Raw genomic sequence first — 288,358 nt, 5'->3', positions numbered from 1 at the left:
CAAAGGCCTGTGAAACGCAGTTTCTTTGCAGGCTGATCTGGCTGAAGTAGTTCTTCTGCACTGGGTGTGCTACGTTGCCCTTGAGCTTCAAGGCACAAAGTGCTGAATTGTTTCCAAAGGCGGAGATAGGCCCCAAAGCGTCTTGCTTCCAGCTCTTTGGGAAGCTAAGAAACAACTCGCTCTGCACAGTGCTCTTACAGCCTACTGCGAACATCTCTTACAAAGGCCTGTGAAACGCAGTTTCTCTGCAGTCCTGAACTGGCTGAAGTAGAAGTTATGCTGTGGGAGGGCTACATTGCTCTAGAGCTTCAAGGCTGAAAGCCCTGCCTTGTTTCCAAAGGGAAAGATACGCCAAAAAGCATATTGCTTCCAGTTCTTTGGGAAGCTAAGAAACAAATCGCTCTGCACAGTGTTCTTACAGCCTACTGGGAACATCTCTTACAAATGCCTGTGAAACGCAGTTTCTTTGCAGAGCTGATCTGGGTGAAGTAGAACTCCTGCTCTGGGTATGCTACATTGCCCTAGAGCTTCAAGGCGCAAAGCCCTGCCTTGTTCCCAAAGGGGGCGATAGGCCCCAAATCATCTTGCATCCAGCTCTTTGGGAAGCTAAGAAACAACTCGCTCTGCACAGTGCTCTTACAGGCTACCTGGAACATCTCTTACAAAGGCCTGTGAAACGCATTTTCTTCGCTGCCCTGATCTGGCTGACGTTGAACTACTGCTCTGCCGTGTGCTGCATTGCCCACATGATGCAAGGCGCAAAGTCCTGCCTTGTTTGTGAATGGGGAGATAGGCCCCAAAGCATCTTGCTTCCAGCTCTTTGGGAAGCTAAGAAACAACTCGCTCTGCACAGTGCTCTTACAGCCTACCGGGAACATCTCTTACAAAGGCCTGTGAAACGCAATTTCATTCTGGGCCTCCTCTGGCTGAAGTAGAACTTCTGCTCTGCCATGTGCTACATTGCCCTAGAGCTTCAAGACTCAAAGCCCTGCCTTGTTTCCAAAGGGGAAGACAGGCCCCAAAGCATCTTGCTTCCAGCTCATTGGGAAGCTAAGAAACAACTCAGTCTGCACAGTGCTCTTACAGACAACTGGGAACATCTCTTCCAAAGGCCTGTGAAATGCAGTTTCTTGGCAGGCCTGATCTGGCTGAAGTAGAACTTCTGCGGTGGGTGTGCTACATTGCTCTAGAGCTTCAAGGCTGAAAGCCCTGCCTTGTTTCCAAAGGGAAAGATACGCCAAAAAGCATATTGCTTCCAGTTCTTTGGGAAGCTAAGAAACAAATCGCTCTGCACAGTGTTCTTACAGACTACTGGGAACATCTCTTACAAAGGCCCGTGAAACGCAGTTTCTTTGAAGGCCTGATCTATCTGAAGTAGAACTTCTGCTCTGGGTGTGCTACATTGCCCTAGAGCTTCAAGGCCCAAAGCCGTGCCTTGTTTCCAAAGGGGGAGATAGGCTCCAAAGCATCTTGCTTCCAGCTCTTGGGGAAGCTGAGAAACAACTCGCTGTCCACAGTGCTCTTACAGCCTACCGGGAACATCTCTTACAAAGGCATGGGAAACGCAATTTCTTTGCAGGCCTGATCTGGCTGAAGTATAACTTCTGCTCTGGCTGTGCTATATTGCCCTAGAGATTCAAGGCACAAAGTGCTGAATTGTTTAGAAACTTCTCAGATAGGCACCAAAGCATCTTGCTTCCAGCTCTTTGGGAAGCTAAGAAACAACTCGCTCGGCACAGTTCTCTTACAGCCTATCGGGAACATCTCTTACAAAGGCCTGTGAAACGCAGTTTCTTTGCAGGCTGATCTGGCTGAAGTAGTTCTTCTGCACTGGGTGTGCTACGTTGCCCTTGAGCTTCAAGGCACCAAGTGCTGAATTGTTTCCAAAGGCGGAGATAGGCCCCAAAGCGTCTTGCTTCCAGCTCTTTGGGAAGCTAAGAAACAACTCGCTCTGCACAGTGCTCTTACAGCCTACTGCGAACATCTCTTACAAAGGCCTGTGAAACGCAGTTTCTCTGCAGGCCTGACCTGGCTGAAGTAGAAGTTATGCTGTGGGAGGGCTACATTGCTCTAGAGCTTCAAGGCTGAAAGCCCTGCCTTGTTTCCAAAGGGAAAGATACGCCAAAAAGCATATTGCTTCCAGTTCTTTGGGAAGCTAAGAAACAAATCGCTCTGCACAGTGTTCTTACAGCCTACTGGGAACATCTCTTACAAATGCCTGTGAAACGCAGTTTCTTTGCAGAGCTGATCTGGGTGAAGTAGAACTCCTGCTCTGGGTATGCTACATTGCCCTAGAGCTTCAAGGCGCAAAGCCCTGCCTTGTTCCCAAAGGGGGCGATAGGCCCCAAATCATCTTGCATCCAGCTCTTTGGGAAGCTAAGAAACAACTCGCTCTGCACAGTGCTCTTACAGGCTACCTGGAACATCTCTTACAAAGGCCTGTGAAACGCATTTTCTTCGCTGCCCTGATCTGGCTGACGTTGAACTACTGCTCTGCCCTGTGCTGCGTTGCCCACATGGTGCAAGGCGCAAAGTCCTGCCTTGTTTGCGAATGGGGAGATAGGCCCCAAAGCATCTTGCTTCCAGCTCTTTCGGAAGCTGAGAAACAACTCGCTCTGCACAGTGCTCTTACAGCCTACCGGGAACATCTCTTACAAAGGCCTGTGAAACGCAATTTCATTCTAGCCCTCCTCTGGCTGAAGTAGAACTTCTGCTCTTGGTCTGCTACATTGCCCTAGAGCTTCAAGACTCAAAGCCCTGCCTTGTTTCCAAAGGAGAAGATAGGCCCCAAAGCATCTTGCTTCCAGCTCATTGGGAAGCTAAGAAACAACTCAGTCTGGACAGTGCTCTTACAGACAAATGGGAACATCTCTTCCAAAGGCCTGTGAAATGCAGTTTCTTGGCAGGCCTGATCTGGCTGTAGTAGAACTTCTGCGGTGGGTGTGCTACATTGCTCTAGAGCTTCAAGGCTGAAAGCCCTGCCTTGTTTCCAAAGGGAAAGATACGCCAAAAAGCATATTGCTTCCAGTTCTTTGGGAAGCTAAGAAACAAATCGCTCTGCACAGTGTTCTTACAGACTACTGGGAACATCTCATACAAAGGCCCGTGAAACGCAGTTTCTTTGAAGGCCTGATCTATCTGAAGTAGAACTTCTGCTCTGGGTGTGCTACATTGCCCTAGAGCTTCAAGGCCCAAAGCCGTGCCTTGTTTCCAAAGGGGGAGATAGGCTCCAAAGCATCTTGCTTCCAGCTCTTGGGGAAGCTGAGAAACAACTCGCTGTCCACAGTGCTCTTACAGCCTACCGGGAACATCTCTTACAAAGGCATGGGAAACGCAATTTCTTTGCAGGCCTGATCTGGCTGAAGTATAACTTCTGCTCTGGCTGTGCTATATTGCCCTAGAGATTCAAGGCACAAAGTGCTGAATTGTTTAGAAACTTCTCAGATAGGCACCAAAGCATCTTGCTTCCAGCTCTTTGGGAAGCTAAGAAACAACTCGCTCGGCACAGTTCTCTTACAGCCTATCGGGAACATCTCTTACAAAGGCCTGTGAAACGCAGTTTCTTTGCAGGCTGATCTGGCTGAAGTAGTTCTTCTGCACTGGGTGTGCTACGTTGCCCTTGAGCTTCAAGGCACCAAGTGCTGAATTGTTTCCAAAGGCGGAGATAGGCCCCAAAGCGTCTTGCTTCCAGCTCTTTGGGAAGCTAAGAAACAACTCGCTCTGCACAGTGCTCTTACAGCCTACTGCGAACATCTCTTACAAAGGCCTGTGAAACGCAGTTTCTCTGCAGGCCTGACCTGGCTGAAGTAGAAGTTATGCTGTGGGAGGGCTACATTGCTCTAGAGCTTCAAGGCTGAAAGCCCTGCCTTGTTTCCAAAGGGAAAGATACGCCAAAAAGCATATTGCTTCCAGTTCTTTGGGAAGCTAAGAAACAAATCGCTCTGCACAGTGTTCTTACAGCCTACTGGGAACATCTCTTACAAATGCCTGTGAAACGCAGTTTCTTTGCAGAGCTGATCTGGGTGAAGTAGAACTCCTGCTCTGGGTATGCTACATTGCCCTAGAGCTTCAAGGCGCAAAGCCCTGCCTTGTTCCCAAAGGGGGCGATAGGCCCCAAATCATCTTGCATCCAGCTCTTTGGGAAGCTAAGAAACAACTCGCTCTGCACAGTGCTCTTACAGGCTACCTGGAACATCTCTTACAAAGGCCTGTGAAATGCATTTTCTTCGCTGCCCTGATCTGGCTGACGTTGAACTACTGCTCTGCCGTGTGCTGCATTGCCCACATGATGCAAGGCGCAAAGTCCTGCCTTGTTTGCGAATGGGGAGATAGGCCCCAAAGCATCTTGCTTCCAGCTCTTTCGGAAGCTAAGAAACAACTCGCTCTGCACAGTGCTCTTACAGCCTACCGGGAACATCTCTTACAAAGGCCTGTGAAACGCAATTTCATTCTGGGCCTCCTCTGGCTGAAGTAGAACTTCTGCTCTGCCATGTGCTACATTGCCCTAGAGCTTCAAGACTCAAAGCCCTGCCTTGTTTCCAAAGGGGAAGTCAGGCCCCAAAGCATCTTGCTTCCAGCTCATTGGGAAGCTAAGAAACAACTCAGTCTGCACAGTGCTCTTACAGACAACTGGGAACATCTCTTCCAAAGGCCTGTGAAATGCAGTTTCTTGGCAGGCCTGATCTGGCTGAAGTAGAACTTCTGCTGTGGGTGTGCTACATTGCTCTAGAGCTTCAAGGCTGAAAGCCCTGCCTTGTTTCCAAAGGGAAAGATACGCCAAAAAGCATATTGCTTCCAGTTCTTTGGGAAGCTAAGAAACAAATCGCTCTGCACAGTGTTCTTACAGACTACTGGGAACATCTCTTACAAAGGCCCGTGAAACGCAGTTTCTTTGAAGGCCTGATCTATCTGAAGTAGAACTTCTGCTCTGGGTGTGCTACATTGCCCTAGAGCTTCAAGGCCCAAAGCCGTGCCTTGTTTCCAAAGGGGGAGATAGGCTCCAAAGCATCTTGCTTCCAGCTCTTTGGGAAGCTAAGAAACAACTCGCTCTGCACAGTGCTCTTACAGGCTACCTGGAACATCTCTTACAAAGGCCTGTGAAACGCATTTTCTTCGCTGCACTGATCTGGCTGACGTTGAACTACTGCTCTGCCCTGTGCTGCATTGCCCACATGGTGCAAGGCGCAAAGTCCTGCCTTGTTTGCGAATGGGGAGATAGGCCCCAAAGCATCTTGCTTCCAGCTCTTTCGGAAGCTGAGAAACAACTCGCTCTGCACAGTGCTCTTACAGCCTACCGGGAACATCTCTTACAAAGGCCTGTGAAACGCAATTTCATTCTAGCCCTCCTCTGGCTGAAGTAGAACTTCTGCTCTTGGTCTGCTACATTGCCCTAGAGCTTCAAGACTCAAAGCCCTGCCTTGTTTCCAAAGGAGAAGATAGGCCCCAAAGCATCTTGCTTCCAGCTCATTGGGAAGCTAAGAAACAACTCAGTCTGGACAGTGCTCTTACAGACAAATGGGAACATCTCTTCCAAAGGCCTGTGAAATGCAGTTTCTTGGCAGGCCTGATCTGGCTGTAGTAGAACTTCTGCGGTGGGTGTGCTACATTGCTCTAGAGCTTCAAGGCTGAAAGCCCTGCCTTGTTTCCAAAGGGAAAGATACGCCAAAAAGCATATTGCTTCCAGTTCTTTGGGAAGCTAAGAAACAAATCGCTCTGCACAGTGTTCTTACAGACTACTGGGAACATCTCATACAAAGGCCCGTGAAACGCAGTTTCCTTGAAGGCCTGATCTATCTGAAGTAGAACTTCTGCTCTGGGTGTGCTACATTGCCCTAGAGCTTCAAGGCCCAAAGCCGTGCCTTGTTTCCAAAGGGGGAGATAGGCTCCAAAGCATCTTGCTTCCAGCTCTTGGGGAAGCTGAGAAACAACTCGCTGTCCACAGTGCTCTTACAGCCTACCGGGAACATCTCTTACAAAGGCATGGGAAACGCAATTTCTTTGCAGGCCTGATCTGGCTGAAGTATAACTTCTGCTCTGGCTGTGCTATATTGCCCTAGAGATTCAAGGCACAAAGTGCTGAATTGTTTAGAAACTTCTCAGATAGGCACCAAAGCATCTTGCTTCCAGCTCTTTGGGAAGCTAAGAAACAACTCGCTCGGCACAGTTCTCTTACAGCCTATCGGGAACATCTCTTACAAAGGCCTGTGAAACGCAGTTTCTTTGCAGGCTGATCTGGCTGAAGTAGTTCTTCTGCACTGGGTGTGCTACGTTGCCCTTGAGCTTCAAGGCACAAAGTGCTGAATTGTTTCCAAAGGCGGAGATAGGCCCCAAAGCGTCTTGCTTCCAGCTCTTTGGGAAGCTAAGAAACAACTCGCTCTGCACAGTGCTCTTACAGCCTACTGCGAACATCTCTTACAAAGGCCTGTGAAACGCAGTTTCTCTGCAGTCCTGAACTGGCTGAAGTAGAAGTTATGCTGTGGGAGGGCTACATTGCTCTAGAGCTTCAAGGCTGAAAGCCCTGCCTTGTTTCCAAAGGGAAAGATACGCCAAAAAGCATATTGCTTCCAGTTCTTTGGGAAGCTAAGAAACAAATCGCTCTGCACAGTGTTCTTACAGCCTACTGGGAACATCTCTTACAAATGCCTGTGAAACGCAGTTTCTTTGCAGAGCTGATCTGGGTGAAGTAGAACTCCTGCTCTGGGTATGCTACATTGCCCTAGAGCTTCAAGGCGCAAAGTCCTGCCTTGTTCCCAAAGGGGGCGATAGGCCCCAAATCATCTTGCATCCAGCTCTTTGGGAAGCTAAGAAACAACTCGCTCTGCACAGTGCTCTTACAGGCTACCTGGAACATCTCTTACAAAGGCCTGTGAAACGCATTTTCTTCGCTGCCCTGATCTGGCTGACGTTGAACTACTGCTCTGCCGTGTGCTGCATTGCCCACATGATGCAAGGCGCAAAGTCCTGCCTTGTTTGTGAATGGGGAGATAGGCCCCAAAGCATCTTGCTTCCAGCTCTTTGGGAAGCTAAGAAACAACTCGCTCTGCACAGTGCTCTTACAGCCTACCGGGAACATCTCTTACAAAGGCCTGTGAAACGCAATTTCATTCTGGGCCTCCTCTGGCTGAAGTAGAACTTCTGCTCTGCCATGTGCTACATTGCCCTAGAGCTTCAAGACTCAAAGCCCTGCCTTGTTTCCAAAGGGGAAGACAGGCCCCAAAGCATCTTGCTTCCAGCTCATTGGGAAGCTAAGAAACAACTCAGTCTGCACAGTGCTCTTACAGACAACTGGGAACATCTCTTCCAAAGGCCTGTGAAATGCAGTTTCTTGGCAGGCCTGATCTGGCTGAAGTAGAACTTCTGCGGTGGGTGTGCTACATTGCTCTAGAGCTTCAAGGCTGAAAGCCCTGCCTTGTTTCCAAAGGGAAAGATACGCCAAAAAGCATATTGCTTCCAGTTCTTTGGGAAGCTAAGAAACAAATCGCTCTGCACAGTGTTCTTACAGACTACTGGGAACATCTCTTACAAAGGCCCGTGAAACGCAGTTTCTTTGAAGGCCTGATCTATCTGAAGTAGAACTTCTGCTCTGGGTGTGCTACATTGCCCTAGAGCTTCAAGGCCCAAAGCCGTGCCTTGTTTCCAAAGGGGGAGATAGGCTCCAAAGCATCTTGCTTCCAGCTCTTGGGGAAGCTGAGAAACAACTCGCTGTCCACAGTGCTCTTACAGCCTACCGGGAACATCTCTTACAAAGGCATGGGAAACGCAATTTCTTTGCAGGCCTGATCTGGCTGAAGTATAACTTCTGCTCTGGCTGTGCTATATTGCCCTAGAGATTCAAGGCACAAAGTGCTGAATTGTTTAGAAACTTCTCAGATAGGCACCAAAGCATCTTGCTTCCAGCTCTTTGGGAAGCTAAGAAACAACTCGCTCGGCACAGTTCTCTTACAGCCTATCGGGAACATCTCTTACAAAGGCCTGTGAAACGCAGTTTCTTTGCAGGCTGATCTGGCTGAAGTAGTTCTTCTGCACTGGGTGTGCTACGTTGCCCTTGAGCTTCAAGGCACCAAGTGCTGAATTGTTTCCAAAGGCGGAGATAGGCCCCAAAGCGTCTTGCTTCCAGCTCTTTGGGAAGCTAAGAAACAACTCGCTCTGCACAGTGCTCTTACAGCCTACTGCGAACATCTCTTACAAAGGCCTGTGAAACGCAGTTTCTCTGCAGGCCTGACCTGGCTGAAGTAGAAGTTATGCTGTGGGAGGGCTACATTGCTCTAGAGCTTCAAGGCTGAAAGCCCTGCCTTGTTTCCAAAGGGAAAGATACGCCAAAAAGCATATTGCTTCCAGTTCTTTGGGAAGCTAAGAAACAAATCGCTCTGCACAGTGTTCTTACAGCCTACTGGGAACATCTCTTACAAATGCCTGTGAAACGCAGTTTCTTTGCAGAGCTGATCTGGGTGAAGTAGAACTCCTGCTCTGGGTATGCTACATTGCCCTAGAGCTTCAAGGCGCAAAGCCCTGCCTTGTTCCCAAAGGGGGCGATAGGCCCCAAATCATCTTGCATCCAGCTCTTTGGGAAGCTAAGAAACAACTCGCTCTGCACAGTGCTCTTACAGGCTACCTGGAACATCTCTTACAAAGGCCTGTGAAACGCATTTTCTTCGCTGCCCTGATCTGGCTGACGTTGAACTACTGCTCTGCCCTGTGCTGCGTTGCCCACATGGTGCAAGGCGCAAAGTCCTGCCTTGTTTGCGAATGGGGAGATAGGCCCCAAAGCATCTTGCTTCCAGCTCTTTCGGAAGCTGAGAAACAACTCGCTCTGCACAGTGCTCTTACAGCCTACCGGGAACATCTCTTACAAAGGCCTGTGAAACGCAATTTCATTCTAGCCCTCCTCTGGCTGAAGTAGAACTTCTGCTCTTGGTCTGCTACATTGCCCTAGAGCTTCAAGACTCAAAGCCCTGCCTTGTTTCCAAAGGAGAAGATAGGCCCCAAAGCATCTTGCTTCCAGCTCATTGGGAAGCTAAGAAACAACTCAGTCTGGACAGTGCTCTTACAGACAAATGGGAACATCTCTTCCAAAGGCCTGTGAAATGCAGTTTCTTGGCAGGCCTGATCTGGCTGTAGTAGAACTTCTGCGGTGGGTGTGCTACATTGCTCTAGAGCTTCAAGGCTGAAAGCCCTGCCTTGTTTCCAAAGGGAAAGATACGCCAAAAAGCATATTGCTTCCAGTTCTTTGGGAAGCTAAGAAACAAATCGCTCTGCACAGTGTTCTTACAGACTACTGGGAACATCTCATACAAAGGCCCGTGAAACGCAGTTTCTTTGAAGGCCTGATCTATCTGAAGTAGAACTTCTGCTCTGGGTGTGCTACATTGCCCTAGAGCTTCAAGGCCCAAAGCCGTGCCTTGTTTCCAAAGGGGGAGATAGGCTCCAAAGCATCTTGCTTCCAGCTCTTGGGGAAGCTGAGAAACAACTCGCTGTCCACAGTGCTCTTACAGCCTACCGGGAACATCTCTTACAAAGGCATGGGAAACGCAATTTCTTTGCAGGCCTGATCTGGCTGAAGTATAACTTCTGCTCTGGCTGTGCTATATTGCCCTAGAGATTCAAGGCACAAAGTGCTGAATTGTTTAGAAACTTCTCAGATAGGCACCAAAGCATCTTGCTTCCAGCTCTTTGGGAAGCTAAGAAACAACTCGCTCGGCACAGTTCTCTTACAGCCTATCGGGAACATCTCTTACAAAGGCCTGTGAAACGCAGTTTCTTTGCAGGCTGATCTGGCTGAAGTAGTTCTTCTGCACAGGGTGTGCTACGTTGCCCTTGAGCTTCAAGGCACCAAGTGCTGAATTGTTTCCAAAGGCGGAGATAGGCCCCAAAGCGTCTTGCTTCCAGCTCTTTGGGAAGCTAAGAAACAACTCGCTCTGCACAGTGCTCTTACAGCCTACTGCGAACATCTCTTACAAAGGCCTGTGAAACGCAGTTTCTCTGCAGGCCTGAACTGGCTGAAGTAGAAGTTATGCTGTGGGAGGGCTACATTGCTCTAGAGCTTCAAGGCTGAAAGCCCTGCCTTGTTTCCAAAGGGAAAGATACGCCAAAAAGCATATTGCTTCCAGTTCTTTGGGAAGCTAAGAAACAAATCGCTCTGCACAGTGTTCTTACAGCCTACTGGGAACATCTCTTACAAATGCCTGTGAAACGCAGTTTCTTTGCAGAGCTGATCTGGGTGAAGTAGAACTCCTGCTCTGGGTATGATACATTGCCCTAGAGCTTCAAGGCGCAAAGCCCTGCCTTGTTCCCAAAGGGGGCGATAGGCCCCAAATCATCTTGCATCCAGCTCTTTGGGAAGCTAAGAAACAACTCGCTCTGCACAGTGCTCTTACAGGCTACCTGGAACATCTCTTACAAAGGCCTGTGAAACGCATTTTCTTCGCTGCCCTGATCTGGCTGACGTTGAACTACTGCTCTGCCGTGTGCTGCATTGCCCACATGATGCAAGGCGCAAAGTCCTGCCTTGTTTGCGAATGGGGAGATAGGCCCCAAAGCATCTTGCTTCCAGCTCTTTGGGAAGCTAAGAAACAACTCGCTCTGCACAGTGCTCTTACAGCCTACCGGGAACATCTCTTACAAAGGCCTGTGAAACGCAATTTCATTCTGGGCCTCCTCTGGCTGAAGTAGAACTTCTGCTCTGCCATGTGCTACATTGCCCTAGAGCTTCAAGACTCAAAGCCCTGCCTTGTTTCCAAAGGGGAAGACAGGCCCCAAAGCATCTTGCTTCCAGCTCATTGGGAAGCTAAGAAACAACTCAGTCTGCACAGTGCTCTTACAGACAACTGGGAACATCTCTTCCAAAGGCCTGTGAAACGCAGTTTCTTGGCAGGCCTGATCTGGCTGAAGTAGAACTTCTGCGGTGGGTGTGCTACATTGCTCTAGACCTTCAAGGCTGAAAGCCCTGCCTTGTTTCCAAAGGGAAAGATACGCCAAAAAGCATATTGCTTCCAGTTCTTTGGGAAGCTAAGAAACAAATCGCTCTGCACAGTGTTCTTACAGACTACTGGGAACATCTCTTACAAAGGCCCGTGAAACGCAGTTTCTTTGAAGGCCTGATCTATCTGAAGTAGAACTTCTGCTCTGGGTGTGCTACATTGCCCTAGAGCTTCAAGGCCCAAAGCCGTGCCTTGTTTCCAAAGGGGTAGATAGGCTCCAAAGCATCTTGCTTCCAGCTCTTTGGGAAGCTGAGAAACAACTCGCTGTCCACAGTGCTCTTACAGCCTACCGGGAACATCTCTTACAAAGGCATGGGAAACGCAATTTCTTTGCAGGCCTGATCTGGCTGAAGTATAACTTCTGCTCTGGCTGTGCTATATTGCCCTAGAGATTCAAGGCACAAAGTGCTGAATTGTTTAGAAACTTCTCAGATAGGCACCAAAGCATCTTGCTTCCAGCTCTTTGGGAAGCTAAGAAACAACTCGCTCGGCACAGTTCTCTTACAGCCTATCGGGAACATCTCTTACAAAGGCCTGTGAAACGCAGCTTCTTTGCAGGCTGATCTGGCTGAAGTAGTTCTTCTGCACTGGGTGTGCTACGTTGCCCTTGAGCTTCAAGGCACAAAGTGCTGAATGGTTTCCAAAGGCGGAGATAGGCCCCAAAGCGTCTTGCTTCCAGCTCTTTGGGAAGCTAAGAAACAACTCGCTCTGCACAGTGCTCTTACAGCCTACTGCGAACATCTCTTACAAAGGCCTGTGAAACGCAGTTTCTCTGCAGGCCTGACCTGGCTGAAGTAGAAGTTATGCTGTGGGAGGGCTACATTGCTCTAGAGCTTCAAGGCTGAAAGCCCTGCCTTGTTTCCAAAGGGAAAGATACGCCAAAAAGCATATTGCTTCCAGTTCTTTGGGAAGCTAAGAAACAAATCGCTGTGCACAGTGTTCTTACAGACTACTGGGAACATCTCTTACAAAGGCCCGTGAAACGCAGTCTCTTTGAAGGCCTGATCTATCTGAAGTAGAACTTCTGCTCTGGGTGTGCTACATTGCCCTAGAGCTTCAAGGCCCAAAGCCGTGCCTTGTTTCCAAAGGGGGAGATAGGCTCCAAAGCATCTTGCTTCCAGCTCTTTGGGAAGCTAAGAAACAACTCGCTCTGCACAGTGCTCTTACAGGCTACCTGGAACATCTCTTACAAAGGCCTGTGAAACGCATTTTCTTCGCTGCCCTGATCTGGCTGACGTTGAACTACTGCTCTGCCCTGTGCTGCATTGCCCACATGATGCAAGGCGCAAAGTCCTGCCTTGTTTGCCAATGGGGAGATAGGCCCCAAAGCATCTTGCTTCCAGCTCTTTCGGAACCTGAGAAACAACTCGCTCTGCACAGTGCTCTTACAGCCTACCGGGAACATCTCTTACAAAGGCCTGTGAAACGCAATTTCATTCTAGGCCTCCTCTGGCTGAAGTAGAACTTCTGCTCTGGGTCTGCTACATTGCCCTAGAGCTTCAAGACTCAAAGCCCTGCCTTGTTTCCAAAGGAGAAGATAGGCCCCAAAGCATCTTGCTTCCAGCTCATTGGGAAGCTAAGAAACAACTCAGTCTGCACAGTGCTCTTACAGACAACTGGGAACATCTCTTACAAAGGCCTGTGAAACGCAGTTTCTTGGCAGGCCTGATCTGGCTGAAGTAGAACTCCTGCTCTGGGTGTGCTACATTGCCCTAGAGCATCAAGGCACAAAAACCTGCCTTGTGTCCAAAGTGGGAGATAGATCCCAAAGCAACTTGCTTCCATCTCTTTGGGAAGCTATGAAAAAACTCGCTCTGCACAGTGCTCTTACATCCTTCAGGGAAAATCTCATACAAAGGCCCGTGAAACGCAGTTTCTTTGAAGGCCTGATCTATCTGAAGTAGAACTTCTGCTCTGGGTGTGCTACATTGCCCTAGAGCTTCAAGGCCCAAAGCCGTGCCTTGTTTCCAAAGGGGGAGATAGGCTCCAAAGCATCTTGCTTCCAGCTCTTTGGGAAGCTGAGAAACAACTCGCTGTCCACAGTGCTCTTACAGCCTAACGGGAACATCTCTTACAAAGGCATGGGAAACGCAATTTCTTTGCAGGCCTGATCTGGCTGAAGTATAACTTCTGCTCTGGCTGTGCTATATTGCCCTAGAGATTCAAGGCACAAAGTGCTGAATTGTTTAGAAACTTCTCAGATAGGCACCAAAGCATCTTGCTTCCAGCTCTTTGGGAAGCTAAGAAACAACTCGCTCTGCACAGTGCTCTTTCAGCCTACTGCGAACATCTCTTACAAAGGCCTGTGAAACGCAGTTTCTCTGCAGGCCTGACCTGGCTGAAGTAGAACTTCTGCTGTGGGAGGGCTACATTGCTCTAGAGCTTCAAGGCTGAAAGCCCTGCCTTGTTTCCAAAGGGAAAGATACGCCAAAAAGCATATTGCTTCCAGTTCTTTGGGAAGCTAAGAAACAAATCGCTCTGCACAGTGTTCTTACAGCCTACTGGGAACATCTCTTACAAATGCCTGTGAAACGCAGTTTCTTTGCAGAGCTGATCTGGGTGAAGTAGAACTCCTGCTCTGGGTATGCTACATTGCCCTAGAGCTTCAAGGCGCAAAGCCCTGCCTTGTTCCCAAAGGGGGCGATAGGCCCCAAAGCATCTTGCATCCAGCTCTTTGGGAAGCTAAGAAACAACTCGCTCTGCACAGTGCTCTTACAGGCTACCTGGAACATCTCTTACAAAGGCCTGTGAAACGCATTTTCTTCGCTGCCCTGATCTGGCTGACGTTGAACTACTGCTCTGCCGTGTGCTGCATTGCCCACATGATGCAAGGCGCAAAGTCCTGCCTTGTTTGCGAAGGGGGAGATAGGCCCCAAAGCATCTTGCTTCCAGCTCTTTCGGAAGCTGAGAAACAACTCGCTGTCCACAGTGCTCTTACAGCCTACCGGGAACATCTCTTACAAAGGCCTGTGAAACGCAATTTCATTCTGGGCCTCCTCTGGCTGAAGTAGAACTTCTGCTCTGCCATGTGCTACATTGCCCTAGAGCTTCAAGACTCAAAGCCCTGCCTTGTTTCCAAAGGGGAAGATAGGCCCCAAAGCATCTTGCTTCCAGCTCATTGGGAAGCTAAGAAACAACTCAGTCTGCACAGTGCTCTTACAGACAACTGGGAACATCTCTTCCAAAGGCCTGTGAAACGCAGGTTCTTGGCAGGCCTGATCTGGCTGAAGTAGAACTTCTGCGGTGGGTGTGCTACATTGCTCTAGAGCTTCAAGGCTGAAAGCCCTGCCTTATTTCCAAAGGGAAAGATACGCCAAAAAGCATATTGCTTCCAGTTCTTTGGGAAGCTAAGAAACAAATCGCTCTGCACAGTGTTCTTACAGACTACTGGGAACATCTCTTACAAAGGCCCGTGAAACGCAGTTTCTTTGAAGGCCTGATCTATCTGAAGTAGAACTTCTGCTCTGGGTGTGCTACATTGCCCTAGAGCTTCAAGGCCCAAAGCCGTGCCTTGTTTCCAAAGGGGGAGATAGGCTCCAAAGCATCTTGCTTCCAGCTCTTTGGGAAGCTGAGAAACAACTCGCTGTCCACAGTGCTCTTACAGCCTATCGGGAACATCTCTTACAAAGGCCTGTGAAACGCAGTTTCTTTGCAGGCCTCATCTGGCTGAAGTAGTTCTTCTGCTCTGGGTGTGCTACGTTGCCCTTGACCTTCAAGGCACAAAGTGCTGAATTGTTTCCAAAGGCGGAGATAGGCCCCAAAGCGTCTTGCTTCCAGCTCTCAGGGAAGCTAAGAAACAACTCGCTCTGCACAGAGCTCTTACAGACTACCGGGATCATCTCTTACAAAGGCCTGTGAAACGCATTTTCTTCGCTGCCCTGATCTGGCTGACGTTGAACTTCTGCTCTGCCGTGTGCTGCATTGCCCAGGAGATGCAAGGCACAAAGTCCTGCCTTGTTTGCGAAGGGGGAGATAGGCCCCAAAGCATCTTGCTTCCAGCTCTTTCGGAAGCTAAGAAACAACTCTCTCTGCACAGTGCTCTTACAGCCTACCGGGAACATCTCTTACAAAGGCCTGTGAAACGCAGTTTCTTGGCAGGCCTGATCTGGCTGAAGTAGAACTCCTGCTCTGGGTGTGCTACATTGCCCTAGAGCATCAAGGCACAAAAACCTGCCTTGTGTCCAAAGTGGGAGATAGATCCCAAAGCAACTTGCTTCCATCTCTTTGGGAAGCTATGAAACAACTCGCTCTGCACAGTGCTCTTACATCCTTCAGGGAAAGTCTCATACAAAGGCCCGTGAAACGCAGTTTCTTTGAAGGCCTGATCTATCTGAAGTAGAACTTCTGCTCTGGGTGTGCTACATTGCCCTAGAGCTTCAAGGCCCAAAGCCGTGCCTTGTTTCCAAAGGGGGAGATAGGCTCCAAAGCATCTTGCTTCCAGCTCTTTCGGAAGCTGAGAAACAACTCGCTGTCCACAGTGCTCTTACAGCCTACCGGGAACATCTCTTACAAAGGCATGGGAAACGCAATTTCTTTGCAGGCTTGATCTGGCTGAAGTATAACTTCTGCTCTGGCTGTGCTATATTGCCCTAGAGATTCAAGGCACAAAGTGGTGAATTGTTTAGAAACTTCTCAGATAGGCACCAAAGCATCTTGCTTCCAGCTCTTTGGGAAGCTAAGAAACAACTCGCTCGGCACAGTTCTCTTACAGCCTATTGGGAACATCTCTTACAAAGGCCTGTGAAACGCAGTTTCTTTGCAGGCCTGATCTGGCTGAAGTAGTTCTTCTGCACTGGGTGTGCTACGTTGCCCTTGAGCTTCAAGGCACAAAGTGCTGAATTGTTTCCAAAGGCGGAGATAGGCCCCAAAGCGTCTTGCTTCCAGCTCTTTGGGAAGCTAAGAAACAACTCGCTCTGCACAGTGCTCTTTCAGCCTACTGCGGACATCTCTTACAAAGGCCTGTGAAACGCAGTTTCTCTGCAGGCCTGACCTGGCTGAAGTAGAACTTCTGCTGTGGGAGGGCTACATTGCTCTAGAGCTTCAAGGCTGAAAGCCCTGCCTTGTTTCCAAAGGGAAAGATACGCCAAAAAGCATATTGCTTCCAGTTCTTTGGGAAGCTAAGAAACAAATCGCTCTGCACAGTGTTCTTACAGCCTACTGGGAACATGTCTTACAAATGCCTGTGAAACGCAGTTTCTTTGCAGAGCTGATCTGGGTGAAGTAGAACTCCTGCTCTGGGTATGCTACATTGCCCTAGAGCTTCAAGGCGCAAAGCCCTGCCTTGTTCCCAAAGGGGGCGATAGGCCCCAAATCATCTTGCATCCATCTCTTTGGGAAGCTAAGAAACAACTCGCTCGGCACAGTGCTCTTACAGGCTACCTGGAACATCTCTTACAAAGGCCTGTGAAACGCATTTTCTTCGCTGCCCTGATCTGGCTGACGTTGAACTACTGCTCTGCCGTGCGCTGCATTGCCCACATGATGCAAGGCGCAAAGTCCTGCCTTGTTTGCGAATGGGGAGATAGGCCCCAAAGCATCTTGCTTCCAGCTCTTTCGGAAGCTGAGAAACAACTCGCTGTCCACAGTGCTCTTACAGCCTACCGGGAACATCTCTTACAAAATCATGGGAAACGCAATTTCTTTGCAGGCCTGATCTGGCTGAAGTATAACTTCTGCTCTGGCTGTGCTATATTGCCCTAGAGATTCAAGGCACAAAGTGCTGAATTGTTTAGAAACTTCTCAGATAGGCACCAAAGCATCTTGCTTCCAGCTCTTTGGGAAGCTAAGAAACAACTCGTTCGGCACAGTTCTCTTACAGCCTATCGGGAACATCTCTTACAAAGGCCTGTGAAACGCGTTTCTTTGCAGGCCTGATCTGGCTGAAGTAGTTCTTCTGCACTGGGTGTGCTACGTTGCCCTTGAGCTTCAAGGCACAAAGTGCTGAATTGTTTCCAAAGGCGGAGATAGGCCCCAAAGCGTCTTGCTTCCAGCTCTTTGGGAAGCTAAGAAACAACTCACTCTGCACAGTGCTCTTTCAGCCTACTGCGGACATCTCTTACAAAGGCCTGTGAAACGCAGTTTCTCTGCAGGCCTGACCTGGCTGAAGTAGAACTTCTGCTGTGGGAGGGCTACATTGCTCTAGAGCTTCAAGGCTGAAAGCCCTGCCTTGTTTCCAAAGGGAAAGATACGCCAAAAAGCATATTGCTTCCAGTTCTTTGGGAAGCTAAGAAACAAATCGCTCTGCACAGTGTTCTTACAGCCTACTGGGAACATGTCTTACAAATGCCTGTGAAACGCAGTTTCTTTGCAGAGCTGATCTGGGTGAAGTAGAACTCCTGCTCTGGGTATGCTACATTGCCCTAGAGCTTCAAGGCGCAAAGCCCTGCCTTGTTCCCAAAGGGGGCGATAGGCCCCAAAGCATCTTGCATCCAGCTCTTTGGGAAGCTAAGAAACAACTCGCTCGGCACAGTGCTCTTACAGGCTACCTGGAACATCTCTTACAAAGGCCTGTGAAACGCATTTTCTTCGCTGCCCTGATCTGGCTGACGTTGAACTACTGCTCTGCCCTGTGCTGCATTGCCCACATGATGCAAGGCGCAAAGTCCTGCCTTGTTTGCGAATGGGGAGATAGGCCCCAAAGCATCTTGCTTCCAGCTCTTTCGGAAGCTAAGAAACAACTCGCTCTGCACAGTGCTCTTACAGCCTACCGGGAACATCTCTTACAAAGGCCTGTGAAACGCAATTTCATTCTGGGCCTCCTCTGGCTGAAGTAGAACTTCTGCTCTGCCATGTGCTACATTGCCCTAGAGCTTCAAGACTCAAAGCCCTGCCTTGTTTCCAAAGGGGAAGATAGGCCCCAAAGCATCTTGCTTCCAGCTCATTGGGAAGCTAAGAAACAACTCAGTCTGCACAGTGCTCTTACAGACAACTGGGAACATCTCTTCCAAAGGCCTGTGAAACGCAGTTTCTTGGCAGGCCTGATCTGGCTGAAGTAGAACTTCTGCGGTGGGTGTGCTACATTGCTCTAGAGCTTCAAGGCTGAAAGCCCTGCCTTATTTCCAAAGGGAAAGATACGCCAAAAAGCATATTGCTTCCAGTTCTTTGGGAAGCTAAGAAACAAATCGCTCTGCACAGTGCTCTTACAGGCTACCTGGAACATCTCTTACAAAGGCCTGTGAAACGCATTTTCTTTGCTGCCCTGATCTGGCTGACGTTGAACTTCTGCTCTGCCGTATGCTATAATGCCCTAGAGATTCAAGGCACAAAGTGCTGAATTGTTTAGAAAGTTCTCAGATAGGCACCAAAGCATCTTGCTTCCAGCTCTTTGGGAAGCTAAGAAACAACTCGCTCGGCACAGTGCTCTTACAGCCTACCGGGAACATCTCTTACAAAGGCCTGTGAAATGCAGTTTCTTTGCAGGCCTGATCTGGCTGAAGTAGTTCTTCTGCTCTGGGTGTGCTACGTTGCCCTTGAGCTTCAAGGCACAAAGTGCTGAATTGTTTCCAAAGGCGGAGATAGGCCCGAAAGCGTCTTGCTTCCAGCTCTTAGGGAAGCTAAGAAACAACTCGCTCTGCACAGAGCTCTTACAGACTACCGGGATCATCTCTTACAAAGGCCTGTGAAACGCAGTTTCTTTGCAGGCCTGATCTGGGTGAAGTAGAACTCCTGCTCTGGGTATGCTACATTGCCCTAGAGACTCAAGGCCCAAAGCCCTGCCTTGTTTCCAAAGGGGGCGTTAGGCCCCATATCATCTTGCATCCATCTCTTTGGGAAGCTAAGAAACAACTCGCTCGGCACAGTGCTCTTACAGCATACCTGGAACATCTCTTACAAAGGCCTGTGAAACGCATTTTCTTTGCTGCCCTGATCTGGCTGACGTTGAACTTCTGCTCTGCCGTGTGCTGCATTGCCCAGGAGATGCAAGGCACAAAGTCCTGCCTTGTTTGCAAAGGGGGAGATAGGCCCCAAAGCATCTTGCTTCCAGCTCTTTCGGAAGCTAAGAAACAACTCGCTCTGCACAGTGCTCTTACAGCCTATCGGGAACATCGCTTACAAAGGCCTGTGAAACGCAGTTTCTTTGCAGGCCTGATCTGGCTGATGTAGTTCTTCTGCTCTGGGTGTGCTACGTTGCCCTCGTGCTTCAAGGCTCAAAGTGCTGAATTGTTTCCAAAGGGGGAGATAGGCCCCAAAGCGTCTTGCTTCCAGCTCTTTGGGAAGCTAAGAAACAACTCGTTCGGCACAGTTCTCTTACAGCCTATCGGGAACATCTCTTACAAAGGCCTGTGAAACGCGTTTCTTTGCAGGCCTGATCTGGCTGAAGTAGTTCTTCTGCACTGGGTGTGCTACGTTGCCCTTGAGCTTCAAGGCACAAAGTGCTGAATTGTTTCCAAAGGCGGAGATAGGCCCCAAAGCGTCTTGCTTCCAGCTCTTTGGGAAGCTAAGAAACAACTCACTCTGCACAGTGCTCTTTCAGCCTACTGCGGACATCTCTTACAAAGGCCTGTGAAACGCAGTTTCTCTGCAGGCCTGACCTGGCTGAAGTAGAACTTCTGCTGTGGGAGGGCTACATTGCTCTAGAGCTTCAAGGCTGAAAGCCCTGCCTTGTTTCCAAAGGGAAAGATACGCCAAAAAGCATATTGCTTCCAGTTCTTTGGGAAGCTAAGAAACAAATCGCTCTGCACAGTGTTCTTACAGCCTACTGGGAACATGTCTTACAAATGCCTGTGAAACGCAGTTTCTTTGCAGAGCTGATCTGGGTGAAGTAGAACTCCTGCTCTGGGTATGCTACATTGCCCTAGAGCTTCAAGGCGCAAAGCCCTGCCTTGTTCCCAAAGGGGGCGATAGGCCCCAAAGCATCTTGCATCCAGCTCTTTGGGAAGCTAAGAAACAACTCGCTCGGCACAGTGCTCTTACAGGCTACCTGGAACATCTCTTACAAAGGCCTGTGAAACGCATTTTCTTCGCTGCCCTGATCTGGCTGACGTTGAACTACTGCTCTGCCCTGTGCTGCATTGCCCACATGATGCAAGGCGCAAAGTCCTGCCTTGTTTGCGAATGGGGAGATAGGCCCCAAAGCATCTTGCTTCCAGCTCTTTCGGAAGCTAAGAAACAACTCGCTCTGCACAGTGCTCTTACAGCCTACCGGGAACATCTCTTACAAAGGCCTGTGAAACGCAATTTCATTCTGGGCCTCCTCTGGCTGAAGTAGAACTTCTGCTCTGCCATGTGCTACATTGCCCTAGAGCTTCAAGACTCAAAGCCCTGCCTTGTTTCCAAAGGGGAAGATAGGCCCCAAAGCATCTTGCTTCCAGCTCATTGGGAAGCTAAGAAACAACTCAGTCTGCACAGTGCTCTTACAGACAACTGGGAACATCTCTTCCAAAGGCCTGTGAAACGCAGTTTCTTGGCAGGCCTGATCTGGCTGAAGTAGAACTTCTGCGGTGGGTGTGCTACATTGCTCTAGAGCTTCAAGGCTGAAAGCCCTGCCTTATTTCCAAAGGGAAAGATACGCCAAAAAGCATATTGCTTCCAGTTCTTTGGGAAGCTAAGAAACAAATCGCTCTGCACAGTGCTCTTACAGGCTACCTGGAACATCTCTTACAAAGGCCTGTGAAACGCATTTTCTTTGCTGCCCTGATCTGGCTGACGTTGAACTTCTGCTCTGCCGTATGCTATAATGCCCTAGAGATTCAAGGCACAAAGTGCTGAATTGTTTAGAAAGTTCTCAGATAGGCACCAAAGCATCTTGCTTCCAGCTCTTTGGGAAGCTAAGAAACAACTCGCTCGGCACAGTGCTCTTACAGCCTACCGGGAACATCTCTTACAAAGGCCTGTGAAATGCAGTTTCTTTGCAGGCCTGATCTGGCTGAAGTAGTTCTTCTGCTCTGGGTGTGCTACGTTGCCCTTGAGCTTCAAGGCACAAAGTGCTGAATTGTTTCCAAAGGCGGAGATAGGCCCGAAAGCGTCTTGCTTCCAGCTCTTAGGGAAGCTAAGAAACAACTCGCTCTGCACAGAGCTCTTACAGACTACCGGGATCATCTCTTACAAAGGCCTGTGAAACGCAGTTTCTTTGCAGGCCTGATCTGGGTGAAGTAGAACTCCTGCTCTGGGTATGCTACATTGCCCTAGAGACTCAAGGCCCAAAGCCCTGCCTTGTTTCCAAAGGGGGCGTTAGGCCCCATATCATCTTGCATCCATCTCTTTGGGAAGCTAAGAAACAACTCGCTCGGCACAGTGCTCTTACAGCATACCTGGAACATCTCTTACAAAGGCCTGTGAAACGCATTTTCTTTGCTGCCCTGATCTGGCTGACGTTGAACTTCTGCTCTGCCGTGTGCTGCATTGCCCAGGAGATGCAAGGCACAAAGTCCTGCCTTGTTTGCAAAGGGGGAGATAGGCCCCAAAGCATCTTGCTTCCAGCTCTTTCGGAAGCTAAGAAACAACTCGCTCTGCACAGTGCTCTTACAGCCTATCGGGAACATCGCTTACAAAGGCCTGTGAAACGCAGTTTCTTTGCAGGCCTGATCTGGCTGATGTAGTTCTTCTGCTCTGGGTGTGCTACGTTGCCCTCGTGCTTCAAGGCTCAAAGTGCTGAATTGTTTCCAAAGGGGGAGATAGGCCCCAAAGCGTCTTGCTTCCAGCTCTTTGGGAATCTAAGAAACAACTGGCTCTGCACACTGCTCTTACAGCCTACCGGGAACATCTCTTACAAAGGCCTGTGAAACGCAGTTTCTTTGCAGTCCTCATCTGGCTGAAGTAGAACTTCTGTTCTGCCGTCTGGTACATTGCCCTTGAACTGCAAGGCACAAAGTCCTGCCTTGTTTGCCAGGGGGAGATAGGCCCCAAAGCTTCTTGCTTCCAGCTCTTTGGGAAGTTCAGAATCAACTGGCTCTGTACAGTGCTCTTTCAGCCTACCAGGATCATCTCTTACAAAGGCCTGTGAAACGCATTTTCTTCGCTGCCCTGATCTGGCTGACGTTGAACTTCTGCTCTGCCGTGTGCTGCATTGCCCAGGAGATGCAAGGCACAAAGTCCTGCCTTGTTTGCGAAGGGGGAGATAGGCCCCAAAGCATCTTGCTTCCAGCTCTTTCGGAAGCTAAGAAACAACTCTCTCTGCACAGTGCTCTTACAGCCTACCGGGAACATCTCTTACAAAGGCCTGTGAAACGCAGTTTCTTGGCAGGCCTGATCTGGCTGAAGTAGAACTCCTGCTCTGGGTGTGCTACATTGCCCTAGAGCATCAAGGCACAAAAACCTGCCTTGTGTCCAAAGTGGGAGATAGATCCCAAAGCAACTTGCTTCCATCTCTTTGGGAAGCTATGAAACAACTCGCTCTGCACAGTGCTCTTACATCCTTCAGGGAAAGTCTCATACAAAGGCCCGTGAAACGCAGTTTCTTTGAAGGCCTGATCTATCTGAAGTAGAACTTCTGCTCTGGGTGTGCTACATTGCCCTAGAGCTTCAAGGCCCAAAGCCGTGCCTTGTTTCCAAAGGGGGAGATAGGCTCCAAAGCATCTTGCTTCCAGCTCTTTCGGAAGCTGAGAAACAACTCGCTGTCCACAGTGCTCTTACAGCCTACCGGGAACATCTCTTACAAAGGCATGGGAAACGCAATTTCTTTGCAGGCCTGATCTGGCTGAAGTATAACTTCTGCTCTGGCTGTGCTATATTGCCCTAGAGATTCAAGGCACAAAGTGGTGAATTGTTTAGAAACTTCTCAGATAGGCACCAAAGCATCTTGCTTCCAGCTCTTTGGGAAGCTAAGAAACAACTCGCTCGGCACAGTTCTCTTACAGCCTATTGGGAACATCTCTTACAAAGGCCTGTGAAACGCAGTTTCTTTGCAGGCCTGATCTGGCTGAAGTAGTTCTTCTGCACTGGGTGTGCTACGTTGCCCTTGAGCTTCAAGGCACAAAGTGCTGAATTGTTTCCAAAGGCGGAGATAGGCCCCAAAGCGTCTTGCTTCCAGCTCTTTGGGAAGCTAAGAAACAACTCGCTCTGCACAGTGCTCTTTCAGCCTACTGCGGACATCTCTTACAAAGGCCTGTGAAACGCAGTTTCTCTGCAGGCCTGACCTGGCTGAAGTAGAACTTCTGCTGTGGGAGGGCTACATTGCTCTAGAGCTTCAAGGCTGAAAGCCCTGCCTTGTTTCCAAAGGGAAAGATACGCCAAAAAGCATATTGCTTCCAGTTCTTTGGGAAGCTAAGAAACAAATCGCTCTGCACAGTGTTCTTACAGCCTACTGGGAACATGTCTTACAAATGCCTGTGAAACGCAGTTTCTTTGCAGAGCTGATCTGGGTGAAGTAGAACTCCTGCTCTGGGTATGCTACATTGCCCTAGAGCTTCAAGGCGCAAAGCCCTGCCTTGTTCCCAAAGGGGGCGATAGGCCCCAAATCATCTTGCATCCATCTCTTTGGGAAGCTAAGAAACAACTCGCTCGGCACAGTGCTCTTACAGGCTACCTGGAACATCTCTTACAAAGGCCTGTGAAACGCATTTTCTTCGCTGCCCTGATCTGGCTGACGTTGAACTACTGCTCTGCCGTGCGCTGCATTGCCCACATGATGCAAGGCGCAAAGTCCTGCCTTGTTTGCGAATGGGGAGATAGGCCCCAAAGCATCTTGCTTCCAGCTCTTTCGGAAGCTGAGAAACAACTCGCTGTCCACAGTGCTCTTACAGCCTACCGGGAACATCTCTTACAAAATCATGGGAAACGCAATTTCTTTGCAGGCCTGATCTGGCTGAAGTATAACTTCTGCTCTGGCTGTGCTATATTGCCCTAGAGATTCAAGGCACAAAGTGCTGAATTGTTTAGAAACTTCTCAGATAGGCACCAAAGCATCTTGCTTCCAGCTCTTTGGGAAGCTAAGAAACAACTCGTTCGGCACAGTTCTCTTACAGCCTATCGGGAACATCTCTTACAAAGGCCTGTGAAACGCGTTTCTTTGCAGGCCTGATCTGGCTGAAGTAGTTCTTCTGCACTGGGTGTGCTACGTTGCCCTTGAGCTTCAAGGCACAAAGTGCTGAATTGTTTCCAAAGGCGGAGATAGGCCCCAAAGCGTCTTGCTTCCAGCTCTTTGGGAAGCTAAGAAACAACTCACTCTGCACAGTGCTCTTTCAGCCTACTGCGGACATCTCTTACAAAGGCCTGTGAAACGCAGTTTCTCTGCAGGCCTGACCTGGCTGAAGTAGAACTTCTGCTGTGGGAGGGCTACATTGCTCTAGAGCTTCAAGGCTGAAAGCCCTGCCTTGTTTCCAAAGGGAAAGATACGCCAAAAAGCATATTGCTTCCAGTTCTTTGGGAAGCTAAGAAACAAATCGCTCTGCACAGTGTTCTTACAGCCTACTGGGAACATCTCTTACAAATGCCTGTGAAACGCAGTTTCTTTGCAGAGCTGATCTGGGTGAAGTAGAACTCCTGCTCTGGGTATGCTACATTGCCCTAGAGCTTCAAGGCGCAAAGCCCTGCCTTGTTCCCAAAGGGGGCGATAGGCCCCAAATCATCTTGCATCCAGCTCTTTGGGAAGCTAAGAAACAACTCGCTCTGCACAGTGCTCTTACAGGCTACCTGGAACATCTCTTACAAAGGCCTGTGAAACGCATTTTCTTCGCTGCCCTGATCTGGCTGACGTTGAACTACTGCTCTGCCCTGTGCTGCATTGCCCACATGATGCAAGGCGCAAAGTCCTGCCTTGTTTGCGAATGGGGAGATAGGCCCCAAAGCATCTTGCTTCCAGCTCTTTCGGAAGCTAAGAAACAACTCGCTCTGCACAGTGCTCTTACAGCCTACCGGGAACATCTCTTACAAAGGCCTGTGAAACGCAATTTCATTCTGGGCCTCCTCTGGCTGAAGTAGAACTTCTGCTCTGCCATGTGCTACATTGCCCTAGAGCTTCAAGACTCAAAGCCCTGCCTTGTTTCCAAAGGGGAAGATAGGCCCCAAAGCATCTTGCTTCCAGCTCATTGGGAAGCTAAGAAACAACTCAGTCTGCACAGTGCTCTTACAGACAACTGGGAACATCTCTTCCAAAGGCCTGTGAAACGCAGTTTCTTGGCAGGCCTGATCTGGCTGAAGTAGAACTTCTGCGGTGGGTGTGCTACATTGCTCTAGAGCTTCAAGGCTGAAAGCCCTGCCTTATTTCCAAAGGGAAAGATACGCCAAAAAGCATATTGCTTCCAGTTCTTTGGGAAGCTAAGAAACAAATCGCTCTGCACAGTGTTCTTACAGACTACTGGGAACATCTCTTACAAAGGCCCGTGAAACGCAGTTTCTTTGAAGGCCTGATCTATCTGAAGTAGAACTTCTGCTCTGGGTGTGCTACATTGCCCTAGAGCTTCAAGGCCCAAAGCCGTGCCTTGTTTCCAAAGGGGGAGATAGGCTCCAAAGCATCTTGCTTCCAGCTCTTTGGGAAGCTGAGAAACAACTCGCTGTCCACAGTGCTCTTACAGCCTATCGGGAACATCTCTTACAAAGGCCTGTGAAACGCAGTTTCTTTGCAGGCCTCATCTGGCTGAAGTAGTTCTTCTGCTCTGGGTGTGCTACGTTGCCCTTGACCTTCAAGGCACAAAGTGCTGAATTGTTTCCAAAGGCGGAGATAGGCCCCAAAGCGTCTTGCTTCCAGCTCTCAGGGAAGCTAAGAAACAACTCGCTCTGCACAGAGCTCTTACAGACTACCGGGATCATCTCTTACAAAGGCCTGTGAAACGCATTTTCTTCGCTGCCCTGATCTGGCTGACGTTGAACTTCTGCTCTGCCGTGTGCTGCATTGCCCAGGAGATGCAAGGCACAAAGTCCTGCCTTGTTTGCGAAGGGGGAGATAGGCCCCAAAGCATCTTGCTTCCAGCTCTTTCGGAAGCTAAGAAACAACTCTCTCTGCACAGTGCTCTTACAGCCTACCGGGAACATCTCTTACAAAGGCCTGTGAAACGCAGTTTCTTGGCAGGCCTGATCTGGCTGAAGTAGAACTCCTGCTCTGGGTGTGCTACATTGCCCTAGAGCATCAAGGCACAAAAACCTGCCTTGTGTCCAAAGTGGGAGATAGATCCCAAAGCAACTTGCTTCCATCTCTTTGGGAAGCTATGAAACAACTCGCTCTGCACAGTGCTCTTACATCCTTCAGGGAAAGTCTCATACAAAGGCCCGTGAAACGCAGTTTCTTTGAAGGCCTGATCTATCTGAAGTAGAACTTCTGCTCTGGGTGTGCTACATTGCCCTAGAGCTTCAAGGCCCAAAGCCGTGCCTTGTTTCCAAAGGGGGAGATAGGCTCCAAAGCATCTTGCTTCCAGCTCTTTCGGAAGCTGAGAAACAACTCGCTGTCCACAGTGCTCTTACAGCCTACCGGGAACATCTCTTACAAAGGCATGGGAAACGCAATTTCTTTGCAGGCCTGATCTGGCTGAAGTATAACTTCTGCTCTGGCTGTGCTATATTGCCCTAGAGATTCAAGGCACAAAGTGGTGAATTGTTTAGAAACTTCTCAGATAGGCACCAAAGCATCTTGCTTCCAGCTCTTTGGGAAGCTAAGAAACAACTCGCTCGGCACAGTTCTCTTACAGCCTATTGGGAACATCTCTTACAAAGGCCTGTGAAACGCAGTTTCTTTGCAGGCCTGATCTGGCTGAAGTAGTTCTTCTGCACTGGGTGTGCTACGTTGCCCTTGAGCTTCAAGGCACAAAGTGCTGAATTGTTTCCAAAGGCGGAGATAGGCCCCAAAGCGTCTTGCTTCCAGCTCTTTGGGAAGCTAAGAAACAACTCGCTCTGCACAGTGCTCTTTCAGCCTACTGCGGACATCTCTTACAAAGGCCTGTGAAACGCAGTTTCTCTGCAGGCCTGACCTGGCTGAAGTAGAACTTCTGCTGTGGGAGGGCTACATTGCTCTAGAGCTTCAAGGCTGAAAGCCCTGCCTTGTTTCCAAAGGGAAAGATACGCCAAAAAGCATATTGCTTCCAGTTCTTTGGGAAGCTAAGAAACAAATCGCTCTGCACAGTGTTCTTACAGCCTACTGGGAACATGTCTTACAAATGCCTGTGAAACGCAGTTTCTTTGCAGAGCTGATCTGGGTGAAGTAGAACTCCTGCTCTGGGTATGCTACATTGCCCTAGAGCTTCAAGGCGCAAAGCCCTGCCTTGTTCCCAAAGGGGGCGATAGGCCCCAAATCATCTTGCATCCATCTCTTTGGGAAGCTAAGAAACAACTCGCTCGGCACAGTGCTCTTACAGGCTACCTGGAACATCTCTTACAAAGGCCTGTGAAACGCATTTTCTTCGCTGCCCTGATCTGGCTGACGTTGAACTACTGCTCTGCCGTGCGCTGCATTGCCCACATGATGCAAGGCGCAAAGTCCTGCCTTGTTTGCGAATGGGGAGATAGGCCTCAAAGCATCTTGCTTCCAGCTCTTTCGGAAGCTGAGAAACAACTCGCTGTCCACAGTGCTCTTACAGCCTACCGGGAACATCTCTTACAAAATCATGGGAAACGCAATTTCTTTGCAGGCCTGATCTGGCTGAAGTATAACTTCTGCTCTGGCTGTGCTATATTGCCCTAGAGATTCAAGGCACAAAGTGCTGAATTGTTTAGAAACTTCTCAGATAGGCACCAAAGCATCTTGCTTCCAGCTCTTTGGGAAGCTAAGAAACAACTCGTTCGGCACAGTTCTCTTACAGCCTATCGGGAACATCTCTTACAAAGGCCTGTGAAACGCGTTTCTTTGCAGGCCTGATCTGGCTGAAGTAGTTCTTCTGCACTGGGTGTGCTACGTTGCCCTTGAGCTTCAAGGCACAAAGTGCTGAATTGTTTCCAAAGGCGGAGATAGGCCCCAAAGCGTCTTGCTTCCAGCTCTTTGGGAAGCTAAGAAACAACTCACTCTGCACAGTGCTCTTTCAGCCTACTGCGGACATCTCTTACAAAGGCCTGTGAAACGCAGTTTCTCTGCAGGCCTGACCTGGCTGAAGTAGAACTTCTGCTGTGGGAGGGCTACATTGCTCTAGAGCTTCAAGGCTGAAAGCCCTGCCTTGTTTCCAAAGGGAAAGATACGCCAAAAAGCATATTGCTTCCAGTTCTTTGGGAAGCTAAGAAACAAATCGCTCTGCACAGTGTTCTTACAGCCTACTGGGAACATCTCTTACAAATGCCTGTGAAACGCAGTTTCTTTGCAGAGCTGATCTGGGTGAAGTAGAACTCCTGCTCTGGGTATGCTACATTGCCCTAGAGCTTCAAGGCGCAAAGCCCTGCCTTGTTCCCAAAGGGGGCGATAGGCCCCAAATCATCTTGCATCCATCTCTTTGGGAAGCTAAGAAACAACTCGCTCTGCACAGTGCTCTTACAGGCTACCTGGAACATCTCTTACAAAGGCCTGTGAAACGCATTTTCTTCGCTGCCCTGATCTGGCTGACGTTGAACTACTGCTCTGCCCTGTGCTGCATTGCCCACATGATGCAAGGCGCAAAGTCCTGCCTTGTTTGCGAATGGGGAGATAGGCCCCAAAGCATCTTGCTTCCAGCTCTTTCGGAAGCTAAGAAACAACTCGCTCTGCACAGTGCTCTTACAGCCTACCGGGAACATCTCTTACAAAGGCCTGTGAAACGCAATTTCATTCTGGGCCTCCTCTGGCTGAAGTAGAACTTCTGCTCTGCCATGTGCTACATTGCCCTAGAGCTTCAAGACTCAAAGCCCTGCCTTGTTTCCAAAGGGGAAGATAGGCCCCAAAGCATCTTGCTTCCAGCTCATTGGGAAGCTAAGAAACAACTCAGTCTGCACAGTGCTCTTACAGACAACTGGGAACATCTCTTCCAAAGGCCTGTGAAACGCAGTTTCTTGGCAGGCCTGATCTGGCTGAAGTAGAACTTCTGCGGTGGGTGTGCTACATTGCTCTAGAGCTTCAAGGCTGAAAGCCCTGCCTTATTTCCAAAGGGAAAGATACGCCAAAAAGCATATTGTTTCCAGTTCTTTGGGAAGCTAAGAAACAAATCGCTCTGCACAGTGCTCTTACAGGCTAGCTGGAACATCTCTTACAAAGGCCTGTGAAACGCATTTTCTTTGCTGCCCTGATCTGGCTGACGTTGAACTTCTGCTCTGCCGTATGCTATAATGCCCTAGAGATTCAAGGCACAAAGTGCTGAATTGTTTAGAAAGTTCTCAGATAGGCACCAAAGCATCTTGCTTCCAGCTCTTTGGGAAGCTAAGAAACAACTCGCTCGGCACAGTGCTCTTACAGCCTACCGGGAACATCTCTTACAAAGGCCTGTGAAATGCAGTTTCTTTGCAGGCCTGATCTGGCTGAAGTAGTTCTTCTGCTCTGGGTGTGCTACGTTGCCCTTGAGCTTCAAGGCACAAAGTGCTGAATTGTTTCCAAAGGCGGAGATAGGCCCGAAAGCGTCTTGCTTCCAGCTCTTAGGGAAGCTAAGAAACAACTCGCTCTGCACAGAGCTCTTACAGACTACCGGGATCATCTCTTACAAAGGCCTGTGAAACGCAGTTTCTTTGCAGGCCTGATCTGGGTGAAGTAGAACTCCTGCTCTGGGTATGCTACATTGCCCTAGAGACTCAAGGCCCAAAGCCCTGCCTTGTTTAAAGGGGGCGTTAGGCCCCATATCATCTTGCATCCATCTCTTTGGGAAGCTAAGAAACAACTCGCTCGGCACAGTGCTCTTACAGCATACCTGGAACATCTCTTACAAAGGCCTGTGAAACGCATTTTCTTTGCTGCCCTGATCTGGCTGACGTTGAACTTCTGCTCTGCCGTGTGCTGCATTGCCCAGGAGATGCAAGGCACAAAGTCCTGCCTTGTTTGCAAAGGGGGAGATAGGCCCCAAAGCATCTTGCTTCCAGCTCTTTCGGAAGCTAAGAAACAACTCGCTCTGCACAGTGCTCTTACAGCCTATCGGGAACATCGCTTACAAAGGCCTGTGAAACGCAGTTTCTTTGCAGGCCTGATCTGGCTGATGTAGTTCTTCTGCTCTGGGTGTGCTACGTTGCCCTCGTGCTTCAAGGCTCAAAGTGCTGAATTGTTTCCAAAGGGGGAGATAGGCCCCAAAGCGTCTTGCTTCCAGCTCTTTGGGAATCTAAGAAACAACTGGCTCTGCACACTGCTCTTACAGCCTACCGGGAACATCTCTTACAAAGGCCTGTGAAACGCAGTTTTTTTGCAGTCCTCATCTGGCTGAAGTAGAACTTCTGTTCTGCCGTCTGGTACATTGCCCTTGAACTGCAAGGCACAAAGTCCTGCCTTGTTTGCCAGGGGGAGATAGGCCCCAAAGCTTCTTGCTTCCAGCTCTTTGGGAAGTTCAGAATCAACTGGCTCTGTACAGTGCTCTTTCAGCCTACCAGGATCATCTCTTACAAAGGCCTGTGAAACGCATTTTCTTCGCTGCCCTGATCTGGCTGACGTTGAACTTCTGCTCTGCCGTGTGCTGCATTGCCCAGGAGATGCAAGGCACAAAGTCCTGCCTTGTTTGCGAAGGGGGAGATAGGCCCCAAAGCATCTTGCTTCCAGCTCTTTCGGAAGCTAAGAAACAACTCTCTCTGCACAGTGCTCTTACAGCCTACCGGGAACATCTCTTACAAAGGCCTGTGAAACGCAGTTTCTTGGCAGGCCTGATCTGGCTGAAGTAGAACTCCTGCTCTGGGTGTGCTACATTGCCCTAGAGCATCAAGGCACAAAAACCTGCCTTGTGTCCAAAGTGGGAGATAGATCCCAAAGCAACTTGCTTCCATCTCTTTGGGAAGCTATGAAACAACTCGCTCTGCACAGTGCTCTTACATCCTTCAGGGAAAGTCTCATACAAAGGCCCATGAAACGCAGTTTCTTTGAAGGCCTGATCTATCTGAAGTAGAACTTCTGCTCTGGGTGTGCTACATTGCCCTAGAGCTTCAAGGCCCAAAGCCGTGCCTTGTTTCCAAAGGGGGAGATAGGCTCCAAAGCATCTTGCTTCCAGCTCTTTCGGAAGCTGAGAAACAACTCGCTGTCCACAGTGCTCTTACAGCCTACCGGGAACATCTCTTACAAAGGCATGGGAAACGCAATTTCTTTGCAGGCCTGATCTGGCTGAAGTATAACTTCTGCTCTGGCTGTGCTATATTGCCCTAGAGATTCAAGGCACAAAGTGGTGAATTGTTTAGAAACTTCTCAGATAGGCACCAAAGCATCTTGCTTCCAGCTCTTTGGGAAGCTAAGAAACAACTCGCTCGGCACAGTTCTCTTACAGCCTATTGGGAACATCTCTTACAAAGGCCTGTGAAACGCAGTTTCTTTGCAGGCCTGATCTGGCTGAAGTAGTTCTTCTGCACTGGGTGTGCTACGTTGCCCTTGAGCTTCAAGGCACAAAGTGCTGAATTGTTTCCAAAGGCGGAGATAGGCCCCAAAGCGTCTTGCTTCCAGCTCTTTGGGAAGCTAAGAAACAACTCGCTCTGCACAGTGCTCTTTCAGCCTACTGCGGACATCTCTTACAAAGGCCTGTGAAACGCAGTTTCTCTGCAGGCCTGACCTGGCTGAAGTAGAACTTCTGCTGTGGGAGGGCTACATTGCTCTAGAGCTTCAAGGCTGAAAGCCCTGCCTTGTTTCCAAAGGGAAAGATACGCCAAAAAGCATATTGCTTCCAGTTCTTTGGGAAGCTAAGAAACAAATCGCTCTGCACAGTGTTCTTACAGCCTACTGGGAACATGTCTTACAAATGCCTGTGAAACGCAGTTTCTTTGCAGAGCTGATCTGGGTGAAGTAGAACTCCTGCTCTGGGTATGCTACATTGCCCTAGAGCTTCAAGGCGCAAAGCCCTGCCTTGTTCCCAAAGGGGGCGATAGGCCCCAAATCATCTTGCATCCATCTCTTTGGGAAGCTAAGAAACAACTCGCTCGGCACAGTGCTCTTACAGGCTACCTGGAACATCTCTTACAAAGGCCTGTGAAACGCATTTTCTTCGCTGCCCTGATCTGGCTGACGTTGAACTACTGCTCTGCCGTGCGCTGCATTGCCCACATGATGCAAGGCGCAAAGTCCTGCCTTGTTTGCGAATGGGGAGATAGGCCCCAAAGCATCTTGCTTCCAGCTCTTTCGGAAGCTGAGAAACAACTCGCTGTCCACAGTGCTCTTACAGCCTACCGGGAACATCTCTTACAAAATCATGGGAAACGCAATTTCTTTGCAGGCCTGATCTGGCTGAAGTATAACTTCTGCTCTGGCTGTGCTATATTGCCCTAGAGATTCAAGGCACAAAGTGCTGAATTGTTTAGAAACTTCTCAGATAGGCACCAAAGCATCTTGCTTCCAGCTCTTTGGGAAGCTAAGAAACAACTCGTTCGGCACAGTTCTCTTACAGCCTATCGGGAACATCTCTTACAAAGGCCTGTGAAACGCGTTTCTTTGCAGGCCTGATCTGGCTGAAGTAGTTCTTCTGCACTGGGTGTGCTACGTTGCCCTTGAGCTTCAAGGCACAAAGTGCTGAATTGTTTCCAAAGGCGGAGATAGGCCCCAAAGCGTCTTGCTTCCAGCTCTTTGGGAAGCTAAGAAACAACTCACTCTGCACAGTGCTCTTTCAGCCTACTGCGGACATCTCTTACAAAGGCCTGTGAAACGCAGTTTCTCTGCAGGCCTGACCTGGCTGAAGTAGAACTTCTGCTGTGGGAGGGCTACATTGCTCTAGAGCTTCAAGGCTGAAAGCCCTGCCTTGTTTCCAAAGGGAAAGATACGCCAAAAAGCATATTGCTTCCAGTTCTTTGGGAAGCTAAGAAACAAATCGCTCTGCACAGTGTTCTTACAGCCTACTGGGAACATCTCTTACAAATGCCTGTGAAACGCAGTTTCTTTGCAGAGCTGATCTGGGTGAAGTAGAACTCCTGCTCTGGGTATGCTACATTGCCCTAGAGCTTCAAGGCGCAAAGCCCTGCCTTGTTCCCAAAGGGGGCGATAGGCCCCAAATCATCTTGCATCCAGCTCTTTGGGAAGCTAAGAAACAACTCGCTCTGCACAGTGCTCTTACAGGCTACCTGGAACATCTCTTACAAAGGCCTGTGAAACGCATTTTCTTCGCTGCCCTGATCTGGCTGACGTTGAACTACTGCTCTGCCCTGTGCTGCATTGCCCACATGATGCAAGGCGCAAAGTCCTGCCTTGTTTGCGAATGGGGAGATAGGCCCCAAAGCATCTTGCTTCCAGCTCTTTCGGAAGCTAAGAAACAACTCGCTCTGCACAGTGCTCTTACAGCCTACCGGGAACATCTCTTACAAAGGCCTGTGAAACGCAATTTCATTCTGGGCCTCCTCTGGCTGAAGTAGAACTTCTGCTCTGCCATGTGCTACATTGCCCTAGAGCTTCAAGACTCAAAGCCCTGCCTTGTTTCCAAAGGGGAAGATAGGCCCCAAAGCATCTTGCTTCCAGCTCATTGGGAAGCTAAGAAACAACTCAGTCTGCACAGTGCTCTTACAGACAACTGGGAACATCTCTTCCAAAGGCCTGTGAAACGCAGTTTCTTGGCAGGCCTGATCTGGCTGAAGTAGAACTTCTGCGGTGGGTGTGCTACATTGCTCTAGAGCTTCAAGGCTGAAAGCCCTGCCTTATTTCCAAAGGGAAAGATACGCCAAAAAGCATATTGCTTCCAGTTCTTTGGGAAGCTAAGAAACAAATCGCTCTGCACAGTGCTCTTACAGGCTACCTGGAACATCTCTTACAAAGGCCTGTGAAACGCATTTTCTTTGCTGCCCTGATCTGGCTGACGTTGAACTTCTGCTCTGCCGTGTGCTATAATGCCCTAGAGATTCAAGGCACAAAGTGCTGAATTGTTTAGAAAGTTCTCAGATAGGCACCAAAGCATCTTGCTTCCAGCTCTTTGGGAAGCTAAGAAACAACTCGCTCGGCACAGTGCTCTTACAGCCTACCGGGAACATCTCTTACAAAGGCCTGTGAAATGCAGTTTCTTTGCAGGCCTGATCTGGCTGAAGTAGTTCTTCTGCTCTGGGTGTGCTACGTTGCCCTTGAGCTTCAAGGCACAAAGTGCTGAATTGTTTCCAAAGGCGGAGATAGGCCCGAAAGCGTCTTGCTTCCAGCTCTTAGGGAAGCTAAGAAACAACTCGCTCTGCACAGAGCTCTTACAGACTACCGGGATCATCTCTTACAAAGGCCTGTGAAACGCAGTTTCTTTGCAGGCCTGATCTGGGTGAAGTAGAACTCCTGCTCTGGGTATGCTACATTGCCCTAGAGACTCAAGGCCCAAAGCCCTGCCTTGTTTCCAAAGGGGGCGTTAGGCCCCATATCATCTTGCATCCATCTCTTTGGGAAGCTAAGAAACAACTCGCTCGGCACAGTCCTCTTACAGCCTACCTGGAACATCTCTTACAAAGGCCTGTGAAACGCATTTTCTTTGCTGCCCTGATCTGGCTGACGTTGAACTTCTGCTCTGCCGTGTGCTGCATTGCCCAGGAGATGCAAGGCACAAAGTCCTGCCTTGTTTGCAAAGGGGGAGATAGGCCCCAAAGCATCTTGCTTCCAGCTCTTTCGGAAGCTAAGAAACAACTCGCTCTGCACAGTGCTCTTACAGCCTATCGGGAACATCGCTTACAAAGGCCTGTGAAACGCAGTTTCTTTGCAGGCCTGATCTGGCTGATGTAGTTCTTCTGCTCTGGGTGTGCTACGTTGCCCTCGTGCTTCAAGGCTCAAAGTGCTGAATTGTTTCCAAAGGGGGAGATAGGCCCCAAAGCGTCTTGCTTCCAGCTCTTTGGGAATCTAAGAAACAACTGGCTCTGCACACTGCTCTTACAGCCTACCGGGAACATCTCTTACAAAGGCCTGTGAAACGCAGTTTCTTTGCAGTCCTCATCTGGCTGAAGTAGAACTTCTGTTCTGCCGTCTGGTACATTGCCCTTGAACTGCAAGGCACAAAGTCCTGCCTTGTTTGCCAGGGGGAGATAGGCCCCAAAGCTTCTTGCTTCCAGCTCTTTGGGAAGTTCAGAATCAACTGGCTCTGTACAGTGCTCTTTCAGCCTACCAGGATCATCTCTTACAAAGGCCTGTGAAACGCAATTTCTTTGCTTCCCTGATCTGGCTGAAGTTGAACTTCTGCTCTGCCGTGTGCTGCGTTGCCCAGGAGATGCAAGTCACAAAGTCCTGCCTTGTTTCCAAAGGGGGAGATAGGCCCCAAAGAATCTTGCTTCCAGCTCTTTGGGAAGCTAAGAAACAACTCGCTCTGCACAGTGCTCTTACAGCCTACCGGGAACATCTCTTACAAAGGCCTGTGAAACGCAGTTTCTTTGCAGGCGTGATCTGGCTGAAGGAGAACTTCTGCTCTGCCATGTGCTACATTGACCTAGAGCTGCAATGCACAAAGTCCTGCCTTGTTCCCAAATGGGAAGGTAGGCCCCAAAGCATTTCCTTACGGCCCTTTGAGATGCTGTGAAACAACTCAGTGTGCACAGTGCTGTTCCAGCCACTGGGAACATCTCTTACAAAGGCCTGTGAAACGCAGTTTCTTTGCAGGCCTGATCTGGCTGAAGTAGAACTTCTGCTCTGCCGTCTGGTACATTGCCCTTGAGCTGCAAGGCACACAGTCCTGCCTTGTCCCCTCAAGGGTAGACAGGCCTCAAAGCGTCTGGCTTCCAGCTCTTTGGCAATCTCATAGAGAGCTCGCTCTCCACAGTGCTCTTCCATCCTCCCTGGAACATCTCTTACAAAGGCCTGTGAAATGCAGTTTCTTCCCAGCCCTCATCGCTCTGAAGTAGAACTTTGGCTCTGCCGTGTCCTACATTGCCCTAGAGCTGCAAAGCACAAAGTCCTGCCTTGTCTCCTCAAGGGGAGACAGGCCCCAAAGCGTCTGGCTTCCAGCTCTGTGGCAAGCTAAGAAACAGCTCACTCTCCATTGTGCTCTTCCAGCCTCCCGTTAACATCTCCTACAAAGGCCTCTGAATCGCAGTTTCTTTCCAGCCCTGACCTCGCTGCATTAGAACTTTTGCTCTGAGCCGTGTCTTGTCAGATATTCGAACAGTGTTATTTACTCTGCTTGTGGCTGAGAAAAAGTCAGCTGTTCTATTAAATGCTAGCGAAGAAGCATATAATGAATATGACCCAGGATCAGCCATTGGCAGGCTTAGTGAACAGCCTGTGCCAGAGACCGATGCTGTGTGGATTCCCAATGATCCTGATGATCACGAAGAGGAAGACAAGAAGATGAAAAAGCAAGCCACCTTGTTAGGTGTCTCCCTTCAAGTCCTTTCAATGTAACCTGAGGAAGAGAAGGAGTGAGTGACCTCAGCCCCCAACCAGTGACCAGAAAGCCACCAACAAATTTGGGTGTGTGTACTGCAAACTGGAAGGGCATTGGCAGCACGACTGTTCCAACCATCGCCAGAGAGGGAAGAGATTGAACAAGACCAAGCCACGGCATCTTCTCTTGACCACAGATGAGACGTGACAGGGCCATGTGGCTCCCCAGTTGGTTCTAGGGTTGACCTTGGCAGTAGGAGGAGAACATGTTAAAATTTTTGGTCAATACTGGAGCCACATTCTCGGTGCTGAATACCAAAAAGAGAAACCTTTCAAAAAGTTAAAGATGTAGCCTCAAAGGTGTATCAGGCAAAGGGGAGACCAAAAGTTTTCTGGAGCCCCTTGACATATGAAACAGGATAAAAAATACTTAAGCGTTTCTTTCTGTATGTATCAGAATGCCTTGTTCCCCCTCTAGGGAGGGACAGGCTATCTAAGTTAGGGGCCTCAATAAGCTGGGAAAAAGATAGAGATCCAAGATCCAAAATGTTTGGGAATTGGGCTTATGGCCCTATTACAGGATACACCAGCACCTGAGAAGGAAGAGATTCCAGTAAATATTTTAAGTTAAGCTAACTCAGAATTATAGGCACAAGGACAGGTGGAGTGAGCTGCCAGTGCCATGTCAGTAAAGGTAAAACTGAAGCAGGCAGTTTGCTGGCCCTGGGTAAAACAATACCCCCCGAAGCCAGAAGACATAAAGATGAATCTTTCTTATAATCAATACGTTTTTACAACTGGGGAATGTAGGTTTGTTCAAGACCATACTGCTGTCAATGCTGTACAGTACTGGATTTATAATAGTAAATATCTTCATTTTGTTTCTGGCACAGAGATCCAAAAACTCTTGTAATTTCCCATATATGAGCCATAGAGGCATATATTGTTATAATAATTACTTTAGTCCTCAGTTCCTGAAATTACTCCAGAGCAATAAAGGGGAAAGAGGTGTCTTTTGTTATTCCTAACAAGACCCTTTCAACCACATTGAATTTATGTTAATAAGGTGACATTTGGAAAGCCCCTAAGGGTGGAGGCTGGTGTGTGGGAAAATAGGGAAAGCTATTTTGTGATTCAGGGTTGGAATTTTCAGCCCCATCCCCCTCTCCACAGGTCCAGGATGAGGAGGGGGCTGAAGATTGAGTTCGATTGTCAAAGGCCAATGATGTAATCAGCTGTGCCTATGTAGGGGGGTCTCCATTAAAATCCAAAGGGATGGGCTTCAGAGAGCTTCTGGGTTGGTAAACACCCAGGGAGATTTGGGGAGAGTGGCATGTCCAGAGAGGGTCTGGGAGCTCCAGGTCCTTGCCCCAAGTATTTTACTCTATGCATCTCTTCCATCTGGCTGCTAAGTAAAATGTTTTCCTGAGTTCTGTGAGCCGCTCTATCAAAATAATCAAACACAATGAGGGGGCTGTGGGAACATCTACTCTGTGGCTGGTTGCTCAGAAGCACAGGTGACAACCTGAACTTACAATTGGCATCTAAAATGGGAGGCAAAGGGTAATCTTGTGGGACTGAACTCTTAACCTGTGGGATCTGATTCTATCCCCAGGTAGTGTCAAAACTGAGTTAAAATGTTAAACTTCTTAGCCAGTAAGGGATATAAAGTGTCTAAAGGGAAGGCACAAATATCTCAAGAGACTGTAAAGTACTCGGGGTTCATCATTTCAAGGGGACAACACAGCCTTCCCCTAGAGAGGAAAATGGTAATACGTCAACTTGCTTCACCAAAAACTTATAGGCAGCTCTGAGGATTCTTGGGGATGGCTGGCTTTTGCTGCATTTAGATCCCTAACTTTGGATTAATTGCTAAGCCTCTCTAGGATAAGCTGCAGGGGCCAGAAATAGACCCCTTTGAATGGGATAAGCTATGTCACCAAACTTTCAATAAGCTTAAAACTTGCTAATGGAAGCACCTACACTGGCCTTACCAGACCTGAGCAAAACATTTGACCTATGTGCCTGTGACAGACAGGGAGTAGCTACAGGAGTGCTAACCCAAATGCTGAGACGCCCTAAAAGCGTGGTAGCCTATTATTGTGGCAAAATGATGACTCCCATGCTTGAGAACTGTAGCTGCCACCTGCCTATTAATCAAGAATGCAGAAAAAGTCATGATGGGCCAAACTTTGACTGATCTGGAGCCCCCAGCAAGTCTCTAGCCTACTAGAGACTAAAGGACATCTCTGGCTATCCAAGAATAGAACACTACAATATCAAGCTATGCTGTTAGGGTCCCCTCAGATTTCTTTAAAACCTTGTCATACCTTAAACCAAGTTACCCTGCTCCTTGATTCCAAGGGGCCTATTACCCATGCTTGCCCAGAAGTGATTGATCAGGTTTACTCTACCCACAGAGATCTCCAGGGTGAACTATTGCCTAATGCAGAGTAGGTACAATTTGTAGATGGGAGCACCTTCGTAAGTAACAGACAAGGAAGAGCAGATTATGCAGTAGTGTTTCTGCATGAAACTATAGAAGCCAAGGGGCTGACACCAGTCACCTTGACCCAAAAGGCAGAAATAATTGCATCAATCAGAGCTTTGGAATTGGGACTAGAAAAAATACTAACAATATACACAGACCCTAAATATGCTTTCTCTGTAATTCATGCTCATGGAGCCATTTGTAAAGAAAGAGGACTTTGTAACAGCAGCAGTAAGATAAATCAAACTTGAGCCAGATATCCTCTGGTGCATGGCCCCAAGGAACTAGCTGTGGCCGTTGTAAAGGCCATCGAAGTGGAGAATCAGAGCATATAAAGGGGAATGATTTGGCAGCTGCAGCTGCAAAAAGGGCTGCTATATCAGGAGAGCTTCTCCAATTATCATTAATTCCCATTCTACCCTTCTATGAATTTACACCAGTGTAAATTCCCCTGATGAAGTCAGGGAAACCACTACACAGGGTTATCAGTGGTCTCCAGTAGTCAAGGGCTGGATGATAAACACATGAGGGAAGATTTGGGTCCCCAAACAGGTTGGGGGCTCCTTAAGAGTGCTCATGATTCTACCCATTATGGAAAAGAAACCTTATATACCTATGGCTGACAAAGGTCATAAGCACCCCAGGTATAAAAGAACTTATTGAAAACAATAACTGGACAGTGCATTTATCACCAGAAGAATAATGCATAAACCAGGCCTCCTGTACCGACCCTGGCCAAAGCAATGCAAATTTGGGGAACTTTAGTGGGGGAAGACTGGCAAGCTGATTTTACTGTTATGTCCATGGCCCCTGGAGGGTACAAATTCCTCTTGGTGTTTGTGGATAAATTTACTGGATGCATTGAAGCCCTTCCTTGTAGGTCAGAAAGGGCGAATGTGGTAACAAAGTGTTAAAAGAAATAATTGCCCATTTGGGGTTGCCAAGATCAATTCAGAGTGACAACAGGCCAACTTTTATATGAAACATAACCTCCAAAGTGGCCAGAGTTTTAAAAATTAAGTGGAAGCCTACATGCTGCAAAGAGACCACAACTTCTGGAAAAACTGAGTGGGCCAATCAAACTTTAAAGAAAACATTAGCAAAATCGTGCCAAGAGATGCAGGAAAATTGGCTAAATTACTGCTAATAGCCCTCACTCAGATAAGGGTAGTTTCAAAAGGGAAACTGAAGCTTAGCCCCTTGGAAATCACCCATGGGAGGCTGTTCCCTAAGGACTCAGATTCGCTACAAACCCAGACAAAGAGGTTTCCATGGCAATCAAACACATAATCAATCTGAAGCAGGTGGTAGAAGAACTCAATAAATATGGAAACTTCTGACTTCCCTTGTACATGGAGGTCAAACTCCACCCATATGAGCCAGGAGATTGGGTCTTCCTTAAAACTTGGAAAAGCGGTTTGTCCCAAGATCTACTATGTCCTATTTGGGTAGGGCCTCGCTTGCTGTTACTAATCACACACTCTTCCCTAAACTAAGGAGTCTCCCCTTGGATCCACCACACAGGAGTTAAAAAGACACTCACGCCTGAACATTAAGAGAGGTCATCACAGACACTTGATGACTCGGAGTTTTCCTGCAAACCACTCTGTCTTGAAACTCTTGCTTTGGTGACACTATACAGATTAGTAATGACTCCCTACTCACCCCAGGCTCTTTCCTGGATCCTAGCCAACCCCACACCAATTAGGGATGGTATGCTTCTAAGGGGGTGGCATGTTCCTGGGCACCAAGACTAGGTCCATCAGAGAAGGATAGATAACTCAGTTTCTAGATTATAAAGAGCTGGTGGAATTGGGGGCAAGTACGCCCAGATCTTAAACATGTACTAAACACATTGAGGGTATAAAATTACAGGTGGTTGTTATGAACAACTTGGGGCTATGCCTGTGGTGAGCCACAAACCTATTTGAGAGTAGCTGGAAATTCAGCTCCTCTTCTGGTCCCTATGACAATGCCCAAGCTCAGCAGTCACAGAACATGGACCTTCGACCTGTGCCCCTCAAGAACAAGGCACAGGATAAAACCAGAGGAGGGATTTGTGTCACCGACTAGTTACTCCGAGAAACTCAAGGGTGAGTATGGATATTTTAACTGATTTTCCAAGTTGTTACTGTTCCTTATGTTAAGGAGATGCAATCACCAAGCTCTCTGGATCAGACAAAGCCTCATCACAAGAGCAATGCCTATGACCTTTGCCTTATTTTTAAGGCTGAGATCTCTCCAGGAGGAGCTTAGGCCTTATTACCATAACCTACAGTGTATGCGGAAGCATGTTTTCAAACTGAGCCTGTGCAAGGAAATACCCACCTTACCCTTTTGAATATTCATTTCTTATCTGAAATAAACGTCCCTTCTTCCCTTTGTTCAGGGAGGCCATGACTTGGGAGATGATTACTCATAGTCTCCTATTTGCTGAAAATATGCCTTACTTTGTGAGATGGCTACTTCTGATGGAGAGCCTGATTTAACTCACCAGGAGCAAACTCACATTGGTTTGGTAAAAAAGGGAATCCTGAGAATAAAATAACAAAGATGGAGGTACCACACTCCCTGATTTCAAAATATACTACAAAGCTATAGTAATCAAAACAGCACTGTAGTGGCACAAAAACAGACACACAGATCAATGGAACAGAATTGAGAGCAAAGTAAATAAACCCATATATCTATGGAGAGCTAATTTTTGACTAGGGAGCAAAGAGCATACAATGGACAAAGGAAAGTCTCTTCAATAAATGGTATGGGGAAAACTGGACAGCCACCTTCAAAAGGATGAAAGACCATTATCTTACATCATACACAAAAATTAACTCAAAGCGGATTAGAGGACTTGAATGTAAGACCTGATACCATAACACTTCTAGAGGAAAACATAGGCACTATCCTCTTCAACATCGATCATAGCAGTGTATTTTCAAGTACCATGTCTGGCCAGGCAAGGGAAAAAATAAACAAATGAGAGTACATCAAACAAAAAAGCTTCTGTACAGCAAAGGAAACCATCAACAAAACGAAAAGTCAACCTGGAAATTGGGAGAAGATATTTTCAAACTCGTGCTCATCACATATACAGTATGAGCTGTTAATATCCAAATTATATAAAGAACTCATACATCTCAACAACAAATAAACGAAAAACCCAACTCAAAAATGGGCAAAAGACGTTTCTCCAATGAAGATATACCAATGGCCAGCAAGCACAAGAAAAGATGTTCAACATCACTAATTATCAGGGAAATGCAAATGAAAACTATCATGAGATACCAACTTACACCCATCAGAATGGCTATAATTAACAAAAAAGGAAATAAGAAGTATGATTAAGTATAGTAGTTCAGTATGATCCAGACAGTCCACTGCTGGGCATTTTTGCAAAGAACATGAAAACATGAGTAGGTAAAGACATATTCACCCTTATGTTCATGGCAGCTTCATTCAGAGTAGCCAAAACTTGGAAGCATTTAGGTCCCCATTAAGAGATGAATGGGGGCCAGCAGTTAAGTTCACATGTTCCTCTTTGGTGGCCTGCGGTTCACCAGTTAGGATCCCAGGTGGGGACATGGCACTGCTTGGCAAGCCATGCTGTGGTAGTCATCCCACATATAAAGTAGAAGAAGATGGGCATGGATGTTAGCTTAGGGCCAGTCTTCCTCAGCAAAAAGAGGAAGATTGGTGGTAGATGTTAGCTCAGGGCTAATCTCCCTCAAACAAAAAAAGAGATGAATGGATAAAGAAAATGTGGTATATATACACAATGGAATACTACTCCACAATGGAATACTACTCAGCCATGAAAGAGAATGAAATCTGGCCATTTGTGACAACATGGATGGAACTTGAGGGTATTATGCTAAGTGAGATAAGTCACAGTAAGAAAGTCAAATACCATATGATCTCATTCCTATATAGAAGATAAAAATGAGAACAAAGACAGAGAGACAGAGATTGGATTGGTCGTTACCAGAGGTTAGGGGGGAGGCAGGAGGGGAAAAGGGGTAATTACACACTTGGGTATGGTGATTCATTGTAATTAGCCTTTGGGTGGTGAATATGATGTAACTTACACCAAAATCGAAGGATAATAATGTACACTTGAAATTTATATACTGTTATAAACCAATGTTACTGCAACAAATAAATAAAAAAGGAATGAATATGGTAAAGTTGCAGGATGCAAATCAACATGAAGACATATGTTAGGTTTCTATACAATAACAAGGAATTTGCTGAAAGAGAAATTGCAAATGCAATCCCATTTACAATTGCAACAAAAGGAATAAGCCACCTGGGAAGAAACTTCTCCAATGAGGTGAAAGAAATTTGCACTCAAAAAGTTAAAACATTGTTGAAAGAAATGGAAGATGCAAAGAAATAGAATGATATTCCACGCTCTTGGATTGGAAGAATTAACATAGTTAAAATGTCCATACATCTTAAAGCAATCTTCAGGCTCAATGCAATCCCTACCAAAGTTCCAATGACATTTGTCACAGAAATAGAACAAAGAATCCTAAAATTTATATGGCACAACAAGAGACCAAAAAGACCCAAAGGAATCCTTAGAAAAAAGAACAAAGTTGGAGATATCACACTCCCTGATTACAAAATATACTACAGAGCTATAGTAATCAAAACAGCACTGTAGTGGCACAAAAACAGACACACAGATCAATGGAGCAGACTCACGAGGGCAGAACTAAACCCACACATCTATGGACATCTAGTTTTTGACAAGGGAGCAAACAACATACAATGGAAAAAGGAAAGCCTCTTCAATAAATGGTGTTGGGAAAACTGGAGAGCCACTTGCAAAAGAATGAAAGTAGACCATTGTCTCACACGGTACACAAAAATTAACTCAAAATGGACTATAGATTTGAATGTAAGACCTGAAACCATGAAAATTCTAGAAGAAATTAAAAGTAGTACCATCTTTGACATCGGTCTTAGCGGTATATTTTCGAGTACTATGTCTGACCGGGCAAGGGAAACAATAGAACAAATAAACAGATGGGACTACATCAAACTAAAAAGCTTCTGCACAGCAAAGGAAACCAACAAAACAGAAAGACAACCTAACAATCGCTAGAATATGTTGGCAAACCATATATCTGATAAGAGGTTAATATCCAAAATCTATAAAGAACTCATACATATCAGCTAGAAAAAATGGAAAAGCCCAATCAAAAAATGGGCAAAAGGCATTTCTCCAAAGAAGATATACACATGGCCAACAGGCACATGAAAAGATGTTCAACGTGACTAATTATCAGGGAAATGCAAATGAAAACTATGATGAGATATCACCTCATGCCCGTCAAAATGCCTATAATTAGCAAGACAGGAAATAAGTGTTGGAGAAGATGTGGAGAAAAGAGAATTCTCATACACAGCAGGTGGGAGTGCAAACTGGTGCAGCCACAACGGAAAACAGTTTGGAGATTCCTCAAAATAATTATGAGTAGAACTACCATACGATCCAGCTATTCCAATGAAGAGTATTTACCCAAAGAAGATGAAAACATGAACATGTAAATATGTATGCGCCCCTATGTTCATGGCAGCATCATTCACAATAGCCAAGACTTTGAAGCAAACAAGGTTTCCATCAAGGGCCAATTGGTAAAGAAGATGTGGTATACAACTAGACGGACACACAACTAAAAATGCACAACTATGTACCTGGGGGCTTTGGGGAGAAAAAGGAAAAATAAAATATTTAAAATAAAAAAGGAGATGTGGTAAATATACACAATGGAATATTGTTCAACATAAAAAAGGATGAAATCTGGCCATTTGTGACAACATGGATGGAACTTGAGGGTCCACTGTGCTAAGTGGAATAAGTCATAGTATGGAAGTCAAATGTTGCATGATCTCATTCATAAATAAAAAACAATAAACAAGGGGCTGGCCCCGTGGCCGAGTGGTTAAGTTCACGCGCTCCGCTGCAGGCAGCCCAGTGTTTCGTTGGTTCGAATCCTGGGCGCGGACACGGCACTGCTCATCAAACCATGCTGAGGCAGCATCCCACATGCCACAACTAGAAGGACCTACAATGAAGAATATACAACTATGTACCAGTGGGCTTTGGGGAGAAAAACGAAAAATAAAATCTTTAAAAAAACAACAACAAACAAACACATAGAGACAGAGATTGGATTTGTGGTCACTAGAGGGTAAGGAGGGAGGAAGGATGGTGAAAGGAGTGATGAGGCACATGTGTATGGTGATGGATTGTGATTGGGCTTTGGGTGGTGAGCATGATATACTCTACACAGAAATCGAAATGTACTGATTTACACCTCAAATTTACATAACGGTGTAAACCAACATTACCACAATAATGAATGAATGAATGAATGAATGAAATAAGAAATGAATATGGTAAAGTTGTAGGATACAAAATTAACATGCAGAAATCAGTTGCTTTTTTATACACTAACAAGGAATTAGCAGAAAGAGAAACTAAAAAATAAATCCCATTTACAATTGAAGCAGAAAGAATAAAATACCTGGGAGGAAACTGAACCAAAGAGGTAAAAGGCTTTTATACTGAAAATGATAAAACATTGTTCAGAGAAATAGAAGGAGACACAAAGAAATGGAATGGTATTCCATACTCTTGGATTGGGATAATTAACACAGCTAGAATGTCCATACTCCCTAAAGCAATCTACAGATTCAATGCCATCTCCATCATAGTTCCAATGACACTTGTCACAGAAACAGAACAAACAATCCTAAAATTTATATGGCACAACAAGGTTCCAAACAGCCAAGGGAATCCTGAGAACAAAAAGCAAAGCTGGAAGTATCACACTCCCTGACTTGATGTAAGTTGAAGAGATTGGAAACTTTGGCTGGGCCAGTGGCTGGTGTCTCTGATGAGCTCCTGTGGCTCATCTTTGATCTGGAAGTCACTGACATGCTTCCCATTCTCCCCTACATCCCTAATCCTGCCGTCTCCTTCCATAGGTCTTAGGGGTGGGAAAAGCATTAAGCCCCAACATCCACCTCCTTCAACTCTTCCTGGCACTTTTGGCAAATATCAGCCCAATAATGACATTGACCATGGCCAAGCTCCCTGCTGAGCACTTTCATTCATGATCACCTCATTTAAATCCCGTAGAAGCCTCCATGAGGTGGATAAAATGAACATTCCTGTTGTTCAGATGGGGCAACTGAGGCTCAGAGAAGTGAAGCAAATGGGCCAAGAAGTGCACATGGGTTTGAATCCAGGTCTCTGAGGGATGGGTGGAGAAACTAGGACATCCACACAGGGGAAGAGGGGGATCAAGGGACACAATGCTATCTTTGAATCTTTCTAAACTTCAGTTCCTTTGTCTTTAACATGGGGATAATCATAATAATACTTTCCACCACAGTAATGGTGAGGGAATGTGTAAGTCACTTCTCAGAAGTGCTCAGTAGGTGTTCATTATTGTCGCTGTTACTGCTTCTATTCCCAACTCCAGGAAGCCTTTTCTTTCTGGTCAGGATCTCTTTCCCAGCCTGGGAGAAGAGACAGCCAGATAACCCCGCACTGCTTGTCCCTAGGTCTCTGGCTGTATAAAGCAGGACCTCAGGAGTTCCCTTGGTCTCTGTCTCTAGTTTGGACTACATGTTGGCCACCATCCAGGCACTGTTCTCCTCCAATCTGGACCACCTCAGGGTGAAGCAAGTGCTTTTAGACAACATCCTGAATGCCTCATCCCACTGCCTGGGTGCAACTTAACTTGTGGTTGGTGTGCACGTGACAGGTACTAGATGGCGTCTGGTTTCATGGCTCGAAGAGATGGGGCTGTGAGGAAGGATGGGTTTTCTCAGTAGCAATGTAATGGATGGAGGCTCTGGAGGTGAAAGGGGGTCTATCTAGATACCCATGGAAGTGTGCCATCCAGCAGGAGGCAGGAAGACGACGTCAAGCAACTGCACCCAAGGGAATGGTTATTATTACACATCAATTTTTCCAACTCAAAACGTGAAGGATCCTGAGTTGACTTCTTAGGCCCCTTAGTTATGAGTCATACATTGTTTCATTCTCATTCATTTATTCAACAAATACTTAAGGGGAGTAAATAGGCACTGATGGTACATTTTGATGGTTGCTATAATCAGAGAATTTCAAGAGCCTGTGGGAACCTCAAGGAGGGACACACAGTCATGTCTTGAAAAGTTTTCTGAGGAAGTGATGAGGAAACAGAGATGTGACGGGGAACAGGACCTAGAAAGGGGGAAGAGATGGGGAGTGGTGCTGCATGTGTCTATAACCTAGAGAGAAAGATCAGGGCATATTTGGGGAAGCTGTTAGAAGTTTAGTGAGGCCAAACCGTACAGTTTGACACAGGAGAGGTGACAGTTGAGGCTAAAGATGTGGGCAGGGTCTTTGGGCACTGGAATGGTTCATGGGGGGACACTACACATTCAGAGTCCTGCTTTAGAAAGCTCACCTTCTAGGTGATGTTTGGAGAATGGATTGGGAGGGGAAAGACGACCAGAGGCAGAAAGCCCCATTAGGAACCTAGGTCAGAAAAGGTATGTGACAGATGCCCACTGGGGTGACAAGCACCTTCACTTGCTGACTATGCCCCCCAAGAGGCCCAATTTCCTCTTCCCCCATCCTAGTGACCTCTCATAATTCTTGGTTGGGAGTTGGACAGGTAGACATACGAATGGATTCGATGTGGACAGGGAGGTGAAGGGCCTTCTGCAGCCCACCATTAAAAACCCAGCTCAGGGGTCGGCCCGGTGGCCGAGTGGTTGGGTTCGCATGCTCTGATTTGGGGGCCAGGGATTTCACCAGTTCGGGTCCTGGGCGCAGGCATGGCACTGCTCATCGGGCCATGCTGGGGAGGCATCCCACCTGCCACAGCTAGAAGAACCCACAACTAAAAATACACAACTATGTACTGGGGGGCTTTGGGAGAAAAAGGAAAAATAAAATCTTTTTTAAAAAAATAAACCCAGCTCCGGTCATGTTGCCAGAAATAAGTGGACCTGGCTGGAATGACGTCTTTGTTAAAATCTTCTCCTGATCCAGGAATTTTATACCTTCTATTTATTCTAGGAGTGGAGGCACCATTTCATCTACTGACAGACAAGCCAAGAAGCGATCCCAGTCCTCAGCATTTCCAGGTGAATTTCACTGTCACCAACCTACTCTATTCCCAGGACATAACCCAGCCAAGCACCAGCAAACACCAATAGAACAAGAGAAGTATGGAGGGTGCGGTGAGAATGGAGATGCTTGTCCACTCTGTTCTCATATAAGGACTGACCTATGGACACTGGGTGGTCAGAGTTTGACTTTTCTTAACAATTCATGGATACAGGTTCTTGTTTCTGTTTTACAAATTAAGAAATAGGCACTGAGAGTTCCAATAGCTGGCCCAGGGTCACATAGCTAAGTCATAGCCTGGAACAAGACATCCTTTGGTACACATACCTGGTCTAGTGTTCATTGAGACAAGAAAAAGTAAATGGGGAAGTTCATTCAGTAGCTTAAAACTCTCAAGATGGCGCCGTGAGTAGTCCTCTTTGTCTCTCGCCCTTCGAGTCTACAATTATTTGGACACTTAACGCTTGACAAAGGATATCCAGACAGCATCTCAGGACGTCTGAGACACCCACGCGACTATACATCGGAAGGCGGATGGACTTTCCTCCGGGAGGATGTGGAAATAGGTGAGGGCTCTCCGACCCCGACGGGCAGCCTGGTACCCGCAAGCGGCTTTCTTCCAACGGACGCCCCCAGAGGATCCACGCACGTCTAGGGCAGGAGCGAGAACACAACAGAGGAGCGACGGTGGAAACAGGTGACCAGAACCCTACCTAAACCCCCTGCAATTACTCCTAAACGCAGAGGGAAACTTTGGAGTTGCACACCTGAGCCCGCGGGGAGAGTCTCTCCCCGCCATTGGCGGGGGGATCCAGCCTGGTGCTCGGGGCGCCTGGAGGGTCCCAGAGAGAGACATGGAGGGCACGGAGATCTCCCAGCTGCCGTTGCCCGCCCCGTGGGACTAGGGATTGCCAGAGATCTCGGAGAGGACCGGGGCGGGGGGAATTTTCAAAGGCCGGTCCTGCGACCCGGAGGGGAAGCGCCGGAGCTCCGCCCGGGCAGCAGACAAAAGTCTCTGTCTGCCATTAGCAGAGGGGCCACGCTGAGCATTCACGGCTCCGGGAGAGGCCCGGAGAGAATCCCTGAGGGCGGGGCGACCCCCAGCTGCTGTTGCCCGCCCCGTGGGGCTAGGGATTGCCGGAGATCTCGGAGAGGACCGGGGCTGTGGGAATTTTCAAAGGCCGGTTCTGCGACCCGGAGGGGAAGCGCCGGAGCTCCGCCCGGGCAGCAGACAAAACCCTCTGCCTGCGGTTAGCAGAGGGGCCACGCCCAGCATTCACGCTCCGGCAGAGGCCCGGAGAGAAGCCCTGAGGGCAGGGCGACCCCCAGCTGCCATTGCCCGCCCCGTGGGTCTAGGGATTGCCGGAGATCTCGGAGAAGACCGGGGCGGGGGGAACTTTCAAAAGGTCGGTCCTGCGACCCGGAGGGGAAGCGCCGGAGCTCCGCCCAGGCAGCAGACAAAACTCTCTGTCTGCCATTGGCAGAGGGGCCACGCCCAGCATTCACGGCTCCGGGAGAGGCCAGGAGAGAAGCCCTGAGGGCGGGGCGACCCCCAGCTGCCATTGCCCGCCCCGTGGGTCTAGGGATTGCCGGAGATCTCGGAGAGGACTGGGGCTGGAGAGAGTTCCAGAGACCCAGCTTAGTAGCCTAGGGGGAAACCCTACAGGCTCACAGCAGCCTTAGGGAAAGCCTCTGCACAGCACCAGTAGAAGGCACCCAGCCGCCAGCCACAAGGCTGGAAGACCCCAGGGCAAAAGCAGCATAACTAGGTGTACTAACCACAGACTGTAGAAGATGCCAATAGCTCTCCTGCGACCTATAGAGGACAAGTGAGATTTGGTGGGTGCCGACAGCAACGGAGCGACAAATATAAGTGATCCCACCCCTGGCTGCTGGAAAAGCCCATAACACCGTTGCAGACCACAAGGAGAGAGCACATCTAGGTGGGCTGCAACAGTAGGCACCTGCAGCCTGAAGCCCCCCTGTGACGGCCCCCACAGCAGAGGAGGGAATCCAAAGGGCCACTGTGGCTACGAAGAGGGGCCCAGGCCCAGTTAGCAACTACGGACAGGGTTCCTGGTTGGTGAAATATAAACAGCTGCTCCTCCCACCGCAGCAGCTGAAACAAATGAAAGGAGCAACTAAACTCTATCTACATGCGGAGGCACAAATCAACAACATCAAGCAATATGAAAAAATACATTAAATCTCCAGAACAGAAAGAAAGCAACAAATACACAGAAAACAATCCCAAAGAAAATGAGATGTATAACCTAAATGACGATGACTTCAAAACAGCCATCATTAAGATTCTCAATGAGTTAAGAGAGAATTCTGACCGACAACTCAACGAGTTCAGGAGCTATGTCACAAAAGAGTTTGATACGATAAAGAAGAACCAAACAGAAATATTGGAAATGAAGAACACAATAGAGGAGATTAAGAAAAATCTAGATGCTCTGAACAGTAGGGCCGATAATATGGAGGAAAGAATTAGCAATTTGGAAGATGGCAATATAGAATTGTTGCAGGCAGAGGAGGAGAGAGAAGCAAGACTTAAAAGAAATGAAGAAACTCTCCGAGAATTATCAGACACAATTAGGAGATGCAACGTAAGGATTATAGGTATACCAGAGGGAGAAGAGAAGGAGAAAGGGGCAGAAAACCTATTCAAAGAAATAATGGCTGAGAACTTCCCAAATCTGGTGAGGGAGATGGATCTTCAGGTGACAGAAGCCAATAGATCTCCAAACTTTATCAATGCAAGAAGACCAACTCCACGGCATATAGTAGTGAAGCTAGCAAAAGTCAACGACAAGGAGAAAATATTAAGGACAGCCAGGCAAAAGAAACTAACCTACAAAGGAACCCCCATCAGGCTATCAGCAGATTTCTCAGCAGAAACTTTACAGGCTAGAAGAGAGTGGAATGATATATTCAAAAATCTGAAGGACAAAAATCTACAGCCGAGAATTCTCTACCCAGCGAAAATATCCTTCAAATACGATGGAGAAATAAAAACTTTCCCAGACAAACAAAAATTAAGGGAGTTCATTGCCACAAAACCTCCTCTTCAGGAAATCCTCAGGAAAACCCTCATTCCTGAAAAATCCAAGAAAGGAAAGGGGCTACAAAACCAAGAGCAGAGGAGATAAGTAGAAGGACAACAACAGAGAGTAGCAGCTCTACATCAGAACAGATTAAACCATGGGACGAGAAACAAAGGAAACTGAAGAAAACCGGAAAACAAGACACAAAATGGGAGTGGTAGGCCCCCACGTCTCAATAATCACTCTAAATGTAAATGGATTGAACTCCCCAATCAAAAGACACAGAGTGGCAGGATGGATCAAAGAACAAGATCCAACAATATGCTGCCTCCAGGAAACACACCTCAGCCCCAAAGACAAACACAGACTCAGAGTGAAGGGATGGAGAACAATACTCCAAGCTAATAATGAACAAAAGAAAGCAGGTGTCGCTATACTAATATCAGACAAGGTAGATTTCAAAGCAAAACAGATAAAGAAAGATAAAGAGGGACAGTATATAATGATAAAAGGGACTCTCCACCAAGAAGACATAACACTTATAAATATATACGCACCCAACACAGGAGCACCAAAATTTGTAAAGCAACTCTTAATAGAACTAAAAGAAGACATCAACAACAATACAATAATAGTAGGGGACCTCAACACACCATTAACACCAATGGACAGAACATCCAGACAGAAAATCAACAAGGAAATAATAGAATTAAATGAAAAATTAGACCAGATGGACTTAATAGATATATATAGAACACTTCATCCAAAAACAGCAGGTTACACATTCTTCTCAAGTGCACATGGAACATTCTCAAGGATTGACCATATTTTGGGAACCAAAGCAAACATCAATAAATACAAGAGAGTTGAAATAATATCAAGCATCTTTTCTGATCATAACGCTATTAAACTAGAAATCAACTACAAGAAAAAAGCAGAGAAAGGTGCAAAAATGTGGAGACTAAACAACACGCTTCTCAACAAACAATGGATCATTGAAGAAATTAAAGAAGAAATCAAATATTATCTGGAGACAAATGAAAATGAGAACACGACATACCAAATCATTTGGGATGCAGCAAAAGCAGTCCTAAGAGGGAAATTCATCGCAATACAGGCTCACCTCACTAAACAAGAAAAAGCTCACGTAAGCAACCTCAAACGACACCTAACAGAACTAGAAAAAGAAGAACAAACAAAGCCCAGAGTCAGTAGAAGGAGGGAAATAATAAAAATAAGAGCAGAAATAAACGATATTGAAACAAAAAAGACAATAGAAAGGATCAATGAAACAAAGAGTTGGTTCTTCGAAAGAATTAACAAAATTGACAAACCCCTAGCCAGACTCACCAAGAAAAGAAGAGAGAAAGCGCAAATTAATAAAATCAGGAATGAGAGAGGAGAAATCACAACAGATACCAATGAAATACAAGAGATCATAAGAGAATACTATGAAAAACTATATGCCAACAAATTGAACAACTTGGAAGAAATGGACAAATTCCTAGACTCCTACAATCTCCCCAAACTGAATCAGGAAGAAATGGAGAATCTGAATAGACCAATCACAAGTAAGGAAATAGAAACGGTAATCAAAAACCTCCCCAAAAACAAGAGTCCAGGACCAGACGGCTTCTCTGGAGAATTCTACCAAACATTCAAAGAAGACTTAATACCTATTCTCCTCAAACTGTTCCAGAAAATTGAGAAAGATGGAGAACTCCCTAACACATTCTATGAAGCCAACATCACTCTGATCCCCAAACCTGACAAGGACAACACAAAGAAGGAGAACTACAGGCCGATATCACTGATGAACATAGATGCAAAAATCCTCAACAAAATTTTGGCAAACCGATTACAGCAATACATCAAAAAGATTATACACCATGATCAAGTGGGATTTATACCAGGGACACAGGGATGGTTCAACACCCGCAAGTCAATCAACATGATACACTACATCAACAAAATGAAAAACAAAAACCACATGATCATCTCAATAGATGCAGAGAAAGCATTCGACAAGATCCAACACCCATTTATGATAAAAACCCTCAGTAAAATGGGTATAGAAGGAAAGTACCTCAACATAATAAAGGCCATATATGATGGACCCACAGCCAACATCATACTCAATGGACAAAAGCTGAAAGCCATCCCTCTGAGGACAGGAACAAGACAAGGGTGCCCACTTTCACCACTCCTATTCAACATAGTACTGGAGGTGCTGGCCAGAGCAATTCGGCAGGAAAAAAAAATAAAAGGAATCCAAATAGGTAACGAAGAAGTAAAACTCGCGTTGTTTGCAGACGACATGATCTTATACATAGAAAACCCCAAAGAATCCACAGAAAAACTATTAGAAATAATCAACAACTACAGCAAAGTAGCAGGGTATAAAATTAACGTGCATAAATCAGTAGCATTTCTATACACTAACAATAAACTAACAGAAAAAGAACTCAAGAACTCTATCCCATTCACAATCGCAACGAAAAGAATAAAATACCTTGGGATAAACTTAACCAAGGAAGTGAAGGATCTATACAATGAAAACTACAAGACTTTCTTGAAAGAAATTGACGATGACATAAAGAGATGGAAAGACATTCCTTGCACATGGATTGGAAGAATAAACATAGTTAAAATGTCCATACTACCCAAAGCAATATACAGATTCAATGCTATCCCAATCAGAATCCCAAAAACATTCTTCACAGAAATTCAACAAACAATCCTAAAATTCATATGGGGGAACAAAAGACCACGAATTGCTAAAGCAATCTTGAGCAAGAAAAACAAAGCCGGCGGAATCACAATCCCTACAAAGCTACAGTGATCAAAACAGCATGGTACTGGTACAAAAACAGGTGCACAGATCAATGGAACAGAATTGAAAGCCCAGAGATAAAACCACACATCTATGGACAGCTAATCTTCGACAAAGGAGCAGAGGGCCTACAATGGAGAAAAGAAAGTCTCTTCAACAAATGGTGCTGGGAAAACTGGACAGCCACATGCAAAAGATTGAAAATCGACCATTCTTTTTCACCACACACCAAAATAAACTCAAAATGGATCAAAGACCTAAAGATTAGGCCTGAGACAATAAGTCTTTTGGAAGAGAATATAGGCAGTACACTCTTTGACATCAGTTTCAAAAGAATCTTTTCGGACACTGTAACTCCTCAGTTGAGGGAAACAATAGAAAGAATAAACAAATGGGACTTCATCAGACTAAAGAGCTTCTTCAAGGCAAGGGAAAACAGAATTGAAACAAAAAAACAGCTCACTAATTGGGAAAAAATATTTACAAGCCACTTATCCGACAAAGGGTTAATCTCCATAATATACAAAGAACTCACACTGCTTAACAACAAAAAAACAAACAACCCGATCAAAAAATGGGCAGAGGACATGAACAGACATTTCTCAAAAGAAGATATGAATATGGCCAATAGACACATGAAAAGATGTTCATCATCGCTAATCATCAGGGAAATGCAAATCAAAACTACACTAAGATATCACCTTACCCCCGTTAGATTGGCAAAAACATCCAAAACCAAGAACGACAAATGTTGGAGAGGTTGTGGAGAAAGAGGAACCCTCATACACTGTTGGTGGGAATGCAAACTGGTACAGCCACTATGGAAAACAGTATGGAGATTTCTCAAAAAGTTAAAAATAGAAATACCCTATGACCCAGCCATCCCATTACTGGGTATCTATCCTAAGAACCTGATATCAGATATCTCAAGAGTCCGTTGCACCCCTATGTTCATCGCAGCATTATTTACAATAGCCAAGACGTGGAACCAGCCTACATGCCCAGAAACTGATGATTGGATAAAGAAGATGTGGTATATATACACAATGGAATACTACTCAGCCATAAAAAAGACGACATTGGCCCATTCACAACAATGTGGATGGACCTCGAGGGCATTATGTTAAGCGAAATAAGTCAGTCAGAGAAAGACGAACTCTATATGACTCCACTCATAGGTGGAAATTAGTATATTGAGAAGGAGATCTGATCGGTGGTTACCAGGGAAAAGGGGGGGTGGGGGGAGGGCACGGAGGGGGAAGTGGTGTACCCACAACATGACTAACAAAAATGTACAACTGAAATTTCACAAGCTTGTAATCCATCATAACATTAATAAAAAAAAAAATTAAAAAAAAAAAAAAAAGAACTCTCAGAGGCCACGGAGCCTGGGATTCTGACCTCGGAAATATTGCCGTGTCTTTCAGCTCAACCAGCTCTTCTGAAACAGCAGTGGCAGGAGTTATTTTTCTGACTGTCAAGTTTTAGCATTCAGTTGAGTTTCAACTCAGGACCTAATGACTCTGGAAAGTTCTCATTCTGTAAAAGTATTCCCATTCAACAGTCTCTCAGTTCTAGCTGTTATGGAAGAGAATCCTTGGAATATAGAACTGTTACCTAAAATCCAGTGTCTTCCTAAACCAGTGAGCCCAACAGGTTTAGAACCTCAAGGAAGCCTGTGTAAACTCAGAAGTCATGGAGGTACCTAGTGCTGGGAACCATGGAATATAGTGTGTAGGAATCATGCCTTAGTCAAGATTCATGGAAGATGGGGGCCTAGAACCAGTTGACTTAGGATCCAGCAGTCTAACTGTGCTGTTCAGTAGTGCATCCACTAACCACATGAGGCAATTTAAGTTTTTATACACCTGTTGTGATAGGGTTCACATACCGTGTGTTCATCTGCTTATCTCTTAGGATTTTCTATATATGATATGTCATCTGCAAAAGGAAATAGTTTCACACCTTCCTTTCCAACCTGGATGCCTTTTATTTCTTTTTCTTACCTAACTGCCCTGATTAGAACCTCTAGTACAATGTGGTTACCACATGAGATGAGGGCAGACATTGCTGTCTTGTCCCTGGTCTTAGGGGGAAAGTTTCAGTCTTTCACCATTGAGTATGTTGTTAGCTGTGGGTTTTTCAAGGATGATATTTATCAGGTTGAGAAAATTTCTTTCTATTCCTAATGTGTTGAGTGATTTCTTTTTTAATCCTGAAGGATTTGTATTTTGTGAAACCTATATTCCATGTGTGTATTGAGATTATGTGGTATGTGTCCTTTATTAATACGGCATATTACGTTAATCAATTTTTCAGATAAACCAAACTTTCAGCTAAAGGTGAGGGATTAAGACCTTCTCAAGTCTTTCCTGGTTATGCACAGAGCCCTGCACACTTACAGCCTTCTAGATAACCACAAATCCACTGGAGCTTTCCAAAGCCCCCTATGGACATTTCATTCCCACAATTTTTCTTTTATGCTTCTGCTCACCTCTTGCCTGCCTCAACTGGTATAGCTCACTCAGGCCTCTGAAATGTAAAACACTTACCACTGATGTTTTTTCTTCAAGTGCTCTGGGCTAAAGCTTTCCTTACTGAGCAAGCTCTGAGTCAACTACAGAGAAGCCCTGAGAGTGAGGCTTTTTCAAGGAGCTGCCAGACAGGTCAAATAGTGACAGTTCATTGGGGATGGGTCTTTTGGGAGCTCCAAATCCATTATGGCTGCTAAGGTGTTGGTTTTCAGAGCGACCATGGTTCTGCGACTGATGGTTTTCAAAGTTATTGAGAATATTGTGAGGACAGGATGGGAATAGTGCACGTTATAATGCCACAGAGCTTACTCTCTTCACCAAGAATCAAGTTTTTCTTAACCAAACAGTCCTCAGATTGCTGTAAGCCTTTGGTTCATTTATAGACTTCTGAAAATATTGATTTTGACCATTTTGACCAGTCTTCTCATTTTTTTGTATTTTCAGAAATCCTTTCTCCAACATTTCCCTGTGACTAATTATTTATAAATCAATTATATTAAATTAAAATATATGAGAAATTTAGCTCCTTGTTCACACCCAAAAGGCACATTTTAACTTCTCAATAGCAACATAGCACTAATGATGACTGCATTGGGTAGGGCAGACAAATGTTCACATCCTTAGAGAAAGTTCTCTTGAACAGGACCTAGAATCAGGGTAGAATTCCAGACACCCTTGTGCATCACTTGCGCCCTTCTAGCTCTGTCCCCACAGTAACCACACTGGGGGACCGTCTGTGTAACTTCTCACCATTGATGTGGAGACTGGACAGAGTTGCCATCTGTGAGGAATTCCTGTGACTGACGCAGAATGGTACCCAGCTACAGAGCCTTACCCTTACCCTGGACAAGATCAGCGTCTTTGTGGATGGGAAGGCTCCCTGGTCACTGGGGCTGGAGTAGGTTTCCAACTTCTACACCTGGGGTTTTTCCTGGGAATCGGGAGGACTGGAGCTGAGAGAGCATGGAACCTTCTCAGGCTAGTGGGAGGTGGCATAGTCCCCCAGGCTTTACCCACCATTGAGGGAGAGAAAAGGAGACCCAGTGGAATATAAGAGGCCTTCTCCTAGACAGCTCTGTGAGCTCAGGCTGGTCACCTCCCCTCTCTGGACTCTGTTTCCTTATCTCTGCACTGAAAGCCACTTGGCCAGATGGTCAGTGAGGGCCTCTAGCTGTGTGTGAACCAGCATTGACAAGTGTGGCAGGGTGGACCTGTTTCCACATCCATAGGCTGTATAAAAATAGGAACGAGCCTGACTTGGCCCACAGGCTGTAGTTTGCCAAGTCCTGCTCTAGATCAGCACCATGCACTAGAGCTTTCTGCAAAGATGGAAATGTTCTATATCTGTGCTGTCCAGTGCATAACTACCTGTGGCTATCGAGTACTTGAAGTTACATTATTGTGACTAGGATTTATGGTTACCAATTTCTAACGGTACTGAAGTACCAGATTTTTAATTTTACTTAATTAAAATTAATTTTAATTTAAAAAGGCACTTGTTGCAACTCCACATTGGACAACACATCTATAAGAATTTGGCTGGAGAGAGGTTGCACAAGTACAGGTACCTGAAACCCTCCCCCCATGCACAACAGGTGCTGTGTGTCCAAACTCTCCCGGAGTTTATGTTGTAGTTGGTAACAACAATGATAGGTGATTCAAAATTATAAATTATGTGACGTGAAGCAATCCATGATTGGGAGTGGTAATCTGAGAAGGCTACTTGGAGGAAATTATGTTATAAGACAATCCTTAAAAATGAGTATAAAACAACTCAGTAAAGGAGAAGTGGATGAATATTTTTCTAGGCAGAGAAGAAAGCGTTTGAGTGAGAATTTACAAATTTAGAGAGATCCCATGGGCTTGCCAGGTATGATGATCCATTCTGCCTGCGACCATCATAAGGTGACTCAGCCCAATTTCAGTTCTCCGTGCCCAGAGGTATAAGTTTGATTTAATTTGTTACTCTCTTGTCGTGCGATAGTGACCTTGAATATGTAGCAAAATTCCCTGATTTTTCAGAGGTGCAAAATGGGGTTGAAACATCACGATGTCTACTTGACTTTAATATTTCAATGAAAATATCCATTTTCATTGAAGCAAGGGTGGCAAGTTTTAAGAATTTACACACTGGAAGAAATATTGTTTCACTTGGCTAAAATATACATTGTTAAATCTAGGTGATGGATGTTTCTGATATTGTTCTACTTTTCTGTGTTTGAAAAGTTTTATTTAAAAAAGTAAAACACACATGCATTCTCCATTCCATTCACTTCCAGGGTATTCTCCCAACAGAAATGGTGCCTTGACTGAGAATTCTGGTCAACCTCAAGGAAACCCCAGCCCAGGGTGGGGAGGCAATATCTTGATGCTCTGACCCATAAAAGATAACCATGCAAACAGGGTCTTGGGTGATGATGAAAGTTGGCCAACCCATGTCAAGGAGTGTTGCAACACAGTGAGGGGACAGCAGCAGCCCTGGGAGAATTACAAGAGGTGGCTCACAGGAACAATTGTCTGCCCATATCTCCCCTTCTAGACCATCGTTCTCATTTGCTTGGCAGGATTCATGGTGCTCATCACATGCCGGATCTGCTGTCTCCTGGCAAGCAGGGAAGTGTTGCTTGTCTTCTTACTATTGGGTTGTAAGAGCTCTTTGTATATTATAAACACATGTGCTTTGCTAGGGATATGTTTCGCAAATGTTTTCTCCCATTGACCACTTGGTATGCAGAGCTCCTTTAGAGCTTAAATTAATAGTGAAATTATCTACATGACTCTTAGTGACTCACTCCCACATCCCAGATATTTCCATCAACCCAAATGGTCTTGTGCAAAAATAAATAACTCAGAAAACATATCCGCCCACAACCAATTCCTGATTTCCAGTTTTTACTCAAATGCTCATACAACAGATACTCATTCCTCAAGATTGGAAATAATGCCAGATCACCACATCCTCACCTTCATTTCTCTTCTCCTCTTCATTCTCCTCTCCTATCATCCCAGGATTCCATGGGCTATGATCTCAATAATTCCCTTGGAATGATCCAAACTTTCTTACTGCTCATATCTGTCTTGTAAAACTTCAAACCCAGAAGATCCTGGTTATCTGCCATGCCCTACCTGCTGCTGGTCTTATGTTAACTGCTAAGAAAAGCACATAACATATGTTGGTACCACTGTATATCCAATATCATCTACCTCAACTGGGAAGCATCCATAAAGCCTGGACATTTTACTTTCTTTTTATGTGTCAGTAATTTAGAGCCTGTTTTTAATATTCTCCACTTTCCTTATTCCTTCCAACATATTCAAAGTCACTTAACTTTCCTCACATTTCACAGAGAAATTGCTGTCTATAACTCCTTTTCTGTAGTGGTGCACCATTGCGAAAAGATCATCTATCTTATGTGTCTCTGTCCCACCACCTCCTCAGATCCCCCACACTCTATCTGCCCTCAGTATTCTATGAGTGATTCCCTTGGTAAGGCCGCACTGACTCCTTTCTTACTAGACCCAAGAGAAACTTTTCATTATTCATCCTACGTGATCCTTAAATGGAAATCTTTTAAGCATGGTTCCAGCAACTTAGAGATGTGAATCTTGTTACAACTGTCAACGTTATAATATAATGTATATACGAAAAAATTCAAGTTACGAATGGAGATTATGCTACAGCTGAAGGGTACAAACTGGATTTGTGGAACCAATAAAACCCCCCAGAATGTAAACTCTCTCATTATTAATTTTTATATAGATTGCATCACGAATAATATCATGGTTATAATGGGTTAAAATATACTATTAAAATTAGGTTCAGCTGTTTGTTTTTACTTTCTTAAATGTGCCACTAGAAAGTTTTGATTTCATGTTATAGAGTGTAAATGCTACTATTGCACAGCACCGGTCAAGGCAGGAGTGAAAATAAAGCACAGAGAAAGTGGTTAGGGGGGCCCGCTGGGTGGTGCAGCGGTTAAGTTCACATGTTCCGCTTCTTGGCAGCCTGGGGTTCACCGGTTTGGAACCCGGGTGTGGACATGGCAATGATCTGCAAAAGCCATGCTGCGGTAGTCATCCCACCTATAAAGTAGAGGAAGATGGGCATGGATGTTAGCTCAGGGCCACTCTTCCTCAGTGAAAAGAGGAGGATTGGCAGTAGTTAGCTCAGGGCTAATCTTCCTAAAAAAAAAAGTGGTTAGGGAACATTTTTCCCAAGAAAAGGAGTGTACTCTGCCCCACACTGCAAGAGGCAGTAAACACTCTCATTCACACACACAGACACACAAAATGAAACAAATGTCATCCTAGGGTCCCACCACTACTTCTCAAGTGGCATGAAGTTGCACTCCTACATAGTCCTAAATAGACTAATCTCAAGAAAGTAATCAGAAATCAAGATAATTTACCAATCAGGAAGATCTAAAACCAGAGACTAAGGGTCAAAATTTTTTGTGTGAATTTTCCATCAATGGCTTCTGTTATTAATTCAATATGCTAGGGAGACTCTTTGAAGGAGAGTTCTTTTAAAACTCACTTTTTCTTTACTATGTAAATGTATACAAGATATGTAAAGAATAATTGAATTACACTAGCCAATCAATGAAAAGGAGATGATAGAATACAAACATCACTACTATAAATCACTACTGGATTAGCGAATTGGTCAGGGAACAGATGACATTGGATTAATTTGGACCTCATTGGGATGATTCTGACTTCATGAACCATCATATTGCAGGTATTATGCTAGGACCTATGAAACAGCCATCCCCACCCCACACACAGTTTAACTATCAAGGCCCACCAGCAAGACCGGTCCTTGCTGACAACTCCCCTGACTCCACCCCTCTGACAACACCTGGAGAGTTTTACACAAATCCCACCCTGTCACTGCATGCTTCTACCTGCCACAGGCCAGGAAACGTTTCTACAAGGCTCATGTTCTGTGCATGCCCAGATCTGGGGATGACACTTCTCCTTAGTGTGAAGAAAAGGATCAGAGTGCAGACCCTGTGAGCTGCAGCAATTAGGACAAGGACTGGGGTTTGTGACAGAGAGAAGAGAACTTTTAGAGGGAATCTTCACTAGGGTCCAAGAAGCCCCAGTGATTCCTGGATAGAATCAAAGAAGACACTTAAGGATAGAACACATAGGTTTGGGTGTGATTCTGCTTGGGAATGCCTGTAGGATGACATATGTGACAGTGGTAAAGCATTCAACAGTGTTGTTCATTCTTTTATTCATTGTATGTCATGGAGTGCTTTCTACATACATCCGGGCACTAGCCTCACCCTCTGGAGCTTATGAACAGGGTCAGAAGATTTTTTTAATTTTATTTATAATGCATAGATACAGTGCTTATGATATGCTAGGTGTTCCAAGCATTTTACAGACATTAACGCCTTTAATACTCTCCATGACTTTACAAAGTGGCTACACTTATCATTATTGCAAGATGACATTATTGACAGATGAAGAAACTGAGGCACCAACGACATAGTAATTTGCCCAATACACATATCTAGTAAGTGACTGTGGTAGAATTTGAGCATGAGATGTTTGCTCCATTTTCTATGCTCCTAATAATGATATTTGCTCTCTAAAGACTTCACACATTGAAAAAATTTGATCAACTTATCCATTTTCTTGGTGTATTCAATAGCCTATCTTATCTGTTTGAAAAATATAATACCTGCATAGAAACTATTGCACATACACACCCAAAAACATTTACTATGTACCAGGGGACTTTTGGAGAATAAGCAAAAAAAAAGATTGGCAACAGATGTTAGCTCAGGTGCCAATCTTAAAAAAACAAAAAACTTAGACATGATCCCGTCACCTTGGCTGTATTAAGTTGTTCAGAATCCAGTAACTAACCACATCATGGTTACATGAGGATATGCACACCAGGAGGCAGGGAGTATTGGGAGCCATTGTGAAGAACCCATAGGCCAACATGAGGCACTTGGGTCCATAAAACAGGAGACCCTGGAAGGTTTAATGCCAGTGGATGACATTAGATGAATATCTGAATTTCATTTACTTTCAACCCTTTAAAGATGCAGGCCTGAATATGAGGCCTGGTGGGGCAGTGAATTTCCCAAGATCACACAGCTGAAACCCAGGCCAGCATTGAGAGATAGTCCATGGTATATCCCACGCTTTCTTGTAATTATTTCATCTGTAAGTTTGTGCATCAGACACATGTGACGCTAGCCCACAGGTGTTGTAGATGTCATCTCATATACACCTGACCATATGCCTAGGTAGTAGTTTTGAGCATCATCACCATTGTGCAGGTTGGGAGAGTGGGGAAGCCCTGAGAGGCACAATGGTTTTTCCAGGACACAGGACTGGTAGAAAAAAAGAGGTCTGAATTCAGTTCTGCCTCCTCAAAGCTGGAGCCCTGGCTTCATCCCCAAGGATCTGTGGGCAGGGTTGTGATGGATATTTGTGTACAGTTATGGAGATGACATGAGCAAGGAGGATGAGCAGTCAGAGCCCAGAAGGCTCAATGCCTCAGCACAATGCCTTGCAAGCACAACACAATGTCTGCCTGTTTAGCACTCAGCAGAGTGCTGTCCATTTGAGCATTCAGCACAGTGGTTGGTGAGCACTCAGCATAACGCCTGCATGATGAGCACTCAGCACTGTGCCTTCCTGTGACAAATAGAAATGGCAAGCAATAGGATATATTGGAGAATATGAGGAAGCCACTTGATGTAAACCTAATTTGGCCTGACTTTGTTTTTTCCAAAAGGGACTGAGCACAGCCATTGAGCACGCATTGTATATCTGCTTTAAAACATTTACTATGGCAAGAACAAATGGCCTTAATTAAGATAAAGGTGCAACTTCCCCCCACATTGGCATTTCCTTAGGGGTAAGCATCTTTCCTTAGTCTAGGAACTGATTGCTGTGCTCACCCTTGACCACCCAGCTCACCTGTGACCACCCAGCTCGAGACAGCAGACCTGCCACCCTGCTGTGTTCACTGAGACAGCAGACCTACCTGCTGTTTCCATCAATCATCATGCCGACACAGCAGTCTCACGACTGTTGTAAAAGGACATTTCAATCCTGTGTGAAACATCCTTTTTGGGGGTATATAACCACTCTGTGCACCCCACTTCTTTGGTGCCCTTTCTTCCTTTGGGAAGAAAGGGCCCAGGCCATGGTCCTCACATTTTAGCTCAGAATAAGCTCACCCAAATTTTCACTTATAGATTGGTTATGGATTATTTTCATTGACACCTGTGAGAACTCAACACTGTGCATGGTGCTCACTCAGCCGAGTGCCTTCCTGGTGAGCACTCAGCACAAGGCCTGCATGGTGAGCTCTCAGCATATTGCCTGGTGAACATTCACAAAGCTCACGCCAAGTGAGTGATAAGCACAGTGTCTGCCTGGTGAGCATTCAGCACAGTGACAGCCAGGTGAGTACTCAGCATAGTACCTACACTGTGAGCATTGTGCAAAGAGGCTGGTGAGCAGTCAGCACAGTTCCTATCTGGTGAGGACTCAGGATATTGCCTGTCAGATGAGCACTCAGCAAAGTACCTGGTCAGCATTCAGCAGACTACCTGCCTGTGGAGCACTCAGCAAAGTGCTAGGGGAGCACTCAACACGGTGCTTCATGAACACACAGAACTTCCCATATTTGCATTCTTAGCCCTGGCACCTCCATTCCCAGGTCTCTTTCTCTGAGGCCACCAACAGAGTTCTTCCTCAGGCACCTCTGCTACACATTTCCTATGAAGGGAAGAGGAAAAACCTGAAGACACTTTTTCCCTCTCTGACTCAGTAATCCACACTTCTCCACTCCTATCTCATCCCTCCTAGCCCCCAGCATCCAGAGAAAAAAATGAAGCCTTTTGTCTGGGGCTCTCCAAACAGTGAGATGACCCACATATCTGTGCTGATCCACATGACTCTCAACCAGTAAGCCATTCCATGGGAGAAAATTAAATAGGAGGAGACTAAATTTCCAGTTCTAGTTTCTTGCTTATACCATCACAGTAAGTGATTAAAGGCTTAACTCCTTCATTTTGGGTTTGTATTTTAATCAGTCACTCTGACACCTGGCAGTTCAGCTGTCTCTCTCTCAGCCCAGCTGATCTCCTGACACTATCTTTATATAATTGTGTTACAAGATTCAGGAGGATAAAAGACAAGTTTAAATATTCTGTTGGAGGGGCTGGCCCCTTGACCGAGTGGTTAAGTTCACGTGCTCTGCTGCAGGTGGCCCAGTGTTTCGTTGGTTTGTAATCCTGGGTGCAGACATGGCACTGGTCATCAAACCATGCTGAGGCAGCATTCCACATGCCACAACCAGAAGGCCTCACAACAAATAATATACGACTATGTACCGAGGGGCTTTGGGGAGAAAAAGGAAAAAAATAAAATCTTAAAAAAAATTCTGGTGGAGAAGTGGAAGATAAACTTTCAAAAAGACAAAGTAAATTTGGAGAAAGGAAAATAAAAATTCTAAAACTGACAAGTAAAATAATATTAAGAACTCAACTGATGTGTTTGAAAGTATACATCTTAGAAACAGCTAAGGAAAAATTAATAAGCAGGATAAATGGTTGGAAAGAAATCCAAAATAAAGTCCAAAGAGGCAAAATTTTGAAGAAGAGAGAGAGAGACCATGAGAATGAAATAGAAATAATTCTAAAATGCATTCAGCTATTACCACAGGTTAAAGGGACACATGGGCAGCAACAATATTGAACTGAAAATGACTAAGCATTTTTAAACTGATGAGTGACTACTCCATAGAGACAATAAGCTCAGTGGATCACAAGCACAACACAAAAAACAAATTCCACATCTACAGTGAGTATAATAAAATCACAAAAAAGAGAGGAATGAAAAGACAAAGAGAAAACCTGAAAGCAGTCAGGAGGGGGCAAAAACAGGAAGGAGAGGAGGAAATAAGGAAAGAGAGAAAGAACAAATTCAACAGATATCTCTTTTTTCAACAGCAAAAATGGAAGCTGGATCACAGTGGGAAAAAAATAGCTTTAATGTGCTGAAACAATAGAATGACAAACTCAAGAACTGTAAAGAAAACAAAAATATCTTTTGGAAAATAACAGAAAACGAAAACATTTCTAGAAAAACAAAAACTGAAATTTATCATTAATGTGTTGTCACAGAGCAGAATTTGCTACCCCAAAATGTGCATTTTTGGCTTGATTATTTTTTTTTAAGATTTTTAAAATTTTTTCCTTTTTCTCCCCAAAGCCCCCAGTACATAGTTGTATATTCTTCATTGTGGGTCCTTCTAGTTGTGGCATGTGGGATGCTGCCTCAGAGTGGCTTGATGACCAGTGCCATGTCCGCACCCAGGATTCGAACCAATGAAACACTGAGCCGCCTGCAGTGGAGCGTGCAAACTTAACCACTTGGCCACGGGGCCAGCCCCTTGGCTTGATTATTTTTAGGAACAAAAGACCAAGAAGATCCGTTGACTTTCCTCCTAACTTCCTAAAGGATTTTAAGATAGAAGGCCTGTTCCAGGAAGGAGCTCTCACCATAGATAACTATAGTGTAATATGTAGTAGGTGTGGCAGACAGGGAGGAGCCTAGCAAGGCCCATTTGATCAAAACTCTCCTCATGTCCCACACTCTCTGCCAAACATGACAAACATTTGTTGACCAAACACTTACTTTTCCTTCTCTTAGTGAATTGCCTCCCTCCTCTTTGAAGTCTCAAGCCACTACCCTCAAAACCCTCTTTTGTCTTCAGCTGAAGTATTTAAGGTATTTCAGGTGGTGGCTCCAGCCATTTTGGGGAATTACTCAGTTTTCCTGTGTTTCTCCCATGTATACATGTTCTTAACTTTCTTTGATTTTCTCCTGTTATTCTTTCTCATGTCAATTTAATCCTTAGACCAGCCAGAAGAACCAAGAGGAAAGAGGAAAATTTCTTGCTCCCCTAAAATATCAAACTGAAGGATAATAGTGAAGGATATTTTTTGAGAGAAAGGGAGGAAATCTCATGATGGAGAAGTAGGAACAACGTAAGAACAGCAAAATTAATAAATATGTGGGTAGCTCAAAATAAATAATCTATAAAACAAAGATAAAATGTGATAGGCTTCAAATATATATTTTCATATATTACATTTATAGTTTTATAGTTATATGATAATTTAAGCACACAACAATAATAATCTAGAAGTCAGAAAGAGGTAAATGGGATTCTTGCACTCTGTGGGAAGAAGGTATACATACTAATTAATGTTAGACCTTGATAAAGTAGGGTAGCCACTAAGATAATAGGAAAAATATTTACTCCTCTGAGAAGAGAGAGCACACAGGAACGAGAAGGGAGTATTACTAGAGATGTGGTGGAGGAGAAGGAGCAGGAGGAGGGAGAGATGGGGGAGGGAATTCAGGAGAGAAGGGGTGTCTGGAAATCCAGAGGAAAGTGTTTCAAGAAGGAGGAGTGTTCAATTGTATAATCGGTGTCAAATGCAGCTGAAAGGTTGAGTGAGATGAGAGCAAAAACTTAACCTTGAATTTAGCAAAATGGAAATCATCGGTGACCTGGAAAAAGACATTTCAGTGAAGTGATGTGGAGAAAACTCCTGAATTGGTTCAGGAGAGAACCTGAGGAGAGGCAGTTTGAATTTGAGCAGAGAAACAGAATGGGAAATGGAGAGGAATCTTGGGTCAAAGGAGGTCTGCCTGTTTAACACACATTAGGGCATGTTTGTACATGGATGTTGGCAAGGAATCAACCCAGATACAGGACTACAGCACTCTGAGATGCAGCCTGAAAGGACTTCCCAGCCCAATTTTACTCAAAGTTACCACTTTAGGTCAAGATGGTGGTGTAGGCAGACTCTGAACTCACCTCCTCCCGTGGACACAACAAATCTACAACTACCCTTGGAAAAATTAACCCTAAGAGAGAACTGAAAACTGGGTTAAAAGAACCCCCACAAAATGGGACAGGGCTGACTGAGGTGGAAGAGGCAGAAACTCCTTTCTGGAGAGAAAAAGACCACCTTCTAGCAGAGATGCTTCACGGCCAGCTGGGAGTAACCTTAAGCCTAGCCTCCCCAGGCACCTGCAGCAAGAGCAACACAAACAGAAGGGCACATATAGCGCACACAGGCGATACTCCTGGAACATTTGGAACTGGTGATGAGAGGGAAGCAAACTGCTGGACCTCATAAGGCATCTCTTATATAAGCCCACCTCTCCAAGATCAGGAGATGTAGCTGGCATACATGATACATAGATATAAGCACAGAGAAAGAGGCAAAATGAGGAGATAAAGGAATACATTCCAAGTAAGGAAACAGGATAAAACCCCAGAAAAAGTACTAAATGAAACAGAAGTAAACTACCTATGTGACAAACAGTTTGAAAAAAGAGTCATAAGGATGCTTGTTGATCTTGGGAGAAGAACTCAGTGAAAACATCAACAAAGAATTGGAAAATATAAAAAAGAACCAATCGGGGGCTGGCCCCGTGGCCGAGTGGTTAAGTTCGCATGCTCCACTGCAGGCGGCCCAGTGTTTTGTTGGTTCAAATCCTGGGTGCGGACATGGCACTGCTCATCAAACCACGCTGAGGCAGCGTCCCCCATGCCACAACTAGAAGGATCCACATTGAAGGATATGCAACTATGTATCAGGGGGCTTTGGGGAGAAAAAGGAAAAAAAAATCTTTTAAAAAATAATTTAATTTAAAAAAGAATCAATCTGAAATGAAGAATACAATACTAGAAATGAAACCTTCACTAGAGGGACTCAATAGCAGACTAGATACAGAAGAATGGATCAGCAAGATGGATGAAAGACCAGAGGAAATCACACAAGCTGAACAGATAAAAGAAAAAAATTTAAAAAGAGTGAGGGCAGTCTAAGGGACCTTTGGGACAACATCTAGCATACTAATATCTGTGTTATAGGTGTCCCAGGAGGAGAAGAGAGAGACAAAGGTGCAGAGAATCTATTTGAAGAAATCATAGCTGAAAACTTTCCTAACCTAAGGAAGGAAACAGACATCCAAGTACAGGAAGCACAGAGAGCACCAAATAAGAGAAACCCAAGGAGGCCCACACCAAGACACATTATAATTGAAAGGTCAAGAATTAAAGATGAGCGAGACTCCTAAAAGCCACAAGAGAAGAGCAACAAGTTACATACAGAGGAAACCCCATAATGCAATCTGCTGACTTCTCAGCAGAAACTTTACAGGCTAGAAGGGAGTGGCGCGATATATTTAAAGTGCTGAAAGGAAAATCCTACAGCCATAATACTCTACCCAGCAAGTTTATCACTCAGAATGGAAGGAAAGATAGTTTCCCAGACAAGCAAAAACTAAAGGAGTTTATCAGCAAGAAACTAGCTTTACAAGAAATGCTAAAGGGACTTGATTGAATGGAAAAGATAAGACCACAAATAGGAATAAGAAAATTACTTTTTAAAAACCAATAAAATCACTGGTAAAGGCAAATATACAATAAATGTAGCAGCTAATATCAAGGTCAAAAGACAAAAGTATTAAAATTATCTATTTCCATGATAAGAGGGTAATGGATACACATGCAGAAAAAAAGAGGTTAGATATGATATCAAAAACAGAAAATGTGGGATGAAGGGAGTAAAAGAGTAGAGCTTTTAGGGCCAGCCCAGTGGTGCAGTGGTTAAGTTCACATGTTCTGCTTCAGTGGCCCGGGATTTGCCAATTCAGATCCCAAGTGTGGACCAATGCACCGCTTGTCAAGCCATGTTGTGGCGGCGTCCCACATATAAAGTAGAGGAAGATGGGTATGGATGTTAGCTCAGGGCCAGACTTCCTCAGAAAAAGAGAGGAGGATTGATGGCAGATGTTAGCTCAGGGCTAATCTTTCTCACACACACACACACAAAAGAGTAGAGCTTTCAGTAAGAGGTCAAACTAAAGAGACCAGCAACTCAATATTGACCATGATACATGTAGACTATAATATATGAACCTCGTGCTAATGACAGACCAGACACCTATAATACACGAATAATTAATAGAACGGAACCCAAACATAATACTAAAGAAAGCCATCAAACTATAAGGGAAGAGAGCAAGAGAAGAAAGGAACTGAGAAGAATTACTAAAACACCCAGAAAAAAAAGCAACGAAATGGCAATAAGTACCTTCTTATCAATAGCTACTTTAAATGTCAATGGACTAAATGCTCCAATCGAAAGGCATAGGGTGGCTCATTGGATAGAAAAGTCAGTGGATACAGAGGAAATTATTAATAAATGCTATTTTGTATCAAGAAAGAAAAAGTACCAGCTCTAAGAGATAACACTAACACGTTCCCCATTAGCTCTTTCAAGAACGAACTTAAGGTAAAAGCAGAGCCCATGCCCACAAGTTCCTTTAGCTCATTATCAGAGCACTGCACACTATTTGTTGACCTTCACTGGAAGAATGGCTGCAGTGGACTTGCCGGGATGAGTTCTCTTACATATGAAGGGGGATCAGAATAAATAGTCTTAGTTGCAAAACGATATATTCTCCTGGTAAGAAAATAGATTCTTCATCATAGTAAATGTGGTGGCCACAAGATCATACCAGCTACAGGGAGCAGAACTGACCAATGGCCCCAGCCGCTGCTCTGAAATCCATCACTTCTTTGTGCTGAGGCCACGCCTCCCACAAGCTCTTCCCAGCCCATTACTGAGCTCAGCAGGGATAGCTTGGCTGCCCTCTTCCTGAAAGATGTGAGCTGCAGGGTTCCTCTATTGGTTGACTTTGGTTCAAGGTTGTCCCCCCTTTCCTCAAGTCAGACCTCTATTACAGTGTGAGAGCCCTGCCAGCTTCTCTAACTTCTACCACAATTTCTCTCTGAAATATTTCCCTGCCAAAATCCTTGTCATCTCTTGGAGGATCCAGATTTTCTTTAAGCAAAACAAGAAAATACTCAGTTTTCAAAAAATTTTTGCATCTATAATAACATCTATTCCTTATAAATATCCAATACATTACACAAAATGGAAATTGTAACCCCCACAGTTTGGATGAGGAAACGAGTTAAGTGATTTAGCCACGGTCCATTACCTTATTTTTGTTCAGTAGCTTCTCCATTTCCTAGTCTTCCATGATCAGTGTTCAGAAAAGAACTTTGAGTCTGCTTTCCCTTTTGATTAGTATTTCCCTACTATGGATAACAATAACACCTATAGTTTACTAAGCAGGCACTGTGTAAGCACTTTGCATATATTCAATTTTTCATTTAATCCTCACAACAACTCAGGGAGGTAGATACATCCCCCTTTATATATATGTGAGGAAATAGCTCCCAGGAATCAAGTGACCTGCTCAGGTCACTCACCTACTAAGCAGAAGGCCTAGGACCAGCCCCTGACTCTAAATCTAGTGCCATTAGCACTTATCATAACACGTCATATCTGTCAGCATTTTACTAAGCACACCTACATTCATTAGGAAGTGGGATGGGCACCCACCAGCAACTCCCCCTGCAGAGGTCTGGAGATGACAAGAGCCAGGGAAAGGAGGAGGTGGTGATAGGAGGTGACAAGGTACAGGCAAAGGTGAAGATGAGTAACCTTCTCCCAACTGCTCCATCTCAGGTTGCAGAAGAGTTGCTCATGGCCACCTGTACTCCAAGGGGTCTTATTTCAAAGAAAGTATGGGGGGAAGTAAGCTTTTATTTAAGAGGTTGCAGCAATTATTTTCGCAAATAATTCTCATAAAAATGTTAGGAGATGGGACCCAGCTCCCTCCCACCTGCCAGCCATGGAATGGGGAAGAAAGTATTAGACACTCAAGCTTCTCCATGGTCCAATCTTTAGCCTCCTCTCCAGCTTCATCTCCCCTCATACTCTGTTTTACTTGATGCTTCAATACAGCAGCATCCTTACCGTGCTGTCACATATCACTGTACATTCAGTCATGAAGTTCACTGTCTAGTTCACCCTTACTTCCCTTCCCTTGGCGAACTCTTACTCATTTCTCCACATCTCAGCTCAGCCACCATATACTTCAGGAAGTCTTGCTCAACAACCGAATTGAGAACTCCCAGAGGACACCTCCTCTGTGTTCCCCTATCCTACCCTCAGTGCTTACCTTGCCTCAACATTTCCCTTATTACGTGAGATTATCTCACACTAGAGATACAAACAAAATTTTCTCCTTAAAACCTCACTCATACCACATCACTCTGGCCCATAAAGTGCTTCAAGAGGCATCCTATGGAAGGTAAGAGAAGATACAGGTCCCATGCTCTGACCTTTAAGGCCCTAAATGGCCTGGTCCCTGACCTTCTCTCCAAACTCCTCCTTTGTCCTTGCTTACTGTGATGCCACTGTCTGTTTTCAGATCCATCACCCTGCCAAACCGTCTCATGCCTTAAGACTTATTTCCTGAGCTCTTAGCACAGTTGTTCCTTTTTATTCTCCAGGGCTTTGCTTGAAAGTTGCCTTCTTACAGGCACCTTCCATCTCCACCTCTAGAACTGTCATCCTTTCCCACTGTTCCCTATTTCTTTTCTTCACTGAAACCACAGAATTTTATAATTAAGATATTTATTGACTTATTCATTTATTGTTTTCTTGTTATTTAAATCTCTAATTTAGTGGAAAACACACCGTCAACTCTTCATGCTACTGGAAAGCACAATCCAGACTTTTTAATCTGTATCCTTCCAGGGTGTTTGGTGCACTGTTACATCCTCAAACGTGCCAAGTAAATGAATGAGCAAGCAAAGTTCAGGAATGACATAAAAAGAGAGGGAATTACAAAATAGCAGAGATTTAAATAAATTAAATATTAGTGTTAGTTTCCATAATAACTTGCATTGAGGGAACTCTGAGTGCTTTAAAAACACTAATTTACACTCTGCTCACAGGAAGAACTCATTATCTCTAACTTACGAGCAAAGAAAGTCAGCCAAATGAAGCGACTTTTCCAAAAGGAATATAATGCATTAAATAGGGAGCTTGGTCTAAACTCTGAATAGCTTTATTTTATACCCTGTCTTGTTCCCAAAGGATTTTCGATGGCTTTGAAAGACACAGACAGTTACACAATTTAGAGTGTTCACAAAAACAAAACAAGCCAGTTGCTCAGGAGAAGCACGATTATTCCTGGTACAAGGTCTGAAAGAAACTTCTTTCTTGGGTCCACACAAAGGACAGAAAACCACATCCTCAATCACATCCTCCAGGCAAGGAAGCAGTGGGGCTCACGGGGTTGTTTGCGGCACTCCTCAGTGTGGGCCAATGGCGTGGGGCCAAGGCTCAGATCCACAGAGCAATTCTCCAAGGAATCAGATCAAGACAGCCCAGGTGTGCAATTCTCTGATGGCCTGTCTTAATCCAAAAAGAACATCTGGAGATTCTGGAGGAATCATTTAACAGCACACTCTTCATACGCTGGGCTCTGTGAATTTTACTTTTCACCCAAAAACTTCTAATAAGTACTACCTAACAGTGAAATTGAATGTGACAAGCATCTGGAACACGGTCAATGTTGTGTAACAATGAAGATTTCCATCTGATTTATCAGTCAGATGACCTGGGGAAGGGTATATTAGCTAAGGTGTAGGTTAAGCTGTTCTAACAAAGAGACCCCAAAATACAGTGACCTAGATAAAACCACACTAACATTTTGGGAAAAAACACTGGGAACTTCTGGTCCTGTTGCCTGTGTTAACTAGGCCAAGAGGCCCATGGTGGGTAAGGAGGTCCTGTGGACCCACTGAGTGGGGCCTCAGAGAAGGGGCTTAGGGGGTCACTTACTGGGCTTCTGCGTTTCCTGTCTATAGTGCAGGAATTAGAGCTGTCCACTGTGATGTTTCCTCCTTTTAATACTATGGCTGGGGCTGTTCTTCTATGAGGCATGACCAAAGTGTAGACCCCTCAGCCAGGAGTTCTCCACTGTGAGGGTTCCAGCAGCCCGACCAGATGGAGGGGATGGAGGGAAAGGTGGCTTTGAAAATGCAAGTTCCACCTACCCGGGTCCCAGTATTTCCATTTTAGCCACTGAGCTTTTATCAGCCAGGGAGCTTTTGCTGGGTTTCAAGCTGCCTCAGGAGCCCTCAGGAGCCGGCCTCAGGCGCCATTAATTAAACCCGCTTTAGCCCGGCAGCATGGCTGCAGGGTCAGAGTGTGGAGGATGCCGGGAGGAAGGGGAGGGTCGTGAAGAAGGAAGGGGAGGGCCGTGAAGGAGCACAGAGCGTGGTGGGCGTGGGGAGGGGTGTGGGAAGGGGTGTGAGGGGAGGGGCTTGAAGGAGCGCAGAGCGTGATATGCGTGGTGACGGGCATGATGGAGGAAAGGGTGGATACATCGGTGCCTTCCTAAGAGCTGTAAGCAGCAGTGACTGTGACTCCTTTCAGCCCTCAGGCCATGGAGCAGTGGGCCTTTTGCTGCAATTTGCGCTTGCCCTGAATCTTTGGGGTGGGGCCTTCAGCCTGGGTGAGGCGTGAAGGGGGCGTTCCTGACGCCACAGGCGTCCAAGTCTTATGGCAGGCACCACTGTCACGCTCAGACTTCTCAGACTTGGTCTCAGGCTCACCTGCTGTCTCTATGGGGCGGCTGTGGACTCTTCAGGTGGGTCGGACTCACTTTGGGGGGCTCAGAGCTGGGGTGGGGTGAGCACAGCTCAGCAGGCAGGGGATGAGGGGCAGGGTGGGGGATGGGGTGGAGGGTTCTGTGGCCATTTGGGGTCTCCTGGAGTGACCATATACAATTGAGAGGCTGCTGTTACCTGTTATCAGATGCATAGGACTAAACTAAATGATAGCGGATGCTTGGAGGTCCCAGAGAAAATTCACAATGGAAGCCTCACTGCAGGTGGGGCAGGCTAGGGCCATCCTTCTGTATAGAAGTATCAGGGAACCTTGGGTTGTGTTTCTGGACCATCTGTCCTTCTACCTTGTAGTGAACACAGGGAATGTGTACAGATAAGAGACAGAGGCTGTACCTGCCGATCCGGGTTCTCTAAGTCTGTTCCATTCTGCAGAATGGTCAGCATGGCTTCATTCAAATAACATACTTATTACTTATATGCATTGAGTGTTTGATGCAAAAGAAGTGCTTTGCAAATTAGCTCATTGGGTTGGTCAACATTTGTAAGAGGTTGTTAAACCATTTCACAAAGGAGAAAGGTAAGGTTCCTATAGGGGAAATGTTTACACATAATCACAGTTATATGTCACAGGCAATTGATATTGCCTGCTGTGTGATGAGTCTGTGATTCACTTTAAATTGGTGAGGAGAATCTAGTTATGTATTCTTAAGTTGACAACCAATAAACTGTATTAAGCGTGCCAGTCTGTAAATGAGATTTACCATATTATTGCACATCGTGTGATATTCCTTAATAATGAAGCTAGTATGTATTAAGGCTGTGTACAGACTGTATATACGTTTGCGGTTATGCAAGAATAACACATGCCAGATCAGCACAGGGAAGCGTTTGGCTAGAACCCCAAAGAGGACTTCAGCTTTATATACCTACAGCCTCATTTCCCCAACTCTATCATGTCAACTTTCTGCCCCTGGACTCTGGTAGAGATGTCCCTGTCTGAACCAGAATGTCCACAATGTTTTAGGAATCAGCGACCTTCATGGATGTGGTTCTGGGCTTCACCCAGGAAGAATAGGCCTTGGTGGGCGCATCCTGGCAAAAGCTACACAGAGATGTGATGCTGGAGAACATCATTCATCTTCTCTCTGTTGTTGAGTCTGTCAATAAGGATTTATTTACTCAACAAGTATCCAGAGAAGTTTCCACATATCATGCTCCCCTCAGCTCTCATTTTTATTCTTTCATAACACAACTACGAGAAGGTAACTCTGTTTATTGATTTAATGACATGTAGTTTGCCCCTTCACTAGAATATAGTCTTCTTGACCACAATTTTATGTCTTTGTTGCTGCTCTATTGCCAGCACCCAGAACAGTGCTGAAAACTCAATGGATTTTTTTTAATAACTAAAAAATAAGATTAAACAGTTCCTAAGTAATTATTCTGTTCTAAGCAGTAAGCCCAAAGTTTGAGGCCACAGTAGAAAAAACCACCAGGCAACATAAATTTAGGTTATTCTGGATTAACTAGAAACATTTAATTCCTCATTTGTTGAAAACACTGGGAATCTTTACTCTGTGAGCTTGCTCATGCACATCCACGAGTTCCTCAATGCTTTTGGCTTGGTGTCATGGTGTTCCTCCTGCTCTGCTCAAGGACTTACAAGGTTTTCTTCAATGCTCACTTAGTCGTTCATTGAGATCCTGTCCTTTACTTGAGGAATATGTATGGTTCCTAAAAGACAGTTCAAAATTCAAGTGGCTTTTCCCCATGAACAGGGTGGCAGGTCTGCAAATAAGACAGAATTTCCCATTGGAGCAAGGAGAGGAGTTGTGGAGGGAAGAAAGGGGATTCCCACAAGGCCTGAGGCTGGGTAAGCTCCAGGCATGTGTGTTCACTATGAGGAAAAGCCTAGTCAGTGAGGGATCAGGACCTTGGTAATGCCAACTGCAGATTTCCTTAAGTCCATGGTCTTTTCAGGAAAGTATGGGAATCCAGTGGGGAAAAATTCTCAATGTTGTCATTATTCCTAGCATTTATCAATGTCTTTTATTCATAGTTTATGTCCTCTTTGGATTGAAAGTTTCATATTGTGAACTTTGCCCTCATCCCTTCCCCTTGATGATTTCTTCTCTCATAACCTTACCAAAATCCGTCTTAGTTTTCTCTTCAATCTTGAGAACATTTTGTAATTGACAGTGCCCTAAAACATGTTTCTAGACACTAGTGCATTGCTCCATTTCACATTCTTGCCCTGTGTAAGGGTCAATATTTGCCTTGCATGCTGTACAACACTTTGGTTCCCTAATGCCTCTTGAGAAATTTATTTTTTAATTGACTTTAGGCAGGAGAAGTAACCTTTAAAACCAAGAAATGGTACCTATACCAGGAAGGATCCATCTAACTGCACAGTGATGGTAAGTTTCTTGGGTTGAACCCTGGTCCCCTACGTTAGAGGCCTGGGAATGGGATGATTACTAGTAAAGCACAATAACGGGACTATAATTTGAGTTGGGAGTAAGTGCCATCCCAGCAGAAAGTTTTGCATAATTTTAATTTAGGAAAGATATTGACCTGAGCTCAGAGCTACAACCTGAGTTCTTATAAAAGGAAAATTGTATAAACACGGCTCAAATACCTAGTCTATGAAACACAATGATGTTACAAAATTAACCAACTGTACAGTTGAGGTGTTATAAAGAGGAAATCTCTGGGCTGGTCCAGTGGCACAACAGTTGAGTTCACACGTTCCACTTCAGTGGCCCAGGCTTCACGAGTTTGGATCCCCAGTGCAGACATGGGACCACTTGGCAGGCCATTCTATGGCAGACGTCCCACATATAAAGTAGAGGAAGATGGACACAGATGTTAGCTCAAGGCCAGTCTTCCTTAGCAAAAAGAGGATTGGCAGCAGATGTTCGCTCAAGGCCAGTCTTCCTTAGCAAAAAGAGGATTGGCAGCAGATGTTAGCTCAGGGCTAATCTTCCTCAAAAAAAACAAAACAAAACAAAAGAAGAAGAAATCTCAATGCATGCAAGAGAGTAACACACCGTGCATATGTAACTTACATAGGGAAGGTTTTTAACCAGGAACTATGACTGACTGATTAGCCTAGAATTCATACATAGAGAAAAGAACAAATGAACGTCTGTGGGCAGTCTTTTAAGTGCCTCTTATCTCCTCCAATAAGCAGAAATCTCACGTTGGGGAAGAACCCATTGAACAGAACTAGTGTGAGATGTTTTCACTCACAGATTCACAGTGACTTAACATATGTGAAGTCACGTGGGCCCAGGAGGCCCACCTCTGTAAGCTGTTGGACCAACTGAGGCAGCAAAGCCATGAGGAAACACTGAAGTTTCACCTGGAAAATACCCAAGATATTCTCCAGAACATGAAATACTGGTAGGCAGACCAGATTCAAAAAGACAGAAGGGGATGGCCTGAAATCCATAATTAACGTCAGATGAAGCCTGCTTAGGAGCCCAGGGGTGTGCCCAGGAAGTTCAAGATGAAAATCTTGCCTCTAACTTTGGAGAATGTTGTGGACTTTGCTGCTCTGTTCTCAGCCAACTCAGGAGGTTCCAGGGAGAATTTTGATCTGAATAACTTATGGAGGGAGGTTTCAAGGTCATGTAATTTAAACAAGTGCAGTCAAAGAGATGGCTGTAAGTGAGGAAAGCAGGGCTCCTGGAGTGGTGAGAGTCACTAGGCCAGATGGGAGAGATGGGGGGCTGGGGAGGGTGTGGGTACACCAACGATGCACTCCTCGGGTCCCCAAGATGCCAGATGTCTGGGAAGCAGCTGCCACCATGGCCTTTACTGCTGCAGCCACCGCCAGTGCCATTTTCCCAACCACCAAGAACACCACCACAGTAGGCTGGACAGGGAAGTAAGAAGTAGGTTCCAAATTCACCACTGTGGTCTCAAATCTGGACGTGGGAATGTTGGGATTGGGTCTGATAGGAGTCGTTGGGCAAGAGGAATTATCCTGAGGCAGGGGCATGAAGATCCCTGAGCTCCTCTCCAAGTGTCATTTGTTGTATTTGCCTCTGTTGAGCTGAGGTGGATCCCTGCCCCAGAGGTGACCAGAGTCAGCCCACTCCACATGCCACACCACAGGGGGCGCCACCCCACCCAATGCATCCCAGGAGGTTGTGGGACACCACCCCCCGCTGCTGGTGCCCTTGCACCGGCTGCTGCCAAGTTCATCATCCTCCCTCAGGAGCCCGGCCTGGGCTGGAAGGAGCCAGAATGTGGAGGGGCTGAGACACAGTTTGGGCACACTAGCTGCCTGGCAGCCTCCTGCTCCAACCAGGCTGATGACAACTGCCAGGGTACTTTCAGGTCTCAGGGCCCTTTTCCCCATCGTAGACCCCAGACAGAGACTCATCCCAGGAAGCTGGAATGGCTGGCCTCCTTAAGACAAAGCAGGCTCCTACAGAGGATACACCTCTCCCCGTGCCCTGCCACAGTGCACCCAGGGAGATGGCCAGGGGAAGGCCTGCCTTGGCCCTTAGTCATGGATTTCTCTCAAGAGTAGAGCTCTGGGCAGCAGGAGGGCATGGCTTTAGTGACTCCAGAGTGAAGGGAGGTGCCTGCCCCTGGAAGGGCAGGCCTGCCAATTTCCCCACTATTTCCACAGGGGGCGTGGCATGCCTAGTGTGGCCAAACTCCTTTGGCTAGCATTGTGAGCCCTGTTGACTTGTCAAACATTTACTGCTCCCTGTGTTGAAAAGTTCCTTCCTGATGGGAGGCCTTGTTCTGTCAAACAATAAAGGAGGCCCCGGATGATCAGCATGCAGGAGGGATAGCCTTGCCCTGCCCCCTGGCTCCTGATGGGCAAAGAGGGGCAGAAAGCTATTTTCAAAGGATGGGAGTGGGACCTGAGCAGAAGGGGAGAAGGGGATGTGAGACACAGTTGTAGAAGTTGGGAATCCCAGTTCACCAGCAGCTGCACCCAGCCACCACCAGTGGGCTCCCCCACACTTTCAGTGCCACAAGGACCTGTCCCTCAGCAAGCCCAAGGGCCTTTCTGAGGCCAGTCACCTTTGCTGTGCATGCGTAGATAGAAAGGAGGGTTTTCCCTCCATGGAGTGGCGCTTCCAGAGTGCTAACAGTCAATAAGACCCATGGGATTTGTCAGTCAGTTGGGGAGGGGCGGGTGCACCCACCATCCTCTCTTCATTTTCCTGAGATCCTAGATCTGGTGAGAGTCACTTGAGGTTTCCATGAAATTAGTGGAGTTCTCACTGTGTTGTAGGGGATCTTGTTGAGGTAATGGCTGGCCTCTGTGATATCGGGTCTTGGTGAGGTCAGAGGGGGGTCTCTATAATGTCACTAGAGGTTTCTTGGAGGTCATGGGAGTTCTTTGTGTGTTCAGGGAGTTCTCTGTGAAATCAGGAGACCTCACTTTGAGGGAAGAGGGGTTCACTATGAGGTCAGTGGAGGTCTCTGGGTGGTCAGACAAGTCTCTGTGTGGGCATGGGATGTCTCTGTGTGGTCAAGGGGAGTGTCTAAAGTGTCAGGGGATGACTCTGTTAGGTCAGCTGAGATCTCTGTCTGTCAGTGAGGGCAGAAGGGGTCTCTATGAGGTCAGAGGTGGTCTCTGTGAGGTCACGGTGTTACCAAAATCAAAGTGGGTTGAATCCTTGCGAGTTAAGTTGGCATGAGCACACTAAAGCTATTTGGGGACATAAACCTTCCCTCGTTTGTTTGTCTTCCAGCCCTTGACTATTGGGGGCAACTGAGAATGCTGTGTAGTAGCTTCCCTCACTTCATCTGTAGTAAGTTCACAGAAGGTGTCAGTTCACACAAGGGCAGTGTGGAAATTAATGGTAACTAGAGAAGCTCTCCTGATGGAGCGGCCATTTTTGCAGCTGCAGCTGCCACGTTATGTCCTTTGAAGGGCTTTACCATGGATCCCAGCTACTTTCTGGGGGACCTGTACCACTTCTAACAGTTTAAGCATCTCTGGCCCATGTTTAACGTCCATGATTCACTCTGGAGACCTCTGTGGCTGGAGGTCACTTCTGGGCAAGCATGGCTTAAAGACCCATTGGAATCAAGGAAAAGGGCAGCAGAGTTTAAGATATGACAGGATATTAAAGAAATCTGAAGGGTCTCTGGCATCATATCTTGATACTGAAGTATTCTATTTTGGGATAGCCAGAGGCCTCATCAGTCACTGGTAGACTAGAGAATTGATGTAGGAGTCCAAACCCTCATAGGTAGGTCCATAGCCGATTTTTTTGCTTTCTTGATTAACAGGCAGATGGCAGCTACTGCTCTCTTGGGGGCTACACTTTAACCACGGTGTCCAGCTTGCCCCACTCAAAAGCGTCCGTTTATGGTCGCCGTAGTTTATCAGAGAAGCTGATAGCCCTGCATCCAATGTAAAGAATCCAAGGAAGAAAAAACAGAGCCATCCCTTTAGACACATCATATCCCTTACAGGTCAAGAAGCTGAACATACTTAGCTCACATCTGACTCTATCCTCCTGGGGATAGAATCACACCCTGCAGGATTACCCTTCTCCCCGCCCCCATTTTCGATGCCAATTGCAAGTTCGGGTCGTGACCTGTGCTCCTGACAAAGCGGCCGCGAGACCGCAGGTTCCCACCACCCCCTCCCTGGGTTTGAGGGCTCTGATAGAGCGGCTCACACAACTCGGGAGAACCTCTCCCTTCTGAACAGCCACAGGGAAGAGGTGCATAGAGCAAAACATGTGTGGCAGGGAGGAGGAGCTCCCGGGGCCTCTCTGGGTGTGCCACTCTCCCCGAACCTCCACGTGTTCGCCAACGCGGCAGCTGTCTGAGCACCGTCCTTTCGCAGTCTGACGGAGACTCCATCGCCTGGGCATAGTCGATTACGGTCATTGGCCGTTGGCTACTCAGCGTGACCTTCAGCCCCTCTTGCCCCCGCCCCCACCCCAGGGCTGGGGGTGGGGATGGGGACGGGGACAGGCCTGAAACTTCCAAGGCCCGAATCGAATCGCACAGTTGGTTTCCCCGGCACCCAGCCCCCACCCTTAGGGCTTCTCCAACACTCACCTCGTTAACACCAGTTCAGGTGGCGTTGAAAGGGGCTTGTTAGGAATAACACCAGACAAACCACTTCGCCTTTCTGGCTCTGGACTCGTTTCAGGAACTGAGCCCTAAAGTAATTCTCCTAACCAAAGATGCGCCATGTGGCTCTCGTATGGGCAATCACAGGACTTTTAGGCACTCGGTGCCAGAAACCAAGGGAAGGCATTTACTGTTATAGCCCCAGGAGCGCACAGCATTGAGAGCACTAAGGTCACGGGCAAAGCTAGATTCCCCTGTTCTGAAAACTTACTGATTCCGGGAAAGCTTCCTCTTTATGGCTTCTGGCTTCAAGGGGCATATGTTTTACCCGGGGCCAGCCACCTACCTGCTTCCGTTTTACCTTTCCTGGCGTGGCACCAGCTGCTCACTCCACCTGTCCTTGGGCCCATAGTTCCGAGTTAGCCCTGCTTGAATCATGTAGGGGAATCTCTCGCTTCTCAGGGGCTGCTGTATCCTGCAAGAGGGCCATCAGCTCACCTCCCCCACTTTTTGGCGCTTGGAGCTCGGTTTTCTCCTGTTCCCGGCCTGTGGAGGCCCCTAACTCACAGCGCATGTCCCTCCCTAGAAGGGGGTGGGGAACGGGGCATTCTGGTACACACAGTGAGGAATCCTTCAGCAGTCTGGACCCTGTTTCACAGGTCCAGGGCTCCAGACGTCTTCCGGTCTCTCCCTTTCCTGAGACCTCCTTCAGTTCACACTTTCCTTCAGAAAGGTTTCCCTTGTGGGCATTCCACACCAAGAACACGGCTCCACTAGGGAGCAAAGATTCAGCCTGCTCTCCTCCTTCCTGCCGAGGTCACCGGGGCCTCCCGGAGCCAACCGGGGGAGGGGGCTGTCCCTCAGCCCCATCACGTCTCATCTGTGGTCAAGGGAAACTGCCACGGCTCGGTCTTCTTCGATCCCTTCCCTCCCTGGGGACGGTTCGGACAATCCTGCCACCAACGCCCTTCCTCTTGGCAGTCCGCACACCGATTAGCCCCCGACATTGTGGGTGGCCTCCTGGCCCCTCGGTGGGGGCCGGGGTTACTCACCCATGGCATATGCCCCCTCTCCCTCAGGATACCTTGAGGAGACTGGCGGGCCACAGCGAGCAGGGCGGCCTGCCTTTTCATCATCTTGTCTTCCTTTGCATCCTCAGCTTCAAGTCGGTTATGGAGCACCCTCCGTGCAGCCACTCGTAGCTGTGCGGGACTGGTAGCAGGACGGATCGCCAACTTTTGGAGTTTCCCACGGGTGTCTGGAGCACTTCTGAGATCTGAAACACGGATTCGGGATCACTGTACTGCCCCGGGCCTCCAGGTCCCAGTTTGTGTATCGCCTGAGGCAGTCCTGCGGCCTCTGGAACAAAGTGTGTGGGTGTGGTGGGGTGGGGGTGGGGGGGGTGGGCGCGGGGCGGGGAGGGGCGGCTCGGCTTTCCCCAGGGCCCTATTGGACCTGTCTGAATTTAGGCCATTTAATGGGTGGCCGGCTTACTCTTTTCATGGCTTTCAGAAGCAGACCCCAACAATATCCTCCCTTTCCTCCATCCCCAGGATCATTGGGATTTCACCCTGCCTCGCTCTCTGGCACAGCCTGTCCACCAGGCCTGCGGATGTCCGATCCTGGGTCATCTGCCTTACCCGCTTGTTCCCTGGCTTCGAACGGAACGGATGACTTTGCCTCAGGCATGCTAACCTTCTCCTCCAGAAGCCCACAATTCGTATGGGGTGAGAATTCATATGGAGTAAGTATAATAATATTGCTCATAATGTTATTTTTATTATTAATAGCTAACAATTATATAGTGCTTCCTATATTCCAAGCAATATTCTAAGTGCTTTCTCAATGTTAACTCTTTGAATCCTTGCAATTCCCCCATGAGGTAGGTATTATTTCTTTCAAATGAGGAAACTGAGGCACCAGAGAGAGGCTAAAACCAATATGTAACTGATAAATGAATTCCTCGATAAGGCTGAGTAAATGCAGGCTCTTTGTGTTCGGAGTCTTGGCTCTTGATACTCTATACCTGTTCTCCTGCAAGTCCTATGAAACTCAGAAGCTTGTACCGTGGTGGTGAGGCACAGGGGCTTTAAGCACACTGCTGAGTTCCAGAGCTGACTCCACCCTTGGCTTGGTAGTGAAAACAGTCCTGGATTTGAGAAGCTCAGTATCTACTGCCCTCTCCTCTAGGACCCAGTAGAGGTGGGGGATACAGATGCAAATGTTGGGAGACTTTTAAGTTCTAGGGGCAGGTTGTATCCAAAGAAGCTGAGGGCCTGCAGGTAACTTCTCCTCGCCAGTTTAGCACCTCCCCTACCCCTTCAGCCCCCATCCATGCAGAAAGGCAGCATGAGCCTGGAATCACTCAGGCCTAGATGGAAATCCTGGCTCTGAAATGCACTGGCTTTGGGTAACAACTTAGGCTTCATGATCAAGAAGGTAAAATCAGAGGAAGATGGTGCTGTTGAGTGAGCATCCCAGCAGCTGAGTTAAACGGTAACCAAAATGACTGCCTGACTCAGGGGCATAAGGCTTTAATGCACACACACTTCACATGTCCCAGGCACAGGCTAGACATTCTACACGGCTCCTCCCTTTTCATACTCCCAATAGCCCCAGGAGTTGTGTTGTTCTATACCCACTTCACAGATGAATAAACTGAGGTTCAGAGACCTTAAGTAAGTTGTACCAAAAGTTGGGCTTCTTTGAATCCTTGTTACCATTATGGGCTTAACTGTATCCTCCCAAAATTCATATGTTGAAGACCTAACACTTAGCACCTCGGAAGGTGATTGTATTTGGAGACAAGGACTTTAAAATGGTGATTAAGTTACATGAGGCCATTAAGGTGGAGCCCTAATCCTGTCTGACTGGGGTTCTTGTAAGAGGAGGAAATTTGGAATCACAGGGAGACATCAGGAATGCGCTCACACAGAGGGAAGAACATGTTAGCACAGTGAGAAAGTGGCCATCCACAGGTCCCCTACTATCAGCACATAATCAGGAAGGGCAAAGAGGTTTTCTGGTGCCATTTTGTCCCGAGGCTTTATCTCATATTTCGTAACTCCTAGCAGCTCTGAAAAATAAATGTTATGAATGTGGAAATATCAACGGATCTGGGACTTTTTCTTGCATTATTGTCATTTCTCAGAGGATCAGAAGATGTCATAGGCATAAGCCTGTCTCTCCTAAGAAGGCCTGGAAAGAAATTACAGAAAGTGTAGAAGGCAGGAGCTACTTCTACTATAGCTCATTTCCAGATTCGGGCTAATATCAGATCTTCATTGGATTATTAATGTTTCTTGAGAGTGCAGCTTCATCAAATTTCTCTTCCCTGCCTGGGCCTTCAGCAGCTGATACGGTCATCAGCTGTCTAGCTTGTGGCCCTGCATACCTATGCCTTACCTATTCATATGTCCAAAGTGACATGAAGCTCAGGACGCCATATTTTCTGATTTATGGTATCATTTTTGGAAAAGTTTTATGAGGTATAAACAAAGCAAACTAGTTAAAAATCTAACAATCCTTTTTATTTGAAGAGAATAAGATTATATGCCATTAGAACTCCTCTGCAAAACCCAGGACATATATCTCACAACTTGCTTGACATTTTTTTTTAAAGATTTAATTTTTTCCTTTTTCTCCCCAAAGCCCCCCGGTACATAGTTGTATATTCTTAGTTGTGGGTCCTTCCAGTTGTGGCATGTGGGATGCTGACTCAATGTGGCTGGATAAGCGGCGCCATGTCCGCACCCAGGATCCAAACTGATGAAACACTGGGCCACTTGCAGCAGAGCACGCTAACCTAACCACTCAGCCACGGGGCTGGCCCCCTTGCTTGACTTTTGATAGGTAAGAAGGAGATAGAAATTCTTACCAGTGGCTATCTGGTTGCTAGAAACAGAAACTGCCTTTTGTTAACATAAGCAAAAGAAATATCTTTAAAGGCTATGGAATGACATATAAAATTGAGGGAAAATAGAACTTCAGGAAGAACCCGAACCAAAAAATAATGAGAGATACAGAGACAGAGATAGAGAGGGGGGGGAAGGGAAGAAGGGAGGGAAGGATGGGTGGAGAAAGTGATAGAGTTAATTGAACAAGGTGGCCACAGCATAGGCTAAGGGAGGGGATGGGAGATTGACAGTAGTCCGTGATCCCAGAGAAGAATGTATTTATATACAAATGGAGGAAGGATACTGGACAAGCAAGTATAAGTGATTTTCACTAACAAAGCATTCCTAAATTACTCATAAGCATTACGTGACTCCCTGATTGTCACATGCACAAGTATTGCTCCATGAAATTCCTGCTTGGGGACTTCACCAAATGTCATCTATTTACACTCAACACCCATTTCCATCTCCTTGTACATTCTTTCTTGTGTTGCAGTACTTCCCATACTTGAGAGGGCTAAAAAGAACGTTTCCAAAACTCCCTTGATGCCACGGTTCCAGAATTGATTTAAGTTCCATCAATGTAATGCAGTTGCATGAGATTTGAAAGGCAGAAGGGGTAGTGAAGGGCAGCAGGGACATTTCGTATATTTATTTTCCGGCATTAGTAGGAACTCCAGGCCCTGGCAGGCATCAGTTTTTCCAGTGGCCAAAAGGCACTTTGCACTGCCTAGTCACCAACCTCATGGTCAGGGGCACGGAGACATCAGCCAGAATTTCCTGCAGTTCCCCCATCTCTGGACTACATCTGCTGAGGCCTGACCCTGAGCCTGAGCCTAGCAGCAGACACCAAACTCCATTCTACTAGCCCTTGCAATAATTCTGTGGATGTCTAATTTCCTATAGTAAAGCCCTTTCTAGTGGAGATACTTAAAGTAGTTTCTGTTTCCTGCATGCACCCTGAATGATACAAGTATCAAAAAGCTCCTTCAGTATCAATTTAATTTCCAGCTTTATTGCACCTTCTTTCAGTGCAATGATATGGTTCACCCATCTTATGGCTCCTTTCCTTGCACAGATGACAGAGTTTTCTTGAGTAATTGAGCAGAGCTTCCTCTGACTTTCCTACAGGTGAGTTGAGTTATTTTGTTCCTTGAGATCACTCCCATTTCCCAGAACTATTGTTGACTATGCTGCTTAGCTTCAGTGGTTTCTTTGTTGTGTTTCATCTCATTACTCCCAGAAATGTAGATGCCTCACCAGTGAAGAAAGACTAGGAGTGATGATTGCCTTGATGGCTGTTCTTTTAGGCCAGTTGGATCATAAAAGGCATACTTCTCCAAATATTATTATATCATGAAGCATTCTCTGGTGATAGCCCTTTGATAGGTACACTTATGGAAGAAGTTAGAGTTGGTATTATGCATTAGAATTTCAGTCACATAGTCCCTTGGATCTAGGAATCCCAAAGCTAGGGACTTATGTTACTGATATCTCACAAAAAATCCTCTCAGATTTACATATAAGTTTAGTGCAGGAATTTTTTTTGGTAAGTGTTTTTAAAAATGAAAACAGCAAAACGATCATTCAGGGACCATTTAATTGAATTACAGTATATTCAATTGATAAAAGTATTCAGCTGTAAAATAACATGGTTGGCCCAATACAGGAACATTTCCAAGATGTAATATTAAGTGAAATGATAAGGATGAATTGCACAAAATATTTAGCATTTAGCAAGTTTTAAGTATGACAGGTGAAAAAATATGCATTGGTGTCAACTACACATCAACTGTTCACTAATTCCCCTTGGGATCAAAATACTAGGTTCTGAGGGTTTAGAGTGGGGGGGTGGTATATCATTTTGTGTTTCAGTGGAGAAAGAGAAACATTACCAGGTATTTCAAACAGAGGGAATTTACAACAGGGGATTGTGGGTTGGTTATGCCAGGATTGGACGACTGAGAATGAGGGTATTCATTTCCTAAGGCTGCTGTAGCAAATTACCACAAACTTGGAGACTTAAAATAATAAGCATGAATGAAAAAAGAGAATGAAATATACAAAAAGAAGTGTATATGAGACATATAGGAAATGCTGACAATACTCAGTACACATGTAATCAACGTTTCAGAAGGACAGGAGGAAGAGAACGGAGCTAAAGCAATATCTGAAACAATTATGGCTGAGAAATTTCCAAAAGTGATAGAAGACTTCAAGCCACAGATCCAAGAAATGCTATGGATTCCCATGAAGACAAATACAAAACATTTAGAGCCCACCAAACATGGTATGGTCTAAGGTCTAAAGGGGTATTTCACAATAAGGAAGTGTGGGCCCAACTTTGCATCTCTTCATTGTGGGGCCTGTGAGTGAGGGAGAGGAAGAAGCAGCAATCATGGAGCAGGGCTATAGCATGGCTGCTGATGGGGGATAATTAGGAGGGAATGAAGGTGGCCTCAGAGGCTCATTGATCCCCTCAAACATTGCTTGAAGACCTGTAACTCAAGATTTGACAGAAAAATGGCTAAGAGTTTGCCTTCCCTTTTATCAAGGAAAAAAAATAGCTATAGTAATTCTTACTTACAACTACTTATACAAAGGGACAGAAAACCCAACTCAGTGGGTATAGACCATGAAGAGATTTTGTTTTATGTAAGTGCAAAGTCTGGCAGCAGCAAGCCTTACAGGTGTGGGTTGATCTAACCATTCAGGTGTCAAAATCAAGGATCTGCTTTCATTCTGGCTCTCTGTTCTGCTTTACTTGGTGTTGGCATAATCTCTAGGCTCTACGTGGTAGTCCTCCAACTTCTCCAGGTGGGCACTCCTCTGCAATAGCAAAATAGCCATGGCAGCTATGTCATCATATCTGTACAGCTCCCTCTTTTGGTAGGTCCTTCTAGGAAGGAGAGAACATTACTAGCTAAGAAATTATAGCAGATATCTCCTCTCACCTCTGAGGCTCAGATTGAGTCTTATGCCCATCTTTGAACCAAGATCGTGATTGAGATACCACGTTAGTCTTCAACTAAGCAGAGACCAGGTTTAGAGTTGGAATTGGGGGTTAATACTACCAAACCACAGCACTGGGATGGGGGAGGAGTGGTCTCCACAAAGCAAAATATAGTTGCTAACAGTAGAAGTGGGTAATCACCAGAGGAGGAACAAATGCTGAAAGCCAAAAAAAAAAAAAAAAAAAAAATTAACTCAAATCACATGGCATGACACTTGACCCACTTCTCTTCCCTTTTCCTCCTGGGTTAGCTCGGCTCTGTTCTCAACTGTTGCTTGAATGCACCAAACACCACGCCCTTGAGGCCTTTGCTCTCCCCAGAGCTTTATCCTGGAATGCTCTTTCCTCAGACATTTGCTTGGCTTTCTCCCTTGTTTTTCTATTCACGGCTCTATTTAAATGTCACTTCAGAGAGGCCTTTGGTGAATTCCCTATCAAAAATAGCAACTGCATTTCTATATACCCCCATAATTGGCTTTGGTTGTGTTTATAGCATTTATCACTATTTGACATTATTTTATGTCTCTCTTTGTCCTCACCACTGGAACGCACTCTCCCTGAGAAGATTCTCTCTTGCTCATTGTTGTATCGTGGTGCCTAAAACAGTGCCCAGCATGTAGTAAACATTAAACAAATGTTTGTTGAATGAATGAATGCGTTAGAATCCAAGACCTAACCCCACTTCTGTAATCTTAAGCAGGGAACTGAAGCCTTTATTGCCTCTGTTACCTTATCTGTCAAATGGAGATGCTTTCTACCACAGAGCATTATTCTTCAAGTAAGAAAATGTGTGGGAAATGTCTGGCATGTACAGATCTTTGATATATATTATTCTCACAAACATATATATTGATGTATATATATATATATATATATATATATTCTCACAAAGCTTCATTCAGTGGACCCAATGAGGCCAGAATCCTTTATTTAAATCAGTTGTTATCGACCCTGGTGTCACTTTAGGATTACCGAGGGAATTCTTCACAGGTGCTGAGCTTGGTTCTCACCCTGAGTCTCTTATTTAATTGGCCTGGTGTGACGCCCAATCATTGGCAATTTTTAAAGCTCCCCAGCGGGGTCTAATATGCAGCCAGTGCTCAAGACCACTAGTTTCTAGTCATTGGTGGGCTGATGGCAGGGCTGGATGTGTAACCATCAGACTCATGGAAGCATTGTAAAACCTGGCCCTTCCAACACCTGGAAATCTCTAGAAGCCAGCTTGGCTTATTTTCTCCAGTACAAACCTTCAACTGGCAGACTACACAGATGATCCTTCCCACTGTGTTAGAAAGAAAAAACATCAGCCCTGCCTCAGATTTCTCAAATGATTTTTACATGTGCAAACCATGACCTGTTTCCACGCTTGTAGATGTTAGGGGGGAGAAAGGGAAGCTTAAAGGAGACCAGGGAGACTAGTGTGTATTTTCTTCTAAAGAAACTTTTAAAAGTGCAGAGAAACTGGCCTGGGACAGGGTCTAGGATCTAGATCTTATACTAACAGGGATGATGCATGTGAACAGTGCCCAGGACAATTCCTGGCCCATCGTAATTAGTGTTCAATTAAGCAAACTAGACTTGCCTAAGGTGTTATGATAATAATGACACAACAAACAATGAATCCTTTTTTTGAGCATCTTCCCTGTGTTAAGTATTTTAGGTAGGTAATTTTTTATCTCTACAACATTACGGTAAATCACTGGTTTTCTCCCCTTTCACAACTGGCAAAATTAGGATCTGAAAGCTTGCAGCTGGGAGAGGGAAGACTCAAGATTAGCATTCAGGGCTGACACCAAAGTTCATCTTCCTGCCTGTATACTCTATACTGTTTCTAGAATCCCCTTAACTCTCAAACTCTATGACTCGGAGCAACTTGGACCTTTTTCACCTGCAGTAAACAGAAAGCTTTTCCTTCACTTAAAATAATGTAAATAGTGATAAATGCTAGGAATACAACCGAAGCCAATTGTGGGGGTACTGGGTTAGAGATGCTGTTCAAACCTCATCCCATTCAGACCCTCTGACTATTGATAGGAGAGGGAAAGTGGAAGAGAGAGGTTTTGCCTGATCTTTGAGGCATACACCTGTGTGGAGAGAGGGGGCAGAAATGCCTGGTTTTCTGTTAAGAGGTAGGGCCATGGGAGGAAGCTGCTGCCCACTCCTCAAACTGTGCAAGTCCTCCTGATTCAGGGCAGTTCTACAGGCTCTTGTCTCTGCTTATCTGGAACTCTCTGCTCCTTGTGAACACCCACCATCACCTTTGCCTAGAAATTCCTATTCACCCTTTGGATCCACAGTTTAAGTGTCACTTCCTCCAAGAAGCCTCCTCTGGTTCTCCACCACTCCCACCCCTACCCTAAAACAAAATATTTTCACATCTTCTTTTGTTGTGTTTATGGTAGTTTGTAATTAAATAATAATTTTGAGTAATTGTTTAGCGCCTACCTCCCCTTTGTCAGCTCCATCAGGGCAGGAACCAGATCTTTCTGATCTACCTCCATATCCCCATCGCCTAACACAGTGCCAAACACATAGAAGGGCCTCAACATTTTATTTGCCTGGCTGTAAGTGTTACAATGAAGAGACCAAACTTAACCCTTCCATTTTTTCTATCTTTCTCAGGAAACAGAGGAAAGGGAACCTCTGCCACTCCAGTGCAGCCTGACATTCCTGAGATGACTCAAGACACAACTAAACAAATGGTATGCACCTGGGTATGTGGAGCTTGAGGAAGAGCTTCACTCATCTTTCACCTTCTATTCTCTGATGCTGGGTAGGGTCCTCCTTTCTGGTTTTTTTTTTTTTTGGTGTTGTTCATTTATTTTTTTAATGATTGGCCCTGAGCTAATATCTGTTACCAATTTTTTGTTCTTCTTCTCTCAAAATTCCCCTAGTACATGGTTTTATATTCTAGTTGTAGGTCCTTCTGCTTCTGCTATGTGGATGCTGCTTCAGCATGGCTTGTTGAGATCCATTCCCAGGATCTGAACTGGTGAAGCCCTGGGCTGCTGAAGCAGAGCATGTGAACTTAACCATTCGGCCACGGGGCTAACCCCCCCTTCTTGGTTTTTGGTTTCCACCCACCACCGTGATGTCAGACTCTCTTTGACTTTGAGAATCTCCTCTGGCAGAGAAGGGAGGTAGAAACCTCTTCAAGTGTGGGGTGGTTCCTGCCTTAGCTGATATCGCTGCAGAAACCTCTCTCCACAACCTGGTCATGGGCTTGGCACCTGCCGCAAGAAATTGGACCTGTAGCATGTGCAATGGTTCTGAAGCCTGTGACCAATCCTCCCACTGCCATCAAAATAAAGGGTGGTTCTGAGACCTATTTCAACTTTTTTTTTAAAGATTTTATTTTTTTCCTTTTTCTCCCCAAAGCCCCCGGTACATAGTTGTATATTTTACTTGTGAGTCCTTCTAGATGTGGCATGTGGGATGCTGCCTCAGCAAGGTTTGATGAGCAGTGCCATGTCCGCACCCAGGATTCAAACCAACGAAACACTGGGCCACCTGCAGTGGAGCGCACGAACTTAACCACTTGGCCACAGGGCCAGCCCCCTATTTCAACATCTTAAATTCAGCTTCCAGAGACTGAGGGTGACCTTTTCCCCAGACACCACATTTTAAAATGTAATGGGCTCTTTGATTTTGCAAACAAAATCTTGCAAGCAGTTAAATTACATTTTTAATATTCCCAGCACTTAGCCAGGAAAAGATGCAGACAGAATTGAAAAGCATCCTGAGGTTTTCTGTCGTTGTTTTTATTTAAATGCCCAGATTAGACCATAATTCATCTCAAAATGGCAGGAGGCCTCTTCAGGCACTTCACACTTCAAAATGTCTTAGAAAATCATGTCAATTTTGGCAAGCCTCTTGCCATGCCAGAAACAACAGCAGATGCTTTTCTCCTTGAGTATCATCTATTGTGAATCAGATTATTAAAAAATACACCTTGCTCTTTTATTTTTGCCTCTGTTTTGAGGATTTTATGGCATCTCTGCAGTAATTGATTTGTGTCACATTCCTGCATAAGTAGCATTCATTGTCCCACTTTTTAGAAGGGGGAATTGAAGCAGAGGTGTGGTAAACCAACTTTCTTATGATCCCGGAGAAACTCACTCATTCATTCACTTGTTCATTCAGTAACCATGTCTTGAGAACCAGCTATGCCCTGGTCACTAACCAGACCTTGAGGATACATAAACGACTATCTCACAGGCCAGTCTCCAGATCTCTGGTAGAAGAGAGAGTCAATAAATGATTACAACATTCCACGATAAGTGCTGAGGTGGATAAAGGGGCCACAAAGAATCGCCCCTCAGCCAGCTTGTCTGTAAGAGAAGGCTTCCCACAAGAAGTGAAATATGAGTCAAATCTTGAAGGATGAGTAGGACCCCAACCATCCAAGGCCTGAGTGGCAAGAAGGGCTTTTACAGCAGAGGGAGCAGCATGCACAAGGCACAAAACAGCTTCGTGTTTTCTGGTTTTAGGTGGTTGGAGAAAAAGATGTATATGTGGGATTGAAAGAAGATAGGCAAGAACGAGAACGAGAACAGTCTTACATGCCAATCACGGGACGTGGACTTCCTCCTGACACAGTGGGACGAAAACAGTATAGAGTGTGTTAGTACTCACTCACTTACTTAGTTCAGCCTAATTCAGGTTCATACAAATTCCCCCTTTCCCTGTCTTTAGTGGTCAAAGAGAGTGTTGATCTATCTGAAGAAATATAAAATTATTAAAATCACTTTTTCAGATCCAAGGACCTCTTTGAACTGTCTAAAGTCATCCTGCATGCAAATGTGCATTTGCCTGGGTAGATTATCTAAAGCCTTCGTTGGATTTCTCAAGTGATCTAAAGCTCTAAAAAGTATAAGAATCACTACTCTGTTTATTTTATGAAAACTTTCAGCCCTTCCCAAAGTTGATTTTATCCAAGTAGAATTCTTTTATATCAATCTCTTAAAATTTACTGGTTGCTTGTTATCCATGTGGGTACCATATCATGTACCATTCTATTATTTCAAACAAAACAATTCTTCACATTTCCCAGCAGCAGGTTAATCCATGTTTGTTAACCAACTAAAACTGGACTTCTAATCTCAATTACTATTCTTTAGACCTATGGGATTTTCATACTTTCTATGTGAGAAGTTTGAGACAAAGGTACTATATTGGAGAAATACAGGTATTTGAATGTTGGGGGAAGCACAGATGATTTTCAAAAGTTAGAGTCATAATTCTATGGTGAGTTAGTTAAGATTATTTGGATTGAAATTAAGAGAAGAAACTCTACTAAATTTATTGGAAGGAGAGAGAAGCGTATTATGCTACCTAAGGTTAGAAATGTAACAAGTAACAGTGAAGTAAAATCAGGGACTTGAACTTCATCATGACGTCCTATATCTTTTCTCTTCTCTCTGCTGTTAGCTTCATTCTCCCTCTCTCTCTCTCTGTCCGTCTCTATCTTTCTGGACAGATCAGCCTTTTCTCATTTCCAGTACACAGTGTGTAAAACCCGTGAGAGTTCCTACCTCTCACACAGAATGATCTCTGTTTGTATATCCCTCTGTCTTCATCTCTCACAAATCGTTCCAAAATCACTGAACAATGAGTGCATTGGTCCCTTTGCATTAGATACCCAGTCCTGCACTGTACACTTAGATATGGCTGTTCTGTCCCTAACCATATGGCTCGGCAGGAGAGAAAATTCCTGGAAAAATGAAGTTGTGAAGATCAAACAATGGATGCCACTCTGTACATGGTAGGTGACAGAATGCCTGTCATGGCTGCCGGGACTAGGTTGTCCATTATTCTAAAAACATCTCTATTTTGCAGTAGACATGAGATTAGGATGCCAAACTGAGCTAGACATAACCTCTACATCTCCTTATAGTTCTGTGTCTACCATTCACTGCCTGATCTCAGTAAGTCACTTCCACTCTCTGGGCCTCGTCTTCCTTAGTTAAATTAACAGGACAGACAGAACTAGAAGTTCTTTATGGTCCATTACAAGGAGCCCATGAGCCTAAGACAACGTCACTATTCTTTCAGTCATTCTTTGTCAAGAACCTCAGGCTCATTGTCCAGAGGTTATTCCGTGGAGAAGTTATAAGCAATTCCTGAAGACCCTCCTCCATGAATCCCACTAGTATAGAACGTCAAGAAAAATCTCAACCAGTTACAAAAACCTTTTCTTTGTGAAAATCAGAAATGCAAACTGATTAAAGTCATGATTTCACCCTTCTCTTAAAAACATAGAAAACATTCAACACAGTAATTTACATCCTGGAAGGCTTCACAGATGTAGTCCTATAGCACTCAGGACTTGAAACCCATCCTCCAAGCTTTACAAAGCCAGACATTACAGTAAATCTCGCTAGCTGTATGGCCTCATCTTTGGCCAAGAGACTGGAGAAGATCTAGGTGGTGAATGTGTTGCCAGTGAGATAGTTGTGTTGTTTTGGTAGAAAACTCTAGAAGAGGATCTGCAGCCAGAAAACCCTACTGCTGAGACTTCAGCCTCCAAAGATCCCCCAAGCTCTTTGAAAATCAGGCCAGTCTCACAGCCTTTCCTGAACCCAGTGATGAAGAACGAGTCTGAAGAATCGGAGACATGGATCAAAAGGTTCAGGAAGCTAGAAGATGCCCTATACTTGTGTGATCTGAATAATGCAGGTGAAGTGCGAAGCTTAAAGCTAATAAACTTCTGTTTGTGTTTTAGTCTGAAAGTGGTGATCTCATTTTCTTTCACTTGTTAACAAACACAATTTGTATATAACCCACGTGCCTGGCACTGTGCTGGGCGCAGTCAGGGAATACAAAGATGGATCAGATGTGTAACCTCCACCAGGTTGCTTAAAGTTTCTCTGTGTCTCTGGAGGAATCCACTTCACCACCTGGGTCTAACCCACAGTCCAATCTTGCAATTCCCTTGATTGACATTTTCAGCATGCTTGCTAACAGACTGAACTCCAAACTTCTTAGCAAAGCAAAACCTGATCCTTGTCTACCTGACCAGTGTCTTCTCCTTCAGTTGCTATTCTCTCAGCATACCCTATCCTGTCAGAGTCAACAACGTGCCTTCCTCAAATGTGATTTCTCCTGTGGCCATGCCCTCCATCTGTGCTGTCTGCCTCTCCTTTACCTACCTCACCCCCTCCCAACTCCCCGTCTTGTCCAACTGGCTAATTAATGCCTAAACATATTTTACGTTGGAACTCCACTCCACTCCTCTGAGACTCCACAGACAGATCTAGGCCAACCTTTATCTGATCACTTAGAGTTCATTAACATCCAGTATCATATTTGATATATTGTATTTTTTCAATCGAGGGCTTGTTACTATCTCACCAGTAGACTATATTCCCTTTTTATCCCCAGCATCTTGTGCAATTCTGTTCAACACTTTTTTTGAGGCAATAAGTAAATAAATAAATGTACATAAATAACTAAATCCAAGATGGGAGGTGATAAATGCCATTAGGGTGTGCTACGTGGGCATTCAGAGAAAGGAGGTTCCTTCCCATAAGGTGATCAGGAAGTCTCTGGTAATATGGGACTGATCATTAGAGATCAAGCGCAGTTTGTATACAAAGGGATGAAATGGAGCGCCCTCTCTGGCAAAGGTGCAGGTTAGCCAAGCAAAGTTATGTATGAAGCTCAAGGCAAGGAGTTTGCTTTGTATAAAATGTAAGGACTATTAAGAAGAATATCAAACGGTAGAAGATGGGACCAGATCCAGGAGGATCTTAGATGCCAGACCTGGAGATGAAGATTTCATTCAAAGATAGTGAGTAGTAGTGAGGGTTTCTAAGCAGGGGAGTGGTATGATCAAGTTGTACTCCAGAAAGTTGGTGTTTCTGTGCAGAATGAAGGAGAAATTGAAAGCAGGAAAAGGAGGAAGGAGGCTATCGGAGTGTCCAACTGAGAGAGAATGTAATCCAGAACCAGGTCAGAGGCCTGCAGAAGGGAGGAGCACATACAAAAGCACATGGGCTGAAATTGTTGTACTTAATCACACGCTGTGGCTCGTGAAGACTTAGTGTCCCCTATGTGGCTCTGGAAACATGAAACTTGTAGAAACAGAGATAAGAGTGGTTGTTTTCAGGGGACAGGGGGAGATGTTTAAAGGGTACAAACTTTCAGTTTTCAGATGAATAAGTTCTGAGGATCTAGTGTACAGCATGGTGAGGCTAGTTAATGTAGGGGAGGAAGACATTTCCTCTTCCCAAATGTGGGTTCGTCTGGCCGGAGAATGAATTAAATTCACCTGAGACAGAATAACAAGAGAAAATTAAACAAAGCTTTATGAGGAACCATGGCCCGGGGCCTTTCTTCCCGAAGGAAGAAAGGGCACCAAAGAAGTGGGGTGCACAGAGTGGTTATATATCCCCAAACAGGGTGTTTCACGTATGATTGAAATGTCCCTTTTACAACAGTCACGAGCCTGCTCTGTCAGCACAGCCCTTGATGAAGGCAGATAGGTCTGCTGTCTCAGTGAACGCTGCGGGGTGGCAGGTGTGTTGCCTCGGGGCTGGGGGATCACAGATGAGCGCAGCAATCAGTTCCTTGACTACAGAGAGGGAGGCACCTTTACAGATAGAGATTTACCTTACAGATGTAAATGTGTCCTAACAAAGGGCAAGTTCCACTCCTCAGAGCCTCCTTCCCTGTCCCACTTTATCAAAAGCAATCAGCCTCAAATAATCCTGATGCCAAAGAGACATATCTTGGGGTGGCCAATTTCAGGTCCCTACAGTCCCGCCTTTGAAACTAAAAGTTTCACAATCCAGAAGCTGAGTGGTAGATTGTTTCATCTCACTGAACACATTTCTTAGTCCTGGTAATAGATCAGTCCAGTTAAATTCATTTTAGAAGGTGGCGACGCAGGTGGGCTCCCAAAGTTAGGCCTTTATTTTGGAAGCAAGCAATCAGGTGTTTAAGAAGTATTTCTATGGAAATAAAAAGAAAAACAAGGTTAATGGTTGGAGCAAATTATAAACTAGTTCCTGAGTCCAGGAGGCAGCCAGTCAAGAAGACTTCTGGATGTCGGAGTGAAGCATCTTTAGCAGCTTGAAATGTCTCTGATGATGTCATCAGGCATTCAGATATCTTTCTGAGTGGCTTACAGCTTACACAGCAGCAGACAGGAATCTCTCAAGTTTTTATCAAGTCATTCAGCTTTAGTTTGCAAGGCTTCAGGAAAAAGAGCAGGTTCAAATCTCAATGATTCCAAATGAAAATGAGGAAAAGATTGAAAACATTAGTTTAGAGATTTGTAACCAGATATTTCAGCAGAAGAATTCAGGATCCAGTCCAGTTCACAGGTGGAAAAAAACCCTCAAAGACAGTTAACAAAGCTAGGATCTAACATCCACAAATGTGTCTTATAGCTTTTCACTGAAACGTAGTTCTTCTCTCTAAAATCACCCTCATTTTTACCAAAGATAGCCAAATTAAGACTAATTCGTTTGCAAAATAAGTTTAGTTTCAAGAAACTTGGCCCAATTATTTACATAAGTGCAGCAAGAATAGCAGTTGATCATATAGGCTCTTACATCTGCTTTGCTGAAATTTTTTATGAGGAATCTCAGATTGAACTTTAAAGACCTCTCGAGGCCAGGAAAGCCACGCCAAGGACTTGCTGTCAGATTTTGCCTACAGTACCTACAGATTTGGGTGGACTCCTCTCTTCTTGAGTTCCCCCAAAATATTCCAAGTTTCCTTACATCTGCCAGATAAGCAAGCTTCCTTACTTACCGGGTAAGATTGCCATAATCTCTATACACAAGGTACCAGGCCCATGTTTCCAAGTGGCTTTATTTCCAGAAAGTCAACCTTATTCCTCAAAGGCAGTATTGTCATATCTGAGTCTGTACGTTTCTCTCAAATATGACATTCCAGTCAAAGCCTTGGTAATACAACCAATGTCCTGTTATAAGGAGGACAGATTCTTATTGAACTTATGCAAATAACAATATTGCCATGAAACAACCATACTCACTCACTTACTAGGTTTCCAAATTCTGGAGGGATCAGGTAGGGAGAAAAAGATAAATGTTTCAGTTTTGTTCACAAAGGTATAATTTCACCAAATTGGTAAGTCATAGTTAGCATAAGAGAAAAAGAGAGAAAGATCTCCTTGAATCTGAGAAAACAAAGCAACACATCAAAAACAATATTTCAAACAAAAGTCATAAAAAAATTATAATCATCCTCAGTTCATTCAGTCCCATATAATCAGTTCTTGATCTTAATCTTCTGTTAACAGTTTTATGGGGTCTTCAGTTTCTCCACTAGATTTCTGTACTTTCTTACCCAGTTCAGTTCTGTGATCTGAAAGTGTGTCAGAAACCTGTATTCCAGAGTAAGTGTCAGAGTCCTTTTTATGAATCCCTCTGAAGATGAGACATATTTGCAAAAGCAAAAAGCATCAGAGTAAAACAACTGACTGTAAATAACAAAAGACTTAAAAATGACAATTGACAGAGAAACTTGGTTATTTCTGTGATATACAACACCTTAAAATGATAGTTAGAATTATGGCTGATAGCCAGGACAGATCAGAATTTTAGGAATGTTATATAATTTTCAAAACACTTATATCAATAACATTTACCCACATAATACCAGCTAAGAAAGATTATCATCACTTATATGACAATGCTTCCAATGTAATTTAACAGACCAATAAGCCTAATTAGTTTAGAATCTTCCACCTTATAGGAAGAGAGAGCAAATTTCTCTGTGAAGTCCCAGTGGCCCTCTGAAAATCCCCAGAGAAATCCTCTTCCTTCATCCAGGTCAAAGGAAAGCCTTTATTTCAGGACTTGAATATTTTTGAGGAAGAAGCTTGTCAAAAATATCAAAGGTTTTAAAACATTTGTGAAACAATGCTCAGGTATCAACAGCAAAAAAAAGAAAAACCTTAATAGAGAGACCTCTGTCTTTTTGCATAGGAGATTATCTTAACCAAACATAGATCTTCTTCTGGAAACTTACTCAGAAGGAAAAACCTTTTATAATTTCTTTATCAAGAGCAGACGAAGAGTTTAAGAAAATTATCATTTTTAGAGAGAAAGCCAAATTCTAATTCTTGTACCAGTTTACTCTTTCATATTAAAACCCATTTACCTAATTAGATTCATTTCAATCTTAACCAACTTGACCAGGTACAAAACTCTTTTCAGAATTTCTATAACTTTGTTTTACATTCAGAATTTGTCCCATGCTTGCTTTCTTACTTTCTAGTACTTTAGGACAAATTTATCTTTCTTAATCCAACAAAATATTTCCATTCTTTATACCGTCTTTACTAAAAACACACATTTTACTTTCCTTGAATACAGAGCATTTTCCTTATTAATTTCCAGTAGCTTTAATTACATGTGTTAATTAGACTTTTAACCCTTACAGACCATAGTAAAAAACTAAAAACTAAGCAATTAAGAATTATCTTTTATATCAGCATTCTAAACACTTCATAATTTCTAGAAACATTCCACTTCACAATAAAACACAAGGCATACTTTCTAATAGACCCAAATGTTTTTAGCCTCTTTGCAATAAGAAGCCAAAAGTAGATAAACTTACATTTAATAATTAATGTCTAATATCTTATTTGGAAATGATCTAGTTACTCAACGAATTTTATCATTTAAATTAACCTAGCAAAACTTCAAAATTTCAAGTTACCAAAGATTTTGGAAGTTATTTTAAATACACATACCGTAAACTACAATTATTGCTAAAAAAAGTTATCTATAAACTCTTATTTCATTTATATCTAAACCATTTGTTCCCAATAATTATGTTTAGATTACCCACAAAAACTTTGAGACATTAGACAAACAGCTATCATTTAAAGTTATTATGCTGACAAATTTCTAACAGAAAACATGAACTTTTTTGACTAGTGAACCCAGGCTGCATGTTTGCATCACATCCAAATACTGACAGCTCTTTAGGACATGCCTTTTCAATCAAACAAACAAAGTTAAACTTTCATTAACCAAAGATTAATCCATATCATCTTAACTTAAAAGACATTGGGTTAATTTCCATTGCATTTAGAATTTATGTAAGCGCTGACTTTAATCCAATTAAACAGAGCTCTTAGTTTGGGCCATATCACCCGGGGTAAAAATATCACACACACATAGACACACACAGACACAGCACTTCCACAGCAATTGTTTTAAAAATCACTCCATGAATCTGGTACAATACAAAACTCCCTAGTTATGAATCCAAATTTTGTTCTGAGCCTTTTTACTAATATTTCTGGAGAAGACACTCAAGACGCTAGATTTTTTTTCTCAGCAAGGGCACACTTATGACCTTTCCCCTCTTTTTTTTTTCCTTCAGTCTTAGGATTAGTGATGGTCTAGATAGTAGTTCCTGGAGAGGGGAGATGATAATCCTTTTGAGATAAAGGAACTGGGTGGAATCTGAACTGCCTCTAGAGCTGTATGTCCAGTCTTGCAAGGATTTTCCAAGGACAGTTGGAAGTTACTGGGTTTAACTTAATGACATTCTAGATTGACCTGCCTGTCCAACTACATCACAAAGGGACAGAGAAACTCCTCAAGTTTTCTCCAAGCTGGAGTTTCTGGGGCATAAGCCATCCAACTGAAAGCGTTTCCAACTTTAAAATGCACCCAGGGGGTGAGTCTCTTAGGATGCTTGAGGCATTCCTCATGGTGGTAAAGCTGGTGTCCAATTGACAAGGCCAGAGAAAGGGTGCAAAGGTGCCTGACCGCAGGCATCAACATAGTTATAAGATCTAGTCAAATCCCACTTAGCCCAGGGCACTTAGTCCCTGAGCCAGCACAGGTGAGCCAGGCAGGGAAGCAGGAGGCAAAGGCCTGGAGAACAATGGAAAAGAGATCAGGCCTCACCCTCATGGCCTCTTCCCCAAGGGTTATCGAGATAGAGGTCACACAGCAGTTCCCGTGCAGGGGCACACAACACCATCAGGACAGTTCACAGAATAAACCACAGGTCTCCTATTGTCATAACCAATTCAGTAGGCACCTAAAATGCTTAACAAGTCGATCGCCAAGAGAGGGCACCCCACGTGGTTGCTGGGGTGATCAGGCCCAGAAACCAGAGTGGGGGCTCCCAGAGGTCGAGCCTTTCACACTTTAAAGATTTCTTTGTTTCTCAATTGCAAAGCTCAAAAAGAGCCCAAAAATGGTCACTATCACTTTAAGAGAGAGGAAAGAAAAGGGTCCATTACCTTGAAAATCTCCCGAACCTAGGGCAGCATCCTACTTGTTCTGCCTGTGGGGTTCCTATAGCAAGGGATGATGGGGCGCATCCCTCTGCATTGCATCTCTTGTATGCCTTCCCTATTATGCCTGGCAGTCGTTAAGTGCCAGGTGAGTTGTCCCAAAGATCAAAGAACAGAGAAAAACCGTGAAGAATTTTTCCTCCGGTCTGGGGGACATTCTACCCAATTGCATCCTGGACCCATTCTCCCAAGAAGGGGTTCCCATACTCAACCAAAGGTTAGAGTTTGGTACTTGCCTTGAACCGGAGTCCTGATTGGGACTTACCCACAGTTCAGAGAGTGATCAGGTGCCAGAGGAAGGGATCCCAATCCAGCCTTAGGAAAAGAAACCTTCCACAGGAGTCTTGGAGATTGGCGACCATCCTAATGACTTAAGTGGCCGACCCGTGCCCATGTAAAATTTGTCTATTACAGATAGAGTCAGGAAAGAATGGATTAATTCATTTTCCATCACCCTCAGGCTTAAGGTACTGATTCTATTCAGGCTGAATGCCACGATTTGCCCCATAGAGTAGCCATGGGCAAGCAAACATGGATTCATACAGCTGTCTGAGAAGGTTCCCGATGGAGCAGTTAATTTAGACCCATCCTTGAAAAAGAGAAAGGCACAAGGAAAACTAGAACTTCGGCTCCCAAGCTGGTGAAGCAAGCTGGCTCAGCAGCCAAGGAGTCAAAAGAAAGACTTCCTGGGCTCAAGGCCTGGAAATAGCGTTCCTCTATTCAAATAGCGTGGGTACAGGGCCTATGGGCAGTGAAGAGCTGCAGCATGGCAGCAGGACCCATGGCCAGGACTTAACAGGTCTTAGTCTTATAATATTGCATAAGGAAGCATTCCCAGAAAGACGCTTTAAAACATACTCAAGCAAAGTTGATATAACCTCTTCATAAAAAGAAAATCAGCTCAAGCATTCCAACCTTTACAATCTTAACACATAGACCTTTATATTTCACCAGTTCAATTATAACCTGAGTCAGGGTTTAAACCTAGTTACCATTTTCTTGTGTTTCCTTTTCAATTTGGCTTTTTTTCATAGATACCAATAAAAATTATGATGAGAGCTCTCACAATTTTTTTCCCCAATTTAGAAGTTTTCCGAATTTAAATGATCCATCGTCTGGCTGATTTGACGAGTAGGATCTTAACAGCGACTCAACCAAAGCTTAACCAAGGACAAAGAGGCGTCCCCAAAAGAGATCCAGAAAGTTCACTCCCAAAAATAGCCTAAGAAAGTAAAGGCAAGCAACAAATGTTGAGACGACAAAGGCCCCTTATGAAAGCAGTTGGGACCTCTTATGACAAACTTCCCCGAGAGCTTACACAGCCAGACAAAGAGAGCCAAGCTCTCAAGACAAACTTTCCCAGAGCCCCAGTCTATGTGACTGGCTGCCAAGATGCATGCCGGTACATGCATCCTCCAATGGCGGAGACCAGAAAGGTCACAAAGCCAAGCTCTCAAGACATACAACAAGACAAAAAGCCCAGACAACAGGCTTATAGAGATGCCTGTGTTGTATGACAAACAAAAAGACAGAGACAAGGAAAAGTCTATCTCTGGGAGGAAAAGGATCTACAACCAGTGAGTACTCAAATCCTAGAGTCGCTGAATCCGAGAAGCTAGCCCCACCAACATTTTCTCCTGCTAATCTAAATTTAGAAGAGCAAAAACCTCACCACTCTTGCTTCCTTTGGACTCTGCAGGCAGAGATCCGGGAGACTGATGTGGTAAGAACTCTTACCTCTTGCCGGCTCTCGTCAGGGGTCTGGGATCTCTCAGCCGCAGCAGTCTAGGAGCAAGCAGTGTCCAGCCAGGGAAATTTCAGCCTGCCAACTACGCCAAAACTGTAGGGGAGGAGGACATTTCCTCTCCCCAAATAGGGGTTCGTCTGGCTGGAGAACGAATTAAATTCACATGAGACAGAATAGCAAGAGAAAATTAAACAAAGCTTTATGAGGAACCATGGCCCGGGGCCTTTCTTCCAGAAGGAAGAAAGGGCACCCAAGAAGTGGGGTGCCAGAGTGGTTATATACCCCCAAACGGGGTGTTTCACATGTGATTGAAATGTCCCTCCCACAATAGTCACAAGATTGCCCTGTCGGCACAGTGCTTGATGGACACAGCAGGTAGTGGTCTGCTGTCTCAGAGGGCGTAGCTGGAGGCAAGTCGATTGTCTGGAGCTGGGCGGTCACAGGTGAGCTCAGCAATCAGTTCCTAGCCTAAGGAAAGATGCTTAATCATTAAGAAATGCCAGCGTTGGGAGGGGGAGGGAAGTTAGTTCCAGGAGGTTACCAGAGTAGCACAATAAAATGCAGATTTTAAGTCCTTGTCTTTGGTATTGATTAAGAGTTTTTAGAGAGAAGGTCATCTCCTTTCTTCTTCCTGGTACAGAGAGGGAGGCAACTTTACAGATAGAGATTTACCTTAAAAATGTAAATGTGTCCTAACAAAGGGCAAGTTACACTCCTCAGAGCCTCCTTCCCTGTCCCACTTTATCAAAAGCAATCAGCCTCAAATAATCCTGATGCCAAAGAGACATATCTTGGGGTGGCCAATTCCAGGTCCCCACAATAACAAAAGAAAATCAAAAGAGACACGGGAAATTGAGCTTCTGAAAAGGCCCGAATCAGTTCCCGAATTTGCAGCCTTTCCTCCAGACTCTGGTTGGCTTCGTGCTGTGATTGCAATTGCTTAACAAAGGGGGTATCCCAAGCCAGATTGCTAAGGCGAAAAGAAAGAAAGAAAGAGAGAAAGGAAAAAAAAAAACTGGGAAAACAAGTTTTTTCACCGTGGTCTGCTATGACAACACCTAAATCAAATCTAAGGAAAATCTTTGTTCTATATGTCTGTCTGTATCTATATATGTTACAAATGTGTGATACTTTACCTCCAGATGGTACAATTTCTAAAGAGCTCTATTCCTTTGACTTAAAGTAAACACTTACAAAAAAGTTTCTCTAAGAAGTATTAACCCAAATGTCTTTCAAGTTAACATGACATAGATTAATCTTTGCTTAATGAAAGTTTAAGTTGTTGGTTTGATTGAAAATGCATGCCCTCAAGAGTTGTAGGTATTTGCATATGATGCAGGCATGCAAGCCTGTGTTTACTAGTCAAATAAGCTCAGGTTGTCTGTTAGAAATTCGTCAGCAAAATAACAGATATAAATGATCAGTTTTGTCTGATGTCTCATGAGGTTTCCGTAGGTAATCTGAATATAATTGTTGGGAACAAATGATTTAAATAGATAAAAGTGGATACAATAACTGTTTTATGGTTTGTATACTTGGGGAAAAAAAACAGCTTCGAAATTCTTTTTGGTAACAATCTTCAGTTTTGCCAAGTTAAGTTAAATGATAAAAAATCTGAGTATCTGGGTCATTTTTGGATTGGATAGAACACTGAAACATTATTGCCAGACGTATCTAAGTTTATCTACTTTTGCCTTCTTATTGCAGAGAGGCTAAAAGTCTTTGGGTCTTTTACTGTAAAGTGTGGGGTGTTTCTAGAAATTATGAAAAGTGTTTAGAAGGCTGATATAAAAGACAATTCATAATTGCTTACCATTTTCGTGTTTCCTACGGTTTGTTAAAGGTTAAAGAGTTCTAATATATGTGATTAAAGCTGCTAGAAATTAATAAGAAAAACAGCTCTGTATTTAAGGAAAGTAAGGTGTAAATTTTTAGTAAAGAAGGTATGAAGAATGGAATATTTTTGTTTGATGGGTTAAGAAAAGATAAACTTGTCCTAAAGTACTAGGTGGAAAAAAAAAAAAGAAAGACTTTGGGACAAATTCTGAAGGCAAAAAGAAAGTTGTAGAAGGTCTGTGAAGGAGAAATTCTGAAAGGAGTTTTATGCCTGGTGAAGTTGGCTAAGATTGAAATGAATCTAATTAAGTAAATGGGTTTTAATATGAAAAAGTAAAGTGGTACAGAAATTAAAATTTGGTTTTCTCTCAAAGGATAATTGTCTTGAACTTTTGGTCTGCTCTTGATAAAGAGGTTATAAAAGGTGTTCCTTTGAGTAAGTCTACATAAAAGACAAATCCGTTTTGTTAGTATAATGACTGAGGTCACTCAAGACTTTTGATTGTTTCTGTTGTCACTTTAAATGGACACCTGAGCATTGTCTGACAGTGAGCGTTGTTTGAACAAGTGTTTTCAAATCTTTTGATATTTTTGACAAGCTTCTCCCTCAAGAATATTCAAGTCCCGAATGAAGGCTGTCTTTTAACCTGGTAGAAGGGGGAGGATTTCTCTGTGGATTTTCAGACGGCCCCTGGGACTTCGGAGAGACATTTGTTCTCCCTTCCTGTAAGGTGGAAGATTCTAAACTAATTAGGCTTCCTTGGTAGCTTAATTTACATTGGAAGCATTATCAGATAAGCGATGATAATCTTTCCTAAGTGGTATTATGTGGGTAAATATTACTGATATAAGTGTTTTGAAAATTAGATAACATTCCTAAAATTCTGATCTGTCCTGGCTATCAGCCATAATTCTAACTATCATTTTAAGGTGTTGTATATCAGAAATAATAAGTTTCTCTGTCAATTGTCATTTTTAAGTCTTTTGTTGCCTACAGTCGGTTGTTTTACTCTGATGCTCTTTGCTTTTGCAAATACACTCATCTTCAGAGACATTCATGGAAAAGACTCTGACACTTACTCTGGATTACAGTTTTCTGATAAACTTTCAGATCACAGAACTGGACTGGGTAAGAAATTGCAGAAATCTAATGGAGAAACGGATAACCTCATAGATCCTCCTAACAGGAGCTTAAGCACAGTAATCAATTATACAGGACTGTGTGAACTGATGAGGATGATTATGACTTTTTATGACTTTTATTTGAAATATTGTTGATTCTTTTGATGTTTGTTTTTGTTTTGTTTCCTCAGATATAGGAAATCTTTTCTCTTAGGCTGACTATGACTTACAGCAATTTACTGATAGTATACCATTATGAGCAAAACTGAAACATTTATCTTTTTCTCCCTACCTGATCCCTCCAGAATTTGGAAACCTAGTAAGTGAGTGAGTATGGTTGTTTCATGGCAATATTGTTATTTGCATAAGTTCAATAAGAATCTGTCCTCCTTATAACAGGACATTGGTTGTATTACCAAGGCTTTGACTGGAATGTCATATTTGAGAGAAACGTACAGACTCAGATATGACAATACTGCCTTTGAGGAATAAGGTTGACTTTCTGGAAATAAAGCCACTTGGAAACATGGGCCTGGTACCTTGTGTATAGAGATTATGGCAATCTTACCCGGTAAGTAAGGAAGCTTGCTTATCTGGCAGATGTAAGGAAACTTGGAATATTTTGGGGGAACTCAAGAAGAGAGGAGTCCACCCAAATCTGTAGGTACTGTAGGCAAAATCTGACAGCAAGTCCTTGGCGTGGCTTTCCTGGCCTCGAGAGGTCTTTAAAGTTCAATCTGAGATTCCTCATAAAAAATTTCAGCAAAGCAGATGTAAGAGCCTATATGATCAACTGCTATTCTTGCTGCACTTATGTAAATAATTGGGCCAAGTTTCTTGAAACTAAACTTATTTTGCAAACGAATTAGTCTTAATTTGGCTATCTTTGGTAAAAATGAGGGTGATTTTAGAGAGAAGAACTACGTTTCAGTGAAAAGCTATAAGACACATTTGTGGATGTTAGATCCTAGCTTTGTTAACTGTCTTTGAGGGTTTTTTTCCACCTGTGAACTGGACTGGATCCTGAATTCTTCTGCTGAAATATCTGGTTACAAATCTCTAAACTAATGTTTTCAATCTTTTCCTCATTTTCATTTGGAATCATTGAGATTTGAACCTGCTCTTTTTCCTGAAGCCTTGCAAACTAAAGCTGAATGACTTGATAAAAACTTGAGAGATTCCTGTCTGCTGCTGTGTAAGCTGTAAGCCACTCAGAAAGATATCTGAATGCCTGATGACATCATCAGAGACATTTCAAGCTGCTAAAGATGCTTCACTCCGACATCCAGAAGTCTTCTTGACTGGCTGCCTCCTGGACTCAGGAACTAGTTTATAATTTGCTCCAACCATTAACCTTGTTTTTCTTTTTATTTCCATAGAAATACTTCTTAAACACCTGATTGCTTGCTTCCAAAATAAAGGCCTAACTTTGGGAGCCCACCTGCGTCGCCACCTTCTAAAATGAATTTAACTGGACTGATCTATTACCAGGACTAAGAAATGTGTTCAGTGAGATGAAACAATCTACCACTCAGCTTCTGGATTGTGAAACTTTTAGTTTCAAAGGCGGGACTGTAGGGACCTGAAATTGGCCACCCCAAGATATGTCTCTTTGGCATCAGGATTATTTGAGGCTGATTGCTTTTGATAAAGTGGGACAGGGAAGGAGGCTCTGAGGAGTGGAACTTGCCCTTTGTTAGGACACATTTACATCTGTAAGGTAAATCTCTATCTGTAAAGGTGCCTCCCTCTCTGTAGTCAAGGAACTGATTGCTGCGCTCATCTGTGATCCCCCAGCCCCGAGGCAACACACCTGCCACCCCGCAGCGTTCACTGAGACAGCAGACCTATCTGCCTTCATCAAGGGCTGTGCTGACAGAGCAGGCTCGTGACTGTTGTAAAAGGGACATTTCAATCATACGTGAAACACCCTGTTTGGGGATATATAACCACTCTGTGCACCCCACTTCTTTGGTGCCCTTTCTTCCTTCGGGAAGAAAGGCCCCGGGCCATGGTTCCTCATAAAGCTTTGTTTAATTTTCTCTTGTTATTCTGTCTCAGGTGAATTTAATTCATTCTCCGGCCAGACGAACCCACATTTGGGAAGAGGAAATGTCTTCCTCCCCTACATTAACTAGCCTCACCATGCTGTACACTAGATCCTCAGAACTTATTCATCTGAAAACTGAAAGTTTGTACCCTTTAAACATCTCCCCCTGTCCCCTGAAAACAACCACTCTTATCTCTGTTTCTACAAGTTTCATGTTTCCAGAGCCACATAGGGGACACTAAGTCTTCACGAGCCACAGCGTGTGATTAAGTACAACAATTTCAGCCCATGTGCTTTTGTATGTGCTCCTCCCTTCTGCAGGCCTCTGACCTGGTTCTGGATTACATTCTCTCTCAGTTGGACACTCCGATAGCCTCCTTCCTCCTTTTCCTGCTTTCAATTTCTCCTTCATTCTGCACAGAAACACCAACTTTCTGGAGTACAACTTGATCATACCACTCCCCTGCTTAGAAACCCTCACTACTACTCACTATCTTTGAATGAAATCTTCATCTCCAGGTCTGGCATCTAAGATCCTCCTGGATCTGGTCCCATCTTCTACCGTTTGATATTCTTCTTAATAGTCCTTACATTTTATACAAAGCAAACTCCTTGCCTTGAGCTTCATACATAACTTTGCTTGGCTAACCTGCACCTTTGCCAGAGAGGGCGCTCCATTTCATCCCTTTGTATACAAACTGCGCTTGATCTCTAATGATCAGTCCCATATTACCAGAGACTTCCTGATCACCTTATGGGAAGGAACCTCCTTTCTCTGAATGCCCACGTAGCACACCCTAATGGCATTTATCACCTCCCATCTTGGATTTAGTTATTTATGTACATTTATTTATTTACTTATTGCCTCAAAAAAAGTGTTGAACAGAATTGCACAAGATGCTGGGGATAAAAAGGGAATATAGTCTACTGGTGAGATAGTAACAAGCCCTCGATTGAAAAAATACAATATATCAAATATGATACTGGATGTTAATGAACTCTAAGTGATCAGATAAAGGTTGGCCTAGATCTGTCTGTGGAGTCTCAGAGGAGTGGAGTGGAGTTCCAACGTAAAATATGTTTAGGCATTAATTAGCCAGTTGGACAAGACGGGGAGTTGGGAGGGGGTGAGGTAGGTAAAGGAGAGGCAGACAGCACAGATGGAGGGCATGGCCACAGGAGAAATCACATTTGAGGAAGGCACGTTGTTGACTCTGACAGGATAGGGTATGCTGAGAGAATAGCAACTGAAGGAGAAGACACTGGTCAGGTAGACAAGGATCAGGTTTTGCTTTGCTAAGAAGTTTGGAGTTCAGTCTGTTAGCAAGCATGCTGAAAATGTCAATCAAGGGAATTGCAAGATTGGACTGTGGGTTAGACCCAGGTGGTGAAGTGGATTCCTCCAGAGACACAGAGAAACTTTAAGCAACCTGGTGGAGGTTACACATCTGATCCATCTTTGTATTCCCTGACTGCGCCCAGCACAGTGCCAGGCACGTGGGTTATATACAAATTGTGTTTGTTAACAAGTGAAAGAAAATGAGATCACCACTTTCAGACTAAAACACAAACAGAAGTTTATTAGCTTTAAGCTTCGCACTTCACCTGCATTATTCAGATCACACAAGTATAGGGCATCTTCTAGCTTCCTGAACCTTTTGATCCATGTCTCCGATTCTTCAGACTCGTTCTTCATCACTGGGTTCAGGAAAGGCTGTGAGACTGGCCTGATTTTCAAAGAGCTTGGGGGATCTTTGGAGGCTGAAGTCTCAGCAGTAGGGTTTTCTGGCTGCAGATCCTCTTCTAGAGTTTTCTACCAAAACAACACAACTATCTCACTGGCAACACATTCACCACCTAGATCTTCTCCAGTCTCTTGGCCAAAGATGAGGCCATACAGCTAGCGAGATTTACTGTAATGTCTGGCTTTGTAAAGCTTGGAGGATGGGTTTCAAGTCCTGAGTGCTATAGGACTACATCTGTGAAGCCTTCCAGGATGTAAATTACTGTGTTGAATGTTTTCTATGTTTTTAAGAGAAGGGTGAAATCATGACTTTAATCAGTTTGCATTTCTGATTTTCACAAAGAAAAGGTTTTTGTAACTGGTTGAGATTTTTCTTGACGTTCTATACTAGTGGGATTCATGGAGGAGGGTCTTCAGGAATTGCTTATAACTTCTCCACGGAATAACCTCTGGACAATGAGCCTGAGGTTCTTGACAAAGAATGACTGAAAGAATAGTGACGTTGTCTTAGGCTCATGGGCTCCTTGTAATGGACCATAAAGAACTTCTAGTTCTGTCTGTCCTGTTAATTTAACTAAGGAAGACGAGGCCCAGAGAGTGGAAGTGACTTACTGAGATCAGGCAGTGAATGGTAGACACAGAACTATAAGGAGATGTAGAGGTTATGTCTAGCTCAGTTTGGCATCCTAATCTCATGTCTACTGCAAAATAGAGATGTTTTTAGAATAATGGACAACCTAGTCCCGGCAGCCATGACAGGCATTCTGTCACCTACCATGTACAGAGTGGCATCCATTGTTTGATCTTCACAACTTCATTTTTCCAGGAATTTTCTCTCCTGCCGAGCCATATGGTTAGGGACAGAACAGCCATATCTAAGTGTACAGTGCAGGACTGGGTATCTAATGCAAAGGGACCAATGCACTCATTGTTCAGTGATTTTGGAACGATTTGTGAGAGATGAAGACAGAGGGATATACAAACAGAGATCATTCTGTGTGAGAGGTAGGAACTCTCACGGGTTTTACACACTGTGTACTGGAAATGAGAAAAGGCTGATCTGTCCAGAAAGATAGAGACGGACAGAGAGAGAGAGAGGGAGAATGAAGCTAACAGCAGAGAGAAGAGAAAAGATATAGGACGTCATGATGAAGTTCAAGTCCCTGATTTTACTTCACTGTTACTTGTTACATTTCTAACCTTAGGTAGCATAATACGCTTCTCTCTCCTTCCAATAAATTTAGTAGAGTTTCTTCTCTTAATTTCAATCCAAATAATCTTAACTAACTCACCATAGAATTATGACTCTAACTTTTGAAAATCATCTGTGCTTCCCCCAACATTCAAATACCTGTATTTCTCCAATATAGTACCTTTGTCTCAAACTTCTCACATAGAAAGTATGAAAATCCCATAGGTCTAAAGAATAGTAATTGAGATTAGAAGTCCAGTTTTAGTTGGTTAACAAACATGGATTAACCTGCTGCTGGGAAATGTGAAGAATTGTTTTGTTTGAAATAATAGAATGGTACATGATATGGTACCCACATGGATAACAAGCAACCAGTAAATTTTAAGAGATTGATATAAAAGAATTCTACTTGGATAAAATCAACTTTGGGAAGGGCTGAAAGTTTTCATAAAATAAACAGAGTAGTGATTCTTATACTTTTTAGAGCTTTAGATCACTTGAGAAATCCAACGAAGGCTTTAGATAATCTACCCAGGCAAATGCACATTTGCATGCAGGATGACTTTAGACAGTTCAAAGAGGTCCTTGGATCTGAAAAAGTGATTTTAATAATTTTATATTTCTTCAGATAGATCAACACTCTCTTTGACCACTAAAGACAGGGAAAGGGGGAATTTGTATGAACCTGAATTAGGCTGAACTAAGTAAGTGAGTGAGTACTAACACACTCTATACTGTTTTCGTCCCACTGTGTCAGGAGGAAGTCCACGTCCCGTGATTGGCATGTAAGACTGTTCTCGTTCTCGTTCTTGCCTATCTTCTTTCAATCCCACATATACATCTTTTTCTCCAACCACCTAAAACCAGAAAACACGAAGCTGTTTTGTGCCTTGTGCATGCTGCTCCCTCTGCTGTAAAAGCCCTTCTTGCCACTCAGGCCTTGGATGGTTGGGGTCCTACTCATCCTTCAAGATTTGACTCATATTTCACTTCTTGTGGGAAGCCTTCTCTTACAGACAAGCTGGCTGAGGGGCGATTCTTTGTGGCCCCTTTATCCACCTCAGCACTTATCGTGGAATGTTGTAATCATTTATTGACTCTCTCTTCTACCAGAGATCTGGAGACTGGCCTGTGAGATAGTCGTTTATGTATCCTCAAGGTCTGGTTAGTGACCAGGGCATAGCTGGTTCTCAAGACATGGTTACTGAATGAACAAGTGAATGAATGAGTGAGTTTCTCCGGGATCATAAGAAAGTTGGTTTACCACACCTCTGCTTCAATTCCCCCTTCTAAAAAGTGGGACAATGAATGCTACTTATGCAGGAATGTGACACAAATCAATTACTGCAGAGATGCCATAAAATCCTCAAAACAGAGGCAAAAATAAAAGAGCAAGGTGTATTTTTTAATAATCTGATTCACAATAGATGATACTCAAGGAGAAAAGCATCTGCTGTTGTTTCTGGCATGGCAAGAGGCTTGCCAAAATTGACATGATTTTCTAAGACATTTTGAAGTGTGAAGTGCCTGAAGAGGCCTCCTGCCATTTTGAGATGAATTATGGTCTAATCTGGGCATTTAAATAAAAACAACGACAGAAAACCTCAGGATGCTTTTCAATTCTGTCTGCATCTTTTCCTGGCTAAGTGCTGGGAATATTAAAAATGTAATTTAACTGCTTGCAAGATTTTGTTTGCAAAATCAAAGAGCCCATTACATTTTAAAATGTGGTGTCTGGGGAAAAGGTCACCCTCAGTCTCTGGAAGCTGAATTTAAGATGTTGAAATAGGGGGCTGGCCCTGTGGCCAAGTGGTTAAGTTCGTGCGCTCCACTGCAGGTGGCCCAGTGTTTCGTTGGTTTGAATCCTGGGTGCGGACATGGCACTGCTCATCAAACCTTGCTGAGGCAGCATCCCACATGCCACATCTAGAAGGACTCACAAGTAAAATATACAACTATGTACCGGGGGCTTTGGGGAGAAAAAGGAAAAAAATAAAATCTTTAAAAAAAAAGTTGAAATAGGTCTCAGAACCACCCTTTATTTTGATGGCAGTGGGAGGATTGGTCACAGGCTTCAGAACCATTGCACATGCTACAGGTCCAATTTCTTGCGGCAGGTGCCAAGCCCATGACCAGGTTGTGGAGAGAGGTTTCTGCAGCGATATCAGCTAAGGCAGGAACCACCCCACACTTGAAGAGGTTTCTACCTCCCTTCTCTGCCAGAGGAGATTCTCAAAGTCAAAGAGAGTCTGACATCACGGTGGTGGGTGGAAACCAAAAACCAAGAAGGGGGGGTTAGCCCCGTGGCCGAATGGTTAAGTTCACATGCTCTGCTTCAGCAGCCCAGGGCTTCACCAGTTCAGATCCTGGGAATGGATCTCAACAAGCCATGCTGAAGCAGCATCCACATAGCAGAAGCAGAAGGACCTACAACTAGAATATAAAACCATGTACTAGGGGAATTTTGAGAGAAGAAGAACAAAAAATTGGTAACAGATATTAGCTCAGGGCCAATCATTAAAAAAATAAATGAACAACACCAAAAAAAAAAAAAACCAGAAAGGAGGACCCTACCCAGCATCAGAGAATAGAAGGTGAAAGATGAGTGAAGCTCTTCCTCAAGCTCCACATACCCAGGTGCATACCATTTGTTTAGTTGTGTCTTGAGTCATCTCAGGAATGTCAGGCTGCACTGGAGTGGCAGAGGTTCCCTTTCCTCTGTTTCCTGAGAAAGATAGAAAAAATGGAAGGGTTAAGTTTGGTCTCTTCATTGTAACACTTACAGCCAGGCAAATAAAATGTTGAGGCCCTTCTATGTGTTTGGCACTGTGTTAGGCGATGGGGATATGGAGGTAGATCAGAAAGATCTGGTTCCTGCCCTGATGGAGCTGACAAAGGGGAGGTAGGCGCTAAACAATTACTCAAAATTATTATTTAATTACAAACTACCATAAACACAACAAAAGAAGATGTGAAAATATTTTGTTTTAGGGTAGGGGTGGGAGTGGTGGAGAACCAGAGGAGGCTTCTTGGAGGAAGTGACACTTAAACTGTGGATCCAAAGGGTGAATAGGAATTTCTAGGCAAAGGTGATGGTGGGTGTTCACAAGGAGCAGAGAGTTCCAGATAAGCAGAGACAAGAGCCTGTAGAACTGCCCTGAATCAGGAGGACTTGCACAGTTTGAGGAGTGGGCAGCAGCTTCCTCCCATGGCCCTACCTCTTAACAGAAAACCAGGCATTTCTGCCCCCTCTCTCCACACAGGTGTATGCCTCAAAGATCAGGCAAAACCTCTCTCTTCCACTTTCCCTCTCCTATCAATAGTCAGAGGGTCTGAATGGGATGAGGTTTGAACAGCATCTCTAACCCAGTACCCCCACAATTGGCTTCGGTTGTATTCCTAGCATTTATCACTATTTACATTATTTTAAGTGAAGGAAAAGCTTTCTGTTTACTGCAGGTGAAAAAGGTCCAAGTTGCTCCGAGTCATAGAGTTTGAGAGTTAAGGGGATTCTAGAAACAGTATAGAGTATACAGGCAGGAAGATGAACTTTGGTGTCAGCCCTGAATGCTAATCTTGAGTCTTCCCTCTCCCAGCTGCAAGCTTTCAGATCCTAATTTTGCCAGTTGTGAAAGGGGAGAAAACCAGTGATTTACCGTAATGTTGTAGAGATAAAAAATTACCTACCTAAAATACTTAACACAGGGAAGATGCTCAAAAAAAGGATTCATTGTTTGTTGTGTCATTATTATCATAACACCTTAGGCAAGTCTAGTTTGCTTAATTGAACACTAATTACGATGGGCCAGGAATTGTCCTGGGCACTGTTCACATGCATCATCCCTGTTAGTATAAGATCTAGATCCTAGACCCTGTCCCAGGCCAGTTTCTCTGCACTTTTAAAAGTTTCTTTAGAAGAAAATACACACTAGTCTCCCTGGTCTCCTTTAAGCTTCCCTTTCTCCCCCCTAACATCTACAAGCGTGGAAACAGGTCATGGTTTGCACATGTAAAAATCATTTGAGAAATCTGAGGCAGGGCTGATGTTTTTTCTTTCTAACACAGTGGGAAGGATCATCTGTGTAGTCTGCCAGTTGAAGGTTTGTACTGGAGAAAATAAGCCAAGCTGGCTTCTAGAGATTTCCAGGTGTTGGAAGGGCCAGGTTTTACAATGCTTCCATGAGTCTGATGGTTACACATCCAGCCCTGCCATCAGCCCACCAATGACTAGAAACTAGTGGTCTTGAGCACTGGCTGCATATTAGACCCCGCTGGGGAGCTTTAAAAATTGCCAATGATTGGGCGTCACACCAGGCCAATTAAATAAGAGACTCAGGGTGAGAACCAAGCTCAGCACCTGTGAAGAATTCCCTCGGTAATCCTAAAGTGACACCAGGGTCGATAACAACTGATTTAAATAAAGGATTCTGGCCTCATTGGGTCCACTGAATGAAGCTTTGTGAGAATATATATATATATATATATATATATACATCAATATATATGTTTGTGAGAATAATATATATCAAAGATCTGTACATGCCAGACATTTCCCACACATTTTCTTACTTGAAGAATAATGCTCTGTGGTAGAAAGCATCTCCATTTGACAGATAAGGTAACAGAGGCAATAAAGGCTTCAGTTCCCTGCTTAAGATTACAGAAGTGGGGTTAGGTCTTGGATTCTAACGCATTCATTCATTCAACAAACATTTGTTTAATGTTTACTACATGCTGGGCACTGTTTTAGGCACCACGATACAACAATGAGCAAGAGAGAATCTTCTCAGGGAGAGTGCGTTCCAGTGGTGAGGACAAAGAGAGACATAAAATAATGTCAAATAGTGATAAATGCTATAAACACAACCAAAGCCAATTATGGGGGTATATAGAAATGCAGTTGCTATTTTTGATAGGGAATTCACCAAAGGCCTCTCTGAAGTGACATTTAAATAGAGCCGTGAATAGAAAAACAAGGGAGAAAGCCAAGCAAATGTCTGAGGAAAGAGCATTCCAGGATAAAGCTCTGGGGAGAGCAAAGGCCTCAAGGGCGTGGTGTTTGGTGCATTCAAGCAACAGTTGAGAACAGAGCCGAGCTAACCCAGGAGGAAAAGGGAAGAGAAGTGGGTCAAGTGTCATGCCATGTGATTTGAGTTAATTTTTTTTTTTTTTTTTTTTTTGGCTTTCAGCATTTGTTCCTCCTCTGGTGATTACCCACTTCTACTGTTAGCAACTATATTTTGCTTTGTGGAGACCACTCCTCCCCCATCCCAGTGCTGTGGTTTGGTAGTATTAACCCCCAATTCCAACTCTAAACCTGGTCTCTGCTTAGTTGAAGACTAACGTGGTATCTCAATCACGATCTTGGTTCAAAGATGGGCATAAGACTCAATCTGAGCCTCAGAGGTGAGAGGAGATATCTGCTATAATTTCTTAGCTAGTAATGTTCTCTCCTTCCTAGAAGGACCTACCAAAAGAGGGAGCTGTACAGATATGATGACATAGCTGCCATGGCTATTTTGCTATTGCAGAGGAGTGCCCACCTGGAGAAGTTGGAGGACTACCACGTAGAGCCTAGAGATTATGCCAACACCAAGTAAAGCAGAACAGAGAGCCAGAATGAAAGCAGATCCTTGATTTTGACACCTGAATGGTTAGATCAACCCACACCTGTAAGGCTTGCTGCTGCCAGACTTTGCACTTACATAAAACAAAATCTCTTCATGGTCTATACCCACTGAGTTGGGTTTTCTGTCCCTTTGTATAAGTAGTTGTAAGTAAGAATTACTATAGCTATTTTTTTTCCTTGATAAAAGGGAAGGCAAACTCTTAGCCATTTTTCTGTCAAATCTTGAGTTACAGGTCTTCAAGCAATGTTTGAGGGGATCAATGAGCCTCTGAGGCCACCTTCATTCCCTCCTAATTATCCCCCATCAGCAGCCATGCTATAGCCCTGCTCCATGATTGCTGCTTCTTCCTCTCCCTCACTCACAGGCCCCACAATGAAGAGATGCAAAGTTGGGCCCACACTTCCTTATTGTGAAATACCCCTTTAGACCTTAGACCATACCATGTTTGGTGGGCTCTAAATGTTTTGTATTTGTCTTCATGGGAATCCATAGCATTTCTTGGATCTGTGGCTTGAAGTCTTCTATCACTTTTGGAAATTTCTCAGCCATAATTGTTTCAGATATTGCTTTAGCTCCGTTCTCTTCCTCCTGTCCTTCTGAAACGTTGATTACATGTGTACTGAGTATTGTCAGCATTTCCTATATGTCTCATATACACTTCTTTTTGTATATTTCATTCTCTTTTTTCATTCATGCTTATTATTTTAAGTCTCCAAGTTTGTGGTAATTTGCTACAGCAGCCTTAGGAAATGAATACCCTCATTCTCAGTCGTCCAATCCTGGCATAACCAACCCACAATCCCCTGTTGTAAATTCCCTCTGTTTGAAATACCTGGTAATGTTTCTCTTTCTCCACTGAAACACAAAATGATATACCACCCCCCCACTCTAAACCCTCAGAACCTAGTATTTTGATCCCAAGGGGAATTAGTGAACAGTTGATGTGTAGTTGACACCAATGCATATTTTTTCACCTGTCATACTTAAAACTTGCTAAATGCTAAATATTTTGTGCAATTCATCCTTATCATTTCACTTAATATTACATCTTGGAAATGTTCCTGTATTGGGCCAACCATGTTATTTTACAGCTGAATACTTTTATCAATTGAATATACTGTAATTCAATTAAATGGTCCCTGAATGATCGTTTTGCTGTTTTCATTTTTAAAAACACTTACCAAAAAAAATTCCTGCACTAAACTTATATGTAAATCTGAGAGGATTTTTTGTGAGATATCAGTAACATAAGTCCCTAGCTTTGGGATTCCTAGATCCAAGGGACTATGTGACTGAAATTCTAATGCATAATACCAACTCTAACTTCTTCCATAAGTGTACCTATCAAAGGGCTATCACCAGAGAATGCTTCATGATATAATAATATTTGGAGAAGTATGCCTTTTATGATCCAACTGGCCTAAAAGAACAGCCATCAAGGCAATCATCACTCCTAGTCTTTCTTCACTGGTGAGGCATCTACATTTCTGGGAGTAATGAGATGAAACACAACAAAGAAACCACTGAAGCTAAGCAGCATAGTCAACAATAGTTCTGGGAAATGGGAGTGATCTCAAGGAACAAAATAACTCAACTCACCTGTAGGAAAGTCAGAGGAAGCTCTGCTCAATTACTCAAGAAAACTCTGTCATCTGTGCAAGGAAAGGAGCCATAAGATGGGTGAACCATATCATTGCACTGAAAGAAGGTGCAATAAAGCTGGAAATTAAATTGATACTGAAGGAGCTTTTTGATACTTGTATCATTCAGGGTGCATGCAGGAAACAGAAACTACTTTAAGTATCTCCACTAGAAAGGGCTTTACTATAGGAAATTAGACATCCACAGAATTATTGCAAGGGCTAGTAGAATGGAGTTTGGTGTCTGCTGCTAGGCTCAGGCTCAGGGTCAGGCCTCAGCAGATGTAGTCCAGAGATGGGGGAACTGCAGGAAATTCTGGCTGATGTCTCCGTGCCCCTGACCATGAGGTTGGTGACTAGGCAGTGCAAAGTGCCTTTTGGCCACTGGAAAAACTGATGCCTGCCAGGGCCTGGAGTTCCTACTAATGCCGGAAAATAAATATACGAAATGTCCCTGCTGCCCTTCACTACCCCTTCTGCCTTTCAAATCTCATGCAACTGCATTACATTGATGGAACTTAAATCAATTCTGGAACCGTGGCATCAAGGGAGTTTTGGAAACGTTCTTTTTAGCCCTCTCAAGTATGGGAAGTACTGCAACACAAGAAAGAATGTACAAGGAGATGGAAATGGGTGTTGAGTGTAAATAGATGACATTTGGTGAAGTCCCCAAGCAGGAATTTCATGGAGCAATACTTGTGCATGTGACAATCAGGGAGTCACGTAATGCTTATGAGTAATTTAGGAATGCTTTGTTAGTGAAAATCACTTATACTTGCTTGTCCAGTATCCTTCCTCCATTTGTATATAAATACATTCTTCTCTGGGATCACGGACTACTGTCAATCTCCCATCCCCTCCCTTAGCCTATGCTGTGGCCACCTTGTTCAATTAACTCTATCACTTTCTCCACCCATCCTTCCCTCCCTTCTTCCCTTCCCCCCCACTCTCTATCTCTGTCTCTGTATCTCTCATTATTTTTTGGTTCTGGTTCTTCCTGAAGTTCTATTTTCCCTCAATTTTATATGTCATTCCATAGCCTTTAAAGATATTTCTTTTGCTTATGTTAACAAAAGGCAGTTTCTGTTTCTAGCAACCAGATAGCCACTGGTAAGAATTTCTATCTCCTTCTTACCTATCAAAAGTCAAGCAAGGGGGCCAGCCCCGTGGCTGAGTGGTTAGGTTAGCGTGCTCTGCTGCAAGTGGCCCAGTGTTTCATCAGTTTGGATCCTGGGTGCGGACATGGCGCCGCTTATCCAGCCACATTGAGTCAGCATCCCACATGCCACAACTGGAAGGACCCACAACTAAGAATATACAACTATGTACCGGGGGGCTTTGGGGAGAAAAAGGAAAAAATTAAATCTTTAAAAAAAAATGTCAAGCAAGTTGTGAGATATATGTCCTGGGTTTTGCAGAGGAGTTCTAATGGCATATAATCTTATTCTCTTCAAATAAAAAGGATTGTTAGATTTTTAACTAGTTTGCTTTGTTTATACCTCATAAAACTTTTCCAAAAATGATACCATAAATCAGAAAATATGGCGTCCTGAGCTTCATGTCACTTTGGACATATGAATAGGTAAGGCATAGGTATGCAGGGCCACAAGCTAGACAGCTGATGACCGTATCAGCTGCTGAAGGCCCAGGCAGGGAAGAGAAATTTGATGAAGCTGCACTCTCAAGAAACATTAATAATCCAATGAAGATCTGATATTAGCCCGAATCTGGAAATGAGCTATAGTAGAAGTAGCTCCTGCCTTCTACACTTTCTGTAATTTCTTTCCAGGCCTTCTTAGGAGAGACAGGCTTATGCCTATGACATCTTCTGATCCTCTGAGAAATGACAATAATGCAAGAAAAAGTCCCAGATCCATTGATATTTCCACATTCATAACATTTATTTTTCAGAGCTGCTAGGAGTTACGAAATATGAGATAAAGCCTCGGGACAAAATGGCACCAGAAAACCTCTTTGCCCTTCCTGATTATGTGCTGATAGTAGGGGACCTGTGGATGGCCACTTTCTCACTGTGCTAACATGTTCTTCCCTCTGTGTGAGCGCATTCCTGATGTCTCCCTGTGATTCCAAATTTCCTCCTCTTACAAGAACCCCAGTCAGACAGGATTAGGGCTCCACCTTAATGGCCTCATGTAACTTAATCACCATTTTAAAGTCCTTGTCTCCAAATACAATCACCTTCCGAGGTGCTAAGTGTTAGGTCTTCAACATATGAATTTTGGGAGGATACAGTTAAGCCCATAATGGTAACAAGGATTCAAAGAAGCCCAACTTTTGGTACAACTTACTTAAGGTCTCTGAACCTCAGTTTATTCATCTGTGAAGTGGGTATAGAACAACACAACTCCTGGGGCTATTGGGAGTATGAAAAGGGAGGAGCCGTGTAGAATGTCTAGCCTGTGCCTGGGACATGTGAAGTGTGTGTGCATTAAAGCCTTATGCCCCTGAGTCAGGCAGTCATTTTGGTTACCGTTTAACTCAGCTGCTGGGATGCTCACTCAACAGCACCATCTTCCTCTGATTTTACCTTCTTGATCATGAAGCCTAAGTTGTTACCCAAAGCCAGTGCATTTCAGAGCCAGGATTTCCATCTAGGCCTGAGTGATTCCAGGCTCATGCTGCCTTTCTGCATGGATGGGGGCTGAAGGGGTAGGGGAGGTGCTAAACTGGCGAGGAGAAGTTACCTGCAGGCCCTCAGCTTCTTTGGATACAACCTGCCCCTAGAACTTAAAAGTCTCCCAACATTTGCATCTGTATCCCCCACCTCTACTGGGTCCTAGAGGAGAGGGCAGTAGATACTGAGCTTCTCAAATCCAGGACTGTTTTCACTACCAAGCCAAGGGTGGAGTCAGCTCTGGAACTCAGCAGTGTGCTTAAAGCCCCTGTGCCTCACCACCACGGTACAAGCTTCTGAGTTTCATAGGACTTGCAGGAGAACAGGTATAGAGTATCAAGAGCCAAGACTCCGAACACAAAGAGCCTGCATTTACTCAGCCTTATCGAGGAATTCATTTATCAGTTACATATTGGTTTTAGCCTCTCTCTGGTGCCTCAGTTTCCTCATTTGAAAGAAATAATACCTACCTCATGGGGGAATTGCAAGGATTCAAAGAGTTAACATTGAGAAAGCACTTAGAATATTGCTTGGAATATAGGAAGCACTATATAATTGTTAGCTATTAATAATAAAAATAACATTATGAGCAATATTATTATACTTACTCCATATGAATTCTCACCCCATACGAATTGTGGGCTTCTGGAGGAGAAGGTTAGCATGCCTGAGGCAAAGTCATCCGTTCCGTTCGAAGCCAGGGAACAAGCGGGTAAGGCAGATGACCCAGGATCGGACATCCGCAGGCCTGGTGGACAGGCTGTGCCAGAGAGCGAGGCAGGGTGAAATCCCAATGATCCTGGGGATGGAGGAAAGGGAGGATATTGTTGGGGTCTGCTTCTGAAAGCCATGAAAAGAGTAAGCCGGCCACCCATTAAATGGCCTAAATTCAGACAGGTCCAATAGGGCCCTGGGGAAAGCCGAGCCGCCCCTCCCCGCCCCGCGCCCACCCCCCCCACCCCCACCCCACCACACCCACACACTTTGTTCCAGAGGCCGCAGGACTGCCTCAGGCGATACACAAACTGGGACCTGGAGGCCCGGGGCAGTACAGTGATCCCGAATCCGTGTTTCAGATCTCAGAAGTGCTCCAGACACCCGTGGGAAACTCCAAAAGTTGGCGATCCATCCTGCTACCAGTCCCGCACAGCTACGAGTGGCTGCACGGAGGGTGCTCCATAACCGACTTGAAGCTGAGGATGCAAAGGAAGACAAGATGATGAAAAGGCAGGCCGCCCTGCTCGCTGTGGCCCGCCAGTCTCCTCAAGGTATCCTGAGGGAGAGGGGGCATATGCCATGGGTGAGTAACCCCGGCCCCCACCGAGGGGCCAGGAGGCCACCCACAATGTCGGGGGCTAATCGGTGTGCGGACTGCCAAGAGGAAGGGCGTTGGTGGCAGGATTGTCCGAACCGTCCCCAGGGAGGGAAGGGATCGAAGAAGACCGAGCCGTGGCAGTTTCCCTTGACCACAGATGAGACGTGATGGGGCTGAGGGACAGCCCCCTCCCCCGGTTGGCTCCGGGAGGCCCCGGTGACCTCGGCAGGAAGGAGGAGAGCAGGCTGAATCTTTGCTCCCTAGTGGAGCCGTGTTCTTGGTGTGGAATGCCCACAAGGGAAACCTTTCTGAAGGAAAGTGTGAACTGAAGGAGGTCTCAGGAAAGGGAGAGACCGGAAGACGTCTGGAGCCCTGGACCTGTGAAACAGGGTCCAGACTGCTGAAGGATTCCTCACTGTGTGTACCAGAATGCCCCGTTCCCCACCCCCTTCTAGGGAGGGACATGCGCTGTGAGTTAGGGGCCTCCACAGGCCGGGAACAGGAGAAAACCGAGCTCCAAGCGCCAAAAAGTGGGGGAGGTGAGCTGATGGCCCTCTTGCAGGATACAGCAGCCCCTGAGAAGCGAGAGATTCCCCTACATGATTCAAGCAGGGCTAACTCGGAACTATGGGCCCAAGGACAGGTGGAGTGAGCAGCTGGTGCCACGCCAGGAAAGGTAAAACGGAAGCAGGTAGGTGGCTGGCCCCGGGTAAAACATATGCCCCTTGAAGCCAGAAGCCATAAAGAGGAAGCTTTCCCGGAATCAGTAAGTTTTCAGAACAGGGGAATCTAGCTTTGCCCGTGACCTTAGTGCTCTCAATGCTGTGCGCTCCTGGGGCTATAACAGTAAATGCCTTCCCTTGGTTTCTGGCACCGAGTGCCTAAAAGTCCTGTGATTGCCCATACGAGAGCCACATGGCGCATCTTTGGTTAGGAGAATTACTTTAGGGCTCAGTTCCTGAAACGAGTCCAGAGCCAGAAAGGCGAAGTGGTTTGTCTGGTGTTATTCCTAACAAGCCCCTTTCAACGCCACCTGAACTGGTGTTAACGAGGTGAGTGTTGGAGAAGCCCTAAGGGTGGGGGCTGGGTGCCGGGGAAACCAACTGTGCGATTCGATTCGGGCCTTGGAAGTTTCAGGCCTGTCCCCGTCCCCATCCCCACCCCCAGCCCTGGGGTGGGGGCGGGGGCAAGAGGGGCTGAAGGTCACGCTGAGTAGCCAACGGCCAATGACCGTAATCGACTATGCCCAGGCGATGGAGTCTCCGTCAGACTGCGAAAGGACGGTGCTCAGACAGCTGCCGCGTTGGCGAACACGTGGAGGTTCGGGGAGAGTGGCACACCCAGAGAGGCCCCGGGAGCTCCTCCTCCCTGCCACACATGTTTTGCTCTATGCACCTCTTCCCTGTGGCTGTTCAGAAGGGAGAGGTTCTCCCGAGTTGTGTGAGCCGCTCTATCAGAGCCCTCAAACCCAGGGAGGGGGTGGTGGGAACCTGCGGTCTCGCGGCCGCTTTGTCAGGAGCACAGGTCACGACCCGAACTTGCAATTGGCATCGAAAATGGGGGCGGGGAGAAGGGTAATCCTGCAGGGTGTGATTCTATCCCCAGGAGGATAGAGTCAGATGTGAGCTAAGTATGTTCAGCTTCTTGACCTGTAAGGGATATGATGTGTCTAAAGGGATGGCTCTGTTTTTTCTTCCTTGGATTCTTTACATTGGATGCAGGGCTATCAGCTTCTCTGATAAACTACGGCGACCATAAACGGACGCTTTTGAGTGGGGCAAGCTGGACACCGTGGTTAAAGTGTAGCCCCCAAGAGAGCAGTAGCTGCCATCTGCCTGTTAATCAAGAAAGCAAAAAAATCGGCTATGGACCTACCTATGAGGGTTTGGACTCCTACATCAATTCTCTAGTCTACCAGTGACTGATGAGGCCTCTGGCTATCCCAAAATAGAATACTTCAGTATCAAGATATGATGCCAGAGACCCTTCAGATTTCTTTAATATCCTGTCATATCTTAAACTCTGCTGCCCTTTTCCTTGATTCCAATGGGTCTTTAAGCCATGCTTGCCCAGAAGTGACCTCCAGCCACAGAGGTCTCCAGAGTGAATCATGGACGTTAAACATGGGCCAGAGATGCTTAAACTGTTAGAAGTGGTACAGGTCCCCCAGAAAGTAGCTGGGATCCATGGTAAAGCCCTTCAAAGGACATAACGTGGCAGCTGCAGCTGCAAAAATGGCCGCTCCATCAGGAGAGCTTCTCTAGTTACCATTAATTTCCACACTGCCCTTGTGTGAACTGACACCTTCTGTGAACTTACTACAGATGAAGTGAGGGAAGCTACTACACAGCATTCTCAGTTGCCCCCAATAGTCAAGGGCTGGAAGACAAACAAACGAGGGAAGGTTTATGTCCCCAAATAGCTTTAGTGTGCTCATGCCAACTTAACTCGCAAGGATTCAACCCACTTTGATTTTGGTAACACCGTGACCTCACAGAGACCACCTCTGACCTCATAGAGACCCCTTCTGCCCTCACTGACAGACAGAGATCTCAGCTGACCTAACAGAGTCATCCCCTGACACTTTAGACACTCCCCTTGACCACACAGAGACATCCCATGCCCACACAGAGACTTGTCTGACCACCCAGAGACCTCCACTGACCTCATAGTGAACCCCTCTTCCCTCAAAGTGAGGTCTCCTGATTTCACAGAGAACTCCCTGAACACACAAAGAACTCCCATGACCTCCAAGAAACCTCTAGTGACATTATAGAGACCCCCCTCTGACCTCACCAAGACCCGATATCACAGAGGCCAGCCATTACCTCAACAAGATCCCCTACAACACAGTGAGAACTCCACTAATTTCATGGAAACCTCAAGTGACTCTCACCAGATCTAGGATCTCAGGAAAATGAAGAGAGGATGGTGGGTGCACCCGCCCCTCCCCAACTGACTGACAAATCCCATGGGTCTTATTGACTGTTAGCACTCTGGAAGCGCCACTCCATGGAGGGAAAACCCTCCTTTCTATCTACGCATGCACAGCAAAGGTGACTGGCCTCAGAAAGGCCCTTGGGCTTGCTGAGGGACAGGTCCTTGTGGCACTGAAAGTGTGGGGGAGCCCACTGGTGGTGGCTGGGTGCAGCTGCTGGTGAACTGGGATTCCCAACTTCTACAACTGTGTCTCACATCCCCTTCTCCCCTTCTGCTCAGGTCCCACTCCCATCCTTTGAAAATAGCTTTCTGCCCCTCTTTGCCCATCAGGAGCCAGGGGGCAGGGCAAGGCTATCCCTCCTGCATGCTGATCATCCGGGGCCTCCTTTATTGTTTGACAGAACAAGGCCTCCCATCAGGAAGGAACTTTTCAACACAGGGAGCAGTAAATGTTTGACAAGTCAACAGGGCTCACAATGCTAGCCAAAGGAGTTTGGCCACACTAGGCATGCCACGCCCCCTGTGGAAATAGTGGGGAAATTGGCAGGCCTGCCCTTCCAGGGGCAGGCACCTCCCTTCACTCTGGAGTCACTAAAGCCATGCCCTCCTGCTGCCCAGAGCTCTACTCTTGAGAGAAATCCATGACTAAGGGCCAAGGCAGGCCTTCCCCTGGCCATCTCCCTGGGTGCACTGTGGCAGGGCACGGGGAGAGGTGTATCCTCTGTAGGAGCCTGCTTTGTCTTAAGGAGGCCAGCCATTCCAGCTTCCTGGGATGAGTCTCTGTCTGGGGTCTACGATGGGGAAAAGGGCCCTGAGACCTGAAAGTACCCTGGCAGTTGTCATCAGCCTGGTTGGAGCAGGAGGCTGCCAGGCAGCTAGTGTGCCCAAACTGTGTCTCAGCCCCTCCACATTCTGGCTCCTTCCAGCCCAGGCCGGGCTCCTGAGGGAGGATGATGAACTTGGCAGCAGCCGGTGCAAGGGCACCAGCAGCGGGGGGTGGTGTCCCACAACCTCCTGGGATGCATTGGGTGGGGTGGCGCCCCCTGTGGTGTGGCATGTGGAGTGGGCTGACTCTGGTCACCTCTGGGGCAGGGATCCACCTCAGCTCAACAGAGGCAAATACAACAAATGACACTTGGAGAGGAGCTCAGGGATCTTCATGCCCCTGCCTCAGGATAATTCCTCTTGCCCAACGACTCCTATCAGACCCAATCCCAACATTCCCACGTCCAGATTTGAGACCACAGTGGTGAATTTGGAACCTACTTCTTACTTCCCTGTCCAGCCTACTGTGGTGGTGTTCTTGGTGGTTGGGAAAATGGCACTGGCGGTGGCTGCAGCAGTAAAGGCCATGGTGGCAGCTGCTTCCCAGACATCTGGCATCTTGGGGACCCGAGGAGTGCATCGTTGGTGTACCCACACCCTCCCCAGCCCCCCATCTCTCCCATCTGGCCTAGTGACTCTCACCACTCCAGGAGCCCTGCTTTCCTCACTTACAGCCATCTCTTTGACTGCACTTGTTTAAATTACATGACCTTGAAACCTCCCTCCATAAGTTATTCAGATCAAAATTCTCCCTGGAACCTCCTGAGTTGGCTGAGAACAGAGCAGCAAAGTCCACAACATTCTCCAAAGTTAGAGGCAAGATTTTCATCTTGAACTTCCTGGGCACACCCCTGGGCTCCTAAGCAGGCTTCATCTGACGTTAATTATGGATTTCAGGCCATCCCCTTCTGTCTTTTTGAATCTGGTCTGCCTACCAGTATTTCATGTTCTGGAGAATATCTTGGGTATTTTCCAGGTGAAACTTCAGTGTTTCCTCATGGCTTTGCTGCCTCAGTTGGTCCAACAGCTTACAGAGGTGGGCCTCCTGGGCCCACGTGACTTCACATATGTTAAGTCACTGTGAATCTGTGAGTGAAAACATCTCACACTAGTTCTGTTCAATGGGTTCTTCCCCAACGTGAGATTTCTGCTTATTGGAGGAGATAAGAGGCACTTAAAAGACTGCCCACAGACGTTCATTTGTTCTTTTCTCTATGTATGAATTCTAGGCTAATCAGTCAGTCATAGTTCCTGGTTAAAAACCTTCCCTATGTAAGTTACATATGCACGGTGTGTTACTCTCTTGCATGCATTGAGATTTCTTCTTCTTTTGTTTTGTTTTGTTTTTTTTGAGGAAGATTAGCCCTGAGCTAACATCTGCTGCCAATCCTCTTTTTGCTAAGGAAGACTGGCCTTGAGCTAACATCTGTGTCCATCTTCCTCTACTTTATATGTGGGACGTCTGCCATAGAATGGCCTGCCAAGTGGTCCCATGTCTGCACTGGGGATCCAAACTCGTGAAGCCTGGGCCACTGAAGTGGAACGTGTGAACTCAACTGTTGTGCCACTGGACCAGCCCAGAGATTTCCTCTTTATAACACCTCAACTGTACAGTTGGTTAATTTTGTAACATCATTGTGTTTCATAGACTAGGTATTTGAGCCGTGTTTATACAATTTTCCTTTTATAAGAACTCAGGTTGTAGCTCTGAGCTCAGGTCAATATCTTTCCTAAATTAAAATTATGCAAAACTTTCTGCTGGGATGGCACTTACTCCCAACTCAAATTATAGTCCCGTTATTGTGCTTTACTAGTAATCATCCCATTCCCAGGCCTCTAACGTAGGGGACCAGGGTTCAACCCAAGAAACTTACCATCACTGTGCAGTTAGATGGATCCTTCCTGGTATAGGTACCATTTCTTGGTTTTAAAGGTTACTTCTCCTGCCTAAAGTCAATTAAAAAATAAATTTCTCAAGAGGCATTAGGGAACCAAAGTGTTGTACAGCATGCAAGGCAAATATTGACCCTTACACAGGGCAAGAATGTGAAATGGAGCAATGCACTAGTGTCTAGAAACATGTTTTAGGGCACTGTCAATTACAAAATGTTCTCAAGATTGAAGAGAAAACTAAGACGGATTTTGGTAAGGTTATGAGAGAAGAAATCATCAAGGGGAAGGGATGAGGGCAAAGTTCACAATATGAAACTTTCAATCCAAAGAGGACATAAACTATGAATAAAAGACATTGATAAATGCTAGGAATAATGACAACATTGAGAATTTTTCCCCACTGGATTCCCATACTTTCCTGAAAAGACCATGGACTTAAGGAAATCTGCAGTTGGCATTACCAAGGTCCTGATCCCTCACTGACTAGGCTTTTCCTCATAGTGAACACACATGCCTGGAGCTTACCCAGCCTCAGGCCTTGTGGGAATCCCCTTTCTTCCCTCCACAACTCCTCTCCTTGCTCCAATGGGAAATTCTGTCTTATTTGCAGACCTGCCACCCTGTTCATGGGGAAAAGCCACTTGAATTTTGAACTGTCTTTTAGGAACCATACATATTCCTCAAGTAAAGGACAGGATCTCAATGAACGACTAAGTGAGCATTGAAGAAAACCTTGTAAGTCCTTGAGCAGAGCAGGAGGAACACCATGACACCAAGCCAAAAGCATTGAGGAACTCGTGGATGTGCATGAGCAAGCTCACAGAGTAAAGATTCCCAGTGTTTTCAACAAATGAGGAATTAAATGTTTCTAGTTAATCCAGAATAACCTAAATTTATGTTGCCTGGTGGTTTTTTCTACTGTGGCCTCAAACTTTGGGCTTACTGCTTAGAACAGAATAATTACTTAGGAACTGTTTAATCTTATTTTTTAGTTATTAAAAAAAATCCATTGAGTTTTCAGCACTGTTCTGGGTGCTGGCAATAGAGCAGCAACAAAGACATAAAATTGTGGTCAAGAAGACTATATTCTAGTGAAGGGGCAAACTACATGTCATTAAATCAATAAACAGAGTTACCTTCTCGTAGTTGTGTTATGAAAGAATAAAAATGAGAGCTGAGGGGAGCATGATATGTGGAAACTTCTCTGGATACTTGTTGAGTAAATAAATCCTTATTGACAGACTCAACAACAGAGAGAAGATGAATGATGTTCTCCAGCATCACATCTCTGTGTAGCTTTTGCCAGGATGCGCCCACCAAGGCCTATTCTTCCTGGGTGAAGCCCAGAACCACATCCATGAAGGTCGCTGATTCCTAAAACATTGTGGACATTCTGGTTCAGACAGGGACATCTCTACCAGAGTCCAGGGGCAGAAAGTTGACATGATAGAGTTGGGGAAATGAGGCTGTAGGTATATAAAGCTGAAGTCCTCTTTGGGGTTCTAGCCAAACGCTTCCCTGTGCTGATCTGGCATGTGTTATTCTTGCATAACCGCAAACGTATATACAGTCTGTACACAGCCTTAATACATACTAGCTTCATTATTAAGGAATATCACACGATGTGCAATAATATGGTAAATCTCATTTACAGACTGGCACGCTTAATACAGTTTATTGGTTGTCAACTTAAGAATACATAACTAGATTCTCCTCACCAATTTAAAGTGAATCACAGACTCATCACACAGCAGGCAATATCAATTGCCTGTGACATATAACTGTGATTATGTGTAAACATTTCCCCTATAGGAACCTTACCTTTCTCCTTTGTGAAATGGTTTAACAACCTCTTACAAATGTTGACCAACCCAATGAGCTAATTTGCAAAGCACTTCTTTTGCATCAAACACTCAATGCATATAAGTAATAAGTATGTTATTTGAATGAAGCCATGCTGACCATTCTGCAGAATGGAACAGACTTAGAGAACCCGGATCGGCAGGTACAGCCTCTGTCTCTTATCTGTACACATTCCCTGTGTTCACTACAAGGTAGAAGGACAGATGGTCCAGAAACACAACCCAAGGTTCCCTGATACTTCTATACAGAAGGATGGCCCTAGCCTGCCCCACCTGCAGTGAGGCTTCCATTGTGAATTTTCTCTGGGACCTCCAAGCATCCGCTATCATTTAGTTTAGTCCTATGCATCTGATAACAGGTAACAGCAGCCTCTCAATTGTATATGGTCACTCCAGGAGACCCCAAATGGCCACAGAACCCTCCACCCCATCCCCCACCCTGCCCCTCATCCCCTGCCTGCTGAGCTGTGCTCACCCCACCCCAGCTCTGAGCCCCCCAAAGTGAGTCCGACCCACCTGAAGAGTCCACAGCCGCCCCATAGAGACAGCAGGTGAGCCTGAGACCAAGTCTGAGAAGTCTGAGCGTGACAGTGGTGCCTGCCATAAGACTTGGACGCCTGTGGCGTCAGGAACGCCCCCTTCACGCCTCACCCAGGCTGAAGGCCCCACCCCAAAGATTCAGGGCAAGCGCAAATTGCAGCAAAAGGCCCACTGCTCCATGGCCTGAGGGCTGAAAGGAGTCACAGTCACTGCTGCTTACAGCTCTTAGGAAGGCACCGATGTATCCACCCTTTCCTCCATCATGCCCGTCACCACGCATATCACGCTCTGCGCTCCTTCAAGCTCCTCCCCTCACACCCCTTCCCACACCCCTCCCCACGCCCACCACGCTCTGTGCTCCTTCACGGCCCTCCCCTTCCTTCTTCACGACCCTCCCCTTCCTCCCGGCATCCTCCACACTCTGACCCTGCAGCCATGCTGCCGGGCTAAAGCGGGTTTAATTAATGGCGCCTGAGGCCGGCTCCTGAGGGCTCCTGAGGCAGCTTGAAACCCAGCAAAAGCTCCCTGGCTGATAAAAGCTCAGTGGCTAAAATGGAAATACTGGGACCCGGGTAGGTGGAACTTGCATTTTCAAAGCCACCTTTCCCTCCATCCCCTCCATCTGGTCGGGCTGCTGGAACCCTCACAGTGGAGAACTCCTGGCTGAGGGGTCTACACTTTGGTCATGCCTCATAGAAGAACAGCCCCAGCCATAGTATTAAAAGGAGGAAACATCACAGTGGACAGCTCTAATTCCTGCACTATAGACAGGAAACGCAGAAGCCCAGTAAGTGACCCCCTAAGCCCCTTCTCTGAGGCCCCACTCAGTGGGTCCACAGGACCTCCTTACCCACCATGGGCCTCTTGGCCTAGTTAACACAGGCAACAGGACCAGAAGTTCCCAGTGTTTTTTCCCAAAATGTTAGTGTGGTTTTATCTAGGTCACTGTATTTTGGGGTCTCTTTGTTAGAACAGCTTAACCTACACCTTAGCTAATATACCCTTCCCCAGGTCATCTGACTGATAAATCAGATGGAAATCTTCATTGTTACACAACATTGACCGTGTTCCAGATGCTTGTCACATTCAATTTCACTGTTAGGTAGTACTTATTAGAAGTTTTTGGGTGAAAAGTAAAATTCACAGAGCCCAGCGTATGAAGAGTGTGCTGTTAAATGATTCCTCCAGAATCTCCAGATGTTCTTTTTGGATTAAGACAGGCCATCAGAGAATTGCACACCTGGGCTGTCTTGATCTGATTCCTTGGAGAATTGCTCTGTGGATCTGAGCCTTGGCCCCGCGCCATTGGCCCACACTGAGGAGTGCCGCAAACAACCCCGTGAGCCCCACTGCTTCCTTGCCTGGAGGATGTGATTGAGGATGTGGTTTTCTGTCCTTTGTGTGGACCCAAGAAAGAAGTTTCTTTCAGACCTTGTACCAGGAATAATCGTGCTTCTCCTGAGCAACTGGCTTGTTTTGTTTTTGTGAACACTCTAAATTGTGTAACTGTCTGTGTCTTTCAAAGCCATCGAAAATCCTTTGGGAACAAGACAGGGTATAAAATAAAGCTATTCAGAGTTTAGACCAAGCTCCCTATTTAATGCATTATATTCCTTTTGGAAAAGTCGCTTCATTTGGCTGACTTTCTTTGCTCGTAAGTTAGAGATAATGAGTTCTTCCTGTGAGCAGAGTGTAAATTAGTGTTTTTAAAGCACTCAGAGTTCCCTCAATGCAAGTTATTATGGAAACTAACACTAATATTTAATTTATTTAAATCTCTGCTATTTTGTAATTCCCTCTCTTTTTATGTCATTCCTGAACTTTGCTTGCTCATTCATTTACTTGGCACGTTTGAGGATGTAACAGTGCACCAAACACCCTGGAAGGATACAGATTAAAAAGTCTGGATTGTGCTTTCCAGTAGCATGAAGAGTTGACGGTGTGTTTTCCACTAAATTAGAGATTTAAATAACAAGAAAACAATAAATGAATAAGTCAATAAATATCTTAATTATAAAATTCTGTGGTTTCAGTGAAGAAAAGAAATAGGGAACAGTGGGAAAGGATGACAGTTCTAGAGGTGGAGATGGAAGGTGCCTGTAAGAAGGCAACTTTCAAGCAAAGCCCTGGAGAATAAAAAGGAACAACTGTGCTAAGAGCTCAGGAAATAAGTCTTAAGGCATGAGACGGTTTGGCAGGGTGATGGATCTGAAAACAGACAGTGGCATCACAGTAAGCAAGGACAAAGGAGGAGTTTGGAGAGAAGGTCAGGGACCAGGCCATTTAGGGCCTTAAAGGTCAGAGCATGGGACCTGTATCTTCTCTTACCTTCCATAGGATGCCTCTTGAAGCACTTTATGGGCCAGAGTGATGTGGTATGAGTGAGGTTTTAAGGAGAAAATTTTGTTTGTATCTCTAGTGTGAGATAATCTCACGTAATAAGGGAAATGTTGAGGCAAGGTAAGCACTGAGGGTAGGATAGGGGAACACAGAGGAGGTGTCCTCTGGGAGTTCTCAATTCGGTTGTTGAGCAAGACTTCCTGAAGTATATGGTGGCTGAGCTGAGATGTGGAGAAATGAGTAAGAGTTCGCCAAGGGAAGGGAAGTAAGGGTGAACTAGACAGTGAACTTCATGACTGAATGTACAGTGATATGTGACAGCACGGTAAGGATGCTGCTGTATTGAAGCATCAAGTAAAACAGAGTATGAGGGGAGATGAAGCTGGAGAGGAGGCTAAAGATTGGACCATGGAGAAGCTTGAGTGTCTAATACTTTCTTCCCCATTCCATGGCTGGCAGGTGGGAGGGAGCTGGGTCCCATCTCCTAACATTTTTATGAGAATTATTTGCGAAAATAATTGCTGCAACCTCTTAAATAAAAGCTTACTTCCCCCCATACTTTCTTTGAAATAAGACCCCTTGGAGTACAGGTGGCCATGAGCAACTCTTCTGCAACCTGAGATGGAGCAGTTGGGAGAAGGTTACTCATCTTCACCTTTGCCTGTACCTTGTCACCTCCTATCACCACCTCCTCCTTTCCCTGGCTCTTGTCATCTCCAGACCTCTGCAGGGGGAGTTGCTGGTGGGTGCCCATCCCACTTCCTAATGAATGTAGGTGTGCTTAGTAAAATGCTGACAGATATGACGTGTTATGATAAGTGCTAATGGCACTAGATTTAGAGTCAGGGGCTGGTCCTAGGCCTTCTGCTTAGTAGGTGAGTGACCTGAGCAGGTCACTTGATTCCTGGGAGCTATTTCCTCACATATATATAAAGGGGGATGTATCTACCTCCCTGAGTTGTTGTGAGGATTAAATGAAAAATTGAATATATGCAAAGTGCTTACACAGTGCCTGCTTAGTAAACTATAGGTGTTATTGTTATCCATAGTAGGGAAATACTAATCAAAAGGGAAAGCAGACTCAAAGTTCTTTTCTGAACACTGATCATGGAAGACTAGGAAATGGAGAAGCTACTGAACAAAAATAAGGTAATGGACCGTGGCTAAATCACTTAACTCGTTTCCTCATCCAAACTGTGGGGGTTACAATTTCCATTTTGTGTAATGTATTGGATATTTATAAGGAATAGATGTTATTATAGATGCAAAAATTTTTTGAAAACTGAGTATTTTCTTGTTTTGCTTAAAGAAAATCTGGATCCTCCAAGAGATGACAAGGATTTTGGCAGGGAAATATTTCAGAGAGAAATTGTGGTAGAAGTTAGAGAAGCTGGCAGGGCTCTCACACTGTAATAGAGGTCTGACTTGAGGAAAGGGGGGACAACCTTGAACCAAAGTCAACCAATAGAGGAACCCTGCAGCTCACATCTTTCAGGAAGAGGGCAGCCAAGCTATCCCTGCTGAGCTCAGTAATGGGCTGGGAAGAGCTTGTGGGAGGCGTGGCCTCAGCACAAAGAAGTGATGGATTTCAGAGCAGCGGCTGGGGCCATTGGTCAGTTCTGCTCCCTGTAGCTGGTATGATCTTGTGGCCACCACATTTACTATGATGAAGAATCTATTTTCTTACCAGGAGAATATATCGTTTTGCAACTAAGACTATTTATTCTGATCCCCCTTCATATGTAAGAGAACTCATCCCGGCAAGTCCACTGCAGCCATTCTTCCAGTGAAGGTCAACAAATAGTGTGCAGTGCTCTGATAATGAGCTAAAGGAACTTGTGGGCATGGGCACTGCTTTTATCTTAAACGCGTTCTTGAAAGAGCTAACAGGGAAGGTGTTCGTGTTATCTCTTAGAGCTGGTACTTTTTCTTTCTTGATACAAAATAGCATTTATTAATAATTTCCTCTGTATCCACTGACTTTTCTATCCAATGAGCCACCCTATGCCTTTCGATTGGAGCATTTAGTCCATTGACATTTAAAGTAGCTATTGATAAGAAGGTACTTATTGCCATTTCGTTGCTTTTTTTCTGGGTATTTTAGTAATTCTTCTCAGTTCCTTTCTTCTCTTGCTCTCTTCCCTTATAGTTTGATGGCTTTCTTTAGTATTATGTTTGGGTTCCGTTCTATTAATTATTCGTGTATTATAGGTCTCTGGTTTGTCATCATCACGAGGTTCATATATTATAGCCTACATGTATCATGATCAATATTGAGTTGCTGGTCTCTTTAATTTGACCTCTTGCTGAAAGCTCTACTCTTTTGTGTGTGTGTGTGAGGAAGATTAGCCCTGAGCTAACATCTGCTGCCAATCCTCCTCTCTTTTTCTGAGGAAGACTGGCCCTGAGCTAACATCCATGCCCATCTTCCTCTACTTTGTATGTGAGACGCCTGCCACAACATGGCTTGACAAGTGGTGCATGGGTCCACACCTGGGATCTGAACTGGTAAACCCAGGGCCACTGAAGCAGAACATGTGAACTTACCCACTGCACCACTGGGCTGGCCCTAAAAGCTCTACTCTTTTACTCTCCTCATCCCATATTTTCTGTTTTTGATATCATATCTAACCACTTTTTTGGTGCATGTGTATCCATTACCCTCTTATCATGGAAAGAGGTAATTTTAATACCTTTGTCTTTTGACCTTCATATCAGCTGCTACATTTGTTTTACATTTGCCTTTACCACTGATTTTATTGCTTTTTTAAAAATTAATTTTCTTGTTCCTATTTGTGGTCTTATCTTTTCCACTTAAGCAAGTCCCTTTAGCATTTCTTGTAAAACTAGTTTCTTGCTGATAAACTCCTTTAGCTTTTGCTTGTCTGGGAAAATATCTCTCCTTCCATTCTGAGTGATAAGCTTGCTGGGTAGAGTATTCTTGGCTGTAGGTTTTTTTCCTTTCAGCACTTTAAATATATTGTTCTGCGCCCTTCTAGCCTGAAAAGTTTCTGCTGAGAAGTCAGCAGATAGCATTATGGGGTTTCCTCTGTATGTAACTTGTTGCCCTTCTCTTGTGGCTTTTAGGATTCTCTCTCATCTTTAATTCTTGACCTTTCAATTATAATGTGTCTTGATGTGGGCCTCCTTGGGTTTCTCTTATTTGGTGCTCTCTGTGCTTCCTGTACTTGGATGTCTGTTTCCTTCCTTAGGTTAGGAAAGTTTTCAGCTATGATTTCTTCAAATAGATTTTATGCCCCTTTGTCTCTCTTCTCCTGGGACACCTATAACACAGATATTAGTATGCTAGATGTTGTCCCAGAGGTCCCTTAGACTGCCCTCACTCTTTTAAAATTTTTTTTCTTTTATCTGTTCAGCTTGTGTGATTTCCTCTAGTCTTTCATCCATCTTGCTGATCCATTCTTCTGTATCTACTCTGCTATTGAGTCCCTCTAGTGAAGGTTTCATTTGTTGTATTGCATTCTTCATTTCTGATTGATCCTTTTTTATATTTTCCAATTCTTTGTTGATGTTCTCACTGAGTTCTTCTCCCAAGATCAACGAGCATCCTTATGACTCTTTGTTTGAACTCTTTGTCAGGTAGTTTATTTCTGTTTCATTTAGTTCTTTTTCTGGGGTTTTATCCTGTTTCCTTACTTGGAATGTATTCCTTTATCTCCTCATTTTGCCTCTTTCTCTGTGCTTATATCTATGTATCACGTATGCCAGCTACATCTCCTGATCTTGGAGAGGTGGGCTTATGTAAGAGATGCCTTATGAGGTCCAGCAGTTTGCTTCCCTCTCATCACCAGTTCCAAATGTTGCAGGAGTGTCCCCTCTGTGTGCTATATGTGCCCTTCTGTTCGTGTTGCTCTTGCTGCAGGTGCCTGGGGAGGCTAGGCTTAAGGCTGCTCCCAGCTGGCCGTGAAGCATCTCTGCTAGAAGGTGGTCTTTTTCTCTCCAGAAAGGAACTTCTGCCTCTTCCACCTCAGTCAGCCCTGTCCCTTTTTGTGGGGGTTCTTTTTATCCAGTTTCCAGTTCTCTCTTAGGGGTAATTTTTCCAAGAGTAGTTGTAGATTTGTTGTGTCCACGGGAGGAGGTGAGTTCAGAGTCTGCCTATGCCACCATCTTGACCTAAAGTGGTAACTTTGAGTAAAGTTGGGCTGGGAAGTCCTTTCAGGCTGCATCTCAGAGTGCTGTAGTCCTCTATCTGGGATGATTCCTTGCCAACAAACATGCCCTAATGTGTGTTAAACAGGCAGACCTCCTTTGACCCGAGATTCCTCTCCATTTCCCATTCTGTTTCTCTGCTCCATTCAAGCTGCCTCTCCTCAGGTTCTCTCCTGAACCAATTCAGGAGTTTTCTCCACACCACTTCACTGAAATGGCTTTTTCCAGGTCACCAATGATTTCCATTTTGCTAAATTCAAGCTAAAGTTTTTGCTTTTATCTCACTCAACCTTTCAGCTGCATTTGACACCGATTATACAATTGAACACTCCTTCCTTCTTGAAACACTTTCCTCTGGATTTCCAGACACCCCTTCTCTCCTGGATTCCCTCCCCCTATCTCTCCCTCCTCCTGCTCCTGCTCCTCCACCACATCTCTAGTAATACTCCCTTCTCGTTCTTGTGTGCTCTCTCTTCTCAGAGGAGTAAATATTTTTCCTATTACCTTAGTGGCTACCCTAGTTTATCAAGGTCTAACATTAATTAGTGTTTATACCTTCTACCCAGAGAGTGCAAGAATCCCATTTACCTCTTTCTGACTTCTAGATTATTATTGTTGTGTGCTGAAATTTTCATATAACTATAAAACTATAAATGTAATATATGAAAATATATATTTGAAGCCTATCACATATTATCATTGTTTTATAGATTATTTATTTTGAGCTACCCACATATTTATTAATTTTGTTGTTCCTAAGTTGTTCCTACTTCTCAATCCTGAGATTTCCTCCCTTTCTCTCAAAAAATATCCTTCACTATTATCCTTTAATTTGATATTTTAGGGGAGCAAGAAATTTTCCTCTTCCTTCTTGGTTCTTCTTTGCTGGTCTAAGAATTAAATTGACATGAGAAAGAATAACAGGAGAAAATCAAAGAAAGTTAAGAACATGTATACATGGGAGAAGCCCAGGAAAACTGAGTAATTCCCCAAAATGGCTGGAGCCACCACCTTAAATACCTTAAATACCTTAAATACTACAGCTAAAGACAAATGAGCGTTTTGTGGGTAGTGCTTTGAGACTTCAAAGGGGAGGGAGGCAATTCAATAAGAGAAGGAAAAGCAAATGTTTGGTCATCAAATGTTTGCCATGTTTGGCGGAGACAGTGGGACATGAGGAGGGTTTTGATCAAATGGGCCTTGCTAGGCTCCTCTCTGTCTACCACACCTAATACATATTACTCTATAGTTATCTATGGTGAGAGCTCCTTCCTGGAACAGGCCTTCTATCTTAAATTCCTTTAGGAAGTTAGGGGGAAAGTCAAATGATCTTCTTGGTCTTTAGTTCTTAAAAATAATCAAGCCAAAAATACACATTTTATGTTAGCAAATTCTGCTCTCCCACAATACGTTAATGATAAATTTCAGTTTTTGTTTTTCTAGAAACGTTTTTGTTTTCTAGTTTTTTCAAAAGATATTATCGTTTTGTTTACAGTTCTTGGGTTTGTCATTGTATTGTTTCAGCACATTAAAGCTATTTTTTCCCCACTGTGATCCGGCTCCCATTTTTGCTGTTGAAAAATGAGATATCAGTTGAATTTGTTCTTTCTCTCTTTCCTTATTTCCTCCTCTCCTTGTTTTTGCCCGCTCCTGACTGCTTTCAGGTTTTCTCTTTGTCTTTTCATTCCTCTCTTTTTTGTGATTTTATTATAATCACTGTAGATGTGGAATTTGTTTTTTATTGTGCTTCTGATCCACTGAGCTTCTGTCTCTATGGAGTAATCATTCATCAGCTTAAAAATGCTTAGTCATTTTCAGTTCAATCTTGCTGCTGCCCATTTGTCCCTTTAACCTGTGGTAATAGCTGAATGCATTTTAGAATTATTTCTATTTCATTCTCATGGACTCTCTCTCTCTTCTTCAAAATTTTGCCTCTTTAGACTTTATTCTGGATTTCTTTCCAACAATCTATCCTGCTTCTTAATTTTTCCTTAGCTGTCTCTAAGATGTGCACTTTCAAACACATCAATTGACTTCTTAATATTATTTTACTTGTCAGTTTTAGAATTTTTATTTTCATTTCTCCAAATTTACTTTGTCTTTTTTAAAGATATGTTCCACTTCTCCACCAGAATTTATTTTAAAGATTTTATTTTTTTCCTTTTTCTCCCCAAAGCCCCCCGGTACATAGTTGTATGTTCTTCAGTGTAGGTCCTTCCAGTTGTGGCATGTGGAATGCTGCCTCAGTGTGGTTTGATGAGCAGTGCCATGTCCGCACCCAGGATTACAAACCAGCGAAACACTGGGCTACCTGCAGTGGAGCGCATGAACTTAACCACTCTGCCACGGGGCCAGCCCTTCCACCAGAGCATTTAAACTTGTCTTTTATCCTCCTGAATCTTGTAACACAATTATATAAAGCTAGTGTCAGGAGATCAGCTGGGCTGAGAGAGAGACAGCTGAACTGCCAGGTGTCAGAGTGACTGGTTAAAACAACAAACTCAAAATGAAGGAGTTAAGCCTTTAACCACTTACTGTGATGGTATAAGCAAGAAACTAGAACTGGAATTTTAGTCTCCTCCTATTTAATTTTCTCCCACGGAATGGCTCACTGGTTGAGGGTCATGTGGATCAGCACAGATATGTGGGTCATCTCACTGTTTGGAGAGCCCCAGACAAAAGGGTTCAATTTTTTTTCTCTGGATGCTGGGGGCTAGGAGGGATGAGATAGGAGTGAAGAAGTGTGGGGTACTGAGTCAGAGAGGGAAAAAGTGTCTTCAAATCTTTCCCTCTTCCCCTCATAGGAAATGTGTAGCAGAGGTGCCTGAGGAAGAACTCTGTTGGTGGCCTCAGAGAAAGAGACCTTGGAATGGAGGTGCCAGGGCTAGGAATACAAATATGAGAAGTGCTGAGCATTCATGAAGCACCGTGTTGAGTGCTCTCCAAGCACTTTGCTGAGTGCTGCACAGGCAGGTAGTCTGCTGAGTGTTGACCAGGTACTGTCCTGAGTGCTCACCTGACAGGCAATATGATGAGTCCTCACCAGATAGGAACTGTGCTGACTGCTCACCAGCCTCTCTGCTGAATGCTCACAATGTAGGCACTATGCTGAGTACTCACCTGGCTGTCACTGTGCTGAATGCTCACCAGGCAGACACTGTGCTTATCACTCACCTGGCATGAGCTTTGTGAATGTTCACCAGGCACTGTGCTGAGAGCTCACCATGCAGGCATTATGCTGAGTGCTCACCAGGCAGGCACTAGGCTGAGTGAGCACCATGCACAGTGTTGAGTTCTCACAGGTGTCAACGAAAATAACCCATAACCAATCTATAAATGAAAATTTGGGTGAGTTCATTCTGAGCTAAAATGTGAGGACCATGGCCCAGGGCCTTTCTTCCCAAAGGAAGAAAGGGCACCAAAGAAGTGGGGTGCACAGAGTGGTTATATACCCCCAAACAGGATGTTTCACATAGAATTGAAATGTCCTTTTACAATAGTCGTGAGACAGCTCTGTCGGCATGGTGATGGATGGAAACAGCAGGTAGGTCTGCTGTCTTGGTGAACACAGCAGGGTAGCAGGCCTGCTGTCTTGAGCTGGGTGGTCACAGGTGAGCTGGGTGGTCAAAGGTGAGCACAGCAATCAGTTCCTAGCCTAAGGAAAGATGTTTATCCTTAAGGAAATGCCAATGTGGGGGGAAGTTGCACCTTTATCTTAAGGCCATTTGTTCTTGCCATAGTAAATGTTTTAAAGCAGATATACAATGCATGCTCAACAGTTACAGTCAGGTCCTTTTGGAAAAAAACAAAGTCAGGCCAAATTAGGTTTACACCAAATGGCTTCCTCATATACTCCAATATATCCTATTGCTTGCCATTTCTATTTCTCACAGGAAGACACAGTGCTGAGTGCTCAACATGCAGACGTTATGCTGACTGCTCACCAGCCTCTCTGCTGAATGCTCACAATGTAGGCACTATGCTGAGTACTCACCTGGCTGTCACTGTGCTGAATGCTCACCAGGCAGACACTGTGCTTATCACTCACCTGGCATGAGCTTTGTGAATGTTCACCAGGCACTGTGCTGAGAGCTCACCATGCAGGCATTATGCTGAGTGCTCACCAGGCAGGCACTAGGCTGAGTGAGCACCATGCACAGTGTTGAGTTCTCACAGGTGTCAACGAAAATAACCCATAACCAATCTATAAATGAAAATTTGGGTGAGTTCATTCTGAGCTAAAATGTGAGGACCATGGCCCAGGGCCTTTCTTCCCAAAGGAAGAAAGGGCACCAAAGAAGTGGGGTGCACAGAGTGGTTATATACCCCCAAACAGGATGTTTCACATAGAATTGAAATGTCCTTTTACAATAGTCGTGAGACAGCTCTGTCGGCATGGTGATGGATGGAAACAGCAGGTAGGTCTGCTGTCTTGGTGAACACAGCAGGGTAGCAGGCCTGCTGTCTTGAGCTGGGTGGTCACAGGTGAGCTGGGTGGTCAAAGGTGAGCACAGCAATCAGTTCCTAGCCTAAGGAAAGATGTTTATCCTTAAGGAAATGCCAATGTGGGGGGAAGTTGCACCTTTATCTTAAGGCCATTTGTTCTTGCCATAGTAAATGTTTTAAAGCAGATATACAATGCATGCTCAACAGTTACAGTCAGGTCCTTTTGGAAAAAAACAAAGTCAGGCCAAATTAGGTTTACACCAAATGGCTTCCTCATATACTCCAATATATCCTATTGCTTGCCATTTCTATTTCTCACAGGAAGACACAGTGCTGAGTGCTCAACATGCAGACGTTATGCTGAGTGCTCACCAGCCACTGTGCTGAATGCACAAACGGACAGTACTCTGCTGAGTGCTAAACAGGCAGAGATTGTGTTATGTTCCCAAGGCATTGTGCTTAGGCATTGAGCCTTATGGGCTCTTGACTGCTCATCCTCCTTGCCCATGTCATCTCCATAACTGTACACAAATATCCATCACAACCCTGCCCTCAGCTCCTTGGGGATGAAACCAGGGCTCCAGCTTTGAGGAGGCAGAACTGAATTTAGACCTCCTTTTTTCTACCAGTTCTGTGTCCTGGAAAAGCCATTGTGCCTCTCAGGGCTTCCCCACTCTCTCAACCTGCACAATGGTGATGATGCTCAAAACTACTACCTAGGCACATGGTTAGGTGTATATGAGATCACATCTACAACACCTGTGGGCTAGCATCACATGTGTCTGATGCACAAACTTACGGATGAAATAATTACAAGAAAGCGTGGGATATACCACAGACTATCTCTCAAAGCTGGCCTGGGTTTCAGCTGTGTGATCTTGGGAAATTCACTGCCTCTCCAGGCCTCATATTCAGTCCTGCATCTTTAAAGTGTTGAAATTAGATGAAATTCAGATATTCATCTAATATCATCCACTGGCATTAAACCTTCCAGAGTCCCCTGTTTTATGGACCCAAGTGCCTCATGTTGGCCTATGTGTTGGGCAGCCTCCACAATGGCTCCCAATGCTTCCTGCCTCCTGGTGTGCATATCCTCGTGTAACGATGATGTGGTTAGTTACTGGCTTCTGAACAACTTAATACAGCCAAGGTGATGGGATCATGTCCAAGTTTTTGTTTTCTTCAGATTGGCACCTGAGCTAACATCTGTTGCCAATCTTTTTTTTTTTTTTTTTTGCTTATTCTCCAAAAGTCTCCTGGTACATAGTTGTATATTGTAGTTGTAGGGCATTCTGGTTGTGCTACATGGGATGCTGCCTCAGCATGGCTTTTTTATTATTATTATTATTTTTATTGAGTTATTGATAGGTTACAATCTTGCGAAATTTCAATTGTACATTAATGTTTGTCAGTCATGTTGTAGGTGCACCACTTCACCCTTTGTGCCCACCCCCAACCCCACCTTTCCCCTGGTATCCACTAAACTGTTCTTGGGCCATAGTTTTAAATTCCTCATATGAGTGGAGTCATACACAGATTATCTTTCTCTCGCTGGCTTATTTCACTTAACATAATTCTCTCAAGGTCCATCCATTTTATTGCAAGTGGAATGATTTTGTTCTGTTTTTCAGCTGAGTAGTATTCCATTGTATATATGTACCACATCTTCTTTATCCATTCGTCTGTTGATGGGCACTTAGGTTGCTTCCACATCTTGGCTATTGTAAACAGTGCTGCAATAAACATTGGGGTGCACAGGACTTTTGGGATTGCTGACTTCAGGCTCTTTGGATAAATACCCAGTAGTGGAATGGCTGGATCATATGGTAGTTCTATTTTTAGTTTTTTGAGGAATCTCCATACTGTTTTCCATAGTGGCTGCACCAGTTTGCATTCCCACCAGCAGTGTATGAGGGTTCCCTTTTCTCCGCAACCTCTCCAACATTTGTTGCTATTAGTTTTAGATATTTTTGTCATTCTGACGGGTGTAAGGTGATATCTTAGTGTAGTTTTGATTTGCATTTCCCTGATGATCAGCGATGATGAGCATATTTTCATGTGTCTATTGGCCATCTGTATATCTTCTTTGGAGAAATGTCTGTTCGTGTCTCCAGCCCATTTTTTGATTGGGTTGTTTGATGTTTTGTGGTTGAGTTACGAGAGTTCTTTATATATTAAGAATATTAAGCCTTTGTCAGATATATGACTTGCAAATATTTTTTTCCAGTTAGTGGGTTGTTTTTTATTTCAATCCTGTTTTCATTTGCCTTGAAGAAGCTCTTTAATCTGATGAGGTCCCATTTGTATATTCTTTCTATTGTTTCCCTTCTCTGAGAAGGCATGGTGTCCGAAAAGATCCTTTTAATACTGATGTCAAAGAGTGTACTGCCTACGTTTTCTTCCAGAAGCCTTACGGTTTCAGGTCTCACCTTTAAGTCTTTGATCCATTTTGAGTTTATTTTGGTGAATGGTGAAAAAGAATGGTCAATTTTCATTCTTTTACATGTGGCTTTCCAGTTTTCCCAGTACCATTTGTTGAAAAGACTTTCTTTTCTCCACTGTATGCCCTCAGCTCCTTTGTCAAAGATAAGCTGCCCATAGATGTGTGGTTTTATTTCTGTGCTTTCAATTCTGTTCCATTGATCTGTGCACCTGTTTTTGTACCAGTACCATGCTGTTTTGATTACTGTAGCCTTGTAGTATGTTTTGAAGTCAGAGATTGTGTTGCCTCCCGTTTTGTTCTTTTTTCTCAGGATTGCTTTAGAAATTCGGGGTCTTTTGTTTCCCCATATGAATTTTAGAATTCTTTGTTCTAATTCTGTAAAGAATGTCATTGGGATTCTGATTGGGATGGCGTTGAATCTGTAGATTGCTTTAGGTAGAATGGACATTTTAACTATGTTTATTCTTCCAATCCATGTGCATGGAATGTCTTTCCATCTCCTTATGTCGTCATCCAATTCTCTCAGAACGGCCTTGTAATTTTCATTATATAGGTCCTTCACTTCCTTAGTTAAATTTACCCCAAGGTATTTTATTCTTTTTGTTGCGATTGTGAATGGTATTGTATTCTTGAGTTCTTTTTCTGTTGGTTCATTACTGGAGTATAGAAATGCTACTGATTTATGCAAATTTATTTTATACCCTGCAACTTTGCTGTAGTTGTTGATTACTTCTAACAGTTTTCCAATGGATTCTTTGGGGTTTTCTATATATAAGATCATGTCGTCTGCAAACAGCGAGAGTTTCACTTCTTCCCTCCCTATTTGGATTCCTTTTATTCCTTTTTCTTGCCTGATTGCTCTGGCCAGGACCTCCAGTACTATGTTAAATAAGAGTGGTGATAGAGGGCATCCTTGTCTCGTTCCTGTTTTCAGGGGGATGGGGTTCAGATTTTGCCCATTGGGTATGAAGTTGGCTATGGGTTTGTCGTATATGGTCTTTATTATGTTGAGGTAGTTTCCTTCTATGCCCATTATGTTCAGAGTTTTTATCATAAATGACTGTTGGATCTTGTCAAATGCCGTCTCTGCATCTATTGAGATGATCATATGGTTTTTATTCCTCAGTTTGTTGATGTGGTGTATCACGTTGATTGATTTGCGGATGTTGAACCATCCCTGTGTCCCTGGTATGAATCCCACCTGATCCTGATGTATGATTCTTTTGATGAATTTCTGAATTCTGGTTGCCAAAATTTTGTTTAGAATTTTTGCATCTATGTTCACCAGTGATATTGGCCTGTAGTTCTTTTTTCGTGGTGTCCTTGTCAGGTTTTGGTATCAGCGTGATGTTGGCCTCATAGAATGTGTTAGGAAGTGTTCCATCTTCCCTAAGTTTTTGGAATAGCTTGAAAAGGATGGGTATTAAATCCTCTCTGAAAGTTTGGTAGAATTCCCCAGGAAAGCCATCTGGTCCTGGGGTTTTATTCTTTGGGATGTTTTTCCTTTCCTTGTGATTGGTCTGTTCAAATTGTCTGCCTCTTCTTGAGTGAGCTTTGGGAGACTGTAGGAGTCCAAGAATTTATCCATTTCCTCTAGGTTATCCATTCTGTTGGCATATAGTTTTTTGTAGTATTCTCTTATAATCTGTTGTATTTCTGCAGAGTCTGTTGTTATTTCTCCTCGCTCATTTCTGATTTTGTTTATTTGAGCTTTCTCCCTTTTTTCTTTGTAAGTCTGGCTAGTGGTTTGTCAATTTTATTTATCTTCTCAAAAAACCAGCTCTTTGTCTCATTGATCCTTTCTACTGCCTTTTTCGTTTCAATAGTATTTATTTCTGCTCTGATTTGTATTATTTCTCTCCTTCTGCTGACTTTGGGCTTCATTTGTTCTTTTTTCTCTAGTTCAGTTAGGTGTGCTTTAAGGTTGCTTATTTGGGATTTTTCTTGTTTGTTAAGATGTGCCTGTATTGTGATGAATTTTCCTCTTAATACAGCTTTTGCTGTATCCCATATGAGTTGGTATGGCATGCTATCATTTTCATTTGTTTCCAGGTATTTTTTTATTTCTTCTTTAATTTCTTCAATGATTCATTGCTTGTTCACTAGTGTGTTGTTTAGTCTCCACATCTTTGTGCCTTTCTCAACTTTTTTCTTGTAATTAATTTCTAGCCTTATAGCACTATGATCGGAGAAGATGCTTGTTATTATTTCAATTTTTTTAAAATTTGTAGAGGCTTGCCTTGTTTCCCAACATATGGTCTATCCTAGAGAATGTTCCATGTGCACTTGAGAAGAATGTGTATTCAGCTCCTTCAGGGTGGAGTGATCTATATATGTGTATTAAGTCCAATTGTTTTAGTTTTTCATTCAGCTCCACTATTTCCTTGTTGATTTTTTGTCTGGATGATCTGTCCACTGATGTGAGTGGGGTGTTGAGGTCCCCTACTATTATTGTGTTGTTTTTAACATCTTCCTTTAGGTCTGTTAATAGTTGTTTTATGAATCTTGGTGCTCCTGTGTTGGGTGCATAGATATTTATAAGCATTATTTCTTCTTGATGAAGTGTCCCTTTGATCATTATATATTGTCCCTCTGTGTCTCTCTTTACCTATCTTATTTTGAAATCCACTTGGTCTGATATGAGAATTGCAACACCTGCTTTTTTTTCCTTGCTATTTGCTTGAAGTATTGTCCTCCACCCCTTCACCCTGAGTCTGTGTTTGTCCTTGGGGCTGAGGTGTGTTTCCTGGAGGCAACAAATTGTTGGATCTTGTTCTTTAATCCATTTTGCCACTCTGTGTCTTTTTATTGGAGAGTTCAATCCATTCACATTGAGAGTGATTATTGATGCATGTGGACTTAATGCTGTCAATCTGTCGCTCATTATCTTTTTTCCTGTGTTTCTTTTCCTGTGTGCTTTAGACTATCCATTTAATACTGCGATTTCTTATGCTGGGTTTCTTAGATTTTTCCTTATCTATGATTGGTGACTCTGTTCTGTACTTTATTTTAGTGTCTACCTTGAAGTTTGTATTTAGAATCTCGTGTATAATATAGTCTATTCTCTGGTGGTCTCTTACTTACTTGACCAATACTGATTTAGACCCTTTGCTCTTCCCCTCCTAAATAATTATTTTCATTTTTTATTCCAACTCGTCTTATTAATTTGTAGTTAGAGTGCTAAGATCGTCCTTGTTTTGGTAGTTTCCTTATTTTTACCCTAATGCTATAGTTGAATATTTGCTATCCTGTTCTGGTTCTCTCCATCGGTCTCCCTAGTCTGTGGCTTGTGTCCCCTTTCTCCCTTTTTTCTTTTTTCAAGTATGAGAGCCTTCTTGAGGATTTCTTGTAATGGAGGGCTTTTAGTTACAAATTCCCTTAACTTTTGTTTGTCTGGAAGAGATTTAATTTCTCCCTCATATCTGAAGGAAATTCTTGCTGGGTAGAGTATTCTTGGCTGAAGGTTTTTATCCTTTAAAGCTTTGAATGTATCACTCCATTCTCTCCTAGCTTGTAGGGTTTCTGTAGAGAAATCCGCTGACAGTCTGATAGGGGCTCCTTTATAGGTTATTCTCTTTTTTTCCCTTACTTCCCTGAGTATTCTTTCCTTATCATTCCTATTTGCCAACTTTACTATTATGTGCCTTGCGGTGGGTCTTTTTACATTGACAAATCTAGGAGATCTAAAACCCTGCTCTACACACATTTCTCCGTTGATCCCTAGATTTGGGAAGTTCTCTTCAATAATTTCGTTAAGCACACTTTCTGCTCCATTTTCCTTTTCCATATTCTCGGGAATTCCTATGATCCTTATGTTCTTACTCCTCATTGAATCCATTATCACTCGGAGATTTTCCTCATTTTTTTAAATTCTTAGTTCTCTTTCTTCCTCTGTCTGGTGCCATTCAGCCTGTCTGTCCTCGATTATGCTGATTTGCTCCTCTATATTGTCTACACGGGCATTCAGGGAATTCATATTCTGTTTTATCTGGTCCATTGTGTTTTTCATCTCAGCTAATTCTGTTTGATTCTTCTTTATGATTTCAATCTCTTTTGTGAAGCAACTCCAGAACTCGGCTTGTTTCTCTATCTTTCTCTCTACCTCATTGAGTTTTTTGATTATAGCTGCTCTGAATTCATTATCACTTAGTTTACCTAATTCCAAGTCCTCAGGACTTAATTCTGTGTTTTTATTGTTTTCCTTCTGGTCTGGGGCTTTTATAAATTGCTGGATGGTAGAGGAGCGGTTTTTTCTCATGGTGGTAGAATTCAGTTGCAGTTACAGCCTGTCGCCACTAGATGGGGGTCGAGAGCGGCATGTTAGCTCTCTGCCTTGGGGCAAGATGGCTGCACCCACTGGCTTTGCTGTGGGGGAGGGGCTGTTACTCACACGTGCCGGTCTGGGTTCAGATCAGTTCTGTTCTCTGGTCTCCCAAGGCCCTTGATTTATAGGGTTCCCGTGGATGGAAGCTTTCCCCCCCTTCAGCAGGTCTCCACTGAATCAGCGGCAGGAGTCCTGGATGATCCCCTGGTCGTGCGGCCCCTCCCCTGCTCCTTCTCGACCCGCGCCACAGACTCTAGGGGAGGGAGCGATGTTCCCTCCTACCGTTCCGGCACCTCTGAAGGTGTAAAGCTAGGTTTATGATCTCCTCCTTCTTGGTATTGTAGGTCTCTAATGAGCTGGCATTATGTTTATTCTCTGAAATTCAGTTCTTCCAATCTTTTGTTGTATTTTGGAGGGGAGAGAATCCCGGGTCAGCTCACTCCGCCATTTTGCTCCGCCCCCTCAGCATGGTTTGATGGGTGGTGCCATGTCTGTGCCCAGGATCCAAACTGGTAAAACCCTGTGCCCAAAATGGAGTGTGTGAACTTAATCACTCAGCCATGGGGTTGGCCACCATGTCCAAGTTTTCAACTCTGTCACTTCCTTCTTATTTGCTTTCTTGAGTTCCCTCCCTCTTTCCTTCTCCCTGTTTCCATCTTTCTCTCTCTCTCTGTCTATCTCTGCAAATGGAAAAGCAAATGCCCATGTTTTCAGTTGCCCTATGTAGAGGCTCCATAGGAGAGACCTGAGGGAGCGCCCAGCCAACAGAAGGATAGGAACTCAGACTGTCAGTCCAAATGAATTCTGACAACACTCCTGTGAGTGTTGAGCTTGGGATCAAATTCTCCCCCAGTTGAGCCTCAATAGTAACTGGTGCCCCTACTTCAGAGAGACCTTGAGGTAGAGGCACCCAGATAAGCCATGCCTGAAGCCTGGGACACAGAAGTTATAAGATATTAAATATTTGTGCTTTATAGGTGCAAGATTTTAGAGCAATGTTGTCAAAGAGTAAAAGGAAATAGTCTACCAGGTCCCGGGATCTGGCCCTGCCATCCTTTCTCCCCTGCTCTCTCCTCTCAGGATCCCTCCAGCCACACTGCTGCCTTTCTGACCTCCTCTGGTTAAACTCACTTCTTCCTGTGAGTTTCTTCACCAGTGGAGCCTTCTCCCTGACACACGAACTCTTCCCAGCAAAGGCAGGGCTGGCTTACCCTTGTCACTCTGGTCACAGCGAATGTCACCTCAGTGAGGCTTTTTGGAACCTTCTAGGCAGATCTCTACCATCACACATTTCACATCCAGAAGAACATTAAATTATTTCCTCCTTCTTGGTCTTATTTACATAAGATGTGTTCATGTGGAAGGGCTGTCTGCTTTGGCGGAAGCAGGTGCAATTCCTTCTGGTCACACTGAGCACACAATTATCTCTTCCAGGCCCAATTTTTCTCACTACAAGTCCATTGTGAAAGAAAACCATCATTTCTTCTCTTTCATGGGTCTGGTTTCCCCAAGAACACAGTGATCCATCCCCTCTCCCTGTAATGCAGCACCAGCCCTTAAACCCAAGCCAGAAAACAAGCGCCAGATTGAAACTCCACCAGATCCTGAATTCAGTTACTGCTGAGACCTACCCATCTATTTTGTAATTGAGTGGTAACTTCTGAAGTCACCTTTCCCCTGAGACCCAACTCCTAGCCTGCCCTTGGCTTATTAGAGTAACACTGGGATTTCCTCAGAGACCGCCCAGCCTGGGCAAGAAATGTTTTGAAGTGTTCTCTGTATTAATTTTCAAGGACAGGGGATATTGTTAGAAGTAATTTGGGTGTGTATGTGCAATAGTTTCTATGCAGCTATTATATTTTTCAAACAGATAAACTAGGCTATTGAATATACCAAGAAAATGGATAAGTTGATCAAATCTTTTCAATGTGTGAAGTCTTTGGAGGGCAAATATCATTATTAGGAGCATAGAAAATGGAGCAAACATCTCATGCTCAAATTTCAGCGCAGTCACTTACTAGATATGTGTATTGGGCAAATTACTATGTCATTGGTGCCTCAGTTTCTTCATCTGTCAGTTGGCAATAATGATAAGCGCACCCACTTTGTAAAATCATGCCAAGTATTATAGGAGTTAATGTCTGTAAAATGCTTGGAACACCTAGCATATCATAAGCACTGTATCTATGCATTATAAATAAAATTAAAAAAATCTTCTGACCCTGTTCATAAGCTCCAGAGGGTGAGGCTAGTGCCCGGATATAAGTAGAAAGCACTCCATGACATACAATGAATAAAAGAATGAACAGCACTGTTGAATGCTTTACCACTGTCACATATGTCATCCTACAGGCATTCCCAAGCAGAACCACACCCAAACCTATGTGTTCTGTCCTTAAGCGTCTTCTTTGAGTCTATCCAGGAATCACTGGGGCTTCTTGGACCATAGTGATGATACCCTCTAAAGGTTCTCTTCTCTCTGTCACCAACCCCAGTCCTTGTCCTAATTGCTGCAGCTCACAGGGTCTGCACTCTGATCCTTTTCTTCACACTAATGACAAGTGTCATCCCCAGATCTGGGCATGCACAGAGCATGAGCTTTCTAGAAATGTTTCCCTGGCCTGTGGCAGGTAGAAGCATGCAGTGACAGGGTGGGATTTGTGTAAAACTCCCCAGGTGTTGACAGAGGGGTGGAGTCAGGAGAGTTGTCAGCAAGGACTGGTCCTGCTGGTGGGCCTTGATAGTTAAATTGTGTGTGGGGGGATGGCTATTTCATAGTTCCTAGCATAATACCTGCAATATGATGGTTCATGAAATCAGAATCATCCTAAAGAGGTCCAAATTAATCCAACGTCATCTGTACCCTGACCAATTCGCTAATCCAATAGTGATTTATAGTAGTGATGTTTGTATTCTATCATCTCCTTTTCATTGATTGGCTGGTGTAATTCAATTATTCTTTACATATCTTGTATATATTTACATAGTAAAGAAAAAGTGAGTTTTAAAACAACTCTCCTTGAAAGAGTCTCCCTAGCATATTGAATTAATAACAGAAGCCATTGATGGAAAATTCACAAAGAAATTTTTGACCCTTAGACTCTGGTTTTAGATCTTCCTAATTGGTAAATTATCTTGATTTCTGATTACTTTCTTGAGATTAGTACATTTAGGACTATGTAGGAGCGCAACTTCATGCCACTTGAGAAGTAGTGGTGGGACTCTAGGATGACATTTGTTTCATTTTGTGTGTGTGTGTGTGTGTGTGTGTGTGAGAATGAGAGTGTTTACTGCCTCTTGCAGTGTGGGCCAGCGTATACTCCTTTTCTTGGGAAAAATGTTCCCTAACCACATTTTTTTGAGGAAGATTAGCCCTGAGCTAACTACTGCCAATCCTCCTCTTTTCACTGACGAAGAGTGGCCCTGAGCTAACATCCATGCCCATCTTCCTCTACTTTATATGTGGAATGCCTACCACAGCATGGCTTTTGCAGATCGGTGCCAAGTCCACACCCGGGTTCCGAACCGGTGAACCCCAGGCTGCCAAGAAGCGGAATGTGCGAACTTAACCACTGCACCACTGGGCCGGCCCCCCTAACCACTTTCTCTGTGCTTTATTTTCATTCATTGCTTCACTGGTGCTGTCCAATAGTAGCATTAACACTCTATAACGTAAAATCAAAACTTTCTAGTGGTCACATTTAAGAAAATAAAAGCAAACAGCTGAACCTAATTTTAATAGTATATTTTAACCCATGGTAACCATGATATTATCATTCGCGCATGCAATCTATATAAAAATTAATAATGAGAGAGTTTACATTCTGGGATTTTTTATTGGTTCCACAAATCCAGTTTGCACCTTCCAGCTGTAGCATAATCTCCATTTGTAACTTGAATCTTTTCAGATATATATTCTATGTATTGAGATATTATAACCTTCACAGTTGTAACATAAGATTCACATCTCTAAGTTGTTGCAAACATACTTAAAAGATTTCCATTTAAGCATCACGTAGGATGAATAATGAAAAGTTTCTCTTGGGTCTAGTAAGAAAGGAGTCAGTATGGCCTTACCAAGGGAATCACCCATAGAATAGTGAGGGCAGATGGAGTGTGGGGGGTCTGAGGAGGTGGTGGGACAGACACACATAATATAGATGACCTTTTCTCAATGGTTCACCACTACAGAGAAGGAGTTATAGACTGCAATTTCTCTGTGAAATATGAGGAAATTTAAGTGACTTTGAATATGTATGAAGGAATAAGGAAAGTGGGGAATATTAAAAACAGGCTGTGTGGAAAATCAAGGAGTAAATTACTGACACATAAAAAGAAAGTAAAATGTCCAGGCTTTATGGATAATTCCCAGCTGAGGTAGGTGATATTGGATATATAGTGGTACCAACATATGTTATGTGCTTTTCTCAGCAGTTAACATAAGACCAGCAGCAGGTAAGGCATGGCAGATAACCAGGATCTTCTGGGTTTGAAGTTTTACAAGACAGATATGAGCAGTAACAAAGTTTGGATCATTCCAAGGGAATTATTGAGATCATAGCCCATGGAATCCTGGGATGATAGGAGAGGAGAATGAAGAGGAGAAGAGAAATGAAGGTGAGGATGTGGTGATCTGGCATCACTTCCAATCTTGAGGAAAGAGTATCTATTGTATGAGCATTTGAGTAAAAACTGGAAATCAGGAATTGGTGGGGGGTGGATATGTTTTCTGAGTTATTTATTTTTGCACAAGACCATTTGGGTTGATGGAAATATCTGGGATGTGGGAGTGAGTCACTAAGAGTCAGGTAGATAATTTCACTATTAATTTAAGCTCTAAAGGAGCTCTGCATACCAAGTGGTCAATGGGAGAAAACAAAACATATTCCTAGCAAAGCACATGTATTTATAAATATAAAGAGTTCTTACAACCCAACAGTAAGAAGACAAACAACACTTCCTTGCTTACCAGGAGACAGCAGATCAGACATGTGATGAGCACCATGAATCCTGCCAATCAAATGAGAACGATGGTCTAGAAGGGGAGATATGGGCAGACAATTCCTGGTGTGAGGAACCTCCTGTAATTCCCCCAGGGCTGCTGCTGACCCCTCACTGTGTTGCAACACTCCTTGACATGGGTTGGCCAACTTTCATCATCACCCAAGGCCCTGTTTGCATGGTTATCTTTTATGGGTCAGAGCATCAAGAAATTCCCTCCCCACCCTGGGCTGGGGCTTCCTTGAGGTTGACTAGAACTGTCAGTCAAGGCACCATTTCTGTTGAGAGAATACCCTGGAAGTGAATGGAATGGAGAATGCATGTGTAGTTTACTTTTTTAAGTAAAACTTTTCAAACACAGAAAAGTAGAACAATATCAGGAACATCCATCACCTAGATTTAACAATGTATATTTTAGCCAATTAAAACAATGTTTCTTCCAATGTGTAAATTATTAACACTTGCCACCCTTGCTTCAATGAAAATGGATATTTTCCTTGAAATACTAAAGTTAAGTAGACATCGTGGGGTTTCAACCCCATTTTGCACCTCTGAAAAATCAGGGAATTTTGCTACATATTCAAGGCCACTATCGCACGACAAGAGAGTAACAAATTAAATCAAACTTATACCTCTGGGCACGGAGAACTGAAATTGGGCCTGGCCATCTCATGATGGTCGTGGGAACAATGGGTCATCATAACTGGCAAGCCCATGGGAGCTCTCTAAATTTGTAAATTCTCACTCAAACGCTTTCTCCTCTGCCTAGAAAAATATTCATCCTCTTCTCCTTTACTGAGTTGTTTTATACTACTTTTTAAGGATTCTCTTGTAATTTCCTCCAAGAAGCCTTCTCAGATTACCACTCCCAATCATGGATTGGTTCGCATCACCTAATTTATAATTTTCAATCACCTATCATTGTTGTTACCAACTGCAACATAAACTCCAGGAGGGTTTGGACACACAGCACCTGTTGTACATGGGGGGAGGGTTTCAGGTCCCTGTACTTGTGCGACCTCTCTCCAGCCAATGTGTCATCCAATGTGGAGTTACAACAAGTGCCTTTTTAAGTTAAAATTAATTTTAATTAAGTAAAATTAAAAATCTGGTACCTCAGTACCATTAGAAATCCGTAATCATAAATCCTAGTCACAATAATGTAACTTCAAGTACTCGATAGCCACAGGTAGTTATGCACTGGACAGCACAGATATAGAACATTTCCATCATTGCAGAAAGCTCGAGTTCATGGTGCTGATCTAGAGCAGGACTTGGCAAACTACAGCCTGTGGGCCAAATCAGGCTCATTCCTATTTTTATACAGCCTATAGATGTGGAAACAGGTCCACCCTGCCACACTTGTCAATGCTGGGTCACACACAGCTAGAGGCCCTCACTGACCAACTGGCCAAGTGGCTTTCAGTGCAGAGATAAGGAAACAGAGTCCAGAGAGGGGAGGTGACTAGCCTGAGCTCACAGAGCTGTCTAGGAGAAGGCCTCTTATATTCCACTGGGTCTCCTTTTCTCTCCCTCAATGGTAGGTAAAGCCTGGGGGCCTATGCCACCTCCCACTAGCCTGAGAAGTTTCCATGCTCTCTCTGCTCCAGTCCTCCAGATTCCCAGGAACAACCTCAGGTTTAGAAGTTGGAAACCTACTCCAGCCCCAGTGACCAGGAAGCCTTCCCATCCACAAAGATACTGATCTTGTCCAGGGTAAGGCTCTGTAGCTGGGTACCATTCTGCATCAGTCACAGGAATTCCTCACAGATGGCAACTCTGTCCAGTCTCCACATCAATGGTGAGAAGTTACACAGACGGTCCCCCAGTGTGGTTACTGTGGGGACAGACCTAGAAGGGCACAAGGGATGCATAAGTGTGTCTGGAATTCTACCCTGATTCTAGGTTCTAGGTCCTGTTCAAGAGAACTTTCTGTAAGGATGTGAACATTTGTCTGCCCTACCCAATACAGTCATTATTAGTCCTATATTGTTATTGAGCAGTTAAAATGTGCCTACTGGGCATGGACAAGGAGCTAAATTTCTCATGCACTTTAAAGTAATTGATTTATAAATAAGTAGTCACAGGGAAATGTTGGAGAAAGGATTTCTGAAAATCCAAAAAAAAAAAAGAGAGAAGACTGGTCAAAATGGTCAAAATCAATATTTTCAGAAGTCTAGAAATGAACCAAAGGCTTACAGCAATCTGAGGACTGTTTGGTTAAGAAAAACTTGATTCTTGGTGAAGCGAGTAAGCTCTGTGGCATTATAACTTGCACTATTCCCATCCTGCCCTCACAGTATTCTCAATAACTTTGAAAACCATCAGTCGCAGAACCATGGTCGCTCTGAAAACCAACACCTTAGCAGCCATAATGGATTTGGAGCTCCCAAAAGACCCATCCCCAATGAACTGTCACTATTTGACCTGTCTGGCAGCTCCTTGAAAAAGCCTCACTCTCAGGGCTTCTCTGTAGTTGACTCAGAGCTTGCTCAGTAAGGAAAGCTTTAGCCCAGAGCACTTGAAGAAAAAACATCAGTGGTAAGTGTTTTACATTTCAGAGGCCTGAGTGAGCTATACCAGTTGAGGCAGGCAAGAGGTGAGCAGAAGCATAAAAGAAAAATTGTGGGAATGAAATGTCCATAGGGGGCTTTGGAAAGCTCCAGTGGATTTGTGGTTATCTAGAAGGCTGTAAGTGTGCAGGGCTCTGTGCATAACCAGGAAAGACTTGAGAAGGTCTTAATCCCTCACCTTTAGCTGAAAGTTTGGTTTATCTGAAAAATTGATTAACGTAATATGCCATATTAATAGAGTAAAGGACAAATACCACATAATCTCAATACACACATGGAATATAGGTTTCACAAAATACAAATCCTTCAGGATTAAAAAAGAAATCACTCAACACATTAGGAATAGAAAGTAATTTTCTCATCCTGATAAATATCATCCTTGGAAAGCCCACAGCTAACAACATACTCAATGGTGAAAGACTGAAAATTTCCCCCTAATACCAGGGACAAGACAGCAAGGTCTGCCCTCATCTCATGTGGTAACCACATTGTACTAGAGGTTCTAATGAGGGCAGTTAGGCAAGAAAGGGAAATAAAAGACATCCAGGTTAGAAAGGAAGGTGTAAAACTATTTCCTTTTGCAGATGACATATCATATATAGGAAATCCTAAGAGATAAGCAGATGAATACACGCTATGTGAATCTATCCCAACAGGTGTATAAAAACTTAAATTGCCTCATGTGGTTAGTGGATACACTACTGAACAGCACAGTTAGACTGCTGGATCCTAAATCAACTGGTTCTAGGCCCCCATCTTCCATGAATCTTGACTAAGGCATGATTCCTACACACTATATTCCATGGCTCCCAGCACTAGGTACCTCCATGACTTCTGAGTTTACACAGGCTTCCTTGAGGTTCTAAACCTGTTGGGCTCACTGGTTTAGGAAGAAGCTGGATTTTAGGTAACAGTTCTATATTCCAAGGATTCTCTTCCATAATAGCTGGAACTGAGAGACTATGGAATGGGAATACTTTTACAGAAGGAGAACTTCCCAGAGTCATTAGGTCCTGAGTTGAAACTCAACTGAATGCTAAAACTTAACAGTCAGAAAAATAGCTCCTGCCACTGCTATTTCAGAAGAGCTGGTTGAGCTGAAAGACACGGCAATATTGCCGAGGTCAGAATCCCAGGCTCCGTGGCCTCTGAGAGTTTTCAGCTACTGAATGAATTTCCCCATTTATTTTTTCTTGTCTCAATGAACACTAGACCAGGTATGTGTACCAAAGGATGTCTTGTTCCAGGCTATGACTTAGCTATGTGACCCTGGGCCAGCTATTGAAACTCTCAGTGCCTATTTCTTAATTTGTAAAACAGGAATAAGGACGTGTCTTCATGAATTGTTAAGAAAAGTCAAACTCTGACCACACAGTGCCCAAAGGTCAGTCCTTACATGAGAACAGAGTGGCCAAGCAACTCCATTCTCACCGCATCCTTAATACTTCTCTTGTTCTATTGGTGTTTGGTGGTGCTTGGCTGGGTTATGTCCTGGGAATAGAGTAGGTTGGTGACAGTGAAATTCAGCTGGAAATGCTGGGGACTGGGATCGCTTCTTGGCTTGTCTGTCAGTAGCTGAAATGGTGCCTCCACTCCTAGAATAAACAGAAAGTATAAAACTCCTCGATCAGGAGACGATTTTAACAAAGACGTCATTCCAGCCAGGTCCACTTATTCCTGGCAACATGACCTGAGCTGGGTTTTTAAGGGTGGGCTGCAGAAGACCCTTCATCTCCCTGCCCACATTGAACCCATTCATATGTCTACCTGTCCAACTCTCAACCAAGAATTATGAAAGTTCACTAGGATGGGGGAAGAGGAGATTGGGCCTCTTGGGGGGCATAGTCAATAAGTGCAGTTGCTGATCATCCCAGTGGGCATCTGTCACATACCTTTTCTGACCTAGGTTCATAATGGGGCTTTCTGCCTCTGGTCCTCTTCCCCCTCCCAATCCACTCTCCAAACATCACTTAGAAGGTGAGCTTTCAAAAGCAGGACTCTGAATGTGTAGTGTCCCCCCATGAACTATTCCAGTGCCCAAAGACCCTGCCCACACCTTTAGCCTCAACTGTCACCTCTCCTGTGTCAAACTGTATGGTTCAGCCTCACTAAACTTCTAACAGCTTCCCCAAATATGCCCTGATCTTTCTCTCTAGGTTATAGACACATGCAGCACCACTCCCCATCTCTTCCCCCTTTCTAGGTCCTGTTCCACATCACATCTCTGTTTCCTCATCACTTCCTCAGAAAACTTTTCAAGACATGGCTGTGTGTCCCTCCTTTAGGTTCCCACAGGCTCTTGAAATTCTCTGATTATAGCAACCATCAAAATGTACCATCAGTGCCTATTTACTCCCCTTAAGTATTTGTTGAATAAATGAATGAGAATGAAACAATGCATGACTCATAACTAAGGAACCTAAGAAGTCAACTCAGGATCCTTCACGTTTTGAGTTGGAAAAATTGATGTGTAATAATAACCATTCCCTTGGGTGCAGTTGCTTGACGTCGTCTTCCTGCCTCCTGTTGGATGGCACACTTCCATGGGTATCTAGATAGACCCCCTTTCACCTCCAGAGCCTCCATCCATTACATTGCTACTGAGAAAACCCATCCTTCCTCACAGACCCATCTCTTCGAGCCATGAAACCAGACCCCATCTAGCACCTGTCACGTGCACATCAACAACCAGTTAAGTTGCACCCAGGCAGTGGGATGAGGCATTCAGGATGTTGTCTAAAAGCACTTGCTTCACCATGAGGTGGTCCAGATTGGAGGAGAACAGTGCCTGGATGGTGGCCAACATGTAGTCCAAACTAGAGACAGAGACCAAGGGAACTCCTGAGGTCCTGCTTTATACAGCCAGAGACCTAGGGACAAGCAGTGCGGGGTTATCTGGCTGTCTCTTCTCCCAGGCTGGGAAAGAGATCCTGACCAGAAAGAAAAGGCTTCCTGGAGTTGGGAATAGAAGCAGTAACAGCGACAATAATGAACACCTACTGAGCACTTCTGAGAAGTGACTTACACATTCTCTCACCATTACTGTGGTGGAAAGTATTATTATAATTATCCCCATGTTAAAGACAAAGGAACTGAAGTTTAGAAAGATTCCAAGATAGCTCTGTGTCCCATGATGCCCCTCTTCCCCTGTGTGGATGTCCTAGTTTCTCCACCCATCCCTCAGAGACCTGGATTCAAACCCATGTGCACTTCTTGGCCCATTTGCTTCACTTCTCTGAGCCTCAGTTGCCCCATCTGAACAACAGGAATGTTCATTTTATCCACCTCATGGAGGCTTCTATGGGATTTAAATGAGGTGATCATGAATGAAAGTGCTCAGCAGGGAGCTTGGCCATGGTCAATGTCATTATTGGGCTGATATTTGCCAAAAGTGCCAGGAAGAGTTGAAGGAGGTGGATGTTGGGGCTTAATGCTTTTCCCACCCCTGAGACCTATGGAAGGAGACGGCAGGATTAGGGATGTAGGGGAGAATGGGAAGCATGTCAGTGACTTCCAGATCAAAGATGAGCCACAGGAGCTCATCAGAGACACCAGCCACCGGCTCAGCCAATGTTTCCAATCTCTTCAACTTACATCAAGTCAGGGAGTGTGATACTTCCAGCTTTGTTTTTTGTTCTCAGGATTCCCTTGGCTGTTTGGAATCTTGTTGTGCCATATAAATTTTAGGATTGTTTGTTCTATTTCTGTGACAAGTGTCATTGGAACTATGATGAAGATGGCATTGAATCTGTAGATTGCTTTAGGGAGTATGGACATTCTAGCTGTGTTAATTCTCCCAATCCAAGAGCACCAAATACCATTCCATTTCTTTGTGTCTTCTTCTATTTCTCTGAACAACGTTTTATCATTTTCAGTATAAAAGTCTTTTACCTCTTTGGTTCAGTTTCTTCCCAAGTTTTTTATTCTTTCTGCTGCAATTGTAAATGGGATTTATTTCTTAATTTCTCTTTCTGCTACTTCCTTGTTAGTGTTTAAAAACGCAACTGATTTCTGCACGTTAACTTTGTATCCTACAACTTTACCATATTCGTTTCTTATTTATTTATTTGTTTTATTCATTCATTCATTCATTATTGTGGTAACATTGGTTTACACCGTTATGTAAATTTGAGGTGTAAATCAGTATATTTCGATTTCTGTGTAGAGTATATCATGCTCACCACCCAAAGGGCAATTACAACCCATCACCATACACATGTTCCTCATCACTCCCTTCACCATCCTTCCTCCCTCCTTACCCTCTGGTGAGCACAAATCTAATCTCTGTCTCTATGTGTTTGTTTATTGTTTTTTATTTATGAATGAGATCATGCAATATTTGACTTCCACACTATGACTTATTTCACTTAGCACAGTGGACCCTCAAGTTCCATTCATGTTGTCACAAAATGGCCAGATTTCATCCTTCTTTATGGTGAACAGTATTCCATTGTGTATATATACCACATCTCCTTTTTTCTATTTTAAAGATTTTATTTTTCCTTTTTCTCTCCAAAACCCCTAGGTACATAGTCGTGCAGTTTTAGTTGTGTGTCTGTCTAGTTGTATACCACATCTTCTTTACTTATTGGCCCTTGACAGGAACCTTGTTTGCTTCAAAGTCTTGGCTAGTGTGAATGATGCTTCCATGAACATAGGGGTGCATACATATTGACATGTTCATGTTTTCATCTTCTTTGGGTAAATATCCTTTGTTGGAATAGCTGCATCGTATGGTTGTTCTACTCATAATTATTTTGAGAAATCTCCAAAGTTTTTCCATAGTGGCTGCACCAGTTTGAACTCCCACTGGCTGTGTATGAGAATTCTGTTTTCTCCACATCTTCTCCAACACTTATTTCCTGTCTTGCTAATTATAGGCATTTTGACGGGCATGAGGTGATATCTCATCGTAGTTTTCATTTGCATTTCCCTGATAATTAGTTACGTTGAACATCTTTTCATGTGCCTGTTGGCCATGTGTATATCTTCTTTGGAGAAATGTCTTTTGCCCATTTTTTTATTGGGCTTTTCAATTTTTTCTAGTTTATATGCATGAGTTCTTTATAGATTTTGGATATTAACCTCTTATCAGATATATGGCTTGCCAATATATTCTACAGATTGTTAGGTGGTCTTTTTGTTTTGTTGGTGGTTTCCTTTGCTGTGCAGAAGCTTTTTAGTTTGATGTAGTCCCATCTGTTTATTTTATTTTTTTACTGTTTCTCTTACCCGGTCAGACATAGTACTTGAAAATATAATGCTAAGTCTGATGTCAAATACAGTACTGCTTTTATTTTCTTCTAGAATTTTCATGATTTCAGGTCTTACATTCAAATCTATAGTCCATTTTGAGTTAATTTTTGTATACGGTGTGAGACAATGGTCTACTTTCATTCTTTTGCAAGTGACTCTCCAGTTTTCCCAACACCATTTATTGAAGAGGCTTTCCTTTGTCAATTGTATGTTCTTTGCTCCCTTGTGAAAAACTAGCTGTCCATAGATATGTGGGTTTATTTCTGCCCTCGTGATTCTACTCCGTTGATCTGTGTGTCTGCTTTTGTGCCAGTACAGTGCTGTTTTGATTACTATAGCTCTGTAGTATATTTTGTAATCAGGGAGTGTGATATCTCCAACTTTGTTCTTTTTTCTCAGGATTCCTTTGGGTCTTTTTGGTCCCTTGTTGTGCCATATAAATTTTAGGATTCTTTGTTCTATTTCTGTGACAAATGTGATTGGAACTTTGGTAGGGACTGCATTGAACCTGTAGATTGCTTTAAGACGTATGGACATTTTAACTATGTTAATTCTTCCAATCCAAGAGCATGGAATATCATTCCATTTCTTTGCGTCTTCCATTTCTTTCAACAATGTTTTACGATTTTGAATGCAAAGTTCTTTAATCTCGTTAGAGAAGTTTCTTCCGAGGTGGCTTATTCTTTTTGCTGCAATTGTAAATGGGATTGCATTTGCAATTTCTCTTTCAGCAAATTCCTTGTTATTGTATAGAAACCTAACATATGTCTTCATGTTGATTTGCATCCTGCAACTTTACCATATTCATTCCTTTTTTATTTATTTGTTGCAGTAACATTGGTTTATAACATTATATAAACTTCAAGTGTACATGATTATCCTTCGATTTTGGTGTAATTTACATCATATTCACCACCCAAAGGCTAATTACAATGAATCACCATACCCAAGTGTGTAATTACCCCATTTACCCTCCTGCCTCCCTCCTAACCTCTGGTAAGGACCAATCCAATCTCTGTCTCTATGTCTTTGTTCTCATTTTTATCTTCTATATAGGAATGAGATCATACGGTATTTGACTTTCTCACTGTGACTTATTTCACTTAGCATAATACCCTCAAGTTCCATCCATGTTGTCACAAATGGCCAGATATCATTCTCTTTCATGGCTGAGTAGTATTCCATTGTGTATATATACCACCTCTTCTTTATCCATTTGTCTCTCTTTTTTTTTTTTATTTTGAGGAAGATTAGCCCTGAGCTAACATCTGCCACCAATCCTCCTCTTTTTTCTGAGGAAGACTGGCCCTGAGCTAACATCCATCCCCATCTTCCTCTACTTTGTATGTGGGATGCCTACCACAGCATGGTTTGCCAAGCAGTGCCATGTCCACACCTGGGATCCTATCTGGTGAACCCCAGGCCACCAAAGCGGAACGTGTGAACTTCACTGCTGTGCCACTGGGCTGGCCCCCATTCATCTCTTAACAGGCACCTAAATGCTTCCAAGTTTTGGCTACTCTGAATGACGCTGCCGTGAACATAAGGGTGAATATGTCTTTACCTACTCATGTTCTTTGCAAAAATACCGAGCAGTGGACTAGCTGGATCATACTGAACTACTATACTTAATTTTTTGAGGAATCTCTATAATGTTTTCCATAGTGGCTGCACTCCCACCAGCTGGATATGAGTTCACTTTTCTCCAGATCCTCCACAATACTTCTTATTTCCTTTTTTGTTAATTATAGCCATTCTGATGAGCATAAGTTGATATCTCATGATAGTTTTCATTTGCATTTCCCTGATAATTAGTGATGGTGAACATGTTTTCTTGTGCTTGCTGGCCATCTGTATATCTTCATTGGAGAAATGTCTTTTGCCCATTTTTGAGTTGGGTTTTTAGTTTATTTGCTGTTGAGATGTATGAGTTCTTTATATATTTTGGATATTAACTACTCATACCATATATGTGATAAGCATGAGTTTGAAAATATCTTCTCCCAATTTTCAGGTTGAGTTTTCATTTTGTTGATGGTTTCCTTTCCTGTACAGAAGCTTTTTCGTTTGATATACTCTCATTTGTTTATTTTTTCTTTTGTTTCCCTTGCCTGTTCAGACATGGCATTTGAAAATACACTGCTAAGATCGATGTTGAAGAGGATAGTGCCTATGTTTTCCTCTCAAAGTGTTATGGTTTCAGGTCTTACGTTCAAGTCCTTTAATCCATTTTGAGTTAATTTTTGTGTATGATGTAAGATAATGGTCTTTCATCCTTTTGAAGGTGGCTGTCCAGTTTTCCCCATACCATTGATTGAAGAGACTTTCCTTTGTCCATTGTATGCTCTTTGCTCCCTAGTTAAGAATTAGCTGTCCATAGATGTGTGGGTTTATTTACCTTGCTCTCAATTCTGTTCCATTGATCTGTGTGTCTCTTTTTGTGCCACTACAGTGCTGTTTTGATTACTATAGCTTTGTAGTATATTTTGAAATCAGGGAGTGTGGTACCTCCATCTTTGTTATTTTATTCTCAGGATTCCCTTTTTTACCAAACCAATATGGGTTTGCTCCTGGTGAGTTAAATCAGGCTCTCCATCAGAAGTATTTATCTCACAAATTAAGGTACATTTGCAGCAAATAGGTGACTATGAAGAATCATCTCCCAAGTCATGGCCTCCCTGAACAAAGGGAAGAAGGGACATTTATTTCAGATAAGAAGTGAATAGTTAAAAGGGAGAGATGGGTATTTCCTTGCACAGGCTCAGTTTGAAAACATGCTTCCACATACACTGTAGGCTATGGTAATAAGGCCTAAGCTCCTCCTGGAGAGATCTTAGCGTTAAAAATAAGGCAAAGGTCATAGGCATTTCTTTTGTGATGAGGCTTGGTCTGATTCAGGGAGCTTGGTGATTGCATCTCCTTAACATAAGGAACAGTAACAACTTGGAAAAACAGTTAAAATATCCATACCCACCCTTGAGTTTCACAGGGTAACTAGTCGGTGACACAAATCCCTCCTCTGGTTTAATCCTGCACCTTGTTCTTGAGGGGCACAGGTCGAAGGTCCATGTTCTGTGACTGCTGAGCTTGGGCATTGTCATAGGGACCAGAAGAGGAGCTGAATTTCCAGCTACTCTCAAATAGGTTTATGGCTCACCACAGGCATAGCCCCAAGTTGTTCATAACAACCACCTGTAATTTTATGCCCTCAATGTGTTTAGTATATGTTTAGGATCTGGCATACTTGCCCCCGATTCCACCAGTTCTTTATAATCTGGTTAATGAGTTGTCTATCCTTCTCTGATGGACCTAGTCTTGCTGCCTAGGAACATGCCACCTCCTTAGAAGCATACCATCCCTAATTGGTGTGGGGTTGGCTAGGATCCAGGGAAGAGCCTGAGGTGAGTAGGGAGTCATTACTAATCTGTATAGTGTCACCAAAACGAGAGGTTCAAAACAGAGAGGGGTTTCCAGGAAAACTCCGAGTCATCAAGTGTCTGTGATGACCTCTCTTAATGTTCAGGCGTGGGCGCACTTTTAACTCCTGTGTGGTGGATCCAAGGGGCGACTCCTTAGTTTAGGGAAGAGTGTGTGGTTAGTAACACCAACCAAGACTCTACCCAAATAGGATTTAGCTCAACTTGGGACAACTCACTGTTTTAAGGAAGACCCAATCTCCTGGCTCATATGGGTGGAGTTTGACCTCCATGGACAAGGGAAGTCAGAAGTTTCCATATTTATTGAGTACTTCTACCACCTGCTTCAGTTTGGTTATGTGTTTGATTGCCATGGAAACCTCTTTGTCTGGGTTTGTAGTGAATCTGAGTCTTTAGAGAACAGCCCCCCATAGGTGATTTCCAAGGAGCTAAGCTTCAGTTTGCCTTTTGAAACTGCCCTTATCTGAGTGAGGGCTATTGGCAGTAATTTAGCCTATTTTCCTGCATCTCTTGGCCCAGTTTTGCTAACGTTTTCTTTAAAGTTTGATTGGCCCACTCAGTTTTTTCAGAAGTTGTGGTCTCTTTGCAGCATGTAGCCCTCCGTTTAATTTTTAAAACTCTGGCTACTTTGGAGGTTATTTTTCATATAAAAGTTGGCCTGTTGTCACTCTGAATTGATCTAGGCTACCCCAAATGGGCAATTATTTCTTTTAACACTTTTATTACCACATTCACAATTTTTGACCTACAAGGAAGGGCTTCAATGCATCCAGTGAATTTATCCACAAACACCAAGAAGAATTTGTACCCTCCAGTGGCCATGGACATAACAGTAAAATCAACTTGCCAGTCTTCCCCCACTAAAGTTCCCCCAATTTACATTTCTTTGGCCAGGGGAGGTACAGGAGGTCTGGTTTATGCATTATTCTTCTGGCAATAAATGCACTGTCCAGTTATTGTTTTCAATAAGTTCTTTTATACCTGGGGTGCTTATGACCTTTGTCAGCCATAGGTATATAAGGTTTCTTTTCCATAATGGGTAGAATCATGAGCACTCTTAAGGAGCCCCCAAGCTGTTTGGGCACCCAAATCTTCCCTCATGGGTTCATCATCCAGCTCTTGACTATTGGGGACCACAGGTAACCCTGTGTAGTGGCTTCCCTTACTTAGTCAGGGGAATTTACACTGGTGTAAATTCATAGAAGGGTAGAATGGGAATTAATGATAATTGGAGAAGCTCTCCTGATATAGCAGCCCTTTTTGCAGCTGCATCTGCCAAATCATTCCCTTTTATATGCTCTGATTCCCCACTTTGATGGCCTTTACAATGGCCACAGATACTTCTTTGGGGCCGTGCACCAGAGGATCTCTGGCTCACGTCTGATATCTTTTACTGCTGCCATTACAAAGTCCTCTTTCTTTGCAATGAGCATGAATTACAGAGAAAGCATATTTAGGGCCTGTGTATATTGTTATTGTTTTTTCTAGTCCCAATTCCAAAGCTCTGATTCATGCAATTATTTCTGCCTTTTGGGCCCAGGTGACCAGTGTCAGCCCCTTGGCTTCTATGGTTGCATGCAGAGACACTACTGCATAACCTGCTCTTCCTTATCTGTTACTCATGAAGGTGCTCCCATCTACAAATCATACTTCCTCTGCATTAGGCGATGGTTCAACCTGGAGATCTCTGTGGCTAGAGTAAACCTGATCAATCACTTCTGGGCAAGCATGGGTAATAGGCCCCTTGGAATCAGGGAGCAGGGTAGCTTGGTTTAAGGTATGACAAGGTTTTAAGAAATCCAAGGGGACCCTAACAGCATAGCTTGATATTGTAGTATTCTATTCTTGGATAGCCAGAGATGTCCTTTAGTCTCTAGTGACAAATAAAAATGGCAAGCAATAGGATATATTGGAGTATATGAGGAAGCCATTTGGTATAAACCTAATTCGGCCTGACTTTGTTTTTCCAAAAGGGCCTGACTGTGGCCATTGAGCATGCATTGTATATCTGCTTAGACATTTTGAGATAAAGGTGCATCTTCCAACCCCCTCCCAATGTTGGCATCTCCTTAAAGATTAAGCATCTTTCTTTAGGCTGGGAACTGATTGCAGCGCTAATCTGTGACCGCCCAGCTCGAGGCAATGGACCTGTCACCCTGCGGGGTTCACTGAGACAGCAGGCCTATCTGCTGCTTCCATCAGTCACTGTGCTGACAGAGCAGCCTTGTGACTATTGTAAGGGACATTTCAATCATACGTGAAACATACTCTTTGAGGGTATATAACCATCCTGTATACCCCCACTTCTTTGGAGTGCTCTGTTCCTTTGTGGAAAGACTCTCCTGGGTTATAATCCTCAGATTTAAGCTCAGAATAAACTCACCCAAATTTTCATTTATAGATTGGTTATGGATTATTTTTGTCGACATCAGTAGGCTAGAGACTTGATGGGGGTTCCACATCAGTCAAAGTTTGCCCCATCATCACTTTTTCTGCATTGTTGATTAATAGGCAGATGGCAGCTACAGTTCTCAAGCATGGGAGTCATCATTTTGCCACAGTAATAGGCTACCACGCCTTTAGGAGTTCTCAGCATTTGGGTTAGCAGTCCTGTAGCTACTCCCTGTCTGTCACAGACACATAGGTCAAATGTTTTGTTCAGGTCTGGTAAGGCCAGTGTAGATGCTTCCATTAGCAAGTTTTAAGCTTATTGAAAGTTTGGTGACATAGCTTATCCCATTCAAAGTGGTCTATTTCTGGCCCTGGTAGTGTATCCTAGAGAGGCTTAGCAATTAAATCAAAGTTAGGGATCTAAATGCAGCAAAAGCCAGCCATCCCCAAGAATCCTCAGAGCTGCCTATAAGTTTTTGGTGAAGCAAGTTGACGTATTACCATTTTCCTCTCTAGGGGAAGGCTGTGTTGTCCCCTTGAAATGATGAACCCCGAGTACTTTACAGTCTCTTGAGATATTTGTGCCTTCCCTTTAGACACTTTATATCCCTTACTGGCTAAGAAGTTTAACATTTTAACTCAGTTTTGACACTACCTGGGGATAGAATCAGATCCCACAGGTTAAGAGTTCAGTCCCACAGGATTACCTTTTCCCTCCCAATTTAGATGCCAATTGCAAGTTCAGGTTGTCACCTGTGCTTCTGACAAACCAGCCACAGAGCAGATGTTCCCACAGCCCCTTGTTGGGTTTGATTACTTTGATAGAGCAGCTCACAGAGCTCAGGAAAACATTTTATTTAGCAGGCAGATAGAAGAGGTGCATAGCGTAAAATACATGGGGCAGGGCTGTGGAGATCCCAGACCCTCTCTGGGCATGCCACTCTCCCCAAATCTCCCTGAGTGTTTACCAACCCAGAAGCTCTCTGAAGCCCATCCCTTTAGGTTTTAATGGAACCCCCCCACATAGGCACAGTTGATTATGTCATTGGCCTTTGGCAATGGAACTCAATCTTCAGCCTCTCTCCTCATCCTGGACTTGTGGAGAGGGGGATGGGGCTGAAAATTCCAACCCCGAATCACACAATAGGTTTCCCTATTTTCCCACACACCAGCCCCCACCCTTAGGGGTTTTCCAAATGTCACCTTATTAGCATAAATGCAGGTGTGGTTGAAAGGGCCTTGTTAGGAATAACAAAAAGCACCTCTTTCCCCTTTATTGCTCTGGAGTTATTTCAGGAACCGAGGACTAAAGTAATTATTATAACAAAATATGCTTCTATGGCTCCTATATGGGAAATTACAAAAGTTTTTGGAGCACTGTCCCGGAAACAAAATGAAGATATTTATTATTATAAATACAGTACTGTACAGCATTGACAGCACTACAGTCTTGAACAAATCTACATTCCCCAATTCTAAAAACGTATTGATCATAAGAAATATTCATCTTTATGGCTTCTGGTTTCGAGGGGTATTGTTTTACCCGGGGCCAGCAATCTACCTGCTTCAGTTTTGCCTTAACTGAGATGGCACTGGCTGCTCACTCCACCTGTCCTTGTGCCTATAATTCTGAGTTAGCTCAACTTAAAACATTTAGGGGAATCTCTTCCATCTCAGGTGCTGGTGTATCCTGTAATAGGGCCATAAGCTCAACTCCCCAACTTTTTGGGTCTTGGATCTCTACTTTATCTTTTTCCCAGCTTATTGAGGCCCCTAACTTATATAGCCTGTCCCTCCCTAGAGGGGAAAAGAACATTTTGGTACATACAGAAAGAAACACAAGTATTTTTTCATCCTGTTTCATAGGTCAAGGGGCTCCAGAAAACATTTGTTCTCTCTGATGCGGGGTTGGTGAGCTGAGGAGTTGAAAGAAAGATTTCATGGACTCTCAAGATCTGGCAGTAGTGCTCTTTTATTTAGAGAATAGTGTGGAAGAGCATGGGGACAGGGCCCATGGGCAGTCAGAGCTCCTGCTGCTGCCCTGAGTTGAGGGTTAGGGCTAATTTTATAAGCATGGGTACGTGACTTATTTTTACTGGTAGAAGAAAAGACGATGTAAAAAGTCATTAAATGATTTCAGTGCAGATGGGGTCCGGTTATTGTGTGGTCATACAACTTTAGATACGAATCTGGCCCTTTAGATAGATTGGCATGCAGGTGAGGATGCCCTGTGCCTGTCTCCCTGGAGCAGTCCTAATTCATACCATCAAAAAAGTCCACTGGGTCACATAGTTTGGCATGTCGGCCAGGTCACCTTGGGCTCCTCTAGCTGGGGCAGCCTTAATCCACATCAGTATCATAGAGGCTTTGATTTACATATGAAGAAGGAACACTCAGGCAGAACTCGGTGTGCCAGTGGCCGTTAAGGAACATCATCTGTTCAGACTTTTAAAACTTTCCCCTCCAGCCGGGACAGAATATCCATGATATCTGCTCAAGGAAAGAAGAGTGTGGAGAACATGTGATGTTGGTAGATTTTTAGGATCATCCTGAAAAGTGACTGCAATTTTTGCAGGTCACGGCAAACTGACAGTCTCGGACTCACAGGGAAAGAAAGAAGGCCTTGCTGGACACAGCTGGCCAACAGCAGGTAAGGAACATCTTCCTTTTGAGTTTTAAAACCTTTTCCCTATAGCCAGGACAGACCATCTATACCATCCATTCAATGAGAAAACACTGCAGGCAAAAACTCTTGCTTGCAGCTCTTTAGGACCATCTTGAAAAATGAGTTTCCAAACTTTGCAGTTCGCTTCGTCCAGACAGGGGCTCTTTCACATAGGAAGGTGGCCTCACTGAATGCAGCGTCGCATTAGGCGGAAAGGAACATCTTCCATGCAGCGACATTGGACTTTACAGCAGTGACAAGATATCCGTGACATCCGGTCCTTGAAAGAAGAGGGTGGACTAAAACTCTCCCTTTGAGCAGCTTAAGATCATCTAGAAAAGTGACTTTTCTAACTTTGCAGTTCAAGGCACACTGAAAGGGTCTCTCCCACATAGAAAGAGAGAAGGCATTACTGAACACAGTTTGCCATGCCTCTAATGGAAAGATTTCCTTTCAGATTTTTAAATCTTTCCTCTCTAGCTAGGACAGGGTGTCTGTACCATCCGTGACAGGAGAGACCTCTGTGTAGAATAACTCCTGCTTGCAGATGGGAAAGATCATCTTGAAACTGCCTTTTCAAAATCGCAGTTCACAGCTTACCGATAGAGACTCTGTCTCCTAGAAAGAGAGGTCTTGTGGAACCCGGCTTAACCTTTGGAGCTAAGGAAGATCTTCTTTGAGGCATTTTTATTTTTATTTTTATTTATTTATTTAATTATTTTTTTTAGAGATTTTTATTATTTACTTTTTCTCCCCAAAGCCCCCCGGTACATAGTTGTATATTCTTCGTTGTGGGTTCTTCTTGTTGTGGCATGTGGGACGCTGCCTCAGCGTGGTCTGATGAGCAGTGCCATGTCCGCGCCCAGGATTCGAACCAATGAAACACTGGGCTGCCTGCAGCAGAGCACGCGAACTTAACCACTCGGCCACAGGGCCAGTCTTTGAGGCCTTTTTAGACTTAGAAACAGGGTCAAAATATCTATGACATCCAATGCATGAGAGGAGAGTTTGACCTAAAACGCTTGCTTACAGCTCCCAAGGATCTCTTGAATTGGACTTTTCTAGCTTGGCAGTTCAGGGCATACTGACAGAGTCTCTCTGTCATGGAAAGAAATAGGTCCCTGCTGAATGCAATTTGACAGTAGGTGGTAATTCCTTTGTCACTTGCTCCCATGTTTTGTTGAATTCTTGTATAACACTCCCCCTGGGCTTTAACATCAGGCATAACACCTCCCTTGGTGTCTTTGCCTTCATTTGTGATACTACCCCTGGCATCTCTGACTTCATGTTTAACACTCCACCAGTCGTCTCTGACTTCATTTGCCACTCTACCTCTGGTTTCTTTGCCTTCCTTTGTAACAGTCCCCTAGGTGTGTGTCTTCATGTGTCACATTCCCCCTGGCATCTCAGAGTCTGTGTGTAGTATTCACCATTGTATCTCTGACTTCCAGGACAACACTCCCCCTGGGTCTTTCACTTCGTGGATAACTCTCCTCTGTGGCTTCTCTGGCTTAGTGTTTAACAGTCCCCCTGTTGTCTCTGGCTTTTTGTGACACTCTTCTCACGGTGTCTCAGGCTTCATGCATCACACTCACCCTGGCTTCTCTAACTTCATTCATAACTCTCCCACTGGTGACTCTGGGTTCGTGTGTAACACTCCATGTTCCCTCTCTGGAATCATGTGTGACACTGCCCTGTTATCTATGAATTTGTGTGAAACAATCTGAGTGACTTCACTGACGTTGTGTGTCACACTCCCCTGTTGTCTTTGTTTCACGTGTTTCTCTCCCATTGGTATCTTTGACTTTGTGTGTCACACTCCCCCATCGTCTCTGATGTCATGTGTAGCACTCCACTTGGCGTTTCTTCCTTCATGTGTAACACTCCCTGTGGTGTTTTTGACTTCATGTATAACACTCCTCATGGCATCTGAAACTTCATGTGTCACTCTCCACCTTGCATCATGAGCTTCGTGTGTAACACTCCCAGTGGTGTCTCTGACTCTGTGTGTCACACTCCTCCTGGTGTCACTGACTTCGTGGATCTCACTACCCCTGCTCTGTTTAACTTGTGTGTAATACACCCTGTGGCCACTCTGACTTCATGTGTCACTCTCCCACGTGTGTCTCTGAGTATGTGCATCACACTCCCTCTGCTGTCTATAAATTTGTGTATAACAGTCCCTCTGGCACCTCTGACTTCATTTGCAACATTCCCCCGGCACCTCTGACTTCAACTGTCACATACAAGGTTTTGCCTCTGACTTCATGTGTCATATTCCCCATGGCGTCTCTGCCTTCATGTGTAACACTCACTCTGTTGTCTCTGACTTCAGCTGTAACACTCCCCCTGGTCTCTCTGACTTCGCATGTAACACTCCTCCTGCCATGTTTGACTTCCCCTGGCGTCTCTAACTTCTTGTGTCCTGCGCAATTTGTCATGTCTGACAAATGTCCCAAATCTCCTGTCGTCTCTGATTTTATGTGTCACTCTTCTCATGGTTTCCTTGAATTCACTTGTAACACTGCTCCTGGCATCTCTGACATCATGTGTAGCTCTCCCCCTTGGTGTCTCTGAATTTGTGTCTCACAATCCCCCTTGTCTCAGACTTTGCTCATAACACTCCCCCTGGTATCATTGTTTTCATGCAGAACACCCCCCCGTGGCTTCTCTGACTTCGTGTGTCACACTCCCCCAGCTGTCTTTGGATTCAGGTGTCACTAACTCCCTGTCGTCTCTGACTTCATGCATCACAATCACCCTGTGTTCAGTGTGTTTGTATATCACAAGATACCTGGTGTTTCTTTCTGTCTATGTAACACTTCCCCTGGCATCCTTGACATCATGTGTGACACTCCAAGTGGCATCTGTTACATTCTGTGTAACACTGATCATGGTGTCTGTCACTTCATGTGTTACACTCAGCATGGCATTTCTGCCTTCTAGTTTAACACTCCCCCAAGTCATCTCAGACTTTGTGTGTCAAGTCTAAGTGGCGTCTCTGACATTGTGTGTCACACTCCACATGGCATTTTGGACTTTTTGTTTCACACTCCCCATGTTGTCTCTGATTTCATGTGTCACATTCTACCTGGCATCTCTGACATCATGTGTAACACTCCCCCTGGCGTATCTGACTTTGTGGTACACTAGTTGTGGTGTCTGTGATTTCATCAGTGATAATCCACCTGTCTTTTTTGACTTTGCATGTGACACTCCTCTGGTGTCACTGACTTCATGCATAACACTCTCCCTGTTGTCTGTAAATTTGTGCACAATACTCATCCGTGGCATCTGTTATTTCCTGTGTGGCAGTCCAACTGGTGACTCTGCCTTCATGTGTAACACTCCATGTGGCACCTCTGACTTCGTGTGTAACACTTGCACTCATGTCTCGAATTTTGTGTGTATAACACTCCAACACATGTCTTTGACTTCATGCACAACACTGCACCGTGGCATCTCTGAATTAGTGTGTAACACTCCCCATGGCATCTGTGAGTTCATGTGTAATACTCCATCTGTTATCTCTTACTTTGTGTGTCACACAACTGGTGACATCAATGACTTCGTGTGTAACACTCACCTGGTCTCTCTGACTTCGTGTATAACACTCCAATTGTTATATCTGACTTCATATGTCAAACTCCACCTGCCATCTCTGACTTCATCTGTAACACACACTGTGGCATCTCTGACTTCATGTGTAACTCTCCTATGTGACGTCACTAAATTCATGTATGACAGTCCCCATGGCATCTCTGAAATCGTGTGTAACACTCCCCTTGGCTTCTGTGACTTAGTGTTTCACACTCCCTCGTCATCTCTGAATTCGTGCATAACACTCATCCTGTCGTCTCTGACATTGTGAGTCACACTCCAACTGGTTTCTCTGACTTCGTGTGTAACAGTCTCCCTGGTGCCTCTGACTTCGTGTGTCACATTCCCAGTGGCCTCTCGGACTTTGTGTGTAAACCTCCAAGTGCTGTCTTTGACTTCGTGTGTGACATTCCCCATGGTGTCTCTGACTTCGTGTGTAACACTCCCTTGGCCTCTCTGCCATCCAGTGTAACACTCACCATGGCATCTCTGCCTTCATGTGCAATAATCCTTCATGGTGTCTCTGACTTCAGGCACAAAACTCTCCCAGCTGTCACTAACTTAGTGTGTAACACTCCACCTGACGTCTCTGACTTCTTGTGTCACAGTCTCACTGGCAACTCTGAATTCACGTGTCGCATTCCCCCTGTTGTCTCTGACTTCCAGTGTAACGCTTCCCCTGTCATCAGTGACTTTGCGTGTCACACTCCAATTGGCGTCACTAACTTAGTGTGTCACACACTCCCTGGTGTCTCTGACATCCTGTGCAACACTACCCCTTGTGTGTCTGACTTCGTGTGTCACCCTCGCCCTGGTGTCTCAGACTGTGTGTAACACTCCCCCTGGTGTTTTCTACTTCGTTTGTAATACTCCCACTGGAGTTTCAGAAATCGTGTCTGACACTCACTGGGGTGTCTCTGACTTCTTTTGCCACACTCCCCCTGGTATCCCTGAATTTGTGTATCACACCCTCAACATATTTGACTTCATGTCTAACACATCTGGTAGTTTCTCTGACTTCGTGTGTCACAGTCCCACTGTAATCTCTGAATTCTTGTGTCACACTGCCCTTGGAGTCTCAGACATCACGTAGAACACTCCCTATATCATCTCAGAGTTTGGGTGTAACACTCCCCCTGATGTCTGTGACATCGTTTGTAAGATTCCACGTGGCATCTCTGACTTCGTGTGTCACGGTCCCCTGGAGTCTCTGACTACATGTGTAACACTCCATGTGGCATTTCTGCCTTCCAGTTTAACACTCCTCCATGGCGTCTCAGACTTCTTGTGTAACACTAACACTGGCAGCTCTGATTTCGAGTGTCCAACAACTCCTGCTGTCTCTACTTTGACTGTAACACTCAAACTGTTGCATCTCTGACTCCTTGTGTAACACTACCCCTGGTGACTCTGACTTCTTTTGTGACAATCTCCATGGTGTCTATGACTTCGTGTTTCATACTCACATGTAATCTTGACTTCATGTCTAACACTCCCCATGGTGATTCAGACTTCTTTTGTCACAATACCCATGGTGTCTCTTGCTTCGTTTGTCATATTTCACCTGGCGTTGTTGATTTGGTGTGTAACATTCCCACTGGCGTCTCTGACTCCATGTGTCACACTACCCCTCACATCTCAGAATTAATGTGGTGCACATCCCACGCTGTCTGACTTCATGTGTAATACTCCAGGTGGCCTTTCTGTCTTCATGTGTAACACTCCCCCATGATGTCTTGGACTGCTTGTATAGCACTCCCACTGGCATCTCTGATTTCTTGTGTCACACTTCCCCTGCCGTCTATCACTTTGTGTGTCACACTCTCCCTGGCATCTCTGACTCCGTGGGTAACAATTTCCTTGGTACCTATGAGCTCGTGTGTTACAGTTCCCCTTGCAAATCTGACTTTGTCTGTAACACTCCACCTGGCGTCTCTGACTTTGTGTGTCACAATCCCTCTGGCGTCTCTGACTTCTTGTATCACACTCCCCATGTCCTCTCGAATTTCTTGTGTAACACTCTGCATGATGACTCTTCTTGTGTCACACTCCTCCTTGTTTCTGTGTCTTCATGTTTCACACACCTCATGTCGTCTCTGACTTTGTATGTATCACTCCCACTGTCGTCCCTGACTACATGTGTAACACTCCACATGGTGCTTCTATCTTCAGATGAAACATTCTCCTGTGTTGTCTCGGACTTTGTGTGTAACTTTCCATGTGTCATCTCTGATTTTGTGTGTAACACTCTCCCTAGAGTCTGTGACATTGTGTTTAACACTCCACATGGCATCTTGATTTCTTGTGTAGCACTGCCTCTGTCGTCTCTGACTTCATTTGTCCCTCTACCCCTAGTTTCTTTAACTTTGTAACACTCCCCATGGCATCTCTGACTATGTTTGTCACACTCTGCCTGGCATCTCGGATGTCGTCTGGAACACTCTACATGGTGTATCTGTCTTCATGTGTAACATTGCCCTTGTGTCTCTGACTTCGTGTGTCACACTACCCCTGGTGGCTCTGACTTCCTGTGTCTCACACTCTAGTGTCTGTGATGTTGTGTGCAACACTCCCCCTGTTGTCTCTGACTTCATGTGTCATGCTCAAGCTTTCATCTCTGACTTCATATATCACACTCCACATGGTGTCTCTGAGTTCGTGTGTAACACTCCCCTGGCATCACTGACTTCATGTGTCACGATTCCCCTGGTATCATGATTTTGTATATATAACAATCCCTGTGCCATCTTTGACTTCATGTCACACTTCCCCTTGAATCTTTGAGGCTGTGTGTAATATGCCCCATGACATCTCTTACTTCCTGTGTCACACTCCAACTGTGGTCTCTGACTTCTTGCACAAACTGCTGCTGATGTCTTCGACTTGGTGGGTAACATTTCCTTGTGGCTACTCAGGCTTTGTGTGTAACAGTCCCCCACCGTCTCTGACTTCATGCGACACTCTCCCTCTTGACTCTTGACTTCTTGCATCACACTCCCTCTGGCTTCTCTAACTTCGTTTGTAATGTTCCCATTGGCATCTCTGAGTTCAGGTGTAACACCCAACCTGGCCTCTTTGACTTCGTGTGTTACAATTCCAGTGGTGTCTATAACTTCACGTGTAACACTCCTCCTGGAGCCTCTGACTTTGTGTGTAACATTCAATGAGGCATTTCTTCCTTCTTGTGGCATTCCACCATTGTGTCTCTGTATTCCTGTGTTACACTCAGCACGGCATAATGGGTTTCGTGTGTGACATTCCCCATAGCACCTCTGACTTCGTGTATCACTCTTCCCCTGGTGTCTCTGACTTCGTGTGTCACACTCGCCCTTGTGTCTCTGACTTCGTTTCTAACACTCCCTGTGGCTGCTCTGAATTCGTGTGTCACACTGTGCCTGGCATCCCTAACGTCACGTATCACACTCCCCATGGTATTTCTGAGTTTGTAACACACCCAGTGGCGTCTGTGACGTCCGTGTCACACTTCCTGTTTGGTCTCTGAGTTCATGCATCACACTACCCCCATCGTCTCTGACATCGTGTGTCACACTTCATCTGGTGTTGCTGACTTCATGTGTAGCACTCCCCCTGTATTCTCAGACTTTGTGTGTCACACAAGCCCTGGAATCTCGGACTTTGTGTCTAACACTGCCCATGCCCTCTCTGACTCTGTGTGTAAAATGCCCCCTGTTTTCTTTGACTGTTTCTAACACTCCTAGTGGTGTCACTGACTTCGTGTGTCACAATCCTTCTAGTGTCTCTGCCTGCCTGTGTCACAACCTCTCTGGTATCTTTTAGTTCCTGTGTCAGACTACCCTGTTGTTTCTGAATTCGTTTCACACTCCCACTTCTTTCTCTGAGTGCATGTATCACAGTCCCTCTGTCGTCTATTTCTTCATGTGTTACACTACCAATGGCGTCTCTGACTTTGTTTGTCACACTCCACATGGTGTCTCTGACTTTGTGTGTAACACTCCACATGGGTTTTCTTACTTTGTAACACACCACATGTCTGTTTTCGTTTGTTACACTCCTCCTAGTGTCTATGATTTCATGTGTAACACCCCAATATTCCTTTCTGATTTCGTGTGTGATACTGCACCTGTTGTCTCTGGTTTCGTGTTTCACAGTTCCCAAAATGTCTATGACTTCTTCCATCACTCACACCCTGGTGTCTCTGACTTCCTGTGTAACTCTACCCCTGGCATTTCTGACTTTGTGTGTCACACTCACCCTGGCACATCAGACTTCATGTATAACAATTCCCGTGGTGTTTCTGGGTTAGTGTGTAACACTCCTCCTGGCACCTCTGAATTCATCTGTAACAGTCAATTTGGCATCTCTGACTTCGTGTGTTACAATGCCTCTGGCATCTGTGACTTTGTGTGTCACACTCCCTGTGGCATCTCTGATATCCTCCTTAACTCTACCCATGCTCTTTCTGAATTCATGCGTAACACTCCTCCTGGCATCTCCAACTTTGTGTGTAACACACAACTGTGGCATCTCAGACTTTGTGCATAAAACTCCCCCAGGCGTCACTGACTTTGTATGTTACACTCCCCTGGCATCTCTGAATTCCTGTGTCATAGTACCCCTGACTTCTCTGATTTCATGTGTAACACTCCCCATAGTGTTTGTGACATCATTTGTCACACTCTCCCTGGCATCACACAGACTTCATTTGTAACAATCTACATGGTGTCTCTGAGTTCTCATGTAACACTCCCCTGACATCTATGACTTCATATGTAATACTTCACCTGGCTTCACTGACTTCATGTGTCACAATCTTTCTGGCTTCTCTGACTTGATGTGTCACAACTCCTCTGGCGTCTCTGATTTTGGGTGTGACACTCCCCATATTATCTATGACTTCACGGGTAATACTGTATGTGGTGTCTCACATTGTGTGTAACACACACCCGTGGCATCTCTGAATTTGTGAGTAATACTCCCAATGGTGTGTGAATTCATGTGTAACACCTCCCCTGGCATCAGTGAATTTGTAACACTCCCTGCTGCATCACTGTCTTAGAGCATTACAATCCCTAGTGTCTTTGACATTTCACATAACATTCTCCTGTGGTGTGTCTGAATGCATGGATCACACACCCCATGTCTTATCCACCTTTGTGTGTCATAATCCCAGTGACATCTTTGACTTCGTCTGTCAAACACACACTTGTGTCTCTGACTTCATTTGTAACAGTCCATGTGGTGTCTCTGACATCCTGTGTAACTCTCCCCCTGGTGTCTCTGACTTTGTGTGTAACACTCCAAGTGACATCTCTGACTTAGATTACAACGCTCCCCCTGGTGTCTCTGATGTCGTGTGTAACACTCCATGTGGCATTTCTGACCTCCTGGTGTAACACACATCCTGATCCTGCTTTCCTTTACTTCATGCATAGTACTCCTACTGATGTCTCTAAATTCATGTATCACACTCTCACTTGTGTCTCAGAATTCTTGTGTAACACTACCCTTGGCATCTCACAGTTTGTGTGTCATATTCCACCTTGCATCTCAGACTTCATTTGTAACACTCCATGTGCTGTCTCTGACTTCATGAGTAACACTCCCCCTGGAATCTCTGACTTCATGTGTAAAACTCCCCCTGCTGTCTCTAAGTGTCTAACACTACAAGTTGCATCTCTGACTTCGTGTATCATGCTCCCCCTGGTGTCCCTGATTTGTGTGACACTTCATGAGGCGTATCTGACTTCCTGTGTAACACTCACACTGTTGTCTTTGATTTTGAGTTTAACACTTCACGTGGCATCTCTGAATTCATGTGTAACACACTCCCCCTTCTATCTCTGACTTGGTGCATCATGGTGCCCATGTGGTCTAAAACTTCATTGTGTAACAGTCCCGCTGGCATCTCTGACTTTGTGTCTATTTCTCTACCTGGCATCATTGAATTTGTGCGTAACACTCCCCATGGCTTCTCTGAATTTGAGGGCCACACTTGACCCGTTGTCACTTACTTCGTGTGTCATACTCCCCATGGTGTTTCTGATTTCGTGTGCAACACTCTCGGTGGCATCTCTGACTTCGTGTACCACACTCCCAATTGCGTCTCTGATTTCATGTGTCACACTCCCCCTGGTGTCTTTGACTTAATGTGTAACACCCACCATTGCATCTCTTATTTCACGTGCCACAATGCACCTGGGATCTCTAACTTTGTCTGTCACATTCCTACTGGCATCTCTGTGTTTGTGTGTACCTCTCCCCGTGTTGCCGCTGACTTCTTGTGTCATGATTCCCCTAGTGTCTCTGACTTTGTGTGTCACACTTTCCCTGGCGTGTCTGACTTGATGTGTCACACTCCCCTTGGTATCTCTGACTTCCTGCATAACACTCCAACTGGTGTCTCCGAGTTTGTGCATAACACTCCCACTGGCTTCTCTTACTACAGGTGTAACACTCTCTCATGCTGTCTCTGATTTCATGTGTAACACTGCCCCCGGCATCTCTGATTCATGTGTCACATTCCCCTTTGCATCTTGGACTTCGTGTGCAACACTCTATGTTGTCTCTCTGCCTTTGTGTGTCAGATGCTACATGCATCTCAGACTGTGTGTGTAACACTCACCATGGCATCTCTGATTTTGTTCATAACACTCCCCCTGGTGCCTATGACTTCCTGCGAAACACCACACGTGACCTGACTACCTGCATAACACTCCCCATGGCATATCTGACATCATGTGTTACAACCACATGACGTCTCTGCCTTCGTGTGTAACACTCCCCTTTGCATTCCTGACTTCATGTGAAATGCTCCCTGTGGCATCTCTGACTTCGTGTGTCAAACCCCATATGTCGTCTCTGACTTCTGGTGTCACCCGTGTTCGCTGTGTCATCTTGCGATACAATACCCCCGTTGTCTCTGACACCATGTGTAACACACACCCTGTTATCTCCAACATAACGTGTGATGCTCCAACTGTCATCCCTGATTTCATTTATAACACTACCCCTGGCATATCTGATTTCATGTGTTACACTCCCCCTGGAGTCTCAGACTCCGTGTGTAACATTCCATGTGCTGTCTCTCACTTTGTGTGTAACCCTCCTTCAAGTGTCTCTGACATCGTGTGTAACCCTCCCCATCACTTCTCTGACATTGTGTGTCTCACTCCGCTTCTTCTCTCTGACTTAGTGTATCACAACCAACCAGTTGCTTCTGACTTCTTGTGTAACACAGCCCTGTGGTGTCTCTGACTTCATGTGTAACACTCCCCTTTCATCACTAACTTCATGTGTCACACACCCCTTGGCATCATGACTGTGTATAGCAATCCCCATGCAGTGTCTGACATCGTGTGTCACACTCCTCTGGGCTTCACTGACTTCATGTATCACACTCCCTCGGGTGTCTGTGACTTCATGTGTTACACACTGTGGCATCTCTGCCTTCATTTATCACACTCCCCCAGGCGTCACTGACTTCATGTCTCACACTGCCCCTCACGTCTCTGACATCATGCATCTCATTCTCCCTGGTGTCTTTAACTTCGTTTGTAACTCTCAGACTCTCACCTCTGATTCCATGTGTAACATTCCAGGTGGCCTCTCTGGCATCGTGTGTAACACTCCGTCTGGCATCTCTGATGTTGTGTGAAACATTCCCTGTGGTGTCTGACTTCAAGGGTCACACTTGACATGTCATTATTGACTCTGTGTGTCACACACCGCTGTTGTCTCCAACTTAGCATGTAACATTCACTGTTGCATCTCTGATTTTGTGTGTCACAGCCCCCTGGGGTTTCTGACTTCATGCGTTACACTTCACCTGTTGTCTCTGACTTCCTGTGTCACACTCCACATGGCATTTCTTCCTTTGTGTATTACACTGCCCTGTGTTATTTGGACTTTGTGTGTAATGCTCCACCTGATATCGCTGACTTCGTGTGTTACACTTCATGGGGCACCTCAGACTTTGGTACACACCCCCGGGTGTCTCTGATTCATGTGTAACACTCCACAAGACCTTTCCACCTTTGAGTGTAACACTCATCCTTGGAGTTTTGGACAACTTATGTAACACTTACACTGTCATCTCTGATATCGTGTGTCAAACTTCCGCAGATGTTTCTCACGTTGAGTGTAAGACTCCATGATGTGTCTGACTTTGTGTGTCACAATCTACCTGGCATCTCTAGCTTCCTGTTTCACCCTACCCCTAACGTCTCTGACTTTGCATGTAGCACTCACTGTGGCACATCTAATTTTGTGTGTCACAATCTGCCTGGCATCTTTAACTTCAGGTGTCACACTTCCTTTGTCACCTCTGACTTTGGTACACTTCCTGTGGCAGCTCTACTTCGTTTGTCACATTTCCTCTGGTGTCTCTGAGTTTGTGTGCCACACTCCTGGAGGCATCTCTGATGCTGTATGTAACACACTACCCCTTGTGTCTCTGAATTCATGCATCACACTGACCCAGCCGTCTATACCTTTGTGTACAACACTCCCAGTGGAGTCTCTGACTTTGTGTATAACACTCTACCTGGGGTGTCTGGATTTGTGTGTAACATTCCCCATGGTGTCTCTAACTTCAAGGTTCACACTTGACCTATCATCTCTGACTTCGTGTGTCACACTACACTTGGTGTCTCTGAATTCATGCACAACACACTTGGTGTATCTGTCTTCATGTGGCACATTCCCAATGGCGTCTCTAACTTCCTGTGTTACACTCCACATTGCGTTTCTGCCGTCATATGTAAAACTCCCCCAGGCCCCATGTAACAGTCCCCCATGTTGTCCCGGACTCTGTATGTAACACTCCATGTGGCATCTCTGACTTTGTCACACACCCCATTTGGTCTCTGACTTCGTGTGTCACCCTCTCCCTGGTGTCTTTGAGTTTGTGTGTAACTCTTGCCCTGGTTTCTCTGACTTCGTGCGTTACACTCCACCTGGTGAATTTGACTTCATGCGTAACACTCCCCATGGCATCCCTGAAATCATAAAACTCCCCCTGTATCTCTGACTTCGTGTGTAACACTCCCACTGGCATGTCTGACTTCTTGTGTCACATTCCCCCTGGCCTCTTGGACTTCGTGTGTAACACTCTACAATGTGTCTTTGCCTTCATGTGTCATACACTTCCTGGCATTTTGAACTGCATGTGTAATATCATGGCATCTCTGATTTTCTTTATAACACTCCCCCTGGTGTCTGACTTCCTGTAACACCACACACGGCGTCTCTGACTTGGTGGGTAACACTTGCCCTGGCATCTCTGACTTCGTGTTTAACACTCCACCTGTAGTCTCTGAATTCCAGTGTAATTCTCCCTATGGTGTGTCAGACTGCATGTGTCACAGTTCCCCTCCTATCTATAACATCTTGTGTTACACTCCTACATGTGTTCTCACTTCAGGTGTAACATTCCAGGTGGCATCTGTGACTTCCCATGTCATACTCGATCTTTCAACTGTCACTTCCAGTGTCACACTCACTGTGGGGTCTCTGAATGCCTGATTAACAGTCCCCCTGTGTGTTTGACTTTGTGCCTAACACTGCCCTGTGGCATCTCTGACTTTGTCTGTAATAGTGCCCCTGGCATCACAGAATTTTTGTGTAGCACACTACATGGCTTTTCTGACTTCATGTATAAGATTCCCTCAGGTGTCTCTGACTTTGTGTGTAAAACTACACGTGCTATTTCTTCCTTTGTGTGTAAAACTTTTCCCGTGGCATCTGTGACTTCATGTGTAAAACTCCCCAGGCATCTCTGACTAGTTGTGTAATACTCCCACTGACGTCTCTGGATTCATGTCTCACAGTCCCACTGCCATCTCTGACTTCATGTGTAACATTCCCTGTGGCATCTCTGACTTTGCGTGTAACGATTGCCCTGGTGACTCTGTTTTCACGTGTAACACTTCCCATGCCATCTTGATTTCATGTCTAACATGTCCCCTGGCCTCTCTGACTTTGTGTGAAATACTCCCCCTGGTGTCTTTGACTTCATTTGTAAAAACACCCTTGGTGTCTCTGACTTTGTGTCACACTCCTCCAGTGTTCTCTGCTCTTGTGTGTCACAATACACCTGATGTCTCTGATTTCATGTGTAACACTCCCCATGCTGTGTCTGCTTTCGTGTGTAACACTCCCTGTGGCATTTCTGACTTTGTCTGTAACAGTCACCCTGGTGTCTCTGACTTCATGTGTAACACTTCCTGTGATGTCTCTGACTTCTTGTCTAACTCTTCCCTTTGCCTCTCTGACTTCTTGTATAACATTCCAGGCGGCATCTCTGACTTCTTGTGTCACACACCCCTGGCATCTCTGACTTTGTGTCCCAATACCCACCATGTCGAGGACTTCATATGTGACATTCCATGTAGCATCTCTGACTTGTGTAACACTACCCCTGGTTTCTGCGACATTGTGTGTAACAGCCCATGTGGCGTCTTTAAATTTGTGAGTAATATTCAGAGGAGTGTCTGTGTATTCACGCATAACGTTTCCTCTGGCATCAGTGACTTCGTATGTAACACTCCCCATGGCGTCTCCTACTTCGTGTTTCACAATTCCCCTGGCATCTCTGAAATCAAGTGTAACACTCATCATATCCTCTTGTACTTCGTGTGTAACTCTACCCATGGCGTCTCTGAGTTCATGTGTAATACAACATATTGTTTCTCTGACTTCCTGTGTAACACTCCACGTTCCATCTGTGACTTCTTCTGTGACACTCCCCATGGTGTCTGTGCCTTCGTGTTTCCCAGTCACCCTGGTGTCTCTGACTTCATGTGTGACAATCACCTTGGTCTTTCTGACTTTGTGTGTAACCTCTTTCTGGTGTGTTTCACCTAGTGCATAATACTCCAATGTGGTGTCTTTCCTCCTGTGACTAACACTCCACCTGGTGTCAGTGAGTTAGTGTATCACACTCCCCCTGTGGACTTTGTTTTTTACTCTACCCCTCATTTCTTTGACTTCATTTGTAATGCTCCCCCTGGCATCTCTTAATTCGTGTGTCACACTGCCCCTGGTGTCTCTGAGTCTGTGGGTAATATTCCCCATGACGTCTCTGACTTCATGTGTCACACACCAACTGTCACCTCTGACTTTGTGTGCAACACTTCCCTTGGTGTCTCTGACTTCCTGTGCCCCACACACCCTGGCTTCTCTTTCTTCTAGTCTAACACTCCATTTGGTCTTTCTGACTTCCTGCATAACACTACCCCTTGCATCTCGGACTCTGTGTGTATCACTCCACCTGGTATCTCTGAATTCATGCATAACACACCCCCACTCAGTTCTGACTTTGTGTGTAACACTCCCCCTGGCGTCTTTGACTTCATGAGTAACACTTCCTGTGTCACCTCTGATTTTGTGTGTCACAGTCCCAGTGGCATCTCTGACTTGTTGTGTAACCCTTCCCTTAGTGTCTCTGACTTTGTGTGTAATACTCCATGTTACATTTGTGACTTCCTGTGGGATACTCCCACTGGTGTCTCTCACTTAATGTGTAACACTCCACATGGCGTTTCTGCTTTCATCTGTAACACTCTGCCATGGAATCCTAGACATCACGTGTCACACATCACCTTGTACCTCTGACTTGGTGAGTCACTTTCCAGCTGGTGTCCCTGACTTTGTGTGTCACACTACCACTGGCTTCTCTAGCTTCGTGTATAAAGCAACGTGTGGCATCTTTGACATCATGCGTCTCTCCACCAGGCATCTCAAACTTCATGTCTAACATTCCACATGGCATCTCTGACCTCATGTGTCACAATCCACCTGGCATCTCTAATTTCATGATTCACAGTACCCCTCACATCTCTGACTTTGTGTGTAACACTCACCATTGCATCTCTGACTACATGTGTCACTCTCCCCATGGTGTTCCTGACTTCATGTATCACACTTCGCATGGCATCTCTTACTTCGTGTGTAAAACACTCCCTTGTATCTCTGACTTCCAGTGTAACAGTACCCCTGTCATCTCTGTATTTGTGTGTCACACCTCACCTAGCATCTCTGAGTTTGTATATCACACTCTCCCTGGTGTTTATGACTTACTGTGCAACACACCTGGTGGCTTCTCTGACTTCATGTGTCACACTTCCCCTTGTGTTTCTGAGTTTGTGTGATACGCTACCCCTGTCATCTATAACTTCGTGTGTAGCACTCCCCCTGACATCTCTGAATTTGTGTGTAACATTCCCTACGGTGTCTGTGACTTTGAGGGTCACATTCAACCTGTTGTCTCTGACTTCCTGTGTCACACTATCCCTGATGTTTCTGACTTTGTGTGCAACACTCCCAATTGTACCTCTGACTTCCTCTGCCACACTACCAATGGCGTCTCTGACTTAGTGTGTAATAATATCTGTGGGATCTCTGATTTCATGTGTCACAATACACCTGGCTTTTCTAACTTTGTGTGTCCCACTCCCCATGGCATCTCTGACCTCTTGTGTAACACTGCCCCTGGTGTCTGTGACATCGTATGTAACTCTCCATGTGGCATCTCTTACTTTGTGTATGACACAACCCATGGCCTCTCTGACTTCACGTTAAAAACTCCACGTGGTGTTTCTACCTTTGTGTGTAAACATTCCCTGTGGCTTCTCAGACATCCTGTGTCACACCCCATGTGGCATCTCTCACTTCATTTCTCACACTCCCCATGACGTCTTGGACTTCATGTGCAACAACCCTTGTGGCATCTCTGACTTCGTGTGTAACACTCTCCTGGCATCTCAGAATTCATTTGTCACACTCCCTCTGTTGTTACTGACTTGGTGTTTAACAGTCCCTGGCTTCTCTGACTTCATGTGTCACACCCCCTGTGGCATCTCTGGCTTCCTGCATAACATTCACACTTGTGTCTCTGACTTATTGCATTACACTCCCCCTGGCTTCTCAGAATTCATGCATAACAACCCAGTGACATCTCTGAATTCGTGTGTCACACTCCCCGAGACCTCTCTGATTTCATGAGTAGCACTCATACTGGCATCTCTGATGTCTTGTGTCACAATACCTCTGGACTCTCTTACTTTGTGTGTAGCACTCTATGCTGTGTCTCTGCCTTCATGTGTCACATGCTGCCTGGCATCTCAAACTGTGTGTGTAACACACACTATCACATCTCTGATTTCATTTGTAACACTCCACTTTGTGTCTATGACTTCCTGTGTAGTGCCACACATGGCATCTATGACTGGGTGTGTAACACTTCCCCTGGCATCTCTGACTTCCTTTTTAAAAGTCCACCTGTAGTCTCTGACTTCGTGTGTCACACTCCCAATTTCTTCTATGAGTTCGAGAGTAAAACGTCACGTGGAGTCTCTGACATCGTGTGTAACACACCCAAGTGGCCTGTCTGGATTCCTGAGTAATATACACAAAGGTGTCTCTGAATACGTGTGTAGGTCTATCCCCTTGCATCAGTGACTTTGTGTGTAACACTCCCCGTGGCATGTCTAATGTCTTGTTTCACAGTCCCCCTGGCCTCTCTGACTTCATGTTTAATGCTCACCATGGCGTCTCTGACCTGTGTAATATTCCACATGGTGTCTTACTTTGATAGGTCACACTCGACCAGTCATTTCTTACTTCTTTTGTCACACACAGCCTGGTATCTCCAACGTAGAGAGCAACATTCACCACCGTGTCTCTGACTTCGTATAGAAAAATCCCCCTGGCATCTCTGACTTCATCTGTCACAATCCACCTGGCATTTCTGACTTTGTGTGTAACACACTTTTTGGCAATTCTGACACCATGAGTCACACTTTTCTCATGTCTCTGACTTCATGTGTCACATATCCCTTGGCACTTCTGAGTTCATGTGTAATAACACTCACTCGTATCTCTGACTGCCTGTGTAACACTAGCCCTGGGTATTCGGTTTTGTGTCACACTCCTCCTGGCATCTCAGGCTTCCTGTTTAATACTCCCTGTGGTGTCACCAACTTCGTGTGTAACCCTAGCCCTGTTTCCTCTGACTTCGTGTGTAACACACCCAGTGATGTCTCTGATTTATATGTCACACTCCCCCTTGTTTCTCTGAGTTCATGCATCACACTCCCCCTTTCATCTCTGACTTCATGTGTAACACTGCAACTTGAGTCTCTGATTTTGTGTTTCAAATTCGGCGGGTATCTCTGATTTCATGTGTCACACTCCCCCTTGAGTCACGGACTTTGTAACAGACCACATTGCGTGTCTGACTCCATTTGTAAAACTAACCCTGGTGTCTCTGACTTAGTGTGTAAAACGCCAAGTGGCATCTCTGACTTCGTGTGTATCACTGTCCCTAGTGTCTCTGACTTCACGTTTCACACTCCACTTGGTGTCTCTGATTTCATGTGTGACACTCTCCTGAGACATTTCAGACTTGATGTATAACACTCCAGGGCCATTTCTGACTTCATGTGTAACACTCCCCCTGGTGTCTCTGACTTTTTGCGTCACACTCCCCTGGCTTCACAAACATTGTGTGTAATACTCCCACTGGCATTTGTGACTTTGTGTGTCACAGTCCCCCTGAAGACTGACATCGTGTGTAACCCTCCCTTTGCTCCTCTGACTTTGTTTGCCAGTCTCCACCTGGCACCACGAACTTTGTGTGTAACCCTCCATGTGGTGTCTTTGACTTCCTGTGTAACACTCACCATGGCATCTCAGACATCATGTCAGAATCTGCTTCCTGTCTCTAACTTCTTGTTTCTCACTACCCCTTTCATCTCTGACATTGTATGTAACACGCGGTGATGCCTCTGATTTCGGGTGTCCTACTTCCCATGACATTGTTGACTTCCTGTGTCACACTCCCTGTAGCGTCTATGACCTTGTGTGTAACACTCCCCCTGTCATCTCTGACATCATCTGTACAATCACTTTGGCGTCTCTGACTTCATATTTAACAACCAGTATGGTGTCTCTGACTTTGTTTGTAACTCTCCTACATGGCATTTCTGAATTCGTGTATCACATTCCCCATGTTGTCTTTGAGTTTGTGTGTAATACTCTCCCTGTCATCTCTGACATCATCTGTATAGTCCCTTTGGCATCTCTGACTTCGTGTGTAATGATCCCAGTGGGATCTCTGCGTTCGAGTGTCATGCTCGACCAATCATTTCTGACTTCGTGTATCACACTGACCCTGGCATCGTTGATTTCATGTGTAACACACCATGTGGCATTTCTGACTCCATGTGTAACACTCCCCTGCTGTCTCTTACTTTGTGTGTAACACTGCATGTAGCATTTCTTCCACCATGTGTAACACTCCCTTGTGGTGTCTTGGACTTCTTTTGGAACACTCCATGTGGCATTTTTGACTTAATGTGCAACACTCCCCCAGCGTGTCTTACTTCGTAACACTCAACATCACCTTTCTGCTTTTGTAAAATTCCCCCATTTAGTCTCGGACTTCTTGTGTAAACTCACACTGGTGTCTCTGATTTCTTATGTCACAATACCTCTGGCGACCCTGACTTTGAGTGTAAAACTCACTGTTGCATCTCTGATATCGTGTGTCATAGTCCACCTGGCGTTTCTAACTTCATGTGTCACACTCCCTCTGGCATCTCCTACTTTGTGTGTAACACTCCCCATTGTGCCTCTGATTTCATGTGTCACACTCCCTGTGACATCTCATGTTGTGTGTAATACTCCACCTATTGTCTGAGACTTCTGGTGTAACTCTCCCTCTGGCATCTCTGACTTTGCGTGTCAGACTCCTCATGTCATCTATGTCTTCCTGGGTAACACTGCATTAGGCATCTCCGACTTCGTGTGTAACACATCCCCATGGCTTCACTGATTTTGTAATACTCCCACTGGTGTCTGTGTATTTGTGCATATCAGTTCCCTTGGCATCAGTGACTTCGTGTGTAACACTCCCAAAGCAGTTCTTACTTTGTGTTTCACAATGCCCCTGACATTTTTGACTTCCTGTGTCACACTCCTCATGGCCTCTCTGACTTCGTGTGTAACGCTCTCCATGGCATCTCTGGCACCATGTGTAACACACCCCCTGGTGTCACTGATGTCATGTGTAACAATCAACATGCCATCTCTGACTTTGTGTGTCACATTTCCTATGGCATCTCTACCTTCGTGTTTCACAGTCACCCTGGCATCTCTACTTCATGTATTACATTCACCCTGGGCCCTCTGACTTGGTGTGTAACACTCCCCATGTTATGTCTCACTTCGTGTATAATACTCCACGGTGGCATCTCTCACTTCATGAGTAACACTCCTCCTGGCATAGCTGCCCTCATGAGTCAAACCCCACTTGTCCTCTCTGACTTGGTGTGTCATATTAAGCCTGGAGTCACTGACTTCATGTATCACTTTCCCCCTGGTGTTTCTGACTTCGTGTGTAATACACCCAGTGGTATCTCTGACTTCTTGTGTAATACTCTCCTTTGTGACTCTGAGTTCATGCATCACACTCCCTCTGTCGTGTATAACTCCTTGTGTAACACTCCCACTGTTGTCTCTGACTCCATGTATAACACTACCCCTCGTGTCTCTGATGTTGTGTGTAAGATTCCCCATGATGTCTGACTCAATGGTCATACTCAACCTGTCATCTCAGGCTTGTTGTGTAACACTGCACATGGAGTCTCTGACTTCATGTGTAACACACCCCTGATGTCTCTGACTTTGAGTGTAACAATCCACATGGCCTCTCAGTCTTGGTGTGGCACATATCTCCTGGTGTCTGTGACTTCATTTGTAACAGTCATCGTGGCCTTTCTGCCTTCGAGTGTAACAGTCCCCGTGGAGTGTCGGACTTCTTGCCTAACACTCACACTGACATCTCAGATTTCCTGTGTAACATTCCCCCTGACATCTCAGATATCCTGTGTAAGACTCCCCGGGTGATCTCTGACTTTGGGTGTAACATACCAGGTGGTTTTTCTGAGTTTGTGTGTCACACAACACTTTGTGTCTCTGAGATCGTGTGTCACATTTCCCATGTGATTTTTGACTTTGTGGCACACTGCACCTTGGGTCTATCACTTCGTGTGTCAGACTTCATCTGGCATCTCTGACTTTGTGTGTGACACTACCCCTGGTGTCACGGACTTTTTATGTAACATACCACATGGCATTTCTGACTCTGTGTGTAGCACTCCCCCTGGTGTCTCTGATCTTTATGTGTAACACTCCATGTGACGTCTCTACTTTGGGGGTAACACATGCCCTGGTGTCTCTGTCTTCGAGTATAACTTTCCAAGTGACATTTCTTCCTTCATGTGTATTAATCCCTTGTGGTGCCTCAGACTTCATGTGAAACACTCCACGTGCCATCTATGACTTCATGTGTAACACTCTCCTTGGTGTCTCTGACTTAGTGTGTAACAATCTACATAGCATCTTGGACTTCATGTGGTACGCACTCTCTCATGTCTCAGACTTCATGTGTAACATGCAACATGGTCTTTCTGCCTTCCAATGTAACACTCCCTCATGGAGTCTGGGACTTCTTGTGTAACACTCACACTGGCGTCTCTAATTTCCTGTTTCACTATCTACCTGGCATCTCTGGCTTTGTGTGTCACACTCCACTTGGCATTTCTTACTTTGTGTGTAGCACTCCACATGGTCTCTCTCACTTCGTGTGTAAATTTCCCCTGTTCATTCTCACTTTGTGCATAAGAATCCCTCTGTTGTATCTGACTTCATGTGTAGTGCTCCCTGTGGCGTCTCTGACTTTGAGTGTCTCACTCTACCAGTCATCTCTGACTTCGTGTGTCACACGCTCCTTGGAGTCTCTGACATCCTGCATAACACTGTCCCTGGCATCTCTGACTTTGTGCATAACAATCCCCTGTGGTGTCTCTGACTTTGGGTGCAAGACTCCCCCAGGGATCACTGACATCATATTTAACACTCCCCCAGGCGTCTCTGACATAGTGTCTCACAGTCCCACTGGTGTCTCTGACTTCGTGTGTTGCACTCCCCTTGTCGCCTATGACTTTGTGTGTACCACTCTCCCTGGTGTCTGATGTCTCAGGTAATGCTCCACCTTGTGTCCCTGACTCCTTGTGTAATACTCCAGGCTGCATCTTTGACTTCATTTGTAACACTCCCTGTGCTGACTCTAACTTCTCCTGTCACACGCCACATGGTGATTCTGACTTCATGTCTAACACTACACCTTGTCTCTTAACTTCGTGCCTAACACTCCCACTAGTGTCTTTCTGTTCATTTCTCACACTTCCTATGGTGTCTCTGACTCTGTGTGTAACACTCACCCTCCTTCTCTCTGTTTGTGTGTAACACTCCCCCTGGTGTTTATGTCTTCGTGTGTGTAACAAATCCTCATGGCGTCTCTAACTTCGTGTAGAGAGTCCTTTTGTTGTCTCTGACTTTATGGGTAACACTTTCTGTGGCACCTCTAACTTCATGTGTCACACTTCCCCTGACGTCTTTGACTCTGTATGTTACAATCCCCTTGGCATCTCTGACTTCATTTGACACACTCTTCCTTGTTTATCTGAGTATGTGTGTCACATTGCCCCTTCCATCTCTAACTTCGAGTGTCACACTACCATCATCTCGGACTTTGTGTATAACACTGTCAATCGTGCCTCTGATTTTGTGTGTCACACTTCACTTTGTGTATCTGACTTCTTGTGTCACACTGCAGGTGGCATCTCTGACTTCATCAGTGACATACACACTGGTGTCTCTGCCCATGGCATTTCTGACTTCTTGTGTCACATGGTTCTGAACATCTTAGACTTCGTGTGTAACACTCCCCCTTCCATCTCTGACTTCATGTGTAACCCCCAAAGTGGCGTCTCTGAATTAGTGTGTAATTCTGCTATGGGGCATCTCTGAATTCATGTTTCATGACATGGTGTGTTACACTCCACATGGCATCTCTGATTTTGTGTGTAACCCTCTCCCAGCATCTGATTTTGTCTGTCACACTCCATGTCATCCATAATTTCATGATTAAAATTGCATGTGGTGTCTCTGACTTGGTGTGTAGCACACCCATGTGGTATCTCCAAATTCGTGAGTAATATTCCTCCTGGTGTCTGTGAATTTGTGCATAACACTTCACCTGGCATCATTAACTTCCTGTGCAACACACCCATGGCACTTTACTTCATGTTTCAGAGTCCCCCTGTCATCTCTGCCTTCATGTGTAACACAGCCCCTAGAGACTCTGACTTCATGTGTAGCAATCCCACATGGTATCTCTGACTTCAGGCACAAGACTCCCCAGCCATCACTGACTTAATGTGTAACACTCCCCCTGGTGTCTCTGACTTCTTGTGTCACAGTCCCACCCGTGACTCTGAATTCATGTGCCACACTAGCCCTGTCGTCTCTGACTTCCAATGTAACACTTCCCTGTCATCAGTGACTTTGTGTGTCACACTCTCCTTGGCATCTCTGACTTCGTGTGTCACACACTCCCTGGTATCTCTGACATCTTGTGCAACATTACCCCTTGTGTTTCTGACTTCGCTTGTCACCCTTGCTCTGGTGTCTAAGACATCGTGTGTAACACTCCCGCTGGTGTCTTTTACTTCGTTTGTAACACTCCATCTGGAGAATTTGTGTCTGACACCCACTGTGGTATCTTTGTCTTCTTTTGTCACACTCCACCTGGCATCTCTAAATTCGTGTATCACACCCCCTGATATATTTGACTTCATGTCTAACACACCTGGTGGAGTCTCTGACTTCCTGTATTACACACCCCATAGTGTACCTGAGTTTGTGCATCACACTCCCTTTGCCGTCTATAGCTTCAGGTGTCAAACTGCCCCTGGCTTCTGGCTTCTCTGACTTCATCTGTCACACTACACGTGGTGTCTCTGACTTCCTGTGTAACACTCCCCTGGAATCTCTGACTTCTCGTGTAGCACTCTGCCTGCCATCTGTGATGTCCTGTATCACCCTCCCTGTGGCATCTTTGAATTCATGTGTAACACTCACCCTGTCATCTCTGACCTTGTGAGTAACACTTACAATTGTGTCTCTGACTTAATGTGTAAAACACCCTGTGGCATCTCTGACTTCATTTGTAACACTCCCCCTGGCATCTCTGACTTCGTTTTGCACACTCCCCCCTGACTTCTCTGGCTTAGTGTGTATCAGTCTCCCTGTTGTTCTGACTTTGTGTGATACTCTCCCCCTAGTGTCTCTGACTTTGTGCATCAAACTCTCCCTAGTGTCCCTAAATTCATTTTTAACACTCACACTGGCATCTCTGAGTTCCTGTGAAACTCTCCACATGGCCTCTCTGACTTCGTGTGTCACACGTCCCTTGTCATCATTGACTCATGTCTCACTCTCCCCCTGATATCTTTGATTTCATGTGTCACACTTCCCCTGGTGTCTATGACTTCATTTCTAACACTCTCCCTGGTGACTCAGAAATCATGTCTAACAGTTACTGTGGTGTATCTGACTTCATGTGTCACATTCAGCCTGGCATCACTAACTGCATGTATCACCTTCCCTCTGGTGTTTATGACCTCGGGTGTAACAAACCTGATGGTGTCTCTGACTTCTTTTGTAACACTCCCCCTTTTGACTCTGAGTTCATGCATCTCACTCCCTCTGCCACTATACCTTCATGTGTAACACTCCCACTGGCTTCTCTGATTTCGTGCATAACACTCCCCCTGGCATCTATGACCTTGTGTGTAACATTCCCTGTGGTGTCTGAATTCAAGGTTCACACTCAATGTGTCATCTTGCACTTTGTGAGTAACACTCCCCCTGGTGTCTCTGACTTCATGTGTAACACTCCACATGGCCCTTCAGACTTCGTGTGGTACACACCCTCATTCTCCCTGACTTCATTTGTAACAGTCTTCTAGGTCTTTTTGCCTTTGAGTGTAACAGTACCCCGTGGAGTCTCGGACATCTTGTGCAACACACTGACGTCTCAGATTTCGTGAGTAACACTTGCTGGGCCTGCTCTGACATCATGGATAACACACTCAGTGGCATCACTTGCTTCATGTGTCATGGAACCCCTTGTGTCTCTGTGATCTTGCATCACACTCCCCGTGTAGTCTCTGGAATCATTTGGCACACTGCACCTTGCATCTCTGACTACGTGTGTCAAATCTCCCCTGGCATCGTGGACGTTGTGTGTAACACATCATGCGGCATTTTTGACTCCTTGTGTAACACTCCCTCTGGTGTCTCTGACTTCTTGTGTAAAACTCAACATGGCATTTATTCCTTGGTAATTATCACTCCCCCATGGCATCTTGCACTTCGTGTGAAACACTCCATGTGCCTTCTATTACTTCTTGTGTAACATTCTCTTTGGTGTCTCTGACTCTGTGTGTACCAATCCATGTGGTGTGTCAGAATTCATGTGGTACACACCCCTTGGTGTCTCGGATTTCACGTGTAATACAGAACGTGGCCTTTCTACCTTCAAATGTAACACTGCTATGTGGAGTGTGGGTCTTCTTTTGTAACACTCACACTGGCATCTCTGATTTCATGTTTCACTATCTTCCTGTCATCTCTAACTTTGTGTGTCCACACTGCCTCTGACGTCTCAGACTTTGTGTGTAACACTCCCTGTGGTACTTGTGACTTCATCTGTCATACTTACCCTGTCATCTCTGACTTTGTATGTCACACTCCTTGTGGTGTCTCTGATTTCATCTGGCACAAAAGCACTATCTGAGACTTACTGTTTAACACTACCCCTGGCGAATCTGACTTCGTGTGTCAAACTCCTCGGGGTGTCTCTGATTCTGTCTGGCACAAAAACCCTTGTGTCTCACACTTACTGTTTAATACTCCCCCCAGCGAATCTGACTTTGTGTGTCACACTCTTCCTGGCATTTCAAACTTCATGTGTAACAATCCACTTTGTGTCTCTGAGCTTGTGTGTAACACTTCCCCTGGCATCTCTGACTCTGTCTGTAATACTTTGAGTCGCATCCCTGATTTCATGTGGAGCACTCCACATAGTGTCTCTGACTTCGTGTATCACATTCTTCCTGCTCTCCATGACTTCAATTTATCACAGTCCCCATTACCTCTCGGAATTCTTGTGTAACTCCCCCTGTCCCCTCTGACTTCTTGCATAACAATCTCCCTGTTGTATCTGACTTCATGTGTAACTCTCCCTATGGCGTATCTGACTTTGTGTGTCACACTCAACCAGTCGTCTCTGACTTTGTATGTAACAACCTCATTGGCATCTCTGACATCATGCATAACACACTCCCTGGCATCTCTGACTTCGTGCCTAACAATCCACCATAGTGTCTCTGAATTTGGGCACAAGACTCCCCCAGGCTTTACTGACTTCGTGTGTGACATTCCCTCTGGCGACTCTGACGTTGTGTGTCACAGTGCCACTGGCGTCTCTGAGGTCATGTGTCACACTTCAGACCCCTGTGGTCTATGTCTTCACGTTAATGCTTTCACTGGCGTCAGTGACTAAGGATGTAACACGCCCCCTTGTGCCTCTTCATGTTTCACATTCTCTGTGTTGTGTCTTGAGATGGTGTGTAATATTCCCCATGGCGTCTCTCACTTCCTGTGTCACACTCCTCGTTTCATCTCTGACTTTGTGTGTCACCTCCTGTGGCATCACTGACTTTACCCATAAAACTCTGCCTAGTGCCTTTGACTTCTTGCAAAACGCTCCTCTATGGCTTCTCTGACTTCGTGTTCACACACCCCATATCATCTCTGACTTTGGGTGTAATTCTCTCCCTGGTGTCTTTGACTTCGTGTGTAACACTCCACCTGCTGTCTTTAACTTCATGCATAACACTCCCCCTGGTGTCTTTAACTTCGTTCATAACACTCTGCCTGGTATGTTTGACTTTGTTTGTAACACTCCCCCTTGTGTCTCTAACTTCATGTTTTAACACTCCACCTGTAGTCTCTGATGTCATCTGTGACCCTCCCCCTGATGTCTCTGAATTCATGTGTAACAATCCACATGGTGTCTCTGACTTCCCTTGCATCTCTGACTTGGTCTATAACACTACCCCTGGTGTCTCTGATTTCGAGTGTAGCACTCTGCATGGTGTCTGTGTCGTCCTGTATCACACTCCCCTTGGTGTTGAGTTCGTGTGTAACACTCCCCTGGCAACTCTGACTTCTTCTGTAACACTCCACATGGCATCTCTGACTTCATGTGTCACAATCCCTCTGGCATATCTGACTTCATTTGTCACAGTAACCCTGGTGTCTGTGACTTCATGTGTCACACTCTCCCTGTCATCATGACTTCATGTGTAATAATCCTCATGCTGTCTTCTCATGTCACACTCTGTCTCTCATCCCTGACTTCATATATCACACTCCTTCTGGCATCTCTGACTTTGTAACACTGAACATGGCATCTTTGACTTTGTGTGTCACATTTCCTCTAGTGTCTCTGAGTTTATGGGTCACAATTCCACTGTTGTCTATAACTTCATATGTAGCACTCCCACTGGCATCTGTGTCAGTGTATAACTTTCACCTTGGCCTCTCTGACTTCATGTATAATATTCTTGGTGGCATCTATGACTTCGTGTGTCACACTCCCTGTGGCATCTCAGATGTCATGCAAATCACTCCCCTTGGCATCCCTGACTACATGTGTAACACATCCTCGTGATGTCTCTGACTTCATTGTAACACTACCCCAGGCATCACTGACTTCGTGTGTAACACTCACACTGGCATCTCTGGCTTCGTGTTTCATAGTCTCATGGCATCTCTCACATCATGTGGTAAACTACATGTGCCCTCTCTAACTTCATTTGTAGCACACGTCCTGGAGTCTCTGGTTCCACGTGTTACCCTTCCACAGGTGTCTCTGACTTTGTGTGTAACATTCCACTGCCATCTCTGAGTTCATGTGTAACACCCAATTTGGTGTCTCTGAATTCGTGTGTAACTCTCTTAGGTGGCATCTGTAAATTCCTCTATCACAATCCTCCTTTTGTCTCTGACTTCATGTGTAACTCTCCAACTGGCATCTCTGTGTTCATGTATCACACTCCCAATGGCATCTCTGATTTTGCTTTTCACAGTCTCCCTAGTGTCTCTAACATTACGTGTACCACTCCATGTGGCTTCCCTGACTTCATGTGTAACACTTCCCCTGTTGTCTCTGTCTTCATTCGTAACACACTACTTGGCATCTCTGATTTTGTGTGTAAGCAACCGCTGCTGTCTTTGACTTCATGTGTAACACACAACACGATGTCTCTGACCTCGTGTGTAACTCTCCTATATGGTGTTTCTGAATTGTATCACGCTTCCTATGTCATCTCTCAATTTGTGTAACACTCCCCTTGTCTTCTCTGAGTTTGTGCATCACACACCCACTGGTGTCTGACTTCATGTGTCAAAATCCCTATGGCATCAAGGACATCTGGTGTAACAGTTCCACTTGTGTCTCTGACTTTGAGTGTAACACTCCACCTGGCATTTCTGCTTTCATGTGTCACACTCCCCCATGTCATCTTAGATTTCATGTGTATCACACCCTCGTGGTGTCTCTGACTTCATTTGTCACATACCCCATGTTATCTCTAAATTCCTGTGTCCCTCTTTCCCTGGTGTCTTTGAATTCTTGTGTAAAACTCCCCCTGCTGTCTCTTCATCTTGTTTCACACTAACCTTTGCCTCTTTCTTCATGTGTCACACTCCCCATGGCATTTATGACTTTTTCACACACACTATGGTGCCTCTGACTTCCTGTGCAACACTACCCCGTGTTTCTGACTTCCTGTGTCACACTTCCACTGGTGTCTCAGACATTGTGCATGTGCATAGCACACCCCTTTGCATCTCTGACAAACTGTGACACACTCCACATTGCATCTCTGACTTTGTGTGTCACACCCAACCTGGTGTATCTGCCTTCGTGTGCAACATTCTACATGGTGTCTTGGTATTTGTGTGTCACATTCCCCCTAGCATCCCTGACTTCCTGTATCACACTCCTCCTGGCATGTATGACTTCAAGTGTAACTCACCCCATGGAGTCTAAGACTTCGTGCGTGAACCTCCCATTTATATCTCTGAGTATGTGCGTCACACTCTCCCTGCCATCTATAACTTCGTGTGTAACAGTCACAATGCCATCTCTGGCTTCCTGTATAACACTCCTACTGGCATCTGTGACCTCGTGTTTCACACTTTCCCTGTCATCTCTGTCTTGGTGACTAGTACTCCCCCTGGTATCATTGTTTTCATGCATAAAACACCCCCGTGGCCTCTGTAGCTTTGTGTATCACAATCCCCATATCTTCTCTAAATTTGTGTGTCACTAAAACCCTCAGGTGTTTGACTTCATGTGCAACACTCCCCCTCTCGTCTCTTACTTCATAATTCACAATGCCCCTGCCGCCTCTGATTTTGTGTGTCATACTATACCTGGTGTCTCTGACTCTCCGTGTAACACACCGCCTGACATCTCTGATGTCTTTCATAATACTTCTCCTAAGGTCCATGACATCATGTGTAACATTCCATGTGGCGTCTCAGTCTTTGTGTGATACACTCACTGTGTTGTCTTTGACTTCATGTGTTACACTCCACGTGGAATTTTTGCCTTCGAGTCTAACACTCTTGTGTGTCCTCTCGGACTTTTTGTGTGACAATCACCTTGACAGTTCTGATTTCATCTGTCAAATTCCCCCTGGCATCTCTGACTTTGAGTGTAACACTCCACATTTCATCTCTTGCTTTGCGTTTCATGCTCCCACTTACATCATGAATTTCTTATATCACACTAGCCCTGTGTTCTGAATTCCTGTGAAACAGTCTACATGGTGTATCTGACTTCGTGATTAACACTTCCCCTGTTATCTCTGACTTCTTGTGTCACATGTCACCCTCATCTCTGACTTCGTGTCACAAAATTCTGTCATCTCTGACTTCATGTGTCACTCTACCCCTAGTTTCTTTGATTTCATTTGTGACACTTCACCTGGCAACTCTGACTTCGTGTGTAACTCTCACCTTTGACCTCTCTAAATTGATGTGTCACACTCCCCCTGCCATCTCTGACTCCATGTGTAACAAACCCCCTGGTGTAACTCACATCATGTGTAACAGTTCATGTGCCATTTCTGACCTTTTGTGTCACACTTCCCATGGCGTCTGTCTTCGTGTTTCGCGGACACCCTGGAGTCTCTGGCTTTGTGCATAACACTCCCCCTTGTCTCTCTGACTTCATGTGTAACAGTCCCCCTGGCGTGTTTCACTTTGTGTGTAATACTCCACCATTGCATCTCTCAATTTGTGAATAACAATCCCCCTTGTGTTGGTGACTTCGTGAGTCACTCTACCTGTGGCCTCTGACTTCATAAGTCACGCACCACCTCTTGTCTCTGACTTCATTTGCCACTTTACCTGTGATTTCTTTGACTTTGTAACACTGCCCCTGGCATCTCTGACTTCATTTGTCACACTGCCCCATGGCTTCTCTGGCTTAGTGTGTAAAAGTCTCCCGTTTTCTCTGATTTCTTGTGACACCCTCCCCATGGTATCTCTGACATCATGCACCAAACACCTCCTTGTGTCTCTGAATTCGTTTGTAATGTTCCTTCTGGCATAACTCAGTTCGTGTGAAAACCTCCACGTAGCCTCTCTGACTTCATGTGTATAACTCCCCATGGCATCTCTGGCTTCCTCCGTAACACTCCCTTGGTTTCTCTGACTTCTTGAGTAATAATCCCACTGACTTCTGTGACTTCCTGTGTTTCACTCCCCTGTGGTATCTCTGATGTCACGTGTAACCCTCCCCCAGGTATTACTGGCTTCATGTGTAACACATGCCCTGGCATCTCTGACATCATGTGCCACAGTTCCCCTGGAGTCCTGACATCATGTTTAACACTCCATGTGGCCTCTCTGACTTCATATATCACACTCTCCCTGCCATCTTTACTTTCATGTGTAACATACACCCTATCGTATATGATTACGTGTGTAACACTCCTCCTGGCATCTCTGACATTTTGTGTAACACTCCAAGTGGCATTTCTCCCTTAGTGTGTAATACCCCCGTCTGGTGTCTCTGTCTTCATGTGTAATACTCCCCTTGGCGTCTCTGGCTTCATGAGTAACACTGCTGCTGCCATCTCCGTGTTCATGTGTAACACTCAACGTGTCGTCTCTGATTTAGTGTGTGACTCACACCCATGGCATCTTTGACTTTGTGAATCACAATCCCTGTGGCATCTCTGACATTGTGCATCACACTCCCCCTTTGTATCTGAATTCATGTATAACTCTCTCGCTTGTGTCTCTAACTTTGTGTGTAATACTCTCCCTATCATCTCTAACTACTTGTGTAACACTCCCTCAGTCGTCTCAGACTTTGTGCATGACACTCCCCCCAGTGTCTGTAAATTGATTTGTAAATAACCGCATGGAGTCACTGAGTTCATATGTAAAACTCCTCCTGGCGTCTTTGACTTCGTGCATAACACTCCACTCTGTTGTCTCTCACTGTGTGTGTAACACACCCCGTGGCACATCTCACTTCGTGTAAAACACTCCCTCTGGTGTCTGTGACTTCATGTGTAACACTTCCCCTGTCATCTCTGACTCTGTGTCACAGTCTCCCTGGTGTCTCTGACTTCGTGTGCAATACTCCATGTCGCCTTTCTGACTTCATATAACATTCCCACTGGGTCTCTGAGTGCTTGTGTAACACTCCCTCTCATGTCTTTTACTTCATATGTCATACTGTCATGGTGTCACAGATTTCGTGTGCCTCACTCTCCCTTTTGTTCTCAATTAGTGTGTAACATTCTACATGGCATCTCTGACTTTGTGAGTAACACTTCCCCTCATGTCTCTGACTTCTTTTGTCCCAATCAACTTGTCATCTCTGACTTCGTGTGTCGCACTCTACCTGGTGTTTCTGACTCTGTGTGTAACAGTACTGATGGCACCTTTGACTTTGAGTGTGACACTCACCCTCATCTCTCTGATTCCCTGGGTAACACTTCCCCATGGTGTCTCTGAAATAGTGTGTCAAACTCTGCTTGAGGTCTCTGACTTCATGTATCACACACCCTCTGGCATATCTGATGTCTTCTTATAACACACCTGGTAGCATATCTGAATTCGTGTGCAGCACTCCCCCTTGTGTTTCTGAGGTCATTTGTCAAACCCTCTGCCGTCTATAACTTCATGTGTAGCTCTCCCACTGGCATTTCTGACTTCATGTATAACACATCTCTGACATTGTGTTAACATTCCCCATGGCATATGACTTCGTGCGTCACACTTGACCTGGCATTGCTGACTTTGTGTATCATACACCCCCTGGCATCTCCGACTTTGTGTTTCACAATCCTCCTTTTGCGTCTGACTTTGTGTGTTAACATTCCCCCTTTGCACCTCGGTCTTCTTCTGTAGCACCCCACATGGCATCTCTGGCTTCGTGTGTAACACCCCTGGTGTCTCTGACTTCATGTGTAACACTTCATGTGATCTCTCTAATTTCATCTGTGCCATACACCCTGGTGTCTCTGGCTTCATGTGTAATACTCCATGTGGCATTCCTATCATTGTGTGGAAAACTACAAAGTGGAGTCTGAGATTTCCTGTGTAACAATCTCACTGGTGTCTCTGCCTTCATGTGTAACATTCCACATGGCATCCCTGACTTCACGTGTAACACTCTCCCTGTTGTCTCTGACTTTGTGTGTAACACTCCATGTAGCTTCAGTGATGTCGAGTGTAACCCTCCCCCTGCCTTCTCTGCCTTCATGTGTAACACACCTCTATGTCATTTTGGACATCTTGCATCACACTCCACGTGGCTTCTCTAACTCAGTCGGGTACACTCCCCCTGGCATCTCTGACTTCATGTGTAACAGAGCATGGTGGTTGTGCCTTTGATTCTAACACTCCCTTGTGGCACATCAGACTTCTTGTGTAACACTCACCACGATGGTTCTGATTTCATGTGTCAAACTCCCTCTGGCATCTCTGACTTCAAGTGTAACACTCACCATTCTGTTTCTGACTTCGTGTGTCACAATATGGCTGGCCTGTATAACTTCATGTGTGACAGTCCCTCTGGCATCTCTGATTTTGGGTATAACACTCCACGTGGCACATCTGACTTTGTGTCTCAGACTTCTCCCGGCATCTCTGACTTTGTCACACTCCCTGTGGCATCTGAGTTCTTAGGTCATAAACACACTGGTGTCTCTGACTTCCTGTATACCAGTACCCCTGGCATATCTGACTTCATTTGTCACACACCCTGGTGTCTCAGACATCGTCTGTCACAATCCACCTGAAGTCTCAGTTCACGTGTAACACTCCACTTGGAATCTGACTTTTTCTCTAACACTTCCCCTGGCATCTCTGACTTCATGTGTCACACTCCACCTGGCGTCCCTCACTTCATGTATCACACTCCCCATTGCATCTCTGACTTCTTGGGTAACACTCTCCCTGTTGTCTCTGACTTCATGTGGAACACTCCCACTTGCATAACAGACCTCATGTCTAACACATCCCCAGATGTCTCTGAGTTCCTGCATAATATAACCCCTGTGGTCTCAGACTTTGTGCTTAACACTCCCACTGGTCTCTCTGACGTCCTGTGGGACACTCCCCCTGGTTTTGTTTACTTCATACCTGACACTAACACGTGGCATATCTGACTTCATGTGTAAAAGTCCCCATGTCGTCTATGACTTTGTGTGTAACACACCGCATGGTGTCTCTTACTTTGTGCGTAAGTGCCCATTATCTCTCTGACTTCATGCATAACAATCCCTCTGGCACCTCTGATGTCATTTGTAACTCTCCCTGTCGCATCTCTGACTTTGTGTGCCACATTTGACACATCATCTCTGAATGCATGTGTCACTCACTCTTTGGTGTCTCTGACATCCTGTGTGACACTCACCCTGGCATCTCTGACTTTGCATGTAATAACCTCCATGGTGTCTCTGACTTTGGGTGAAAGATCCTCCAGGGTCTCACTGACTTCTTGTGTAACACTGCCCCTGGCCTCTCTGACTCTTTGTGTCACAGTGCCACTGGCATCTCTGAATTAGTGTGCTCTGACTCATCTTTGTGCTCTGACTTGGTCTGTAACATTCCCTCTGGCATCAGTGACTCCATGTGTCACACTCCCTCTCATGTCTCTGACTTCATGCATAACACACCACTTGTCATCTATGACTTCGTGTGTAACACTTCCCCATGGCATCTGTGAATTCCTGTGTCACACTCCCTGTGGTGTCTCTGATGTTGTGTGTTACATTCCCTCTCTCATCTCTGACTTTTTGTGTAACTCTCCCACTCACGTCTCTGACATCTTGTGTCACACATCCTATTTCATCTATGACTTCGTGGGTAACACTGCACGTGGTGTCTCTGAATTTGTGAGTAATACTCCTCTTGGTATCTGTGAATTCGTGCATAACATTTCCCTTGGTGTCAGTGACACCAAGTACATAACACTGCCTCTGACATCTATTATTTCATATTTCACACAATGCCTGATGTGGCAAGACTGTGTGTAATATTGCCTGTGGCATCTCTGACATTGTGTGTCACAGTCCAGTTGCATCTCAGACTTAACGTGTCACACTCCCTGTGGTGTCACTGTCTTTGTGTGTAACACTTCCCCAGTATTTTGACTTCTTATGTAACACTCACCCATGGCATCTCTGACTTTCTGTGTTATAACACCCCATACCGTCTCTGAATTTGTGTGTCACTCTTTCCCCGTTGTCATTGTCTACATGTGTAAAACTTCCCCTGGCATCCCTGACTTCATGTCACAGTCCCCTTCTTGTCTCTGACTTGGTGTGTGTCACTCAAAATGGTGTCTGTGACTTCGTGTTTCACACTTCCCCTGTATTCTCTGACTTTTTGTGTCACACCCTGCCATGTCATCTCTGAATTCGTGTATCAATCTCACCCCAGTGTCTTTTAATTCTTATGTAACACCCCCACCTGATGTCTTTAACTTCATGTGTAACACTTCCCCTCGTGTCTTTGACTTTGTCAGATTCCCCCTGGCATCTCTGACTTTGTGTTTAACACTCCACCTGTAGGTTCTGACTTCGTGTGTCACACTCCTTACCCTGTCTCTGACTTCATGCATCACACTCACCCTATCCTCTATAACTTCGTGTGCAACAATCCCCCAAACATCTCTGACATTGCCTAACATTCCCCAGTGAATTTCTGACTTCCTGTGTCACACCTGACCTTTAGTCTTTGACTTCGTATGTAACATTCCACAATGCATCTCTGGCTTCCTGTGTAACAATCCCTCTAGTGTTTATGACTTCATTTGTAACACTTCTCCAGGCATCTCTTACTTCATGTGTACCACTGAAATTTGTTTCTCTTTGTGTATAACAGTACACATGGAATCTCTGATGTCAAGTGTCATACTCACCCTAGTGTCTCTGACATCAGCGATATCAATCCCCTGGATGTCTCTGACATTGTGTGTAACAGTCTTCCTGGCATCTCTGACTTTGTGTCTAACACTCCATGTGGCATGACTGACTTCATGTATCACACTCTCCCTGGTGTCTATGGCATTATACATAACACTACCCCTGGCATCTCTGACTTTGTGGGTAACACTCACTGTGGATCCTCAGACATCATGTGTCACACTCCCTCTGCAATCTATAACTTTTTGTGCAATAAACATGAAGTCAGTGATGCCACAGGATGTTTGACACACGGATTTAGAGGCACATGGGGAGTGTTACACACAAAGTCAGAGACACCAAGGGGAGTGTGACATACAAATTTAGAGATGCTAGACAGATTGTGATATACAAAGTCAGAGATGCCACAGTGAATGTTACAAAGTGGGAGACATCAGGTTGAGTGTTACATATGATGTCAGAGAGGCCATGGGGAGTGAGAGACTCCATGTCAGAGAAACACAGGGAAGTGTTATTCATGAAGTCAGACACTCCAGGGGGAATGTGACACTTGAAGTCAGAGATGCCATGTGGAGTGTTATACACGAAGCCCAAGACACCAATATGAGCATTACATATGAAGTTATAGACCGGAGGGTGAGTGTGTTTTTTGACATCAGAAACACAAGTGGTAGTGTGACACACGATGTCAGAACCTACAGGTGGGGTGTTAAACATGAAGTCAGAGACAACTGTAGGAGTGTTTCACACGAAGTCAGAGATGACATGTGGACTGTGATACATGAATTCAGAGACATCATCCAGGAAAGTTATGCACGAAGTCAGAGACACCATGTTGGGTGTAATACATGAAATCAGAGATGGCAGAGGAGTGTTGCACATGAAGTCAGAGAAACCAAGGGATGTGTGACAAACAAATTCAGAGATGAAATGGTGAGTGTTACGTACAAAGTCAGAGAAGACATTGGGAGTGTCATACACGAAGTCCAAAACGCCAGGGGGAGTGTGACACATGAAAGCGGAGATGCCATGGGAACTGCTATATACGAAGTCTGAGATGCCAGGGGGAGTGTCACATACAAAATCAGAGACAACGGGGGATTGTTCCACAAAACTTCAGAGACACCAGTGGGAGAATGACATGAAAAGTCACAGACAACAAGGGGCATGTGACACACTAATTTACAGATGCCAAGGAGGAGTGTTATCCACGAAGTCAAAGACACCAGGAGTAGTGTTACACAGTATGTCAATGATGACAGGGGTATTTTATCACACGATGAGACAGACAATATTGGGAGTTAGATGCACAAAGTTAGAGACATTTGGGGCATGACAGATGAAGTCTGAGGTGCCATGGGGAGTCTTACACATGAAGCCAGAAACACAAGGGGGAGTGTTACACACAATGTCAGATACTAAATGTGGAGTGTTATTCATGAAGTCACAGACTACATGGGGTATGTTACCCATGGATCAGAGACACCAGGGTGAGTGCTACACACAGTCAGAGACTCTGTGAGGAATGTTACACTCTAAGTAAGGATGTCACAGGGGAGTGTTACACTCATATTCAGAAACATCACATTGCTTCTTAGACAGGAAGTCAGAGATGCCATGGTGAGTGTTACACCCACAGTCCCAGATGCGAGGCAGCGTGTGGCAGACAAAGGCAGACACAACATAGAATGTGAAACATGAAGTCAGAAATGCCAGGGGGATTGTGATACACGAAGTCAGGGAGCCCTTGTGGATGGTGAAACAGGAAGTCAGAGACATAATGGGGAGTGTCACACATGAAGTCAGAGATGCCAGAGGGAGTGTGACACACAAAGTCAGAGATGCTCTGGGGATTGTGACACATGATGTCAAAGGGGCTAGGGGAAGGTGACATATGAAGTCAGAGATGCCACGTGTAGTGTTACACATGAAGTCAAAGATGACAGGGAGAGTGTTACTAAGTCACAGACAGAAGTGGGAGAGTGACACACGATGTCAGTGATGACAGGTATTGTATTGCACAATGACACAAAATACATTGGGAGTGTGACACACGAGGTCAGAGACAACATCTGGGACATGACACATGAAGTGAGAGATGCCACGGGGAGTCTCACACTCAAAATCAGAGATTCCATGAGGGAGTGTTACACATGAAGGCAGAAAGGTGACTTGGTTTGTTACACATGAAGTCAGAGATGTGACGTGGTGTTTTACAAATGTCACACATGACAGGTGGAGTGTTACAGATGAAGTCACAGACGACAGAGGGAGTGTTACAAATGAATCAGAGACACCTGGGCAAGTTTTACACTCAGTGTCAAAGAAGACACTGAGGGGTGTTACACACAAATGCAGAAAGGTTACTTGGTTTGTTACACACAAAGTCAGAGGCGCCAGGGGGGTTGTTACACACCGAGTCACAGACACCAGATGTGGTACTACACAGGAAGTCATAGACACTGGAATCAGAAATGCCTCAGTGATTACTACACACACAGTTGGAGATGCCAGGCAACATATAACACATGAAGGCAGAGATGCAAGTGGAGTGTTACACATGAAGTCCAAGACACCAGGCACAGTGAGACACATGAAGTCAGAGACACCAGGGTGAGTCTGATGCAGGAAGTCAGAGACACCAGGGTGCTGTTACACAGGGTGTCAGCGACACCACAGGGAGTGTTGCACAGGAAATCAGAGATGACAGGTGCAGTGTTACACGCAATGTTAGAGACACCACAGGGAGCGTGACACATGAAGTTAGGGACACCATGTGGAAGTGTTACACACACAATCAGAGACACCAGGTACATTGTGGCACACAAAATCAGAGATGACAGGGGGTTTCTGATGCACCAAGTCATAGATGTGAGTGAGTGTGTTACACATGAAATCGAAGAGACCAGTGGGGTTAGTGATACATGAATTCAGAGATGACAGGGGGAGTGTGACACACAAAGTTATAGAGGCACCAGGTGTGTGTCACGCATGAAAACAACAATATCATGGGGAGTGTTACAGACCAAGTCAGAGACAACATGGAGAATGTGAAACACAAAAGTCACAGATACCAGGGGGTGTCTAATACACAAAATCACAGATGCCAGTGGGAGTGTTATGTATGGAGGCAGAGATGCCATTGGGAGTGTTACACGTGAAGTTCTAGACAGCAGGGAAGTGTGATGCACATACTCAGAGACACAAACGGGGGTATGACCCACATAATCGTAGACGCCACTGGTTGAGTTAACACACAAAGTTATTGATGCCAGCGGTATCATGATACAGGAGGTCAGGGATGACAGACAGAGTGTGGCATTATTTCAGAGATGCCAAGGGGAGGGTTGCACACGATGTCAGATACACCAGGTTGAGTGACACAAGATGTCACTGATTCCATCTGGAGTGTGACACATGAAGTCAGAGATGCCAGGGGTAGTGTGACATACTAAGTCAGAGCCAACAGGTGGACTTTTACACATGACATCAGAGATGCCAGGGGGAGGGTTACAAACAAACTCAGAGACACAAGGTAGATTGTTACAAACAAAGCCTGAGGTGCCAGGGGGTGTGTGACACAGGAAGTCTGAAACAACTCAGGTAGTGTTACAAGGAACTCAGAAACACTGGGGATAGTTACACACAGGAAGTCAGAGACAAAAAGGTATGTGTGACAGATTAAGTCAGAGATGTCATGGTCAGTGTCACACACGAAGTCGGAGACACCAGTGCCAGGGTCCAGCCTCGGCAGAGTCCAGAGTCCCGTGGGAGAGACGGCGTCAGCGAAAGTGTAAGTGCTAGCGTGAGACTCGAAGCAGTTGTAAGCAAGTCCAATTTATTTCGGGGACAGGGTACACTTATATAGAAAAAAATCACACGAGGTGGTCTAACTATTGTCGTCATGGGAACAATAGGTGAGGGGCAGTGCGTGACTAAAGGTAATAATCAAAGGTGGTTATCTACATACCAGATGTGCAGCATACATATCGATTGTTTAGGAAGAGGTTACATAGTTTCAGGGTCTTCAAAGAAGTTAGGAGGGCAGCGAGCATATAATTAACGGACTATAGACCCCCACCTCCTTGGGGGCTGCTGTTTGTTCTTTGAGATATGTTTATTGCTAGTTCTGCCTGTTTTTACAAGGCTTCCAGGACAGAGGGAAGACGTTAATCAGTAATAGGCTTTAGAAAGGAGGACAAAGGACTCTGCTTAAAGAATTATGTTCCCTGGAGAAGTGCCTTGCACGATTCTCCTTCCATTGCCAGACCTTGTCACAAGGCAATGGCAGCTAGATTGGGGGAATGCTTCCCACACACCAGAAGTGTGACACAGGAAGTCAGAGGTGCCCTGGTGAGTGATACTCGAAAAGTCAGAGATTCAAGGGGAAGTGTGACACATGATGTCAGAGACCCCACAGTGAGTGTTACATTCAAAGTCAGAGATGCCATGTAGAAGAATTACACATGAAGCCAGAGATGGCAGGGGAAGTGTTATGCACAAAGTCAAAGATGATAGGGAGAGCATGGCACAAAAGTCAGAGACCCAGTGTGTAGTGTGCTACACGAAGTCAGAGACAACAGGAGGAGTGTGATGTGTAAACTAAGAGTCAAACTGGGGAGTGTGACACACGAAGTAAGAGTTGGCATTGGGTGTGTTGCACACTATGTCAGAAACAACAGGATTCATGTGATACAGGAAGCCAGAGATGCCAGATGGAGTGTTATGCAGGAAGTCAGAGACGCTACATGGAATGTTACAGATGATGTCAGAGACACACGAGGGAGTGTTACACGTGAAGTCAGGGATGCCTGTGGGAGAGTTACATATGAAGTTATATATGGCAAGGTGAATGTGATGCACGAAATCAAAGACATGAAGGGGAGTTTAACACAGGAAGTCAGAGACTAGAGGTAGAGAGTTAAACACAAGCTCAGAGTCACCAAGGGGAGAGTTACAAATGAAGTCAAAGACACCAGGGGAAGTGTGACACACAAATTCACAAACACCAGGGAAAGAATGACACATGAATTCAGAGATGACATGGAGTGTGTGACACATGAATCAGAAACGACAAGGGGAGTGTTACAAAGTCAAAGAAACCAGGAGTAGAGTAAGAAATGAAGTCAGAGACAACAGCTGGTGGATGATATACCAAGTCAGAGACCCCTAGGGAGGTCTGACACATGCAGTCGGAGATGCCATGGGGAGAGTTACACACAGTCAAAGAGGCCACGGGGAGTGTTACAGATGATGTAACTGACATGACACAAAATGTTAAGCATGAATTCAGAGACACAGTGGGGAGTATTGTACATGAATTCAGAGACACCACTGGGGATGTTACACATGGAGTCAGAGACACCACATGCAGTGTTACCCACGAAGTCATACACGACATGGGGAGTGTGACACAGGAAGTCAGAAGCCAGGGGGAGAGTTACACAAGAAGTCAGAGACAATAAGTGGAGTGTTAAACACAAGGTGAGAGACATCAGAGGGAGTGTGACACTTGAAGTCAGAGACACCACAGAGAAGTGTTATACACAGAGTCAGAGAGAGGAGGGGGACTGTTACACATCAAGTGAGAGATGCCATTGGGAGTGTTACATACACAGTCAGAGAAACGAGTTAGATTGTCACACACAAAATTAGAGAAGACAGGGGAAGGTTACACATGACATCAAAGACACCAAGGGATTAGTGACACACAAAGTCAGAGAAACCACGTGGAGTGTGACACAGGAAGTCAGAGACAACAGGGGAAGTGTTACATATGGAGCTAGTGAACACCATGGGGATTGTTATACAGGAAGGCAGAGAGGGCACGTGGAGTGTTACACATGATATCATAGACTCCAGGGGGACTGTGACAAATGAAGTCATTGATGCCTGGGGGAGTATTATGCATGAATTCAGGGATGCCAAGGGGGAGTGTTACACATGATGTCAGAGACGTCAGAAGGAGTGGTATGCATGAAGTCACAGACACCAGGGGGCGTGTTACACAGGAAGTCAGAAACTCTAAGGGGATTGTGACACGAAGTCAAAAAGGACATGGGGAGTGTGATGCATGAATTCAGAGATGCCATGTAGGAGACTTACGAAGTCAAAGGCTCCACTTTGAGAGATACACATGAAGTCAGACACCGCAGGCCAAGTGTTACACAAAGTCCGAGATGCAAAGTGTAGTGTTACACATGAAGTCAGAGATGCCAGGCTGATTGTGACTCAGACAGTCAGAGACACCACGGTGAGTGTTAGAATTGAAGCCAAAGATGTCAGGGATAGTGTGATACATAAAACCAGAGAGGCCAGTGAGAGTCTTACAAAAGAAGTCTGAGAGTCCATGGGAGAGTGTTACACTCAAAGGCAGAAATTCCAGGTTGGGTGTTACACAAGAAGTCAGAGACACCAGGAGGTGTGTACCACATGAAGTCTGAGATGCCATGCGGAGTGTTACACATGAAGTCAGAGACACCAGGGGGAGTGTTAGACACGGAGTCAGAAACACCACATGCTGTGGTACACATGAAGTACAAATTGCTGGGGAAGTGTGACAAATGAAGCCAGAGACCCAAGGTGCAGTGTGACACACTATGACTATGTCGGAGACAACAGGGTGAGTGTGAAACACGAATTTACAGATGCCATGGGGAGTGGGACACACAAAATCAAAGACCACAAGTAAAATGTGAAAGACTAAGTCAGAGATGCCTATGGGTGTATTACACAAGATGTCAGAGAGGGCACATGGAGTGTTACACATGATCTCAGAGCCTCCAGGGGGACTGTGACACATGAAGTCTGAGACACCACGGGGAGTATTAAACACCAAGTCAGTGACGTCTGGGCTAGTGTTACACACCAAGTCAGTGAAGCCATGGAGATTGTTTGCACGATGTCAGACACCAGGATAAGTGTGACACATGAAGTCAGAGACATGACAGTGAGTGTGTCACACGACGTCTGAGACTACATGTGGTGTGTTAAACACAAAGTCAGAGACACCAAGGGGAGTCCTACAAACAAAATCAAAGACACCAGGGGTGTATTACACACAAAGGTAAAGACACCAGGGGGAGGGTTACACAAGAATTCAAAGAAACCATGGAGAGAGTGACACACTAATTCAGCGACGATATTGGGTGAGTGACATATGAAGTCAGAGAAGCAACATGAGAGTTACACTCAAAGTCAGGGACGCAAGGGGAAGTGTGACACATGATGTCAGAGATGTCATATTGAGTATTATAATCAGATTCAGAGACACCGGCAAGAGTCTGACATAGGAAATGAGAGAATTCAGTGAGTGTTATACAAGAATTATGAGACATCACAGGGGGAGTGTTACCCTCAAAAGCAGAAAGACCATGTGGAGCATTACAGATGAAGTCAGAGACACCAGGGGTTGTGTACCACAAGAAGTCTGAGATGCCAGGGACAGTGTGACACTCGAGGTCAGAGGTTCCACTTAGAGTGTTACACACCAAATCTGAGACACCAGATGGAATTTGACACACAAAGACAGATGACATGAAGACTGTTACGCATGATGTCAGAGACTACAAGCAGACTGTGAAACAAAAAGTCACAGATGCCATGGGAATGTGACACACCCAATCAAGACCAGAGGTGAAGTGTGAAACGTAAATTCAGAGACACTATGGGGATTGTGACACAAATAGTCAGAGTTGCCAGGGGCAGTGTCACACACGAATACAGGTACACAAATATGACTGTTACACCTGAAGTCAGAAATGCAAGGAGGTGTTTGAGACACAAAATCAGAGCTTCCAGGCTGAGTGTTACACAAGAAGTCTGAGAGGCAATGAGGCAGTATTACACTCAAAGGCCAAAATGCCACATAGATTGTTACAGATGAAATGAGAGACTCCAGAGGGACAATGACACATGAAGTCATGGATGCCACATGGAGTGTTACACACGATGTCACAGACACCAAGGAAAGTGTTACACCCAAACTCTGAGATGGCATAGGCAGTGTTACACACAATGTCTGTGACATCATGGGGAGTGTGACACATGAAGTCAGAAACACGAGAGGCAATGTTACACAGGAAGTCAGAGACATCAGGGAGTGTATCGCACATGATGTCAGAGATGCCAGAGGGAGTATGACACATGAAATCAGAGACACCAGAGGAAGTGTGACATACGAAGTCAGAGGTTGGGATGGTGTTATACACGAAGTCTTAGATGCCCTTGTGAGTGTGACACACGAAGTTATAGATGGCAGGGGAAGTGTGATGAGCATACTCAGAGAAACAAAGGAGAGTGTGACACACGAAGTCAGAGATGTCATGGGGTGTGTTACACATGAAGTCAGACACACAAGAGGTATTGTGATACAGGAAGTCAAGGATACCAGGTGAAGTGTTGCACACGAACTCAGATGCCAGGAAGAGTGTTTCACACGATGTCAGAGATGCAAGTGGGAGTGTGAAACACGAGGTCACAAATTCCAGGAGCAGTGAGTCACTTGAAGTCACAAATGCCAGGGGGAGTGTGACACATGAAGTGACAGACTCCAGGGCGGTGGTGACATGAAATCCGAGACACCAGTTGGAGATGTACAGACAACATCAGAGATGCAAGTGGGAGTGTTTAACACAAACTCAGAAACACAAGTTGGATAGTTACAAATGATGGCTGAGATGCCAGGGGGTGATTGACACACGAAGACAGAAACATCAGGGGTAGTGTTACACAGGAAGTCAGAGACAACATGGAGTGTGTGACACATGAAGTCAGAGATGCCAATGGGGAGTGTTATGCACACAGTCAAGGACACCAGGGTGAACATTACACAGAAAGACCAAGATGCAAGGGGGATTTTCACACACAAAGTCAGAGACTCCAGATGGAGTGCTACACACAAATTCAGAGAAGCCAGGGGAATGTGACACACAATGTCACAGATGACAAGGGGAAAGTTATGCATGAAGTCAGAGACGACTTTGGGAGTGTGATACACGAGTTCATAGAAGTGATGTTGGGAATTACACGGGAAGAAAGAGATGGCAGGAGAGTGTTAGATGAAGTCAGAGACGCATAGTGGATTGTTAATTACCAAGTCAGAGATGTCAGGGTAAGTGTTACATATGGAGCTAGAGACAAAATGGGAAGTGTTACACAGGAAGTCAGAAAAGACAGGTCACGTGTGACACACGATGTCAGAGAATTCACAGGTAGTGTGACACATGAAGCCAGAGACACCAGTGTATGTGTTACAGAAGAAGTCCGAGATGGGACGTGGTATGTTACACATGATGTCAAAGACTACAGGGGGACTGTGACACATGAAGCCTGAGACACCAGGGGAAGTGTTGCACACCAAGTCAGTGATGCTAAAGGGCAGAGTTAGACATTTTAGAGATGCCAGGTAGGTAACACATGAAGTCAGAGACACTAGGGTGAGTGAGATGCAGGAACTTAGAGACATGATGGGGAATGTAAAACACGAAGTCAGAGACTACAGGTGGAGTGTTAAACACAAAGGCACAGACGCCAAGGGGAGTCTTACAAATGCAAAGACACCGGGGGGTATTCCGCACAAACTTAATGACACCACGGGGGAGTGATGCACATGAAGTCAAAGACACCCAGGGGAGGATGACACAGGGCTTGTGACACAGGATTCAGAGATGCCATGTGGTATTGTAGTGCAAGAAGTCTGTCACACCATGGGGTTTGTGACAATAGAAGTCAGAGACGACATGGGGAGTGTGACACACAAGCTCAGAGACACAATGGGGAGTGAAACATATAAGGTCAGAGATGCCACCAGGTGTGTTACACATGAGGTCAGAGACGACAAGGATACTGTGATATACGAAGTAAGGGATGCCAGGTGGAGTGTGACACAAGAAGTCAGAGGGCATGGGGATTGTTATACAAGAAGTCATGGTGCCAGGGGGAGTGTTACACGTGGAGGCAGAGACACCAGTTATAGTGTTACACAGGAAGTCAGACAATGCACATGGAGTGTTATACACCATGTCAGAGTCTCCAGGGCGACTGTGACACACGAAGTCAGAATTGCCACTGCGAGTGTTACACCAAAAATTGGAGACATGAGGGGGAAAGTGACACAAGTCAGAAATCCCAGGGCTAGTGTTACACAGGAAGTCAGGGAAGCCAGGGAGTGTATTAAACACAAAATCAGAGATGCCATGGGGAGTGTGACACACAAAGTCAGAGATGCCAGGGGAAGGCTGACTCAAGAAGTCAGATGTGCCATGGGGATTGTGACACACGAAGTCAGAAATACCACGGTGAGTGTTTCATTCAAAATCAGAGACTTCAGGAGGTAGTATGACACAAGAAATCAGAGACTCCAGTGTGTTTGTTACATAAGAAGTCCGAGAATGGACTGGAGAGTGTTACACTGGATGGCAGAAATACCACATTGAGTGTTACATGTGAAGTCAGAGACACAAGGGGGACAGTGACAAACCAAGTCTGAGATGTCACATGGAGTGTTTTACATGAATTCCGAGATGCCAGGCAGAATGAGACACACAAAGTCAGATGAGCCACATGGAGTATTACACAGGCAGTACGAGATGGCATGGGAAAGTGTCACACATGTATGCAGAAATGCCATGTGGAGTGTTCTACATATAGTCAGAGGTGCCAGGGGAATCAGTACACAGGAAGTCACAGACAAGATGTGGAGTGTAACACATGAATCAAAGACACCAGAGGGAGTGTTAAACACGAAGTCAGAGATGCAATAGTGAGTGTTATGCTCTAAGTCAGAGACTCTAGGGGTTGTGTGACACATGAAATCAGAGACCCCAGTTTGAGTGCTTCACAAGATGTCTGAGACTTCATGGTTAAGTGTTACACTCAAAAGGAGAAAGGCCATGTTGAGTGATACAAATGAAGTCAAAGGCACCAGGAGATGTGTACAAAACAAACTCAGAGGGGCCACGTGGAGTGTTACACATGAAGTCAGAGACAGCAAGGTTAGTGTTACACACTAAGTCAGAAACTCCACATGGTGTGTTACACACAAAGTCCGGAGGCCAGTAGGATTGTGACATGTAAAGTCAGAGACACCAGGCATAGTTTGACACAGAATCCAGACAGCCAAGGTGTAGTGTGCCACAAGAAGTCAGAGGCAACATGGGGAGTATGACTCATGAACTCAGGGACACAATGGGGAGTGTGAAACATGAAATCAGAAATGCCACTGAGAGCGTTACATGTGAAGTCAGAGACGACAAGGGTAGTATGATACACAAAGTCAGGGACGCCAGGCAGAGTGTGACTCATGAAGACGGATGCCAGAGGGAGTGTTACACACAAAATTTGAGATGCCAGTGGGTTCAAGGCACAAGTCATAAGCACAAGTGGTAGTGTTACATAGGATTTCAGAGACACCAGGTAGCATGTTACACATGAAGTCAAAGACACCAAGAGGAGTGTGACACACAAAGTCACAGATGCCAGTAGTACTGTGAAACACGAAGTCAGAAACACCAGGGGGAGTGTAACACATGAAGACAGTGAGGGAGTGTTATGCATGAGTCAAACACACCACAGGTGTATGTTACACACAATGTCAGAGACGCCAGGTGCAGTGTTATGCATAACATCAGAAAGTCGGAGACACGATGGGGACTGTTAAAGACGATGTCATAGACAATAGGTCATGTGTGACACTTGAAGTTAGAGATGCCATGGGGAATGCAACACATGAAGTCAGAGATGCCATTGGGATTGTCACACATTAAGTTGTAGATGACGTGGGAGTGTGACACTCGTGTTCAGAGAAACAATGGAAAGTGTGACACACGAAGTCATAGATGACGGGGATTTTTACACACAGATTCAGAGATACCAGTGGGAGAGTGACAGATGAAATCAGAGACAACAGGGGGAGTTTGACACATGAAGTCAGAGAATCCAGGGGGAGAGTTACACATGAATTCATATACAAAATGGTGAGTGTTACCCTCAATGTCAGAGACACCACAGGAATTGTGACACATAATGTCAGAGATTCCATGGTGATGCGTTACATATGAAGTCAGAGATGCCACGTTGGTTGTTCCAAATGAAGTCAGAGAAGTCAGGGGGAGTGTTACACACGAAGACAGAGATGCCACATGGAGTGTTACACATGAAGTCCTAGACAACGGGTGAAGGGTTACACACAGAACCAAAGGTGCCAGTGGGAGTGTTACACACGAAGTCAGAGAGGCCAAAGGGAGTGTTACACACAACATTATAGACATCAGGGGGATTGTGACAAAAGATCTCGGAGACATCAGGGGGATTGTAACAGAAAAAGTCACTGATGTCTGGGGGAATGTTGCACACGAAATCAAAGACTCCAAGGAGGTATGGTACAAATGAAATCAAAGAAGCCAGGGGGATTGTTATTCAAGATGTCAGAAAGACCTGGGGTAGTGTTATGCAGGAAGTCAGAGATGCCATGGGAACTGTGACACACAATGTCTTAGACACCAAAGGGGGTGTTACACATGGAGCCAGTGAATCCAGGGGAGTGTTAAGCATGAAATCAGTGTAGGAATGTGGAGTGTTACACACGACAACAGAGACTCTAGGGGGACTGAAAGGATGTCAGAGCCACCAGTGGGAGAGTTACACACGAGGTCATTGATACCTGTGAGAGTGTTACACACCAATTCAGAGCTGCCATGACGGTGTGTTACACATGAAGTCAGAGACACCAGAGGGAGTGTTACTCAGGAACTCAGAGACTCCAGGTGAGTGTGGCACACAAAGTCAGAAAGGACATTGGAAGTATGATACACGAATTCAGAGGCACCATGTAGGAGAGCTACACATCAAGTCAGAGACGCCACGTTGGGTGTTACACAAGAATTCAGACATGGGAGTGGAGGTGTTACATGACATCAGAGATGCCAAGTGGAATGTGACAGAAGAAGTCAGAGACCCAGGGGGAGTGTTACAGAGCCATGGATGCCAGGCAAAGTGTGACACATGAAGTCAGAGAGGGCACGTGGAGTGTCACACACAACATCAGAGTCTCTAGGAAAACCGTGAAAAACAAAGTCAGAGATGTCAGGGGGGGTGTTACAGACGAATTCAGAGTTGCCATGTGGGAGTGTTACCCATGAAGTCAGGGACACCAGGGTGTGTGAGAGACAAAATCAGAGCTGCCACAAGCAGTGTGAGTGACACATGATTTCAGAGGCACCATGGTGAGGGTGACACTCTATTTCAGAGGCAAGAATTGGATTTTTACGCAGAAGTCAGATACGATGGGGGAGTGTGAAACAGGAAGTCACAGATGCCATGTAGAGTGTGACACACAAAGTCAAGACCAGAGGTGATGTGTAAAACATGATGTCAGAGACACAATGGGGATTGTCACAAGAAGTCAGTCACCAGGGGGAGTGCTGCACGTAAAGCCAGAGATGCAAGGGTGAGTGATACACTTGAAGTCAGAGACGCTGGGAGGAGTTTGACACACGAAATCAGAGATGCCATTGGGAGTGTTATACAAGAAGTCCAAAACACCATAGGGGAGTGTTACATTCAAAGTCAGAGAATCCACGGGACCTGTGAGATGAAGTCAGAGAAACCACATGGAGTGCTGAACAAGATGAAACAGACACCAGGGGGACTTTTACACCCGAACTCTGAGACTTCACAGAGAGTGTTACACATGAAGTCTGACATGTCCTTGGGTGTGTGACCCACGAAGTCAGAAATACCAGGGTAGTGTTACACACGAATTCAAAGGCATCATGGAGTATGTTACACATGAAGTCAGAGACGCCAATGGGAGTGTGACACATGAAGTCAGAGATGCTAGGGGAAGTGAGACACTGAAGTCAGAGATTCCAGGGGAAGTGTGACACACAAAGTCAGAACACTAGGGGAAATGTGACTCATGAACTCAGGGATACCACAGGGAGTGTTGCATGCAATGTTAAAGACGCTAGTTGGAATGTGACACAAGAAGAGAAAGACACCAGACATTCTAACACACGAGGTCAGAGGTACCATGGTTAGTGTTACACAGTAACTTGGAGTTGCCAGGGGGAGTGTGACACACCAAGTCATAGACGCCATTGGCTGTGTGTGACACGAATTCACAGATACCAAGTGGAGTGTTGCACAGGAAGTCAGAGACACCAGGGGTAGTGTGACACATGAAATCTGAGACCAGGGGGAGTGTAATGCATGGAATCAAAGACAAAAGAATGAGTGTTATGCACGAAGTCAGAGAAGCCACCAGGCGGGTGACACATGAAGTCAAAGATGACAGCTGGTGTCTGACACAGTGTCAGAGATGACATGGGGATTGCTATACATGAATTGAGAGACAAGAGGTCGTGGGTGACACACAAAGTCATCATAGACGCCATTGGGAGAGTTACACATGAATTCAGAGACACCAAAGTGAGTTGATACATGAAATCAGGGACATCAGGCAGAGTGTGATACATGAAGTCAGGGACACAAGGTGGAGTGTGACACACTAGGTCAGAGACACCACATGGAGTGTTACATACAATGTTAGATCTGCCAGGAGTGTGTTACAGACAAATTCATTGATGACAAAGGAGTGTCACACACGAACTCAGAGACAGCAGGTGGATTGTTAGAAATAATTCAGAGATAACAGGGAGAGTGTGACAAATGAAGTCAAAGATGACAGGTGGAGTGTAACACCTAAAGTCAGAGATGCAAGGGGGAGTGTTGCACACAATGTCAGTGATGCATGGGGTAGTGTCACACACGAGGTCAGAGACATGAGAGCGAGTGTGACACATGGAGTCAGAGATGACACGGGATGTGTTACACACAAAATCAGAGTCACCAAAGGTGAGTGTTAGGCAGGAATCAAAACACACATGGGGTGCCTGCCTGGTGGCACAGTGGTTGAGTGTGTACATTCCACCTTGGTGGCCCGGGGTTCACCAGTTTGGATCCTGGGTGCAGACTTGGCACCTCTTGGCAAGCCATGCTGTGTCAGGCATCCCACATATAAAGTAGAGGAAGATGGGCACGGATGTTAGCTCAAGGCCAGTCTTCCTTAACAAAAAGGGGAGGATTGGGAGCAGATGTAATCTCAGGGCTAATTATCCTCCAAAAAAAGTTTAATAAAATAAAACACACATGGGAGACTGCTACTCAGGCAGTCAAAGACACCAGGGAGAGTGTGACACATGAAGTCAGAAACAACATAGGGTGTGTGACACACGAACTAGGAGACATCTTGGGGGAGTGTTACATAAGAAGTCATAGACACCAGGGGAAGTGTTACACAAGAAGACAGCGATACCACCAGGAGTTTGACATACAACATCAGAGACACCATGGAGAGTGTAAACACAAAGACACTGATGCCAGGGTTCGTTTTAGGCTCAAATTCACAGACACCAGGGAGAGTGTTACTCAGGAATTCAGAGACACTATGTGCAGTGTTAGCAAAAAGGTCATAGAAGAAAGGGTGATTGTGACACCTGAAGTCAGTGACACCTTGGGGAGTTTTAAACGTGAAGTCAGACACTTGAGGGGGAGTGTGAACACAAAGTGAGGGATGCTTTGTGGAGTGTGAAACAGGAATTCAGCGACACCATGGGGAGTGTTACACATGAAGTCAGAGTTGAGAGGGGTAGTGTGACACACGAAGTCAGGATGCCATGGGGACTGTCACACACAAAGTCAAATAGGCCAGAGGGATGTGAACATGATGTCAGAGATGCAATGTGGAGTGTTACACACGAGCTCAGAGATGACAGTTGGATTGTTACACATGGAGTCAGAAACTCCATGTGGTGAGTTACACACAAAGTTGATGATGCAATGGGGAGTATGACACACAAAGTCAGACACTCAAGCTGCAGTCGTGTGTGATACTTGAAGTCAGTGATGCTACAGGGATTGATACTCATGAAGGCAGAGATGCCAGCGGGAATGTTTTAAACACGAAGTTATTGTCGGTGGAAGGAGAGTGAAGCATGAACTCAGAGACACCAGAGGGAATGTGACAAACAGAAAAGAGGCCAAGGGGTGTGCTACACACAAAATCAAAGACAACATGGTGAGTTGATACATGAAGTCAGGGAGGCCAGGTGGAGAGTGACATATAAATACAGTGGTGGCAAGGGGATTGTTATATGAAATCATGATGTCATAGGGTGAGTGACACACAAAGTCAGAGTCACAAGGTGTAATGTGATACATAAGGTCTGAGACAGCTCAGTGATTGTTATACACGAAGTTATGATTTCAGGAGAGTGTGACACATGATGTCCCAGATGCCAAAGGGAGTGTGACATGTGAAGTCAGAGATGCCAGGGGAATTGTGACACAGGAAGTTAGAGGCGCAAGAAGATGTGTTACACACAGAGTCAGAGATGCCCAAGGGTGTGTGACTCGTGAAGTTAGAGACACCTGTCAGATTGTCACACATTAAGTCAGAGACACAATGGTGAGCATTATAGTCAAAGTCAGAGACACCAGGGGTAGTGTGACACAGGAAATCAGAGACACCAGTGTGAGTGTTACCCAAGAAGTCTGAGACTTCACAGGGGAGTGTTAGACTCAAAGGGAAAGACAACAGAGGGAGCATTACACAGAAAGATACGCCAAGTGGTGTTTTGCACAAGAAGTCAGAGACTCCAGGGTTTATGGTACACATAGAGTCAGAAACGCCACATGGTGTGTTCCACAGAAATCCACGATGCCAGAGGCAGTGTGGCACATGATGTCAGAGACCCAAGTTGCAGTGTGACACACCAAGTCAGCAACAAGTGGAGTGTGAAACATGAACACAGAGACATAAGGGGAGGAGTGACACATGAAGTCAGGGATGCCACCAGTTATTTTACACAAGGAAGCAGAGATGAAGTGGGGAGTGGGATACACGAAGTCTGGGACGGCAGTTGGAGTGTGACACATGAAGACAGAGACACCAGGTGGATTGTGAAACAAGTGCAAGATGTAATGATGAGTGTTATACTCAAAATCAGAGATGCCAGGGGTAGTGTGACACAGGAAATCAGAGATGTCAGTATGAGTGTTACAAAAGAATTGTGAGACTCCACAGTGGATGTCAGAGATGCCAGGTGGAGTTTGACAGGTGAGATCCTTGATGCCAAAAGGATTGTGACACACCAAGTCAGAGATGCCATGAGGCTGTTCCACATGAATTCTGAGATGACATGTGGAGTGTGATATGCCTTCTCAAAGAAGATAGGCAGCATGTGACACGAAGACAGAGATGCCATGGGGTGTGTTACACACCAAATCTGAGACTGCAGGTGGAGTGTGAAACAAAGTCAGAAACAAAAGGTGTAATGTTACATAGGAAGTCAAAAACACCAGGGCATGTGTTACACATGAAGTTGGAGATGCCTGGGGATTGTTATACACCAAGTCAGAGATGCCAGAGGGAGTGGGAAATATGAAGTCAGAGACACCAGGGGAATTGTGACACACGAAGTCAGGGATGTCACAGTGAGTGTTACACAATAAGTCGGAGATGACAGGGGGAGTGTGACACACAAAGTCAGAGACACCAAGGGGAGCACAGCACACCAAGTCAGAGACAACTGGGGCAATGTGACACACGAAGTCAGACACTACTGGCCAAGTGTGATCTTCAAAGTCAGTGATGCTTGGGGAATGTTCCACACAAATTCAGAGATGCCAGAGGTAGTGTTATAAACGGAGTTAGAAATGTCAGTGGAAGTGTGACACAGGAAGTTATAGATGGCAGGGACACAGTGACACACAAAGTCGGAGAGGCCAAAGGGATTATGAAACAAAATCAGAAACGACAGATGGAGTGTTCAAGAAGTCAGAGATGCCAGGGTGAGTGTTACACATGAACTCAGCTACACTAGGGGGTTGTTACACACGAATTCTGAGATACCAAGTGGAGGGTGACACACGAGGCTAGAAACACCAGGGTTAGTGTTACACAGGAAGCCAGAGACAGCAGGGTGTGTGTGAAATATGAAGTCAGAGATGGCATGGGCTCTGTGACACACGAAATCAGAGCCACCATGGTGAGTCTTTCTGTTGAAGTCAGATACAACAGGGGAAGTGTTACTCATGAAATCAGAGATGCCACATGAACTGTTACGAATTCAGAACACAATGGAGAGTATGTCACACAAAATCCATGATGCCAGTGGGAGTGTGACACACGAAGTAAGAGATAATACGGTGAGTGATACACTCAAAGTCTCAGATGCCAGGGGGATTTTGACACACAAAATCAGAGCCTCCGGGGTGAGCATTACATCAGAAGTCTGAGACGCCACAAGGCAGTGTTAGACATGAAGGCAGAAATGCCACAAGGAGTGTCACACAGGAAGTCAGAGACACTAGGGGGAGTATACCACACAAAGTCAGAGATGTCACATGGAGTGTTACGCATGCTGTCACAGACGCCATGGGGAGTGTTACACAAGAAGTCAGAGAAGCCAGGGGAAGTGTTGTACACAGAGTCAGAGAACCAGATAGTGGGTGACTCATGAAATCAGAAAAGACGGGGATTGTGATGCACAAAGCCAGAGAGTTGAGGGGGAAATGTTACAAATGAAGTCAAGGACACCATGGGTTTAGTGACACGAATGCAGAGATGACATGGGCATTATGGCACGGATTTAGAGGGGGCCTGGGGGTGTTTTATGCATGGAAATAATGAGACCTTGGGGAGTGTTACTCACTAAGTTAGAGATGACAGGGGGAGTGTGAAACATGAAGTCAGAGCCTACAGGTGGAGTATTAAACCTGAAGTTAGAGACACCAGGGGAAGAGTTATATATAAAGATAGAGATAGCATTGGAAATCTTACACAGGAAGTTATAGATGACGGGGAAGTGTGATGCACATACTCAGAGACACAAAAGGGGCTTGTGACACACGAAGTCATAGACATCGTGGGGTGATTTACAAACGAAGTCATACAGGCCAGGCAAATGTGACACTCGAAGTCAGGGATGCCAGGAGGAGTCTTCCACATAAATTCCGAGACACCAGGTTGAGATTGATGCATGAAGTCACAGGCGCCATGGGGATTGTGACACACGAAGTCAGAGATGCCAGGTGGAGTTTCACACATGACATCAGAGATGCCAGGGTGATTGTTACACGTGAACACAAAGACACAATTTGCACTGTTACACACGCAGTCTGAGAGGCCAGGGGTGGTGACGCATGAAGGCAGAAACACCAGTGGTAGTGTTACACAGGAAGTCACATACATCAGGGAGTGCGTGACACACAAAATCAGAGATGCCAATGGGGAGTGTTATGCATAAAGTGAGAGACAACGGGGGAGTGTTATAGAAAATGTCTAAGATGGCAGTTGGAGTGTTACACATGAAGTTATAGATGGCAGGGAGAATGTGAGCACAAACTCAGAGACACGAGAGGAAGTGTGACACACAAACTCAGAGATGCTTGGTGGTTACACACACAGTCTGAGACACCAGTGGAAGTCTGACACAGCAAGTCAGAATCAGGAGGGGTAGTGTTACACAGGAAGTCAGAGACATCAGGGTATGTGTGACAGAAGAAGTCATATATCCCACATGAAGTGTGACACATGAAGTGTGACACATGAAGTCAGAGATGACAGGTGGATTGTCAGACACGAAGTCAGAGGCGAAATGTAGTGTGTTACACAAGAAATTACATATGCCAGGAGGAGTGTTGCACACGAAAACAGACTCTACGTGGAGTGTTACACATGAACTAAGAGAAACCACATGGAGTGTGACATGAAATCAGAGACACCATTGGTATTGTTACACAAGAAGTGATAGATGGCAGGAGAGTGTGATGCACCTACTCAGAGGAAAAAGGGGGAGTGTGAGACATGATGTCACAGATGCCAGGAGCAGTGTGACTCATGATGTCAAGACAACAAAGGGAGTAGGACAGAGGAAGTCATAGATGTCACTTGGAATTTTACTCATGACGTCAGAGATACAAAGGGGAGTGTTACACACGAACCCAGAGACACAAAGGGGATTGTTACACATGAGTCTGAGACACCAGGGAGTGTGTGGCACATGAAGTCAGAAACACCAGGAATAGTGTTACACGGGAAGTGAGAGAGAACAGGGAGTGTGTGACACATGCGTCAGAGATGTCACATGGAACTTTTATGAACAAAGTCAAAGACACCAGGGTGAGTGCTATAGAGGAAATCAGAGATGACAAGAGGAGTGTCATACTAGAAGTCAGAGACACCAGGAGGAGTGCTACACATGATGTCAGTGATGCCAGGTGGAGTGTTACAAAGTTAGAGACGACAGGGTGTTGTGACACAGAAAGTCAGAGACACCTCTGTCAATGTCACACACTTAGATATGCCACGGGGTGTGTGACATACAAATTCACAAATGACTATGTCACACTCCCCCTGACATCTCGGACTTTGTGTGTAACACTCCACCTTGTGTCTCTGCCTTTGGGTTTCACATACTCCTTCACATTTCAGTTTGTGTAACACTCCCCGTGACACGTCTGTTTTCATTTGTAAGACTCCACCTGGTGTCTATGACTTCCTGTGTAATACCACAGGTGTCATCTCTGACTGGTGTGTAACACTACCCTTGGGGTCCCTGACTCTATTTGTAACAAACCACATGACGTTTGTGCCTTCATGTCTAATGTTGCTGCTCGCATCTCAGACTTCGTGTGTAACACTCTCTGTGTAGTCTCAGAGACTGGTTGTAACATTCCCCAAGGTGTCTGTGACGTCATGTGTAGCACTCCATGTGGACTCTCTGACTTCATGTGTCCCTGCCCCTGGAGTCTTTGACTACATCTGTAACACACCATGTGATGTTTCTGCCTTCGAGTGTAATGCTTCCCTGTGGCATCTCAGTCTTCTTGTGTAAGAGTAACCCTGGTGGCTCTAATTCCATGTGTCACCTCCTGGCATCTCTGACTTTGTGTGTAACAAACACCATTGCATCTCTGGCTTCATGTGTAACACTACCCCTGGCAACTGACTTCTTGTATCATAATCTTCATGATGTCTTTGATTTTGTGTTTCACACTCCCTGTAGTCTTGACTTCATGTGTCACACTCCCTGTTTTGCTTCTGAGTTCATGTGTCACACTCTGCCTTGCATCTGTGACTTCATGTATCACACAATCTCTGTAGTTTCTAACTTTGTGTGTAACATAACCAGTGGGGTCTCTGACTTCATGTGTCACACTGCTGCTTGTGTCTCTGAGGTCATCCATCACACTCCCCCTTTTGTCTCTGACTTCATGTAGCACTCTGCAACTTGTGTCTCTGAATTCCTGTGTCAAACTCACCCTGGAGTCTTTTTTTTTTTGGAGTAAGATTAGCCCCGAGCCAACATCTGCTGGCAATCCTTCTCTTTTTGCTGAGGAAGACTGGCCCTGAGCTAACATCCATGCCCATCTTTCTCCACTTTACATGTGGGACGCCTACCACAGCATGGCTTGCCAAGTGGTGTCATGTCCGCACCTGGGATCAGAACGGGTGAACTCCAGGCTGCCAAAGTGGAACATGCAAAATTAACTGCTGCACCACCAAGCCAACCCCTCCATGGTATCTTTGACTTCGTGTGTCACACTCCCCCTGTTGTTGCAGACTTCTTGTGTAACACACCACATGGCATCTTTGACTCCATGTAACACTCCTTCTGGTGTCTCTGACTTCATGTATAACATTCCATGTGGTGTTTCTGACTACGTGTGTAACACTCCACGTGGCATTTCTCCCTTTGTGTGTTACACACACATGTCATCTTGGACTTAGTGTGTAACTCTCTGCATGGTGTCTCTGACTTTGTGCATAACACTCCCCTTGGTATCCTTGTTTTCATGCATAATACACCCCCATTGCGTCTCTGAATTCATGTGTTATACTCCCTCTGTCATCTCTGTATTCATGTGTCACAAAACCCCTGGTGTCTTTGAGGTCATATATAACACTCCTCCTCATGTCTCTGAGTTTGTGCATTGCACTCCCCCTGTGTTCTCCGATTTCTTATGTTACTCTCTACCTGTTGTCTATGACTCTGTGTAACACTTCCCATGGCATCTATCGCTTCATGCATAACACTCCCGCTGTAATCTCTGGCTTCAAGTGTAACACTTCCTAGTGGTGTCTCTGACTTTGTGTGTCAATCTCTCTGTGGTGTCTCTCACATTTTGTGTAACACTCCACCTGTGGTCCCTGACTTCTTATCTCTCACCCTTACATCTCTGTTTTTGTGTTTCACTCCCACTGTGTCATCTATGACTTCATGGGTAACACTGCACCTGGCATCTCTGCCTTCGTGTATAACACACCTCCATGTCATCTCTGAATTCATGAGTAATACTCTCCAGGGTGCTGAGTTTGTGTGTAACACTTCCTCTGGCATCAGTCACTTTGTGTGTAACACTCCACATGACATCTCTTACTTCCTGTTTCACAGTCCCCCATCATCTCTGACTTTGTGTGTAACACCCCAAATTGCCTCTTTGACTTCGTGTGTAACACTCCCCCAGGCATCTCTGAGTCTGTGTGTAACTCAACCCCTGGTTTCTCTTATGTGTGTAATAATCCACATGCTGTCTCTGACTTCATGTTTCACAGTCACCGTGGCATCTCTGATGTGATGTGTAACACTTTGTCTATTCTCTCTGAATTCGTGTCTAACACTCTCCCTGGTGTGTTTCACCTCATACATAATACTGTTGCATGGCGTCTCTCATTTTGTGAGTAACACACTCCTTGGTGTCATTTATTTCATGTGTCACACTCTACCTGTGGTCTCTGATTTCTTGTGTCCCAAAACATCTGTCATCTCCGATGTCGTTTGTCATTCTACCCCAGGTTTCTTTGACTGCATTTGTAACAATCCCCCTGGTGTCTCTGACTTCATGTGTCAGACTCCCACTGGTGTCTGTGACTTAGTGTGTCACAACCCCTGCATCATTGACTTCACGTATAACAACCCCATGTCATCTCTGAATTCTTGTCTCACACTCCACATGGCATCCCTGACTTTGTGTTTCACACTCCACCTGGCATCTCTGAATTCGTGTGTAAACACCCCATGGTGTCTCTGACTTCATGTATAACTCTCACAAAGACATCACTGACTTTGTGTGTAACACTCCCCTGGCATTCTCTGACTTCATCTGTCATAGTTCCCCTGGAGTCTCTCATTCTTTGTGACCTATCATGTGCCCTCTCTGGCTTCTTCTGTAACACTTCCCCTGGCATCTCTGGCTGCGTGTGTACCACTCCCCATAGTGTCTCTGACTTTCTGCTTCACAATCCCCCTAGTGTTATGAAGGAAGTCAGAGATGCCCTGGGGTTTGTGACAAAGTAGTCAGAGTCACCAGGAGCATGATACAAACAAAGTCATGGAGGTGTGTAATGTGAATTGTTACACACGAGGTCAGAGAGACAAGGAGGACTATAATACATGAAGTCAAAGATACGATTTGGAGTGTTAAACATAAAGTCAGTGATGCAAGGGGACTGTTACACATGAACTCAGGACACAAGTGGGATTTTTACACAGGAATTCTGAGATGCCAGGGGGAATGTGACACAGGAAGTCAGAAGCACCAGGTGTAGTGGTACACAGGGAGTCAGAGTCACAAGTATGTGTGACATTCAAAGTCAGAGATGCCACAGCAAGTGTGACACGAAGTTAGATACACTATGGGAAGCATGACACATGAAGTCAGAGCCATGAAAGACAGTGTGACACATGAACTCAAAGATACCAGGTGGAGTTTTAAATATGATGACAGAGATGACAAGTGGTGTGCTACACACGAACTCAGAGACAAAAGGGGTATTGTTACACACAAAGTCTGAGATGCCAGGGGGTGAGTTACATACGAAGTCAGAGATGCCAGGATGATTGTGATGGGTGAAGTCAGATACGCCATGGGGAGTGTCACACACGAAGTCAGAGATGCCAGCAGGTGTGTTACGAATAAAGTCAGAGACAAAATTTGGATTATTAGCCACTGTCAGAAATGAAGGCATAGTGTAACACACGAATTCAGACACACCAAGAGGGTGTGTTACACAAAGAGAGACACTAGATAGATTGTTACACACGAATTCATAAATGACAGGGGGATTGTGAATCAAGAAGTCAGAGACTTCAGAGGTAGCATTAAACATGAAGTCACAGATGCCACGAGGAGTGTTACACACATAATCATCAACACCGAATAGATTCTGAACACACAAAATCAGAAACAACAGGGGAATTGTGAATCATGAAGTCAGAGACAAATGGTGGAGGGTTACACTTGAAAGCAGAGATGTCGGAGGAGAGCTACAGAAGAAATCAGAGACTAGAGGGCGAGTGTTACACACAACGTCAGGGGCACTAAAAGAAGTGTGACATAGGAAGACAGTGATGCAACTGGGAAATGATGAACAAGAAATCAGAAACGACAGGGGGAGTGTTATCCACAAAGTCAGAGATCCCACGTGAAGTTTTACACAGAGTCAGATACTCCAGGTAGAATGTGACACAGAAAGTCAGAGTACAGGGTCATTGTGATGCATAAAGTCAGAGACGTCAAGTGGAGTGTTTATACATGAAGTCAAAGACATCAGGGGGTTACTGACACACGAAGTCAGAGACAACAGGTGTAGTGTGACATACCAGGTCAGAGACACAGCAGGGACTGTGACACACAAAGTCAGAGACGACAGGTGGATTGTGACAAACAAATTCAGAGGTGACAGGGTGAGTGTTACACACTAAGTAAGAGATGCCACAGAGCATGTTACAAATGAAGTCAGAGACACCAGGGGGAGTATTACACATGAATTCAAAGACACCATGTGCAGTGTTATGCATGAAGTCAAAGACACCAGGGGAGTGTAACAAGCAAGTCAGAGACAACAGTGCAAGTGTGACACATGAAGTCAGACATGTCACAGGTGACTGTTAAATACAAAGTCAACAGACAACAGGGAGAGTTTTACTCATGAAGAGAGAGATGCCATGGAGGAGTGCTACCCATGAACTGAAAGATAACAAAGGGAGTGTTACACATGAAGTCACACAAGACAGTGAGAGTGTGACACACGTCAGAGATACCATAGGGGAGTATTACACACGAAGTCAGTCACATCATGGTATGTATGGCACATGAAGTCATAGACAACAGGTAGAGTTTGACACACGAAATCAGATATGTCAATCAGAGTGTTACACACAAAGTAGAGACAACAGGGGGAGAGCTGCACAAGAAGTCAGAGAGGCCACTGGGGAGTGTTAGGCATGAAGTCAAAGACACCAAGGGAAATGTTATGCAGGATGTCACAGACGCCATGGGGACTGTGAAAAACCATCTCAGAGATGAAAGGTTGAATGCAACACATGAAGTCAGAGACACCACTGGTAGTGTTACACATGATGTCAGAGGTGTCAGGGGGTGTGTGACACATGAACTCAGAGATACCACGTGTAGTGTTACACACAAAGTGAGAGATACTGTGGGAGTGTTACACATGAAGCAGGGCAAACCAGGGGTTGTTTTACACACGAAGTCAGAGAGGCTATGTGGAGTGTTACAGGTGATGTCATAGATGACAGGAGGACTGTGACACAGAAATTGAGAGATGCCAGTGAGAGTGTTACCCACAAAGTCCATGAAGTCATGGGTAGTGTGACACATGAACTAAGAGACACCAAGTGGGGTGTTACACATGAAGTCCAAAATGCCATGAGGGAGGGTTAACATGAAGGCAGAAATGGCATGTGGAGTTTACACATGAAGTCAGGGACGACAGGGGCAGTTTTACACACAAAGTCAGAGATGCCGGGGGACTGTTACACACAAAGACAGTGTGGAGAGAGTGAAGTCACGGACACCAATGGTAGTGTTACACACCAAGTCCAAGATGACAGGTGGAGTCTTGTGCATGATGTCAGAGGAGCCAGGTTGAGTGTTACACGTGAAGTAAGAGACCCACAGGGAAGTGCTATCCACAATGACATAGACGACAGGGGGAGTGTTACACGAATTCAGAGAGACCATGCTTACAGTTACACAAGAAGTCAGATATGACAGGTGGAGTGTTACACACAACTTCAGAGACATCACAGGGAGTGTGACACACGAAGTCAGAGATGACATAGGGAGTGTTATGCATGAAGTCACAGACACCATGGGGAGTGTTACACACAGAGTCAAAGATGCCAGGTGGAGTGTGACACTCAAAATCAGAGATGAGAGGGTGATTGTCAGACATGATTCAGAGATGCCATGAGGTGTGTGACACACAAAGTCAGATAGACCACTGAGAGAGTGATGCAAGAATTCAGAGATGCTAAGGGAGTGTGACACATTAAATCAGAGATGCCAGGGCAAGTGTGACTCACAATCTCAGAGACAACGGGGGAGTGTCACACATAAAGTCAGAGATGCCGGGGGAGTGCTACACATGAAGTTAGAGACAGCAGGGGGAGTGTTACACACATTTAGTGTTACACGGGAAGTACAAGACAAAAGCAGATTGAGACATAGGAAATCAGAGACTCCAAGGGGTGTGTTACACATGACATCAGAGTCACCATGTGAAGTGTGAGATGAGATGACAGAGACACAAGGGGAATGTGACATACAAAGTCAGAGACCACAGGTGAAATCTGAATTGTGAAGTCAGAATCACCAGGAATAGTGTTAAACAGGAATTCTGAGACACCAGGGAGCGTGTGATTCATGAAGTTAGAGATGCCACATGTAGTGTTACTCATGATGTCACAGATGCCAAGGGAGTGTTACACACAAAGTCAGAGACACCATTGGGAGTGTTACGTGTGTCGACGAAAATAATCCATAACCAATCTATAAATGAAAATTTGGGTGAGTTTATTCTGAGCTTAAATCTTAGGATTATAACCCGGGGCCTTTCTTCCTGAAGGAAGAAAGGGCACCAAAGAAGTGGGGTGCACAGACTGGTTATATACCCCCAGGGAGGATGTTTCACATAGGATTGAAATGTCCCTTTTACAATAGTCGTGAGACTGCTCTGTCAGCACAGCAATTGCTGGAAACAGCAGGTAGGTCTTCTGCCTCAGTGAACGCCACAGGGTGGCAGTCTGTTGTCTCCAGCTGAGTGGTGACAGGTGAGCTGGGTGGTCAAAGGTGAGTGCAGCAATCAGTTCCTAGCCTAAGGAAAAATGCTTATCCTTAAGGAAATGCTAATGTGCGGGGAAGTTACATCTTTATCTCAAGGGCCTTTGTTCTGGCCATAAGAAATGTCTAAGTGGATATACAATGCGTGCTCAACAGCCACGGTCAGGTCCTTTTGGAAAAAACAAAGTCAGGCCGAATTAGGTTTATACCAAATGACTTCCTCATATACTCCAATATATCCTATTGCTTGCCATTTTTATTTGTCATTTTCCCCTTTTGATCTCTAATCTTTCGATAGAAAGCATTGATGATCAAAACATTGTCCCTCAGCGCCAGGGTGGCTGCTGCCTGCCCTGGGTCCATCATGTCCCTCGGTGCTAGACTTTTATTTCATTTATTTGCCTAGTCGTCCACATTGGGGGAAATAGTGGACAAGCATAGAGTTATATGTATATTAACAGAGGAAGCATTTCATATGTCATGTAATTTCCAATTAATTTTAGATTGTTGCGCAAACATTGTATATGTGCTTTTTACGACACTTCACATTTACATTGTATATGATTATAGGAAAAGCACAGTAACGATAATAACTCAGAATTTTTAAAAGGATTAGTCTGAAGTGAATTCTTAGTCATAGTCCCTTTCAGAAAAGGAAATTTGTCCAGGGTTATAAGACAGATTGACCATCTCAAGCCATAGAGCAATCACTACTCTAGTTTGTATGCTACTCTTACAACACTGAGTAAAGAAAACAATTAGTTTTAATATTATGACCAGTACAAGGATTCCAAATAATGGAAATAAGAATTCCAATCCGGATTGAAAAAGGGAACTGATACTGAAAAGGGAGCCAACGAAACAAACCAAACTAGGTGCAGGATCGCATAAGGCATCCACCTGCTTCTTCATGTGCTTTAGCAGAAAGGACACATTGGAAGATTCATGACCTATCAAAGCACAGCATCCAGTCTGAATGATTGTATATGTACCTCCTTGGGATGCAGTAATAATGTCTAAAGCCATTCTGTTTTGAAGGACAGCCCTTCTCATTAAACACATTTCAGTATTTGAATAAGGTTATTCCTGCTTGACTATCATTAAGGGCTTCTTGAGTAAATTTAGTCAGAGCTTCCAAATGTAATAATGGCATCTTTTAGCCCCAAAGAAGAAGCAAATATAGTTGAAAATATAGCCATACCAGTGGAACACTGAACAAGCCCATTTGGCCTTAAAGAGAGGAAGACTGACACCAGGTTTTAACTCAGCCTGACTCCTTCCCTGCTTTTAAAGGAAACTCAGGGTGAAGTGTTTTAGCCATCCAGGCAGTAGCCAAGGCCAAAGATTTGTTCCACATAACCACTGAGTTCCATTAGGAGTCACTTGATAAATTCCTGGCCTTCAAGACAAGTCTATTCCAAATTAATCACTTTAAGTATGATAGCATTTCAAACAAATTATAAAATAGGTATACAGTTTAAGCATAACAAATGTTTAAATGAGGAGATATAAGGTTGGGAATACAGGCCTGGTCTGGAGTCTTGGGACAGCTGTCTACAAAAGATGTCGTCTTCTTCTCCTCCTGGTTTGGTCCTTTTCAACAGGGCTGCAAAGAGTCTTATTTGATGTCTCTTTCAATAAATAAATTCTTCAGGTTACAGTCCATGATCCTTAAGTTCTGGGACTTCTCTGTGAAAGAATCAGCTACAAATCTTTCATTTCTTTTAAGCACCACAATAAGACCATGAAAACAATGTAATACATCCCTTAAGCAAAGCTGGTTCATATATTTCTTCATTTAATTGCGTAGGCTGTTATATTATTTAAAAAGGAGACAGCCGATGTTTACAAAAAGTATAGATCTAAGATCAAAGAGCACTAGCATAAGAGCTTTTGGCAACGAGTAAATGCTTCTGAAAGCTTGTCAATTAAGTTCTAGTTGTGCCATTAGTTTTACCAGTCCTGAGGATTGAGGATGGTAAGCGCAGTGGAAATGCTGCAATATTGGCCAAACATTACAAACAGATTTGAGTTCCCCAGTCACTATGTAACTCAGTAGGAATTCCCCAAAGAGGAATTATCCTCTCTAATAGTAATTTACCTACTGTTAAAGCCATTGCTCTTCTGCAAGGAAAGGCCTCAAAACAATGTGAGAACATGCAGATCATTACAAGACATATTTATCCTTGAGATGGTGGCATTTGGACAATGTCCAATTGTCATACCTCAAAGGGTACCTTAGGAAGGGAAAGTGGCCTTGTGACCCAAGGAGTGGGTTTCTTATTGGGCCCGAGCCACATCTGCGAGGGGGTGTCAAAAATTCCCCCTTTTGACTCTCATATCTGCTTATCTTGTTCTGTGGCAATTTCTGGAGCCGGTAGAAGGAAATCTTTTACTGAGTTAGCAGAGTTAACAGAAAGTAGCAGGCATTCTTGAGGCTGGACAGCACATCCAGTTTGATAACATCCTCACTTATCATTTAAGTAAGACTCATTTGTAAACCAAATTAAACAATAGATTGTGGTCCTGGTCTTCTCTCTCTTGTGATGTTGGAAGCAAGGTAACAAGGTTAATGGTTAGAGCAAATTATAAATTAGTTCCTGCGTCCAGGGGGCAGGTAATCAAGAAGACTTCTAGATGTCAGAGTCAAAGCATCTTTTGCAGCTTGAAAGGTCTCTGATGATGTCATCGGGCATTCAGGTATCTTTTTGAGTGGCTTACAGCTTACACAGCAACAGATAGGAATCTCTCTTAAGTTTCTATTAAGTCATTCAGCTTCAGTTTGCAAGGTTTCAGGAAAAAGAGCAGGTTCAATTCTCAATGATTCCAAACGAAAATGAAGGAGAAAATTGAAAACATTCATTTGGAGATTTGTAACCAAATATTTCAGCAGAATTGAGGGTCCGGTTCAGTTCACAGGTAGAAAAAAAAAGCCTCAAAGACAATTAACAGAACTAGGATCCAACATCCACAAATATGTATTTTAGTTTCTCACTGAAGCATAATTCTTCTCTCTAAAATCATCCTCATTTTTACCAAAGATAGCCAAATTAAGACTAATTGGTTTGCAAAATAAGTTTAGTTTCAAGAAACTTGGCCTGGTTATTTACATAAGTGCAGCAAGAATAGCAGTTGATCATATAGGCTCTTAAATCTGCTTTGCTGGAATTTTTTTATGAGGAATCTCAGATTGAACTTTAAAGACCTCTCGAGGCCAGAAAAGCCAAGCCAAGGACTTGCCGTCAGATTTTGCCTTCAGTACCTACAGATTTGGGTGGATTCTTCTCTTCTTGAGGTCCCCCAAAATATTCCGAGGTTCCTCACACCTGCCAGATAAACAAGCTTCCTTACTTACCGGGTAAGATTGCTGGAATCTCTCTGTAAAGCAAGGTACCAGGCCCATATTTCCAAGTGGCTTTATTTCCAGAAAGTCAACCTTATTCCTCAAACACAGTATTGCTATATCCGAGTCTGTATGTTTCTCTCAAATATGACATTCCAGTCAAAGTTTTGGCAAGATAACCAATGTGTCCTGTTATAAGGAGAACACATTCTTATCGAACTTATGCAAATAACTGTATTGCCATGAAATAACCATACTCACAAAGAGTTTCCAAATTCTGGAGGGATCAGGTAGGGAGAAAAAGATAAATGTTTCAGTTTTGCTCACAAAGGTATAATTTCACCAAATTGCTATAAGTCATAGCACAAGAGAAAAGAGAAAACGATTTCCTTAAATATGAGAAAACAAAACAACACATCAAAACTCAACAATATTTCAAACAGAAGTCATAAAAAGTCATAGTCATCCTCATCAGTTCACACAGTCCTGTATAATTGATTACTGAGCTTAATCTCCTGTTAGCAGATTTATGAGGTTATCAGTTTCTCCATTAGATTTCTGTAGTTTCTTACCCAGTTCAGTTCTGTGATCTGAAAGTTTATCAGAAACCTGTAATCCAGAGTAAGTGTCAGAGTCTTTTCCATGAATGTCTCTGAAGATGAGACATATTTGCAAATGTAAAAAGCATCAGAGTAAAACAACTGACTGTAAACAACAAAAGACTTAAAAATGACAATTGACAGAGAAACTTATTATTTCTGATATACACCACCTTAAAATAATATTTAGAATTACGGCTTATAGCCAGGACAGATCAGAATTTTAGGAATGTTATATAGTTTTCAAAACACTTATATCAGTAACATTTACTCATATAATACCACTTAAGAAAGATTATCATCGCTCATCTGACAATGCTTCCAATGACATTTGACAGACAAATTAAGCCTAATTAGTTTAGAATCTTCCACCTTATAGGATGAGAGAGCAAATTTTTTCTGTGAAGTCTCAGGGGCCCTCTGACAATCCTCAGAGAAACTCTCTTCCTTCATTCAGGTCGAAGGAAAACCTTTATTTAGGACTTTAATATTTTTTTTGAGAGAAAAGCTTGTCAAAAATATCAAAAGGTTTTTAAAACACTTATTTAAACAATGCTCACTGTGAAACAATGCTTAGGTATCAACAGCAGAAAGAACACCTTAATAGAGAAACCTCTGTCTTTTTGCATGTAGGAAACATAAACATAGATACAACAAAACATAGATCTTTTGTAAACTTACTCAGAAGGAAAAACCTTTTATAATCTCATTATCAAGAGCAGACTAAGAGTTTAAGAAAATTATCCCTTCAAGAGAGAGAGCCAAATTCTAATTTTTGTACCAGTTTACTTTTTTCATATTAAAACGCATTTACTTAATTAGATTCATTTCAATCTTAACCAACTTGACCAGGTACAAAACTCTTTTCAGAATTTCTTTCACAAACCTATAACTTTCTTTTTGCCTTCAGAATTTGTCCCATGCTTTCTTTCTTCCCTTCTAGTACAGTAGGACAAATTTATCTTTCTTAACCAATGTGGGGACCTGGAAATGGCCACCACAAGATATGTCTCTTTGGCATCAGGATTATTTGAGGCTGATTGCTTTTGATAAAGTGGGACAAGGAAGGAGGCTCTGAGGAATGGAACTTGCCCTTTGTTAGCACACATTTACATTTGTAAGGCAAATCTCTATCTGTAAAAGTTGCCTGCCTCTCTGTACCAGGAAGAAGAAAGGAGATGACCTTCTCTGTAAAAACTCTTAATCAATACCAAAGGCAAGGACTTAAAATCTGCATTTTATTGTGCTTCTCTGGTAACTGATTTCCTCCTGTAACTGACTTCCCTCCCCCTCCCAACGTTGGCATTTCTTTAAGGATTAAGCATCTTTCCTTAGGCTAGGAACTGATTGGTGAGCTCACCTGTGACCACCCAGCTCCGGACAATAGACTTGACTCCTGCTACGCCCACCGAGATAGCAGACCATTACCTGCTGTGTCCATCAAGCACTGTTGCGACAGGGCAATCTTGTGACTATTGTGGGAGGGACATTTCAATCACATGTGAAACACCCTGTTTGGGGGTATATAACCACTATGTGCACCCCACTTCTTTGGTGCCCTTTCTTCCTTTGGGAAGAAAGGCCCCAGGCCATGGTTCTTCATAAAGCTTTAATTTTCTCTTGCTATTCTGTCTCATGTGAATTTAATTTGTTCTCCGGCCAGACGAACCCACATTTGGGAAGAGGAAATCTCTTCCTCCCCTACAGTTTTGGTGTAGTCGGCAGGATGAAATTTCACTGGCTGGACACTGCTTGCTCCTGGACTGCTGCGGCTGAGAGATCCTGGACTCCTGACGAGAGCCGGCAAGAGGTAAGAGTTATTACCATGTCAGTCTCCTGGATCTCTGCCTGCAGGCTCCAATGGAAGCAAGAGTGGTGAGTTTTTTTTCTCTTCTAAATTTAGATTAGCAGGAGAAAATGTTGGTGAGGCTAGCTTCTCGGATTCAACGACTCTAGGATTTGAGTACTCACTGGTTGTAGATCCTTTTCCTCCCAGAGATAGACTTTTCCTTGTCTCTGTCTTTTTGTTTGTCATAAGACACAGGTGTCTCTATAAGCCTATTGTCTGGGCTTTTTGTCTTGTTCTATGTCTTCAGAGCTTGGCTTTGTGACCTTTCTGATCTCCGCCATTGGAGGATGCATGTACTGGCACGCATCTTGGCGACCAGTCAAGTAGACTGGGGTTCTGTGAAAATTTAGATGTCTTGAAGCTCGGCTCTCTTTGTCCGCCTGTGTTAGCTCTCTGGGGAGTTTGTCATAAGAGGTCCCAATTGCATAAGGGGCCTTTGTCATCTCAACCTTTGTTGCTTGCCTTTACTTTCTTAGGCTATTTTTTGGAGTGAATTTTCTGGATCTCTTTTGGGGACGCCTCTTTGTCCTTGGTTAAGCTTTGTTTGAGTTCCTGTTAAGATCCTACTTGTCAATTTGGCCAGACGATGGATCATTTAAATTCGGAAAACTTCTAAATTGGGGAAAAAATTGTGAGAGCTCTCATGATAATTTTTATTGGTATCTATGAAAAAAAGCTAAATTAAAAAGGAAACACAAGAAAATGGCAACTAGGTTTAAACCCTGATTCGGGTTATAATTGAATTGGTGAAATATAAAGGTCTAAGTGTTGATAAGATTATAAAGGTTGGAATTCTTGAGCTGATTTTCTTTTTATGAAGAGGTTATATCAACTTTGCCTGAGTATGTTTTAAAACCTCTTTCTGGGAATGCTTCCTTATGCAATATTATTAGACTAAGACCTGTTAAGTCCTGGCCATGGGTCCTGTTGCCATGCTGCAGCTCTTCACTGCCCATAGGCCCTGTCCCCATGCTATTTGAATAGAGGAGTGCTACTTCCAGACCTTGAGTCCAGGAAGTCTTTCTTTTGACTCCTTGGCTTGCTGAGCCCGGTTGCTTCACCGGCTTTTGAGCTCAAATTCTAGTTTTCCTTGTGCCTTTCTCTTTTTCAAGGATGGATCTAAATTAACTGCTCCATTGGGAACCTTCTCAAACAGCTGTATGAATCCACGTTTGCTGCCCATGGCTACTCTATGGGGCAAATTGTGGCATTCAGCCTGAAGAGAATCAGTACCTTAAGCCTGAGGGTGATGGAAAATGAATTAATCCATTCCTTCCTGACTCTACCTCTAATAGACAAATTTTACATGGGCATGGGTCGGCAACTTAAGTCATTTGGACAGCCGCCAATCTCCAAGACTCTTATGGAACGTTTCTTTTCCTAAGGCTGGATTGGGGTCCCTTCCTCTGGCACCTGACCACTCTCTGAACTGCGTGAAAGTCCCAATCGGGACTCCAGTTCAAGGCAAGTACCAAACTCTAACCTTTGGTTGAGCATGGGTACCCCTTCTTGGGAGAACGGCTCCAGGATGCAATTGGGTAGAACGTCCCCCAGACCAGCGGAAAAATTCTTCACTGTTCTTTCTCTGTTCTTTTATCTTTGGGACAATTCACCTGCCACTTATGACTGCCAGGCATAATAGGGAAGGTGTGCAAGGGATGTAATGCAGAGGGACGCCCCTATCGCCCCCTGCTATAGGAACCCCACAGGCAGAATGGATAGGATACTGCCCTAGGTTTAGGAGATTTTGAAGGTAATGGACCCTTTTCTTTCCTCTCTCTTAAAGTGACAGTGACCATTTTGGGGCTCCTTTTAAGCTTTGCAATTGAGAAACCAAGAAATCTTTAAAGTGTCAAAGGCTCCACTCCTGGGAGTCCCAACTCTGGTTTCCGGGCCTGACCACCCCGGCAACCACGTGCCTTCTCTTGGCGATTGACTCCTTAAGCATTTTAGGTGGTCTACTGAATCAGTTATGACAACAGGAGACCTGTGATTTATTCTGTGAACTGTCCTGATGGTGTTGTGTGCCCCGGTACGGGAACTGCTGTGTGACCTCTATCTCGATAACCCTTGGGGAAAAGGCCATGAGGGTGAGGCCTGATCTCTTTTCCTTTGTTTGTCACCTCCTCTCTTGTCACCAAGTGGAGGTTAAGTTCAGGGTGGACCTAACCAGAACCTGGACCTTCTGTACTTAACTCTCAGCCCCAGACACAGGGAGTCCCAGCCCCTAGCCAGCTCCAGGCCTTTGTCTCCTGCTTCCCTGCCTGGCTCACCTGTACTGGCTCAGGGACTAAGTGCCCTGGGCTAAGTGGGACTTGACTAGATCTTATAACTATGTTGATGCCTGCAGTCAGGTGCCTTTGCATCCTTTCTCTGGCTGCTGTCAGTCAGACACCAGCTTTACTACCATGGGGCCTGCCTCAAGCAGCCCCAGAGACTCACCCCTTGGGTGCATTTTAACTAGTTGGAAACGCTTTCAATTGGATGGGTTATGCCCCAGAAACTCCAGCTTGGAGAAAACATGAGGAGTTTCTCTGTGCCTTTGTGATGTAGTTGGACAGGTAGGTCAATCTAGAATGTCATTAAGTTAAACCCAGTAACTTCCAACTGTCCTTGGAAAATCCTTGCAAGACTGGACATACAGCTCTAGAGGCAGTTCAGATTCCACCCAGTTCCTTTATCTCAAAAAGGATTATCATCTCCCCCCGCCCCAGGAACTACTATCTAGCCCATCACTAATTACTAAGACTGAAAAAAAAAAGAGGGGAAAGGTCATAAGCTTGCCCTTGCCGAGAAAAAAAAAACTAGCATCTTGAGTGTATTCTCCACAAATATTAGTAAAAAGGCTCAGAACAAAATTCAGATTCACAACTGGGGAGCTTTATATTATTGTACCAGATTCATGGAGTGATTTTTAAAACAATAGCTGTGGAACCACTGTGTCTGTGTGTGTCTATATGTGTGTGATATTTTTAGCCCTGGGTGATATGGCCAAAACTAAGAGCTCTGTTTAATTGGCTTAAAGTAAGCGCTTACATAAATTCTAAATGTAGTAGAAATTAATCCAATGTCTTTCAAGTTAATGTGATATGGATTAATCTTTGGTTAATGAAAGTTTAAGTTTGTTGGTTTGATTAAAATGTTGGGATATGTCCTCCAGAGTTAGCACTGTATATGATGCAAATATGCAGCCTGGGTTTACTAGATTAAAATAAATAAATAAATAAAAGCTTATGTTATCCCTGTTACAAATTTGTCAGCATGATAGCTTTGAATGACAGCAAGTTTTTTCTAATGTCTCAAAGATTTTGTGGGTAATCTAAAGATCATTATTGGGAACAAATGATTTAGATATAAATGAAATAAGAGTTTATAGATAAATTTTTAGCAATAATTATAGTTTATGGTATGTATATTTAAAATGATTTCCAAAATATTTTTGCTAACTGGAAACTTTGAAATTTTGCTAGGTTAATTTAAATGACAAAATTCGTTGAGTAACTACATCATTTCCAAATAAGATATTAGACATTAATTATTAAATGTAAGTTTGTCTACTTTTGGCTTCTTATTGCAAGGAGGCTAAAAGCGTTTGGGTCTATTGGAAAGTATGCCTCGTGTTTTATTGTAAAGTGGCATGTTTCTGGAAATTATGAAAAGTGTTTAGAATGTTCATATAAAAGACAGTTCATAATTGCTTAGTTTTTAGTTTTCACTAGGGTCTGTAAGGGTTAAAAGTTCTGATTAGCATGTAATTTAAGCTACTGGAAATTAATAAGGAAAATGTTTCTGTATTCAAGGAAAGTAAAATGTATGTTTTCAGTAAAGAGGGTATAAAGAATGGAAATATTTTGTTTGATGGGTTAAGAAAGATAAATTTGTCCTAAAGTACTAGAAAGGAAGAAAGAAAGCATGGGACAAATTCTGAATGTAAAAAGAAAGTTATAGAAGGTTTGTGAAAGAAATTCTGAAAAGAATTTTGTACCTGGTCAAGTTGGTTGCGATTGCAATGAATCTAATTAGGTAAATTGATTTTAATATGAAAAAGTAAACTGGTACAAAAATTAGAATTTGGCTTTCTCTCTCAAAAGGATAATTTTCTTGAACTATTGGCCTGCTCTAAGTCTTCTGAAAAGACAGAATCTGGTTTGTTAAAATAATTTCTTAGGTTCAGAAAAAGACAGAGGTCTCTCTATTAAGGTTTTTTGCTGTTGTCACTTTGGTTAACTATAGTGAAGCATTGTTTCAGTGACCCTTGTTTTACAATGACAAAATCAGCAACCTCTTGATCTTGTTTACTTTAAGTAAGTGTTTTAAAACCTTTTGATATTTTTGACAAGTTTCTCCCTCAAAAATATTCAGGTCCTGAATAAAGGCTCTCTTTTGACCTGGATGAAGGAAGAGGATTTCTCTGGGGATTTTCAGAGGGCCACTGGGACTTCACAGAGAAATTTGATCTCTTCCTATAAGGTGGAAGATTCTAAACTAATTAGGCTTATTTAGTCTGTTAACCTACATTGGAAGCATTGTCAGATAAAGTGATGATAATCTTTCTTAGGTGGTATTATGTGGGTAAATGTTATTGATATAAGTGTTTTGAAAATTATATAACATTCCTAAATTCTGATCTGTCCTCGCTATCAGCCATAATTCTAATTATTATTTTAAGGTGTTGTATATCACAGAAATAATAAGTTTCTCTGTCAATTGTCATTTTTGAGTCTTTTGTTGTTTACAGTCAGTTGTTTTACTCTGATGCTTTTTGCTTTTGCAAATATGTCTCATCTTCAGAGAGATTCATAAAAAGGACTCTGACGCTTACTCTGGAATACAGTTTTCTGATAAACTTTCAGATGGTAGAACTGAACTCTGGTTAAGAAATTACAGAAATCTAATGGAGAAACTGATGACCTCATAAAACTGCTAACAGAAGATTAAGATCAAGAACTGATTATACAGGACTGAATGAACTGAGGATGATTGTAATTTTTATGACTTTTATTTGAAATATTGCTGATTTTTGATGTTTTGTTTGCTCAGATTGAAGGAAATCTTTTTCTCTTGTTCTTGTGCTAACTATCACTTAGCAATTTGGTGAAATTATACCTTTGTGTGCAAACTGAAACATTTATCTTTTTCTCCCTACCTTATCCCTCCAGAATTTGGAAACTCTTTGTGAGTATGGTTATTTCATGGAAATATAGTGACAAATAAAAATGGCAAGCAGTAGGATATATTGGAGAATATGAGGAAGCCATTTGGTATAAACCTAATTCAGCCTGACCTTGTCTTTCCAAAAGGGCCTGACTGTGGCCGTTGAGCATGCATTGTATATCTACTTTAGATTTTCCCTATGGCAAGAACAAAGGCCCTTGAGGTAAAGGTGCAACTTCCCTGCCCCTCCCAACGTTGGTGTCTCCTTAAGGATTAAGCATCTTTCCTTAGGCTAGGAACTGATTCCTGCACTCACCTGTGACTGCCCAGCTCGAGACAATAGACTTGCCTCCTGCTACGCCCATCAAGATAGCAGACCCACTACCTGCTGTGTTCATCAAGTGCTGTGCCGACAGGGCAATCTTGTGACTATTGGGGGAGGGACTTTTCAATCACATGTGAAACACCCTGTTTGGGGGTATATAACCACTATGTGCACCCCACTTCTTCGGTGCCCTTTATTCCTTTGGGAAGAAAGGCCCCGGACCATGGTCCTCAGATTTCAGCTCAGAATAAACTCACCCAAATTTTCATTTACAGATTGGTTGTGGATTAGTTTCGTTGACAATAGTTATTTGCATAAGTTCAATAAGAATCTGTTCTCATTATAACATGACACATTGGTTGTATTACCAAGGCTTTGACTGGAATGTCATGTTTGAGAGAAACATACAGACTTGGATATGACAATACTGCCTTTGAGGAATAAGGTTGACTTTCTGGAAATAAGCCACTTGGAAATACGGGCCTGGTACCTTGTGTACAGAGATTCTGCCAATCTTACTTGGTAAGTAAGGAAGCTTGCTCATCTGGTAGGTGCAAGGAACCTTGGACTATTTTGGGGGACCTCGAGAAGAGAGGAATCCACCCAAATCTGTAGGTACTGCAGGCAAAATCCGACGGCAAGTCCTTGGCTTGGCTTTCCTGGTCTCGAGAGGTCTTTAAAGTTCAATCTGAGATTCCTCATAAAAAAATTCCAGCAAAGCAGATTTAAGCGCCTATATGATCAACTGCTATTCTTGCTGCATTTATGTAAATAATCGGGCCAAGTTTCTTGAAACTAAACTTATTTTGCAAACCAATTAGCCTTAATTTGGCTATCTTTGGTAAAAATGAGGGTGATTTTAGAGAGAAGAACTATATTTCAGTGAAAAACTATAAGACACATTTGTGGATGTTAGATCCTAGTTCTGTTAATTGTCTTTGATTTTTTTCCTACCTGTGAACTGGACTGGATCCTGAATTCTTCTGCTGAAATACCTGGTTACAAATCTCCAAACTAATGTTTTCAATTTTTTTTACCTCATTTTCATTTGGAATCATTGAGAATTGAACCTGTTCTTTTTCCTGAAGCCTTGCTAACTAAAGCTGGACAACTTGATAGAAACTTAACAGAGATTTCTGTCTGTTGCTGCGTATCCTGTAAGCCACTCAGAAAGATACCTGACTGCCCAATGACATCATCAGAGATGTTTCAAGCTGCTAAAGAGGCTTCACTCTGACATCTAGAAGTCTTCTTGACTGGCTGCCTCCTGGACTCAGGAACTAGTTTATAATTTGCTCCAACCATTAGCCTTGTTCTTCTTTTATTTCCATAGAAATACTTATCAAATACCTGATTTCTTGCTTCCAAAATATAGGCCTAACTTTGGGAGCCCACCTGCATCGCCGCCTTTTAAAATGTCTTTAGCTGGACTGATCTATTAACAGGACTAAGAAATGTGTTCAGTGAGATGAAACAATCTACCACTCAGATTCTGGATTGTGAAACTTTTAGTTTCAAAGGCGGGACTGTGGGTACCTGGAATTGGCCACCCCAAGATATGTCTCTTTGGAATCAGGATTATTTGAGGCTGATTGCTTTTGATAAAGTGGGACAGGGAAGGAGGCTCTGAGGAATGGAACTTGCCCTTTGTTAGCACACATTTACATTTGTAAGGTAAATCTCTATCTGTAAAAGGTGGCTCCCTCTCTGTACCAGGAAGAAGAAAAACGATGACCTTCTCTCTAAAGACTCTTAATCAATACCAAAGGCAAGGACTTAAATCTGCATTTTATTGTGCTTGTCTGGTAACTGACTTCCTCCTGTAACTGACTTCCCTCCCCCTCCCAACGTTGGCATTTCTTTAAGGATTAAGCATCTTTCCTTAGGCTAGGAACTGATTGCTGGGCTCACCTGTGACCGCCCAGCTCCAGACAATAGACTTGCCTCCTGCTACGCCCACCGAGATAGCAGACCATTACCTGCTGTGTCCATCAAGCACTGTTGCGACAGGGCAATCTTGTGACTATTGTGGGAGGGACATTTCAATCACATGTGAAACACCTGTTTGGGGGTATATAACCACTATGTGCACCCCACTTCTTCGGTGCCCTTTCTTCCTTCAGGAAGAAAGGCCCCAGGCCATGGTTCTTCATAAAGCTTGTTTAATTTTCTCTTGCTATTCTGTCTCATGTGAATTTGATTCATTCTCCGGCCAGACGAACCCACAACCCACATTTGGGAAGCGGAAATGTCTTCTTCCCCTACACCTCTCTGACCTCATTTGTCATACTTGCCTTGCATCCCTGACTATGGGTGTTACTCTCCCATGTGTCTCAGATACGTGCATCACTCTCCCACTGCCATCTGTAACTTTGTGTGTAATGCTTCACTTGTCATCTCTGACATCATGTGGTACACTCACCCTCGTGTCTGTGACTTCATGTGTAACAGTCCATGTGACATTCCTGAGTTTGAGTGTGAGAATCTCCCATGATGCCTTGGACTTTTTGTGTAACACTCACCATGGAGTCTCTGTCATCTTGTTTCACAATCTGCCTGGTGTCTCTAACTTTGTGTGTCCCACTCCCTCTGGTTCTCTGACATTGTGTGTAGCACACCTTGTAGTGCTTCTGACTTCTTGTGTAACACTTCCCCTTGTTTCTATGGCTTCATGTGTCACTCTCCCCATGGCATATCTGACATTGTCACACACAGCCTGGTGTCTTTGACTTCCTGTGTAACACTACTCTTGGCATTTCTGACTTTGTGTGTCAGACTCCCTCTGTCATCTCGCACTTCGTGTGTAGCAATCCCCATGTCATCTCTGACTCCATGGGTCACATTATACCTAGAGTCTCTCATTTGGTGTGTAACACTCCCTCTAGGCTCTCTGACTTCGTATGTCACAGTTCCCCTGGCAGCTCAGACTTGCTGTGGTACACGCCATCTTTTATCTCTGACTTCACGTGTGATACTTCATGCAGCCTATCTGCCTTTGAGTGTAACACTCCTCTGTGGTGTCTCAGACTTCTTTTATGACACTCACATTGGCATCTCTGAATTCTTGTGTCAGACTCCCACTGGCTTCTCTGACTCTGAGTGTAACACTCACCATGGCACTTCTGACTTCATATGTCACACTGCCCATGGCATCTCTGGATTCACCTGTCAGACACACCCTTGTATCTCTGGCTACCTGTGTAATACTACCCCTGGTATTTGTGAATTAGTGTGTCACACTCCCCCTTGTGTCTCAGACTGTGTTTATAATAATCCCCCTTATGTGTCTGAGCTCGTGTGTAACACTAGCCCTGGCATATCTGACTTCGTCTGTATCACTACATGTGGTCTCTCTTATTTCATGTTTAACACTCCATGTGGCATCTGCACCTTCATGTGTAACTCCTCTTGGTGCTTATGAATTCGTGTGTAACCCTCCACTTGTCATCTCTGACTTCATGTGTCACACTCCACCTGGTGCACCTGACATCACGTATCAGAATCCCCATGGTGTCTCTGACTTCTTGTGTCACACTTCATCTGGTGTCTCTGAGCTCTTGCATCACATTCCCTCTGCCATCTATAAATTCGTGTGTTACCCTCCAACTGATGTCTCAGACTTCATGTATAGGATTCCCCCTCTTGTCTCTAACTTTGTTCATAACACTCCTCATGGGTGTCTCAGACTTCGTGTGTCAACCACTTCCTGGTGTCTCTGAATCCCCGTGTAACACAACCCCTGGTGTTTCTGACATCGTGTGTCACACACCGTCTGGCATCTCAGACTTTGTGTGTAACCATCCACATTGTTCTCTGAGTATGTGTGTAACACTCACCTTAGCATCTCTGAAGTCGTGTCTAAAACTCCACCTGCTGGCTCTGACTATATATGTCATACTCCCACTGGCATCTCTGACTTTGGGTGTCACACTCCACATGGCATCTGTGACATCGTGTGTTACACTCAAACTGGTGTATCTGACTTCATGTGTAATACTCTCGGTAATGTCACAGAACCCTGTGTCACATTCTGCCTGGCATCCCTGGCTTCGTCTATCACACTCTATTTGTCATGTATGACATCGTGTGTAACTCACTCTGTGGCATCTGTGACTTCGTGTTTCACACTCCCATTTGTGTCTCTGAGTATGTGTGTCACACTCTCCATGCCGTCTATAACTTCATGTGTAACATTCCCAACGCCATCTCTGACTTCCTGTATATAACTCCCACTGGCATCTCGGACTTCATGTTTCACGCTGCTCTTGTAATCTCTGACTTGCTGCATGACACTCCCCCTGGTATCTTTGTTAGTGCACATAAACAGCCCCATGGCCTCTCTAAATTATTGTGTTCCACTCCCTGTGTCATCTCTGAACTCATGTGTCACTAATCCCCTGGTGTCTTCACTTCTCGTGTACATTCATCCTCACGTCTCTGACTGTTGTCACAATTCCCTCGTCTTCTCTGATTTTGTGCACCATTCTCTACCTGGAGTCTCTGACTCTGTGTGTAACACTCTCCCTGGCATCTCTGACTTCTTGCATAACACTCCCACTGGTGTCTGTGATATCTTGTGTAAAGCTCCACGTGGCATCTCTGACTTCATGTGCAGCACTCCGTGTGGTGTTTCTGCCTTCAAGTATAGCACTTCCCTGTGGCGTCTCGGTCTTCTTGTGTAACACTCACCTTGGATGCTCTGATTTCCTGTATCAAACTCCCCATGGCGTCTCTGACCTAGAGTATATCAGTCACCTTTGCATCTATTACTTTGGGTGTCACACCCCTGCTTGCCTCACAGATTTTGTGTCGTACCCCCCCTTGTGTTCTGAATTCATGTGTAACACTCTATCTGGCATCTCTGACTTCATGAGTAACAGTTTCCTTGGGGTCTCTGACTTCTTCTGACCCACCCCTCCTGTCATCCCTGACTTCGTGTGTCACAAACCCCTGTCATTTTTTACTTCCTGTCACTATCCCCCTGGTTTCTTTGATGTTTTTTGTAACACTCCCCCTGGAAACTCTTTCTTCATGTGTATCTCTCCACCTTGGTGTCTCTGAGTCACACTCCCTCTGTCATCTGTGGCTTCATGTACCACATGGCAACTTGGGTCTCTCTTCATGTGTCAAACTCCCCTTGACATCTCTGACTTTGTGTGTCACACTCCACTGGAGTCTCAGACTTCATGTCTCACTCTCCCACTTGTGTCTTGGAAATTGTGTGTAACATTCCCCTTCTCATCTATGACTTCATGTGTAACACTGCACATCACATCTCTGACTTCATGTGTCACATCCCCCTAGCCTCTTTCACTTTGTGTGTCACAATCCCTGGGACATCTGAGGCTTCATGTGTCACACTCCCCCTTCATCTCTGAATTGGCGTATAGCACTTCCCCTTTTGTCTTTGACTTCATATGTAACATGCCCCATTCACAACCCTGACTTTGGGAGTAACATGCCCCCTGGCATCTCTGACTTCGTGTGTCATACACCCCCTGGCATTTCTCACTTCATGTGTAAGACTCGACTTGGTGTCTCTGACTTCATTTGTAAAGCTACCTGTGGCGTCTCTGACTTCGTCCTTAAAATTCCATGTAGCATCTTTTACTTCTTAACACCCTCTGTGGCATTTCTGACTTCATTTGTCACGATACGCTCGGTTTCTCTGAAGTCATCTGAAACACTGCCTGTGGTGTCTCTGATTTCATGTTTCACACTCATCATGAGGTCTGTGAATTCATGTGTAACCCTCCCGAAGGCATCTCTGACTTCATGCATAGCACTGCCACTGGTGTCTCTGACTTCGTGTGTAACACTATACATGGCATCTCTGACATCATGCATCAAATAACCCACGGCGTCTCTGACATCATGTGTCACACTACCTATGGCATCTTTGACTTCTTGCGTCACACACCAGGGTGGGTCACTGACTTGATGTGTAACAATCACTGAGTCATCTCTGACTTCATGAATAACACTCCCTGTGATGTTCAGACTTCATGTGTAACACTCCATATGCCGTCTCTGACTTAGTGTGTAGCACTCCTGCAGTTGTCCATGACTGTGTTCACACTTCATGTGACTTCTCTCACTTCATGTGTAATACTCCCACTGGTGTTTCTGACTTGTGTAACACTCTATGTTGTGTCTCTCACTTCCTGTGTAACACTCAACCTGGTATCTTTGACTTTGTGTGTAATACTTCATGGGTTCACTGATTTTCTGTGTCACACACTACCTGTTGTCCCTGACTTCCTTTGTAACACCACCCCTGGTGTTTGTTTCTAACTTCCTGTCTCAGACCCCCTAACTTCTCAGATTTATTGTAACAATTCCTCGTTGCCTCTGAGTTCTTATGTAACACTCCCCTTTGCGTGTCTGATGTCATGGGTAAAATTCCACCTGGCATCTCTGGCTTTGTGTGCCACACTCCCTATGGTGTCTCTGACTTGGTCTGTCACACTCCTCCTGGTATCTGTGACTTCATGTGTCACACTTCCCCTTGTTTCTCTGACTACATGTGTCACAATGTCCCTGCCCTCTTTACCATCATATGTAACACTCCCAATTGCGTCTTTGACTTGTGTCACACTTTGTGTGGCATCTCTGACTTCGTGCGTAACACTCCACCTGGTGTCTCTTACATCATGTGTAATTCTCCACATGGCATCTTTGACTTCATGCTTAACACACCTCCTGACATGTATGTCATCCTGTGTAACACTTCTCTTTTCTTCTCTGACATCCTGTGCGACACTCCATCTATCTTCTCTGACTTCGTGTGTACAATTCTGTGGCATCTCTGACTTCCTCTTTCACATACTCCGTAATGTCTCTAACTTCCTGTGCCACACTGCCCCTGGCATTTCTGAATTCGTGTGTCACACTCCCCTGTTTTCTCAGACTTCATGTATAATAGTCCCCCTGTTGTTTGTGAGTGTGTGTTACACTCCCGCTGGCATCTCTGACTTTGTTTATAACAGTCCACCTGGCATCTCTGTCTACGTGGATCGCAATCCCTCTGGCATCTATGAATTTGTGTGTTACATTCCCCCTTGAGTCTGTGACATCTTGTATCACAATTCCCCAGGTATTTTTGACTTTGTGTATAACAATCCACATGCCATCTCTGAGGTCATGAGTCACACTCTGCCTGGCATCCCTGACTTTGTGTATCACACTCTCCCTGGTGCCTCTGACTTTGTATGTAACACAACGTGTGGTGCCTCTGACTCCATGTGTCACACTCCCTCTGGTGTCTCTGAGTATCTGTGTCACATTCCCCCTGTCATCTATAACATCGTGTGTAAGAATGCCACTGACTTCTCAGAGTTTCTGTATAATGCTCCACTTGGCACCTCCAACTTTGTGTTTAACACTCTCCCTGTTTCCTTTGGCTTTTTGCATAACACCACCCATTGGCATCTTTGACTTTGTGCATCACATGCTCCCTGTTGTCTCATACTTCATGTGTCACACTCCCCTATGTCATCTCTGACTGCCTGTGTATCTTTTCCTGATGCATCTCTGAGTCTGAGTCCCACTCTACATGTCATCTTTGATTTCATGTGTCACATTCCCTGTGGAATCTCTGACATCCTGTGTAACACTTGCGCTGGTGTCTCTGATTCGTGTGTAACACTCCCCTTGTAGTCAGTGACTTTTCTGAAATACTCCAGCTGTTGTCTCTGACTCTGTGCCTCACGCTCACCATGGCATCACTGACTCCATGTATCACACCCCAAATTTCAAATCTGACTTTGGGTCTCACACACCCGATGCTGTCTGTCATTGTGTGATACACTACCCCTGTCATCTCTGACATCATGTGTAAAACTCCCCCTGGACTCTTTGATTTCATATGTCACATTCCCCATGTTGTATCTGACTTCATGTGTCACTCTCCTGCCTGTTTCTCTGACTTCATGTGTAACATTCCCAACCTGTCTCATGCTTTAAGTTTCACACTCTACCTATTGTCTCTGACTTCGTGTGTCACATTCTGTGGAGTCTCTCTGAGTTCCTGCATAACACTCCCCATGGCGTCTCTGACTTTGTGTGTAACATTCCTGATGTCATCTCTGATATTGTGTGTTAAACACTCCCTGGCGTCTTTTACTTGGGGCACCAAACTCCTCTTGGCACCTCTGACTTCATGTGTCACACTCCCCCTGGCGTCTCTCACTTCGTGTGTTATACTCTCACTGGCATCTCAGAATTCATGTGTAACACTCCATGTTGTGTCTCTGCCTTCATATGTCAATGCTGCCTAGCATCTCGGACTGCGTGTGTAACACTCACCATGGCATCTCTGAGTTCCTTTGTAAGACTCCCTCTGGTGTCTATGACTTCTTGTGTAACACACCTGGAATCTTTGACTGGGTGTTTAACACTCCCCCAGGCATCTCTGAATTCCTGTATAACAAACCTCGTGACGTTTCTCCCTTCATGTGTAGTACACCTCCCTCGGGCCTCTGACTTTGAGTGAAACATGCTCCATGGTGTCTCTGACTTCGTGTGTAACACCTACCCTGATGTCACTTAATCATGTGCAACACTCCCCATGTAGTCTGGGATTTCATCCATAACACTGCCCTTGTCAGCTCTGACATTATTCGTAACACTCTCCCTGGTGTTTCTGACTTTATGTTTCACAATCCCTCTGGTGTCTCTGACTTCGTGTGTTATAACCCTTCTGACATCTGACGTCATATCTCACACTCAGACTGGCATCTGTGACTTCGTGTGTCAGACTCCCCCTGGCATGATGAATTTGTGTATAAAAATCTCCATGCCCTCTCTGACTTCGTGTATCACACTCCTCCAGGTGTCACTGACTCTGTGTGTCACAGTCCCCCTTTTGTCTCTGCCTTCATGTGTTACACTCCCTCATGGTGTCTCTGACATTGTGTCTCACACTCCATGTGGCTTCTCTCACTTCATGTGTCACACTCTGCCAAGCATCTTGAACTTTGTGTCTAACACTCCATGTGGTGTCTCTGACTTGTTGTGTAAAACTACCACTGGTGTCTGTAACATCGTGTGTAACACTCCATGTGGCATCTCCGACTTCAAGTTACACTCCACACGGCATAACTGCCTTTGAGTCTAACACTCCCCCATGATATCTCGGACTTTTTGAGAAACACTCACCCTGGCAGCTCTGATTTCAAGTGTCACATTCCTCCTGCCATCTCTGCCTTCTTGTTTCACTCATCTTGTCATATCAGACTTCATGTGTATCACTCCTCCTGGTGTCTCTGAATTTTTGTGTAACTCTCCATGTGCATTTGTTCCTTCATGTATAACATTCCCCTATAGTGTCTCTGACTTCATTTTTAACCATTTTTGTGGCTTGTCTGACGTCATGTATCATTCTTGGCCCGGTGTCACAGACTTCATGTGTAAAACTCCTTGTAGTGTCTTTGACTTCATGTGCAACTGTGGCATCTCTGACTTTGTGCAGCACACACCCCCTGTTGTCTATAACTTCCTGTGTTACACTACCACTCATGTCTCTGACTTCATTTGTAACACTATCCCAGGCGTCTCAACTTTGTGTGTAACATTCCTGCTGGCATGTCTGATTTGGTGTGTCACTCTTGACCTTTGGTCTCTGACTTAGTGTATCATATTCTCTGTGGCTTCTCTGACTGTCTGACTGTCTGAGTTACACTCCCTCTTGTCTTTGAGTTCGTGTCTAACACTCCCTTGTGGCATCTCTGACTTCGTGTGTTACAATTCCCTTGTTGTCTCTGACATCTTGTGGAACATTCCCAGTGGTGACTCTGACATCGTGTGTCACACTCCCTGCAGCATCTGTGATTCATGCATCACACTCTGCCTGTTGTCCCGGACTTCGTTTACCACACTCGACATGGCATCTCTGACTTCGTGTGTAACACAGCCTGTGGCATCTCTGACTTTGTGTGTCATACTCTGTCTTGTGTTTCTGTGTTCATGCACCACATTCAGCCTGCCATCTATAACTTCATTTGTAACACTTACATTGGCATCTCTTCCATCATGTATAACACTCCCTTTGGCTTCCCTGACTTCATGGGTATCATTCCCAGTGGTGTCTCTAACTTCAAGTGTCACACACGACCTGTTTCTGACTTCATGTTTCACACTACTCTTGGCATCTCTGATTTCCTATGTAACAATCCCCCTGGTTTCTTTGACTTTGTGTGTAACACTCCCTCATGGCATCTCTGACTTCGTGTGTCAAAAATACCCCATTTCTGCTCTGAATTTGTGTATAACACTCAACCGGTCATCACTGACTTTGTGTGTAACACTCCCCCGGCCTCTTTGACATCCTGTGTCACAGTGCCCCTGGAGTCTCAGACTTTGCGTGTAACACTCCATCTGGTGTCTCTGACTTCATGTGTTACACTCCACTGTGGCATCTCTGACTTCATGCATAACACTCCAGGTGGCATCTTTGAATTCATGTGTCACAGTCCCCCTGGCGTCTCTGGCTTCGTGTGCCACAATCAGTCTGGTGTCCATGACTTCATGTATCACACTCCACCTGTTGTCTCAGATTTTGTGTGTCACACATCCAGTGGTGTCTCTATCATAGTGTGTAACATTCCCTGTTGTGTCTATGACTTCAAATATCACACAGGATCTGTGGTGTCTGACTTAGTGTGTCACTCTCTCTGTGGAGTCTGACTTCATCTGTCACACACACCCTGTATTCTCTGATGTCGTGTGTAACAACTCACATGCCCCATCTGACATCGTGTGTAACACTCATACTGGCATCTCTGACTCCATGTGCAACACTCCTACTGGTGTCTCTGAAATCGTGTGTAGCACTCCACTTGGTTTTTATGTCTTCATTTACTGCTTCCTCTTCCATCTCTGATTTCATGTGTAACTCTCAGCCTGGCACCTCTGATTTTGTGTGTAACTCTCCTACATTGCGTCTCTGAATTCATGTATCACATTTCCAATGTCCTCTCTGACTTCGAGCATAAAAGTCTCCCTGTCATCTCTGACATCGTCTGTGACACTCCACCTTGCCTCTCTTCGTTCATAGCACACCCCTGGCGTCTCTTACTTCGTGTGTCACACTCCCCCTGGCATCTCTGAGTATGTGCATCACATCTGCTTTCTATATTTCGTGTATAATACTCCCACAAGCGTCTCTCACTTGGTGTGTCACAGCCCTGTGGCACCTCTGACTTTATGCATAACGCTCCTACAGGCATCACTGACTTTGTGTGTTACACTCCCCCTGGAATGTCTGAATTTGTGTGTCACAGTCTCCCTGGTTTCTCAGATGGCATGCATAACACTCCCCATGTCCTCTCCTGCATTGTATGTAATACTACCCCTGCTGTCTCTGACTTCAGTTGGAACACTTAATGTGACATCTTTGGCTTCATGAGTAACCCTCTACTGTGGTATCTCTGAATTTGTGTGCCACACTCCCCTTGTCATCTCTGACTTAGTGCATAATGCTCCCTCTGTAGTCTCTGAATTCTTGTTTCACACAATTTCTGGCTTCTCTTAGGTTGTGTTTCACAATCCATATGGTGTCAAGGACTTTGAGTTTAACACTCCTGGTAGCATCTCTGACATCCTGTGTAACACCCACCCTGGTATCTCTGACTCTGTGTGTAAGACACTACGTGGCTTCAGTGGTTTTGTGTGTAACACTCCCCCTGCCATCTCTGAATTCATGTGTAACACTCTCCCTTGGTGTCTCAGACATATTGTGTCACACTCCACATGGTTTCTCTGGCTTCGTGTGTCACACTCTGCCTGGCATCTCGTACTTTGTGTTTAACACTCCACTTCACATCTCTGACTTCATGTGTAACACTCCTCCTGGTGTCTGTGACATTGTGTAACACTCCATGTGGTGTCTCTTACTCTGTGTGGTACACTCTCTCTGGTATCTCAGCCTTCATTTGTAACACTCTGTTTGGTGTTTCTGCCTTTGAGTCCAACACTCCCCCGTGGCATCTTGAATTTCATGTTTAACACTCACAGTGGTGGCTCTGATATCATGTGTTACACTCCCCCTGGCATATCTGACATTGAGTGTACCACTCACCATTGCATCTCTTAATTTGTGTGTCCCACTCTCACTGGTGTCATGGATTTCGTGTGTCACTCTCCCCTTGTGTTCTGAATTCACGTGTAACAGTCTACATGTCATCTCTGGTGTCCTGAGTAACATTTCCCATCATGTCTCTGACTTCTTGGGTCCCAAGCCACCTGTCCTCTCTGACTTCGTGTATCAGAAACACCCTGTCATGTCTGACTTTTTGTGTCACTCTACCACTGGTTTCTCTGACTTTGTAACAATCCTACTGGCATCTCTGACTTTGTGTGTACCTCTCCCGCTTGACATCTTTGAATTCGTGTGTACATTCACCTTGTCATCTCTGACTTCATGTGAAACACTCCAACTGTCATCTCTGACTTATTGTCACCCTTCTCATGGTATCTCTCAGTTCGTGTTTCACACTTCCCCTGTTGTCTCTGACCTCATGCATCACAACCCCCGTGGGGTCTGTGACTTTGTGTTTAATACTCCTACTGTCATCTGTGACTTTGTGTGTAACACTCCCCCTAGTGTAATTGTTTTCTTGCATAGCATACCCCTGTGGCATCTCTAACTTTGTGTGTCACAGTCCTCCAGTTGTATCTGAATTCCTGTGTCACTAAGCCACTCTTGGCTTTGGCTTCATGTGTAAGACACCCCCTCACATCTCAGACTTTGTGTGTCACAATCATCCTATCTTCTCTGATTTCATGTCATAATCTATCTGGTGTCTCTGACTGTGTGTAACACTCTCCCTAGCGTCTCTGACTTCGTGTGTAACACTCCGTCCATCGTCTCTGACTCCATGTAAAACACTTTCCCGTGGTGTCCCTGAGTTCATTTTTCAACCTCCCTATGTCACCTCTCACATTGTGTGTAACACCCCACCTGTCGTCTCTGCCTTTTTGTGTGATTCTTCCCCTGACATCTCTGACTATGTGTGTCACATTCCCAATGTCATTTATGACTTTGTGGGTAACATTGCATGAGGTGTTCTGACTTTGTTGTAACACACCACTGTGGTGTCCATGAATTCATGAGTAATTCTACCCTGGGTGTCTCCAAATTAGTGCATAACACTTCCCCTGGTGTCATAGAAATCGTATGTAACACTCCCCATGGCATCACTTATTTTGTGTTTCACAGTCCCTGTGGCATTTCTGAATTTGTATGTAACGTTCCACATGACCTCTCTGACTTCCTGGGTAACACTCAACCTGGTGTCTCTGACTGTGTGTAGCAACCCCTAGTGTCTCTGACTTCATGTGTAACACTTCACATCCTGTCTCTAACCTCGTGGGTCACACTGCCCATGGCATCTCTGCCTTAGTGTTTCACAGTCACCCTGGTGTCTCTGACTTCATGCATGACACTCCCCCGGTCTTTCTGACTTCATGTGTAACACTCTCCCTGACGTGTTTCCCTTCATACATAATAATCCCCTGTGGCGTCTCACACTCCCCAAGGTGGCAATGAAATAGTGTGTCACACTCCACTGTGGTATCACACACCACCTCTCCTGTCTGACTTAGTTTGTCACTCTAACCCTGGTTTCTTTGACTTCATTGAAACTCCCTATGGTGTCTCTGACTTCGTTTGTCACACTCCATGGGGTGTCTTGGACTTTATTTTGTACACACCCCCTCGTGTCTCTGACTTCATGTGTAACACTCAACATGGTCTTTCTGCCTTTGAGTGTAACACTCCCATGTGGACTTCTTGTGTAACAGCCCCACTTGCCTCTCTGTCTTCATGTGTCACACTCCCTCTGGCATTTCAGACTTTGTGTGTAACACTGCATGTTGTGTCTCTGCCTGTGTCACACACTGCCTGGCATCTCAGACTGCATGTGTAACATTCACTCTGACTTCACGTGCAACACTACCATTGGCCTCTGTGACTTTGTGTGTCACACTCACACTGGTGTCTCTGACTGGATGTAACACTCACTGTGGCATCTCTGATTTTGTGTGTCACAATCTGCCTGGTGTGTCTAACTTTGTTGTCAGAATCCCATTGTCATTTCTGACTTTGTGTGTAATACTCCATGTGTCGCCCAGACTTCAAGAGTTGAACTTCCCCTGGCCTCTGGTTCCTTTGACTTTGTAACAGTCCTCCTGGCAACTCTGACTTCACATATAACTCTCTCCCTTGGCATCACTGAGTTTGTCATAATTCCCCTGTTGCCTCCTACTTCATCTGTTACACAACTTGGGTCTCTGAGTTCATGTGTCAAACTCCCCCTGGCGTCTCTGACTTCATGTGTCACAATCCGCCTGGTGCTCAGTTTTGTGTGTCACAGTCCCTCTGTCATGTCTGACATTGTCTGTAACACTCTGTGTCTGTGGCACCTCTAAGTTCGTATGTCATACTTCCCCTGCTCTCACTCATTTCATGAGTCACACTCACCTTGGTGTCTCTGACTCCGTGTGTAACACACTTCCTGGTGTCTCTTGACTTCCTGGGTCACACTCCCCTTGTTTTTCTGACTTTGTGTCACAATCTCCCTTACATCACAGATTTCGGTTGTATCATCACCATGGTTTCTCAGTCTTCATGTCACACTCCATCTAGTGTCCCTGACTTCAAGTCTCAAACTCCCCCTAGCATGTTTGCTTTGTGTGTAACATGCTCTGTGGCATTTCTGACTCCGTTTGTCACACTCACCCTTGTTTCTTTGAGTAGGTGCATCATACTTCCCCTTCCATCTATAACTTCCTGTTGCACACTCACAATGGCATCTTGGACTTTGTGTATAACATTCCCCCTGGCATCTATGACTTTGTGTTTCACAATTCCCCTGGTGTCTCTGACTTCGTGTGCCACAGTCCCCATGGCATCTCTGACTTCATCTCTCACACACACTGGTGTCTCTGACTTCTTGTGTAAGGCTACCTCTGGTGTCTCTGACTTCATGTGTCACACTCCCCCAGGAATATCAAACTTCTTGTGTAACAAACCAGCTGTCTTCTCTGAGTTTGGGTAACACTCCCTTGGCATCTATGACTTCATCCAGTAACACTTTATCTGGCATTTCTGACTTCGTGTGTCACAATCCGTCTTGGATCACTGACTTTGTGTGTCAATCCCTCTGGTGTCTCTGTCTTTGTGTGTCACACTTCCTCTGGCATGTGTAACTTCATGTGTCACACTCCATCTTTCATCATGACTTCATGAATAATAATCGCCATGCCATCTCTTACTTGGTGTGTCACAGTACTCCAGGGGTCCCTCATTTTGTGTATCACACTCCTTGTGTCTCTGACTTAGTGTGTTACATACCTTGTGGCCTTTCTGACTTCATGTCACACTCCCTATTGTGTCTCTGAGTTCTTGTGCCACACTCCCTGTGCCATGAATAACTTCATGTGTAACACTCCCCTTGGCATCTCTGGCTCTGTGTGTAACACTCCACATGGCATCTCTGACTTCATGTGTAACAACCCTCCTGGTGTCTCTGGCTCCATTTGTAACACTTCCCATAGTGTCTCTGCCTTCCTTATGTAACACTTCACTTGGGGTGTCTGATTTCATTTAACACACACTCTGCTGTCTCTGACTTCATGTGTAATTCCCAAATTTGCATCTCTGACTTCATGTGTAACTCTCCTACGTGGTGTCTCTGAATTCGTGTATCACATTCCCCCTGTCATCTGTCACTTCATGTGTCAAAGAACACCTGGCATCTCTGAAATCGTCTATAACACTCCCACTGGCATCTCTGACTTTGTGTGTCACAATCCCCCTGGCATCTCAGACTTCCTCTGTAACAGTCACAACAAAGATGTCTTTGACTTTGGGTGTAACAATTCCCATTGGTGTCTCTGAATTTGTGTGTAACACTATCCTGGTGTCTGTGACTTCATGTTAGCATTCTTCATTGTATCTCTGACTTCATGTGTCATGCTCCCCTGGCATCTCCAATTACGTGTATCACACTTCCCTGGCATCTGAGAATTCCTGTGTAACACTTCACTTGCCGTCTTTGACTTCACATGTCACACTACCCCTGGCATCTCGAAATTCGTGTGGTACACGCCCCATGCTGTGTCTGACTTCATGTTTAATACTCCATATGGCCCTTATGCCTTCGTGTGTAACACCCCCCCATCGTGTCATGGACTGCTTGTATAACACTATCACTGGCGTCTCTGATTTCTTGAGTCACACTCCCCCTGCTGTTTATCACTTCGTGTGTCACTCTCCTTCTGGCACCTATGACTTCATTGGTATCTATGAGGTCGTGTGTTACAATCCCCCTTGAAAATCTAACTGCATCTGTAACACTCCACCTGGAATCTCTGACTTTGTGTGTCAGAATCCGTCTGGCATCTCTGACTTATTGTATCACACTCCCCATGTTGTCTCTGATTTCACATGTAAGGCTCTGCCTGGTGAGTCTGTCTTCTTGTGTCATACTCCTCCTGGTTTCTGTGGTTTCATGTTTCACACATCCCATGTCATCTCTGACCATGCATATCACTCCCACTGTCATCTCTGACTACATGTGTAACACTCCACATGGCATTTCTCCCTTCAAATGAAACATTCTCCAGTGTTGGCTCAGACTTCGTGTGTAGCTTTCCATGTATCATTTCTGTTCTTGTGTCACACTCCCCCTGGTGTCTCAGACATTGTACTCTCCCTAGAATCTCTGACTTCATGTGTAACAATCTCCCTGGCATCTCTGACTTTGTGTATCACACTCCTGCTAGCGTCTGTGACTTTATCTTTCACACTCCCTCTGTTATCTCTGACTTAGTGTGAAACGCTACCCCTGCTTTTGTTATTTTTGTGAATAAAACACCCCCGTGGCATATCTAAATTTGTGTCACACTCCCCATGTCATCTCTGAATTTGTGTGTCACTAAGCCCCTGGTGTCTGTGACTTCATGTATAACACTCCACTTCATGTCTCTGACTTCATGCGTTACAATACCTTTGTCTTCTCTGACTTCGTTTATCACACTCTATCTGGTGTCATTAACTCTGTGTGTAACACTCCACCTGCTGTCTCAAACGTCATGTCTAGCACTCTATGTGGCATCTCTGACGTTGTGTGTAACATTCCCATTGTCTGTGACAATGTGTGTAACACTCCATGTGGTGTCTCTTACTTTGTGTTGTATAATCCCCCTTTGTATCTCTGAATTCATGTATAACACTCCATGTTGTGTTTCTACCTTTGAGGCTAACACTACCTCATGGTGTCTTGGACTTCTTGTGTAATACTCACCATGGCAGCACTGATTTTGTATGTCAGCCTCCCACTGGCATCTCTGATTTTGCGTGTAACACACAATGTCATCTTTTATTTTGTGTGTTACACTCCCACTGTCACCACACATTTCGTGTGGCACAGTCCCCCTTGTGTTCTGAATTCGTATGTAACAGTATATGTGGTGTCTCTCACTGTGTGAGTAACACTTCCCCTGGTGTCTCTGACTTCGTGTGTCTCACGCCACCTGTCAACTCTCACTTCATGTGTCACAAACCTCTGGTCCTCTCAGATTAGATGTGTGACTCTCCCTCTTGGCATCTGTGAATTTGTGTGTCACTCTCTCCCTGAGTCTCTGACTCTGTGTATACCACTCTCTCTGGTGTCTCTGATTTCATGGTCACACTCCTCATGGTGTCTCTGAATTCTTGTAACGCTCCACCTGGCAGTTCTTTGTGCATGTCTAACAGTTCCCCATGGCATCTCTGGCTTCATGTGTCACCCTCCACTTGGCATCATGAACTTTGTGTGTAACACTCCACGTGCCATCTTTAACTTCATGTGTGCAACTCACCTTGATGTCTCTGACTTTGTGTCACAATTCGTTTGGCCTCTCTAACTTCTTGTTTACCACAACCCCAGCATCTCTTTGTGTGTAACACTACCCATTGCACCCGTGACTTCTTGTGTCACTCTTCCCCTGGCATCTCTGACTTTGTGTCACACTCCCTGTGGCATCTGTCACCTGGTGTGTCTCACACTCCCTCATGTCTCTGACTTCTTGTGTAACTCTATGCCTGATGTTTCTGACTTCTTTTCTCACACTCCCACTGGCTTCTTAGATTTCTTACGTGACAGTCCTGTTGGTATCTCTGTCTTCATGTGTCACACTGCCTTCATGTATCACACTCTCCCTGTCATGACTGACTTTATGGGTCACACAGCCAGTGGTGTCTCTGACTTTGTGTGTCACACAACACCTGGCATCTTTGAAATTGTGTATCACAATCCCTGTGTTGATGAGGACTTTGTGTGTAACACTCACCATGGTGTCGCTGACTTAGTGTGTAACACTCCACGTGGCATCTCTGACATCATGTGTCACATACCCCATATCGTTTCTGACTTCATGTGTCCATCTAACCCTAGTGCATTTGAATTCCCGTATAACACTCAACCTGCTGTCTTTAACTTCACGCATATCATTCCTCCTGTTGTTTTTAACTTTGTTTGTAACAAACCCCCGACATTTCTGACTTCGTGTTTAACCCTCCAACTGTAGTCTGTGACATCGTGTGTCACGATCCCCCTGGTATCTCTCACTTCATGAATCACGCTCCCTCTGCTGTCTATAATATCATTTGCTACACTTCTACTAGAATCTCTGACTTCTTGTATAACACTACCCCAGGGATCTCTGACATCTTCTGTAGCTGTCCTGGTGGCTCTCTGACTTTCTGTGTCACCCTTGGCCTTTCATCTGTGACTTCGTGTATCACACTCACCATGGCCACTCTGACTGCCTGAGTAATACTCCCCCTTGTCTCTTTGACATCATGTCTAACACTCCCTGTGTCATCTCTGACATCGTGTAACAGTTTCCCTGTTGTCTCTGACTTCATGTGAAACATTTACAGTGGCGTCTCTCATTTGTTTGTCACAAACCCCATGGTGTGAAAGACTTCACTCTCAAAAATCCCCTGTGGCATCTATGACTTTGTGTGTCATAGTTCTGTGTCATTTCAGGATTCATGTGCCACTCTCCCTCGGGTGCCTTTGACTTGGTGCATGTCACTCTCCCTTGACATCTCTGACTTCGTGTGTCACACACTGCTGGTCTCTGAATTCGTCTTTGAGTTCTTGTGTAACACTCCCCCTGGTGTCTTTAACTTCATGCATAACACTCACCCTGTTGTTGTTACTGAACCTGAAGTGAGTTCGCTCACCCGTTGCACAGCAAGCCAATTTCTGACACAGGGGATGGTGGAAGAAAGTAGGAATTTTATTTTTGCACAGTGTTGAGAAAGGAGAGAGGGCAGATAATGCTGAAATCCCAAGCTCCCCGAAGAGCTAAAAGGAAGGATTTTTATTTGGGGTTTTAGGTACTGGAGGGGGAGCATATGACCTTGCTGGTCTGAGCTTTCCCACCAGCCTGTATCTCTTTGCAGGAGGAGATAGTCCAGGTGCTTGTCCTTGATGGTGTTTGTCTCCATGGAGGGTTCTGGAGCCAGGAAGCCAAAGAATAAGCAGGGAATGAGTATTTTAGTTTTAACCCCATATATGCTGGGTTTAATGTGGGGAAACTGATATCAGGGTCAGTATCATCGTGTCTGACATCATGTGTAAGACTCCCACTGGCATTTATGACTTCATGTGTTACATTCCCTCTGGTGTGTCAGACTTTGTGTGTAACAATACACGTGCTGTCTCTGACTTTGTGTGTAGCACTCCTCATGGCATCTCTGAGTCCTTGTGTCACACTCAGCATGACCTCTCGGACTTTGCGGTTCACACTCCCCCTCTCATCTCTGAGTTTGTCTGTAACACTCCCCCAGGTCTCATTGTTTTCATGCATAGCACACGCCCATTGCATCTCTAACTTTGTGTGTCACATTCCTTCTGTCATCTATGAATTCATCTGTCAAAAAGCCCCTGGTGTCTTGGACATCATGTGTAACACTCCCCTTCACTTATCTGACTTTGTGTGTCACAATACCCCTGATTTCGTGAGTCACACTCTACCTGGTGTGTCTTTGTGTAACACTCCCTTTGGCATCTCCGACTTTGTACGTAGCACTCCCTTGTCATCTAGGTCTCCTTGTGTAACACTTCACGATGGTGTCTCTGAGTTTGCTTGCCAACCTCACGATGACATCGCTAATGTTGTGTGTAATACTCCACGTGTCATCTCTGACTTCTTGTGTATCCCTCCCCCTAGCATCTCTGACTTCGTGTGTCACACTTCCCATGATATTTATGACTTTGTGGGTAAAACTGCATGTGGTGTCTCTGACTTCCTGTGTAGCACACCAACACGGTGTCTCTGAATTCCTTAGTAATACTCTCTGGGTGTCTGTGAATTTGTGCATGAAACTTGCCCTGGCATCAGTGACTTTTTGTGTAACACTCCCCATGGCGTTTCTGACTTCATGTGTCACACTTCACATGGCCTCTCTGACTTCGTGTGTAACACTCTCACTGGCGTCTCTGACTACATTTGTAACACAGCCCATGGTGTCTCTGACTTCTTGTCTAACACTCCATGTGCCATCTCTGACTTCGTGTGTCACAATCCCCATTGCATCTCTGCCTCCATGTTTCACAGTCACACTGTCACCTTTGACTTCATGTATAACACTAGCCTTGATCTCTCTGACTTCATGTGTAACACACCAGTGGTGTGTTTCACTTCATGCATAATACTCTCCTGTGGTGTCTCTCACTTTGTGAGTCACATTCTTCCTCAGGTCACTGACTTTGTGTGTCATACTCCACCTGTGGTCTCTGATATTGTGTGTCACACACCACCTGTCATCTATGACTCCATTTGTTACTCTATCTTTGATTTCTTTGACTTCATTTGTAACACTCTTTCTGAATGGGTGACTTCATTTGTCACACATGCCCTGGCATCTCTGAGTCCGTGTGTAATATTTCCTGTGGCATCTCTGACTTCGTGTGTCCCACTCCACCTGTTGTCTTTGATTTTGTGTGTCACAGTCCCTGTTGCATCACTGACATCCTGCGTAACACACCCCTTGGTGTTTTTTGCTTCATGTGTAAAATTTCCATATGCTTCCTCAGGCTGAGGGTGTAACAGTGTCACTCTTGACTCTGAGTTCGTGTGACACTCTCTCACTGGTATGTGTGACTTTGTGCATCACACTCCCCCTGGGTTCTCTAAATCGTTTGTAACACTCCCACTGTCATCTTTGAGTTTGTGTGTAATGCTCCATGTGGCCTCTCTGGCTTCGTGTGTAACCCTTGCACTTGCCTCTGTGACTTCATGTGTAACAATCCATGTGGCCTCTATGACTTGGTGTGTCACGCTCCCCACATTGTCTTTTCTCATGTGTTACTTTCCCCATGGTTTCTTGGACTTAATGTATCACACTTTCCCTGATGTCTTTGACTTCATTTGTAACACTCCCCCTGGCATCTCAGAATTCATGTCTAACAGTCTGGTTAGCCTCTCTGAATTTGTGGTTCACACTCCAGATGGTGTCACTGACTTTGTGTGTCACAGTGCTCCTTGTGCCTCTGACTTCTTGTGTCACACTTCCCCTGTTCTCTCAGAAATCATGTGTAACACTCTACATTATATCTCTGCCTTTGTATGTCACGATCTGCCTGTTGTCTCAGAGTGCGTGTGTCACACTCACCATGGCATCTCTGATTTTCTTTATAAAACTCCCCCTATTGTCTGTGACTTCATGTGTCACACTGCACCTTGGGTCTCTGACTTGATGTGTAGCACACCATGCGACATCTCTTACTTTGTGTGTAACATACTCCCTGGTGTCTCTGACATCCTGTGTAACACTACCCCTTGTGTTACTGACTTTGTGTGTCACACTTCCCCTTGGCATCTCAGACTTCTCGTGTCAATTTCCTGATTGTGTCTCTGGCTTCCTGTGTAACACTACTCCTGTCATCTCTGACTTCATGTGTAACAATCTACATCACTTCTCAGACTTCATGTTCCACTTTCCACTGGCCTCTTTGACTTCCTGTGTCACAATCCCCTTGGTGTCTGTGACTTTGTTTCTCACACTACCCCTTCCTCTCTGACTTGGTGTGTAACAGTTCCCTGTTGTCGTTGACTTCCTGTGTAACACTCTCCCTTGAGGACTCTGAGTTTGTAACACTCACCCTGCGATCTCCATATTCACATGTTACACTCTCCATGGCATCTCTGATTTCACAAGTCACACTCCACTTGTTGTCTCCAAATTTGTGTGTCATACACCCCCTAGCATTTCTGACTTCGTGGATAAGACTCCACATTGTGTCTCTGACTTCGTGTGTCACATGCCAACTGTCACCTCTGACTTCATGTGTCAGAGTCCTCATGTGTCTCTTACTTCATAACACTCTCCCTGGTATCTCCCATTTCATTTGTGACACTACCTGGCACGTCTATGAAGTCATGTAAAACACTCCTCTTGGTGTTTCTTACTTTGTGTGTAACACACTCCCTGGTGTCTCTGACTTCCTATGTAATAGTACCCCTGGTGTTTCTTACTTTGTGTCACACTCTGCCTGGCTTCCCTTACTTCGTGTATCACAGTACCCTTGTCTTCTCTGACTTGCTGCATAAAACTCCCCCTCGTATCATTGTTTTTGTGCATAACACACCCCCATGGCAGCTCTAACATCGTGTGTCACACTCTGTCCTCTCTGAAATTGTGCATCACTAACCCCCTACTGTCATTGACTTCATGTGTAAAACTCTCCCTCACGTCTCTGAATTCATGCATCACAATCTCCCTTTCTCTTCCGACTTTGTGTGTCACATTCAATTTGATGCCTCTGTGCGTAAGACTCCCCATGGTATCTCTGGCTTTGTGAGTAACAGATCCCATCATCTCTGACTCCGTGTGTAACACTTTTCCATTGTGTCTCTGACATTATGCATCACACTCCCTGTGGATTCTCTCACATTGTGTGTAACACTCCACCTGTCTTCTTTGACTTCCTGTATTGCTCTGCCACTGGCATCTCTGACTTCATGTGTCACCCTTCCCAAGTCATCTATGACTTCGTGTGTCACACTCCCCAAGTCATCTATGACATCATGGGTAACACTATATGTGGTGTCTCTGACTTTGTGTGTTACACACACCTGTGGCATCTCTGAATTCATGTAACACTCACAGGGGTGTCAGTGAGTTCCCAACAATTCCTTTGGCATCAGTGACTTAATGTGTAATACTTCCAATGACATCTCATTCTTCATGTTTTAGTCCCTGTGGTGACTGTGACTTCGTGTATAACACTCCCCCTGGCATCTCTGAATTCATGGATAATGACCCTCATGACATTTCTGCCTTTGTGTGTAACACATGCCATGATTTCTCTGAATTCAATTGTAACATACCCTGTGTGTCTCTGACTTCATGTGTAACACTCGCCCTGGTGTCTCTTCTTCATTTGTAACACTTCCCCTGTAGTCTCTGGGTTCGTTTGTAACACTGCACCTCTTGGCATTGACATCATTCCTAACACTCTCCCTGGCATTTCTCACTTCATGTCACAACCCCTCTGGCATCTCTGACTTCATGTGTCCCAATAGTTCTGGCATCTCTGACTTTGTGGGTCACACATGGCCTCTGATCTCTAACTTTGTGTGTCTCACTTTCCATGGTGTCTTTGATTTCCTCTGTAACACCCCCCTGGTGTCTCTGACTTCCTGTGTAACACTCACACTGGTGTCCTTGACTTTGTGTGTCACAGTCCTCATGGATTCTCTAACATTGTGTGTAACACTCCACATGCCCTCCCTGTCTTCTTGTGTAACACTCCCTCTGGCATCTCTGGCTTTGTGTTTAATAATCCTCATGGTGCTTCTGACTTCATGTGACACTCTCCAAATGTCACCTCTGACATCGTATGCCACACCAGAGAGAGTTTTCACCCAAATCAGAGGCACCACATAGAGTATTACACACAAATTCTGGCCTGACACAGTGGAATCTTACAAACGAAGGAAGAAATGCCACATGGAATGTTACACATGATGTCAGAGACAGGAGGGGTATTTAACACAGAGTCTAAAACACCATGTGGTTTGTTGCACACAAATTCTGCAATGCCAGGGGATGTGTGATACAAGATGTCAGAGACATTAGGGGGATTTTGACACACTAAATCAGAGACCCAAGGTGCAGTGTGACACACAAAGCCAGAAACAGCAGGGTGAGTGTGATTCATGGAGTCTGAGAAACAAAGGGGAATGTGACACATGAAGTCACTGACATCATCAAGTGTGTTACACACAAAGTCAGAGATGAGGGGGTTACTGTGATAAACAAAGTCAGGGATGCTAGTCTGAGTGTGTCAAATGAGGTTAGAGATGACATGGAGTGTTACTCACAAAATATGAGAAGCCAGGAGCCATGTGACACTAGTCAGAAAGACCAGGGTTAGTATTACAAAGCCAGTCAGAGACACCAGTGAATGTGTTACACATGAAGTCAGAGATGATACCTGGAGTGTGATGCACAAAGTCAGAGACACCAGAAGAATTCAGAGGTACCACAGTGACTGGTATCCTCAAAGTCTGAAACACCTCAGTGATTGTTACACAATTGGACAGAGATATCAAGCAGAGTGTGACACACGAAGTCAGAGAGGCCACTCAAACTCAGAAACACCAGTGGGAGAATTACAAATGAAGCTAGAGAAGCCAGGTGGAGTGTGACACCTGAAGTGAGAGGTGAGAGAGTGAGTGTTACACACAAAATCAGAGATGAAGGGTGATTGTTTCAAACAAAGTCAAAGAAACCGGGGTAGAGTGAAACATGAAGTCAGAGACAAGGGGGAGTATTACATATGAAATCAGAGATGCCACGGTGAATGTTACACACGAAGTCAGAGGCATCACGAGATGTGTTACACATGAAGTCAGAGACTCCACAGGGAGTTTTACACATCAAGTCAGAGACACCGTGTGTAGTGTTACTCACGAAGTCAGAGAAGCCAGGGGGTGAGTGTTATGCATGAATTTAAAGATGCTTTTGGGGAATGCTACTCAGTAAGAGATGCCATGTTGGAGTGTTATGCACAAGATCAGAGAAAGCAGGGGGAATGTTACACAAGAAATCAGACTTGCCAGGAGGAGACTTAAGCACTAAATCAGAGATGACAGAGTGGGGTGTTACTTAAGAAGTCAGAGACACAAGGGGGAGTGTTACACACACAGTCAGAGATGCCAGAGGGAGTGTTAGATGGATGAAGTCAGAGACAACAGGCGAATATTATGCACAAAATCAAAGAAGCCATGGGACCTGTTACGGTGAAGACAGAGATGCCAGTTGTGTTAAGCATGAAGTCAGAGACCACATGGGGAGTGTTCCAAATGAAGTCACAGATGAAAAGAGGAGTGTTACCCACAAAATCACGGACAACAGGTGGAGTGTGACAAAATAAGTCAGATGTCAATGGGAGCGTTACACACAGTCAGAGAAACCACTGGGGAATGTTAAACATGAAGTCAGAGACACCAAGGGGAGTGTTACACACAACGTCAGAAAAGTCAAAGAGACTGTTACAAATGAACTTAGAGATGTCAGGGGTCTATGACCTACAAAGTCAAAGATGCCATGGGCAGTATGACACATGATGTCAGACAGGTCACGTGGAGTGTTACACAAGATGTCAGAGAAGCCAGAAGGATTGTAGCACACAAAGTCAGAGACACAAGGGGGAGTGTTACTCATGAAGTCAGAGTCACCAGGTGAAGAGTGACACACGAACCTAAATGGACCACTGGGAGAGTGACAAATCAAGTCAGGGATGACTGGGGGAGTTTGACACACGAAGTCACAGAGACCAGTGGGAGCATTACACACAAAGTCAGAGACACCATGGGGGAGTGTTACAGGCAAAGTCAAGAACAGCAGAGAGAGTGTTATGCAAAAAGACAGAGACAAGAGGAGTGGTGTGAAACATGAAGTCAGAAATGCCATGTGCATCTGTTAGACATGAAGTAAATGACATCAGGGTGAATGTTACAATGAAGTCAGAGGCAAAAGGAGGAGTGTGACAAACGAAGTGAGACATTATATGTGCAGTGTTGCACATGAAGTCAGAGATGACAGGGGGATTGTGACACAAGATTTCAGAGAACCCAGTGTCACTGGGAAACACAGTTAGAGAAGCCAGGGGGACTGTTACGCAAGAAGTCAAAGAGGCAATGTGGAGTGTTAAACACAATGTTAGAGACACGATGGGAACTGTGACACAGAGGCAAAGACTCCAGGGGGAGTGTGATACATGAAGTCAGGGATGCGAGGTGGAGTGTGACACACAAATTCAGACACAGCACATGAATTATTATACACAAAGTAAAAGATCCAGGGGGAGTGTGACACACGAAGTCAGAGGCACCACGAGGTGTTTTACACGCAAAGTCAGAGAAGTCATGATGAATGCTACACACATCATCAGACATGACAGTGGTGTTTTATACAGGAAGTCAGAAATGCCAGGGGAGGTGATACACACTAAGTATAGATGACAGCGGGAGTGTGAAATATGAACTCAGAAACACAAGGGGGAGTGTGTCACCTGAAGTCAGAGATGCTACCTGGTGTGTTACACATGAAATCAGATATGACGTGGGGAGTGTGATACAACAACTCAGACACCAGGTGGAGAGAGACACACGAAGTCAAAGATGCCACTGTGATTGCTAGTCAAAGATTCTGAGATGCAAGCTGTAGTGTGACAAATGAAGTCAAAGATACCAGTGGGAGAGTGACACCTGAATCAAAGATGACGGGGGTATTGTGCCACACAGAGATGACTGAGGGAGTGTTACAAAGTTTTGATGCCTGGGGCACTGTTACATAGGAATTCAGACACACCACTTGGGAGTGTTGCACACAAAGGCAGAAACATCACGTGGAATGTTACATATGAAGTCAGAGACACCAGGGGTTGCACACCCAGTCAGTTGCACCATGTGTGGTGTTACACAGGAAGCCATAGACACCAGGGGGAGTCTTACAAATGAAATCAGGGATGCCATGGTGACAGTCACACATGCAGTCCAAGATGTCAGGCAGGTGTGGCACATGAAGACAGAGACACAATGTGGAGTTTAACACAAGAAGTCCAAGAAACCAAGGAGAGTGAGACACATGATGTCAGAGACGCCAGTGGGAAGTGTTATGCAAGATGTCAGATATGATAGCAAGAATGTTACACGAGACTTCTGTGATGCCTGGAGGAGTGTTATGCATGAAGCCTGAGACACCATGGTAGTGTGTTACACACGAAGTCAGAGCTCACAGCTAGTTTCAGAAGAAGTCACAGACTACAGGGGGAGTGTTACCCATGAATCAGAGACATCAGGGTGAGTGTTACATAGAAAGTCAGAATCCATGGCGCGTGTGACACAAGAAAATGGAGATGACATGTAGAGTGTGATACTCAAAGTCAGAGACACATCAGGGAATGTTACACATGATTTCAGAGATGCCAGTGGGTGAGTTATATGCAAGGTTGGAGAGGCCAGTTGGAGTATTACACATGAAACAAGAGACACCAAGGGGAGCATGACACACAAAGCCACAGACAGGAGGGGGATGATTATGCCTGAAGTAGGATATGACAGGGGGAGTGTGAAACACCAAGTCACAACCACCATGGGGAGTATGATACACAGAGACCACAGCTGAAGTTTGAAACATGATCTCAGAGACTCCTGGGGGTGTGTGATGAAGGAATTCCAAGACACCAGGGGGAGTGTGACACAGGAAGTCAGAAATTCCATGGGGGAGTGTGACACACGAAGTCAGAGACTGCAGGGAGTGTGTGACTCAAATTCAGACATAACAATGGGGAGTGTTACGCCCAAAGTCAGAGATATCAGAGTGAGTTTTAAACATGAAGTTAGAGATGCCATACGGAGTGTTATACACAAAGTTTGAGATGTCCTTGGGAGTGTTGCACACAAAGTTATAGATTCCAGTATGAGTGTGACACATGGAATCAGAGGCACCACAGTGTGTGTGTCACACAGAGTCAAAGGTAGTATGGGTTTTGTTACACATGAAGTCACAGTCGCCATGGGGAGTGTGATACACAAAGTCAGAGATGCAAGGCTGAATGTAACACATGAAGTCAGAGACACCAGGGGTATTGTGACATATGAAGTCAGAGACAACATCTGGAGTGTTACACAAGAATTCTGAGAAGCCACTGGGTAGTGTTACACACGAAGGAAGAAACGCCACATGAAGTGTTACACATGCAGTCAGGGATGCCATGGGGATTGTGACAAAAGAAGTCAGAGTCACCAGGGGAAGCATTACACAGGAAAAGATGCAACCATGAGAGTTACACACAAAGTCAGAGACACCAGGGGGTGTTTGACACATGAAATCAGAGCTGCCAGGGTGAGTATTACACAAGAAGTCTGAGAGGCCATGGGAGAGTGTTAGACTCAGAGTCAGAAATGTCACATGGAGAGTTACACACGTAGTCAGAGACTCCAGGGGGACTGAGACACACGAAGTCAGAGAGGCCACATGGAGTGATACACATGATGTCGCACACACCAGGAGGAGTGTTACAGCCGAAATCTGAGATGACACTGGGAGTGTTACACACAGTCTGAGACATCAAGGGGAGTGTGACAAAGTCAAAAACCCAAGGTGTAGTGTTACACAGGAAGTCATAGGCAACAGGGAGTGTGTTACACATGAAGTGAGAGAAGCCATGGGGAGTGTGAAACAGGAAATCAGAGATGCCAGGGGAAGCATTGCACACAAAGTCAGAGGCAAGATGGGAAGTGTTACACGCAAAGTCAGTGATGCCAGTGGGAGCATGACTCACAAATTTAGACATAGAGGTATATTGTGACACATGAAATCCCAGATGTCATGGTGAGTGTTATACACTACGTCAAAGATGCCAGGGAGTGTGTGACACACAAAGTCAGAGATGACACAGGGAGTGTTGCAAAGTCAGAGACAACAGTGGGAGTGTGACAGATGCAGTCAGACATGACAGCGCAGCTGTTACACTTGAAGTCATAGATGGCATGAGAATTTTACACACAAATTCAGAGATGCCAGTGAGAGTGTTACACACAAATTTATAGACAGCAGGAGGAAGGTGACACCCGATTTCACAGACAGAAGGGGAAGTGTGACACACGAATTCTGAAATGGCAATAGATGTGTTAAACATGAAGTCAGAAACATCAGGGGGACTGTGACACAGGAAGTCAGGGACACCAGGTGGACTGTGACACATGATGTCTGAAATGCCAGGGCAAGTGTGACACACAAAGTCAGAAACACAAGTGGTATTGTTACAAAGGAATTCAGATACACTACTGTGTGTATGATACAAGAAGTCAGAGATCTAATGGCAAGTGTGACACATGAAATCAAAGAAATCAGGGGAAGAGTGACACACAAAGTCAGAGGTGAGACAGGTAGGGTTACAAACAAAATCAGAGACTCTAGTGGTAGTGTGAAACAGGAAGTTAGAGATGCCATGTGGATTGTGAAATGAAGTCAGAGATGCCACTGTGAGTATTACACACGATGTCAAAGATGCCACGTGTAGTGTTGCACAGGAAGCCAGACACATTGTGGAGAGTTGCACATGAAATCAGGGATGCAAAGGAGAGTGTGACACATGTAGTCGCAAATGACAGGTGGAGTGAGACACAATTATTCAGATACGACAAGAGGAGTGTTACAAACTAAGTCAGAGATGTCAGGGTGAGTCTTACTTATGATGTCAGTGATGACAGGGGGAAGTGTAATGCAGGAAGTCAAAGACACCAGGGGGAGTGTTACACATGAAGTCAGAAACAATAGTGGGAGTGTGACACTGGAAATTAGAGACACCAAAGGAAGAGTTACAGATGAAATCATAGATGCCACTGAGTAGTGTTACATTCAGTCCAAACCAGGTATAGTGTTAAACACGAAGTCAGAGACATGTTTAATGTTAGGAATGAAGTCAGATATGCCACTGGATGTATGAAAGACGAAGTGAGAGATGACATGTGAATTGTGACACACGAAGTCAGAGACAACTGGGAGACTGTAACACAAAAATTCAGAGACTCCATGGGAAGTGTTACACTCGAAGTCAGAGACACCATTGGGAAGTATTATGCAGGAAGTCAAAGACATGAAGCAGAGAGTTACAAACGAAGTCAGAGAGACAAGGGGGCATGTTACACATGAAGTAAGAAACACCACAGTGAGAGGTACATATGAGGTAAGCGACAACACTAGGAGTGTAACACATGGTCCAAGAGACGCCAGGGAGAGTGTGAGACATGAAGTCAGAGAAGCAAGGGTGAGTGTTACAAATTCAGAGATGATATGGGGAATATTAGGCACAAGGTCAGAGATGCCATGGCGAGTTTAACACATGAATTCAGAGACACCATGGGGAGAGCTACACACAAAGTCAAAGATGTCATGGGCGGGTGTTATGCACGAAGTCAAAGACAACTGAGGGAGTGATACACATAAAGTCAGAGACCACAGGTGGAGTTTGATACACGAAATCAGATACAACAGAGTGTTACACACGAAGTCAGAGACATTACAGGGAGTATTACACACAGTCAAAGATGCCAGGTAGAGTGTGAAACACGAAATCAAAGATGACAGGGGAATTGTGAGATACGAAGTCAGATACATGATGGGGAGTGTAACACAGAGTCGAAGACTCCAGGTAGAGTGTGACACAAGAAATCAGAGACAGGGGATTGTGAGACACGATATCAGAGATGGAATGGGGAGTGTTACACATGAAGCCCAAGAAGCAGAGTTGAGTGCGACACATGAACTCAGAGATGCCACAGTGGGTCTTACAAATGAAGTCAGTGACAGCAGGTGGTGTATTACACAGGAAGTCACAGACACCATGAAGAGTGTTACACATGAAGTCAGAGACACCACAAGGAGTGTGACACAAGTCAGTGATGCCAGGGGAAGTGTGACATGAAATCAGAGGCACCATGGGGAGTGTTACATGGTAAGTCAGAGATGCCACAGGAAGTATGACACACAAAGATAGAGACTACAGGCAGATTGTGACACACGAAGTCAGAGACACCATGGTGAGCTTTATACTAAGGGTCAGAGATGTCAGGGTGTGTGTACCATAAGGGGCTTGAGGCCACATGGAGTGTGACACAGGAAGTCAGAGATCCCACGTGGATTGTTACACACGACATCTGAGATACCAGGCAGAGTGTGACACACAAAACCAGAGACATCATGAAAAATGTTACATATGATTTCTGAGGTGCGGCAGGGAAGTGTTACACATGAGAGAAGTGCCATGTGGGATGTAAAACACAGAGTAAAAGACAACACAGGGAGTGTTACACACAAAGTCAGAGATGCCACATTTAGTGTTACACAGGAAGTATGAGACGCCAGGGCACTGTGACACATGAAGTCAAAGACACCAAGGGGTGTGTTACACATGAAGTCACAGATGCCACGTGGAGTGTTACACAGGAAGAGAGAGATACCACAGCAATTTTTACACACGAAGTTGTAGATGCCACAGGGAATGTCAGAGATGCCAATGGGATTCTAACAGGAAGTATGAGACTCCAGGGGACTGTGACACATGAAGTAAAAGACATCATGTGAAGTGTTGCAGATGAAATCTGAAGCCCAGGTGGAGTGTTACACACGAAGTAGACCTGCCAGGGATATTGTGATGCATGATATTAGAGACGACTGGAGTTTTTGACACACAGATTCAGAGAAGCAACGGGGGTATGTTACACACAAATTCAGAGATGCCACATGGAGTGTTAACCACAAGTCACATATGACAGGGGGAGTGTGACACATGAAGCCAGAAATGCCAGGGGGAGTGTTGCACAAGGCCTAAGAGATGACAGGTGTAGTGTTACACACAACATCAGGGATGCCACAGAGAGTTTCACATATGAAGTCAGAGACACAATGCGGAAGTATTACGCATGATGTCATAGACATGAGAGTGTTACACTTGAAGTCAGAGACTCCATGGGGAGTGGTACACACACAGTCAAAGACACCAGGTGGACAGTGACTCATGAAATCAGAGATGACAGGGGGATTGTGAAACGTGAAGTCAGAGAAGAGAAGAGGAGTGCTAAACACAAAGTCAAAGACACCAGGGGGAGAGTGAAAAACGAATCAGAGATGACAAGCACAGTGTGATGCATGATGAAAGTGATGCCATGGGGTGTGTGAAATATGAAGTCAGAGACAACAGGTGGGGTATGAAACACATTCAGAGATGTCACGGGTTGTGTTACACAAGAAGTCAAAGATCCCAGAGAGATAGTGACACATGAATCAAAGACAACATGGGACATGTGACACATGAAATCAGAGAGGCCACATCAAGGGTTACACACAAACTCAGAGACACAGGTGGGAGTGTTAGAAAGGAAGATAGAGATGCAATTGGGAGTGTTACCCACAAAGTGAAAGACACCAGGTGGAGTGTTACAAAGTCAGAAAGACCAGAGCGAGTATTACACCCAAAGTAAGAAATGCCAGGGTGACTGGGAAACACAAAGGCACAGACACCATGGGGAGTGTGACAGAAGAAGTCACAGATGGCATGTGGAGTGTTAGACAAGAAGCCACAGACAAAAATGTGTTTTATTATACATGGAGTCAAAGATGCCATGGGTAGAGTTAAACACGAAGTCAGAGAGGGTATGACGATGGTTATACATGAAGTCAGAGACACCAGGGTGGGCTGTGAAACATGAAGTAAGAGATGCCTTGGGGAGTGTGACACACAAAGATGCCAGAAAGAGTGTGACACCCAATGTCAGGGCCACAGGGGAATTTTTACACAAAAAGTCAAATACAACAGGGGAAGTGTGAAAGACGTAGTCACCGATGACATGGGCAGTATTCCACATGAAGTCAGCAATGACAGTGGTACTGTGACACATGAACTCAATGACGCTAGGGGGAGTGTTACATATGAAATCAGTGACAGTTGGGGGAGATTTGCACCTGAAGTCAGAGACACCACTGGGGATTTTTACACACAAAGTCAGAGACACCAGGATGAGTGTTACACAGGATGTCAGAGAGGCCGAAGATAGTGTGACACACGAAGTCAGAGATGACAGAGGGATTGTTACACATGAAGTCAGAGATGACAGGAGAAGTTCTGCACAAAGTCAGAGATGCCATGGGGAGTGTTACGTACGATGTCAAAGGTGGCAGGGGGACTGTTACAAACGATGTCAAAGATGACACTGGATAGTATTTGGCACAAAGTCAAACACACCAGGGAGAGTCTTTCAAATGATGTCAAAGACACCAGGGTAGTGTTACCCAGAAAGGCCAGTGAGACAGTTATGCACAAAGTCAGAGACAGCAGGGTGAGGGTTTCACATGAACTCAGAGATGCCAGTGAGAGTGTTACAAATGAATTTAAAGATGCTGTGGGGAGTTTGATTCAAGAAGTCAGAGACACAAGGAGGAGAGTGTCACACGAAATCAGAGACAACAGGTGGACTGTTACACACTAAACCTGAGAACCACTGGGGAGTATGACATATGAAGTCAGAGATGTTACAAATGAAGTTAAAGAAACCACAGGTAGAGTGACAAATGAAGTCAGAGACAGCAAGTGAATTGTTATGATGTCAGTGACACCAAGGTGTGTGTTACACATGTAGTCAGAGATGCCATGGGGAATGTTAAACATGACGTCAGAGAGGAGATGAGGACTGTTACATACTAAATCAGAGCTGCCAGGTGGACTGTGAAACATGAAGTAAGAGATGCCTGAATGAGTGTTACTCACGAAGTAAATTAGGCCAGGGGAAGCATCATGCATGAATTCACAGACACAAGGGAGAGTATTACTCATGAAATCAGACACACCTTGGGGGTAGGTTAAATATGAAGTCAGTGACACCACGTGCAGTGTTACTTAGAGTCATAAATGACACGAGGAGGTGACACACAAAGTGAGTAACGTGACTGAGAGTTTTACACAGGAAATCAGAGACACCACAGGGGAGTGTTACACATGACTGAGGACCTGCCACCTGGAGGGTTACACACAAAGACTGAGAACCAGGGAAGTGTGACATACAAAGTCAGAAATGCCAGGGGTAGGAAGACACAGGAAGACAGAACACCAGGGCATGTGTGACAGATGAAGTCATAAATCCCACAGAGATTGTGACACACGACTTTAGAGATGCAAGGGGCATGTGAAGCACAAAGTGAGAGACACCACGTGGAGTGTTACACAAGATCTCGAAGACACCAGGGAGAGAGTGACACACGAATTTAGAGATGACATGGAATGTGTGACAAACAAAGTCAGGAACACCACAGGGAGTGTTATACAGGAAATCAGAGACACCATGGGGGAGTGTTACACATGACTGAAGAGAAGCCACATGGACTGCTACACATGAAGTCTGAGAACCAGAGGGAGTGTGACATACGAAGTCAGAAATGCCAGGGGTAGTGTTACACAGGAAGACAGAAACACAAGGGCATGTGTGACAGAGGAATTCATAGATGCCACAGGGAGTGTCACACATGAATTAAGAGACATGAGTGGTGTGCAAAGCATGAAGTCAGAGACAGCATGGGGGATGTGATACACAAATTCAGGGACACCAGGTGTAATGTGACACACGAAGTCAGATGCAGAATGTGGATTGTTATACATGAAGTCAAAGATGCCAGGCAGATTGTGACACACAATGTCACACATGCTGGGGGAGTGCGACATGAAGTCAGAGATGCAAGAGGCATTGTGACTGATGAAGTTAGAGACGCCAGGTGGAGTGTTACAGATGAAGTCAGATATGACAGAAGTGTTACACACGATCTCAGACACAACAGGGGGATTGTTATACATGAAGTTAGAAACACCAGGGGTAGTATGACACAGAAACTCTGTGACACCATGGTGTGTGTGACAGATGTCAGAGAAGCCACAGACAGTGAGACATGTGAAGTCAAAGACACCATGTTAAGTGTGACACATGAAGTGGGAGGTGCACGGTGAGGGTTACACTCAAAGTCAGAGATGCCAGGGAAAGTGTGAGACACGAATTCAGAGATGTCATGGTCACTGTTATACTCGCAGTCAGAGACACCAGGGGAAGTCTGACACAGGATCAGAATGCCAGGAGCACCTTGGCCAAGTCACATATTCCTGCCAGTCACCAGGTACCACCAGACCTCCCCCTGCCAGCATCCAGCCCTCACAGGAACAGTAAATACAGTGATGTCCCGCTGATCTGAAACATGCCATCCAGCAACTCATCCCTGACACTCGGACTGTGAGTGGCTGAAGATGGGGACAAAGCCTGTCCCTAGAGACCCTCTGAGCACCAGCTCTGGCAGGCTCAACCGTCCCTTGCTCACAGTTCCGACGAGCTCGGTGGCTTGGCTTCCCAGCCCCCAGCAGGTTGAAAACAGAAAAATAAGAAGGGGGAAAGAGACTACTAGAGCCAGGCATACTGACATTAGGAGAAGTGACAGGTGAGCAGCAAGGATGGAGACAGGAAAACAATATACTCAAACATAGGAAGTCCAAACCCCAGCAGCACAGGCACTTGGCAGAAGGGCGAGCCGCCTGTTACAGACCTCCACAGGCTGCGCCGCTGTACAGCACGAGGTTCAATAATGCCGGTTCACAGAAGTGGACCTGGGTGCTGTCGCTGCAGGAGGGCGAACTTCTGTCACTCCAACACGACTATGTGCATCTCTTATCTGAGAAACCTGTGTGACAAACCAGTGTTTTTAAAGTGGGTTGGGCTCGATGTAATCATAAGTAGCAGATGGAGAAAAGCCCAATTGCCCATCTCGGTCCAGGACAGGTCCCTGTGGAGCCCCGGGACAGTGCACGACAATGGAAAAGACCACCAGGAGATTAGATCGCTGATGGAGACCCACCACGCCTCCACTCCTGGTCATGCTACACGTGCAACTCAAGCTTGCTGGAGAATATTGACAATGTATTTTTGCCTCATGACGTTTCAGAATCATGGGGTCCCATGGCTGGAATGAAACTTGGAGGTGACCCAGTCCCCCCAACACAGGGCTGACAGTATTCTCATCACATCTGCCCACTCCAGATTGCTAATGAAGAACACACTTTCCAAATCCAATAGCTGAGTCTTCCTTCCCAAGAGTTGGAGTCTACATAAACCAGATGATTGCTAAAGGGAAAATGAACATGCAGAATGCATCACACTCCCCCAAGGCAACCTTCCAGACTGGGAAACATTAAATCTTTGTAAAAGTGGGCAGTGTGACACGGTAGTCAGCGATGAGGGCCACAGGCTGGCAGTCTAGATCCAGACCCCAGCACCACATTTGCTGGCTGTGTGAACTTGAGCCAGTTGCTTAACCTCTCTGTCTCAGTTTTCTCATCCATAAGTGAAGGCAACCCCATTTGCCCCATAGGGCTGTTGTGTGGATTAAATTAAGAAATCCATGTAGAGTCCCTAGCACAGGGCTGGCACAGAGAGAACACTCAGGAATGCCACTGTGCTCCACAGCGCCCCTGAGAGCACAGCCAGGTCAGTCTGAAGGCACGGCCTTGCTCACACCAAGCCGCTGTGAGAAACCTGAGTGGCTCCCACTGCCGGCACAGCAAAGGCCACTGTCAGCTGGGAGCACAGCATGGAGCCCACCCATGGGGGCCCAAAGTCCAGTGCAGCCTCTTATGTGCTGAGCGACCTGGGAAGGGGTCCCAGCCTCGCTTTCCTCATGTGTGGAAGGAGGGGAAGTCTCCCCACTAGTCCTGCTCCAGTGGGGTGACCACAAGGACCGTAGGGATGAGCCTGGCTTCCAGCCCCCTTGCTTCCCACATGCATGCACACGTGCATGTGCTGCACTCTCCCACTTCCTGTCCTCCGTGCATGCTGCTGCCCCCACATCCACCCTGATGCTGGGAGGGTGACCCGACGGCGGAGGCAGGGAGTGGTCAGGATGGGTGACGGAGGCTGGCTCTATAGCTCCGCCACTCACCAGGCCTCGTCTCCATGTCTTATGCACGCTCCCTCATCTAACAGCTGAACAATCCTGTGAGGCCGAAATTGTTAGTTACTGTTATCGTTGTCGTTGGGTGGCTGAGTACAGGCTCTGGGAACTGCTGCAGGATTCCAATCCCAGCTCTGCTACTTACTGGTTATTTTGTAACTTCAGTTTCCTCCTCTATAAAATGGGGCTAATAACACCACCTCCTGAGACTATTTGAAAGGACTGAAGTGTTAGTGCCCATGAAGCACTTGGAAAGGTGCCTGGCCCATGGGAGTGCTCCCCACTGTTAGCTGTGCCTGGCAGTACCACCTGTATTCAGAGGAGGCCACTGAGGCTGAGAGAGGTGAGGTAACTTGCTCAGGGTTGCACAGGCAGAAGATGGTTCAGGCTGGGGACAGTGGGGGCATGACTAGAAACCCAGGCAGCCTGTGCCCTTAACCACCAAAGTCCACTGAGCAGGGCCCTTCATGGGGCGTGGACCTAGGCAGTGTCTGAAATGACATCAGGCATGATGGGAGGGACCTACTGGACCTTTCATGCTAAGGGGTAAGGTCCTTTAGCAAGGGCTGGAGGACCAGGTCTGAAGGCCCACCAAGGCACACCCAGCCCAGGACTGGGAGCCAGAAAGCCACTCACCTCCTTACTGTGTCTTCAGGCAGGTCCCCTGCCTTCTCTGAACATTCTCCTCTGTGAACCTGAGTCCCAATCCCAAGCCACCCACCTGGGGGAGATCAAACAGCACCAGAGACGGGAGGAACGCACCTCATGGGGCTCTCTGCCTAGGTCTGGCTGACAGCCCTTTTACTTTAAGACATGGTCAACAGCTAAGTATGTCAGCCAGAAAAGCCTTGGATAGGCTTCTGAGCTCCTGCAAAGGGCCTGGGGACCATCAGAATTCCTAAACCAGGCCTGTCCACTTCTGGTCCAGAGGGCAGCAGGATGGTAGGTGTCACAGAGAGCCAGGCCTAGAACCAAGAAGGCCCAGCAATGTGAGCCCCCGCTCCACCAGTTGTTTCCCCACCCCAGCAGCCAGGCAGGGTGGTCACTGCTGAGAGGCCCACATGAGAGACAGGCTAGGTAGGTGGGCTGCTCGCCAAGGAAAACCAAGCCCCTGCAGAGGCACCCTCTGGGAGAACAGAGACTGGATGTGCTGCAGAGAATGCCCAGTCAGTTGAGCTGTGGCCAGCCCTGCAGGCTGCTGAAGAGCCAGCCCTCCCAGCCGAGAGGCTGCAGCAGTCCCATGCTGCCGAGAGACCAGTGGACTTGGGGCTCCTGCTTGCAAGCCATCACCAGTTCTGGGATCACCCCTGTCCTGCCTCCCTCATGGGCCATTGGGGGCCCCAAATGGGACCACAGAAGTGACAGTGCTTCATGCTCTACTGAGCCAGGGGCATCATGTGGGAACAGGTGCACAAGTCAGGCCTGGATTCACTTTGCTGGTTATTCACCATCTTATTGCCCACAGACAGGTGAACTGAGGCTCAGAGAGGCGACATGTCCTTCCCAAGGTCCCACATTAGCAAAGAACAGGCGGTACAGTTGGGTCCTGTCACACCAGTCGATGAGCCTCGAGGGGCAGTGTGCTTGGGACAGGGTCACAGCTTCCTCAGGCACAGGCCGAGGTCAGGAGATGGGTGGCTGGCTGGGGCATAAGATGTGAGGGCCAGGGTCCCAGAGGTGGGACCTGAGAGACAGGCTTAGAAGAGAACACCATGTTCTGTGAGCAGCCAGTGTCAGTGTGGCTTGAAAGTCATTTTGGAATTGGGGAGCACCAGAGCCAGAAGGGCAGTGAAGGTCAGCCAGTGCGCAGGGCGCCAGGGGGGCTCCACCTGGTCCCTCTGGGCCTCCTGGGGGACTTTTGGGGTCTCTGGGACTCCCGCTCCCTCAGCCACTGAACGTCCTTCTGACTGGCTTACATAAAGGGGTTTGCAGAGAGGTTTTATCTGAGCAAAAGTTTTCTTGACAAAAAAAATTAAAAACTGAATAATTGTTGCCTATATAAGTGAAGCTAGTGAAGAAGGCCCTGCAAGGGCGAGGGCTGCCGGGAAGGCCGTGCACAGCCAGGCCTGAGCCCTAGGACCCCATGGCCCCCTGCCACATTTTCTTTCCTGGTTTTCTCTATTCCTTTCCTGCCTCTTCCCTCTCTCTTCACAGAACACCCCTCAAGCTCAAGAAATTGGTTCTTGTTTTTTTCTTCCGGTAGTCCAGGACATGAACGGTCCTGAGGAAGGAACAGAATACTCTCCTCCATGAGTAGCTGGAAGTGTGTGAGCACCCTCACCCCCAGGCTGCCCGAAGTCATCAGGGCTCTGAGTGGAGCTGGAGGAGGCCCTCCTCGGGAGGGGGCTGGGGCTGAGGGGCGGGCACTGATGGAACAGACCGGCTTCCCTCCAGACACCTGGTATTTCTGTTTCAAAACCTGCCATGTACACATTGTGGAAGGGGGTGTTGTCACATCCTTGTGTTTATTGACCCTGCTTGTCCCAGCCAGGTAGGGACCACACACAGGAATCACACTTCACAGAATTTGTCACTGGTTTCCTCCCTATGTGCTTGCAACAAATGACTGAACTTCACTGAGCCTTGCTTTCCAAATCTGCAAAATGGGGATATGCCCCTTGTCCCCCACAGTTCCTGGGCTTTGACAATGGACAAAGAACAGAGGGAGAGAATGAAGAAGAGAAGGAGGAATAAGGCAGAGCCTTCTGGTGAAAAAATGGAAATATTCACTGTGCAGCCTTATGTGGTATCAGCTTGAGTTTTAAAGTCCAATGGGCCAGCACTTGCCACCTCAGCCAACTATGCATGATTTATGTGGCCTCAGCAGGTTGTGTAATTTCTGCCCCTCAGTGTCCTTGTTTACAAAATGGGGACAATGACATCCTCTTCACAGGGTTCTTTGAGGTCTGAACCTGGTCACCTGGGAGAAGAAGCTGCATAGAGGACTCATGGCCACCAAGTGGTGAAGGCCTCTCCTTTCCCTTCTGGCCAGGCACCAGGTCCCCAGCATTCCCCTCCCATCACAGCTCCTCCTGCTCCAGCTATCCCCCACAAAATGAACTTCACCTGGGAAGAGGACTCAGAGAATTAAAACATGCAATCAAACAGCTTCTTGACGGGAAATGCTTTGGAAATCTTTGGCTCCAGTTACTTCTCAATCTAATTTTGTTCTCGGGTGCAGATTATGCATGAGATGTGATATCGTGCTTTGCCTGGTGCTCCACACACCAGCAGGAGGCACCTGGCATCACCTGCTGCTCATGCCTCCCCCTGCCCGTGAGTAGCATAATGAGGGCAGCCAGCAGACTCTAGAGGTCCCCTGGGCAAGAAGGCCCAGCCTGGACACCCTGGCACCCACAGGCCCCTCTTCATCCACAGTGTGGACTCCCGTGGCCATCCCACCAACCATCTCCCCACTGGCCTGGCCTCCTCCAGCATGCCCCCCGCTGAGGGACCCTGCAGTCCTCAGCTCCCACCTGGACCAGCTTCCCACCACTGCTGGATCAAGTGCAAACCCCTTGCTGCCCTCCATTCCTGCTGGAGCAGTGTAGGCTCCAGCCCCCACCCCAGCTTGGTCCTAAACGTCTTGCTTTCCCCCAACTCACCTCCAAGCTAAGGAAATGTTGCTGCCCTGCAAGACGAGCAGCACCAAGCTAACTCGCCTATGGCATCTCCTGTGGAATATCCTCCCCAATGGCTTGGCCCACCCTGCCGACCACAGGCATGCTCCATCCTCAGTGCTCTCAGAGCCCCTGTGCCCAGCTCCACATCCCAGTCTTGTTGAATGGCTGGGATGGCTGTCCATAGAGGACACTAGGCCGAGCCCTTCCAGGGAAGGCCTGGGTCCCAGTCCTGTTTCCTGTGGTGCCACACAGTTCTTAGCACAGAACTGAGGCCAAACACGGGCTGACCAGGCCTCTCTTTCTTTCCTCAGAAAACCTCTTTCCTTCCCCAGCTGCTCCTCTTGCCCAGCTCCGTGTCAGCATGGGTATTCTGTGCCCGTGGGCAGAGGAGGCTTTCTCTTTGATCCCAACAGGCCATATTTTGCATCCTGCCTATTGGAGAAAAGCCACCAGTCACAGCTCAGAAGCTCCTCAAGCTCTGGGAAAGGGAAATGCCTCCTGAGAACCCTGGGCCCCCAGGGTGGGACTGTGTCACTGGGTCCTGGCTTTTCATCCTCCCTTCTCTTTTCCCCAGGCCAGTCACTCACCCAAGTCCCTCCGATCCTGAGAAAGCCCAAGCCCACAGGCTCCAAGCCTGGCAGCCTCCCCTCATGGGGGCTTTCCTGGAATGCAGAACAATCATTCCCCTCTCCTTTCGTGGCTTCTGGCCTATTTGCAGATGTCCTCAGGTTTGAACATAATGCTGCCTCAAATCCTGTGGGGAGGCATTGGCCACGGTCAATAAAGGACCCCAAGAACAAAGCCTTCCTAACTACAAAAGCAAATGGGCTCTTCTCAGCCCTCACCATCTTGGATCTCTCTGCTCATTCCCTAACTCTTCAAACATTTTTGACCACCTGACACCATTGAACACCCTTCTTTTGTGCTGGGAATTTTCCACCTTAAGAGTTTAGGCTTGGGGGCGAGTCTGGTGTTGTAGTGGTTAAGTTCACACGTGTTGCTTCAGTGTCCTGGAGCTCACAGCTTTGGATCCTGGGCACAGACCTAACAGTGCTCATCAAGCCATGCTGTGGAAGCATCCCACACAAAGTAGAGGAAGATAGGCACAGATGTTAGCTCAGCAGCAATCTTCCTCAAGAAAAAAGAGGAAGATTGGCAATAGACGTTAGCTGAGGGCCAGTCTTCCTTACAGAAAAAAAGGCTCCTCTGGGCAGAGGTCAGAAGCTGGATCTCCCAGCCTCCCTTGCAGGCACAGGCACCTTATTGGCACCACCAAGCAGACACAGGTGTGAATTGTTAACTCAAAAATCAGTGGCACAAGCATCAAATCAGAAGCAGGAATCTGTGGAGTCCATCTGCTGAGGTAGACGGTCAAGTGGTGACATCTGGTGTTCAGTGACAGCAGCATGAGTTGAGCCAGTGTGCATGGGCCACGCTGTGGTATCTGAATGGGAACAAGGCCTCTGATGTGGTTCAGGTATGGCTCACATGTGGTTTAGGTGTGGTTGAAGCATGGTTCAGGTGTGGTTCAAGTGTGGCACATATGTGGTTCAGGCATGGCTCAGGTGTGGCTCAGGTGTGGCTGATGCATGGTTCAGGCATACTCACAAGGTCCAGCTGTGGCTGACACAAGGTTCAGAAGTGGCTGACACGTGGTTCAGGCATGGCTGGCATGTGATTAAGGTGTGGCTGGCATGTGGTTCAGGAGTAGCTGACACATGGTTCAGGCGTGGCCTGCACACAATTCAGGTGTGGCTTGTATGTGTTTCAGGCATGGTTTGCACATGAATCAGAGGTGGCTGACATGTGGTTAAGGCATGGTTCACAGTGACAGGCATGGGTGACATGTGTTTCAGGTGTGGGTGACATGTTTCAGCAGTGACTGACACGTGGTTAAGGCATGGCTGACACGTGACTCAGGCGTGGCTCAGATGTGACTAAGGGGTGGTATACACATGACTCAGGCGTGACTGGCACATGGTTCAAGCATGGCTGACACATGATTCAGGCATGCCTCACACTGGGGTCAGGTGTAGCTGACACATGACTCAGCTGAGGCACCCATGTGGCACAGGAGTGCCTGAGACATGATGCAGGTGTGGTTCACACATGGTTCATGCATGGCCTTCACATGGTTCAGGCATGGCTGGCACGTGGCTCAAGGCACATCTGACACATTACTCAGGCATTTCTGACATGTGATTCAGGCATGGCACGCATTTTGTTCAGGTGTGGCTGATGCGTGTTTCAGGGTTGGCAAGTGTGTGGTTCAGTCATGGCTGGTGCATGGTCCTGGCATGGGTGTCAGGTCTTCAGGCATGGCTGACATGTGACTCAGGCATGTGCGACACATGACTCAGGTGTTGGTGACATGTGACTCAGGTGTGGTTGACATGTGGCTCAGGAATGACTGAAATGTGACTCATACTTGGCTCAAACGTGATTCAGATGTGTCTGGAATGTGCTTCAGTTGTGGCTGACACACGACTCAGGTGTGGCTGGCACATGACTCAGCTGTGGCTGACACTTGACTGAGGCATGTCTCGCACCTGGTGCAGGAGTGGCTGACATGTAGCTCATGTGTGAGTTTAGTGTGGCTGTCATATGGTTCAGGTGTGTCTGCCATGTGGTTAAGAAGTGGATGACATGTGGTTCAAGCATGACTGGACCAAGGTCAGGAGATGCTGGCTCATTATTCAGGGTTGGTTGGCACACGGTGGGCACATGGCTCACACATGGTTCATGAAAGAGTGGCATGTGATTCTGGTGGGTGTGGCATGTGGTTGAGGCGTGGGAGGAATGCACTGGCAAGTGATGCAGGCATGGTTTGCATGTGGTTCTGGTGTGGCTGACGTGATTCAGGTGTGTCTGACACATGTTTCAGGGGTGTGTGATGCTTCGCTCAGGCCTCAGTGACACATAATTTCCGTGTGGCTGACACTTGGTGTGTCGTGGTTGACACATGGCTCAGGTGTGGATGACAGGTGGTTCAGACTTTGGTGATAGTTGATTCAGGTGTGGCTGGCACGTGACCCAGGCATTCATTGCACATAATTCATGCATGGCAGACGTGTGGTCACGTGTGTGTGACATGATGTACAGGTGTGGCTCACACGTGACTCACATGTTGACACTTGGCTGCCATGTACAGAGTCCTGGCTGGCACCTGGCTCACACATGGCTTAGCCATGGTTTATGTGTGGCTCACATGTGGTTCGTGTCTTGTTCAAGCATCGAAGGTGTGTGCTTCACATGTGGTTCAGATGTGTTTCAAGGGTCTCTCACCTGCAGTTCAGGTGTGGTTCAGGTGTGGCTCACACATGGCTCAGGTGTAATTCAGGTGTGGCTCAGACATGACTCATGTGTGGGTTACATATGGTTCAGGAGGGTTTCACATGTGATTCTGGTGTGGCTCACACGTGCTTGAGGTGTAGCTGAGCCATGGCTCACATGTAATCCAGGCGTGTCTCAGAAATGGGTCAGGGGTGGCTGCATATTATTCAGGTGTTTATCACCAATGGCTCATGCATGGCTCAGGTATGGCTCACGCATGGATGGGGTGTTGCCAAGGCATGGCTTGCACATTGTTCTGGTGTGGCTGGCATGAGATTCAGGGAAGGCACGCAAGTGGTTCCAGCGTGACTGACACATGGTTCACATGAGGCTATGTGGTTCAAGTGTGACTGGCACTTGGTTCAGGCCTGGCTGGCATGTGACATAGGCATGGCTGAGACATGATTCAGGTGTGGCTCACACGGGATTCAGGTGTGGCTGACACATGACTCAGCTGAGGCAGGCAATGACACAGGAGTGCCTGACACGTGACATAGGTGTGGTTCACACATGGTTCATGCATGGCCTTCTGGTGGTTCAGGCGTGACTGGCACGTGGCTCATGCATGCCTGACACATTACTCAGGCGTGCCTGACATGGGATTCAGGCACGACATGCATGTTGTTCAGGTGTGACTGATGCGTGTTTCAGGCTTGGTAGGCCTATGGTTCAAGTGTGGCTAGTGTGTGGTTGAGGCATGGGTGATTAGTGGTTCAAGTGTTGGTGACATATGGCTCAGACATAGCTGACATGTGGCTTATGTGTGAGTCCAGTGTGGCTGACACGTGGTTCAGGTGTGGCTGGCTTGTGGTTCAGATGTGGATGGCATGTGGTTCAAGGAAGGCTGTACCAAGGTCGAGAGATGCTGGCTCATTGTTCAGAGTCTGCTGGCACAAGGTAGGCATGTGGCTCATGCGTGACTGGCACGTGACTCCTCTGGGTCTACCATGTGGTTCAGGTGTGGCAGGAACTTGCTTCAGGCGTGGCTTTCATTTGATACAGGTGTGACTGCCACGTGGTTCTGGTTTGGCTGACATGTGTTTCAGGTGTGTCTGACACATGTTTCAGGGGTGGGGGATTCGTGGTTTGGGCATCGGTGACACGTGATTCGGGTGTGGCTGAGACATGGTTGTGGTGCAGTTGCCACATAGCTAAGGCGTGGCTGACATGTGCTTCACTTGTGGCTGACACATGGTTCAGACATGGCTGACAAGTGGATCAGGTGTGGTCACAATGGGACTTTTGCATGGCTGAAATGTGACTCTGGATTGTCTGGCATGTGCTTCAGCCATGGCTCACATGTGACTCAGGCGTGGTTGACACGTGGCTCTGGAATGACTGAAACGTGACTCATGCTTGGCTCAGATGTCATTCAGATGTGCCTGGAATGTGCTTCAGTTGTGGCTGACTCGACTCAGGCGTGTCTCACACCTGGTGCAGGAGTGGCTGACATGCATCTCATGTGTGAGTCTAGTGTGGGTGACATGTGATTCAGGTGTGTGTGACACGTGTTCCAGTGGTGTGTGATGCTTCGTTCAGACCTCAGTGACACGTGATTCCTGGGTGGCTGACACTTGGTGTGTTGAAGTTGACACATGGCACAGGCATGGCTGACACGTGGTTCATACGTGGCTGGCACGTGAATCATGCATGGCTGACACACGACTCAGGCATGGCTCACACGTGACTCAGGCATTCATCACACATTATCCATGTGTGGCAGACATGTGCTCACGTGTGTGTGACATGCCATACATGTGTGGCTCCCACGTGACTCACACGTTGCTGAAATGTGGCTCCCACATACTCATTCATGGCTGGCACGTGGCTCATGCATG

At 45.0% G+C, this 288,358-nt stretch overlaps 5 long non-coding RNA genes across 7 annotated transcripts; 2 read left to right on the top strand and 3 right to left on the bottom strand.

Moving 5' to 3' along the window:
- Nucleotides 1-73,791: 73,791 nt before the first annotated feature.
- On the bottom strand, nucleotides 73,792-237,220 carry LOC139041422 (uncharacterized). The gene is made up of 3 exons (XR_011496527.1): nucleotides 237,157-237,220; nucleotides 81,931-82,122; nucleotides 73,792-75,512 (listed from the first exon to the last, which is right to left on the bottom strand). It is a non-coding gene; the product is annotated as an uncharacterized lncRNA (long non-coding RNA).
- LOC139041427 (uncharacterized) lies at nucleotides 82,085-99,198 on the top strand. Of its 2 annotated transcripts, XR_011496534.1 has the most exons (3): nucleotides 82,085-82,215; nucleotides 82,400-82,590; nucleotides 85,821-99,198. It is a non-coding gene; the product is annotated as an uncharacterized lncRNA (long non-coding RNA). The 2 variants fall into 2 exon arrangements; XR_011496529.1 differs by having other exon boundaries at nucleotides 82,400-99,198.
- Nucleotides 96,039-104,165, bottom strand: LOC139041412 (uncharacterized). The gene is made up of 2 exons (XR_011496510.1): nucleotides 102,790-104,165; nucleotides 96,039-96,709 (listed from the first exon to the last, which is right to left on the bottom strand). It is a non-coding gene; the product is annotated as an uncharacterized lncRNA (long non-coding RNA).
- On the top strand, nucleotides 103,122-107,807 carry LOC139041436 (uncharacterized). Of its 2 annotated transcripts, none has more exons than XR_011496598.1 (2): nucleotides 103,122-103,242; nucleotides 107,137-107,807. It is a non-coding gene; the product is annotated as an uncharacterized lncRNA (long non-coding RNA). The 2 variants fall into 2 exon arrangements; XR_011496593.1 differs by lacking the exon at nucleotides 103,122-103,242 and adding an exon at nucleotides 104,323-106,328.
- Nucleotides 107,952-121,748, bottom strand: LOC139041430 (uncharacterized). Its single transcript, XR_011496578.1, has 3 exons — nucleotides 121,632-121,748; nucleotides 121,257-121,447; nucleotides 107,952-118,025 (listed from the first exon to the last, which is right to left on the bottom strand). It is a non-coding gene; the product is annotated as an uncharacterized lncRNA (long non-coding RNA).
- Nucleotides 237,221-288,358: the final 51,138 nt, after the last annotated feature.

This window comes from Equus asinus, chromosome 1 (assembly GCF_041296235.1).
Source record: "Equus asinus isolate D_3611 breed Donkey chromosome 1, EquAss-T2T_v2, whole genome shotgun sequence".
In the NCBI taxonomy this organism is placed as follows: domain Eukaryota; kingdom Metazoa; phylum Chordata; class Mammalia; order Perissodactyla; family Equidae; genus Equus; species Equus asinus.
The sequence above is the reverse complement of the archived record's forward strand: the minus strand, read 5'-3'. Positions and strand labels throughout refer to the sequence as shown.